This window comes from Rhinatrema bivittatum, chromosome 12 (genome assembly GCF_901001135.1).
Source record: "Rhinatrema bivittatum chromosome 12, aRhiBiv1.1, whole genome shotgun sequence".
Lineage (NCBI taxonomy): Eukaryota > Metazoa > Chordata > Amphibia > Gymnophiona > Rhinatrematidae > Rhinatrema > Rhinatrema bivittatum.
The window spans coordinates 48,231,870-48,488,372 of record NC_042626.1 but is presented as its reverse complement, the minus strand read 5'-3'; the positions used below and the strand labels follow the sequence as shown (position 1 = coordinate 48,488,372).

Sequence of the window (256,503 nt, the reverse complement as noted above, 5' to 3'; positions counted from 1 at the left end):
AACTCCCTGATAGGGACTGCTCATCCTAAACATCTGGGTTTCTAATGATTATGTCTTACTATTGCTTTTATTTATAGAACAATGTGAATATTCACAGCATTGTGCAACATACATTTCTGGACAATTTTTGAAAAGGCCATCCAACACAGAGCACATACCAAGGCAAAAGGAGTGGTGCCAGAAATATAAAAACCTTTGAAGCTTTTGCTGGACCATTTGTAGGGACAGTTTTCAGTTTGGGGTTTTTTTGGTTTTTTTTTACTTTTCTTGGGAATTTCAATGTTATAACAAAAGAAAAAAACAATGGAAAAGTGATTTTTCTCGTGTGTTATAAGAAAGTCATTTTCCACTTTTTTTTTTTTTTGTTATAGTATTTAAATTCCCAGGACAAATAAAAACTGAGGCTGACAAACTAAGGCCTGGATTTATCAAAATGCGATAAGTATCACATGCGATAGCAAAAGGGGCATGTTTTATGTTATGAGAGAGAGACTAACCATAATGTCCTCTCCGTAGATAGGTATTTGTATCCCTATGGGAGGCCTACCTAGTAACTGGAGGTGAGGTTTAGGTATTAGTGTAGGGGGTTAGGGGCCACTTTGACATTCAACGTGAGACGTACGAACAGAACAGTGGTCTCTTGACCACTGACCTTCGGAGTAAGGAAACTCACTCCAAGATGATATTTGTGCAAGGTTCTCTCAACCTAGCTTGATGGACTCTCTACCTGGGTATCTACGGAGAGGACATTATGGCTAGTCTCTCTCTCTCTCGGCTTAATGCTACTGAAAAAGGTGTAGTTAAAATCGGCGTTAAGTCTGTGCGATAGTACTTCGCAGACTGGCAAACCCAGCCCACTCCCACCCCTAACTCCTCCTCTTTTTGGATTTGTATCGCACTATAGGATATGGTGCTATCGCATGCATTAATGGGGCTTTTCCAATGCGATAAGCCCTTAACGCATGCGGAAAACGCCTTACCACATTTTGATAAATGACCCCCTAGCCAGGGGGGTAGACAACTCTGGTCTAGGGAGTGTCACAAACAGGCCAGGTTTTCAGAATATCCACATTGAATATGCATGAGATACAGCTGTGTTTATAAGTTTTAATACTCCTGGCAGAATTTACAAGATGTGTAGTATTTCAAGAAAACATCAGACAAAACACGTCTGTAATTTTTAAACTATTATGCATCCCAGAATAGCACAATCATTAAACAAACCATAGCAATAAGGGAATAAATAAAATGGTTCCTATTTAAAAGTTTACATACTCTTGAATATTTGGGCTGAAATTATACACTCAAGTTGACACACACAGGATGAGATGGCCAATGAACATTAGGTATCCACACCTGTGCCTTGTTTGATTATAATTAGTGTCTGTGTATAAATAGTAGAGGTGTTGGGCGCCCCCCCCCCCCGTGGGAATTTCGGGGTGGGGGGGGGGGGTTTCTGGGGCCTCGATTTTCAGGTTAGTGCGCACTATTGGGAGATAGTGCGCGCTAACTCAAAAATGTTTTTTTCCCAAAATTTTGGAAAAAATTTCAACTTGTTTTCAGTTCTCTTGAACCATTCCGAATTATGCAATTTCATTGACATTGCCTAATTCGGGAAACACAATTGGACATCCCTAATAGATAGTCAACGAGTTTCTTAGCTCTTGAGAAACCCTTGTGCATTTTGTCCAGGCTGCATTGACTTTAGTGGTTATTGAAGCATGGGGAAAGCAAAAAGAATTGTCAAAGGAATCTGCAAGCAAAGTAGTTCAACTTTATAAATCAGGAAAGGATATAAAAGATATCTAAAAATTTGAACATACCAATCAGATCCATTCAAACTCTGATCAAGAAGTGGAAAATTATGGGCTCTGTTAATACCAAGCCACGGTCAGAAAGATTTCAGACAACAACTGCCAGGAAAATTTGTCAGAATGGAAAGAAAAACCCACAAGCAATTTCTTACTGAAATAACAGATTTCTCTGAAACAAAGTGGGTGAGTGTGTTTCAGCATGCCAATAAGGAGATTACTTGAACAAAAATGGGCTGCATGGTAGAGTTGCCAGAAAAAAAGCCATTGCCTGCACTACGCCCACAAAACAGCCCGCTTATACAATACAATGAAACAGCACCTAGAGAAGTCTCAATACTTCTAGAACAAAATAATTTGGAGTGATGATGAACCATCAAGCTAGCGTGAGAGAACATAGTAGAAATTTAATCTTTGTGAGACTTTCCTCACTCCAAAATGGCATCAAATCTTCACCAAGGTGTACTGTGCTGGTCGTATGTCTCACTCTACATGCAAAACTGCGCCCTAAACCACCACTAACACCTCACCCGACCTAAATAGATGGCCCTCCTATAGAGATATAAATAGGTGCACACAGTGGTGTCCCCCAGAGGCTAGGCTCTCTCTCTCCCCCCCCTTCCACACCATGCAATAATATCTATACAAAGTGGTAAGTCAATGCAGCATTAACTTTTTTGGATGAATCTAGGGGTTATCTAGCTAACACACTCCACTCCCAATCTTCCCATTCCCCCAGCCCTTGAGTTATCTAGTTAAATACTTAGCCAAATATGTGACTTACCTCACTAAGGCCCTGGATTTTCTAAGGTGTAGAAAGCCGGCAGCCATCGCTCCACTGTGGTGCGCTGGCTGCCGGCTTTCGCACTGACTAACTACACCATAAAAGGTTGTAGTTATTTGGCGCAAGACTGGCGGCCGATAGGGGTCCTTACCTTTTGCCGCCACAGCGATGTATCTGCAGAGTTGGCCCTGGTACCGCCCCGACTCCTATTCTTCTGGGGCCGACTCCGCCCCCATTTAGTGATCACACGCGAAAAGGGACTTTTCGTGTGCGATCGCTTTTGAAAATGACCCCCCTAAGTGGTGACCTGCTGACTGTAGCCAGATATTCAGCAGCATCACATAGTCGATTAAGTGGTACTGCTGAATATCAGATTGTGTGATTCACTTAAGATGTTTCGAAGCTATTTAATTTGGCCTACAGTTAATTCTTATTCTAGTTTTATTTTTTTCATTTTACAGCTTTTTATCTCATTTTAAATTTATTTATTTATTTTCATCTTATAACAGTTTATTTTAGCCTACAAGTTTTTTTTTCTCTATTGAACCCAATTTGATATTTTATGGGTTTTGTTTTTTTTTTTTAAATCAATTACCAACATGTTTTATTACTTGTTATGGGCCAGTTTGTTTTATTATATTTTGACAGCTCATGTTATTTTAATTTATTATTCTTAATGTTTTATAATGTTTTAGTATTTAGTTTACATTTGTTTGTCTTATCACTTTATGAATGTAAAATGTTTTTGGTCTCTACCTAGGCCATTCTGAGTTAGGCAGACTATAAATCCAAATAAATGTAAGTCTGTTTTGGAAAGAATTTCATATATTTACTTAATATTCATCTCACGTCTAGAATAATTTTTTTTTGTTAATGACAATTGATTTTCTAAATAGATATACATTATATTTTTTCACAATCTTTGCTGAATTTTATAAAATGGCCCTCTACATGAAAAGGCTTGTTCTCATCTAGCAAATATGATGGCTACTAAAAATATTGTCTTCAAAGTGGTGGAGGCTCATGCTATGAGCTCCATAGAAGCCAATGTCATTGCAGTATCCAATGTAGTATCACTATATTGAAAGGAGGACTTATTTTCTTTATTCCTTTTCAAAACCATGCATTATCAGGGTGAGTTGTCTCCAAGAAACTTTCTACTCTCCTTTCAAAATAACTTTCATGAAAATCTAAAGGCTATCATTAGTTAATAAAAATCCTGCTGCACCATCATTTTCAAGAATTCATATGCCACCAAGTCATAGCTCTTGGCGGCTTACAATAGAATATACATAAAAACAATAGCAATACTTAAAATGAGAAATACAGACACACAAAAAAAGAAAAAGCAAGCTTAACTTTCTCACAGAGAAAAAGTATTACAGTCATTAGCAAGACATAATCCACATCTTAATCTCTAAATGCCAGAGAGGTGAATCTTAAGACCAGCGCGCTGGCATATGCACATGGATGTAGCAATTTTATAACACGCGCATATATGCAAATACATATGCACATGATTTTATATTGACACATGCAAGTGTGCACAAATGCCGCCTTGAGCGCCTAAGTGGGGGTAAGTTTAATAGCTACGCTCGCTGACACAATAACCCTTTTCCCCAATTCACCACCATAAAGGAGATGACTTTCTAATTCCCCTAGCTAACTTGCCTTCCTTTTACTATATTAGCCCCAACCCTTAAAAACCCCGCTGACTAACCTATATTTTTTTGTTACAACTTACATGCCATCCATAGCAGACGTAAAGTTATGCAGTAGGGGACTCCGATGTACTTGTGTGCATAAATACTTACGTGCTTGCCTATGGCCCACCCATGCCTTTCCAGACCCCACCCTCGCTCTTTTGATTTTTATGATTTGTACGCGTAATGGGAAGATACGCGCACATATCTCCTGGCTTCGGCGCATATAGGGGTTTAAAAAATCTGAGAGTAAATAAGTATGTCTTCAATAATTTCTTGAATGATTTAGTGCATTCAAGTGTATGTAAGGTCACAGGCAGAGAGTTCCAGATAACTGGTGCAGCCACCAATAATGTCCACGCTTGAATATCAGCAAGACACACGTCTAACAGAGGGAGCACAGAGCAAGCCTCTCTGTGACAAAACCAGGATTCTTGAAGGGTTATTAATATGCAGCATTTGATTAATTCACAGAAGAGAGTCAATTTTCAGTAGTTTATGAATCCATAGAGCAATCTTATATTGGATCCTCTCCCTGATCAGGAGCCAATTTAGGTCTTTTACTACAGGGGAGATATGCTCCCGCTTCCTTCGCCCAGCTATCAGGTGGGCAGTGCCGTTCTGCAGAGCTTGCAAATGAATCATTGGTGCACCCAGTAGCAAGGTGTTATAATAATCTAAAGCGGGGAGAAGTCACACTTGCACAGTTGAATGAAAGTCATGGCTGTTCAGCAATGATTTCAAGAATCTCACTAACCGAAGTTTGAAATAACCCAAACAAATAGTTACTCCAATCTGAGCAGACATATGTAAGTTACGAGTCTAATATAACTTCCAGACTCTTAACTTGGGCTACCACAGGGATAGAAATATTCTCAAATAAAAATGCAGAAGGAACCGGTCTATCAGAGCACTGAAGAACCATGACTTCCGTTTTGTTGATGTTCAAGGCCAGCATACTTTGTGCTAGCCAACGTTTAACTGCTGACAAACAAATCAATACAAGTTCACATGTTTCATCCCAAGATAGTAGTACAGGAAGAAAGAACTGAATATCGTCTGCATACAACCATTATCCCTCACAAAGCCCAGCCAATAATTTACAGAAGGGTGCCATGTAGATGTTAAACAATGTGACTGAAAGGGATGAGCCTTGAGAGACACCGATTTTCAAAGAGTGCCATGCAGAATGGACACCCAGTAGATTTGAGCAGTCAAATAGGAGGAAAATCAATTCAGCACTTGTTACGGGTTCAGACCATGCACACTGGTATCCTGCCCAGGGGCTCTGACCTGGGAGGGAGGAGCTAATCTGATATAAACACACACAATTACTGGGATTATACCTAGGGGCTTATCCCCTACACAAAGAGCTACACACAAACTTTGATTCATTACATCACGGTTCCAGGTAAGAAAGTACGTTTATTTGAGCAATAGGAGGCTAGAACAAATAAAACCAGATCATATAGAAGAAGTAATGGTTGTTAATAACAATTGCTACATAGATATAAAATGCTTATATTTCCAAAGGATCAGCTGTACCATCACATCCAGGGGTCTCTCTCTCTTTCTCTCCTCTCTTCCCCACTGACTCTCCTTATACACTACAAACGCTTGTGAAAGCAACGGCATTCCCTCCCTCTGAGTTTTTATCAGATTTCAGACACAGCTGTGGGGCCTTCATTCTCTCTCTCAGGCTTTAGTATAAGTTAATTGCTAGTTTTCTCATCAGAGACTTAATGGAATAACTAAATAAACAGACCCTTCCTATTTCCTAAATATTTCACAGTGCAAGACAGTAAACAGGAGTTCACTCAGTGGTTGGCCTGTGGCCTTCAAACTAGTCTGTGTCTGGGTGAAATCTCTGAATCCATATGGCCTACCCTCTATATACATCCTCAGCAAAAGTAACAAAAAATGACTCCAACAGTACTTTACTGCCAGTGCCACATTCTTTCAGGCATTGGCAGTTGCCAATTGTCAATGCCACATTCTTTCAGGCGGTATATCAAAACCTCATGCTTGATTGTGTTGAATGCTGCGGAGATATCCAAGCACACTACAGCAAAACTCTGACTCCTATTGAAGCCTCTTCTACAGATGTCAAGACAGAAGGAGAATTTCAGTGTTAATGTGACGCTATAAAGGAAGGGGACCCTTGTGGCTGTGGCATGGTTGAAGCCATCTAGTGAGCAAACTCACTAGGCTCATGTCAGCAGCTGATGGAGAAGCACATAGGTGGGACAGGCTGGAGCTTCACCAATACCAGCTGCCTCCCCCGCAGGTTCAGTCCTTGGGTTCTGGCAGCTGACAGGACTTAGGTGGGTCTCTGGGGCTAAGCTGAATGAAAGTCCAATCTGAGCAATGGTCGTGGCAGGCAGAATAGGTAACAGGCCAGAGGCTGAGGTAGGCAGCAGGCAGCAGAATGGGTAACAGGCCAGAGATCAGGGCAAGCAGCAGACAGTGGAAGGTCAGGGGCCAGAACACAGTGAGAATCCAGGTAGACAGTCCAAGACAAACAAGACAGAAGGCCAATAGAACAAGCAAGGAAGGGAAACAAGCAGGGCCAGGAGCAAGGGCAGACAGGCAAGGAACTAGACAAGGAACAGAGCACGAGGAAGGAAGGACAACACAAGGAAACAAAATAGGAACAAGGTGTAAGGCAAGAACAAGATAAGGATAGCAACATGCACTGGAACGCAAGGGCACCAGAAGACCTGTTGCTGAGGTACTGATCAGTTGTAAGAGACTTTCTTATATACTCCTGGAGGATGTGACATCAGCCAATGCCACAGGAAGTCCCAGAAAGGGAACCTTTAAGGCAATCCAGAATTGGAGGAAGTTCTATTCTGGTTCCTTGGAACAGCATGTTGCTGGAGGCTATGTCTGAGTCGCTTCGGATCAGAGGTGAAGGGCTTAACAGTACCCTTCCTCTAAAGCCCCTCCTCCCAGTCTCCTGGGCCTGGGCTTCAAGGGGAATCTGAAGTGGAATTTTGCCATCATCTGGGGAGCTGCAGATTGGTAGCAGGTTCCCATGACTTCTCCCCAAGGCCCCAGTTCTTCCAGGTGATGAGATACTGCAACTTGTTTCAGACCCTGCAGGAATCAAGAAAATTTTCTACTTTGAACTGGTGTCCTCTTCCAGAGTGGGTTCAGGCTTTTCGGGTGGAGTTCTGTCTGGCCAGGAGAGGATGGAAGGTTTTAACAAGGAGCAAATAGTAATAGGCTAATGTCCAACCATCAGGGTTGAGAAACCAATAAGAAGAGGAAGGACATAAAAAGTTCAACAAATGTCCAAACACTTCAAAGTTTAATTTATAACTTAAGCAAGCAGAACATTTAAGTTGTCAGCATCCAGCCAAAAAATATTCATACACTAATTCCACAGTCCCCCGACACGGGCTGTGTTTCGAAAAGACTATGATGCAAATAAAACAACTTATCTTGATCACACATCCAACAGATCTTCACGAATCACCCCAACATGGGTTTAATTTCAAAATCTAATCTGCATCAGGGGTTCTTTACAAGATGTTGCAGAGATATTGCACAAATTCCATCAATGATTTGCCATATCATACATTCTCAGTCATTCAGGAGTTGGTGTCTCCTACCTTTTTGGCATTAAACTTAAGAATATTGGATCCACCAAGAAGCAATACGCTGGCCATGTAAAAACAAACATATAGGGCCAGATTTTAATACCTACCCGTGGGTACAGATTTGGGCACGCACAAATCTACGCTCGATTTTATAACATGCGTGCGCAGCCGCGCGTGCATGTTATAAAATCCAGGGTCAGTGCGTGCAAGAGGGTGCACACTTGTGAACCTTGCACGTGCCGAGCCCTAGGGGAGCCCCGATGGCTTTCCCTGTTCCCTCCGAGGCCGCTCCGAAATCAGAGCGGCCTTGGAGGGAACTTTCTTTCTGCCCCCCCTCCACCTTCCTCTCCCTTCCCCTCCGTAACCCGCCCCCCCCCAGCCCTCTCTAACCCCCTCCCCCCCAACCTTTATTCCATAAGTTGTGCCTGCCTCTGGGCAGGCGAAGATTGCGCGCGCCGGCCAAGTGCCGGCGAGCGATCCCCCGGCACAGCTGCTGTGCCGGAGGCCTCGGTCCCGCCCCTGGCCCCACCCCACCCCTTTCACAAAGCCCCAGGACATACGTGCATCCTGGGGCTTGCGCGTGTAGCCGGGCCTATGCAAAATATTCGACGCACGTAGGGCTTTTAAAATCTGCCCCATATAGTACATCAAGAGGCAATTGACAGTCATTTTCGGTAACTTCTGGTGCCTCAAGTCATTTAACTGGAGAGTGTGAATTATTTGCTAACTACACTGCAGTACAGGACACATCTGTAATAATGGCATGTCCAAAGAGGATGTAAGAGAAGAAGTATTTAATTCTTAATGAAGACAGCTTTGAAGATGTACTATACTGTATGTATCTAACTTAGCTGACAATCTCATCTTAGTTTCCAAACAAATGCTGGGTGGAAAGTAATTGACAAATATAGTCACAAAGTGAAAAAATGCATCAAAAGACTGTGGCATTTATTGGATGAATGCCAAAACTATGCTAGTTAATGATCATGCAAATATTGCACAAGCAATTAATGCCAAGTTGTGGCACGAATGCCTTGCACATTTGAACTATCATAATCTAAAATCTATAAGCATAAGTGGGGAAATCAAAAAATGTATTCACTTGAAGACAGGAGTTCTAGATACATGTGAAGACTGCATCAAAAGGAAAACATTAAAAAAACAATTTTAAGCAATTTTAAAGGAACCAAGCAATTCCATTGGAGCTCATACCCATGGATTTATGTGGACCCACATCGGTGGATTCCACTGGTTGTAGTTCTTATATATTTATCATAGTAGAACACTGCAGCCAGAATTTTAATGCATTTTTTCTTAAGCACAAAGATGAAATACCAAATATTTTAACTATGTATGATACTCAACACCAGATGCAAAGAAAGAACAAGGGTGACTGCCCTCCCCACAGAATAACTGAAAACAAAATAAGTAGGGCCTCCGATGTATCATCTCATTTCTAATGCTTGATTGGATGCTTTAAAGTTCTCTTCAATAAATCCATCTTGCATATATTGAACTTTGGAGTCAATCTGTTTCTCAACATTTAAACATTTGCAAGATTGTGATTTGGGTCCCTCCCGACGCAGTTCATTGTACAAAACACAGTCTGGGTCAGGGGACCATGTACCCTTCAAGGATTTGGAAATATCTGTTGATACATCTGGACTATTACAAATACAATTTCTTTTGAATCTGAAAATGATGGACATTTGAGATTCTCTCTGCTCTACTTATTTTGTTTTCTGATACTCAACAGGTAAGAAGCCAAAACAAGTATGTACCAATAATGGAAGTGAGTTTATCACAGATAGGACTGAGAATTTAATGAAGGTGTATGGAATTCATTATAAGACAGTTCCATATTCACCATTCTGAAATGGAATTGCAGAATGTGCTAATTAAACTCCATTAGAGGCAGCAAGAACAATGCTGATAAGATCTGGACTGCCAGTTAAGATTTGAGCTGAAACAGCAAATACTGCTGCTTATGTAAGAAACCATTGTAACAAGTTTCTGAAATCAAATTACCAGAAATATGGACAGGCAAGAAGCAATCCATGGGATATTGCAAAGTGTTTGGATGTCTCATATAGGTCTGGATTCCCAAGCGATATTGGAAACTTAGACAGTGAGCCCTCTGGGGACAGGGAAATACTTATGGTACCTGAATGTAATCTGTTATGAAGTACCTGAAAGGCAGAATATAAATCAAATAAATACCTAAATAAAAAAGGTTAGATATTAACAGCAAGCCTATTGTTGATTATTGCAAAAACAGGCAAGGATATCACTTGTATGATCAAAAAATGAAAGATTCTGCCAAGCAGGGATCCAAAGTTTCTTGAGTTAAAAGGAGCTGAAATTCTACAAAATGGGAAGTGGCTTGTGCACATATGATCAAATCACTTATTTCCTAAATGAAGAGAACATTAGAAATTATATTGATGAAATACAGAGAAGCAATGATGAAAGTCAATTGCTGATGAGAGTCATCACATAAACTTCCATCATCTATGACTGAAATGCATGGTGAAATCTCAGAAAAAGAAATTAATCGACCATTCAAGCAGGAACAGCATTATTCAATGCATAAGTCAAGACCCTCTGACAGTCTAGTACCTAAACCAAAGGCAGTCTTATTGCAACGAGTGCATCAAAGTGAAAGAGCCAATAACTGAAGACAGACCAGCATAAGTGCAGCTTATTCCGATGGGGTCCAAATGTTTTAAAGTTTCTGCATTTGCAGATGATCTTTTGATATATCTTACAAACCCTGATTTATCTGTTGGAGATTTTTTTTTAATTGATTTTATTGAATCATCACAAATAATCATATCACTAACAAACATAAAATTCTCTCCACATTGTATAATATCAACAGGAAGTCAACATATATCTCCCATAAAGGGTTATTCAGACTGTGGCATATCAATGGCATATTATCCCCAAATATTTTACAATTTTTAGAACTTCTCCCCCTCCCTCTCAGCTGTGAACCAAGCTGCATATCAAAAAGACAATCTATACCAAATATAAGATATTTTAGTTGTATGGGAAGTTCTCGGTATTTAAATTGAATAAAGCAAAGAGTCTGAGGCATTGGCTATTCCACTTGAGCAGATGGTGCGTTTACTTATTTGGGATTAAAGTACCAGAACATTTGGGGCTCTTGCATAGGTTAAATATTTTTTGCCTAATGGAGTTATCAAAATTATAAATTAGCAACTTGCTCCAAGATAGCATCAAATTTGCCCAAAACTGCAGCAGTTACCACTGCAACAAGCTCAGACGTCAGTGTATTAGCCATGTGTCCTGGAAGGCCTTGATCCTTGCCAGCAGCCATTTTCTTAGCAGCCAGTTTAGCTTTCTCCTTGTCTTTTTTTGTTAATTTCACCAGCATAAGAGTCGGAGAGCGCTGTATATATTTAGTAATAGACAAGGATGTTGGCTCAATGAATCAGTATGCCTTTAGTCACTTACTGCATGGATGGCGAAGATTATTAAAGGCATCCAGGTCTCCAGCCAGCACATCCATTCATAACTGCTGCATCATGTGACGTTATCACAATTTTAAATTACTACAGTGGCATTCTTTGTCACTTTCTTTGGTGGGCCATGTAAATTTATTTAAAATGGTTGCATGTTCTCCAGATTCTTCCACTATGGCTGTTGAGAAAGGATATTTTACAATTGGTTAAAGTACTCTTGAAATTTTTATATAACGGTAAATTGGCTTACTAACCTGAGTGTAGAGTCAGTGTTGTCTGCTTCAGAGTCCCCGAGTTACGTACCTCAGGTATGCCATGGAAAAGTCAGATCCAGGCCAGCACCTGGCTCTGCTCTTAGCAACTCCTTTTTCTGAACCTGTGTCTACACAGGTTCAGAAAAAGGAGTTGCTACACATTTAAGAGCCACTGCTTGTGTCTCTTGTGGCTCTTAAATGTGTAGCAACTCCTTTTTCTGAACCTGTGTAGACACACATGCCTCTTCGTCATAGCTACAGCATGAACCCTGGATTGTAGTAATACATGAGTAGCATGCAGGATCTGGATAGCTGGGACTCACATTCTGCAGCACACAGCACCTCCTCATCTTTCTCTTCTTGACCTGCCGCCTTTGAATTCTTCCAGCTTCTGTCTTATCTCCAAATTGAGTGATATGGGGGAGATCACTAGAATTGACTCACTTTGAGGATTGGCAGCAGCAGAAGGGCTCTGGCAGCTAAGGTAGGATACCAAGTCAGCTGTCCACACCACACACAGAGAGAGAGAGACCAGTGATGAACTTATGGGGAGTTTCTGTCCCCTCTCTCCCTTTGTGTTAACATTTTGAAGAGATTAGTGGGGCTTTCCATGCTTCCATACCCCTGCTTTTGGCCATAATAGTCCTCTCCTTGCCCACATTGCCTGCTCTGTGAAGACTGGTATGCCATACATTTTTGTTAATGAAGATGTGACTTAGACTTGAAAAGGTTGGGAAATACTGACATGGTAACATAGTAATGACAGCAGATAAAGACCAAATCGTCCAACAAGTTTGCCCAACAAGTTGCTTATGGTAGAAGCTACTGCTCAGTGCAGGTTAGCCCCATGCACCCTTTTCTTCATTTCTAAACTCTAACCTCTAGGGATCCACAGTGTTTATCTCATCTTCTTGTGAATTCATTTACTATTTTCGTTCTCATCACCTCTTCCAGGAATGCATTTGAGGCATCCACCAGCCTCTCTGTGAAGAAATATTTCCTGATGTTGGTTCTGAGTCATCCTCCCTTGAGTTTCATTTTGTGACCCCCTAGTTCTACAGTTTATTTTCCAACAGAAAAGGTTTGAAGTTCATGCATTATTAAACCTTTCCGGTATCTGAAGGTCTGTATCATATTGCCCCTGCACCTCCTCTCCTCCAGCGTATACTTATTTAGATCCTTCAGCCTCTCTTCATAAGTCTTCCGCTACAGACCCCACACCATTTTGGTCACCCTTCTCTGGACCTCCTCCATTTTGTCTCTATCCTTTATGTGATAACAGTCTCCAGAACTGAACCCAATACTCAAGGTGACACCTCACCAGTCACCTGTACAAGGTCACCTCTTTTTTCTTACTGGTTATTCCTCTCTATGCAGCCCAACATTCCTCTAGCCTTAGCCACTGCCTTGTCACATTGCTTTGCTGCCTTCAGATCTCCAGCCACAATTACCGCAAGATCCCACGCCTGGTCCTTGCACAGTCGTCTGCATCCCTCCCCCACCACTTACAGCTATTTTAGATTATTGAACCCAATGTGCATGATTCTGCACTTCTTGGCACTAAATCCAGCTGCCAAATCTTCAACCACTCTTCAAGCTTTCTTAAATCACTTTTCATTCTATCGACTCCTTCAGACATGTCCACTCTGCTGCAAAGCTGGTCTCAAAGATGATTATTAATTTCAAGACCTGATCAGACAATGAAGATCTGATCATTTTCCTGAACCATAAATAAGATGATCTCATTTATCATGAGGAAGCTTATTCTATAAACTAAGGCAGTGTAAATAAATGCAGTCATGCAGGTGATTTCTAGCTTCACATGAGGTGGGGAAACATGAAGCAGATCTTGTTGGAAAGAGCATTAAGTCCCAGATGGTTTATAAAAGGACAGCAATTTCTGGACCATTGGATGGCGTTCCATGGAGCGCCGAGCAAAGATGGTAACCACCTATTGAAGAAGGGGTGAAGTATCTTGTAGAACACACTGGCAAACCTACTGCGGAGGATGTTAACCTAGGATAATCTGTGTTGGGTGAACAGAGTCCTCAGGTAAGTAAAACATTGTATAGAAATGGGGGGAAAAAGGCAACATCTGGAAAGCTATGTATACTAATGCCCACAGTAGGGGAAATAAAGTCCCAGATCTAGAGCCAGTCATGGAAGAGGCTGACTTGAATGTACTGGCTCTCACACAGACACAGTACATGGAAAATCATGACCGGGATATAATTATTATAGGCTTATTCAGGAAGGACAGGAAAGGAAGAAAGGGAAGAAGACTGATGCTATATATATATTCATGTAATGGAACTGCAGGCTTTACAAGGTAAGGGGACAGTTAAATGGGTTAATCTAGAAAGAAAGAATGAACATCCATCCATATTAGTGAAATATACAGACCTCCTTCGCAGGCAGAACTAGAAAGATTTAATAGAGGATGCTCATACAATAGCTATAAAACTGGAGGTGCTATTGCTAGGTGATTTCAATCTAATGGATATTACTTGGGACATCCCAGTTATGGTGTCCTCTTGATGCAGGGGGAGCCTGGATTCTTTGTAGAAAAGCTGTTTATCAGATAACAGAACCCAGTGGGAAAGGAGAGATATTGGACCTGGGGCTTACCAATGGGGACAATGTTTCTGATGTTGTAGTGAATGATCACCTGGGATCTAGTTTATTTATTTAGCTTATTTATATACCGTTTACCAATATAAAAAATTGACCAAACGGTTTACAGCAATATACTTATAATCAAAACTTACTTAAAATAATAAAAGTAAAATAAGACTAGAATAATATGAAATAAAAGCATAATAAAATAAATAACTAAACAAAGTTTGAATAAAAATACAATTAATAACATGATAATGATTAAGAAGAGCTGGCATCATGACAATTTAGTTGCTAATTGGTGGTTTCTATGTTCCCAAATGCTTCCTTAAATAAGTGAGTTTTTAAAGCTTTCTTAAACTCCTTTCGATTAGAAATTAATCTCAAGTTATCAGATAGTGTTATCAGTTAGTGTGGCAGCATTATAGTACATGTGGTGATAGTTCATTGAAAGAAAAGGGAAAAACTTTGATAAATTAGGGAGTATCTAAAGAAGTCATTAGATGAATGGAAAAGTCTAGGGGGAAGTAGAAAAGCAGTAAGAAAAACTAAAAGGGTTAAGGTAACTATCTTTTTTTTTTTTAGAAAAATAAATAAAGGCAAGAGGAGAAAGAAGCTGCTATGGTTTTCTAATGATTATAAATAGTAACCATTTTTGTCTTTAAACTACATGAGATCGTAAAAAGAGGAAGACAGGCACCAAAATCTAGCCTCCACCTCTCCTTCACAGCACAATGGAAATACCACATCTCTGCCAGCAGCACACACATGTGCACATGTAACATTGGCCCTGAGGCAGGAACCATAGGCGGTGCACTCCGATGATGTCAGCCACTCCAGGGTATTTAAATTCACCCAACCCTGCATTCCTCACCTCAGCAACAGGCCTGCTGTGCCTCCTGGACCCAGTGCATCTTGCCATTGTTTCTGCATTCCAGTATCTTCATCTTGTTCCTGTGTTCCTGCCTCTTCCTTGCCTTGCTCTCTTCTAGTCTGCATTGTCTGCCTTGGCCTAGCCATTGTCCTGTCTTCCTTGCTTGACTTTCTGGATTCTGATCTCAGCCTGGACCTTGACCTTTCCTTGATCACTACCCCTAGACCCAACCTTGCCTTGTCTCGTGCCTGTCTTCTGGTATCCATTGTCTTGTGCCTGCCCTGACCATTGGCCTGTTTTCTAGTATCAGTCAACTGCTGCCTGCCCCAATCATTGGTCTGTCTCCTGATATTCGCTGTCTGCTGCCTGCCCAGAACTTTACCTGGACTTGGACTCTCATTCTCTTTACTGCCCTAAGGAGCCTTCTAAGACCTGCCAACCACCAGAACCCAAGGGCTCAAACTGCAGGGGAGGCGGCTGGTATAGGTGAAGCTCCAGCCTGTCCCACCCCAGGGGGTGTGGACCTAGCAAGTCTGCCCACCAGGTTGTGCCAACAACATCCCAGCACAAGGGCCTACTACTACTACTGGATACTCACAGAAAGCAGGCAGGATAGCAAAGATACACATGAAAGAAATTTAGTAAAATGAGGGGATAAGATTTTTGTTTTAAAGATCTGTTAGTGATAGGAGAAAGTGCAAAATGGCATTGTGAGATTAAGAAGTAGAGGAATGTGAAGATTTTGAAATGGGAAAAAAGGAGATTTCCTTAAATATTTCTGTGTTGTGTTTACTGAGGACAGGCCAGGAATAGGACCACAGAAAATGGACACAAAAATGATTAGAACCTCATCAATTTTCAGAAGACTGTGTTTATGAGGCACTAGCTAAAGGAGATAAAGCAATGGGGCAGGACTTGGAGAAATTCTGGCAAGCTCTGCCGGCTGATCTTTTCATTGCTTCTTTAGATTGAAGGATAGTTTCAGAGGAGACAGATGGATGTGGTTCCTCTTCACAAAAGTGAAATTAAGGAGGGGACAGGGAACTACAGGCTAGTTAGTCTGACCTCAGTGGTGAAGATATTAATGGAATCACTGCTAAAACAGAGGATAGTGCAGTTTCTGGAATCCAATAGATTACAAGAGTCAGGACAGCATGGTTTTATTATAGATAACTCATCAGATAAATCTGATCAAGTTCTTTGACTGGGTGACCAGAGAGTTGGATCAGGGGCGAGTGTTAATGTAGTTTACTTAGAATTTAGTAAAGCCTTTGACAGTTCCACAGAGGCAGCTTATAAATAAACTAAGTGGCTTTAGTGTGGATCCTAAAGGCCTGACTGAGTTAGAAACTGGTTGAATGTGAGGCAACAACGTGTAGTGGTAAATGGAGTTCGTGCCCAGAGGGGCTTTACTAGCAGTGTGCCACAGGGATTGATCTTTGGATAGATTATGTTTAACGTTTTCATAAGCAACAGTGTAGAAGGACTATCAGGAAAGGTTTGTCTTTTTGTGGATAACACCAAAATCTGCAACAGGGTAGATACACAGGAAGGTGCAGAAAACATGAGGGGGATCTAGCAAAACTTGAAGAATGGTTTATAGTGGAAGCCAAGATTTAATGATAAAAATGCAGTGTTATACATCTGGGCTGCAAAAACCCAAAGGAGCAGTACTACATTGGGGGAGATTCTTCTATGCACAAATCAACAGCAGGATTTGAGGGGTTATATCAGATGATCTCAAGCTGATCAACCACATGGAGATGACCGCAAAAGCCAGCAAGGTGTTTGGGTGCATAGGAATGGTCAGACGGGAAAAAAAAGAAGGCAATATTGTCCCTGATAAGACCTCTTTTGGAATACTGTGTACAAGTTTGGAGACTGCATCTTCAAAAAAGCAAATGTTGCTTACCTGTAACAGGTGTTCTCACAGGACAGCAGGATGTTAGTCCTCACATATGGGTGACATCACAGGATGGAGCCCAATCACAGAACACTTTTGTCAAAGTTTCTAGAACTTTGACTGGCACCTACTGGGCAAGCCCAGCATGGCACTAAACCTGTACCAGTAGGGGTCCCCCTTCAGTCTTGTTTATAGCTATAGGAAGTGCCAAACAATAAAATAATAAAACGTAACGAACCCAACACCGCGGGGTGGTGGGCGGGTTTTGTGAGGACTAACATCCTGCTGTCCTGTGAAAACACCTGTTACAGGTAAGCAACATTTGCTTTCTCACAGGACAAGCAGGATGGTAGTCCTCACATTTGGGTGAGTACCGAGCTGAGGATGTCTGAATAAGCACCAAATGAACCCAAAGACGTGCAACAGGCACAACAACTGGGGTGGAATTTGGCAGAGGGCATCCTGAACCCTAACGGGCAGGTGGAAAGGTGTTGGTTCATCAAGTTGCAAAAAGGTTGCGCAAGACAGATTGGCCGAAGATGGAATCTTGCCTTCCAGTCTTGTCCAAACAATAGTGGGCTGTGAAGGTATGGAGAGAACTCCAGGTAGCAGCCCTACAAATATCAGGAAGCGGCACAGAGTGTAGGTGCGCTACTGAAGTTGCCATGGCCCTGACAGAGTGTGCTTCAACACGGTCTTGAAGTGGAATGCCTGCTTGCTGATAGCAAAAGCATATGCAGTCCGCTAACCCGGAGGACAGAGTCTGCTTACCCACAGGCTGCCCCAGTTTGATGGAATGGAAAGAGACAAACAATTGAGTGCTTTTCCTGTGGGCAGCTGTACGGTCTAGATAGAACGCTAGAGCCCGTTTACAGTCAAGGTTATGCAGAGCCTGTTCTCCTGAACTGAAATGGGGCCTGGGAAAGAAGGTAGGTAGTATAATGGATTGATTAATATGAAACTCCGATACTACCTTAGGCAAGAACTTAGGGTGAGTGTGGAGTACTGCCCAGTCGTGCAGAAGTTTACTGTAAGGCAGATAGGTAACTAGAGCCTGTAACTCACTAACTCTGCGAGCGGATGTGATTGCCTGGAGAAAAATCACTTTCCATGTGAGATAACGAAGATCACAGGATTGGAGAGGCTCGAATGGTGGTTTCATGAGCCAACCCAAAACCAGATTGAGGTCCCAAGAAGGGGCCGGAGGGTGCAGTGGAGGCTGGAGGTGGAGCAAGCCCTTCAGAAATCGTGTTACAAGGGGTTGTACTGAAATAGGAACATCCCTGACACCTTTATGGAAAGCAGCTACTGCACTGACATGCATTCTGATGGAAGAAGTTTTAAGACCTGATTCTGACAAGTGCCAGAGATAGTCCAGAAACTTTGTGGTGGAACAGGTAAAAGGATCAAGGGATTGAGCAGAACACCATGATTTAAATCTGTTCCATTTGTAAAGGTAAGATTTTCTCGTGGAAGGCTTCCGTGAAGCAATCAGGACACGGGAAACAGGCTCCGAAAGGTTGAGTGGCTGAAGAATTAACCTTTCAACATCCAGGCAGTCAGGGACAAGACCTGAAGATTGGGGTGGCGTAGGCACCCGTTGTTCTGAGAGATCAGAAGCAGGTACTTTCCCAAGGGAATGTGCCTGCGAATGGAGAGGCCCTGAAGGATGGGAAACCACACTTGGCATGGCCAGTGAGGTTTCCCATCCTTCAGGATGGGAAACCTCACTGGCCATGCCAAGGGAACCAGGATCATGGTTCCCTTTTCCTGACGTAGCTTCACGAGAGTCTTTGAGAGAAGCGGAAGTGGAGGCAATGCATATAGAAGATCAGTTGCCCATGAGAAGGAGAACGCATCTTTTGGCTGTGAGTGTTGGCTGTGAGTGAGAGAGCAAAAGTTCTCTACTTTGCGGTTTTGAGGTAACGCAAAGAGGTCTATGTGGGGATAACCCCAACGTTGGAATATTGATTCCGCTACTGTGGGGTCAAGGGACCACTCGTGTGGTTGAAAGGCACGACTCAGCTTGTCCGCCAACGCATTGTCCACTCCCAGCAAGTAGGTGGCCCTGAGGTAGATCGAGTGGGAGAGGGCCTCCGCCCATATCTGTGCCGCTTCCTGACACAGTAGGTAGGAGCCCGTTCCTCCCTGTTTGTTGATGTACCACATGGCCACCTGGTTGTCCGTCTGAATTAGGATGACTTGGTTGGACAGACAATCACGAAATACTCTGAGAGCATATCTGATTGCTCGTAGCTCCAGGAAATTGATTTGGTGTTTGGCTTTCTCTGGAGATCAAGCTCCTTGGGTCTGCAAATTGCATGTGCTCCCCAGTCGAGGTTGGAAGCATCAGTGCTGAGAATTATTTGAGGGTCTGGAGCCTGGAAGGGTAAGCTTTGGAGGAGATTGATCTGGTTTTTCCACCAGGCTAGAGCCTGACGAAGTGGGTCGGTGATGTGGACAATGGTCGATAATGGTTGGACGGATTGAGTCCATTGTGACCTTAAGGTCCACTGCATGACTCTCATGGCCAAGCAGGCCATTGGGGTAACCTGTACGGAGGATGCCATGTGTCCCAGCAGGATGAGGAAGTGGCATACAGTCGAGCGGTGCTGAGACTGTAGCTGGTGTGCGAGAGAAATGAGAGTGAGAGCTCGCTTTCGAGGCAGAAATGCCTTTGCTTGAAAGGTGTCCAAGTCTGCCCCTATGAAGGACAAAGTTTGAGATGGGACTAAGCAGGATTTCGCTTAGTTGACGAGAAATCCTAGCGAAATCAGGTGAGATGTAGGGACAACAGAGCAGCTTGCTGAGTGGGAGCCCTGATCAACCAATCGTCGAGATAGGGGTAGACGTGAACACCTTGAGTCCTGAGGAAGGTTGCTACTACTACGAGGCACTTAGTGAAGACTCGTGGTGCAGATGCCAGGCTGAATGGTAGCACTCGGTACTGATAGTGCTTAGGGCCTACCACAAACCTCAGAAATCTGCGATGAGATGGAGTTATCGCAATGTGTGTGTATGCGTCCTGGAGGTCTAGAGAGCAGAGCCAGTTTCCTCTTTGCAGAATAGGAAGGAGGGAACCCAAGGTTACCATCTTGAACTTTTCTCGTTGGAGGTACTTGTTGAGGGCAAGTAGGTCCAGAATTGGACGAACGCCTCCTGATTTTTTGGGGATTAGAAAGTACCGGGAATAGAATCCTAGGCCCTGTTGCTCTGGACTGGAGGAGGAGGGAGACCTCCTGTTCCAGGAGTGGTTGGATGTTCCCCACGTCAGCCGAGGTGGGGAATCTGATGGGATGGAGAGAAAGTTCAAGTGATAGCCTTGAGAGATTATGGCAAGGATTATGGTCTGAGGTGATTGTGTGCCACATGTTGTTGAAATGGCACAATTGACCTCCTACTGGTATCTGTGGCAGTGGAAGCTGGCTGCTGCTCTCTATGCAGGAGTCAAAAACTGGAAGCAGGGCCAGGCTGAGGAGCTGCTTGTGGCTTTTGTTTCCAAGGTTGACGAGACTGGGCCTTCTGGAAAGGTCTCGTGGAACGACTTCTAGACAGTGGTGGATAGGACTTCTTTGGACGGAAGAATGACTTTTTAGTGTCCTTCCTGAATGGCTGTTTGGAGGAATACTTAGAAGGCAAAGGGTCTCATGATGCTCCTTGAGTTCTGCGACTGTCCGCTGGATCTGTTCGCCAAACAGATTGTCTCCTATGCAAGGCAGATCGGACAATCTGTCTTGTACTTCAGGGCGCAAGTCCAAAGATTTAAGCCAGGCCCATCCTCTTGCAGAAACAGCAGCTGCAGATACGATATCTTTGACACCACTTCCAGGGTAAGAGGACCTTATTTCATGTTTCCCTGTTTCAAATCCTTGTGAACCAGGGTTTGTAGCTGTTCCTGGAACTGCTGAGGCAGGGACTCTGCAAAGTCCTGTATCTGCTTGAATAAGACCCTGTGATACTGGGTCATATACAACTGGTAAGAGGCGATCCGAGAGATGAGCATTGATCCCTGGAAGACACGCCGGCCAATGGCATCCAGGAATTTCTGCTCCTTACCTGGGGGGAAGGAAGAGTGGGGTTTTGAGCATCGTGCCCTCTTTTGGGCAGATTCTACAACCACAGATTGGTGATCCAGCTGAGGTTTCTGGAACCCTGGGGCTGACTGGTCCAAGTAAGTGGTATCTGCCTTTCGGTTGACTGGAGCTATCGAACCAGGGTGTTCCCAGTTCTTTTTGAGAAGATCCAAAGGAACCTGATGAATAGGGATGGAGGTTAGTTCCTTGGGAGCATCCAGGAATTGTAACAGCTCCATCATTTGGTGCCTATCATCTTGTTCAGCCTGTAATTGGAAGGGAACCCACTCAGACATTTCCTTCACAAAATTTATGAAGGACAAGTCCTCTGGAAGAGAACACGTCCTGTTTTCAGTAGAAGAAGGTGGCAATGGTAAATCAGTGTCTGGAGATGAATCGTCAGTCCAGGTATCATAGGGATCAGTACCTGTCCCTCTAGGAACCTGAGAAGGCCGGGACAATGGTATTCCTGAAGGTCCTGGTCTAGGCTCTGAAGGCATCGAGGGAAGTACTGGAGGCACCGATGAAGGCATCGATGGATGGATCGGTGGGGCCGATGGCTGCATCAGCATCGATGGCTGAGGCATTGGCAGGACTCCCGATGAAGATGGAACGGTGTTTCTCCTCCCGATGAAAGAGTAAGTGGAGAAGGCACCGGAGCCATCGATGATCCGGGATCCATCGGTGGAAAGGCAGCTATAAGTGCTTCCATCTTCGAAAGCAGCGGTGCCAATGCTGCCGGAATGGGATTGGTGGTCGGTTCCACAACCGGCACCGGGGGAACTTGGAATCTGTGCATCACCTTATCAATGGCCTCCTGAACCATCCGGTCCAGTTCTTCAATCAGCCCCAGCTTCGGAAGGGGAAAATGAGGCAGAAGCATAGCCAGAGGGACCACCATTAAAGGCGGAGTCGTGGCTCCCACTACCTGTCAGGGTGAGGGTGCCTTGGTTACCCGGTGCCAGAAAGGGTCGATGCCTTTTCTGGACGGGGTTTCTTCAATGGCAGCTCGGACGATGGCGAAGTCGCTGATTTTCCTTCATCGATGGTCCGAGGCTTTCGGTGTCGATGTTTCTCTCTATGATACCCTCGGTCCTGAGGGGGAGTAGAGGTAGTCGATGACCGGGAAGTCATTGATGCCGGACGGTCACCGGCCGGTGTCCAATGCTGGCGCAAAGTGGACGGTGCCGGTTCAGATGACATTGATGTAATAGACGGCGGAGTTTGAGAACGGAAGAGAAGTTCCATTTTCTCCATTCTGGCTTTGCAACCTTTTGGTGTCATTAAGGCACATTTGGTGCAAGTCAGGACATCATGGTCGCACGCGAGGCACATTACACAGACTTTATGAGGGTCTGTTATGGACATGGTGCAAGTACAGTCAGGGCACCAATGGAACCCAGATGCCATGGCCTTTGAAAAATTGAGCTGCGGTGCGGTCGACAGCCAGTAGGCCGCAAGGGCCAAACCAGACGGGAATCGACCGAAAATGGGTAGACGACTTACCGGAGTACCACGGAATCAAAAATTCAAAAGGGGGACCCCTGTAGGGTATGAAAGTTTTTAGTAATTCCGTGAGGAAAATTCCTGTCCGGCATCTCGGTGGCGCTCCTTAACCCGAGTGGCTACTGCTGCGCAGAAAAAAGAAGACTGAAGGGGGACCCCTACTGGCTGCAGGTTTAGTGCCATGCTGGGCATGCCCAGTAGGTGCCAGTCAAAGCTCTAGAAACTTTGACAAAAGTGTTCCGTGATTGGGCTCCATCCTGTGATGTCACCCATATGTGACTACCACCATCCTGCTTGTCCTGTGAGAAAATATAAACCAGATGGAGTCCAGAGGGTGGCTAATAAAATAGTCAGTGGTCTTTGATGTAAAGTAATGGAGACAAACTTAAAGATCTATCATACATTGGCCCTAGTATAGCATTCCCCTCTTTGGCAGTATTGGCTCTGGTACAGTGTCTCCCTGGCCCTCATGCTAGTAGGATTTTGCCACTCCCAAAAAGTGTTGCTCTAGGCCACCGCCTTGTTTGCCTAATGGAAGCAAAGGCCCTGTAAACATGTGTACCATAGAGGAAAGGCAGGATAAAGGATACATGATTGAGACATTTAAATACCTCATAGATATCAATGCACAGGAGGTGGGTCTTTTTGAACAGAAAGGAGACTCTAGAAAGAAAGGTTATAGGATGAAGGTGAAAGGGAAATAGACTGAGGACTAATGCTAAAGGAAGTATTTTAAAGAAAAAATACAGTCTCCCAATTCAAGAAAGAATAGGACAAGTACAGGGGATTGGTTAGGTGGTAGGGACTTTCATGGAGGGGCAGACAAGAAGGGCCATATAGACTTTTAGTCAGTTATATACAGAATAGCCAATAAGAGGAGGAAGGACATCAAGCTGATAGGGCATGCACTTGTCTGCTCCAAATCCTGATTTGTACTAACCCCAATAATAATATCGTAAAAGTTTTTCCAACTCAATTAGCTTGAAGCTCTATTCAGAAACCTGTTTGAATATTTCTCTTTATTCATTTGGGAATTCAGTACCTTTGAAACACCACCACTTACTGTGCCACAATTTTTTCAAAACACAGCCAGTGTCAGAGGCCTGTGAATCTTCTACTACTGCAATCATTTGGCTTGTTGCTGACGCCTGAACTCTTTTGCTTGCCTATATATAATACAACTTTGCTCTTGAACCTTACGGACATAGCTGAACCTTGATGTCCTTCCTCCCCTTATTGGCTATTCATCTCTGATGGTTGGACTATCACCTATTATTTTCTACCCATAATATACAGAGACATAATGACAGCAAACTGATTTAAGCATTTAAATACAAACCAAAGGATCGTGAATTGAATCTAAGTCAACTGGAAGCCAGTGTAAATCTCTTAGTAAGGGTGTTACATGATCCCTTGCCCATGTATCTGCAAATATGACACAAAGATCCCTTCTTCGCACCCTGTGTTCCTATTAGTTAGCACTTTTGAGAACACACCAGAAGCCAACAATAGGGCAACTGGGATAGCCTGATACTGCAAATATTGACCTACAACCACAAGAGGTACAGTTACTGTATGTGCAAAAGCTTAAGGACCATGTCAAATTGCATATTTCAGTGAATACCTAACTGAAAAGAAACTGACGCAAGCTCTACACTGTACAAAGGCATTGTCATACATTTTCACCTTTTGAAAGAGTTAAATTCAGAACATTTTCATTTTCTAGAATTAAGTCTTTTAGGGGGTTTGGATATCTTGGTCTTCTTGAAAAACAGCAAACCTATCAGCTGTCAGAGTTATAGCTCCCTGCTTGAGCCAAAAAGTCTTTCAGTCCTATTAGTCTGATACCCCTTAATATTTTTTAATTTTTGAAATTTATGTAAAGCATATTAAAGTGTCTGCATATATATATAAAAAATAATTTGATCAACTTCATTTTTTTCAGACTAATTAATAAAACTATTAAGAAATTTAATATATATCTTTTTAGATATTTTTCTACAAAAATTAAAACATGACATTTTTCTGCAGTTTTTAATGCAAAATTACTAATTGTAGATTTTAACAGATTGAAAATAATAAAACAGTAAATACATGTGCAAACATTTGGACACCCTTTCAATTATTACTTTTTCTTTTAAGAGCAGTCATTAAGGCCTAAAATGTTGATTGACTTGCTAGGCCTTCACTTACATGAAGACAAGTCTATGGTTGAAAATGGTTGACCCTTCTAACCTCTCAGGGTGTTTGTTGTTCTGTCTGCTTTCAAACAACCATGGGGTCCTCGAAGCCAGGGGTAAGCACACTTCTACTCATGTAAGTCACTGGAGCTCAGCCAGAGGAGTTAATATATTTTATATATGTTATATATATATATATGTGTGTGTGTGTGTGTGTGTGTGTGTGTGTATTTGTGTGCACACGCACGTGTGTGTACATAAACCCCCCCACACACACACACCTCAAGTGTATTCACCAGGCAAAGCAGTGGCTCTGTTTTGTTTCTCTTCAAGTTGCAAGCTCACACAGGCAGAGAGACACAGAGAGAAACAGATACCTCAGCCCAAGCTCACACAGGCAGAGAGACACAGAGAGAAACAGATACCTCAGCCCCAGAGAAACAGACTCCCCCCACCCAGACCAACAGCAAATGAAATAGATACCCAGACATCAACACAGAAACCCCATACTCAGACAGATACACAGATATATCACACCTAGACAGAAAAACACAAGAGAGGCATAGACCCAACCCAGGCAGACAAGATACATCACACCTAGACACAGAGACAGACCATATCACACCAGACATAGAAACACACACTCCACACGGTAAAGGCTGGAAAATAAAAAAACCCCTCCAAAAAACCTTAGGTGCAAGCCACAATTTTAGGAGCTAAGAAAAACTCCATCCCACCCTGCCCACCTTTTTTCCATTAATGTTTCTGTATTTTTCTTAGTTTGCTCTTTTAGTTTTGCATGTTAAATTACTTATTTCTCTCCCTCTCATTTCTTCAGGCTCTTTGCACATTTCCCTCCTCTACCTCACTTTTTTTTCCTCCGGGGGGAGCAACAGCTGTGATCTCTCTCCCTGGGTAGAAACCTGGCAGTAGCAATCTCTTCCCAGGATGCAGCCAGAGAGTGGCAGTTCTTCTTACATAGTGGAACTCTGCAGAAACTGTTCCATGTCCAACTCTGCCACTAAGTAAGCAGCTCTCCCCACCTGGGGTGCCAGAGAAGATGCAATTCCTCTCCCTGGCCCACTAAAAGAGAATATGGCTAAGCTGTGGCATACTTGGCATGATGTCACTACATTTTGACAGCTCCCTCCTTTGAGCTTGCAATGCCTCCACAGCACACAAACTGACCGTATAATCATCTTTTTCTTTCGTGATTGGGCAGTCATTGTGTTCCCTTCAGGAATGTTCAAGCCCCCTGCACCATTTCCTCACCCCTGCTCTAAGCAGCAGCTGTCTAAGCATATGAAAATGAAGATAATTCACTCTTAAAAGAAGGCTATTTAAAAAAAATCTCTAAAGGCTTCCAAAACTAGCAATTTAAATTGTCAGAAACATTGTTAAGAAATGGAAATTATATGGAACTGTTTAAGTCAAGGCAAGATGGGGAAGACCAAGAAAAATCTGAAATAACTACATGAAAACTAGTCAGATCTGCAAAACAGAACCCACAGGGCAGTGCAAATGACCTGATGAAAAATTTAGTTAACACTGGAGGAGCTATCTATAGGTCCACAGTCAAATCGGAAAAAATTATTGTTTAGTCAATGCATAATTAAGCTCTGGAATTCATAGCCTGAGGATGTGATTAGAGCAGTTAGTGTAACTGGGTTAAAAAATGTTTAGATAAGTTCCTAGAGCAGAAGTCCATAAACTGCTATTAAGGATTAGTAGCTTGGGATCTAATCATTTAATGGTATTTATTTATTTATTTAAAGCTTTTTTTATACCGGCATTCATGATAAAATCACATCATGCTGGTTTACAGGAAACAGGGGAGTGATAACATTGAACGAAAAACTGGTGTTTATAGGTAGATATAAAAAGTTACAATAAAACAAGGGAAATTTGAACTTGGGTGAGAAGAAGAGTAGCTGGAATAATTTAGGCAATAAGAATTTTTAAACTAACGTATGGGAGTTCATGTGCGCACTGATGTGTGCATGTTATAAAATCGGCTACCTGGGGGCACATGCGCACCTGATTTTATATTGGCATGCGGATGTGCACACAAGTACCAACTCATGCACGCAAGGGGAGGGGGGGTAGGGACATTTTAGTACATGCATGTGGCAATGCAATAGGGCCTTTTCCCAGCTCTCTCCTAGTCCGCTCTAATAAAGCAGAGTTGTTTACCTGTAACAGGTGTTCTCCAAGGACAGCAGGATGTTAGTCCTCACAGATGGGTGACATCATCAGATGGAGCCCACTATGGAAACTTTGACTGACACACTGAATATGCCCAGCATTCCACTATCTATGCGGGGTCCCTCTTCAGTCTTATAACATAAAATTTGCGAAAAATAAAAGAAACCCAATGCTGCGGGGTGGGTTTCGTGAGGACAAACATCCTCCTGTGCTTGGAGAACACCTGTTACAGGTAAGCAACTCTACTTTCTCCAAGGACAAGCAGGATGGTAGGCCTCACACATGGGTGAATATGTAGCTTCAGGCTGCTCCCAACAGATGCAGCATATAACAGGTGCAAATGTGCACAACAATTAGAGCTGCTAGAACAAAGGGAGGAAGCCTGCACCCCAAGAAAAGGCCTAGGTAGGAAGAGGTGTGTTTTCATGGCTGAAAGGTTATGGAGGACAGACTAGCTAAAATGACTGTCACATCAACCATCCTTGTACAGATAATGAGAGGCAAAGATGTGGAAGGAACTCCAGGTCACTGTCCTACAGACATTGTGAATGGGCACTGCATGCAAATAAGGTACTGAAACCAACATAGCTCGAATTGAATGAATCTTAACATGACCATCAAGCTGCAAGCCCGCTTGGGCATAGCAGAAGGAAATACAGTCTGCTAGTTAATAGGATAGGGTCTGCTTAGATACTGCGACTCCCAACCTGTTTTTGTTGATGGAGACAAAAAGCTGAGTGGACAGGCAGTGAGACTCTGTCCGTTCCTAGTAAAAGGCCAGGGCCCTTTTAGAATCCAAAGTATGCTGGGCATGCTCACCCCGGTGAGGATGTGGTTTCAGAAAAAAGGTGAGCACGACAATGGATTGTTCGAGATGGAACTCAGTGACCACCTTAGGAAGGAACTTTGGGTGCGTATGCAGAACCACCTTATGACAAAATTTCACATAAGGGGGGTACGACACCAAAGCCTGAAGCTCACTGACCCTGCACACTGAAGTGACTGCTACCATGAAGATGACCTTCCAGGAGAGGTACTTCAGATTGCAAGACCTCAGAGGCTCAAATGGAGCCTTCATGAGATGGGTCAGGACCACATTGAAGTCCCAAGAGACCAGTGGGGGTCACATCGAGGCTTAAGCTATAACAAGCCAAGCAGGAACCACCCTAATAAGTGGATGGACAGAAATGGAAGCGCCATCCACCCCCTGGTGCTATACCCCAATATCACTTAAGTGAATCCTTACCAAAATGGTTTTCAAGCCAGCCTCAGAAAGGTGTAACAGGTAGTCCAAAAGCCTCAGTGGGAAGCAAGAGAATGGGTCTAGACCGTGCTCATCACACCACACCGAGAACTTCTTCCACTTGAGGTTGTACAATCTCCTCGTGGAAGGTTTCCTGGACACCAAGAGAACCCAATACACGCGCTCCAAAAGGCCCAGGGCCTGTACAGTCACCCGGTCAACATCCAAGCCATGAAGGCAGGGCTCAGAGGTTGGAGTGCTATAGCTTGCCATGGTCCTGAGTGATCAGATCTGGAGCAGTCCCCATCCGCATTGGAGGGCAAGTTCCTGCAGAAGAGGGAATCAGATCTGGCGTGGCCTAAAGGGTGCAACCAGGCTCATGGTGCCTCTGTCCTGCTGGAGTTTCTGAAGTGTCTTCAAGATCAGCAGCCAGGGAGGATAAGCGTACAGCAGAGCTGTGCCCCAGTGATGTGAAAAGGCATCTGACAGGATCCCCTGCCTGACAGTCCCAGGGAATAGATGCGATCTACCTTCTGCATCTTCCTCCCCTATAGGAGGAAGATGCAGAAGGTAGATCGCATCTATTCCTCCCCTATAGGAGGAAGATGCAGTCCACAATCTCCTGTTTCAAGGACCATTCATGAGGTTGGAAGGCCCGGCCTAAATGAGTCGGCTAGGATGTGGTCCACCCCCAGGAGATATACAACTCAGAGGAAGATGCTGTTCTGGAGAGCCCAGTACCAAATCTGGATTGCCTCCTGGCAAAGGAGGTACAATCCCATCCCTCCTTGCTTGTTCAAGTACCACATCAGCACCTGATTGTTGGTCTGAACCAGGACCACCTTGTTAAGAACATGCTCTCTGAACAACTGCAGGGTGAAATGGATCACCCATAATTCCAGGTTTATCTGGAAGTACCTTTTCTGTACTGAGCAAAGGCCCTGAGTGTTGAGACCCGCAACGTGGGTTCCCCAACCTGCATGAGACGCATCTGTGGTAAGGACGAGCTGGGACCAAGGGCACCCCCTCTCCAGATTGGACAGTGATTTCCACCACGTGAAGGATTGCCAAAGGGGAGTGGTGATCAGGACAAGAATCCACAGGTCCTGAGTGGCTGGGCATCATTGAGAACACAGCATCCACTGTGCCCCGTACATGTGAAGCCGAGCAAACAGGGTGACGTGAACCGTCTGTGCCATGTGCCCCAAAAGGCACAGAAACTGGTGTGCCAAAACATGGGGGCAACAGGAGACTGACTGGGTTAGGGAAGTAAGGGTCCGTGCTCGGTCTGGGGGCAAAAAGGCCTTCTTCTGGTCTGCACCCAGCTTGGCCCCGATGAAGGCTAGTTGCAGTGAAGGTTGAAGATGTGATTTTGGGTGATTATAAATCCAAGACCTTCCAGGGCATATATGGTGGACTGTAGGGAGCACAATGGCCCCTGTCTGGAATCGCTCTTGATGAGCCAATCATTGAGATAAGGAAAGATATGTACTACCTGCATTTGGAGATAGGCTCCCACTACTGTCAGGCATTTTGTGAAGAAGGCCAAAAGGGCAACACATGATAGTGGAACAGCAGATATGTCTGATCCGCGGGAGAAATGGTGATATGGGCGTACGCATCTTTGAGATCGAGGGAGCAGAGCCAGTCCCCAGCCCTGAGGAGGGATCAGAGTTCCCACCGAGACCATCTTGAATCTTTTCCTTACAAAAAAATGGTTTAAAGCCCTCAGGTCCAGTATGGGGTAAAGGTCATCAGTTTTCTTAGGAATCAGGAAGTACCGGGCATAGAACCCATCTTCTTGTCCGGTTCAATCGCTCGAGTCATTAAGAGGGGGGAAAGCTATATTCTAAGTATCTGTTGGTTCCCTATGCTTCTGCACCGAGGACATGGAGAAGAATGAGGAGGAGTTCATTGGAAATGCAATCTGTACCCCCTCCCTCATAATGGACAGGACCCAGTTATCTGAGGTAACTGAAATCCATTGCTTGGTGAAGAGCTGCAGATGGCCCCCACAGGGGGGTTAGTGCCTCATGGCATGATTTGCTGGCTCAAACTCCCTGGCCGCCAGTCAAAATCCCACAATGGGGTTCTGAGGAGGGGCAGAGATCAGACAAGGTGCACAGGGGGTTTCCGTGCCCTTGGCCTAGCAGGCACCCACTGGGGTCTTGTTCTGGACGCCAGCGGGTAATATTAGCATGACCGGTCAAAAGGCTGCCTTGAGTATTGCCTGGCAGGCTTCTTGCCCGAAGGCTGGGTGTCCAAAGTGCTGGTGGGACAACTGCTGAAGATTTTTGTGATACTTTCAATTATGCTACTGCCTATATAATTTTAGCCCTGAAAAGGTTTTTCCGTATACAGGGAAGATCATCCAGACGGTCCTGTACTTCGGGTCAGAGGTTGGAAGCACACAGCCAAGCAATGCGATAAGCACCAATACCTGCTGCTACTACCTTTATGGCTGTCTCAAACACGTCAAACACCAAGCGGACGTCATGTTTATCACAGTCAAGGCCTTGCTGCACTATCTTCAAACTCCTCCTGAAATTGTTGTGGGAGACATTCCCCTAATTCTTGAGCTTGTTTCCAGAGGATTCTGGAGTACTGGCCCACATAAAGCTGATAGCAGGCAATCCTGGCTGCTAGCATTGAGCCCTGAAATAACCGCCTTCCAAGAGCGTCCAGAGCTTTGTGCTCACAGCCTGGTAGGGCCGAAGCATGAGTCCAGAGCCTATTTACAGTCTTTAGGGCCTAATCCACCACCATTGATTGATGTGGAAGCTGTCAGCGTTCAAACCCGGTGGTGAGCTGGACCAGACAGACTGCATCCGTCTTGCAGTTCACTGGAGGGATGGAGATAGTATGGCTCTGGGTGCATCCCATCAGCTCCTTAAAAATATCATGTACTGGTACCACAACCACCACCTTAGAAACAATAATATATTGCAGGATTCCTAACATCTTAGGACGGGAATCTTGTTCTGTTAATAGTTGGAAAGGCATGGAACTCAGCCATAACCTTGACAAATCCAGCAAAAGTTAGATATTCAGAAGGTGATTTCCTTCTCTCCTCCAGTGGGGAGGGTTCGGAAGGTAAATCCTCCAATTCCTCTGTGGAGGAAAAAGGTGCCTCACCTTCCCAAGGATAATACGGGGCTTCCCCTTCAATCTGAACGTCCGGAGACGCAGGAGGTGCAGCCCCCATTGGAACCTTGAGCCTCGAGCCAGAAGACCCCAGGGGCATTGGTGGAACCGAAGGTGGCATTGATGGATCCCCGGGCATCAGTAACACCGGGGGCATTGAAGGTACCAAACACACTGGTCCCAAGGGCCCTGGGAGTGCTAAAGAATGCTCGGGTGCTATGCGCAGCTTGGCCGCTGTTAACACCAATGGTCTCTTTTCGACTGAGGAGACACTCACTGGAATAGGAACCAGTGGAGGCAGCAGTGATGCTCCTTTCGACCTCGAAGGCATTCGAGGCATCGGCGCTGAATGCATTAGTAAGACACCGAGCAGCAGGTCCAGCCACTCCAGAGGCGCAAGCACCAAAGGAGTTGGCTCTGGCAGTGGTCCGAGAAGCTCGATGCCCTGCAGGGCCCGGCCGACCGCACGTGCCTATCCAACTCCTCCTCAAAGGCTGCTGAGGACAGGACAGCTGGAGGCGGTGGCATCGAATCGCCCCCGGAATCACAGGGGGGGGGTAGGAATAGAACCTTCCACCGGTGCCGGTGGGGACCGCCACGAGTCCTCAAGAGGACTGGAGGGTGCGACTTTCTCCAAATGGGACTGCTTTGGGGGAGGCACAGAACTGGGTGATGCCTTCCCAGGGTCCAACAGCTTTGAGGAACAAGACTGGTGTCTGTGCTTCCTGGACTTCTGTGTTCACCTTGGTCCTTTCCAGGGACTGATGGAGACTTAAAAGAACCCAATCTGTACCATGAGGATATAGACCGTGGTCGGTCCCCTGCCCCTACCTCAGGATAGAGGAGTGGTAGCGGAGGGGATATGGGGGGGGGGGGGGGGGGGGGGGTCGAGGCAGAGATTCCTTTTCCTTGTGGAGTAGAAGTCCCGGGTGCCGACAAGGGCTCTGATTTGTGGGGGTCAAACAGCTTCTCTATTTTGTCCAGGCACACCCAGCGAGCCTTGGGGGTTATCTGGGCACAAAGATCACAGGCATGGACATCATATGCTGCCCCCAGGCAGAGGATACAGAGCTTGTGAGGGTCTGTGATGGATATGGTCCAGGGCACTGGAGGCAGCGGCGAAAGCTGGATGATGCCATGGCAAAAAGAACGTGGCATACAGTCAATGACTGGCAGACATTAGGAGGCAACGCTATTTGCAACTGACCACAAAGAACTGAAAAACTTACTTATGCCAAGAGAAAAAAATCCAAAGACATGCATAGGTACCTGACGTAACTCAGCAAGGAAGAAAACGATTTCTCACGAAAAAATGCGCGAGCGCCACAGCCGCAAGGCTTCAGCTTCGCAGAAAAAGAGAGACTGAAGTGGGACCCTGCATGGACACATGGATAGTGGCATGCTCAGGGTGTCAGTCAGTTTTTCTAGTAACTTTGACAAAAGGTTTAGTGCCAGGCTCCATCTGATGAGGTCACCCATGTGTGAGGACTATGATCCTGCTTGTCCTTGGAGAAATGAGTGGGACTAGGAGGGAAATTCCTAAACCCCCCTGGCTAACCTTCCTCCCTTTTCCCCTATCCCCCCAAACCTGCCTAAGTAACCACATTTTTTTTTTTTTTAACTTACCTGCTCTCCGAAACAGTAGCAGATGGCATGTGCTGGTCTGATCCTGGTGCATGCTGTCCTGGGCTGCTCATGCCCCACCCCTTTTTCATCACGCTGGCCTTTGGCGTGTAGCGGGAGATAGACACATGGCCTTGCGCCTTTGAAAATCCCTGTGGCGCGCATGCAGCCCGGCCACACACATAGCTCCCGGTTTTCAAAAATTGGGCCTTTAATGTTTTAGGTACTTGCCAGCTACTTGTGACTTGGTTGGCCACAGAATACTGGGCTTGATGGATCCTTGGTCTGACCCAGTATGGCATATCTTATATTGTTCTTCTGTAAGTCTTGCTTACACAACAATGATCTGCATGGAAGAGTTGTCAGAAAGAAACCTTTTCTATGACCTCATCACAAAAAGTCATCATCTAAAACCTTGTAAGCCTGAAACATTCTGGAAAAAAGGGTTTTGCACAGATAAAACGAAAATTGAACTATTCACCACAACCACACTAGATTCTATAACTTCCCTTTCTTAATCTTTTTGATAATTTAAATAGCTAGTTGGAAGCATTTAGAGATTTTTCTTTTATAGGCATTTAGTGGAATTAGTTTTTTTCATTTTCAAATGCTCAAACTGCTGCTCAGAAGAGTCCATGGCTATCGAAAGTAGACAGAACAATCCAATCTGAGAGGTTAGTAGGGTCAGAGTATTAGTTCAACCATGGAATAAACTTCACCTGACTTCTGAAGGCCTAACAAGTCAATCAACTTTATAAAAAAAAAAAAAAAAAAGTAGTAATGAATCAAGTGGAAGGGTGTCCAAACTTTTACATGTCATATTCTATTTTCAATTTGTTAAAAATAGTAATTTTGTATCAAAAAAATGCAGAAAGATGTTATATTTAACTTTGTAAAGGTTATGTCACCTTGTGTTCAAATAATTTGATCAGTGGTGCCTATGTTTTTGCATACAATTATTTCTGTTGATACTGTGCAAAGGGAAGGTGAAGATAGGCAATCCTATAGCTCCAAGGAGCATAGAAAATCCTTTGGTACGAGTGCCTGAATGATGGAACATATTCCATATGAAGTGTGGGCTACAAACCAGGGTTCAAATTCCAGTGCCACTCGTTGTGACCTTGGGCAATTCACTTTTCCCTCCCCCCCATTGCCTCAGGTACAAACTTAGATTGTAAACCCTCAGGGGCCAGAGAAATACCTTGAGTACTTGAATGTAATTGCTTTGAGGTGCCAAAATCAAATAATAAAGGTCTTCTGTATTATGAATTTATTCTTGCGATCCAGCTGTAGGGAAAATACCCTGCTCCATGAAAACCTCTCTGCTATTGATATAAGAATGAGGGACATGCCTTCCTTTGAAATGACATTTTTGCTTTTAAAATGAAAAGAGAAAAATATAATTTTGTTCATTATTTCATAAGGGACTCCCTCCCCCCTGCCAAACTTAGAAACAATCTCTCCTGCTCATGAAAAGAAATTGCCCCCTTTGTACCCCCCTTCTTGGGTTTAAATTTGTCTAATGTGGCAGAGGGAATTCCCAGTTGCTCCTGCCCTTCCAGTAAAATAGCTCAATGGTGCCTTATTCCAAAAATCTCCTAGCCCCTTTCAACCAACTTAAATCTACAGATGGGGCAAAAGGTAGAGAGGGCAGCTCCTCAGGCCAATTTATTTTCACAGACTGTTCGAGTGGGGAGGAGGAAAGGAAAGGGAATCTATACCAGACACCATTTTTCTTTCATTTTGTTCTCTCTTTAAAATTTATTTTGTTTTAAATAAAAACAAAGTGATCATTTTTCCACTACACATACCTATCTGGAATCATTACTTCTATGTCTAATATTGTTTTTCTCTTCTCATTGCTGGGGACTGGAGCAAAAATAAATTGGTCTGGATCTCTATCCAGGTATCAAAACTCCAATCTGTAATATTCTTCTCACAATGCTTCTTTGTGAGACATTCAAAATTGCCCTGTATCATTGCATTTTCCCTATTGGCGCCCCTAATCCTGCCTCAGGGCAAGTGTCAGAATGAATATTTCAAAGGGAGCATTTCTAGCTCCTGCCTATTTCCTTTCCGCCAATTCTGAAAAGCAAGGTGCACTGCAAGGCTAGGAGTTCCTGTAAGATTCAAAATTAAACTTCTGTAGTCCCTTTCAAAAGTCTGTAAAGGATGGACCTCAAAGACTGCATCTCTTGCAATAGTATAGAGTTTTCCTACTTACACTAGATCTTTTTATGATAGTATGCAGATGTGTGCCAAATAGATTTACTCTTTGAAGGAAGAACATCGATCAAGTGTGCCTTAGAAGAAAAGATAACTGACCACAGACAGTGGACATTACTTGCAGAGACCTCTTCACAGCTCATTCCTCACCTGATACTGCTATGGTGTCAGGCTTTATCAGCCAGAAACTTAGGCACTAGTGTTATCAGAACCAGGCTTAACCTTAATCTGCATCTATTTTTTCTACCACCAGGCCCTCTTTTTTCAATTGCTGAACCAATGTCATAATGAACTTAAACATCAAAAAACACCATCTAATATATAGAGTAGATTACAGCAGGAAAAATGCCAACCAGCCCATACAGCTTACCCACACTGTTATACCACATTGCATGATATATCCCAACTGCCAGGCAAGAAGTTGGACTATTTGTAGAATACTGTTCTTTGTCCAAGTCAGTTTTTTCCTTCCTCACTGGTTCTTAACCATCCCAGGCAGATGAGCATTAAGGTCCCACACTCAATTCAACATCCATCCACTACTCCCTTACCACCTCGAAGTCCTATAACAATCCAAACCAACCACCAAGAGAAGCTATCACAAGAACATTCAGCATCCTAGGTCCCCATGGCCTGGCTGAATAGTACTCCGCCACCAGCACTCTTGCTGGGACCCAGCTGGTTTCTGGGGATTTGGAGCTTACTAGTAGCAACACAGCTATCCCATGACCTGCAAGGTAGTATTGTGGTATCTTTCTTCATGATCCATATGCTCCATTAAGCTCACACACTCTTTTAGGACACTTTCTATATGTTCACCCATACTGCGCCTTCTACAGGAATGATCATGTGCTTTATAGGCTCAATACATTGCTGTCTACAGGGGAACAGTCCCAAGGTCCATCTCTTCCTTTAGGAGCCTGCTCAGCTTGGAGAGAATCTATGAAATGTTTCCCCTTAGGTTCTGGGGGTGCTGCTCTTCTTTAAAATCTCCCTTACCATAGGGTGACTCAAGACATCTTGGATCTGGAAAACCTCCTCCAAATGGGATATGCCTGCCTATCCTCCTTACGCTCCTTTCTTTCTAATACCAGGCCCAATACCACCCTTTTTATTAAGAAGTCTATCACTGCTTTAGTGAATAACTGAGGGGTTTCAATCTCTTCTTCCAATGCAGAAGGAAGATCTCTGGCTAGTATCAGGTATCTCTTGCTGTTGGAGAACTCTGGAGGACCACCAAGAGGCCAAACTCTCCCTTTTTCTTCTCATAAGAGAAGGAACCTATGAAGCTGGAGTTTTTCTTAACAGATCAGAGTTTGTCTTGAACAATAGAAGTGTTCACGATCAGAGCCTGGTGGCTCACTGCAAGTGCTGCATATTGCAATGCATAAGGACTTGAGTTTCTCAGCTTAAGTGTTCTGTGCTGGGGATGTGGTGGAGACAGCATTCATTGTTGCAGAGGCGAGGGGACAGAGCATGGAGTGGGGGACTCAGTCATAGACATCCCCCAATGGTGACATTGCTTGGCCACATTTAGAAACCATGATTGAAGGATTCCAAATCAGCCCTGGTGCATTGCCCCTGGGCAAAAATTGTCTCTGACAAGACTGGACTAAACTAAACTGAGAGGAGATATAGATAGCTGCAAATGAAGGCCCTGGTTCTGACTGAGATGGAAGCCCAAATGAGAAGGAAACTGCAGTCAAAAAATAAAAAACAGAGGACTCCAAAATGTTTTCTTGGGATCACGCTTGAGCTAAGATGCATTTTTGCTCCTACTTGACCCTTTTGTCCTCTGCCACGCAGGAGTTTTTGTTTCAGAAGTTGCTCCTTTACAGACCAGGCAAATTCATCCATTCCCCACAATTTGGGTTCAATCTCCCTTTGTGTTCTCATATTTTTTGAATAAAGTAACAATACTCTAACCAAATCAAACATTCTGTTATCCCTCCAGCTGGAATAGGATTCAATGGCATTGGATGAACATGCCTTTCTGTTCCCAGGAAAATAACATGAAATGATTCGGCAAGGGTGCCTTCCATTTTAAAACCTGAAAAACAGGGTGTTGCCCTCCAGCATTCCCATCCTGTCATCACAGAAGATCCAGGGATGAATGTGGCCATGGGTAAAGTTTCTGGCTTGGGATCCCAATCCCATGGCTCTTTTGAATATCTCATATAGCAAATGTTGCTTACCTGATGTAACAGGTGTTCTCACAGGACAGCAGGATGTTAGTCCTCACAAATGGGTGACATCGAGGATGGAGCCCAACCACGGAAAACTTCTGTCAAAGTTTCAGGAACTTTGACTGGCCCCTACTGGGCATGCCCAGCACGGCACTAACCCTGCAGCCAGCAAGGGTCTCCCTTCAGTCTTGTTTCAAAGCTACAGGCAGTGCCGAAAAATAAAATAAAAACGAACCCAACACCACGGGGTGGCGGGCGGGTTTCGTGAGGACTAACATCCTGCTGTCCTGTGAGAACACCTGTTACATCAGGTAAGCAACATTTGCTTTCTCACAGGACAAGCAGGATGGTTGTCCTCACAAATGGGTGAGTACCGAGCTGAGGATGTCCTAACATGTACCAAATGTACCCAACGGCGTGCAACAGGCACAACAATTGGGGTGGAATTTGGGAGAGGGCATCCGCACCCTACCGGGAAGGTGGAAGAGTGTTGGTACATCATGTTGGAAAAAGGTTACGCAAGACAGATTGGCCGAAGATGGAATCCTGTCTTCCAGCTTTGTCCAAACAATAGTGGGCTGCAAATGTATGGAGGGAACTCCAGGTTGCAGCCTTGCAGATGTCAGGAAGCGGCACCGATCGAAGGTGTGCTACTGAAGTCGCCATGGCCCTCACAGAGTGTGCTTTAACACGGTCTTGAAAAGGAATGCGAGCTTGCTGATAGCAGAAGGAGATGCAATCCGCCAACCAGGAGGAAAGAGCCTGCTTACCCACAGGTTGCCCTAACTTGTTAGGATGGAAAGAGACGAATAATTGAGTGCTCTTCCTGTGGGCAACTGTACGGTCTAGATAAAAAGCTAGAGCCCGTTTACAGTCTAGGGTATGCAGAGTCTGTTCCCCGGAGTTGGAGTCGGGCCTAGGAAAGAAGATAGGTAGTATGATGGATTGATTAATATGAAACTCCAAAACTACCTTAGGTAAAAATTTAGGGTGAGTGTGGAGTACCGCCCGGTCCTGCAGGAGTTTAGTGTAAGGCAGATAGGTAACTAGGGCCTGTAAATTCACTAACCCTGCGAGCTGAAGTGATAGCCAAGAGGAATAACACTTTCCATGTGAGATATTTTAAGTCACAGGAGTAAAGAGGTTCGAAAGGTGGTTTCATAAGGCGACCAAGAACCAGGTTAAGGTCCCAAGATGGGGCCGGAGGACGTAAAGGTGGCTTCAAATGGAGCAATCCTTTAAGAAAACGTGTTACAAGGGGTTGTAGTGAAATAGGGACACCTCCCGATACCTTTATGGAAGGCGGCTACCGCACTGACATGCATTCTAATGGAAGAGGTCTTTAGACCTGATTCTGATAGATGCCAGAGATAGTCCAAGAATTTAGAGATTGGACAGGAAAGGGGATCAAGGGACTGAGAAGTGCACCATGATGTATACCTTTTCCATTTGTAGGAATAAGATTTTCTTGTGGAAGGCTTTCGTGAAGCGATCAGGACACGAGAAACTGAACCTGAAAGGTTAAATGGCTGAAGGACTAACCTTTCAACATCCATGCCGTCAGGGACAAGGCTTGGAGGTTGGGATGGAGGCGGCGTCCGTCGTTTTGAGTGATCAGATGCGGGTCCTTTCCCAGAGGAATGTGCCTGCGGATGGAGAGATCCTGGAGTATGGGAAACCACACTTGGCGTGGCCAGTGCGGTGCTATCAGGATCATAGTTCCCCTGTCCTGACGCAGCTTCACGAGAGTCTTCGACAGAAGAGGAAGTGGAGGGAATGCATAGAGCAGACCGGTTGTCCACGTGAGGGAGAATGCATCCCTCGGCCGAGAGTGCTGGCTCCGAATGAGAGAGCAGTAATTGTCTATTTTGTGGTTCTGAGGGGACACAAAGAGGTCTATGTGGGGATAACCCCATTTGTGAAACAGAGAGGTCGCTACCAAGGGATTGAGTGACCACTCGTGTGGTTGGAAGACACGGCTCAGCTGGTCTGCCAATACATTGTCTACTCCCGGCAGGTAGGTGGCCCTGAGGTACATGGAGTGGGAGAGGGCTTCTGCCCAAATCTGCGCAGCTTCCTGACACAGAAGGAAGGAGCCTGTGCCTCCCTGCTTGTTTATGTACCACATGGCCACCTGGTTGTCCGTCTGAATTAAGATTGCATGGTTCGATAGGCAATCCTGAAAAGTCCTGAGAGCATAGCGAATTGCTCGCAGCTCCAGGAAATTTATCTGGTGTTTGGCTTCCTCTAGTGACCAGAATCCTTGAGTTTGTAGATTGTTTACATGGGCTCCCCAACCGATGTTGGAAGCGTCGGTGATGAGGATTACCTGAGGGTCTGGTGGAAGAAAAGGCAAGCCCTGTAAGAGGTTGAATTGATTTGTCCACCAGGAAAGAGACAGACGGAGTGCATCGGTGATGCGAACAATGGAGGACAGAGGCTGAAGAGCTTGGGTCCATTGCAATCTCAGAGTCCATTGCGTGGCTCTCATGGCCAGACGGGCCATGGGAGTCACATAAACTGAGGAGGCCATGTGTCCCAGTAGAATGAGGAAGTGGCGAGCTGTAGCTGTAGGTTGAGACTGCAGCTGGCGAGCTAGGGACACAAGGGTTTGAACCCGTGGATGAGGAAGGAAGGCTTTTGCCTGTAAGGGGTCCAAGTCTGCCCCAATGAAGGATAAGGTCTGAGATGGGACTAAGTAGGATTTCTCGTAATTGACAAGAAACCCTAGAGAAAGCAGAGTTTGAATTGTTAGGGTCAGGGAGAAGCTGCAACCACCACAAGGCATTTGGTGAAAACTCGTGGTGCGGATGCCAGGCCGAAAGGGAGCACTCGGTATTGGTAGTGATTTCGGCCTACTAAAAAACGGAGGTATTTGCGATGAGACTGAGCTATCGCAATGTGAGTATAGGCATCTTTTAGGTCTAGAGAGCATAGCCAGTCCCCTCTTTGCAGCAGAGGGAGAAGCGAGCCCAGGGTTACCATCTTGAACTTCTCTTTGTGAAGGTACTTGTTGAGGGCTCGTAAGTCCAGGATTGGTCGAAGTCCTCCTGACTTTTTTGGGATCAGAAAGTACCTGGAGTAGAACCCTAGTCCTTGTTGTGAGGGAGGAACGGGTTCTATAGCGTTTGACTGGAGGAGAAGGGAAACCTCCTGTTCTAGAATAATAGAGTGATCGGTGAGTCTCCACGCCTGCAGGGGTGGGGAGTCCGAAGGGAGAGTCAGGAAGTTGAGGTGGTAACCCTGTGCAATTATTGCTATTACCCATTGATCTGTGGTGATATGCTGCCATTTTTCTAGAAAGTGGCTTAACCGACCTTCTACTGGTACAGTTGGAAGAGGGATTTGGCATCTGCTCTCTAATTGAAAGTCAAAAACCCGATGCAGGGCCAGGTTGTGGAGCTGTTGCGGGTTTTTGTTTTCGAGACTGATGAGGCTGAGTTTTATGGTAAGGCCTCGCAGGCCTAGACTTGGCTAGTGGGGGATAATACTTCCGTGGACGGAAGAATGACTTTTTTGAGTCCTTCTTAAATGGTTGTTTAGAAGGCAAGTCAGAAGGAATAGATGAGAGCTGTTTAAGTGTCTCATGATGATCCTTCAGTTCTGCAACAATTTGCTGAATTTGCTCACCAAATAGATTATCCCCTAGACAGGGCAAATCAGAGAGCCTGTCCTGAACTTCCGGGCGAAGGTCAGACGACTTAAGCCAAGCCTAGCGTCTGGCAGAGATGGCCGTAGCAGAAAGTCTAGTGGAAGCATCAAAGATGGCATAAGCTGTTCTTATTTCATGCTTCCCAGCTTCAAACCCTTTATTTAGTAGGGACTGAAGCTGTGGCTGGAACTGCTCTGGTAAGGCATCTGAATACTCCTGCATCTGTTTCAGGATGACCCTATTGTATTGGGTCATACACAATTGATAAGAAACTATTCTGGAAATTAGCATAGCTCCTTGGTATACTTTCCTACCTATACTATCTAGGAATTTATTTTCCTTAGTAGGAGGTATGGAAGAATGTGGCTTTAATCTTTTAGCTTTCTTTTGAGCTGATTCTACCACAGAGTGATGATCTAATTGTGGTTTCTGAAAGCCAGGTGCTGACTGTACAAGATAAGTAGAGTCAGCTTTTTTGTTCACTGGAGCAACAGAACCAGGAGATTCCCAATTCTTTTTTAGAAGGTCCAGAAAAACCTGATGAATTGGAATAGAGGTGATGACTTTAGGGGCATCCAAGAATTGGAGCAATTCCATATTCTGGTGCCTGTCATCTTGTTCTGATTGAAGCTGAAAAGGGACCAACTCCGACATGTCCTTCACAAAATTTATGAAAGAGAGGTCCTCAGGGGGAGAACGCTTTCTACTCTCCGCAGGAGAGGGTGGTGAAGGCAAATCATCGGTGTCAGTAGAGGTATCATCACCCCAGGTGTCATAAGGATCAGGCTGCTGACCTGTAGGACCATGAGGGGGCTGTACACCTGAAGGCCCCGGTTGAGGCTCCGAGAGATTCGAAGGAATTACCGGGGGCATCGAGAATTTCCTCGATGGAATCGGTGGCGGCATCGGTGCCGGCATAGAAGGAATCGGTGTCGGCATCGAAGGAATCTGTGCTGTCATCGAAAATCTCGGTGGAGCTGATATGCGTATCGCCCCCGAGGAATGTATCGGTGGCGAGGGACAAGGCACCGATGGAACTACCCCCGAAGGGGGAATTCGGTACGGTGTTTCTCCACCTGATGAGAAGGCTGTCTGTGACCCGCGTATTGCCGGTGGAAGGGCATTCATAAGCGCTTCCATCCGAGCAAGCAGCAGTGCCAGTGCTGCTGGAATCGGGTCGGTGACCGGTTCCACTCTCTGTGCCGGGGTCGGTGCCGAAGGAGTCTGGAACCGTAGCATCGCCTTATCGATGGCCTCCTGGACCAGCCAGTCCAGTTCTACCCGGAGACCTGGGGTAACAAGACCCGGCTCTACGGGAGAGGGAGGCTGAGCCGGAGGGACCACCGTCACCGGTGGAATCGCGGCTCCCAAACCCCGGAGGGGTGAGGGTTGCCTCGGTGTCTGCGAGACAGGAGTGGACGGTGCCACTTCTGGTCGAAACTTCTTCGACGGAGGCTCGGACAGCACGGAGGTCGATGATGTCGATTCCTCAACGGTCCGAGACTTATGACATCGATGGCGATGTTTGTCTTTCCGATCCCCTCGATCTTCGGGGGAAGGGACAGGCGTAGATGGCTGTGAAGACGTTGATGGCGGACGGTCACCGGGAGGCTGTCGATGACGATGGGACTTCGACGGTGCCGGTTCCGATGACGTCGATGCAATCGATGGCGTCTGAGTATGAGCATGGAAAAGGAGTCTCATCTTCTCCATTCTAGCTTTGCGACCTTTTGGTGTCATTAAGGCACATTTGGTGCAAGTCAGGACATCATGCTCACTCCCTAAACACAAAACACAGACTCTAGGTGGGTCTGTGATGGACATAGTATGCGTACAGTCCGGGCACCGACGGAACCCCGACGCCATGGCCATAGGCCAAAAATTTAGCCGCGGGACGGTCGACTGCCAACAGGCCTCGAGGGCCAAATTCGATGGTAGTCGACAAAAACGACGGCAAAAAACTTACTGAAGTACCGCGGAGTAAAAATTGAAGAAGGGAGACCCCTGAGGGGCAATTTTTTCTTCAAGAATAAAGTTGAAGAGATTCCTGTCAGGAATGTGGTAAGAGCTCCTTAACCGCATGGCAACTGCTACGCGGAAAAAAGAAGACTGAAGGGAGACCCCTGCTGGCTGCAGGGTTAGTGCCATGCTGGGCATGCCCAGTAGGGGCCAGTCAAAATTCCTGAAACTTTGACAGAAGTTTTCCGTGGTTGGGCTCCATCCTCGATGTCACCCATTTGTGAGGACAACCATCCTGCTTGTCCTGTGAGAATGGTCCTTCTGTCAGAAAGACATGCTCTGCAATCATCATGGCTCTTTACATAGGCTTCAGCTGCATTACCAGAAACCATGGCCCACCAATGAACAGAACAGAGGTCTTCAGTATGAAAATATTGCTTCTATACACCTGCACCGCAACTGAGTGGAAAGAACCAGCAGAAGGGATCCAAGAGGGAAGGAGACATCAGGGGAACTTTGTGCGATGACTGACACTGCTCTGCCAAACATCAGGTGGCACTGTCCCACACATGGTATAGCTAGGCAGAAATACAATAGATCAAGATACAACCAGACTATAACATATAAGCTACTAGGCATGAAAAGAAAGGAGACCACAAATAATGCATCAATATGCCTAAAACTCTAGATAGTACAGCTGTTGGGCTTTATAGGGCCCCTCTTTTTATAAATATTTCAGCCCAGTGGCTCACACTTTACAACACAGTGGAAGGGACACAATGTACCACACATCTTAACTTGAGAAAAGTGTGCTTCAGCTGAAGTTGACCGAAATTTATGGGGAGAGGAACAAAACTAAAAACAGCATATCACCATTCCTAAAGAGGGCAAGACAACATGGTCACTTATAACAAAATGGTTCTTTTCATGGCAGCTGGATTAAATATTTTAAAAATAAATAGAAAATATTAAATTTCAAGTTATTATCCTCCTTTACATTCTGAAAAAGCAGCAGTATTAGCCAAACCATTTGATACATTTGTTGTGGTAATAATTTAAAGATTTGACTTTAAATTTAGCATTATAGTGATGTTCAAAGTTTCTGAAAGCTCATTTTAAGCTCACTTTTACAAATCTCAGTAAGTTGGAGAAATTGCTATACTGAATGTCAGACCATCACTATTCCACTAACAATTAAAAAAAAAAAGGCACCAGCACGCTTAGAAAAGATTTTTAGGAAGATGGGCGGATGATTATGATTAAAAAAACAGGATGCAACTTTTATTCTAATATAAATAAAAGAGTGCACATGAAGACAACCAGGAACAAGAGCAAAGGAGGCAACAATACAACCAAGAAATAAATTTAAGACTGTGCTAGTTCTGTTGCTGTGCAAAATTAAAGTAATTTGCTATTCAATAGCACCCGCCATGGGTGGGCACACTGGCAGTCCAATTACATGCTGTTGGCTATCTCCTACTAATGTTCTAGGTATAACATGCAAAAGACATTTCAGAATGCATGGCAAATTAAATTCAAAAACAAAAACCATGCTGTGATAAACTGCAGGCCACTGCCTGGATACACTGCAGTTCTGTACTGCTAGAGATAAAAGTAACCAAAAACTTCCATGGCCTGCAGTGGAAGGCCATTGCTTCTCAAAACTGATTGTAAACTTAAGGCATCACTCGTGTATGCAACGGCTTTTAAAAGTAGTTTTATTTGGATTTTCCATATCCTTTTAATGAATTGCAAATATATTAACAAGAAAAAAAAAAGACTTTTCCCCAAGACTGTACAATTTCTAAAATAAAAAGTCAGGAAAGAAAAAAACAAAAAAAAGGAACACAAGAATTACATCGCTTCAATGTAAAAAAAACAAAAAAAAAATATCACTCATATGTTGCATTTTAAGGGTGTCCCCCTCATGGTTTGCAGTAAGGCTGACAGTCCCCTTATTCTTGAACAGATCTGTCACGTTGGCTTTTCATTCCTTCAATAGAAAGCATCCTTATACAGACTAAAAGCTGCTTTCAGTTTTTAATATGGTCAGCCAGCAGCATTTTTTCATGTCTGTGTTTTAGTATAGGAAACAAAGCAAAAAAACAACCCCCCCCCCCACCCAAACCTTGTCAAGTGGTAATGCAGCAGAGAAAAGAATTTATGTTGATATTGGCAACCAAACTTTCTACCCCTGCGATGGCTGTATGTTCTGAAACTGGAAAGCAAATTTAAGATGCTGTTAACAGGCACTGCTATCATTTTGAGGGCTACTACTGCTTAGAAGAATTAGCTTCTTTTTTTAAAACACCATTTCACGTTAAGAGCCCCTTGCTGGGGGTATTTTGTTTTAAATTCCATTGTGGAGGTATTTTCAAAAAGTTCCCATTCAAATACACTTGAAATATTAAAAAAAAAAAAAAGAAGGTATTATTAAAGCATGTAGCCTCATATTATAGGTGTGGTTTCATGGGTCTGCTCAAAAGCTTTGCTCTGATGCCTTTTATCCTGTTATTGGGCTATGAGAAGACTTCAAGTTACAGTCTGTGAAAGGACAACAGGATGCAGTGAGCCAGAACACAAGTTAAGCATTAGAAATTATGCTGTCGTGCTAGAATAGAAAATGTTTTTTCTGCAACTGTAATGGTAAGCAAACCTGACCTGGAAACAGAGAGCAGACACCTGCCCTGCAAAGCTCATCTTAAAACGTCTCCCTAGAAAAAAAACTAACTTGTGCATTTCTTTGTACTAAGAGACCTTCTTTCCATATTGAGCATATTAACAGATCATATACTGGGCCACGAGAGCTCATATTCATTGAAATTGAAACATTTGCATTGCATGTACCCAGTGCAAGAACATCAAGTCAGCAGAAAGAACAATTTCCAGCAGTATAGGCTTTGCATGCTTTCTGGAGTTTTCCTCCGTTTCCTTGTTTTTTCACAAGTACTTGCAGTTTGTTTTTTTTTTTTGTGGAGCAGGGCTGCTTGATCAGACTTTAGGGCCTCTTTTTCTCAGAAGCTAAATATGCAAGGAGGAGATTTACACTGATCAGCTGTGAGCAAAGGCAGCACAGGGCAAGGGAAGGCATTAAGGGCATGGAGAGAAAGAGTACGAAAAAAAACAAAACATTGGAAACTTGGGTCAAAGGGAAGACAACAGGAAAAAAAACCCCATTAACACATCACTTACCAGTCCCCCTGCAAGGTTCAAGCTTACTATCACTTTAAAACAAAATTCATTTATAACAACTTCTTAAAGGGCAGCAGGTCAATGCAACTTCTTAAAGGGCAGCATGCTGCCGCTTTAGTGAATCAACCATATGTCCAAATATTTTTCTGTCTTTGGGGCAATGTGTGTGATGTAGGGGTGGTAGGAAGTCCTAGCAACACTAAACCTAGACGTCTATAGGAAGGAGAACAAGCAGTGAAATCTAAAATGAACAGGTACATGAGGCATTAAATAAACTGCCAGTGCTCAACCACCAACAAAATTGCACAAAATACTGTGAAAAATCTCCATAATTTTAAGAAAATATTTTCTTTAAGTTTCTAGTGTCCTTACCCATATTTGTATATGCTAATTATCCACCCAACCAGTAACTAGCAAGCCATACCCCAGCAAGGACAATATCATAAGACTGCTATTAGTCACTTTAGGGGGGGAAATAATTCCCTACAATATTCTAGCATAGCTTTCCAACATTTCCAACAGTTTGTTTTAATAAAATATCATAGGAGGGGCAAATACTTCTGAAACTCCAGAGTGGACATTGTATCAAAGATATAAACGAACTTTAAAAACAATAAGAATCAGCAGATTGAGAGTATGGGACAAGGTGCTAAGGCTGGTCACTGAGACCTTTTTTCCATCTAACCTTTCAGTTTAAGCTTAACTCACACAGAATCTTCAGCTCTTCTGAGAACAGTGCCTCCAGTCAAAATCTGTGCTTCTATACAGCCATTATCAAAGACAGTGTTATAGTAAGGTACATTCCCATAGCACCCAAATGGGAATTTCTGTTGAGACCTTCCAATGCCGGGTCACTGCAAAAGAAATCAAGAATCTGGTCCAGTTTCTTCAGCAGCTGACAGAAGATGGCCAGAGTCTGGTTGTTCATGAAAGAACAATCGTTGAGCTTCCTAATCCCATGTTATTGTGCAGTAAGGTGCATCTTAAATAAGTGGATCTAGTGAAAGGTGCTGATATCACCACAAAGTTGCAGAACAGATACAGAGGCAAGGAAAATGTCTCATTTATAATAACACGACTATAGCATGTTTTATAACTGCCCTTTCAAACAAATACTTTTAAAGGAAAGCTTCAACCACTTTAATCTTTGTCCCCATTAACTCCAGTTTGGTTGTGAAAGGTCACTTGGTTTACAATTGCTAGTGAACAGTGGCTCTCTGTAATAATGGAGAACATTCTCTTTCTGTTGAAGAGTGAAGGAGAGATGGGTGAAGAATCCACTACCCAAGGTGACCTTAAAAGCCTCAAGCTGGCCTTCTACTGAATTTCAAGATAACAAGGAAATATTTTCAAGTTTAAAAAATCAAGTATATTTCGAAACCAAAAACTTAAAAAAACACAAGGACTGGAAAACAAAAGACCCTAAGAAAAATAAAGTAACAAATTGCACTGCATTTTACACAATGTTTGTAGAAAGGACAAGATAGAGCGCCAGACAGATGGAAAGTCGGTCAGCGAGGTTCTCAGCTTTTGCTAAGAGACTTTGGCTGTCACTGTGTTTTTCTTTTTTTTAATCTTTTTTAAACACTCTGCTCTAGTCTTCTGGCACAATGGAATTTTCTTCACTTTAATAAACTTATTCAAACAATGGGTTAAAAAAAATTAAAAAAATCAGGCAGTTCTTCTAAAGGAGAAAAGTTAAAATTCTACTTTTCTCGTTGCTCATTTGTCCGTTTTCCTCGTTACCAGTTTAGCAATAACTTTTGCATTTTGCCACCTGACAGAACTTGCAAAAAAGAAGCAGACTGTGGGCTATTTCTTTCCATCCAGGTTACTAAGCACATCATTGCTAGTTTGGCATAAGAAAAGCTGGGTGACATACAGTTATGTTCTAAGTGAAAGGACATGGCATTCTGTGAACGCAACTATTTCGACGCCTGGGCCTGGGGTGGACTTCAGGGAAAGTGGATTCTTACACTCTGGAGCAATGAATAAAGCATTCAAGCTGTTCACACAGAAGACTCCTTTACAAGCTTTCCCATTAACATTTTCAGGTTACTAGGGCTGCTGCTGTCCTTGAAGGTGGGAATTAAAAAGCCAGAAGAGCAGCAAGGAGCCAGACCCCAAGTTCAGTTCCTCTTGGGTAATGGTGGAGGACAGGAGGGAGGAGAGGTGCTTTGTTCTTAATGAGAGCTTTCAGTTGACAAAAAACAAAACAAAACAAAAAAAAACCCATCCTTTAGTATTCCCCCGCATCTCTGTTTCAGTAAAGCAGCTCATAGATGCTTTCAAGCCATGAGATCGTTTTAGCAAAGGAAAGCAAAAAAAAATTCAGCCTCCTTTATCCCCACACATCAGCTGATAAAGAGCCAAGTAGCAGTCATGGTGGCAAGAGTGTATGGCAGGGTCCTTACGTCTCAGCTGTGCACTTAAAACGAGATGATGGTCATTGGAGGGTAAACAAAATGAAGCAGTGGCTCAGTGCTGTGACAGACCCAGTACAGGGAAGGGGAGGCAAGAAGTTAGGTGGGTAAAAACAGTCAGAGCTGGGTTTCTGGGGTTAAAATTCGTCACTCTCTGCTGCATGGAGCTGTGTGTCATCTGCGTCTGTCATGCTGCTCTCCTGCGACTCATCAGTCCCCACTGTAAACAAGCAGACAGCAAGAGAAAAGAAAATATGAGAGAGAGAGAGTGCATCAGTCCTCCTGAAAGAGGCAAATGTTACTAAAAACAAATAAGTCCACCATGCTGGGAGTCAAAGTGCCACTTGCATTCATTCCCTTCCCAAACGGAGGGGGCGATACTGGACCCGATACTCCCAAAACAGCGGCTGTGTGTATAGTGTTTATGTAAGTGTCCACTAGAGCACCAGTGATCAAATGGCATGGTCCAATATAATGGCCCGGGGAGGGAGAAGCTCAGAGGTTTGGATTTTAAAAATACAAACTTTGGTACAATGGGGGAGTACCTTGAGAAGTTGCTGGCAAGGTGGGTCGAGGCAAGTGAAGCAGAAGAACAGTGGGCGGAACTAAAAGCTCTAGAAAGAGAAACAAGTCTTTATGTAAGAAAAGTAAATCAGAGGAAAAAGAAACCAATATGGTTCTCAGTGAGGGGGTTGAAAAAATTAAGGCAAAATGATCAGCATTCAAAAAGAACAAAGGACTGCAAAAAGAGGAAAACAGGAAAAAAGTTTAGTAAGCTGAAAGACAAGTCAGGATGGTAAAATCATAGATTGGTAAGAGGTCAAGTGAGGTGACAAAACATTTTTCATATAGGTCAGGGAAAGTAAGACAGACCAGAGGTATAATTGCAAGATTGATAGCGACTAAGAGGAAAAGAAAGCCTAAAATACTTCTGTTCTGTGTTCACTGGAGATGACCTTGGAAAAGGACTGCTGCTGGTTGGCAAGGGTACATATGGTAGTGGAGTGGGGATCACTCACCATTTACAGAAGACTGTTTGAGTGGAAGCAGCAAAACTGAAGGTAGGCAAAGCCATGGGGGTGGATGAGATACATCTGAGAATAAGGGAGCGCAGAGAGGTTCTGGTGAGTCCTTTGAGATGGGAGTGGTGCCATAAGATTGGAGAAAGACAGGTGAGGGTCTCTCTTCACAAAAATGGCAACCCACAGAAGGGTGGAAACTATAAGCCAGTCAGCTTTACCTCAGTGGTGGTAAAACTGATTGGAGATTTTGCAGAACAAAAGGACAGTGAACTGTTTATAATCCAGTGGATTGTGTCACAACATTTGATAGATTTTTTCCTATTGGGTGATTAGGGAATGTGCTGCATGTGGTTTACTTGGATTTCAACAAAGCTTTCAATACTATCCTACATACGAGGTGCATAAATAAATCAAGCAGCCTGGAGAATTGTCCCAAAGAGAACTAGATTAGAGATTGGTTGACTGATAGATGAGAGGGTATTGATAAACAGAAGAGAAAAGTGATTAGTTGAATGCCTCAGGCAGGGGTGGCTCAAGGCAATCTGCCACCTGAGGCGAGGGGTGAGATGGTGCCCCCTCACTCGCCGGCACGCTGGCCGTGCCTTCGGTGGCAGCGGCGTCCCTTTAGCCATCGCAGGCCTGGCCTCCATTTGCAGATGGTACCAAGATTTGCAACAGAGTAGCCTGAAGGAGTAGAGAATAAAAAGTGATTTAAGAAAGCTTGGTAGGTGGGATTTAATGCTAAGAAGCACAGTCATGCATCTAGGGAGTAGTAATCCAAAAGAGCTGTATGTGATGGGGGTGTGGGGGTGTGTGTGGGTGTCTGGCAATCTGAGGACAGCAAAACAATATGACCAGGCAATAGCTAGAGCCAGAAAAATGCTGGCCTGCATAGAAAGGCATAACCAGCAGGAAAAAGGAGGTGATAATGCACTTGTACAGGTCCTTGGTGAGACCTCACCTGGAGTACTGTGTTCATTTCTGGAGCCTGTATCTCAAAAGGACAGAGACAGGAGGGAGGCAGTCCAGAGCAGGGTGACCAAAAATGGTATGGTGTCTGTATCGGAAGATTTATGAGGAGAGGCTGAAGATTCTAAATATGTATACCCTGGAAGAATGGCGGTGCTACGGAGGTATGATACTGACCTTCAGATCTCTGAAAGGTTGTAATGATGCATGAGTTTCAAAACAGTAGAACTAGGGGGTCGAAAATGAAACTTCAAGGGAGATGACTCAGAACTATCATCAGGAAATATTTCTTCACAGAAAGAATGCCCTTCCGGAAGAGGTGGGGAGGATGAAAACAGTAAATGAATTCACAGAAACATGACAGGGTGGTTGGGGGTAAACTGCATGGAGCAGTAGTTACTACCCTTAACAGAAGGTATGGATATTATTACCCTTAACCAGGTAGCCTTGATGTTTTTGAAGCAACTGCAACATTACTCCTCACTTCAATGGTGGGGGCAAAAAGGGAAATTGGATTCAGACAACAGCCAATGCTGGGCCCCAACTTTTACGGTCTGGGATACTGATATGTAGACATTAGGGAAAAAGCACAGCACTGCTTCTATGGCAAAGTCCAAAAGCAAAGCATGAGCAAGCAGCACTGCCTGAATTATAATGAATTTTCAAAAAATTGGCAATTATAAAAATATTTCACATTTTCATACATTATACCATAATTAGTGACATATTAGACATTTTTTATTGTATACAAAAATGTTATCTAAACACTTCAATACATTTTACAATATTTATTCTTCATCAGATACATCGAGTGAATATCAAATTTTAAAAACACAATCATTAAAAACTACCATTCATACACACATCCATACAATTTTAAAAAAATCTGACAATTTTGCACTCTTTTTTTTTTATAACACCATTTCCCCTCAAATTGATGCTTCCTTTTACACTCCCTTTATATGCCCAACATGTTTCGCCACTCAATAAGCTTCTTCAGGGGAGCATAATGTGAATCATTACTAACACCGATCTTCTCCAACAATTCACCCAAATGTATCCTCTCTCTCTTCAATTCCTCTTAATTCTTCCACTCCGAGGGATAAGCAAAAGTTCTCCACAATTTCACCTTTGTTTTCGCCAAAGTGCTGCACTCCCAATCTTTCAACGGGTCCACACCACAATTTTACTTTCGTTTCTTACTTCCTTTCACCAAAAAGAGCACAAAGACGCTCCCAACGTCTCAGCGTTCTTACATCCCGTCTCACAGCTGTTTCTAAGAACGCTGAGACGTTGGGAGCGTCTTTGTGCTCTTTTTGGTGAAAGGAAGTAAGAAATGAAAGTAAAATTGTGGTGTGGACCCGTTGAAAGATTGGGAGTGCAGTACTTTGGCGAAAACAAAGGTGAAATTGTGGAGAACGTTTGCTTATCCTCGGAGTGGAAGAATTAAGAGGAATTGAAGAGAGAGAGGATACATTTGGGTGAATTGTTGGAGAAGATCGTTGAAGATTGGTGTTAGTAATGATTCACATTATGCTCCCCTGAAGAAGCTTATTGAGTGGCGAAACATGTTGGGCATATAAAGGGAGTGTAAAAGGAAGCATCAATTTGAGGGGAAATGGTGTTATAAAAAAAAAAAAAGAGTGCAAAATTGTCAGATTTTTTTTAAATTGTATGGATGTGTGTATGAATGGTAGTTTTTAATGATTGTGTTTTTTGAAAATTTGATATTCACTCGATGTATCCGATTAAGAATAAATATTGTAAAATGTATTGAAGTGTTTAGATAACATTTTTGTATATAATAAAAAATTTCTAATCAATATATGTCACTAATTATGGTATAATGAATTATAATGAAGGCTGATCACTCCGTAAAAGTGTTGCTAACAATAATTATGGGTTTCATAGTTGCTTGATTTAGATTAAAAATATTACTACCCTTAACATAAGGCTTGGGTGTAACCTGCACAGACCGGCTGTTACTATCCTTAAGAGAAACATGAGTAACTTGCACCGAGCAGCAAGTACCCTTAACAGTAACATGGGGGGGGGGGGGGGGGGGGTAACCTGCATGAAGCAGCAGTTACTACCATAAGAAACTTGCTGGGTAGACTGGATGGACCATTTGGATTTTTTCTGCTGACATTACTGTTAGAATGCATGGGGGTAACTTACACAGTTACCTTTTTGAAAGCTAAATGCTTTTGTAATAGATTTCTTTTTTGCACTCCCTCCAATTAAAGTCAAATTTAATAATGTGATCACTATTGCCAAGTGTTACCTCTATCACCAAACCTTGTGTTCCACTAAGGACTAGGTCTAAAATAGTTTCCCCTCTTGTTGGTTCTTGTACCAGATGCTCTATGAAGCAGTCATTTATTTCATCGAGGAACTTTACTTCTCTAAAAAGGTCATGCTTCTTGGCAAGTTTACATTCCGCAGGGAGCATAAGAAAGGGAGAGAGAAGGGAAATAGTGATAAGATTGGAGAGTTACGGCTTGATATGGGACGATGGGATGAAAGTTGCCTTGAAGGGCCAGGATTGTGATTGATATCGCCAACTGAAATTAGGAGCAGCAGGAGAATATGGAGAAGATAGGTACAGGTGTGCCGAAAGTAACAAAGATGAGATGCTGTCAAGGACAGTGGAAATGGCAGTATGAAGGGAAGAAAACTGAAGTTCTAGAGCAGTGGAAAGTGCAGATGACAGAATGGCAGGTAAGATAGAGAATGTAGAGATAGGGTAGATGTGAGAAAACAAAGCTTATTGAATGGAATGTAGCTCTAAGAAGTTGATCTGAAACTTTTGTCATAGACCAGATCCCTCGAGTTTGAAGGATCTCATGTATGCATTCCACCTGATGGAGTTAAAAGTTTTATTGTACCTCTGTCCAATTTAGCTTATGCTAGCAAATCAATATTCTTTGAAGGTATACTCAAACTGATTTTTTTGCTCTTTGCAAGAACAGAGGTTAGCAGGAGCAAAAGTCAAGGTTTCCTAATTAGACAAAAATGTATGTTCCTTTCTTATCAATAACAAAATGTGCTGTGCTAGTAAATTATAATTAGTACTTAGGTCATGTTGACATTCTGACAATTAGAACCTAGGTCATGCTGACTAATCATGACCTAAGACATTTTGCTTATTCATGTTGACTGTATACAGAAACAATATACAAGTCTTATTGCATGTAATGGACTTTAGAATGCCCATTGATAGCTTATTCTACACGTGGCCTTGTTTTATTACATGAAAAATAAAAAATGGCAGTACTGTAGTGGAACAGATTCATCTGTGTCTATTTCTGTGGAACAAATAAGAGGGAAAAGAAAATCTCCAGATGCCCCCTGGTAGACATATCCATTTGAAGAGGAGCACCTAATCTCCAAGACTTCTGGGTCTAGCCACCAAAGAAGAGATTTTCATTTCCGTGGTAACCTTTACAGGATACGACAAGCACGCCATTAGGACCACATGCATCACTGCCATATGCCAAAGGATAATCAGGATTATTCAGGTCAAGACTTGATTCTGCTGTAGTAAGTTCTAGACCAGTGCTCAAAGGCAGACTGCCCGATCTGATGGGAGGAATGCTTTCTTTTCCAATTAATCTATCCACACCCTGATGATATTTTATGCGCTGGGTAGGAATGGGGTTTGACTTGGCAAAATTGATTAACGCCAGAGACTGAAGGAGCCGATTTGTCTTCTGCAGGATGTCCACCCCTGTTTGCGAAAGTCCAGTCACTAGCCAGTCATCTAGGTAAGGAAAGAAATTCCCTGGCAACAAATGTATACTGCCACTACTGCTTGGCCTTTTGTGAAGACCCTTGGTTGGGGCTGCAGAGAACCTGAAGGGAAGAACCTTGTATTACTAGTGACAGGAATCCGAAACAAACCTGAGGCATCTCCAGTAAGACTGATGAATGGGTATATGAGTATACACATATTTCAGATCTAGGGTGCATATACAGTTTCACTTGAATAAAGAGCAGGTGTGGAGGGAACTCATTTTGAACATCTTTCAAACTCCAGTTCAGTCTTTGTAAATTCAGGATAGGTCTCAATCTCATTAATGCAGTGCCTCGGGGATGGGAGAAGCACCACAATTTTGAGGACCCAACAGGCTTTTGTGGTCCTCTACCACTCCTTGAGGAATAGGTGAATCCTCTCTCCTATTGAAGGGGGTTGCAGCTAGAGAGTAGAGTTCATCAAAAACTAGTTGTGGCATCTTAGGTTGATGTCTATGTGCCGCAAGCTGCTATTATGGTAGTACAGATGGGACACAATATTGCCAGAACTGGCATTTCTGGAAAGAGCGCTTAAATACAAAGTAAGAGCATTTAGATGAAAATGTCTGCTCTGCTCCCACCAATTAAGGGCTGAATGGCTGCATGTTGCTCCTTAAATGGGCAACAGTTTTTGACTTTATCCTTTGAACATGGGACACTGGTCAACTTATGAATGTCTTCATGCAGGTTGCTGGTTCTGAATCACATCTGGTGTGCTCCAATTCCTGCTGCGGAAGATCTTGCCACAGTGTCAAATGATTCATACACTGACCAGAGATGGCATTTGCTCTCTTCTGCATTTAGAAGGGCCTGATAGCTTTTCAGCTCCTTGTCTAGAGACTCTACCAGAGGCTTCAGTTTGTTGACGCAATTCTGTACAAAGTATCATGTAACCCGCATAGGATGGTAGATATGGGTGCCACAAATTTTTTAAATAAGTAAAATATATAATCAGTGGGCTACAATGAGGTACTGAGCAACAAGCTCTGGAAAACTTTGGGAAGAAAGTTGTCCAACAATCTACAGTCCTTATCCAAGGGTGGGTGTGTTGAATTTTGGCTTTTTCTGTCTGTTTCAACAATCACAGATTGGTCCAGTAGTTGAACTACCCAATCCCAGGAAACTGTTGTACTCTGCATTTAAAGGACCTTAAATAAAATCTGGCAGTAGGCCAGATTATCCCACATTCTCATGTGTAGTTCTTACAAGATTGAAAGGATTGGGATGGCTGAAGATTCAGAAGGCATTTCCAGGATCTGAAGTATCCTGAAGATCTCTGCACAGGGATCTTTTTCCCTATGGATGTTAACATCAATCACTGTACCTGGTTTATCCTGGAATTTAGAATATGAGAGGTCTTTTGGCAGAGATGAATGCTCTGGTATGTTGGAGATCCCCTCAGACCTATCTACCCTTCCCCTGAACCCAAATGTGGAGGGACATTAACCCAAAACCACAATGAATATGGCAATTAGGGCAGGCAACTCAAGATTCTTAGAGGGGAATGCTCCTGAGGCATGTTCCAGACAGCGCCCATGCTTTATCCTCAGACTGGCTAGATTCCTCCACAGAGTTGGATGGTACATGCAACTAATGAGGACTAGGTTTAATTTAAGTTTATTTATATTCCACCATGTGGCACTTCAAAGTGGTTTACATTCAGGTACTGTAGGTATTTCCCTACTCCCAGAGGGCTTACAATCTAATTTGTACCTGAAGCAAAGGAGGGTAAAGTGGCTACCACCACTGGGACCTCCTGAAGCATGGAGGCTAGAGAGACTCCCCCTTTAGGGTAACAAATCTAACATTTTGGCAATTCTAACATTGGAATTCGCTTCCTCAATTCTAACATTGGAATTCGCTTCCTCAAGACTTACGCCAGGAACAATGCCATTTAACCTTCAGAAAAAAACTTAAAACCTGGCTGTTCACACAAGCCTATCGTTGAAGGATTCCATATTAACCAACTCTCTCTCACCCTCCAACCCACCCTTCTCCCTCCCCGCACTCCCAAACTTTTTTCACTTTTTTCCCTTTTCCACTCGCAACCTCAACCCACCCTTTTCCCTCACCCCCCGCCACTCCTCCCATCTGACATAACATGTATATTCCAGCTGTATATATTCCATATATATATATTTCCATGTATATTTCCGCTGATTATAATCCATGTTTCCTGTATTATTAATTTATTGTTTTATGTTAATTTATAGTTTGTAATTTTATTAACTTATTGTTCAATTACTTAATTCTGTCCTATCTTCCGACATCCATGTTTTTACTCTCCCTGTTTTAATGTAACTTCTCTTTTCCACTTATACGTTAATTGATTTTTCCCCTTGTTCTAATGTAAACCGGTACGATAAGACCTGGTCTTGAGTGTCGGTATAGTAAAAGAAGTTAAATAAATAAATAAATTTTGGACAGGAAAGGTTGAAGGGTTCCCTCATCACTAGCCACCAACAAGGTAAAGTCTTGAACAATTCAGGCGCCTAATCTATGGACTGTTGTGTTCTTTGAGCTAGAGGAAAACTCATCCTCTTCTGAAACCAGTACAGCCTTGTCCCGAGAAACTTGTACTGGACTCCAGGAAGAGACTCCCTCCTGGGTTAACCTGCTGGTAGCTGCATGACGATCAAAGGTACATATCTGATCCCTCCAAAGCAAGCCCATGGATAGATGACAGAAGAGGCTCCAGAAGGACTGGGATCCAGAACGAGGTGGCGACATGGAGATCAGAATACCAACATGGAAGGAAGTAACTGACTTCCTGGGCACTACCAACGTCTACTCCTGCATTGAGTACATTGATGGTGCAGACGGCTGGTATACCGCTGGCTCCAATGAATGGTACTTTTGTGCCGACAAACCTCACAAAAAGGGAAAAGCAGTCAGAGAACTCGCAGGCTCTTGTAATCAACACTTTTACATCTTGTTTCACCCCTAAACTTTGGTAGATCCAAAGCCTGCACACTGCAGTGGGGGAGCTTTGCTTGAGGAGCTTCTGCTTGACTCAGTGTCGAGGAAGCCTGAAAAAGTCTCATTCCAAAAGTAAGAATGGTGCCGACTTTTCACTGACCTATGAAGTTCCTCCATCTTTCAGGCCTTTTTCTTCTGGGATCTTGGTGACATCTAACCAGTGTCATTGCAGTTGCCTAGGACCCAATCAGGATTCAGCTATCTAACAGTTGTCATGGCCATTGGCAATTTGACACCTTGTGACCACAAACAGTAGCTTTCTTGGAGCTGGACATTGTGTGTTCAGTTTTTTTTTTAAATTTTAGTGACAAGTGCTGTTGAGGGTCTGCTGAGGCAAAGAGGCAAATAAAAAATGAGTTAGTGTTGAAGAAAAAAACTTGGCGGCTTATTTACTAAAGTTTTCTCCCTCTCTGTCACTATGGGAAAAAATGTTTAGTAAATAAGGTCCTTAGAGAAAAAACCCCCAAAAAACCAAAAGAAGATGACAAACAGTACACATCCATGCAGAATCATGGTCTAAAAAAGACAGAGGGGCTTAAGAGCCAGCATGTGCATGGGAACCTCTGCACATGCTCTGTGGTAAAACTTTTCTGAGCAAGAGAAAGATGGGGCCATTTAGCTCCATCGAATGGTATCACCCACATCATGGCTAATTCAGCCTTGCTTGTCAACTGTGAACCTTTATCACCTTCATCAGTTTCTCTCCCAGTCACCCACCTTAGGGCCAACAACTAGAGCATTCAATTTGTTTATAAATCACCTATTTGGAACTCTGTCAAAGGTCTTACTGAAAGCCAAGTACACTCCAAAACCTCCCATCATATAACCTTCAGAGACAGGGCATTCTCCACAGCAGGACCTCCTCTATGGAACTCCATCCCACCGGAGTTGTGGCAGGAACCCCGCCTCCCAACATTCAGGAAGAGACTCAAAATGTGGTTATTTAAAAAAGCCTTTCCAGACACCGAATGAACCCTAATTCACCACTAACCAACTTTCACTCATTACCCTAACGCAGAAAACTATAACATTGCAAATGGCATAACCTAGTAAATACCATAAATTCTGTAAAGGCATTCTGTTAAAGTTTGGTAAATGTATTCTGTTAAATTCCTATCGCCTTTCTCTGTTCCCAGTTGTGCATTTCCCTGTTTTATTGTAACTGCAATTGTTTTTGCTCGGCACCTGTTATTTGTTCTTTTTATTGTAACCTATTATTACACCCCCTTGTTTATTATAAACCGGCATGATGTGATACTCATCACGAATGCCGGTATAGAAAAAACTCAAATAATAATAATAATACATCTAGTGCTTTCCCCTGATCTAACTTTCTGGTTACCAAGGCAAAGAAATTGATTAGATTTGTCTGACAAAACCTACCTCCGGTAAAACCATGCTGCCTCGGATCCAGTATTCCACCAGATTCCAGAAATTCTAAATTCCATTAGTTTACTCACTAATGACCTTTCAAAAATATTTCCAACACTCAGTCACTATATACAGTGTGTTCTACATTTTAAATATCAGGTCAAAAGATAGTTTATTCAAATTATATCTATTAATATTCTTGCTCTAAACATGAGTGAAGGCAGAACATTGCTTAGCTGTTGAAAACAAGCATGGCTCCATTGGCCAATCACATTACAGCTTTTATCCATATTATAATTTCTACTAGAAATGGAATCATTCAGGCCACAAAAATGGCTAGGTTACTGGTCTAAACTAGCATCTGAAAAAAAAAACCCCCAGACAAAGTCAGCTGTGAAAGCACTGTTTAGAGAAACTTTCGCTACTCCTCATGGCTAGTTTGCAGTGCCTTCAGTGTGCTAGTCCTGGTCATCTTTGAGCAGACTGACAGTTATACTGAGCTGTGGGGGGATTCTATAAATATGAACACGTTATATAGAGGCAAATAAGAAAAGCTTCTCACCCAGATCTTTCAGAGGTGAAGGTCAGTGCAAATAACGGTCTTAACTTACCCAGCAGTATCTGCTCCTTTACAAGGAAGAAAGTCTTTAATACTGATGTATGTGATGATGAATTAAAGACCTTTGTGCATGGAGCAGGAGAGGGATCTTGGGGTCATTGCCACTTTCAGATCACCAGACACAAAGCAATGTGACAAGGCAGTAGCTAAAGCCAGAAAGATGCTGGGTTGCATAGAGAGAGGAATAACTAGCAGAAAAGGGAAGTGATAATGCCTTTATTCAGATCCTTGGTGAGGCTTCACCTGGAGTTCTGTGTTCACTTCTGGGGACCATATCTCAAAAAGGATAGACACAGGATGGAAATGGTCCAGAGGAATGTGGCCAACATGCTGGGGGGTCTGTTTCACAAGACCTATGAGGAGAGCTGAAGGATCTAAATATGTACACGCTGGAGGAGAGGAGGTGCAAGGCAGATATGATACCTTTCAAGTATCTGAAAGTCTGTATTAATGATGTACAACATCAAACCTTTTCCACTGGAAAGGAAACAGTAGAACTAGGGGTCATGATATGAAACTCGGGGGGGGGGGGGGAAGGGGTGGAAGAGGGAGAAGACTCAGAACCAGTATCAGGAAATATTTCTTCACGGGGAAGGTGGTGGATGCCTGGAATTTTCCCAGAATAGGTGGTAAAGACAAGAACAGTTAATGAATTCAAAAGGGCATGGGACAAACACCGCGGATCCCTAAAGGCATAAGGAAAAGGATGGTGTATAACATTTCTGCATGGAGGAAACCTTCATGGAGCGACAGTTACTACCCTTAACAGAACACAAGGGGTAACCTGCATGGAGTGGCAGTTACTACTGTAAGCAAATTGCTGGGCAATCTGGATAGACCACTGGTCTTTATCTGCCAACATTACTATGTAAAGGAAAGACAAACCTGATTCATAAGGGTACCCCTCATTTATTTGCTCTTCTTGCGTGACTGGTTCTTCGTCCTCTGGTAGGTAGCGTTTATCGATTGCTTCTTTAATCTGGTTATTGGCACCTTTGGGGTCCAAATCCATTGCCCACGAGAAATTCATCAAGGCCAGATGGGTCTGGCCCAGTTTCTTATATACCTGCAACGAAATACACTAGTCTCCATTTAATAGGGGCTTGTTTAATATGAATTTCATGGTTCCATTAAAATGTTAAAACTTCAATAAGCACAAGAAAAAGATTTCATCTTGGAGTTTTCAAACCAGGAATTTCCAGTATGGGAGGGAGGACTGTTCTGGGTGCAAGAGTGTCCAGCACTAGCAATGGATATTACATATGTTGCATAAAAGAGAACCTATACCACACGGGTGTCTGGTGGCCTTTCATAACAGGATTCAGCCTTACAAAAAGCAAGGTTGCTTACTTGTAAACAGGATTCTCCATAGATGGCAGGATAAATTAGTCATTATGCATGGGTGACATTTGACAGCACTGACAGTCCCAGTTCTCAGAGCTCAGTAAAAAATAAATAAAACCCCATACACAAAAAACTCTTTACTGAGCAACACAGGGGGAGTTCCCGCACACGCACACACTGCCTCATGAGCCCTTTAGTCTCTTCCAGATTTTCAGCTTTAGTATGGCAGTCTACTTTCCATGGAGGTTTTTTTTTTGTTTTAATTTTTTATTGAATTTCTAATATTAAATACAAGTGAAAATATGTTATAGGAAACACAGGGCAGAATAAAAATGCTAATGAAATATTAAACAAAGCAATACACATCCAGACATTCATTAGACTACAAATGAAGACACCGATCCACTAGTTTTTGTGGTATTCATTAGACCACAACATGTGGAATTTATAAAGGAAAAGGAAAAATACACTTCTATCAACTAGCCTGCGAAAAGAAACTTCACGAGACAAACACTTCCAAGACCAGCTGTAACATGTCTACCTTAAAAAAAAACTTTCTAAGTGCATTAGTTAAAAAATATATATAACTCCCTGGAACTTAATTATACATTTGCATAGAAAACATTACATGAATATTGCACCTAGAGCCAAGGTTGTGTTTTTCTCTTTTAAAAAACCCAAAAAAATCCCCCCAACACTTCTCCTTATCTGAGTTTCCCTTTCCACAAGGAAATATTTTGACCCAAAAGAGATATATTACTAATATAAAAAACGTCATTATCCCGTGTTTGTCCATTTCCTTAGCAAATGTTATCAAAGTAGAAAAACATCTCGATTTTCTTTATTAGACTGTTCTAAAAATGCAGAAAGATGTCTACAACAGAATTAGAAAGAGGTTGTTGAATGGCCTCCATTGAATTCTGGCAAATAAAAAATCTTCACAAAATCGGGAGTAACTTCCTTGGAGACCATAAGGAAGTTGAAAATTTCCTCAGCATCTCTCCAAGGGAGACATCATTAAGCAAAAAAGAAAGTTCAGAAATTTAAAGATTACATCTCCTTATATGGTTGCTCATATTCTCCAGCTTCTGATGAACATATTGACAATAGCCACTTCAGATTCATGAGACTTATTAGTTTCCAAATCCACCAACTTTATAGATAGATGAGGAAACATTTTGTACAGTAGTAGTCAAGGACACAAGCTTTTTCATATACAGCCCTGGTTTTGTGGAATTCTTTACCAGAATGACTTTGGGAAGAAGATGACATTAAAGTGTTTAGTAAAGAAGTGAAGGCAACACTGTACAACTAGGCATATGGATGATATCAGTATTATATGGTTTATTTTGTTTAAATATATGCATTTTTTAAAATTAGATTTAATATTGTAATCTGCTGAGTGCTCAATGCTAGGAGGTTCCAGAATATAAGACTTTATAAATAAAATAAATAAAAAGCTTGATCAAATTTGGAAGTGACAATTTACAGAGTTTCTAAAGTTAATACTGCTGGCTTCGCAGATGATAAAGAACATCCCTAGAAGCAGGGATCTCCTCAACTCCAAAAGCAGGGTTGAACAAAAACCTCTTCACTCAGTGGCAACTCCTCTAACAGCTCAAACAAAAGCCAGTGGAGGCCTAGGCCCAGCGTGACTTAAAGAGACAACAGTTTCATTCTGAACGGAGTTAGAATTTCCAAGCTCAACATGTCCTGACATACCTTTTATGTAGAACTTCTCCAAGGTTGGCTGAGGGGAAAAAGAAGAGTCCTGTCTGTGATGGATGAGTGTGAATACTTCCCTTCCTTTTCTTCCCCATACCAACAAGACAATTAAGCTTGGGACCTGGCAACATCTTCTCCCAAGGGCACAACCCTTAGCCACTCAGCTTCAGCATACCATTGTACCTCCTTTTATGGGTTCCCAGCTCTTCCTATAGACCATGCAAAGAAATCCAGCATCGCAGCAGATAGGAGTCAGACCGGCAGGTAACACCAATGCTCTTCCCCACATGGGACAGTATTAAGTATGGCTAATTCATCCCTCAAGCTCTCTAGAGAGAGCCCTGTTTAAAGGTAAGCAAACTTGCTATCTCCATCGACAATCAGGCATGAATTAGCCATTATGCATAGGAAATCGCAAGCCGAGGGGTGCCCAGCAGCAAGAATTTAAAGACAACCCGGCCCTACCAAGTAGAGAGTGGACTAGTGGGAGAACAGGCAGCACCAAACTGCTTGTTAAAGTTACTGTCACCTTAGGACATGCTGACTAGACAGTATTGGGATATGAAGGTGTAAAGAGACTAAGTAGCAGCTTTGCAAATATCTTGAATAGAAGTGGCTCTGAGTTGAGCCTCTGGAGTTGCCATAACTATCACTTAAAGAGCATTGACAGTCTAACTTGTACGCCAGCCAGCACATAACAGTGTACTATACAGTCCACTAGTCAATCTGACAGTTTGTTTGGCAACTGCCATTCCTAATCTACTGGGATCAAAGGTCAGGAATAGTTGAAAAGCTTGATGGTGAGGTCAAATCCTCTTTAGGTAATATGCCAGAGCTCTCCAAGGAATGAAGAGCCAGTTCTGTTTTGTGCACATGTGGTCTTGGAAACAATATAGGTAGCACATTGTATTCAGTAATGTAAAATGCATATACTTTTGGAAGGTATAAATTCATATAATCCACCCTATTGTGAAAAAACTAAGTATGGTGAACATGAAACCATTGCCTATAGTTCACTCACTGTATGTGTTCAAGTGATGACCACAGGAAACACTTTCCAAGTGAGAAACTTCAAATCTACTGCACTCAAGAGGTTTGAAATGAGGTTTCACGTGTTGAGATGGAACTGCATTGAGGTCCCAAGGCACTACAGATTTACTGAGCGGATGCGTGGAATGCCAGTCCTTTCATGGGTTTTGATACCAGGGTGTGGAGAGTCTCTTTCACCTGCTGGTGATACACCACAGAGGCACAGAGATGAACTTTGATTGAAGAGGTGCTCAGGCCTGAGAATGAGAAGTCCCTTAACAAATCCAGATGGCAGCTCTAAATCAAGTCAAAGGCCTCTTCCATTTGAAGCTGTAGGCTCTTCTGGTTGAAGATTTCTTGATAGAAATCAGAACATCTAACACCTCTTTAAGAAGGAGCAAAGAGACTACTATAGCACATTCCACAACCAGGCCATGAGGTCCAGCACTGGCAGGTTCAGATGGCAGAGCATGATGAATTAGACATTCTCAATGGAATCTGAGACAAAGTGAAAGACAAGTTATGGATACTATATTTGCAGCCAGGCTGGTGCTACAAGGATTATCCTTGCCTGAAGGACCTTTTGGATGGTCCTGGCAATGAAAGGAATCAGTGAGTACACAGAGTAGACCAACAGAAAGTATAGTGAGCTGATCTACACCTGCTTAGATGCATGGAGCAAAACTGACCCTTGTTGACTTTTGAGGTGAAAAGATCATTGGCTTTCCACAGCAACTGAACAAGTCATCCACAATAGGTGGATCCAGGGACCACTCATATGGTGGCAACACTCTGCTGAGGTGGCCCATCAATGGGTTCTGGATTCCCAGAAAGTAGGTTGCTTGGAGATGGGTATTGTAATGAGCTGCCCATGACCAGATTTGGGAGGCTTTTTGGCAGATGGCATAGAAGCCCATACCTCCCTGCTTGTTTATGTAGAACATGGCCACTTGGTTGTCAATCTGGATCAAGATTTGTTCCTGAACATAAGAATATTATAAGTTGCCATACTGGTCAGACCTAGGGTCCATCAAGCCCAACATCCTGTTTCCAATAGTTGCCAATCCAAGTTACAAGTAGCTGGCAAGTACCCAAACATTAAATAGATCCCATGTTAGTAACACCTGTAATAGCAATGGCTACTCCCTATGTCAACTTGATTAATAGCAGTTTATGGACTACTCCTCCAGGAACTTATTCAAACCTTTTCTAAACCCAGTTACACTAACTGCCTTAACCATTGCCAATTTGTTTTAAATGTGCTACCTGCTAACTTCATGGAGTACCCCCTAGTCCTTCAATTATGAATCAGTTATTTACTCGTTCTGGTACTCATGATTTTATAGACCTCTATCGTATCTCTCCTCAGCTATCTTCTCCAAGCTACAGCCCTAACCTTTTTAGCCTTTCCTCATAAGGGAGCCATTCCATCCCCTTTTATCATTTTGGTCAGTCTTCTCCGTATCTTCTCCAGTGCAACTATATCTTTTTTGAGATGCGACAACCAGAATTGCACATAGTATTCAAGGTATGGTCTCACTATGGAGTGATATAACTCCTAATATGGAACCTAACATCATATAACTACAACATGGGTTATTTTTTTCCTATATGCATCACCTTGTACTTGTCCACATTAAATTTCGTTTTCCATTTGGATGCCCAATCTTCCAGTCTCAAAAGGTCCTCCTACAATTGATCACAATACAAGTGATTTAACTACTCTGAATAATTTTGTCTCAATTGCATATTTGATCACAGTCATATCCCTTTTCCAGATCATTTATAAATATATTAAAACACCGGTCCAAGAACAGATCCCTAAGATACTTCACTGTTTATTTTTTCCATTGAGAAAACTGACCATTTAATCCTACTCCATTTCATGTCTTTTAACCAGTTTGCAATCCACTCATTGCCTTCTATCTCATAACTTTTTAGTTTTCTTAGAAGCCTCTCATGAGGGACTGTCAAATGCCTTCTGAAAATCCAAATACACTACATCTACCAGTTCACCTTTATTCACGTTTATTAACCCCTTAAAAAAAAAAAGTAGCAGATTTGTGAGGCAAGACTTCCCTTTAGAAATTGATGCTGGCTGTGACCCATTAAACCATGTTTATCTATGGTTTAATGGGACACAGCCAGCATGGATTTACCAAAGGGAAGGTGGTGAGAAAAAACTCTTGAGCATAGTGGATGCCTTGCAACGCCATATGGTTGATTTGCAGATGACTCCTCTGGGAACCAAGATTCTTGGGTCTATGCCTCTCCCTTTGGTGAAGGCATCAGTTGACAGTCACTTGCAGTGAAACATGCAACAATTGGCCCATGTTCAGAGCCTCCGGATTCACCCACAATGAAGGGATGCTCTTACCCCAGGAGATTTGATAGGATAAAGACTGATTAAACTATTGCCTCTATTGAAGGCCCTGCATGAGCAGATGAGTCAAAGGAATCACATGCATCAACAGACTGTTTTGCTCAGTCATGATGAGAGAGACCCCTTACTAGGCCCCCTAAGCAATGTTGCTTTTTCAAATAAGAAATGCTTTCTTATGAAGTCTATATTCAGGCTCCAATGAACTGAATTCTTTGAGCTGAAACCAGGTTTGACTTGGCAAAATTGACCAGGAAACCCAGGGACTGGAGGAGCTGTATGGTCTTTGAGGGACGTTAGAACTCCTGATTTATTTAGATATTTTATATATAATCGTTCCATGTAAAGATCACAACAGTTTATAAAAGTAACATTCATAGCTATATATCACATAAAAGACAGGTTACAGAGATTGTATTCATCAACTGAAACGTTCCATTACATATTAACTAAAGATCTAGGACATAAGGTGAAGGGCATAGTACAGCATATTTCACATAAGAGCCAGTGTGTTGCTTTGGGGTTCTTTTATTCTTTTGTCTCTAATTATTGTTCTCCACATTATGATTTTAAGGTAGGTTGCATGCATTTTTGAATAGCCATGTTTTTAGCTCACTTTTAGATTTCTATCTGGTATCAAATGTAACATTTCAGATAGAGAATTCTAAAGTTTTGGGCCCATGATGGAGAACACACGATCTCTTATTTGCGACAGATGTGTGCTCCGTATTGTAGGTACTCCTTTATTTTGAGATCTTAGTATAATGCAATGTCACTCTGATCATACCAGTGATTGGAGTGAATGATTCTGAATACTAACGTTAATACTTTAAAGTAGATTTGTGATAGTTCTGGCAGCCAATGTAGAGAAATCAGTGAGGGTGTTGTGTGATCAAATTTTCTAGTTCCTAGCAGAAGTCTTGTAGCTGCATTTTGTAATAATTGTAATGGTTTTAGGGTATTTGCAAGAAGACAGAGTAGTAAAGAGTTACAGTAGTCCAGGGTGGAGAAGATTAGGGTTTGCAGTATGGCGCAGTCAATTGTCCAGGAATGGGAACAGAAGTCTCCCTGTAACTAAGTTGTGCCGCTACTACCGTAAGGCATTTTGTGAATACTCTCAGAGCAGCAGAGAGGTCAAAGGGGAGCATCTTGTATTGCACTAGTGTGTGTCCTTCACCACAAACATGGGGAACTTGTGATAGGCAGGGTGAATATGGGTGTGTGCATAAGCATCCTTCAGATCCATACCACACATCCAATCCCTCAGTTGAAAAAAGGCAGAATCATCTGGAGGGTTTTCATTCTGAACCTCTCCTACCAACAACAACTTGTTCAGTCTCTGCAAGTGCAGTATAGGTCTTAGACTGCCACCCTACCCCCAAACTTCTTAGTGATTGGGAAATACCTGGAACAGAATCCCTGGCCACACCTCCTGAGGAGAGACAGCATTTTGATTGAGTTCTGCTGAAAAGCACCTCCACTTTCAGTTGCAACTGGGCCGAGAAGGTTTAGAGCTGAAGACTGAAGTCTGCTGGGTCAGATGAGAGAGAGAAGTGCAAGAGGTAGCCATGCGCCACAATTTTCAGGACACACTGGAGGGAGTGGGGGAGAGAGCCAGGTCTCAAAATAATTACACTGGCGCCAGGCTTTGGCTGATACTTCACCATCCTTCAACCTTGGGCAGGCAAATGCTGAAGAGTGCAAGGAACTCGAAGATGCTGAAAAGAGTTGAAGAGGCATCTTTGGAAGAATGGACGCTTGTAGAGAAAATACTGGCATTGGCAGGGCCAACTGGTCTGACCAGAGCTGACAGCGATTGCAATGTGGATTGATATTCCGTAAATCAAAGCCACCATCTCTTGAACTTTGCTACTGAATAAATTGTCCCCTATGCAAGACACATCCGCAAGACGATAATGCACATGCTTTTGGAGCCACGCTCACAGCCACATGAGCAGTTTGGTTCCTAGTGAAATGGCTGCAGTGTCAAAAGCTTTGAAAGTGGAATGGATAAAAGTGCTTCTCACTTACCTCCACTGCTCGGTGGAAGACCACATTCTCTGGGTCTGTTAAATCTGTGCATGTATTTATGCAGATGCTGCATCAGGCAGAGTTGGCGAGCTGTGATCCAGGCACTTAGCATGGACACCTGGAAAATCTCTCCTCTATATACGTTAGCATCTTTAAGTCATTCCCAAGAGGTATATTGGAGTGCACGTAGCATAATTTAAATAACTCTACCACTACTCAGTGGTGGGAAGTTGGGCCACCCCATAACCTGGGGATGCTTGGACCCTGTATTTTAAATTCAGCTTATGAGCCACTGTCAGGCATGGCATTCCATGTCTGCCACATCCTCATTGGGAGGTTATAGAAACATAGAAGCATGACAGCAGAAAACAACCGTATGGACCATCCAAGTCTGCCCATCCGTCCAATTAATTTAGCATTATAATTCTCATCACTTCCATAGAGATCCCTTGTATTTATTCACATGCTTTCTTGAATTTAGATACTGTTTTTGTCTCCACCACTTACAATAGGAGGCTGTTCTGTAGGGGGATTTCTGGCTGTAACCTGCCTGCACACTGCTTTTTCTTTTTCCACGATCCCTTCAATTAATATGAGATACACATGTGGACCATTTGTCTGTGAAATATTATTTAATCGGAACTACCGTAATGACACTAATAAAAGGGACAGCACTTATTAGGGAACAAAAATAAAAAAAGTTACAAAAGCATTCTTGACATCCAGTGCTTATCAGATTACAAAATTAATGCTAGCATCACATCCCTTTAGTCTGGACTTGCCTTAAGTTCACAACCCACTAAACCGTGACTGGGCCCACAATTTCTCATCAATACGGGACTTACAACATGCTCTCTGGGTCCTTGGTCTGGCAGTCTCAGCCCTTCTCGGTCTTCGGCACAGAGCTAGAGAAGACAACCTCTGTCACAGAAGCAACAGAGGTCGTTCAGCTCTCCAGTCTCTGATACCTGAGGCATGCAGGACCGGCTCTGCTGTGCCTTTTGTCTCTGCAAATTGCTTCTGCCTGGGATGCAGGTGGGGGGGCAGCAGCACTCTGATGGGTCATCTTCTTCTGGATGGGTAACGATAGACCGATAATGAGTTATCGACAATGAGCGACCCAAAGTGTTTGCTCCCTGCAGCTTTTAAGGGCTCACCTATGCATAGTTCAGTAGCTTCATGCAGAGTCAGGTGAATACACAATTAAGGTTGTGATATGCTGTAGCTTCCTGCATCTTCAGAGCTCTTTATTTCTCCAGGTTCAGAGAGGGGCCAGCATGACAACTACCAGTTGTTTACATCTGATAGTGAACTGATAAGTCCTGATCTCAAATTGGCCCCAGAGCCATAAACAGAGGCCCCTAGTGTTCTGGCTGCACAGATTCACAAGGCACCCTACAGTTCCACACATCCATCATGCTATCTGTAAAATATTTCCTAAGATTACGCCTAGGTCTATCCCCTTTCAACCTCATCTTATGACCCCCTCATTTTAGAACCTCTCTTCCATTGAAAAAGGCTCACATGGAAATCTTTGTGATATTTGAATGTCTCTATCATCTCTCCTCTATCTTGCCATTCCTCTAGGGTATACATGTTTATCCCCTTATGCTTTAGAATGAAGACCACTGACTATTTTAGTAGCCACCCTCTGGTCCAATTTCATCCTGTTTATATCCTTTTGAAGGTGTGGTCTCCATAACTTTACACAGTATTACAAGTGAGGTCTTACCAGAGACCTATACAGGGACAATATCACTTCCCTTTTTCTGCTAACCATTTGTCTCCATACACAGCCAAGCATCTTTCTGGCTTTTACTGATGCTTTAATCCACCTGTTTGTTTATGCAAAAGCTTGTGAACCAGGATAGTTGCAGAATCTGTTGGAAGATGACAGAAATGAAGAAGCCCGAATACATGTTTTTCAGGTCCTTTTCTTTCCTGATACCAATGTTTTTTCTAACTTAACCAAGTTTTATCCTTGTAAAAGAGATCTGGAGAAGTATGCTGAGGCAAGTCAGGTAGATCTGAAGGAATTCCCGTAAAATCTTCCGCCTCTCTTGACCACAGGATAACACTAAGCCATGACACTGAAAAAGATGAGGGCTTATTGAGGAGGAGGCCTCTGCTGTTTTGAGGGGGAAATATCTGGTAATAATTCAGAATGGACAGTCTACTTCATCCCATCCCAATTCATGAGGGGACTCCCCTGCATGAGCAGAAATGATCACCTCACCGTGAAGACTTCTTAACTCTGAAAGCTCTTATGGAGAGGCAAGCACCAGTACAGGATCCTCTCCATCTTGGACAGGAGAGGTTCCAGTTTCTATCTCTGGTTACCAGGGCTTAGGGAGACATTCTTTACTAGCTCTGACAGCTGGAGAACCTTCTGTGCTAGATCTGGAGGAGTGACATACTCTTCAGAAATCCAGGACAGTTCATCATCACTAAACAGTGGATGCTAAAACAGAGGACAGTGCCATTTTTGGAATTCAATGGATTATATTTAATTTATTTAAAACAATTTATATTTCACAATTAGTATGCATTCAACATGGATTACAACTTTTAAAGTACATGATCCGAGGCAGCCAGGTGTTTTGGGGTTTTTTTTAAAACCAGAAGTAGGACTTTCCAGATGAATGATCAATTTCTTTGATTATGTGACCAGAGTTGGATATATTTGGATTTCAGTAATGCTTTTGAAACTGTTCCTTACAGACGACTTGTAAATAACTTGAGCACTCTTGGTATGGGCTCTAAAGTGACTAGGTTAGAAACTGGTTCAATAGGAGGCAACAGGGTAGCGTGAAATAGAGCTCACTCCAAGGAAGGCAGGTGTTACTAATGGTCTATCACAGGGATTGGTCCTTGGACGAGTTCTTTTCAACATTTTTGTAAATGACGTTGCAGAACAATTGTTGGGAAAGGTTGTCTCTGCTGATGGTACCAAGATCTGCAACATGGTTGAGAGCAAGAAAGATGTAAAAAACATGAAGCTTAGTTTGAGAAGAGGTCCAGGGTCTAACAATTAAGATTTAATGCTAAAAATGTAGTTATGCATAGGGGGTAAAATTCTTCTAAGCATGAAAGAGCAGCAGGATTGAGGGGTGTTCGTAAATAATGATCTTGAGGTTGCCAAAAAGGTGAACAAGGAGAAAACAAAAAACAGAAAGACGATTAGCTGCATAGAGAGAGGAATGGTCATCAGAAAAAGGAAGGTGATATTGCCCTATATAGGTCCCTGGTGAGACCTTATTTGGTATATTATGTGCAATTCTGGAGCCCGCACCTTCAAAAGGATATTGGTTGGAGTCTAAGCAGAGGAAGGCTACTAGAATGATCAATGGTCTTCATTCTAAAGCATATGGGGACTTAAAGATCTAAACATGTATACACCCTAGAGGATAGGAGAGAGAGAGAGGAGATATGATAGGAAAATTAGTTCTTATCTGATAAATTTTCGTTTCTATAGTACCACAGATCAGTCCAGACTGCTGGGTTTTGCCTCCCTTCAAGCAGATGGAGACAGAGAAAAACTTTGAGGGCACCCCCTCTTAACCGGTGTGCCACCTGCAGCACCTCAGTACGAAGAATTTCCAAGCAGAAAAATGTAATAATTGAGCAGGCATGTCAAGCAAAGGACAAGGAAGAACTCCAATTAAACTATATACATGTGAACTCTGTGTAGGATAAGGAAAACCTGTATCCTTCCTTCGGTCTAAAAATAACCAGAAGGAAAAAAAAAAAAAAAAAAAAGAGAGACCGTGGCGACAGCTCAAGTGGACTGTCTCTTAAGAATGAACAACCTTACAGGTGGGCATCTGGACTGATCCGAGGTACTACAGGAACGAAAATTATCAGGTAAGAACTAATTTTCCTTTCCCTGTACGTACCCAGATCAGTACAGACTAGTTGGATGTACCCAAGTTCGCATAACTAGGGTGGGACTTTGAAAGCCCACTCGGATGATGCTGCCACCGAAGTTGATGACGTCTGAAGCCTGGACGTCCAAATGATAACGTATAAAGTCCCTCCTGCGAGAGCTGGCCCCATGCAGCGCAGGCAGACGCTCTCGGCATGCCGCGAAGGGGGCGGGGTGATGAAGCGCGGGAAGTGAAGCTCCTCGGCGCCGGAAAGTATGGCTCAAGCCAAGGACCGCCCCGGGAAACTAAAAGCCGCCGAGGAATGGGACCTCCCAGCGGACGGCGGCCCCGGGGAATGGACGTCGCGGGTTGGTAAGCAGCGGGGGCGGGGGGAGAAGAGGTTAGAACCTCTAACTTGCACCCCGGTGGTCTGTCGCAATCCAAAAACAAGCCTGGGAAGACAGCACTAGAAACTAGACAGTCAGGAGGTAGAAAGACAGGAAGCCCAGACCTGTCAGCAAGTGTCCTGAGGAGAGCCAGCAGCAGCGACTCTCCCAACTCACAAAAGCATTTTTTTTTTTTTTTAAACTTGAGAACTTGATCCCTCAACAAATGAAAAAGAATAGAAACCTAGCTGAGCAAAAAGAACACACTAGGCTCATGTACTGGGGAACTTATGTTCCCCTGCTCCTATCTGCTGGAGTCAGAAAGATACTGAGGAATGAGACCAGGGATGTGGGCTTATGTAGCACCTCCCTCAGAAGTTCTTGTCTGACTCCATCTGCTGGACGGGGGACATAATCCACCGTCTGGACTGATCCTGGTACATACAGGGAAGTGTCGTTTGGACACCACCACCGACACCATAGCGCGGGCCGTGGTTCTCACCAGGTCAGAAAAGGCATCCGTGCCATAGGCAACCCCTGCCTCCAGGCAGGCCGCCTGGACTGGGGAAAGAGTCCCGGAGGCCGACTGGTCCTGTGGCTTCTGGATCCAACACAAACAGGCCTGCTGCATCAGACTTGCACATACCGCCACCTGCAGGCAGAGTCCCAGGACCTCAAAAGCTCGCTTGAGATGCACTCCAACTTCCGATCCTGAACATCCTTCAGAGCTGAAGCTCCAGCCACTGGAATAATGGTCTTCTTAGTGACTGCCGAAACTGCCGCATCCACCTTCGGGACCTTGAGAACGTCCAGATGGTGCTGCAGAAGCAGATAAAGCTTGGACATTGCTCTGCCAACTCGCAGACCTGAGTCAGGGGAATCCTACTCAGTTGATCAATTTCTGAATTTTCTTCGGAATTGGGAAAGCGCTGGGGGATCTCCGTAGGCCATCCAGAACCGGATTAACCCCTTCAGCATCTGAATCCTCCAGGGTGAGCTTAATCCCCAGCTCCTCCAACACCTGAGGTATAAGCGGGCGAAGCTCCTCTCTTGTAAAGCCGGATCACCTGTGGATCATCGCCTTCAGCCTCTGGACACTCCAAGGTCCAGAGGCTGGACCTTGGAGTTCAGTTTTAGAGTCCCCTGGGTCCAGAGAGGGACCCCCAATCAGGTCCCCATCCTGATAGGCCTCCGAGGAGACCTCATCCTCCTGCTTAGATTCGTCTGAATCTTCCGAGTCTGATTCCAGTCGCACTAGCCGTCCCTCGGGAGGCAGAGTTCGCGGGCCTGCAGAACCTTTAGGGAGACCTTCCCCCGCTTCGCCGAACCTGTCGGGCCTTCTGTGACACTGCACTTACCTGCCTAGCCAGGAAGGCCTCGTGCAGTAAAAGTACGAATTCGCACAAACCCCTCTCCCCCCGGGGCCCCCGAAGGGGCTGCTAGGGCCCGAGACATCCGGGACCTTTTTCCCCAGGTCGAACCATGGAAGACAAGAGCGGCGGGGACCCCCGGGGAGAAGCCCCCCCTATCCAGCTTCGCTTCTGCGGCCATAGTCACTCCCTCCTGTGATCCCAGCACCACCGCCGCGGTCCATGAATGCCTCCGTGGCTTTACTTACCTTTCAGACCCCCTTCCCCCCTCCAGCACACTCCGTGCAGAGGAGGAGGTCATTCAGGCTGACCAACGGGCTACCACAGGCCCTGCAGGTCTCTCTGAGCTGCTTGACTGTCATAACAAGCACCAAGAAATAAAGCAAGGCAAAATAAAAATCTAAACAGGCAATCCTATGCTTGCTGCGCTTCCACGTAGCCCGGATTGCGAGGGGGAGGGGCACATCACATGGCAGCTGTCAAACCCTGAAGAGGGCACACTGCCCCAAGAATTTCCCGCCGGTGCAGTGAACAGGCCGCTGCTGCGACTGAAAACAGTGCGGTTCGTTCAGGAGTACAGCCAGCCCCCACTGGAGTGAATCTGCCCCGACAGGGATCACCCTCCTCCAAAGGATCCCCCGAACCGCCCACTTACTGCCCAGCCTGCACCCGAAAATCTCGCCAAGGATTTCAGGCTGCTAGGCCGCACAGCCTGCTTACATGCGTCTGCTGTTGCAAAAGCAGACAGCTGCCGGTGACTTTTTTTTTTTTTAACAAAGATTTAAAGGTCCACACACACAGGAAAGCACAAAAATAAAAGTAAGGGTACTTCCCTGTCCTGGGCAGGCGGAGGGGCTTTGGGCCCACAGAGGGAACCAGACCACTGGCTGTCAGTGGTCCTGGGCTGAAGCTGGCCAGGGGCATCCAACCCCCTGTTCGCCCGGCTCAACCCAAGGGACGACCCTTCTGCAGGAGCCTGTCAGGACTGCAGCATTAGCAACTCTACCATCTGCTGGAGGTAGAGAAATACTGAGGGACTGCAGGTGGCACTCTCGTATATGTGGCAGTGCCCAAAGTTTTGTTCTCTACCTCCATCTGCTGGTAAGGATGAATAAAACCCGCTTGTCTGGACTGATCTGGGTATGTTCAGGAATATTACATTTAACTAGGAGTGGATTGGCAGAAAAGGCGACCATATGGAGAAATTTTACCTGTTAATATCCTTTCCATTAGTCTTGCTACACCAGAATTCTGTGGGCTCTGTCTCCCTCTGTTGGTAGGAGGGCATAATCCACTGGTTTGGACTGGTCTGGCATAGCAGGATGACATAGGATTTTTCTGTTGTCACATTTTTATGGAGGAATGCTGAGCTATGGCAGCTGGTTCTGAGGTGCTTCAATCCAGTTATATCAACACTTGTCTCTGAATAGCACCTTGGTCCATGTATGGCACTAGCTGAGCCTTCTTTATGCCGTAACTTCAGCGATAAGTCTCCTGGACTTGCACACCAAAGTGCTCCACTCCAACTGATGGTGCCTTGGCATGCTGTGCCAACTGGGATTACTGTGCCTTAGAGTGTGAGCTCTGCACAGAAAACATGGATGGCGCATGTTTGGCTCCAAGTCTGGATAAAATAAATGACTCAATGCAATGGAAATTTTCTGCATAATGAAGGATAAAAGAAACTGCACCTATGAGGCTATCTCCCTCCTTGGCATCAAGTAAGGCCCTACTCCAGTGAAGCACCACAGCCAACAGTACCAACTTTGTTCCAGCTCCGAGGGGGAATGATCCCAAGTGGACAGAGGGCCTTCATATCATTTAGAAGCTCTTGCTGGAGACTTGTCTGATGCTGCAAGCTTCTTAGCCACACTCATCCTCTGACTTGAGATGGATATGGGAACCAGCACCAGCCACTTTGACTCCCTGTGTCAAAAGTCTGATTTCACCTCACTCCTAATTGAGCTCTGATCAGCCCCACACTAAGACTTAGAACTCATACCTGCCTGTGCCCTCCTGTTGTGCAGTTCGGGACGTCCAACCATATTTTGTAGCAGTTGCAAGAGCCATGGTCTGACTCTAGGAAGAGATAGCAGATAGCATGCATATCCTATAATGGACATCTGGTGCTCAGATAGTCCTTGAAGCTGCTGAGTATGGATATCTTGGCCCTGGACTTTTCCATGGTCATCTTTTAAAGAACTGACAAGTTCAGTTGTAAGGGCTGCTGAAGCGGCAGTAAAAAAAACCACCCAAAAAAAAACAAACAGGCAGCAACAAAGCAGATGAAGAGACTGAGGGACTCATGAGGTAGTGCTTGTGCACACGGGAAACTCCATGCATGCTCAGCCAAGCTTTTACTGAGCTCAGAGAGCTGGGTCCATGTCGTTGATGTCCAACGACATCGCCGACATGTAAAGCAGAGTTGCTCACCTGTAACAGAGGACAGCAGGATGTCAGACCTCACACATGGGTGATATTATCCAATAGAGCCAGTCATGGAACTTTGATCTCATAGAATCTAGAGCCTTCAGTATGCTCTACTGAGCATGGGCAGCTGTAATTTCCTTGCCCCCTAGGCAGAACCCCTCAGTCCATTATATAGCTAATACATGGAGAAAAGCAAGTTTGCTTACCATAAACAGTGTTTCCGTAGATAGCAGGATGAATTAGCCATGCTGTCTGGGAAGTGTCGCGACCCGAAGTAGGCAAAGTCTCCTCAGCTATTAACAGAGTTTTGACTCTGTGCGTCTGCATGGTGGTGTTCCCGCGCGGTTCCCTCTTCTCCTCAGTTTCTTTGTAGCCAAGCGAGAGGTAAGTTAGGTAGTCTGTCCTGTAGTTGACTGTCTAGGGAGGAGGGAGGGAACGCATGGCTAATTCATCCTACTATCTACGGAAACACAGTTTACGGTAAGCAAACTTGCTTTTTCCCCATCGATAGCAGGGCTGAATTAGCTATGCTGTCTGGGAGTCCCAAGCTCCCTGGTTGTGTCCATGCGTATTGCTTTTTTTGAAGGTTTGGACAGCAACCTTTGAAGTAGTAGACAGTGTCATAGCTTTTGTGCAGTTGATAAGACTGCTGTGCCCAGTGCTGCATCAGAGGCCATTTGTTGTTGAAGGGAATAATGAGATGTGAAGGTATGAATGGAGGACCATGTTGCTGCCTTGCAGATGTCCAGTAGAGGGACATTGTTCACGTGAGCAACTGATGTTGCAGTGGCGCGTATCTGATGCATCTTAGGCCTACTGTCCAGTTTGATAGAACGTTTGTTGTAACAAAATAGGATGCATTGTGATAACCAATTCGCTATAGTTCTTTTTTAGACAGGTTGGCCCGGATCGTTGGGGTTAAAGGAAAGGAACAGCTGAGAGGGTCTAGAAGCGCGCCGAGTCCTTTGTTTGTAGTATGCTAGAGCTCTTTTATAGTCCAGGGTATGTAAAAGTTTCTCTCGGTCATTGGCATGTGGCTTTAGCATAAAAATGGGGAGAGTGATGGTTTGATTTAGATGGAAAGAGGAAACCACCTTTGGGAGAATGCTTGTAGTTCACTGACCCTCCGTGCTGATGTAATAGCCACAAGAAAAACAGTTTTCCATGTCACATATTTCATGTGGCTGGTTTCTAGTGGTTCAAAAGGTGATAATTTGTTCCAAAACTACATTGAGATCCCATGGTACCGGTGATTTGGTCACTGGCGGGCGAAGACGTACCATGCCTTTCAGGAACCTAGATATTAGTGGGTGATTTGATATAGGAAGATCGTTGTGCTGTTCATGAAACGCTGCTATAGCGCTAATGTGTACTCTGACTGAAGTGGTAGCTGAACCCGCTTCGTAGAGAGTGTGTAGATATTGTAGTAGTTGTGAGGCAGTAGCAGAAAAAGGATCTATGTTCCTAGGAGTGCACCAAGATAGGTAACGATGCCATTTGCCTATATAGTTACATCTGGTGGAAGGTTTCCTGGATGCAATGAGGATCTCTTCCACATCAGTGGGTAAATGAAGATGGGATCACATCACCCCTATCCTCCAAAATCTTCACTGGCTGCCCATAAAATTTAGGATACAATTTAAATCCCTCATGATGATTCACAAGGCTCTTCACAACATCTCCCCCCTCAACCTATCCTTCCAACTACAGCAACACGTCTCCAATAGACCGATCAGAAGTGCATACCAGAACATGCTTCACACCCAGCCAACAAAAACCTCATTGAGGAAACGAGCTCTGTCCACTGCAGGTCCCCATCTTTGGAACCTGCTCCCACCGGACCTCCGCCAAGAACCATGCCTTCCGACATTCAAAAAGAAGCTAAAAACTTGCCTATTCACTCAAGCTTTCCCTGAGAGCTAAAATCTGGTGAAGCGACAGACGATATACCTACCTCTGTACATATGTTCCTGATTTATGGTTCCTGATTTATGGTTCACAGTTACATTTAATTGAGTTTATGAAAGTTCTCTTTTAATAGTTTTCCTGTATACTTGTGTTAATGTATTCTGCCTTGAGGCGACTGTTTTAATGTATTTCCGCCCTGGAGGCGACTGTTCAGTTCCTTGTAAACCGGTGCGATATGTATTCTTTACAGGAACATCGGTATATAAAAATTAAAAAATAAATAAATGATTCAATACTTGCCGTTCAATCTCCATGCTGTAAGATGAAGAGATTGATTCAGCGGGTTAAGAAGAGAGCCTCCTTCTTGTGTCAGTAGATGTGGACTGTTCTGAAGCAGTATCGGTGGGCGTATGGAAAGACGCATCAGATACACATAACATGGCTGCCTTGGCCATGCTGGAGCGATGAGTATCATGTCCGCTACATCTTGTATACACTTCTGAACCGTCCGAGAAATTAGTGGGATGGGAGGATACGCATACATCAAGCCTGTCGCCCATGGAATGAGAAAGGCATCTGGGGCGAACCGTATGCTGCTGGGATAAATGGAGCAGAAGGTTTGAACTTGTCTGTTGCTTTCTGTGGCAAAAAGATCTATCGATGGAAAACACCATTGCTGAAAAATGTTTTCTGCTACTCTGGATTTAGGGTCCACTGTTTACTATGAGATTGCTTGAGAGAAGCCTGTTCCGTAGGTGTTTTCTTTGTGGCTGTTTCAATTGTTGATAAACTTTTTGAGTAAACAGCCCATTTGGCACCATGCGTTAGAGCGGAGCCGTCTTCTAACTGAATGGTGTGCTTTACCGCAGGCCTGTGTTTCGTGATGGAGCATTGCGTCGTAGCAATGTCTTGCTTCAATACAACTTGATTCGAGGCGGCGCGGTGCTTCTCGGCGGTGCCGCACTTCGAGGTGTCGCTGTAGCGTCGTGAACTCATGCGTCGTCTCGCCGTGAGTCGTATGGGGTTCAATTGGCTTTAATAGCCTAGAACTTGTCAACGCATCTCCTTTTCCTCGAATTTCCTCCGGAGCCCCGGTGTGCATCGAGGTTCACTGGGGCTTTTGAAACCCCGAGATAGAGTGCAGCTTGTTTCTTTGTGTTTCAGAGGGACCCAGGGAGGAAGCCGCTTTGAGTGGGCCTTACCTGTCTTTGCCGGTCCCGGCGAAGAATGGGCCAATGTTGGTGGGGCATAGGAGCCCATTTTGAGATGCTTTGTCTTCGCTGCTCGGTGGCATTGGGCCCGAGGAGACATGCGGCCGCAGTCTTGACACGACTTTTGGTCGTGATCTGGGCCTAAGCAGAGGTAGCAATAATTATGTCCGTCGGAAACGGCCATAATTTTGCCACATTGGCAATATTTAAATCCTGACGGCTTGGGAGCCATCAAGAATTAAAAAAAGATGAAAAAAATCTTCTGAGAGAAAAATTGTGAGGAGAAACTAACCCCGCATGCGATCGGCTCGTGGAAAAAAAGAAACAGAAGAGGGAACCATGCGGGAACACCACTGTGCAGAGGCACAGAGTCAAAACTCTGTTAATAGCTGAGGAGACTCCGCCTACTTCGGGTCACGACGCTTCCCAGACAGCATGGCTAATTCAGCCCTGCTAGCGACGGGAAAACAATTCTCTTCTGTCATAGCCCCCTTTTTGGGTTGGCTGCCTCGCGTTTAAAATGGAGAAAGGTGGTGCTTTCAGTACTATAGGGTTACCCCACTTTGTCCTGTTTTGGGCAGTCTGTAGCTAGGGTTTCATTCATGTCCTGTGACTGGCTCCATTGGATGATGTCACCCATGTGTAAGGACTGTAATCTGCTTGTCCATGGAGAATTGTTAATTCAGGCTGTTTGTCCACGGAGAATCAGAATGTTAGTACAAATCAAACATTGTATGTTTTTCATCTTCATAGCAGTTTGTCTATATTATAGTTTGGCTCTTTTTGAAGTTTTATGGGTTCACAGTACTTCAGACTCACTCTGTATAAAAGAAACACTGTTTAATCTTGAAAGTTTAAAGGGAATTTAATTTGAGGAGTCCTTTGCAAATGTTCTTTTTGCTGTAATATCACTATGACGAACCCATGATTCTGCATTTCCCTGCTTTACACAATACCAATATGGAAATCTGGCTGACTGCATCCAACAAGTAAGTTATTAAAAGGAAGGATTTAAACTGTTTAATTGCATCTACCTGTGAAGCACTATGTCCAAGCCAAGCAACACAAGCCACTATATTAATGTGGCTAAGAACTATGCATATAACACCCTTGACCCATAACATTTTTAGATTTATAATTGAAGAAAGTGAATCTTAAGACTTTTTTGGTTAGTCACACTTTCCTTAGAGGAGACTATGCTTCCCTAGAAGGTAACTTGCAGATGAATATGCCCCCTGGTGTGTTGTAGCTATTTAAAACATTTGGAAAGGACACTGCCACCCCTTTACCTTTCCTATTAAGAAGTAAACCAGGGACTCTTTGGGAACAATTTGTTTCAGTTCTTCAAGTTCCTGTAAAGCAGACTGTGAAAAACAAGAAAAGGGAGAAAAATTTGCTCTTTTCAACATACCATACCTGGCAAGATTATTAGTACAAGTAGTCTAACAAATACATATTTTAGGAACAGAAAGCTAAAGAAAATTAAAATTCTATTAATGGATGCCTTTCCTCCCTGAAACCATCAAAATGAATATAAAAAAGCCACACCCAAACACCCCTCCTCAAATACATAGAGAAACATTTTCTACAAGAATTCTATTACTTGGTATGAAGGCATCTCTGGCTAAGTAGATCTGGATTATTTCCTGCTTAGTAGCAGCATGGCATCCTCATTCTGCAAAGTGCTCAGGGTCTAGGAGGGGGGCAATAGGGGCAACTCAACACTCATGGTTTAGTGGGTGGCAGGGAACATTGTTCTAATAGATACGACAGACTGTAAGCCGTGTGAGGCATGACATTATATACCCTCTCTCGCAGGAGGTTCATGTAGTTTCTAGTCTGAAGCCACAGATAATGGCACCAAAGGAAAAAAGGCCCCCTGTTCCTGCAAGCAATTCTGGATTCAACTAAGAGTTATAAAATTCTGCAGGATATTTTGCATTTTCATTGTTTTTCGTTAATCTTTTCTTCTGTTCCTCTTATTTCTTCCCCCTTCCTCCCAGTCTATCCTTCCATCTTCTCCCCCTCCGGTGGCTTACCTCTTTCCTCTCTCTGCCACTCACCCATCCTGTCTCCTCCAGTCTTTCATCCCTCCAAGCTCCCCCCAAATTCACCCAGCCTATCATCCCTTCACCCAGTCTCAACCATACCCTTACAGAATAGTATGGTTGCTGTGTTTGTTTGAATGCCCAGAAATATAGGTTAACAAATAAAAATCTTAGAGGCCGCGAAGTATGCATACATACCTGTGTGTTCATCAACAATAAGAAGGCGGGAATGGGTGGAGTGTGGACATTCCGGGCCAGGGCCAAGACTTACACGCTTAACTCCGAATTTTGCAAAAGCTGATCTTGGCATGCATTGGCATGTTATCCATGTAACTTCACTGCTGCTCCTGATGTTGAGCAAGTCTGGAGATCTCAAATTTTAAGACTTTCAGCACAGCGTGAAGGCTCAGGATTAAGTGGGGGGCTTACAGGATGAACAACCAGAGGGGTCTTGAAGACCTCAATTTCAACCTGACAAACTGGTGGACCAATTGGAAAAACGTTTTCTCTCACGCGATCATGTTTTAAAATCTGCCTGCATATGCGCATAAAAGTCGCTAAAGCCCTAGCAGAAATATACAAGGGACATTTACTCAAGCCGCCTCTTAAGATTTCGCGCACACATACACGCAGCAGGGGGATTTTAAATGGTGTGCTCATGTTATAAATTTGCAGTGTATCTCAGCTCACTCGCCGATATGTGTGTTTATGGGCACATGTGCATTCCTTTTAAAATTAGCCAGTTAGGGAGCAAGTCAAAGACATGTATTAATGGTATCACCTTATATATTTTCCTGTTTATTTGTTAACCTTTACTTCCATGCATCCTTATAAAGCCAATCTCCTTCTCCCTGCTGCAGCTGCCTGTGGTGTTATTAGGTTTTATTTAATGCAAGCATTTTGCCGGTTGCCGGAGAGAAGCAGGGATGGTATAAGAAGGCAAGCTGGTTGGCCTCAACAGCAGTGGCAGGAGGAGAAAAGCAGCATCCACCAGGCCAGTCTTGCTGGAAGCGGAGGTGGGGGCAAAAATCAGCAAACTGAGGGCCAAACCTAAGAATTAAAGCATCTGAAACATAACTAGGTAATTTCCAAGAATAAGGGCCTTGGCAAATCTTTCTCTGGTCTTCCTGCATGGGAGGTGTCTGATTTGTCAAGTAGCAGAGTGCATATAAAAAAAAAAAAGCCAAATAAATACCTAACCCAAACCATGTACTTCAGAACTGACTGAGGGGTTGATTGGGAGGTAACATACCTTATATTTTTCATTTGCAAATAAGATAGAGGCTCTATGAAACTTGCATAGTGGATTCTTGGGATCAATGTTAATGGCTTTGTTTAAAGTATCCAAAGCCTTGTCAGACTTTTTCAGTGCATGCTGGACCTAAAATTGAAGAAAGGAATTTCTGGTTATAGTGAACAGGATCCCAAGTTCAGCACCTAAGAGATAAAGTGGCTTACTCATAACAGGTGATCTCCAAGGAGAGCAGGATGCATAGGCCTCACATCTGGGTGACATCACACAAGAAGCTGTGAATGTATTGATAGAAATCCATATTGTGGCTAAAGGAGCTTGATCTGGCTCACATCAGCAACAATAGGAATGATTTGACCTATAGTGGTGGTGGCAGAAGCAGATTCCATTGCTACTGCCAGCTCAGATATTTGAAGTTGGAAGTGCGAGTAGAGGAACATCAGAGTGGCATTGGCAGGGCATGCCAATGTAAGGAAATCATTAACTGGTTGCATCATGCATTGCTGGTGCTCCCTGTGCCAAGTGGAGCCAGCTGGGCTGAAGACAAGAAGAGGCTACAGCACAGCCATAAGAAGTTTTCAGTTGCTGTGGAGAGCTGTGAAGATCATGGGGACTGGGGGCATAAGCTACGGACTCTATGGAGTTTCTAGGGAAAGCCAAGTAAGGATGGTGGTTCCTGGAGCTTCCTACCATGCCACTTTCTCATCAGAGCTGTGGGGGAGAGGGCATGGGCATAGTCTCTTAAGGATGCAGGTTTTGGAAGTCCAAAGTGTAAAAATCCTCATTATACTTCAGATACTTACAAGTGTGTCTCCCTGGATTAGGATCTCTAGAAGTGGTTTTGCTCATACCACAAACCCGGTATGCTGTAAGAGAGGGGAGTGACAGAAGAGAAAGGGAGAAGGGGTGGGGGTGGGGGAAGAATGAGAAGGGAAGTAGAAAAGTAGCAAAAGTGCATGGGGGGGGGGGGGGGTATGAAATATACACCCCATCCCACCATTATTCACACTCTATGCCTCTTACTTTCCTAGCTGAGCAGATATTGGGGGAGGCAATGGACAAGTTGTTGGGGGTGTGGCAGAGCTTAAATATTTTGGAGAAATTAGAATTATTATTACTGACACTAACTACCATGCCCTACACCATTGGGAACCCCGGCCCCTGCAACCCCCTTTCCCCAGCATTTCAAATCACCAAACAGGTTAGATATGCCCCTCTCCCCTATTTCAAACACTTCTGTAAATTCCTCCATGGGGCTCACATTCTCTCCATCCACACCAAACTCAGAGGACAACCCCCGCTCCCAGGCCCTCTTAGTGATCTGAAGTGTCCTATGTGGCCTTTTTCTTGAAATATTTGGGAACCCCTATAAGGACTTCAGTCTGCTCTATAAAAAGGCTAAACACTCTCTTGTAATTCATTTTTGTGGACATGTGGCCTAAGGAAGGTAGGTGTGTTCACAGAATCATATTTAGGGTAGATATCACTAGGACCTGTAGTTCATTGACATTTTGTGCCAAAGTGACTGCTACAAAAAAACCAAAACAAACAAAAAGATGGCTAAACCGAATGACGGTATATAAAAACGAATAAATAAATAAAGTACTACTGCTGCTAAGAGTCTAATGGCTCAAAGGGAGCTTTCATCAGATGAGTCAGTACCATACCGAAATCCCAAGACACAACAGAAAGCTTGATGGGAGATTTCAACAGAAGCAAGCACTGCATTAATCAAACTAAAAGAGTTTACTTTATACATGGTGGTGGCAATACTATACCACTTAGAAGGGCAGGCTTCTCTTAATCCCAGCAGAGAAGTGGGGAGGGACCGGACCACCGGTATCACCCTGGGCACCTCACCAACAAAAAGAGTACTGTGGACTTTCAAGCCCGGCTCCTGCTGTACCTGCAACCAGGGGGGATGGTCATACCAGGACCTGCCAACCCCCTGGGAGGAAGGAAAAAACAAGATGCTTCTGTCCTGCTAGCTAAAATAACAAAACTGCACTGAGACTTTTTTTTAGGAGCCCAAACTGGTTCAGAACCACAGATTTTGCACCACCTCCATCTGCAGGAGACAGAGAAATACTGAAGAGACGCAGGTAGCACATCGGCTTAAGAAGGGGGTGCTCTCAAAAGTTTCTCGATCTCCATCTGCTGGAAAGGAGGCAAAACCCAGCTGTCTGGACTGATCCCGGTACATACAGGGAAGAGAGTTTACTTTCTACATGATGGTGGCAAATGCAAATTGTATTAAGGTGAATCCTAACATGTTTTCAGCCTAGATTCTGAAAGATGTAGAAGGTATTCAAGCAGTTGTTGAGTGGAAAAAAAAAGAATCTTCTCTGATTTGATTTCCTCATTCAACGCACAATTAAGCTCTGGAATTTGTTGCCAGAGGATGTGGTTAGTTAAGTTAATGTAGCTGGGTTTAAAAAAGGTTTGGATAAGTTCTTGGAGGAACAGTCCATTAACTGCTATTAAGGTGACTTAGGGAATAGCCACTGCTATTACTGGCATTAATAGCATGGGATCTACTCAATGTTTTGGGTACTTGCAACCTGGATTGGTCACTATTGGAAACAGGATGCTGGGCTTTATGGACCCTTGGTCTGACCCAGTATGGCAACTTATGTACAGATCCCTGAGGCACTCTACTGTTTACCTTTATCCACTGTGAAAACAGACCATTTAATCGCCTGAGTTCTTTGTAAACCGGCATGATGTGTTTCACGAATGTCGGTAAATAAAAGTTAATAAATAATAATAATACTCTCTGTTTCCTGTCTTAACCAGTTTGTAATCCACAAAAGGACATCGCCTCCTATCCCATGACATTTTAGTTTTCTTAGAAGCTTCTCATGAGGGACTGTGTCGAATGCCTTCTGAAAATCCAAATATCACATCTACCTGTTAACCTTTGTCCACATGCTTATTTACCCCTTCAAAAAGATGTAGGAGATTTGTGAAGCAAGATTTCCCTTGGGTAAATCCATGCTGGCTGTGTCCCATTAACCCATTCTATCTAAATGTTCTGTGATTTTAGTCTTTATAAAAGAGTTTCCTCGATTTTTCCTGGCACTGAAGTCAGGTTCACCGGTCTATAGTTTCCCGGATCACCCCGTGGGGCCCTTTTTTTTTTTTTTAAATATCAGGGTTACATTGGTCACCTTTTAATCTTCAGGTATACCAGATGATTTAAATGATAGGTTACAGATTAATTGTAATAGGTCTCAAATTTCATTTTTGAGTTCTTTCAGAACCTTGGGGTGTATATACCATCTGGTCCAGGTGATTTACTACTCTTCAGTTTGTCAATCTGGCCTACTACATCTTCCAGGCTCACCATGATTTGGTTCAATTCATCTGAATCGTCACCCTTGAAAAACCATCTCCAGAATAGGTATGTTTCCAACATCCTTCAGTAAACACAGACGCAAAGAATTTTAGTCTTTCCGCGATGACCTTATGTTCCTTAAGTGCTCCTTTAACCCCTCTATCATCTAACAGTCCAACCAAGTCCCTCACAGGCTTTCTGCTTCAGATATATTTAAAAAAATTATGAGTTTTTTGCCTTTACAGCCAAATTCTTTTCAAATTCCCTCTTAGCCTATCTTATTAATGTCTTACATTTATCTTGCCAATGCTTAAGCTTATTTTCTTCTGATGGACTCTTCTTCCAATTTTTGAATGAAGACCTTTTGGTTAAAAATAGTCTCTCACCTCATGTTTTAACCATGTTGGCAATCGTTTGGCCTTCCTTCCACTTTCTTAATGCACTATGCCCCTCTTTTGGAACAGAACTAAGGAACCACTCAATTCATATGGTATGCAACTGGATCCACCACAAGTGTTCCTTATGCATGGTTTATCTAATTACTACCTCTGTGAAGGCATCACTCGTGTGGTTCCAAGACATTGTCCTTGCTCACCAGATAGGTGGCTCTCGGGGTCAATCCTTGCAAAATGGCCTAAGACACATTCTGACAGACTCCCAACACAAGAGGTTTGATCATATTCCTCCCTGTTTAAGTAAACATGGCCACCTGTGTGTTCGACTGCCCATAGCTATAGGAGACCTGAGAAGACCAGAGGCTCTGTGCACAGAGCCATTTACAAACACTCCCAGCCCAGGCTGGAAGTGTCCAGAGTTACAGTAATTTGGGCAGCAGAATTTTAGGAATACTCCCCTGGCCAAATTCCCCTGGATTAGCCACCAACAGCAAGTTCCTGAGAAGCTAGTGATTTGGATGCTATCTTTAAAGTCTTGCGTGGCTTTTGCCCACAGAGATCGTAGAGTCCATTGAGCTTGTCTTATGGGGAGAAGGTCCAATGGTGTGACGTATACTATCAATGCCAAAAAGCCCAACATCCTCACATGTGCTATGTTGATGTCTGCTGAATTTATTCCTTCCACCACAGACACATGGTTACCTTTTCTTGTGGAAGAGCTCTTGCTGCCAGTCATGTTTAGCAGAGCTCCTATAAACTGATGGGCTTAACTGGTATTTTGGATAGTTTATTATGAACTCTAGAAATGCCAACATCCAGATGAATTTGTTCATTGATTCTTTTGGCATCTCCTTAAGACATGCTCAATTGTCCAGTTAGGAAAACAGGCATTCCCAACATGCGCAACCACTAACTGTATGCATTTTGTGAACCTACATCATGCTGATGCTGGGCCAAAAACGGCAGTATGCAGTATTAGAGATAGTATTTTCCTACTACAAAATCAGATATTTCCTGTGAGCTAGAAATATCATTATGTGGGTACACGTATACTTTAAAAGCGGAAAAAACAGTCTCCATTTTCTAGAAAAGGAATTAAGATGCCTAGGGAAACCATCTTGAATTGGTTTCTTTTTCTAGATATTTTTTCAAAGCTCTCAAGGTCTTATATGGAGCAGAGACCTACAGACTTTCTCTGGAATAAGGAAATATTTGGAGTAATCACTGCCCTCTTTCCTACAGTGGAATGGGTTTGGCTGCCTTGGCTTCCAAGAGGGAAGAGAGCTCTTTTAGTAGCAATTCCTAATGTTGAGAGGTGAACCAAGAGCTTCTTATGGGCATTTCTAACAGATATAATCTGCATCCATTCCAAATTATATTGATAATCCAGCTGTCCAAAGTTATATTGGGCCAACAGTTTACATACAAAACTTAGCCTTTATAATCCCCTCTTCCCTTCCTAGGCAAAGTCTCTGGAATAGATACTGGAATATTGGCTATGCTTTCTTGGATTCAGTTGGATATGACAAAAAAAAAAAAGTCTGGGATGAAAGCAGGACTTTGTTACTGACAGGGATGAGGTGGCAGAGGATAACACCTCTTTGGGAGACAGAAATGCATCTTCAGCAGCCCATTCAAGAACTTCCTAGATGTGGAGGGCAAGTCCGTAGTGACTATAGAAAGGCGGTGAAGCACAGTACAATGGTCCTTAATTTAATCCACTGCTTCCTTGACCTTCTTTCTAAAGAGATTTGCTCCCTTGCAGGACATGTCTGCAAGCCTTTCATACACATTCAAAATAGATGTGAAGCTCACAACCATCAGTCTGCGGGCACTAATCCCAATGGCAGAGGCTCTCTCTATGCAGTCTCACAATTGTAGGTTGACCTGACCAAATGATTTATCACACTCCTTATCTAAGTCCACTTTTTCTCCTGAGGAAGAATACTTGACAAGGTCATTACTTATTTAATTGCTTGAATTATATTCTGCCCTCCAGGTACTTCAAAGCAGATTACATTCAGGTACTGTATGTATATCCTTGTCCCTGGAGGGCTTACAATCTAGTTTTGTACCTGAAGCAATGGAAGTTGAAGCAACTTGCCCAAAGTCTAAAGGAGTGGCAGTGAGATTTGAACCCTTGCTTCCCTAGTTTGTAGCCTGCTGCTCTAACTACTAGACTACTCCTCCACATTTAACAGAAGGTTTTACATGAAGAGCTGGAAGGACACTATGTTAGAACTCCGCACAGTGTTCTGAAAAATCTCTCCACCTAAGTCAAGGGTATGAAAATCATGGCCTAGGGGTAGCAAAGCATGAGGTTTTTTTTTTTGTTTTTTTTTATAGAGAGTGGATTCAGACTGTTGGGTCAGTTACCATTTATCGATTCCAGAAGTCTTCTGGGCTCTCCACATATAGAATCCATTTTGAAAACAGGATGTATGGGAAGACTAAGGCTGTCTTGCAATCCAAACTGTGCAGTACTCGTTCGCCTTGGTGCGAATGTGGCCTGGGAAAGAATGTTGGCAGGATGATTGACTGGTTAAAATGGAAATCCGTCACCACCTTAGGCAGGAACTTAGGGTGCGTGTGCAAGACCACCCTGTCATAAAACTTGGTATAAGGTAGATAATTCACTAAGGCCTGGAGCTCGCTGACCCCGCACACTGAAGTGACCGTCACCAAAAATGTAACCTTCCAGGTCAGGTACTTCAGGTCACAGGTGTGCAGTGGCTCAAAAGAATCTTTCATCAGCTGAGCTAGCACCACATTGAGGTTCCAAGACACAGCAGAAGGCCTCGCATGAAGCGTACAACTATAGGCTGTACAGAGATGGGCATACATCTACACCTTGGTGGTATGCTCAAACTGCACTTAGATGAACTCTAACGGAGCTAGTTTTTAGGCCAGTCTGATAGGTGCAGAAGGTAGTCAAGCAGTTTTTGTGTGGGGCAGGAGAAATGATCTACGGCCTTTCACTTGACCACATGGAAAACTTCTTCCACTTCAGCCCATAGGACTTCTAGTGGAAAGCTTTCTAGAAGCTACAAGGACTCAGAGACATCTTCGGAAAGATACAGCAGCTGTAGAATAAGCCTCTCAACATCCAGGCTGTTAGTGACAGGGCCTGGTGGTTGATATGCCGCAGCCAGCCCTGACCCTATGTGATGAGATCTGGGGAAGATCCCACACTGATCGGTTTCCGGAGGGATAGCTCCTGAAGGAGTGGAAGCCACACCTGTCTCAGCCAATGAGGGCCTATGAAGATCATAGTCCCCTGGCCCTCTCAAAGTTTAAGGAGAGTCTTTGTTACTAGAGGAAGTGGAGAATACGCATACAAAAGACTCTTTCTCCAGTGGCGAGCAAAGGCATCAAAGGCTGGTTCGTCCTGTGTAGGGAGCAGAACCAAGTCGTCTTCCTATTGCAGGGGGATGCAAACAAGACCATATCTGGGTACCCCCAGAAGCAGAAGATCCGATTCGCCACCCCCCACTCATGGGGTCTGAAGGCTAGACTCAGTCTGTCCGCTATAACGTTCTCAGTTCTGGTCAGATACATGGCCCAGAACACCATCCCATGGGACAGAGCCCAGGACAAGATCTGGACTGCTTCTAACACAGGAGATACAAACTTGTGTCTTAACCAGTTTGTAATCCACAAAAGGACATCGCCTCCTATCCCATGACATTTTAGTTTTCTTAGAAGCTTCTCATGAGGGACTGTGTCGAATGCCTTCTGAAAATCCAAATATCACATCTACCTGTTAACCTTTGTCCACATGCTTATTTACCCCTTCAAAAAGATGTAGGAGATTTGTGAAGCAAGATTTCCCTTGGGTAAATCCATGCTGGCTGTGTCCCATTAACCCATTCTATCTAAATGTTCTGTGATTTTAGTCTTTATAAAAGAGTTTCCTCGATTTTTCCTGGCACTGAAGTCAGGTTCACCGGTCTATAGTTTCCCGGATCACCCCGTGGGGCCCTTTTTTTTTTTTTAAAATATCAGGGTTACATTGGTCACCTTTTAATCTTCAGGTATACCAATGATTTAAATGATAGGTTACAGATTAATTGTAATAGGTCTCAAATTTCATTTTTGAGTTCTTTCAGAACCTTGGGGTGTATATACCATCTGGGATGAAAGCAGGACTTTGTTACTGACAGGGATGAGGTGGCAGAGGATAACACCTCTTTGGGAGACAGAAATGCATCTTCAGCAGCCCATTCAAGAACTTCCTAGATGTGGAGGGCAAGTCCATAGTGACTATAGAAAGGCGGTGAAGCACAGTACAATGGTCCTTAATTTAATCCACTGCTTCCTTGACCTTCTTTCTAAAGAGATTTGCTCCCTTGCAGGACATGTCTGCAAGCCTTTCATACACATCTTTCCTACAGTGGAATGGGTTTGGCTGCCTTGGCTTCCAAGAGGGAAGAGAGCTCTTTTAGTAGCAATTCCTGATGTTGAGAGGTGAACCAAGAGCTTCTTATGGGCATTTCCAACAGATATAATCTGCATCCATTCCAAATTATATTGATAATCCAGCTGTCCAAAGTTATATTGGGCCAACAGTTTACATACAAAACTTAGCCTTTATAATCCCCTCTTCCCTTCCTAGGCAAAGTCTCTGGAATAGATACTGGAATATTGGCTATGCTTTCTTGGATTCAGTTGGATACGATGAACCCGATGTCCTTGAACTGGAAGAGACCGACTGGGGCTAGTCCCCGGCAGCTCTACCCGGCAGCTGCATTGGTGGAGCGGATGCCCCGAGTGGATTCAGACTGTTGGGTCAGTTACCATTTATCGATTCCAGAAGTCTTCTGGCCTCTCCCCCAGCTGCACCCAGCCCAGGACAAATCATATAAAAGCCTGCTACACTAGGCTTGTAGTGCAGAACTGCCAGCAGGGTCCACTGATGTTTCGTGGGGGATGAGGGATCTGGACCACCAGTTGTTCACTCAGTTCTCCGGACCAAGTTATCAGAAGGGTCATCAATCCCCTGTTCATCTGCCTCAAACCGAGGGAGGTGAGAGAGAATGGCCCCACCAGGACCTCACAGCCCCAAAGAGGATCCAGAAATTTTGTCTTTTAATCTTTTCTTCTCTCTCCAGACTGCAGGTTTTATACCATCTACCATCTGCTGGTGATAGAGAAATAGACAGACTGGATTATATAGTGTCAGTGAAACTTTCTCTGTCTCCATCTGCTGGCAGGGAAGCAAAACCCAGGACTGATCTGGGTATGTACAGGGAACAGCATGGATGTTGCTGCACAGATGCCAGTGAACCTGTGGTTCACTGCCTGTTGGAGCCTTCTTTACAATTCCTCTTTTTCAAAAAAAAAAAGAGAAGAAAAAAAATCTTTAATGTCAAAACAGCACTAGGTACAGGAGTCGTGACATCTTCCTGGGTCATCAGAGGTGTATCGGTGGCTGCACCTGTGGCCTTTGGATGTTAGTACAATCCCCCCGGGGGTCTCAAGTGTGAGCATCCCTCTTTTGGAATGCTTAGGGAGGATGTGAGAATACTCTCCATGCATAAGGAGGGGAATTGAGGTCAATGTTTCCTTACTTTCACTCAAAGCCAAATCTTTGTGCCAGTATCTTTTGCTTTCATTGGGTAAAACTAGAGGATACTCTTACCCCTTTCTCTGAGCTCAGCTTCAAAGAAAATTGATGTCCCATTTATGTCGAAGTACTGCTAATGTCTAGTACAGCTCCTGGGCCTTTTGACGCTGATACCGCCAATGCTGATGCAGATGAATCAGACTTACTTGTCTTAAACAGCTTTTCCAATAGTTCTAAATTGGTCTGACTGTGCAGGTGCTGCATCTAGAAATTTGGTAACTAGCTCCAGGCACATCACAGACATTGTGAGGGTCAGACGTAGATGTAAATAGGTACTAGGGGCGCTTGCTAAAACTGATAGTCTTCATCATTTTCTGGGACATCAGGACATCAGGACATCTCAGAAAACAAAAGGCTATACAGAGATGTGACATAACAAATTGGAAGAAAACTTAGAAAGAATGAAAAGCCCTATCTAAGGGATACAAAAAAGGGAAAAGCCCAGACAGAGCTCAAAATCACAAAAACACAATTTGGAATTTTTTTTTTTTTTAAATAAATTACTTCAGATGAGGACAAGGACAGCAGAAAAGTACAACTGTCAGGCTCCGTGGAAAACAGAATTGGAAGGGTCCCTCCTTACCCGAAGCATACTGCATTGAGGGAACTCCCACACATGCTCAATAGAGAACATTTAGAGAAATTTGAAGAACCTTTAACAAAGCTCAGATACCGGACTTCACTGGCAATTTCATCCAGATGTGAGAGCTGTGTATTCTACTTATCCTTTGACAATGGAGCTACTCAATACCATTGCTTGGTAAAATTTGTAGCTGGGACAAACATCAAAAGTTCAGATTCTCATCAAGGTCATCTTTGCTTCTGCCTTGTTGGGCAAGGCATTATAACAGCATATCTAAAGCTAAGTCAGGAAAGACTCACCACTCCAATGTGACACAGCAGGACTGAGCTTTGAGGGTTGATGTCGAGTGCTTTTTGGAAATGCATTTCTGCCAGGCTGAACTTCTCCTGCTTGTAATAAATCATTCCCAATCCATACCTGTAATCACAAAGCAACCTGGTTTTCTGACCTTGCAACTAATGCAAAAGAACAATGAAACAGAAGGAAAAACTTCAGTACATTTATTATTACTTGAAAAACAAGAATGGCAGCTCAGATCTGGTGTTCCTGTTAAGAGCTGATGGCAGAAGCGAGCTTAAAAAGGTGTGATCTGCGTTTACTGGCTGCAATGGCTGTGGAAAGATTTAAAAATGGTGATAACCTCTGGGTAACTGAGCGAAGGCTCAGGGAGCCATAGCCACAGTTTGTCCTATTTCCAATGAGGCTGGAAGGTGAAAGAAGCAGGAAGAAGCTCATGGCTCACAAATTGTTTCTCTATAATCCCTGGTTGTTGTGTTGGGCTGCCTTCTAACATCCTGCTGAGTTTATTAGAAGGAAAGTCTCTGGTGCAAGCTGTGCTCCAAATCAGAGAAAATCTTATATTTAAAAAAACAAAAAAAGTACATTTTTGTACTTTACACACACACAGATCAGGGAAAATTAGTTAACCAACCAGGAATGCTGACATGCTGCTGATATGGAGGGCACTGGCAGAAATGGGGATGAGAGGTTGAGTAAGACATGGGAGGAATGGTTTTGGTTTAAGGATGGGAATTTATATACTCTTATTAAAAAAAAAAAAAAATCCAAAAACAAAAGTAGCAGAGGAGGCAGAATCTAGACTAGGCAGGCTGGAAAGACCAATTGATCTTTAACTGCCATTTCTTATGCTATTCTGAAAACAAACACAAGTGTGTGCATTTATAGAATTCATCAAAAGATAGAAGCAATATTAAAGACATACATTTTTTCTACGCAAAACAAATATTTGATATATTTCTTTTGCTATATATATATAAAATATATAGCAAAATACAGGTATGCTGGACTACAAACAAAATATTTGACCATTTAGCAGCACAAGAGTGCAGGACCCTTTTTATTATTGATTTAAGTTTCAGAAAAAGGATTAAAGCAGAAGTATTTTAAAGCAGGTATATAAAGAAATATAAGTTTTGTAAAATACGTAATGAAATTATATTTTTAGGGGCAATTTGTTTTAACTTGTGTATTTTATGTTTTTGTATTCATATGTATTTTATGAATGTCAAATTGGAATCCCCAAGGAACAGCTTTGCTCTGGAATCTGCAGAAAACAAGAAAATAAATACATTTCAAGTGCCAGCAAAGTAGTAAGACTTGGCCTATGTTCCATCAGGAACCTGAGCCTATAGCCTTCCTGGGAGTGGCCTGCTCCTGTCTTCACCATCTGCTAGAGACAGAGAAATACCGAAGAGCTGAAGGCAGCATGAGACCCCTTCAGGCACATTGTCTCCCCCCCCCCCCCCACGACAACACTCACACCTCATAAATATCCTTCCCAACATGACCTCCCCCCCCCTCTCCCACAGATAATTGGATAATTGGCCTTACTGCTCTTGCTCTCATCCTCCTCAATGCACAATCGTTGAGTAAAAAAACTCCTTTACTCAATGACCTACTCACTGATGAGAAACCAGACATCTGTGCTATAACAGAGACTTGGCTTAAGGAAACCGACACTGTCCTCCTAAATCAACTCCCCTCTAAATCACATGATATCTTCTCTATCCCCAGGCCCAAAAAGAAAGGAGGTGGTTTACTTCTAATCATAAAAAAAGAATTCAATGTAATACTTCAACCAATCCCTCCCCCACCTAAAATCGAAATAGGCCTGTTCAAATCCCCCATGCTTCAAATTTGCCTAATCTACGCCCCTCCAACTACTCTGGACCGCAACCCTTCAACCCTCATTGAATACGTCACGAAAAATATTTCTATTGACACCCCAGCAATCACCCTAGGCAATTTCAACCTGCATGTTGATTCTTCGCCATGAACCCCCCTCCTGCGACGCCATCCTTGATTCCCTAGCAGCGCTAGGATTCAAGCAGTCCATAAATCTCCCAACCCACAAAGCCGGTCATACCCTTGATCTTCTGTTCACTAATTCACTGATCCAAGTTGACCCTCCATCCAGCTCTCCCATCCCGTGGTCTGACCACCACCTTCTTAGAGTCTCCTGCTCGATAAGAAAACCTCCCAACCCCCCTAACTCAATTAAAACCATTCAATATAGGAAAAACTGCACTAGAGATGACCTCGTCTCAGCAATATCTAATAAACTTAACCACTTAGATCTCACAAACACTGACACAGCGCTAGCTTCCTGGCATGACATCACCAATACCTTTGCCAATAACACCTGCCCACTCCGAACTAGACAAATCCACCCACAACAAAGGAAAGAACCCTTGGTATACTCAAGAAAATCTAAAACACCTCAGGAAAATTGAAAAGGCCTGGCGCAACGATCCTTCCCAGTCCCTCCAGGCTCAGTTCAAATCTGCCTTACATCGCTACAATGAAAAGCTAAGACGAAAAGAGATTTCCATGCCGTCAAAATACACCAATTCCAATTTAACTCAAGAGTTTTATACGATTATGTTGCATCACTCACCAAGTCAGTACCCCCTGACATTCCCGAAGATCTAGCAAGAACCAAATGCGAAGAACTTGCTACTTTCTTCCAAAATAAAATTGACAAGCTGCTGACACACTTCGTTACCACAACCACTCCTATACAATTCCACCAAGAATCCCATCAAACCTATACCATTGACCAAGCAAAAGGCCTTTCCTCGCTCGACTGCACCACGGCACTAGAAATAGAATCCTTCCTCAAGAAAACTAGACTTTCCTCACACCCCTCAGACACAATCCCCACTAAACACCTCCTCTCCATCCCGAACCTAATCTCAAAACCCATAACCAACATCATCAATTCGTCCATGAGCTCTGGTTATGTACCTGACTCGCTTAAACAGGCAATTGTCAAACCAATATTAAAAAAGCCAAAACTCGACCCCACCGACCTGTCCAACTACCGCCCCTTCTCAAACCTTCCTTTCCTTTCTAAACTCCTTGAAAAAACTGTAAACAAACAACTTACTGAATACCTAGAGGACAATCAAATCCTTGCCTCCTCGCAGTACGGCTTCCGGAAATATCATAGTACAGAGACCTTACTACTCTCCCTAGCTGACCACCTTATCAAAAGCTTCGACAAAGGGCAATCATGTATCCTAGCCTTTCTAGACATCTCATCAGCATTTGACACTATCAATCATAATATCCTTTTAAAATGCCTAACTGAAATCGGCATAACAGGCGTTGCCCTCAACTGGTTCAAATCTTCTCAGTAAAAGAAACTTCAAAATTAAAATAGGAAATCACGAGTCCAAAGCTATCCCCCTCATTCAAGGAGTCCCACAAGGCTCCTCCCTCTCTTCAACACTCTTCAATATATACATCCTTCTGCTGTGTCACCTTCTATCCAGTCTCAAGCTTCCACATTATGTCTATGCTGATGACGTTCAAATACTCATTCCCATTTCTGACTCACTCCCAAGCGCTTTGAACATCTGGAATTCCACTCCACTATCAATTAATAAGCTTCTCACCACCATCCACCTTTCATTGAACACTGCAAAAACAGAAATCATGCTTATGTCACCCCAAAATCACCCTCTCTCATCCCTCCTTCCCCACCCACCTATTTCATTCTCCCAACAAGGGGTCACCCTCGACGCTTACCTCACTCTGAAGAAATTTATCAATAATACTTAGAGAGGGATTCTTCAAACTACATACCCTCAAAAAACCATTACTCCACTCTGTTGATTTTCGCACAGTACTTCAAACTACTATTTTCTCCAAACTTAATTATTGTAACTCCCTTCTCCTAGGTCTACCGAAAAGCTCTATTCATCTGCTTCAAATTCTACAAAATTCAACTGCCCGGATCATAACCAACACACTCAGAAACGAACACAACACCCATTCTAAAGGAACTACATTGGCTCCCGATTGCTTCACGCATCCAATATAAGACCCTCTCTCTCTTACACAAGGCCTTACACAACCCTGAAATGAATTGGTTCAACGACACCTTTCATCTCCACCAGTCTATGAAGCCCACTAGACACCAACATCTCGCAACCATGCAGACTCCCTCACCCAAATGCACCAAGCTGGCCTCTACCAGTGCTCGTGCGCTCTCAGCAGCCGGACCTGCCCTCTGGAATACAATGCCCGTAGAGTTACGCCAGGAAGACTGCTTTAAAACATTCAAACAAAATCTTAAGACGTGGCTCTTCACAAAAGCATACACCTAGTACCACTCAGCAAATTTCGCCCACCCTCTACACACCCCCAGCCCACCTTCAGGTAGTCTCAAAAAATACAATGCTATTGTACTGTTCCTTATGTCATACTGTTTTTTGTATCATGTTGTATTTGTATCATAATGTATATAACTGTTACTATCTGTTCTTATAACCCTTATTATTCATCCCCCCCCCTTGTACCACTGTTGCTAAGTTATTAATATTTGTTCGATGTAAAACGCCCTCCAGGCGTATGTTTATTTGTTACACTGTGAACCGATGTGATATCCCTGATGAACGTCGGTATATAAAACTTTCTAAATAAATAAATATAAGGTGAGCGAAGTCCACTTTGATTTTTACTCTCTCCATTTGCTGGCAGAGTGACAACTTGCTTGTCTGGCCTGATCTGGCATGCACGATCAAAACATTTTCTTCTGCCACCGTTTCTTTTTTACATTAAAATGATATAGACAAAAAAAACTTTAATCTTCTGAAAAGTCAAAGCTCATCCTTCTAAAACTTAACCTCTATTCAATTTTACACAATTTGGGGTAGATTTTCAAAGGGGTACGCGCGTACGATACGCGCGTACCCCCTGAAAACCTACCCTGAACCCTCCCTGCGTGCGCCGAGCCTATTTTGCATAGGCTCCGCGGCGCACGCAAGTCCCGGGGCTTGCATGGAGGGGCGTGTCGGGGGGGCGTGCCGCAAGTGACGCGGTGTTTCGGGGGTGGGCCCAGGGGCGTGGCGCCGGCCCGGGGGCATGGTCGAGGCCTCCGGACCAGCCCCCGGGTTGGGTGATGGCACGCCAGCAGCCCGCTGGCGCGCGCAGATTTACGCCTGCTTTCCGCAGGCGTAAATCTGCCAAAGGTAAGGGGGGGGGGGGGGTTAGGTAGGGGAAGGGAGGGGCGGCGGAGGGAACAGGCAGCGCGCGCTGGGCTCGGCCCGCGCAGGTTGCACAAATGTGCACCCCCTTGCGCGCGCAGACCCCGGATTTTATAAGATACGCACGGCTACGTGCGTATCTTATAAAATCCAGCGTACTTTTGTTCGCGCCTGGTGCACGAACAAAAGTACGCTTGCGCGTACATTTATAAAATCTACCCCTTTTTGTGCAAACAGATAATTAAGTTTTCCCCAAGTTGGCAAAGCCAATAGGGTTAGACAAAGATATACCACTGTCTAATAACTATGCAGAAAAGAATGCATCAAGCATTGTATTCCATTTTCTCTGAGCAGTGCTGAGTATACAGAATTATTTGAATTAGTAAACTAATCAGATTTGAGATGGAATACAAAACATAGGCAACTTTAATGGTCTTAATTTTAACCCAGTGACTTTTCTCTAAGATGCATGTTATAAAATCCCATAATACACTATGGGGTAGATTTTAAAAGAAGCGCACGCGGCCTACATGTTCGCGCGCTACCTGGCGCGCGCAAAGGGGACCTGGAAGGGAACTTCCCTTCCCCCTAACCTGACCTTCCCACCCCTTCCCCTAACCTTTCCCCCCAAAATTTTTATTTTACCTTTGCGCTTGCCTCTGGGCAGGCGCAAGTTGCGCGCGTTAGCAGGCTGCCGGCACACGATCCTCCGATAGAGCAGCAATGGCCACTCTGTCGGAGGCCTCTGGCCCCATCCCCGCCCCTTTTGTAAAGCCCTGGGACTTACGTGTGTCCCGGGGTTTTAGGCCCGGCGCGCGTAACCTTTTTAAAATCTGGCCCCATGGGAATATATCTGGTATTCAGGAACATCCACTGAAATAGAAAAATTGGATTTGTAGGTTCAGGTTCCAGCAGCATCTTCAGTAACTCACCAAGCATTATAGTGTCTTGGATTTACTCTGATTGCATTTCTAAAACATGCCAATGCTTTGTCCAGTTCCTCTGTCAGTACAAACTCATGCCCCAGAAGCGTAAATGCATAAGCGTAATTTGGATCTACTTGAATGGCTCTCTGGAAGAACTTGATTGCGATATCGTGCTCTCGCTGCAAACTGAAACAGTTTCCGGCAGCACACCAAGCCTGGCAAAAGACAACAGAAAAATGCTGGGTTGTAAGAGACTGATGCAACAGCAGCTTACTTACATACACCTTAAACTGCATTACTACTACACAAGATGGATAGCAAGGGGAAACGAGCAGATGAAGGCTGACAAGTGGGTTCCATTTTGTAAAGTAAAAGAAAATTATTCCTTACCTGCTAATTTTCGTTCCTGTAATACCATGGATCATTCCAGACGGTGGGTTATGTTCCATGTCCAGCAGATGGAGTCAGAACACAAAATTCCCAGGGGAGGAACCATATAACCACGCCTCCCCTGTAACAGCTCTCAGTAACTAGACTAACAAAGCCCAAAAGAGAGAGACTAAAAACAGAGGGATCAAGTAATCAAAGAAGGAATTGAAATAACCACTGTCCAAATAAACAGCAACTATATTCTGAACAGTGAACTTGCGAACAGCAGTGCGTGAACAAAAAAGACGCACAGTATTCGAAATACAGAGTAAAAGATTGTTAAGACAGGTAGGCAGGGATGTGTCACAAGCAAACCCCCAAACCAAGGGAGAGTGTCTGGAATGATCCATGGTATTACAGGAACGAAAATTAGCAGGTAAGGAATAATTTTCTTTTCCCTGTACATACCAGGATCATTCCAGACGGTGGGATGTACCAAAGCTTTCCCATCACGGGTGGGCCGCAGACAGCCCTGCTCGTATTACCTTGTCTCCAAGCTGACCGCCCGACGGAGCACCGACGTCCAGGCGATAATGTCTCGCAAAAGTATGGGTCGACTTCCAGGTGGCCGCCCTACAAATCTCCTGAGTGGAGACGGAGGAGCTCTCCGCCCAAGATGTCGCCTGGGCTCGAAGAGAATGAGCCTTGACAACCAGCGGAGGGTACTTACCTAAGCCAAGGTACGCCGCTATGATCGCTCCCTTCAACCACCGCGCTATAGATTGTTTGGAGGCCATGCAACCCTTCCGGGGTCCGGACCAGAGGATAAACAGATGATCGGAGAGCCGAAAATCATTAGTCACCTCCAGATAGCGTATCAGAGACCGCCGTACATCCAGTCTACGCAGGTCTCCAGACTCAGAAGAGGCAAAAGATGGTAATTCCACCGATTGGTTGAGGTGGAATGCCGAAACCACTTTAGGGAGAAAAGAAGGAAGCGTCCTCAGCGAAACCCCTTCAGGCGTAAAACGAAGGTATGGTTCTCGACAGGATAGGGCCTGCAGCTCGGAAATACGTCTTGCTGAACTGATTGCCATGAGAAAAATGGTCTTGAGAGTGACGTCCTTGATGGTAGCCGAGCTTAGAGGTTCGAACGGCGAACCACCGAGGACTCGGAGCACCAGATTCAGATTCCACGACGGACAAGGTGGGCGAATCGGAGGCTTCAAGTGTTTCACTCCTTTAAGGAAACGGGAGACGTCCGGATGCGAGGACAGAAACTCCTTATTTCCACTGCGAAGAAAAGCCCCCAAGGCCGCCATCTGAACCCGAAGAGAAATGTAAGCAAGACCCAAATCCAAACCTGCCTGCAAGAAGGAAAGGACTTGTGGCACTGAGGCCTGCATGGGAAGAATGTCATTCGCTCCACACCAATCCTCAAAGACCTTCCAGACTCGAACATAGGTAACAGAGGTGGACATCTTACGTGCTTTCAGTAGCGTTGAAATAACCAGCTCCGGATAACCGCGCCTCCTCAACTGACGCCTCTCAAAAGCCAGGCCGCAAGACAGAAGCGATCTGCCTCCTTGAAAAATATTGGTCCCTGGCGTAGAAGACGTGGCAGCTGACCGAGACGAAGGGGACCCTCCACTGTCAAATTGTGCAGATCCGCGAACCACGGTCATCGGGGCCACTCTGGCGCCACAAGGATCACCGGCCCTTGGTGTGCCTCTATCCTGCGGATGACCTTGCCCACGAGGGGCCACGGTGGGAAAACATATAGGAGACAGTGGCGCGGCCAGGGCAGGACCAGCGCGTCCACGCCCTCGGCGCCTCGCTCTCGCCTGCGGCTGAAGAAGTGGGCGGCCTTTGCATTTCCGGCGGTTGCCATTAGGTCTACGTGCGGTGTCCCCAATCGCCGTACTATTATCCGCATCGCCTGTTGCGAGAGCTCCCACTCTCCGGGATCCAAGTTTTGTCGGCTGAGAAAGTCCGCCTGTACGTTATCCACTCCCGCTATATGCGAGGCCACTAGTCGTTGGAGGTGAAGCTCTGCCCACTCCATCAATTTGTCGGTTTCCAGAGAGACCAACAGACTTCTCGTGCCTCCCTGGCGATTGATGTACGCCACTGTAGTCGCATTGTCCGATAGCACCCCGACTGCTTGATGGCATACTATGGGGAAGAAACCCTGTAACCCCAGACGGACCGCCCTGGTCTCCAAGTGGTTGATGGGCCACTTCGACTGTTCCTCCGTCCATCGACCCTGGATTGAGCTGTCCCGACAGACCACTCCCCAGCCTGTGAGGCTGGCGTCCGTGGTGATAATCACCCAATCCGGGTCCTCCAGCGACACTCCCTGAGCTAGGTGCCACGGTTCCAGCCACCAATGGAGACTGATGAAGGTTCCTCTCGGAATCGGAAGGATTGCCTGGAAATCTCTCGACACCGGCTGCCACCGGGAGAGTAGGGATCTCTGCAGAGGCCTCAGATGTGCAAATGCCCAAGGAACCAGATCGATGGTCGAGGCTATGGTCCCCAGTACCTGCAGGTAGTCCCAGGCAGTGGGCGTCTCGAGCGCCATAAATCCTTGAATCTGCTGACGCAGAGAATGAGCTCTGTCCGGATGCAGAAAAACCCTGGCATTCTTGGTGTCGAAGTGAGCTCCCAGAAAATCCAACGACTAGGACAGGACCAGGCTGCTCTTGGTGAAGTTGACAATCCATCCCAGAGATTGGAGAAGTTGTACCACTCTGTCAACTGTGAGGATACACTGCGCTCGTGACTTTGCACGGATGAGCCAATCGTCTAGGTAAGGATGCACAAGGATGCCTTCCTTGCGCAAGGTTGCCGCCACTACCACCATGATCTTCGTGAAAACCCGTGGAGCTGTGGCCAGGCCAAAGGGAAGAGTGCGAAATTGGAAGTGTTGACCCAAAATTTTGAAGCATAGGTAACGCTGATGAGCTTGACAAATTGGTATGTGGAGATACGCCTCCATGAGATCCAACGAAGCCAAGAATTCTCCCGGATGAACTGCCGCTAACACTGAACGGAGTGTCTCCATGCGGAAACGAGGGACTCTGAGGGACCGGTTGACCTGCTTGAGGTCCAGGATAGGACGAAAAGTACCTTCCTTCTTGGGAACCACAAAGTAGATTAAATAATGCCCCCGCCCAGTTCAGCGGCTGGCACCGGCACTATGGACCCCAATTGAAGGAGACGATCGAGGGTCTGCCGCACGGCTCCCTGTTTGATTAAGGACCTGCAAGGGGAAAACAGGAACTGGTCCCGAGGAGCGCAAACAAAATCCAAAGCGTAACCGCATCTTAGAATATCCAGAACCCATTGATCCGACGTGATTTGGACCCACTCTTCGTAGAAGAGAGCAAGGCGAACCCCCAGTCGAGGGACCACCTCGCGGGTCCGTCTGGCATCATTGGGTAGATTTAGCGGATGTACCAGCACCCTGCGCTTCCTTACCCTGGCGGTGCCCACGAAAGGGCCGGTTCCAGGAGTGCGAACGAGAAGAGGGAGCCAGAGGTGGCTGTTGCCTCTGAGGACGCGCTCTCCGCTGGTTACGATAATGGTTTCTGGAGTAATTATATGATCTTGACGAACGGGGTCGATCTTCGGGCAACTTGTGCACCGCGTTCTCATTAAGGGACTTGATGATCTGATCCAAGTCTTCACCAAAAAGATACCTACCCTTAAAAGGAAGGGACCCCAAACGGTGTCTTGGAAGAGGCATCAGCCGACCAATTGCGAAGCCAAAGGAGCCGACGCGCTGAGACCGCCGCCACCATGGTTCGGGCTAGGACCCTTAAAAGATCATATAAAGCATCAGCTCCATAGGCAACCACGGCTTCCAGTCTGTCCGCCTGGTGAGCCTCAGCGTCTGGTAAGGACTGGGAGGTGAGAAGCTGCTGCACCCACCGAAGACCCGCTCGCTGTGCGAGGGAACTGCAGATAGCCGCCCGCATCCCTAAGGCCGAGACCTCAAAGATACGCTTGAGGTAAACCTCCAGCTTCTGATCCTGCATATCCTTCAACGCCGACCCTCCAGTGACAGGAATAGTGGTATGCTTTGTGACCGCTGATACCGCAGAATCGACAGCGGGAACTTTGAGAATTTCCAAAAAATCGGCCGGCAGAGGATACAATTTTTTCATGGCTCTACCGACCCTAAGGTTGGCCTCCGGGGAATCCCATTCCCGAGTGATCAACTGCAAGATCTTGTGATGAGTGGGAAAAGACTTGGCTAGAGGCCGCAGTCCTGCTAAGAGGGGGTCCCCCTTCTTGAGAGCCGGGTCAGGCCCCACCGGTTCCAGAGGGGGATCAATATCCATTTCCTGGAGGATGTAGGGAATGAGGTCATCTAACTCCGCCGCTTGGAAGATGCGGATGACCCTAGGGTCGTTGCCCTCCACCTGGGCCGCCAAGGTGGGGTCGTCCACGTCAGGGTCCTGGGATTGTCCTTCCCCCGACGAAGTCTGTATTATTGATGGTGTCCCGGTAGGGCCACGAGATGTCCCCGCTCCCCCGCCTACTAAAGGTGGGGCGAGCCTGAGGGAAGGTCCCAACCCAGGAGGGGGGTAGGACATGGTATCTTGGGGGGAGAGGGTCCCCAGGTCCCGAAGGTCCTGTCTCTGCTCTGAAGAAAAGCCCTGTGCATCAGGACTATGAATTCAGGGGAAAAGGCCTGGCATCCTGAGGGGTCACCCACCGGGGGATCCTCCCTCTGCCTACCAGGATTAGACTCTGAGTAAGAGCCCAAAACGGGCCTAGAAGTGGGGAACGGATTATCCGTGTCCTCCTCAAAGCGCGGCATCAGAATCTTGCAACAAAATGTCCGCCGTTCCCACGTTGAGAGGGGACGGGGCCTGGCGCTTCCTTCCCATGCGGTCTGCAGCTCGAACGTCCTAGTTAGTAGCTGGCGCACATTCCCCCTCGGGAAAACAGCCTGAGCACAGACCCTCTTCAGAAAATAATCCGGCCCTGTCAGAGCCCTCACAAGGCGCCGCGGACTGCATCGCCGCAGGGAGAGAGAGAGGGGGGGGGGGGGGGGGTGAAGCTCTACAGGGGCTCGCGCCTAAAATGAGTGCCGACCCGGCAACAGACGCTTGCCATGGACCCCCACAGACCTGAAGAAGAACTGACGGGGAATTACCCTCCCGACAGCAGGCGGCCCCGGGGAATGGTACTTCGCGGGGCCGCAGGTCGGGACGTCTGTCGCTCCCCAAAAGGGAGGGGGGAAAACCTGGGTCAGGAGGGAGAGGCCGGCACTACCGACTTTCACCTCAGAGAGCCGGAGTCCAAAAAATTGCAGTCTTCTGCTGAAAAAGAAGATGAAACAAAAATACACTTACCCCAACTGAGCCCTCAGTGAGGAAAATGAGAAAAGAAAGAAAGAAAACAGGCAACAGCCTGTCAGCAAGCCACCAGGCTAGAGAGCGATGAGCCAGCACCAGCGGAGAGCTCTCCCCCTGCTGTAAGAGGAGCCTTAGCAAAGTGACCTAAACTGTAAATTTAAAACTTCCTTTTTTTTTTTTTTTTAAACTGGATCCCCCTGAGGAGGTAGCCCTAAGCTAACAAGCTGGGGACCACAAGTCCCCTGCTCACATCTGCTGGAGTCAGAACGTTACTGAGAGCTGTGGTTATATGGTTCCTCCCCTGGGAATTTTGTGTTCTGACTCCATCTGCTGGACATGGAACATAACCCACCATCTGGAATGATCCTGGTATGTATAGGGAAAGTAATGTTATTACAATTAAAAAGGAATTTTGGGAGCTAACTCAATTGTCTAATGCAGTGGTATTTGCAGACTGTCCTCAAGGGTACAAATGGGTCAGATTTTTTGGATCTCTAGAATGAATATGCATGAGAGATCTGCATGCACTCTACCTCAACTGTATGCAAATCTCCTTAATGAAAATTCATTAAGGATATCCTGAAAACCTGGTCTATTTGTGGCCCTCAAGGACCAGAAATGGACACCACTGGTCTAATGGCAGTAGTCTGCATTAGTATGTAGGCAATCTGGGTTTGATTACCAAAACTGGCTTTTATTCAAAGGCCTAGGAATGCTGCAGATAATTTATAACAAAAAAAAAAAAAAGAGGGAGCGCTACTGTACGCAATCAATCAAATCAATCAGGAAAATGTGCAGAAAAATTCAATGTCCACACAATCAAAATTATGTGTAGACATTGAATTTTTCTGCACATTTTCCTGATTGATTTGATTGTGTACAGTAGCGCTCCCTCTTTGATAATTTATAACAGCAAGACCTGCTGTTAGAATTAAAGGGTAAATCTGTACTAGATTTTGAAGGACTTTCTTCCAAGGGCTATGACAGATTAGAGGAAGATAGGCTAGGGAATACAAATGGAGAGCATGCCGGTGCCGCTGACTCCAGCTGTCCTGCCGCGTTCCACCCGGGCTGACAGCATTTTAAGCCCGGGCGGAGGAGGACCGGGGAGCAGCTGGGTCAGTGGGGGACCAGGAAGTGTGGCGACACACCTGCGTGTTCTTGGCGACACACCAGTTGAGAACCACTGATCTAAAACACAGAGAAAGGTGTAGTACAACACTTACAATATTTGAGCGAGTATTGTTAACTCGTTCTAGTAACGGTCTCAGATGTATACAATACATTTTTGCAAGCTAAGTTTAGACCCAAGAATACAACAATTTAGGGAAGCTCGGGAAAGACTGTAGACATGAAATTCCTGAACAAACATGAATGAGAATTTTTAAGCCTACAGAAAAGTAAGTCTATTAGTGTAAATGTGCAAGAAAAAAAATCAGTTGGTATACAGACAGTATTATATCCCAGTCAAATTTAAAGATGGGTATTGAAGATACGGATACCTGTTAAGAGGATGGGTGGTGAAACAAGAATGTATATACCACAATCAGTAAAAACAAAAAATGGTTTACAAATTACCTCCATAAACATAAAACAATTTACACTTCACACACACACACAAATGTAATAAAACATCCACACACAAAAAAATAAGAAAACAATTCCAATCACAATCAAGAACTTCTTAGCTACCACCAGCTCTTACCTATTATACTGGAAGAACCCTATCAAATGAGAAATTACTACTTACCTGATAATTTCCTTTTCTTTAGGCTAGACAGATGAATCCAGATCCAGTGGGTTATGCACTTCTACCAGCAGATGGAGACTGAACAAAGCTGACATCATAGTGTGTGTATATATATATATTCAAACTAACAAAACTTAACACCAGATAACCATTCCAGTACTCTGTCAACAGGAAACACTGAGTTCAGACAAAGAATGTACTAACACTAGTCTAGGGACTGGATTAATACTTACCAGTAACCTCTGGAAACCCATAACCACGCAGGAGGACCATAGCACAATTATTCAGCAGCCAAGGGCGGGAAGCTGGATTCATCTGTCTATCCTAAAGAAAAGGAAATTATCAAGCAAGTAGTAATTTCTCAGCAACTAGACAGAAGAATCCAGAACCAGTGGGATGTACACAAGCTACTCCTGAATAGAGCAGGCGGCTGCCCATGGTCCAGTCAAAACCACACGTTCAAAGGCTGCATCCTCCCAGGCCTCCACATCCAGACAATATTACCTGGAAAAGGTGTATAAGGAAGACCATGTCACAGCTTGGCAAGTGTTGATGGGAGATAATCTAATCTCTGCCCATGACACTGCCTGAGCCCTAGTGGAATGAGCCCTAAACTGACTAGGTAATGTCTGTTAAGCGTCCACATACATGGTCGTGACTACTTCCTTAATCCAGTAAGCTATTATAGCCCTCGAAGTCAGCTTGCCCTGTTTACTTCCACTGTCGAGGACAAACAGGCAATCAGTCTTCCTGACAGTTTTAGAAACCTCCAGATTCCTCACGATATGTCTCTTAACATCCAAGGATCGCAACAGGCGATATTCCTCCGCATCTCTCTATCTAGAGATGGCAGAGAAATGGACCCATTCAAGTGAAAATCCAAGACCACTTTTGGTAAAAAGGAAAGAACAGTACCCAGCTGTATCGCCCCTGAAGTCACTCTGAGGAACAACTCCTGGATATTCTACGCACAAACAAAATCACAAAAAACACAGTTTTCAAGGTCAGTAACAGCAATGAAAGGTTACACATCGGTCAACACCTAGAGCCCGCTAAGAAACCCAAAACCAGATTGAGACTCCACAAGGACACCGGTAACCGCAAGGGAGGACAAATATGTTTCACTCCTTTCAAGAACAGGCCACATATGGATGAGCCAACAAGGGTCCACCATTCACATTTATTTATATACCGCCATTCCATGTAAAGCTCACATCGGTTTATAAAAGTAACACTCATAGCTATGTATCACATAGAGACTGGCTACAGAGGTTGAATTCATCAACAGGCGTCAACTGAAATGTTCCATTACATATTAACCAAAGATCTAGGACATAAGGCAAGGGGCACAGAACATATAATACTACAGCAAATTTCACATAATAGCCAGGACGTTGCTTTGGGGTTCTTACATTCACTTGTTAAACACATGACCCCTGAAACAGGCAAGAGCTGCTACCTATACCTTTAATTAAGGGCCAATCTTTTATTCAAACCATCCTGCAAAAATTCCAAAATAATCAGGATCTGAACCGAATGAGGAAGAACCCCTTGTATGTCACACCAAGCCTCAAACACTCGCCAAACCTGCACATAGGCTAAGGAGGAGAAGTTTCTAGCTCGTAGCAAGGTGGCAATCACCGCAGTAGAATATCCACGCTTCAGCAAACAAGCCCACTCAAGGGCCATACCATAAGACAAATAGAGTTGGATCTTCAGTAAGAACAGGCCCCTGCCACCACAGATCCCTGTGCATTGGAAACTGGAGGAGGGAGCCTTTGCAGATCCGCATACCATGGTCTCCTGGGCCAGTCTGGTGCCACCAGAAGCATCATCCCTCTATCTCTAGACCCTCCAAACCATTCTGCCCAACATAGGCCATGGGGGAAAGGCATTCAGCAGCTTCTCCTCCAGCCATTCTTGTACTAGAGCACTGATGTCCAAAGTCTTTGGATCTTTCCTGTGACTGAAGAATGAATCAAGGACCCTTCACATTGCAAAAAGTTGCCAGTGGATCCAGAACCGGCAGACCCCAGCGATCCACTATTAGCTGAAACATCTCATCTGACAATTCCCATTCTCCTGGGTCCAGACTCTGTCTGCTGAGAAAGTCTGCTCTTACGTGGTCTTTTCCTATAATGGGAGAGGCTGAGATCTCCTGAAGATGCACTTCCGCCCATTCACTAAGTTGGTCTATTTCCTGCAACACTTGCTGGCTCTTGGTTTCTCCCTAATGATTGATATAGGCTACTGTCGTTGCATTGTCAGACAGACATTAACCGGACTGCGCGACCCTGCAACCTGTCGCCAAACTGCAAACATGTCAAACGAACTGCCTGTGCTTCCAACTGATTGATTGATGTTCCAGAGAGTCTCTTCTGCACTCCTGCACTGTCAGTTCCTGACAGTGAGCTTCCCAGCCTTGGAGGCTCATATCTGTCGTGACTACTAGCCAGTCTGGTGAACATGGGGAAACCCCCTTCCTTAGATGACTGCTTTTAACCACCACTGCAGTTGAGTGCAAATTTCCATTGGCAGGTGGAACCGAATTGAATAGTCTTGAAACTGTGGGCTCCAATGAGACAGTAAAGTGTGCTGAAGATTCGCCCATGGCACCACCTCCAGGATCCCCGCCATCAAACCAAGTACCTTCAGATAATACGCCCGACAGTGTAGTCCTGTGTTCGTCATTTGACTCATTTGCGCCATCAGCTTCTGAATATAGCTCTGACTGGAACACCCTGCCCTGTGTTCAGTCGAACCGAACACCAAGATATTCTAGTGACTGAGACGGCCGGAGTCTGCTCTTGGCCAGGATCACAACCCAACCTAACTCCTGCAACAAGGAGATTACCTTGCATGAGACCCGGAGGCTCTATTCCGGACTCTTGGTCCGAATCAGCCAGCCGTCCAAGTACGAATGTACCAGGATCCAATTCTCTCACAACTCTGCCACCATCACCACCATGACATTGCAAAAAGTTCTGGGCATGGTGGCCAAACCAAAGGGAAGCTCTGAAAACTGATAATGCCCCAAAACCATGAAACGCAAAAATCAATGCTCTAGTCAGATGGGAACATGGAGGTATGCCTAGGACAAAACCAGAGACGTCAGGAATTCCCCCGACTGTACTGCTGTCACTGAGCACAAGGTTTCCATACGAAAATGAACCACATGCAAATATCAGTTGACTCCTTTGAGATCCAGGATGGGACAAAACATTTTCAAGGCATACATCAAGAAGAATAATAGAGGAAGACTCCTCAACAACATACAAAAGAAGTATGACTCCCACAAGTAAAAAGAAAAAAATGGGTTACAAGTTGTAAAATCAGTATAAACATGGCAACTAAAATTCCTCCACCATAAAACACAAGAGAACACAAAAAGTATAGTGGCATGCATTGACAAACAAACCAGCAGTTAAGCATCTTCCAAATATTCATGATATGGACCCTAAATGCTGACATATTTTGCATGCTCATTCTTGAGGTCGAAGCGTAGCAGTTCAATATCTTCAATGTTCTATCCTATGACCGCCAATATTCAATGTTAGGGCAAGTTTTCCAGAAGGTGGCCACAGTAAACCTAGCTGCTAAGAGCAGGCAAGAAATCAAGCAGGTATACCAGCCCACTCCATAACCGCAAACAAAAAAGGCCAAGTTAGGCGGTCATACGCTTTTTCAGCATCTAGCGAGATAATGACTGCTGACATGCCCTTCACTTTAGCAAGTACAAAAGATTAAACAACCTCCTAGTATTGGACGTGGAGTTCCACCCCTTCACAAAGCCAACTTGGTCGGGGTGCTTCAAATATGGGAGCAATGTCTCAAGGTGGAGCCGTAATACCTTAGCAAGTATTTTAAAACCTACACTCCATAGCATCTTTCCCCTTTTTATAAATAAATGACATATTAGCATTGGCCATGGTGCCCAGTGATTGTCCCACCTCTCCCACAACATTAAATATCATCAGAAGACAGACTTGTGATAAGAATTTTTTGGAAAAAAAAAATCAATGGAATACCCATCCGGACCCGGGCATTTTCCATCCAGTACAGCTTTAACAGCAGCCTGTATTTCTAGTAATGAAATAGGCTCAGCCAGCATTTCCCTTTGAGCCTCAGGCAAAGGAGGTAATCCCAGATTATCCAGAAATCTATGGATCTCAGACACAGGGCACTCACTAGGAGCTTTGTAAAGTTCAGAAATGTATTGTACAAAGGCCTCCTCTATCTCCTGAGATTTAGCAGTAAGTCCCCCCATTGGCTGTCTTATTTGAGCTATATGAGCTTTACAAACTCTGTTTGGCCACTCTGGCCAGGAAAGACCCAGGTTTATCTCCATGCTCGTAATATCTGAGTTTAGTATACTTCAAAGTCTTCCCGATTTTATTTATTTCCAGAGTTTGCGATTCCCACCTACATTTATACAGGGCTGCAAGAGTTTGAGGAGAGACAGAATGCTTATGCTAGATCTCTAGGTCTTAATCAGCTAGCAGTGTAGATTCCTCCTCCTTTTTCTCCTGCTGAACATGACTGGCAAGACTAATGAGTTTACCCCTAAGAAAGGCTTTAAAAGTTTCCCATCTCAGAATGGGTGCGTAATCCCCCTCTGGATTGTGAAGATAAAATTCCACCACAGCCTCTTTAACAAAGGTTGGGAAAGCACTTATCCCCTAAAAGAGAGGTATTAAGTCTCCAAGTGTAAGGCTTAAATTGAGCGATTTCTAAGGTTAAACAAAGCTCAACCGGGTAATGATCAGAGATAGCACAGGACAATATTGTGCTACTGTCCATTTTAGATAGATTCGGAGTGCATAGAAAAAAAGTCTATCCTGCTATGAGACCTGTGCCTGGGGGAATAAAATGTGTAATCTTTATCCTTGGGATGAAAATGCCACCAGACATCAGTAAGATGAAACGTAGTTATAAGATCCCAAATTAGGAGCAGTGTGAGGGCCTTTATTTTCTTGAGACGCGAGAACTGGAAACACAGCCTGCAGGCTAAGGAGTCTGGACTATGTACACTCCACTGTCCGTCTCTTCTGCAGAGAGTTACAGGGAGATACCATGAACACATACCGAGGAACACTGTGAAACTCCAGCACATAGCTATTTTGTATCACCTCCAGAATTCACTGGTCTGTAGGGATCTCGACACACCTCCAATTTAAAAAAAAAAAAAAAAAAAGAGAGATGACCTCTCATCTTGTTCCCAGAAGTGGGTCGGCATACCTTCATTGGGAGGCTCAGGGTGCTCCACTACCTGAGCCTGCTCCCAGTCTGGGCTGCCTGGGACAAAAAGATAGATCTACCCAAAGGTCGAGTCCTCTGAAAGGCTGCTCCTCTGTAGGGCCGAAAACATCAGAATCTTTTAGTACAACCTCTGGAGCTGAAGGAATGTGGTGCTTGTTTCTTATCCTTTGGTAAATCGAGGAACTGGAGACTCACCCCATTTATTGGCCATTTTCTTCAGCTCACTCCCAAACAAGAGCGAGCCTTTAAAGGGCAACTTTGTAAGGTTAGACTTAAGAGACTGAATCTGCTGACCAATTTCTCAGCCATAGCTGACGCCTAGCTGCAACTACCGAAGCCACCCCTCTGGCCAAAGCGTGGACCAAATCGCAGGCATCTGCCAAAAAAAAAAAAAAAAAAAAGATGGCTGCTGTTTCTATGACTGCCCTGGAATTTACACCAGAATCAAATCGACCTCCTGAAAGAGCAGCAAACAAGAGCAAGCCACCAGGGAATAACAAGAAGCTATTTGCAAAGTCATTGCCATTGCCTGCTTGAGGATAGCCTCAATTCTTCTATCCTGTGCATCCTTCAAAGCCACTCCCTCTTCAATGGGAATAGCCATCTGCCTGGTAACAGCACAGGCAAGTGCATCCACCTTTGGAAGATGCAATTGCTCTTGCAACCGGATCCAGGTGGTACAATCCCCCTTTAAAATTTGCTTCTGAGGCACCCCATTCAAGATCAATTCATTCTTGAATAGCCTCCATAATAGGAAAGAAACTACACTTTATGCAAGGAAACCAGAATGGGATTTTTCTTTGGCTCTGACATGGATTCAAACCCAGGTACTCTCAGCATCTTCAATGACTGGGAAATGAGAACCAATAACTCATCTCTGTGGAAGAATCGCAACATAGTTCTGTAAGGTTCCAATCCCGGAGGAATCTCCCCATTCTCCAAGGATGCCATCTGGATCTGTATCAGGAAAACTGGCTCCAGGTGTATTCCGATGCTTACCTGTAGCACCAGGCATGCAGAATTTCACTATCTGTGACTGGATAAGGTTGGCCGGGGCAGAGGACTGAGCCTGAAGAAAAGATGCAGACCTTGAAAAAAATTCCAGCCAAGAAAAGGCTAAAGGATCCATGCCAAGTTCTTGGGGGAGTTCTGAGCCCACTTAACTACCTTCCCCTACTGAAGAACCAGTTAGGGAAGCCCCACGATCAGGTGACCCTTCTGGCAGCTTTCTCCATTCCCACACCAGGCAGGGAAGAACGGGGCTTAGTAAAATCAGAGGGGGTAATTCCCCCTGAGCCTCCAAACAGCGCTGACAAGTTAGAAGGAATGCCAGGCTGAGATGCCCAAATATGACACGCCACACACAAGGCAAGGAGCTTAGGGGTTTCTTCGCAATAGGGCTCACAACAGAGTGCTGAAATAAGCACCCAATTTGAGCTCAGACAGGATGCTCAAGGAATGCAAGTAAAGACAAGCACATGCGTACCTGTGTGCGCGCACAAATGGGCACCCTGGTAGGCACTTCTATGCTTCTAACTAGGTGCCGAACTAGGCGCTCAATAGGCTGCACAGTTGGGTGCACAAGCCACCATCCGACGGAACTGAAGAGGGCAGTATATATGGCACACAAAAAGCACAAAGGCCCCACCGTGGCCTACCACATGGCGATCCAGCAGAGCCTCAGAGCAGGTTCTAGCCGCTCTGACACCCACCCGCCCCCCTGAACACCATCTGAGGCAGGAACGGTAATCGGATCACCAGACTTGGCAGCTGGGATTCAATGTCAGGAAGTGCAGAGTTATGCATCTAGGATGCAGTAATCCAAAAGAGCTGTACATGATGGGACGCGAAAGACATGTGCTCGGACCAAGAAAGGGATCTTGAGGTGATAGAGTCGCAATCTGAAGATGGCAAAGCAATGTGACAAGGCAATAGCTAGAAGAATGCTGGGCTGCATAGAGACGAACCACCAGTAAGATAAAGGAGGTGATGATGCCCCTTATACAGGTCCTTGGTGAGGCCTCACCTGGAGTACTGCATTCAGTTCTGGAGAACGTATATCAAAAAGTATAGATACAGGATTTAGGAGGTCCAACCAAAATGGTGTGGGGTCCGTATCGGAAGACTTAGGAGAGACTGTAAGAACCTAAATGTGTATACCCTAGAGAAGAAGAGCTGCAGGGGAGATGATACAGACCTTCAGATACCTGAAAGGTTTTAATGATGCACAAACTTCAAGCCTTTTCCGTTGGAAAGAAAACATTAGAACTAGAGGTCCTGAAATGAAACTCCAGGGGGGACGACTCAGAACTATCAGGAAATATTTTTTCACTGAGAGGGTGGTAGATACTGGAATGCCCTTCTGGAAGAGGAGGAAAAGATGAAAACAGTCAAAGAATTCAAAGGGACATTGGATAAACACTGTGGATCCCTAATGACTAGAGGATGAAAAAAAAAATGCATGAGTGTAACTTGCTGGTGCAGCAGTTACTACTCATAACAGATGGTATAGGGGGATTACTACCCTCAACCAATAAGCCTTAATGCTTTGATGCAACTGCAACATTGCTCTCCGCTTCATGGGCAGAGGGAAAAAAGGGAATTGGATTCAAAGACAACCAAAGAGGGCCTAGTCTTTTACAATCTGGGAAATTGATAAACATGGGGATAACCTACACGAAGCGGCAGTTACTACCCTTAACGTAAGGCATGGATTTACTTGATTCCTTTGACATAACTGCAACATCACTCTCCGCTCTGACAGATGTGGGTGGAAAGAGGTATTCGACTCAGACAAGCAACACAGGCCCTGACTTATGGTCAGATGGACTATTACACAGATATAAGAGAAAAAGCATAGGACTGCTTCTACGGCCAGGTCCATAAGCAAAGCACATCAAGTGGCACTGTCTGAAGCCTCAAGAAGGCTCACCCCCCCCCCCCAGTAAGAGAGAAACATGGGTGTAACCTGCACAGCGTGGCAGATACTACCAGGAGAAGCTTGCTGGGAAGACTGAATGGACCATTTTGGTCCTTTTCTGCCATCAATACTATGTTACTGGAGAAGAAAGATTCCCCTGCTTGCACAACCTGAGGCTACTCACTTAAAGAAAAAAAATCCACTCACACACCTTTCCGCCAACTGCCAAATCCTGACATCTCCCAATTAGTAAATGGTGATCAACCAAGTCAAATGTACTTGACAAATCAAGCAAAATTAAAACAGAACTGCCTGCATCCAGTATTTGTATTTCAGTCAGGGATGCCAAAATGGATACTGTATTGTGCCCCTTACAAAAACTGGACTAATATCTAATTTTCCAGCAGACTAAATAAATTGTATAGTTGAACAGTAACTATCATAAAAGTAAATCTGAAACAGAACTATAGTTCTCACATTTAGCTGAATCTAAAAAAAGGCTTTTTCCAAAATGGGCTTCACTACTCTGTCCAAGCAGTAGTGTGAAGCAAAGGTGTGGAGGGAACTCCATGTCGCAGCTTTGCAAATTTCGTCCATGGGAACCACCCGCAAGTGGGCCACCGAAGCCTCCATAGCCCAAATGGAATGAGCCTTGACATGGCCTCCCAGCTGTAGACCTGCCTGCAAGCCAGTTAGACAAGGTTTGCTTGGAAACAGCAACTCCCAATCTATTTTTGTCAAAAGAAATGGAGAGTTATGTAGATTGTCTGTGGCCTGCAGTTCGCTCCAGGTAAAAAGCTAAGGCTGTGCAGTTTGCTCCCCCTGATGCGAATGAGGCTTAGGAAAGAAGGTTGGTAAGACGATGGACTGATTAAGGTGGAAATCAGTTACCACCTTTGGCAGGAACTTAGGGTACGTGCGAAGAACCACCTGATCGCGGAAGAACTTCGTGTAGGCCAGGTACAACACCAACGCCTGACGTTCGCTAACCCTGTGCAGCGATGTGACTGCTACCAAGAAAATGACTTTCCAGGTCAGGTACTTCAGATCATAAGAGTACAAAAGCTCAAAGGAAGCCCTCATCAGGTGGATTAAGACTATGCTGAGGTCCCAGGAAACCGCAGGGGGCCTGAGGGGGATGTTTCAGCTGGAGCAAACTCCGCATGAAACTACCCACAATAGGCTGTAACAAGATAGACGATCTCAGTAGGCACCAATCACATTGAAATGCACCCTCACCGAGGTGGTCTTCAAACCAGCGTCCGAGACGTACAGCAGGTAATCTAACAGCTTGGAGGTGGAACATAAGAACAGGTTCAACCCCTGGCTGTCACACTACAACAAAAATCTTCTCCACTTCAGGCCGTAACACTTCCTAGTGAAAGGCTTCCTGGATTCCACTAGGACCCAAGACACTCCCTCCAAGAGATTCAGGGGCTGTAAGGTCACAATTTCAACATCCAAGCCGTGAGGGGCAAGACCTGGATGTTGGGATGGTGCAGCCTCCCCTGATCTTGTGTCAGGAGGTCCAGGGATGTTCCCAGATGGATCGGTTCCTGCAGGAAAAGAGCCTGCAGGAGTGGGAACCAGATCTGCCAGGGCAAATAAGGTGTGATGAGAATCTTTGTCCCCCGATTCTGCTGGAGCTTCAGGAGCATCTTGGACACCAGGGGAAGCGGAGAATAGGCATACAAGAGGCCCCTGCCCCAGTGGCAGAAAAGGCATCCGACACCGTCCTGCCATTCCCCCTGGCCAGAGAGCAGAACTGGCCTACTTTCTTGTTGTAAGGTGAAGCAAAGAGGTCCACATTTGGAGTTCCCCAAAGGTGGAAGATCCGGTCCACTATCTCCTGCTTCAAGGACCACTCTTGCGGCCGGAAGGAACGACTTAGGCCATCTGCCAGTACATTTGCCTGCCCCGGCAGGTACCTGACTTTGAGAAGGAAGTTCTGGGTCAGAGCCCCCGACCAGATATGGATTGCTTCCTGACAAAGAAGGAACGATCCCGTTCCTCCATGCTTGTTGAGGTAGCACATAGCTACTTGATTATTGGTCTGGATGAGCACGATCTTGCTGGCCAATAGATCCCAAAACGCCCTTAGGGCATACTGGATCGCCCCTAGCTCCAGGAAGTTGATCTGGCACCTCTCCTACTGAGCTGACCAGTGAGCCTGGGTGCAAAGATCTTCCACATGTGCTCCTCAACCCAGATGGGAGGCATCCGCGGTGAGTACAACTTGAGTGGGGGAAGCCTGGAATGGGACCCCCACCTCTAGGTTGGGAAGAGCTACCCACCAGGACAGGGAGTCCTGAAGTGGTGGAGTGACTCGAAGGTCTTGAGTGGCCTGGTGCCACTGAGACCATAGGGTCCACTGCGCCCTGGTCATGGCCATGTGTCCTAGCAAGCATAACATGCTGTGCACAGAGATCTGGTGACTTCACGAGATCGCCCCCAACAGAGACGCCAAAGTGACAGCCCGATCCCTGGGCAAAAATGCCCGAGCCATATCAAACCTGGCACCTATAAAGTTCAAGTGCAGGGATGGAACTAGCTGGGACTTGGGGTAGTTGATTAAAAACCCCAACGTCTCTAAGATCCGAATGGTGGTTTGTAAGGACTGCAGTGCTTTCTACCTGGAGGCGCCCTTGACGAGCCAGTCAACCAGGTAGGGAAAGACCTGCATGCATTGCCTCCTCAGACATGCAGCCACTGCCGCAAAGAACTTTATGAAAACGCAGGATGCCGAAGGCAGACTGAAGTGAGGCACCCTGTACTGTAAGCGGTGTTTGCCCACCACAAACCGGAGGTACCATCGGTGGGCACGGGCAATTCCTATGTGAGCATAGACATCCTGTAGATTGAAGGAGTAAAGCCAGTCTCCCCCACGCAGGAGAGGAATAAAGGCATCCAGCGAGACCATCTTGAACTTCTCCCGCATAAGGAATTTGTTCAAGGCCCTTAAGTCCAAAATCTGATGAAGGCCTCCTGTCCCTCTTTGGCATGAGGGAATACATGTAGTAGAAGACACTTCCCCGCTGACTGGGAGGAATGGGTCCGACCACCCTGGCCATTATGAGGGTGGAGAACTCTTTGAGAAGTATTTCCTGATCCCCTGAAGACCCCCAAAAGGGGCATGGGGAGAGTCCAGGGGATCTTCTGGAAATGCAACATGTACAACTGGAGAGGACTCACCAATCCGAGGTGATGGCCATCCAACAGACCACAAAGGATGTGAGCTGACCTTTGACTGGAAAGTCCACTGCTGGCTATACGGACAACTGGCTTAGACTCCCTCGCAGCCAGTCAAATACATGTAAGCAGGAATCTGCTGAGGCGCTGGCTGAGTTCTGGGACATGCTGTTGCCTAGGATGAGACCTTGGTCCGATCCGCTGAGACCATGCCCTACCTGCAAGAGGATAGTACCTTCCTTGGCTGGTAAAAAAAGAGGTGTCGAGGTCCCTGCCTTGAGGAGTTTTTGCCCTAGGACTGTGGGTCCGAGGTACTAGCCAAGAGGTGCCGCAGGGTGTCATGATGATCTTTGGGTTGTACTTCTGTCTCCTTGATTTTGTCACTGAAAAACTTTTTATCCAGCACAAGGCAGGCCAGCAATAAGGTCTTGCACTTTGGGTCAGAGATTGGAGGCCCATAGCCAAGCCATAGGACGAGCCCCAATGCTAGCCGTGGCTACCCTTGTTGCTGTCTCAAAGACAAAATTTGTTTGTCGCATTCCAATCCCTGCTGCGCATCCTTCAGGAAGTCTTCCTGGACTTGCTGAGGGAGGCAGCCTATCAATTCCTTAACTTGCTTACAGAGGTTCCTGGAATACTGGCTCATATATAGTTGGTAGCAGGCACTGCGAGCTGCAAACAGAGCCCTGGAAGACCTTGCAGTGGAGAAGAGACATGGGTGCAAGACCTCTTCGCTTTAAGGGTTGACTCAACCACAGACTGATGCGGGAGGTGGCACGGCACAACCCTGGTGGATTATTGCACCAGGTACACCACATCGGTCTTTGTTTACCGGAGGGACCAAGATTGGATGCTCCCAGAGCTGGACAATTAAGTCCTTGAAAATATCATGGACCGGGACTGTAACTACTTCCTTAGGAGCATCCACAAACTGAAGGAACTCCAGCATCTTGTGGCTGAAGTCTTCTTCAGTCAGGAGCTGCAAAGGGACTGACTTCACCATCACTCGCACAAAGCCTGCGAATGTCAGGTCCTCTGGAGGGGAGTGGAGTCTCTCCTCTGGAGAGGGTTCAGAAAGCAGTTCCTCAGAGTCCTCAGAGAAGAGACAGAAGGCTCATCTTCCTATGGGTCGTATGGGGCATCAGCCTCACTACCTTGGAACACTGGAGGGGGGGGGGGAGCATGAAGTACAGTCCTGGGTGGGGCGCAAGGGGCACCTAGAGCCCCTCAAGCATTGAAGGAACCATGGGCCCCGGGAGCACCATCGGCACCAGGGCATCGACGGACCCAGTAACTCAAGGCTCGGTGGCCTTAGAACTGGAGGGGGGGTGGGGGGAGGACCACTGGAGCCTATGGCCCTTCCTCATCTGAGGAATCTGCGATGGGAATGGTCTCCGATGGCGGCCTTACTGGTGCCCCCTGCGGCAGCGAGGGCTCCTGAGGCAGTGCACAGGTTGCGTCAGCAGTGCAGTGAGCAGATCCAAGCGCTCCAGCAACGGCACCAGTATGGACAGTGAAGGCCTCCGGTAGTGGCAGAGGCCTTAAAGGGGCCCGGCAGCTTGATGCCCTGCAGGGCTCGTCCCATCACCAACCACGCTCTCCGCTTCAACTCCTCCTGAAATGCTCTTGATAGTACAGTTCGAGGAGGTGGTGGTGGTCTAATCTAGTTCCTCTCAGAGCCCCGAAGGGAACTGGTGCCCTGCACAGATACCGTTGGAGACCTCCTCAGCGTCAATGCCTCGTCGTCATGGGGCTGCTTTGGTGAAGTTGCAGACGATGCCAGCGCCTTTCCGAGCTTGGAGGAAGGTGACCGATGACTGTGCTTCCTTGACTTTTCCCGATGCTCGGTCCAGTCTTTCCCCGGCGCAGAGGACGATGGCGATGATCTAGACAGAGAGGGAAGAGAGACATGGGCCAATCCCCAGCACCTACTTCCAGCTGGGAAATTGGCAAGGGAGAGGATAAGACAGGGCCAGTACCTCCTGGGTCCTCTTTACCGTGAGGTGTCGACGTCCCTGATACAGATATAGAAGGCTTAGACTTCCTGGCCCCAAACAACTTGTCTAATTTGTCTAGGCATGCTCGATGATTCTTGGAGGTCATTTAAGCACAAAAAGAACAGCCTCATACATTGTGCGAGGCCCCCAGCCACAGACTGCAGACCTCGTGGGGGTCTGTGATGGACATGGTCCAGGGGCACTGGGGGCAGCGGAGGAATCCGGAGGACACCATGAGGAAAAAAAAAAAAAAAGCAACCGAGCAGTCGATGGCCAGCAGTCACCAGGAGACGGCACAGTCTGTAATCGACCGCAAAGAACGAGGTACTTACCGTGATGCCTCTAACTAAGGCCGGGAAAGGATTGAGGGACCCGGCATAGAAAAGAATGAGAGATGAACTCGAAAATACCATTTTCCAAAAGAAAAAAGTGCAAGCTCCACATCTGTGAGGTGATAGCTCCGCGAAAAAAAAATTAAGAGTCTGAAGAGGTACCCCACGTGGACACCATGGATAGTGGCATGCTGGGCATACTCAGTGTGCCTAGTCAAAGTTCTAGAAACTTTGACAAGTTTTCCATGCTGGGCTCCATCTGATGATGTCACCCATATGCGAGAACTAGCATCCTGCTTGTCCTAGGAGAAAGCATCATCACAAGTACTGGCAAGGTACAAGATAGCAGCTCACTGGAGAGCTAACACACAACCAGGCAAGCAGGAACTATACAGGCGGCTCCAATATATCTATCAGATGGGGGGGGGGAAACAAAACAACTTACAGCAATACGTAGAAATACTATGAAGGCTATTGAGAAACAGTGGACCTTGTTTCAAACTTGGGATAAAAGCCACTGAGAAGTGTTTTGACTGAATGAGGGGTGGGGATGCTGATTGCATTTGTATTGTTTATGTGCTTATTTTATTGCTGTATATTTACAAAATATTTTATGATTGTCTGGTCAAGTTGTAAAGCTTTCAATAAAAAGTTAAATTGTAAAAAATGAAATAAAAACTAAAATAAAAACTAGCAAAATTATATATTCCTCACAAGGGTGTGTCAACCTGGAAGTACGTCTATCTGCCAAGAGCTGGAGGTATGGTGAGAGGGAATGTGGAACATGTGCTGGTCCAGGCCAGTGTTAAAAGTTAGCAACCCTTCTCACCCTGCTGATCAACTGCATGAGTAGCTATCCAACACTCATGCCAATTGATTGGCAAGACTAATGTCATAAAAATGGTCCAACTAGGAACATAGTCACTCATGAAAAACCTTTACCATTATATATATATATATATATATATATATATATATATATATATATATATATATATAAAGATAGATAAATGGATGTTCTGTTCTCACTCATACCAATGTTAAAATATTTAGAAAGGGCAAGAAGTACATAAGACCAGATTTGCTTAATGAATCTGGGATGCCACTCATACTCTAAAATTAGGTACATGCAATTGAAGACATTCTACCTCGGGTGAATTTTTATCCATATCCGTTAAATCCTTGGACAGGACAGTAAGAGCCACATCCTTCTGTAGATGCCACAGTGTTGTAGAATAAATTTCCATGCCTTCCACCCTGTAGTTCTCAATTCGCCTCACTTCTGAGAATATCCTTTCAGCCTGGAACAGGGAAAGTTCCAACATAAATCTAAGTATACATACATTAAATATGCACCCAAGTATAAAGGCAGGACACCACAGACAACGGTAATCTTTAGGAGCACAGACAAAGAAAAATTGGTTCTTACCTACTAATTTTCTTTCCTGGAGTCCCACAGACCAGTACAGATGATTGGGTTTTTCTTCCCTACCAGCAGATGGCGATAGAAGAAAAGCTGGTACACAATATAGTGTGCCACCTGCAATCTCTCAGTATAATCTGTAACCAAGCCAGCACAAAGTAGCCTCCTTAACTTTGAGCAGGGGAAAGGTAAAAAAATAATCAGTAACTAATTCCAACTGGATAACCCCCTCCAACTTGAGGAATTTGAGCACCAAACAAAATAACACACACATATATATATATATGCGGGCGCATACACACAGGTAAGAATGGTCTTCAGAAATTCAGGGCAAGCTTCTGTACTGGTCTGTGGGACTCCAGGAAAGAAAATTAGCACGTAAAAATTAATTTTTCCTTTCTTATTGTCCCCTCAGACTAGTCCAGACAATCAGGATGTATCGAAGTGTCCCTAAAGTAGGCAGGAACCTGAAAGACCCACTAGTACTACATTCTCACCAAATTCTGCTGAGTCTGGAGCCTGAACATCCAGCCTATAATGCTTGATAAAAGTACATAAAGACCACCAAGTCACTGCCTTGCTGATCTCCTGCAGTGACACCAACTGCTATTCAGCCCAAGACATAGCTTGAGCCAGAAGACCCACCAGAACCTGTAGCCCCTTATAAATGGAGACAGAGGCAACAGAAGCCTTTGATGCTTTCTCCCCTTTGTTGTGACCACTGAATACCACAAACAGATGATTAGACTTGCAAAAAACGTTTATGATCTTCAAATATAGAGAGCCCTGTGCATAACCAACACATGAAGTTCTCTGGCATGGGTAGTAGCAGCTTCCAACCTTCTAAAAAGCAGGCAATTCCACAGATTGACTCAAATGGAAAGAAGAAACTGCCTTTCATTAAACAAAACAAAAAAAAAAGGAAGAAGATGGTACCATTCTAATAGAAACCCCATCCTCTGAAAACTGAAGGAAGGGATCCCTGCACAACAAAGCTTGAAGCTCCAAAATATGCCTCAGTGAGCAAATAGCTACCAAACAATTTGTCTTTTTTTTTTTAATTTTATTTAATTTAGGGTAAAATCCTTCAAAGACGCCCTTCTCAATGGTTCAAAAAAGGGGACGAACACAATACCATCAAAACCAGATTAAGGTTCCATGGTGGAACAATCCACTGAATTGGAGGATGCAAATGTTAAGCACCCTTGAGAAATCTCACTACATCCATGTGAGAGGCCAGCCTTATGCACCTTCTTTATGTAACAGGCCAATGCTGCAACTTGTACTTTTAAGAGAGTTCAGGGCTAAACCTTTCTGTAATCCCTTCTGCAGAAAGGAAAGAATCAGTGGACCTGAGGCAGAAAAGGGAAAAACCCATTCCTGATGCCAGGACTTGGAACACCTTCCAAACCCACCCATACACCAAGAAAGTCAAGGGCTTCCTAGCTTGAAGTAGGAATGTGATAATTTCCTCCAAATAATCCTTAACTCTCAACTTTCTCCTCTCAAAAGCCAGGCCACAAGAGGAAAGTGGTTCCACCTGCTCCAAGAAAAGTCAGACCCTGACACAGCTGTCCTAGAATATGACAGACTAAAGGGACCCTCTAACTTGAGATTTACCAAGTCTACAACCACGGTGAAGCCACCAGGATCACCCTGCCTCTAATGCTTCTCTATACACCTGACCATCATACTACCAGAAGCAAAGGAGAAAAAATGTAATGTGGGATCTCTTGAGGCTGGGAAATAGTATCAAAGCCTTCTGAACTGTCTTCGACTCAAAAACTGTGGAGCCTTGGCATTCAGTGCTGTTGCCATAAATTCCAACTAGGAGACCCCTCCAAATGGTCTTGATGAGCAATATCACTTTTGGCGACAACTCCCACTCTCCAGGGTCCAGAGTGCGTCTGCTCAAAAAATCCACTTGAACATTCTTTCCATCACAGACACCAGATGCTGACAAGGCCTTCAGATGTTGCTCTGTCCAACTGACCACCACCCCGATCTCCAAGGAAATCACCTGCATCTTGGTGCCTCCCCTGTCAGTCTGAAACAAGGCATGAAAGTCTTGTCAGACAATGTGACTGCAATAGCATATATCAACAAACATAAGACAGAACATTAAAGCTTTGCTGATCACTCTTATTTCCAAATAACTGATGGACTACAAGGCCTCAGACGCTGATCACAAGTCCTGCGCAGTTTGCTCCACACAAATGGCTTCCTAGTCTTTCAGGCTGGCATCCGTTGTCACTATGACCCAATCCAGAATTTCCAACTCTACTTCTTTGGATAAACTGTCCTGCAAGACTCACCAGGAAAGACTCAAATCTTGCTTCCCCAGATAGAAGCAACCTGATCTTTAAATCCTCCGACTGGAGATTCCACCATGACAGAAGGGCTCTCTGTAATGGTCTCATGTGAGCAAATGCCCAAAGAACCAGGTCTATCAGACACCATAAAATCCAGGACCTAGGCTTCCTCAGGCACAAGTGACAGATCTGATCCTGAAGCTTGAGCATTCAGTCATATTAAAAAAAACAAAACAAAAAACCCACCTTTGCCTACACTGGTCTCAAAACACACCAGAACATCTTGAATTGGTAGTGGTAGATTAAGATATGTTAACACTGTCCTTTCAAATCTTCACATTATCAGATGGAGGGGGGAGAGCATGGGGGCAAAGAGGTTCTCCATCCTGCAACAGAAGGCTCTGAACACCCTGTGGTGGGCGATATTTGCTGGGGTAGACTGAGCGAAATGAGAGCGCCTGCTGGATCTACCTGCTCTTGGGCTCCTTACCCCAGGAAGATAAGTCACTTGGAGTGCGATGAATTTCCCTTCCATGTTTGTGGAAAACATTGCCTGCTGGTTGTCCCTGTGGACCCTGACTGCCTTCCTCCCTCGGGTGTCCTTGCATGTGCGAGAGATAAGCCAGAGGGAGCTGCGAGCGATCAGGCACATTTGCTGCGTTCTCTCCCCCTCTGAACCTCGGTCTTGGGTTTGGCCATGATCTAAGTAGGCTACCCTGCTCTTGCTCGAGGCATTTGTAATCAGGATGATCTGATGAGCCAGCTGTCGGAGGGGCCCTGAGACCATTGAACTTTACCATGGACAGAACATGAACTATTGAAGCCATAAGACCCAACATCCAACCAGGTCTGCTTGACCACCTTCACTGGGGACTTTGCCCATGATTCTGTTTGCAGGGAAGAGTCCATGGCTTGAATGGTGTGTAGCTGAGTCCCTATGAACGCCAACTAAGGAGATCTTGGATTTGGGGTAATCTATTATGAAACTTAGTAACTCCAATTCCTGGATGGGGCACAATATTGACCTCTTACCTTCTGTCCCAAAAGTGCCTTGACCAGGCATAATCCAGGAAGGGAAACATGCATCCCCAGAATGCAAAGATACACTGCTGGACCTTTCATGAAACTCAAGAGTCTGATGCTAGACTAGACCAAATAGCAAAATTCATGTTGTGTGGAACACAATTTCTCAAGCTAGTCCTGGACTATCCCTTAAATCAATCTAGTTTTCAGAATATCCACAATGAATATGTAAGAGACTGTATGCAAATCTGGACCAGCTTGGGAAACACTGATATGAAGTCCACAAGAACGTCTGATAACAGTCCAGGCACTTCTTGAAGACACTGACCTTTCCTACTGACATAGCCAAAAAATTGGCAAAATCAAAATGAGAAATAACTGCTTTGAAGGGAAGATAACCAAGAAAAAGAAAAGGGGCATTAACACTTGTGGGGAGCCATGGAAAAAAAATGGGCTCAATGCAGACATTTTGAAAAAGGAAACTGCAAAAAAATAAATTTAAAAAAAAGTGTGAAAAGATATTACAAACTAGGAAGGAAGAAAAAAAAACATTAAAGCATACTACAAAAAATGTGAAAAGTTCTTTCAATAGTGAGCAGGCTGCTCTGTGAGGCAAGAAAAAGATAACAAGAACTGTGAAAAATACAAGATCGAGGCATGCAGTGGTTGAGCAAGAACATGCCTAGTGGGAGTTAAATAATTTTTTGGATAGATATTTGAAGCACATGCCGAGTGGAGTTCAATGAAAGCTCTGGAAGAGACTGCTGGGTCAGGGTGACGTCACCAAGTGCAAAATGCATGAAATGATTGGCGTATGGCAGCGCCAAACATTTGCTGAAAACTACATTTGCATAACTTCAACTCATATCAGATGATAAAGGGTGACAAAGATGGGCATTTTGATTTGCCGATATGCTGCAACAAAGCTTCTCTGTTGCCTAATGAGATTCAGGAGTTTTTCCCCCAACTAAAAACCCATGAACTTGTGACAAGACCTGCACTTCTAAGTGATACACAGCCTGACTCCAGTCACAAGTCTTATACCATAGAACAGCAGCATAACATGGATAGAACTAGTCCACTAGTTCTTAATGTTAATATCATATGAGCATTTATGGAGCTTCAGACTCTGCTCACAGCTTAAATGGCTCAGTGACAGAAGACTGATATTGCTCAACACAAAAAGCTGATCATCATGCTGTTTCCCTAACACCACCTATTCAACCAGTCAAGAGTATTAGCCTCATTACCTACCTGCATGTACTCTGCCAGTTCAAAGTAGGCTCTTCCGATCTGGCACAGCACCCAGCCAGTGTTGTAGTGATGAGAAGGTAAATGGTTCAGAATATTTATCGCTTCTTTACAGTTGTAAGAACACAAGGCTAGGTAACCTTTTCCCATGTCACGCAGGAGACTCATCAAACCTTCTAGGAGAAGAACAGAGTTCATACAGTGGAGAAGAGAGCACATTTTATCTCTATGAATTTCTAGATATTAATGCAAGATACACATCATGAGGAACTCACTGGCAAAGAAATCACATCTTTCTCCTATTGTGGGTATTCTTCTTGTATGCCTCCTTTCAGTCAACACAAGGTATCAGGTAATGTGTACTCATCAACAAAAACTGTTACAGGAACATTATATGTCCAAGACAGACAAAAGTTTTGGAAATTCAGAGATTCATATAAGTTACCGATAAAACTAAGGAATTTAGAAATCTAAGAGCCTGATATTAAAAGAGTGCCGAGCACTCAAATTTAGGATCCTAGGTTAGGGACCTAAAAATTCAGCATAGGTATAAGTCCCTAAAATTTATTTCTGAATATAGACACCCAACCGTAGGCACCTTAACTTTGAGTTCCTCTGCTTCAGCACTGCCCACTTTTAAAAGGGGCTTAAATTTAGGTGCTAAACTCAGAAAAATGTTTAAATTCAAGTGCCAAGGTTTTTTGAATATTAGGTTCTAAATACACTACCAATATTTGCTAGTTGAAGACCTTGCTAGCAATTCTGAAAATGACAAGTTTTGACTATTGTAGGATTGCAGTACGTGGCTTTACAAATATGAATGCTTGTGATTTTGCCATCACACAAACTCAACTGACACTTAAAAGTCCCATAGGACCGATTCAGACATGCTTCCACAAGCAAAATTAAAAAAAAAAAAAAAAAAAAAGTAAATATATGTCATGCAACTTTAATATAAATATTTTTTTCTATATTAGTCTCTCTTTAGCATACCTCTGAGCTGCACATGAAGGGAGGAGAATACAAATGTGGGAGAGAGAGAGGACTAAAATATTTGTATAGAGCGCACATATACACAAAGTGACTGCTTAACACTGACTTTTGTTTAAAAAAAAATTTAAAAAAAACCTGTCTTCACCTCTTTTAAAGTTTTATTTCTGAATGGGAGGAGGATTAATCTAATTTCTCATCCAGGATCTCTGCTGCTCGTACATCCTAGGCTGGCCTTGATGGAGCTACGAGGCAGATCTAGACCTCCGCTCTCCAGCCTGGCAGAAAGCCACAAGACGGATCCTTTGCTGGGGAAGACAAAGTGCTGAGCACGCACCTGCGGCTGCCTTCTGGATGGTAAAGGCCTGAATCTGTGGCGCGACAGAGATTTTCCCTTCTGAAATGGAGGAGTCCAGTTTGGAAATTTCCAGGCTGTCATTGATGTTTGGCTGAGTTATTCCGCCTTTATTCAGTTTACTTTTTGCCTTTCGGTTAGGAATTTTAGGTGGGAACTTCATTTTTAATTTTTTGCTATTCTCCTAAAAAAAAAAAAAAAAAAAAAATTGTTTGCCAGTTAAACATAAGTGAATTAACCACCACAAAATAACTGGGTATTTAGCATTATGGAGAAATGTATTCTTGACCTGATAATTTCCTTTCCTTGAGTCCAGTCAGACCAGTCCAGCCAAACGGGTTAGGCCCACCAACCAGCAAATAGAGACAAAGATTACCAGGCTTGCTGATGTCACCCCATATATACATCCATGCTGACAGGAAATTGGTTTCTTGCTAATTTTTGTTCCTGAAGTACCACAGATCAGTCCAGACAAGTGGGTTTTGCATCCCTACCAGCAGATGGAGGCAGAGAACTAAAAGCTTTGAGGCACTACTACATAACAGAGTGCGCCACCTGCAGTCCCTCAGTATTGACCTGTACCCAAGCCAATTATAGAGTAACTCCTCAATAATAACACCCTAAATGAGGGCAAATGCCAAACCCAAAAGTTGATGCCCCCCTAAACAGAAAAACCACAAATCAACCCAAGGGGCTAAGCACAACCTGGCAAACCTCTTAAAGTTCTGTATATATATTCTGACAGTTCTTCCCAGTAAGCATGCCAGAACATGGACTTGCCGTAATAGTCTTCAGAACATTAAGGGGCTGGATCTCTGGACTGATCTATGGTACTTCAGGAACGAAAATTAGCAGGGAAGAATCAAATTTTCTTTTCCTGTTCGTACCCCAGATCAGTCGAGACAAGTGGGATGTACCCAAGCTTCCTTAAACAGGGTGGGACAGCGAGAGTTCTGCTCAAAGAACACTTTCACCGAAGCCCATGTTCTCCAGAGCCATCTAAGCGATAAATATCTGGCGAAAGTGTGCAATGATTTCCAAGTAGCTGCCCTCCAAGATGCCGCCTCTGATCGAGTAATGAGAGCTCTTAAACCTTCAGGGATAGGACAACCTTGACAGATATATGCTAAACCTATCACTTCTTTCAACCAAGCTATGGTGGACTTTGAAACCTTATTATCCTTCTTTGCGCCACTCTATAGCACAAAAATAGGATGACTGACAGAAACTATTAGTGACCTTGAGATATTGCAACAACGCCCACTTTACATCCAAGATTGGAAAGGCCGGCAGTTCTACCGGTTGACTCAAGTGAACCACCATCACGTTCGGAAGAAAAGGAGGAACCGTATGCAATGAGAGACTGGAATCTGTAGTTCTCAAAAAAAGATCCCTACATGACAGAACCCGAAGTTCCGAAATCCTTCTAGTGAAACAAACTGCAACCAGGAAAAAAGCTTTTAAGGTAAGATTTTTCATAGCTGCCCTTCTAAAAGGCTTGAACAGAGCTGCACACATCCCCTTGAGGACCAAGTTAAGGCTCCAGCAGGGACAGAATTTCCGCACCGGAGGACACAAATTATTTAACCCCTCCCCAGAGAAAAAACATACTACATCCTGATGTGCAGCTAAGGCTGCTCCCTGCACCTTGCCTCGAAGACACCCCAATGCCACCACCTGAACTTTGAGGGAGTTAAAGGAAAAATCCTTCACCAACCCTCATTGTAAGAAGGTCACAGTGTGCACCATGGATGCTCAAGTAGGTTCAACACCCTGCTCTGTGCACCAAGTCTCAAAAACTCTCCAGACCATCAGGCTAAGGATGTTAAAGTCTTCCTAGCTTGCAGCAGAGTGGAAATGACATCCTCCGAATACCCTTTCCACCCTAAACACTTCCTCTCAAAAGCAGAGCCGCAAGACAGAAGTGAGCCGCCTGATCTGAAAATATGGGACCTTGGTGCAGAAGCTTTGGTAGATGGGTGAGACACAACGGCCCATCCACCGCTAGATTGACCAGATTCGCAAACCATGGCTGCCGAGGCCATTCCGGTGCCACAGAAATCACCTCTCTAATGAATGTCTATTCGCCACAACACTTTGCCCACCAGTGGTCATGGCGGAAACACATACAGGAGAACACTTTGCAGCCATGGAAGCACCAAGGCATCGACCCCGTCTGCTCAGTGTTCCCTTCTGTGACTGAAGAAGCGTAGAGCCTTGGCATTTCACTGAGTTGCCATCAAGTCCATGTATTTATTTATTTATTTAACATTTTTTATATACCGAAGTTCTAGCAACAATGTTGCTAATCATTTCGGTTTACATATAACATTGGGGTGACTTAACATGTGTGTCTTACATGGAACAGGAACATGAACTTGGAGAAAATTGAATAAATACTAATAACAAATAACATTAAAAACAACAGTAGTAATAGAAATGTTATATACAGGCGATTAAAATCAATTATGAATAAGGTATCTGCAAAATAGATAGGAGGGATTGGAAAATTAATTGTTTAGATGTCGAGCAAGAGGTATTATACGGCATAGACCTGGAGGAGCGATTTGAGAATAGAACTCAATCGTAGGCTTGAGAGAACAGCCAAGTTTTAAGTCTTTTTTTTTAAAGTGAGGGGGCATTGTTCAAGCCTGAGATCCGATGGTAGAGAGTTCCAGTGGGGCCTGCCCCATCTGGCATGGATAAGCCACATTGCTTCCTCCAACAACTCCCACTCCCTGGGATCCAGCTGATGACTGAAAATCCACCTGCACATTAACGTTATCTATCCCAGCTATGTAAGATGCCGCCAATAATTCCCGGCTATGTGAGATGCTGCTCTGCCCAGCAAGCAGCATCCTGGGCTTCCTGAGCACTGCCCTACTTTTGGTACCACCCTGTCAGTTGATGTAAGCCACCGTCACTGTCCAAAGTCCTTACTGGATGCCCATGCAAGAGGTAGAAAAGCACACATGAACCGCACCACTCATCTCTAATCGACTGATAGACAACGCTTCTTCCGCTGACCACTGGCCCCGCACCAACCGAGTCTGGCATACAGCTCCCCATCCGGAGAGACTGGCATCGGTGGTAACTACTATCCAATCTGGAACCTCCAAATCCACTCCACAGACTAAATGGTCCCGACCAAGCCACCATGCGAGACTGAACCTGGCTATCTCCATAAAGGGGCAGATGAAAACTGTTCTGACAACAGATTACACTGGAAAAGCAACACCTGCTGCAGAGGTCTCATATGAGTCAACGCCCAAGGAACTAACTCCAACGTGGAAGCCATGGAACAGAGAACCTGCAGGTAATCCAAAACCCTGGAACCATTGTCTCAAACTGCGAACCTGCTTCCGCAATTTGCAGATGCGCTCCCTAGTGAGAAACACTTTCCCAATCCTGGTGTTGAAACATGCCCCCAGGAACTCCAACTCTTGAGTAGGGGTAAGATGACTGACAGATTCACTACTCAACCCAGGCATCTTAACCACTGCAGTACTAACACCACTGCTAGTCTGCAAAGAACCTCTGATTTTGTTTGAATAAGACAATCGTCCAGATATGGGTGAACTAGAATGCCCTCCTTTCTGAGAGCCACCGCCACCACCGCAACCATATCCTTGGTGAAGGAGCACTCGCCAATCCAAATGGAAGGGTACAAAATTGAAAATATGTTCTGAGAATCATGAACCGCAGGTATCTGATGATCTGGCCAGGTTGCTATGTGCAAATACACCTCGGTCAAATCTAGAGAGGCCAAGAACTCCCCTTTGTACTCTGCTGCAATGACTGAGCGCAGGGTTCCCATCCGAAAACGAGGAACTTTGAGAGCCACATCCACCTTTTTTAAATCCAAAATCGGGCAGAAGGTCCCTTCCTTCTTTGGGACCACAAAATAAATGGACTACCTTCCCATCCCCTCTACGGGGATAGGAACAATGGCTCCCAGCATCTGTAAGTAGTTGATTGTTTCCTGTACCACCCATCTTTTGTTTACAGAAGTGTACGGAGAGACCATGAACAAGCCCTTTAGCGGGCAAGCAAGTTCTAAAACGTAACCTTATCTTACCACACTTAGGACTCACTGGTCTGTTGTGATCCTGGCCTACTTCTCTTAGAAAAGAGTCAACCAACCCTCTATGACTGGCAGAGGAGTGGACTGGCCTAGATTCATTGGGCGGACTTGGCTCCAGATGCCCACATCACTATTTGGCTTTCGATCTCGAAAGGACTGGTTCCAGAACTGTTGCCTTCCAGGGCCTTGTCTCTGGGCACCTCCTGAAGCCCTATTCTGCCAAAAGTCTATTCACCCTAAAGGGAGGCTGCGTAGAGAAGGACCCTTTTCCACCTTTCGGCTTATTCTCCAGCAATTTATGCCCTTTATTCTTTCCCAGATGTTTGACGAGCTCCTCTAAATCCTCTCCGAAAAGCAGTCTCCTTTTAAAAGGTAACGCTCCTAACTGAGACAGACCAAATGTCTGCTGACCAGTTCCTTAACCAAAAGGAGCTGCCTGGCCAAGACCGCTGACATCATAGTCCTAGATGAAGTCTGATGAGGTCATAACGCATCTGCTCCACAGGCCACCATGGCTTCTAGCTGCTCGGCCTGCTTTACCTCAGATGCAGACATCGCTTTGTTAGTCTGCAACTGTTGTAACCCAGCGCAGACCGGCCCGAAGCATAAAACTGCTGCAAACCGCAGCATGAATGCCCAGGGCAGACACCTCAATGATCTTTTTGAGGTGGACCTCTAACTTCCTGTCCTGCATATCCTTAAGTGCTGCAGAACCAGCCACTGGAATGACTTTTCTTTGTAACCGCAGAAACTGAGGCATCCACCTTTTGGAGCATCAACAATTCAAGTTTGTCCTCTGGTAACGGATGTAATTTATCCATTGCTCTACCAACCTTCAAACTGGTCTCTGGAGTATCCCACTCCCTGACTACTAACTTCACCAATTTATGGAAGGGGAAGGCTTTTGATGGACCTCTTAAGCCATCCATGACTGGGTCTCTCTCCTCCTAATTAGATTCTTCTCTCAGAACCTTAATCCGCCGCTCCTTAAGGACGCTGGAATCAGGGGCCACAGTTCTTCCCTGTGGAAAAGACTAACCACATTCAGATCATCCACCTCAACAGCTGGGGCTTTCCCCCACCCCTCTTCCGGATCCTGTCCCTCCAGAGAAGAATCTGCCTCAGGAGTGTCCTCTACTGTTGACTCCCCATCCTCCGAATCCCAAGGCCTTGTCCGCAGCATCTGAATGTGCAGCCCTACCAAAGAAATCGCCAAATCTTGGTCGCACCACTGGTCTGAACATTTGGACCTTTTCCTAGGCCACAAACCTGGCAAACCTTCTTGCCTGGGAAAACAGCACCACACAGCCTTCCTCAAATTATGCTTTATGCATCAAAAGAAAACATTCGGAAGAAAAAAACTGCAGTATCATCAGGATCCTACCCCAGGAGGTCACCAGGGACAGTAGTGGACAGAGATCCCCCACCCCCCCCCCCACCCCTGTGGCTTCAGGGGCAGCAGAGAGTGAAGCCAAAATGACCACTGTTCCCGCACTAACCGGGAAGGGGTCTGTTGCTGCATTCACATCACCCACAAGCCCTGTGGGCTCACATTGCCCCCCCCCCCCGACCCTTTTACGTCCATTCCCAAGCCACCCTCTCCCCCAGAGAGGCAGCAGGAACAAACGCCGGCTTGGGACAGGCACATGCGGCATAGCTCCTGCCAGCTCAATTGTGCACCATGACAGCCGCTCAAAGGATGCAGAAGAAACAATGTGAGAGCCATCTGCCCTCCAGGTCAACCGATGCAAACAAAAAAAAGAACCCCCCCCCCCCACCTTTTTTTTTTTTAAAAGGACACTTCCCTTGAAGATGGGCAGCAGTCTCCACACATCCTCCTGGGGAAGAGGGAACTGGCCCCACCAGTTGTCTACCTCCGTAGACAAAAGGACCAAGCCAAATAAGGGTCCCCAACCCCTGCTCGTCCACCTCAGCAACAAAAGGAATGGTCCCCACCACAAACTGCCAACCTTCTGGGAGGAAATTCTCTTTTTGCCTTTTTTTTTAAGCTAATTTCCAGACTGCAGGTTTTGTACCTCTACCATCTGGTGGAGACAGAGAAATACTGGGGACTGCAGGTGGCACCCCAGGTTATACGGCAATGTCAGCAAAGCTTTCTCTGTCTCCATCTGCTGGAAGGGAGGCAAAACCCAGGAGTCTGAACTGATTCGTGGAACATACAGGGAATTCCTGAATTGAAAATTGAATCCTCCAGAACTCATTGTGAGCTCCTAGAGGATCCTGCCAATTTCGAGGATCAAGCCTTCCCACCTCTTCTTGCTGTACGAAATGGCTGAAATCTACCATACACCTGAGACCTTGGAATACTAGGAAGCTGTCCTTCTTTAAATCTCCTAGTGTCTCAAAAACTATTACAAGCTTGAGTTATCCCCATGATATCTAGGTCTGTCCTTAGGAAGCCCTGGGACCCTGGAATCACCCCAAACTTTGGCATCTATTCCAGACAGTCACCATACAAAATTACCCTTAAAGAGAAGTTTAGCCAAATTGGTCTTTCAAATAGAATCCCCTGACCAGCTATGCAACCATAACAGCCTTCTTGCTGCTACTATGGAAGCTATACTCCTAGCTACAGTAGGCATTAAATCAAAGGAGGGATCAGCGAGATACAATGCCCTCAGTTTCAAGCAAGAAGTATCCTCTAGAACTTCCCCACATGTTCTTCAATCTTCCTCTTGTGCAGGCTGACAAAAACACAATTTAGGTCTTGCTATAATACAGAAGCACCATACTAGCAGCCTCAAAGGTCTTCAACACAATCTTCCTTTCCTGCGCATCCTTTAAAGGCATGTCAGCTTCCACTGGAATAGTGGTCCACTTTGTAACCGAACAAACCAGGGTGTCCACTCTCAGAAATTGAAACCTCTTTTTCTTAAGCCTCAGCTTTGACAGTGAGCGCCCCCCTCCCCCCACTTGAAATTTACTTCTGGGAAAACCTACTCCAGATCAATCAAGTCTTTCTCCACCTTACATAGTGGGGAAGGATTTTGAGGGCTTTTAGTATGCAGACCATAATAGGACCCTAGGAGGATATAGAGGGTTCCTCTTTCATCTCCGCAATATTAAGTGTGCTCAGACCTGCATCCAGAGAGAATTCACATTCCTTTCATTCCCCCATAGTGCTAAAGTTCCTTAAGGACTTCAATTCTTCTAGGGCAGCGCTTCTCAACCAGTGTGTCGCGTGTTACCGGTCTCCTGCTGCTCTTCCCCCCTCTTCCTTTACCGAGTGAGAGGCAGGCTATCTTCCACCGGTGCCGCCTGGGCTATCAGCACATTCAAGCCTGGATGAGAACGGCAGCAATGTTAGTGGAGGCTGGCAACTGCGGCTGGGCCTTTTCTTCTTCTTGCACCTGCCCCCACCCTGGTCTAGAACAGAAAGTGATGTGCAGTGGGGTGCACGGGAAGAAGAAAGCCATGCTGCAAGTAGTGGCGGCCCCGAGCAGTAGCGTGGACCCGAAGCAAAATCAGAAGCAGCCAGAAATCGGCACAGGAGACAGTGGAATTAGCCTCCCGTGAACAATGGGATTCTTCTTTCTTGGTCTGCGAGGGCTAGAGGAGGAGGCTGCTGCAGCTACCATTTGTGCTGTGAAGGGGGGGGGGGGCAGGAAATGAGAGAGAGAGACAGCCAACCTGTGAGAGAATGTGTATGTGTAACTGTGACTGAGAGCCTATGTGTAAGTGAGAGCATTTGATTGAGATCATCTATGTAAAGTGTGTGAGAAAACTGGCCAGAGGTGATGTGTGTATATAGGAGAGACAGGGAGAGTCAGGGAAATGACTGGAGTATGTGTGTGAGAGAAAGTTATTATGGGAATGAGAAGCCTGTGCATGTGGCGAGAGCTAGCATAGGAGTAAGAAACCTGGGTGTGTGTGAGACAGCATAGGAATGAGAAGCCTGTATATGTAAGATAGAACATGGAAGAGGGAAGCCTGTGTGTGAGAGAAAGAGACTGATCGGGAAGGTGACTGAAAGACAAACTGGTCATGGGGGTGTAACGAGAGAGAGAGAGAGAGAGAGAGAACGAGAGAGACTGACTGTGGGCACTAAGGAAGAGGACCATGAGTACAGAGCTTCAGCCACTACTGCTTCTGGTGTGTGCTACTGGCCTGAATGGAAGGAGGAGTAGGAGAGCTGCTGGAGGGGGTTAGTAAAGGTGGCTTTTTACGTTTATTTTTCTTGAGTGCCATTTTAATTACTGAATATTATGTGATGTGTCTGCTGTTTTGAAATATTTTATTGGTGTTATAAAAATTATTTAAAATTTTCCAGAGTTTTTAATTGTTGGATATTATTCTGTTCATAGTTGTCGTGAAACATTTATTCTGCTTATTAGTATAGTTATACAATTATTTCTGTGTTGGGATCTATAGCTGCTTGGCTAGCTCTGTTTTCCTAATAGGAGGTGTATTGGTGTTTAGGGTCTGATTTAATATTTGTAGTGTTGCCTTTTCATAGGTAGGATTGTTATTGTTTGAGTGTATTCCATAATACAAATGTAACTGTATGCGGATTAGTTTCTGTGCATTACTGCAGATCCTGGGAGTATGTTAGGTCGGTTTTGTGTATGTGACCGAGGTGAGGTATTTTACTGTATCAGTCTTATTTGTTGTATTTTTTCAAGAGGACATGCATTAGTGATAAACTGCTGTCTTTTCATAAGTAGGGCTATTGAGCCTGGTAGTTGGAGTTTGTGTTGCTGTTACTGAGATGACACTAGAACCAGAATATATTTTTTGTAAGGTGAGTTGTACGGGGAATGTCATAATTCTGCTTTACATCCATAATTGTGGGTCAGGGGGGTTCCTGTGGATGCAAACTGTACTTTTACATTTAGCCCTATGATGGTCATGTGTTCAGTGTGTCATGCATGTGAGAACAATCTGTCAGGTGTGTCCCGACAGAAAAAAGGTTGAGAACCACTGTTCTAGGGAATACTGGACCCAGTGTCCTCATCCTCATGAGCGTGCAAATCCACTCCTTTTCTGACCTTTTTCCTACTAGAAACAGAGACCTGGGGTGGATCATGGGACTAAACTCTGCCCTATATAAAAAATATGGTATTTGCAGATGATAAAAAATTATTCATAGTTAAATCACAAGCAGATTGTGATAAATTGCAGGAGGACCCTGTGAGACTGGAAGATTGGGCATCCAAATGGCAGATGAAATTTAATGTGGACAAGTGCAGGTGATGCATATAGGGAAAAATAAACCATGCTATAGTTACACGATATGAGGTTCCATATTAGGAGCTACCACTCAGGAAAGAGATCTAGGCGTCAGTGGATAATACATTGAAATTGTCAGCTCGGTAGGCTGCAGCAGCCAAAAAAGCAACAGAATGTTAGGAATTATTAGGAAGGGAATGATGAATAAAACTGAAAGTGTCATAATACCTCTGTATCGCTCCATGGTGAGACCGCACCTTGAGTACTGTGCACAATTCTGGTCGGAGCATCTCAAAAGAGATACAGTTACGATGGAGAAGGAACAGAGAAGGGCAACCAAAATGATAAAGGGGATGAACAGCTCTCCTATGAGGAAAGGCTAAAGAGCTTAGTGCTGTTCAGCTTGGAGAAGAGACAGCTGAGTGGGGAAATGATAGAAGTCTTTAAAATCATGAGAGGTCTAGAATGGGTAAATCTGAATCGGTTATTTACTCTTTCAGATAATAGAAGGACTAGGGGATAAATATGAAGTTATCATGTAACACATTTAAAACTAATCAGAGAAAATTCTTTCACTCAATGCACAATTAAGCTCTGGAATTTGTTGCCAGAGGATGTGGTTAGTGCAGTTAGTGCTGCTGGGTTTAAAAAAGGTTTGGATAAGTTCATGGAGGAGAAGTCCATTAACTGCTATTAATCAAGTTGTCTTGGGGAACGGCCTCTGCTATTACTGGCATCAGTAGCATGGGATCTACTTAGTGTTTGGGTACTTGCAGCCTTGATTGGCCACTGTTGGAAACAGGATGCTGGGCTTGATGGACCCTTGGTCTGACCTAGTATGGCAATTTATGTTCTTATAGCAGAAACCTCTCACAAACTCCTTAAAACAGAGACTCAAGTCAAGGATGAAGGCTCCAGAGGAGAAGGGAAGAATACCAACCTTTTCTGGCCAACTAACCCCATTGGTTCAGCAAAACTGGATCTTGCTCTGTGGGGCTGAGAGATGGAGGCTCCAGCCCCCTCTCACTATCCACTGCTCCCACCACAGAGTCCAGATCCTCGGTGGAAGCAGACTGGCCAGATGGCCCTGCAAACATGCCCCCTCCAAAAGCCAAAATTGCCACCTTCTTCCAGGCAAGTACGGTACAGCTTTGTGGCTCCCCTGATCTGCTGCCTGTACGTTCCACAGCTGCCGCAGAGCATGGTTTTTTTGTTGTGCTCTGCCACAGCAGCCTGCTTCACAAATGCCTTGCTGGCATGGCTGGGAAAACAAGAGGCCTGGACTCACCAAACCCTCTGATCTGTCTAGAATACTTCCTCGAAGTAATACTGTTCTGGTTCATCTCAGCTTCTTGGCCCTTTTCTCTCTTTTTTTTTCCCCCACAGCCAAGCAGCAAAACAAAGAACAGGCTTTTTTTTTTTTTTTTTTTTTTAAAGAGAAAAAAAAATACCAACCAGAATTGAGTAGAGGGGAGCGGAAGGAACACTAGCCTCAACACAATCAGTCCTACAAGGAAAGAACTGAAAGCCTCTGGCTCATGTACTGCTCAAACGAGGAAGGGAGAAATTATTTCACTTCAGGAGCTGCCTTCAGGATTAACCTAAATCCTGCCCTTGGGCTATGTTCTACTGAGGGAGGGAGGTCGTGCATTTCACCACAGGAGCGGCCCTCTATGGATTTTCTTCCTCTAACCAGCCTAACCAGGCCTTGGTTCACAGCATAGGTTGCTTGTCTGCCATCTGCTGCAGACAAAGAATACTGGCAGGCTGAGGTAAGGATGGATACATATATGGGGTGATGTTAGTGAACCTGTGTCTCCATCTGCTGGTCGGGGACCATAATTTATCTGCCCTGGTCTGACTGGATAAAGAGGAAAATTATATTATTGTCCTTACACTGTAGGTAAAAACTACATGTTGATTCCATGTAACTGTTATAAGTGGACAAACTGGCTCAGCTCTCTGATGACCATAGTTCCCATCTATCTAGTTTTAGCCTTCCTCTATCTGGCTCTCATCAGAAGTCATCATACTATGTTTATCTTCCCTCTTCTCCTACATCTTAAATATGAAGGCTAGATAATGCAGAGCCCTCCTGAGGCAGGGAGTTTATTTACTAAGTGACTGGGCAGCACATAAATATTTCTAAGCATCAATTACAAGAGATTATTAAGGATAGCCAGGAAAGGAGAAATCTTTTTTCCATGAATCCTGCTATACCAGTCCAGGTGTGTGTTATGTCTCCCTACCAGCAGATGGAGGTAGAATGCAGTGCTTTCTCCAAGACATCACCACCACTTTATAGAGCTAGTGCACCAGAGAAACCCAGTATACCTATCACAAAGCATTACATAGAATACTAGTGTTAAAAAAAATAAATACATCAAAAAATCAAAAAGCCACACACCAGATTTGAAACAAATCCTCCTAGACATATCTGCCTTGACGGAACAGGCAAAAAAAGAAAAACACAGAAATAAAGGAGATGAGGAAATACCTTCCACAAAGAATATATACAAAGCAGGCATATGACCATGCTTGTTTCCTCCTAGTGCAGCTCAACATCCACAGAGGATTCTGGACTGGTTTAGCAGGATTCATGGAAAGAAAATTAATAGATAAGAAAATTTCCCCTTCTATTTCATCCCGCTACACCAGTCTAGACAGGTGGAAACTACCAAAGTCCATCTATTCTGGGAGGGAAGTAGTAAGGACCACACTAGGGATATCAGCTCCAAAAACTGCAATCTGTTTATTCATTACATTCAATCTGTAATGCTTGGAAAACAAATGTGACAACCATATCGTTGCTTTACATGTGTCACAACAGCAACAGCCTCTTCCCATGAAGATTGGACTCTAGTAGAATGAGACTGAATGGGTTCATTGAGCAAACATGTCATAGATATTGTCTCCTTGATTTACTGTAAGAGTAGCTTTAGGGCCACGTCGCCCTTACATGGCACCCTGTCTTGCGAAAAGAATTTGTGACCTCCAAACTTAATGAGAACTCCGACATTGAGAAACTGCAAAAACTTGTTGCTATCCTGACATTCCACCATAGAGGAGGATGGTTTAGAGATTTATTGAGAGGAAAAAGACTTTACCTTCAAGCAGGAAAAATAGGGCCAAAAAAAAAAAAATAAATTATATAGAATCCAATCAAAAACCAAAGGGCCTCTACAGAAGACAGAATGAATTTCAGAAATATGCTGAGCAGAACAGATAGCCACTAAGAAAACTGTCTTCAAGGACAAGTCCTTAAGAGAAGTGTAAATCAAAAGTTGAAAGGGATGTGACACTAGGACTCTTAGTACCAAGTTAAGATCCCATTGTGAAACAGTTGGCCTAAAGGGAGGCCGAAGTATTTTCACCCCTTGAAGAAAACAGGACATATCCGAGAACAGCTGAACTCACTTTCTCTGAAACAAGAGATGGCAACTACCTGAATTTTCAAATAATTAAGGCTAGGCCTTATCGAGGCCCACTGGAGGAAAAATAAAATGGAAGATATAGTAACATAGTAATGACAGCAGAAAGACCAAAATGGTCCATCTAATCTGCCCAGCAAGCTTCCCAAGGTAGTATCTGCCACTCCGTGCAAGTTACCCCCAAGCTTTTTTATTTATTCCCATCCTATAGCCTTTAGGGATCCACAGTGTTTATCCCATGCCCCTTTGAAATCCTTCACAGTTTCAGTCTTCATCATTTCATCCGGAAGGGCATTCCAGGCATCCACCACCCTCTCAGTGAAGAAATATTTCCTGACATTGGCATGCCAAGGAGAAAACTTGCACATTCTTTACAGCAAGCTTCAAAAGATGCACTAGATCTGAGCACAGGCTAAAGTGAAGACTTAAGGGCTTTCAAAAGTGTGGAAATTGACACTTGAGAAAGAAGAGGTATTCAAGCACTGGTACTTTTCAAAAGGCAGGCCATAAGATAAAATGGATAGGACCGTGAACAAGATGATCTTGAGTGTCCAGAAGCTAAAGAGGCTAATCTAGCAGCACTCATTAGATCTGGATACCAATCTGGAGTCACAAGAACCACTTGAACATTCTCCAATTCTAGTCACCTCACAATCCTGCCCATCAGCAAGGAGGAAATATGAAGCAGCTCCACCTCCGGTCAAGGCTGCAACAGGGCATCTATACCCTCTGCTCTGAATTCTCTAGGCAGACTGAAAAACCAGGGAACTCTGGCATTCTTCTGGGTTGCTATCAGCCACGTGAGATAACTTCCACTGAAGTACAATCTGCTGAAAGAGGTCTTGACTGAGTTCCTACATCCCTGGATCCAGGAGATTCCTGCCAAGAAAACTGGCCTGAACATTCTCCTGGCCCACAATATGAGCTGCCAACAAGTAAAGATAACGTTCCTCTGCCCAAGAGCACAGGAGACAGCTAGACTTTTGATGTCGCCCTGTCTGTTCACATAAGCCACAGCTGTTGCATTGTCTGAGAGCACTCCAACTGCTTTTCACTTTATAAGGGGAAGAAATTGGGAAGACAGCTAGCCTTATCACCCTGGTCTCCAATCTGCTGATGAATTAAGAGGCCTCCTCCTGGATCACAGGCTTTGAGCTATCTGACTCGGACAATGTGCACCCCAGCCCAGCAAAAATCATGTCAGTCATGATGAGGATTCCATGAAAACAGGGTCCAGACACCACTGAAAATATTTCCTTGGTTCGACCACCACAGATAACTGGACTTCACGATCCTGGGTAAAGGAAGGCAACACTTTTATTCCTAAGAATGCGGTGACCATTGAGACAGGAGTGAAGCCTGTGGAGATCTCAAGTGGGCCCTGGCCCAGGGTACTAAGTTCAACTTGGCTGCCATCAAGCTGAGAAGCTGGAGATATCATTTGATCAATGAGATGCTTTCGGGGTTCTCCAAGCAGAGAACCTCTGGACCTGCTATTCTAGTTTGGATTCTCTCTCTGGGGTCAGATATTCCTGTCCTGCTTCAGTATCGAACCTGACACCAAGGACTGAGTAGGAAAAAAAATACTCTTTGCAAAATTGACTACCCAGCCCAAGGTTTTTAAATCAAACTATTCTGTTGAATGCAAAAAGACCCACCTAGAAAGAACTTGGCTCGAATACACCAGTTGCCCAAATAGGAGTATACCAGATTATCTTTTTTCCTTAACACTAGCCTTCAAAAAAGTTAACATAACCCGTGGCCAGGCCAATCGGGAGCACTCCGAACAGATAATGTTCCTGTAAGGTGCAGAAAGGTTTCTTAATCTTCTGACCAGATAGGAATATGGAAATAAGCCTTAGAGATCTATGGACGAGAGAAAAACTTGCCTGTCTGCACTGCCACTAGGATGGAGTGAAGAGTTTCCATCCTGAAGTTTGCAACACAGAGGCTGCTGTTGACACCTTTTAGATCAGGAACAGTCCTGCAGGAGCCATCCTTCTTTGAAACAAAGTAAACTGAATAATGCCTGCGATCGCATTTGGATGGAGGGACAGGAACAATAGCCTATAACAGGCAAAGTCTTTCAAGACTAGTCTGGAATGCTGCTCGCTTGGAAAATGAAGGATACAGGTATACTATGAAAGTATTGTAAACAGGAGCAACTAGCTCTAGAGAATAACCAAGATGAATAACATCCAAAACCTATTGGTCCAACATTATGTGGGTCCACTCCTGGTAAAAATGTCACAAGAGAGACTACCTTTAGGTAGATACAATAAGAAGGTACAACAAAGTCCCTTACTCGATACAATACTAAAAATGGGAAAGGGAAAGTAATCATTTGACTTATTACAATTTTTCAGAAATATCAAATTATAAAATTAACAAAAATAAATTTACTCAAATTATATAAATGCAACTTGGATCGTGCCCAAAATCACTTTTCACTCATAAGAGACTATCTACCAGAATTACCAGAGTGAACCTGCCTCACCTCGTTTGGCAATGCAGACTCCCAAGGAACTAAACTAGTCCAGCCCTGGCTTTTTGGACCCTCAAAAGGAATGGGTTCTTCCCTTAGGCTGGAAGGAGTAAGAGTATCCCCGCTTACCAGGTCTCTAGCATCTGGGGTTGTGAAAATCCCCTCAGCTTTACCAGGCTGTTATAAAAAACATCTTCAGGGAACCTGTTTGGCTTTGGATCCCCCAGGAATTGTTCACAAACTGTTCTACATCTTTTCCAAACAGCAGTCTCTTCTTAAAAGGGAGCTTACCCAGCCTGGACTTGGACCATGAAAATAGGTAATCCAATTGTGGAGCCATGGAAGCTGCCTTGCTGCTATATCAGAAGCTAACAACTGAAGTGGGATATGATAGAGGTCTATAAAATCATTAGTGGAATAATACAGGTAAATGTGAATCAGTTATTTACTTTTTCAAATACAAACTACAAGACAGAAAATTCTCTCAATCAATAGTGCTGGAATTCATTGTCAGAGAATGTAGTAAAGGCAGCTAGCATAGCTGGGTTAAAAAAAAAAAAAAAAAAAAAAAAAAAAAAAAAAAAGATTGCACATGTTTTTCTTGGAGAAGTCCATAAACTTATTAACATGGCTCTTTAAATGTGCAACTCAGAGAATTAATGACAGTCACCCGCAAGCTTGACTTCTATTTTACTTATTTTATCTTTTATTATTTTATTTCTAACACTGTAGTTTGATGACTTATGTGTTTTATTGCTATATAGGAATACATACTTGCCCTGCTGGACATCTCGGTGGCCTTCGATACAATAAATCACAATCACCTCCTCTCCCGCCTATCCGACATTGGCCTCTCAGGCTCGGCCCTCAAGTGGTTCTCCTATCTCAACAACAGGCAATTCTCTGTGAAGATAGGCAATGCTGAGTCCACTTACTACGCTCTCTCCCAGGGAGTCCCCCAGGGCTCCTCCCTTTCTTCGACTATTTCATATCTACCTCACCCCACTTTGCCAACTCCTTTCGGGACTCAACCTCAAATGTTTTCTTTATGTGGATGATGTGCAAATCGTCATACCTATCCAAGGCTCTCTATCCAACGCTCTTGAATTCTGGGGAAGTTGTCTTGCAGCCATCAATACCCTACTCACCAACCTCCATCTGGCTCTAAACACTTCCAAAACAGAACTGCTCCTCATATCCCAACATTCTCCTATTAAACCCTCACTCACAAATGACCCCGCCTACAAGACCTTTCATGCGCAGCACTGCGCTAGAAACCTTGGGGTTCAGATTGATCAGCAATTGAACCTCGAAAAACACATCAATGCTATCCTTAAAGAGGGATTCTACAAACTAAATGTCATGAAAAAACTGAAACCGCTATTTCATGCTGGTGATTTCCGCACTGTCATCCAGGCCACACTAGCATTCAAAATGGATTACTGCAATTCCCTCTTCCTAGGCTTACCCTACGCCACTATAAAACCCCTCCAAATGCTGCAGAATGCAGTAGCCAGAACTATCTCCAACGCACATAAATATTTATTTTATTTTATTTATTTTTAATTTTTATATACCGACCTTCTTGCATAAAATGCAAATCAGGCCGGTTTACATTGCAAACTGAACAAGCAGGAAATATAATTCCTTAGCCGGATACATAGAACATCTAGAATTAAAAATGTAAATGCAAACTTTTTAGACAGCTTAATAGAGGTTAATTAAATAACAAACATAACTAAACTTATTTTACACAAAGCACGAAAGTTAGCAGGAAGGGGAGCACAAAGGGGAAAGCCCCTTTGTCGCGCCCCTTCGGCGTGCGACGCCCAATGGAACGGCGTCTTTTACCGGCTCTGCCGTTAGCATATATAAATATATATATAAATATCACATCTCCCCTATCCTCAAGGACCTGCACTGGCTCCCCATCCCATCCCGTGTCCTCTATAAAACCCTCACCACTATTTACAAAGCCATATATGCACACAACTCCAATTGGCTTGACGAGCCCTTCCACCTCACATGCCCTAATCGACCTACCAGGACCTCTAACAAAAGGACCCTCCATGTGCCCTCATTAAAGAAAGCTCACCTCACATTCACAAGGGATGGGGCGCTCTCCATTGCTGGCCCCATGCATTGGAACTCACTCCCGACCTAGCTCAGGCTAGAACCATGCATCATAAAATTCAGATCCTAACTAAAGACTTGGCTTTTCAAACAAGCTTTCCCCCAAAACCCTTAACAGCCCCTTCTCAGCAACTCCCCCTGTGCTGTATAATGTTGGAATTGCCATTGCACTTGTTTTTCAAGTTTCAAATTTTGCCTGTTGCTTTGCCTTCCTTTCTTTCCTATTGGTTTAATTTTGTATCCACCCCCCCCCTTTTCCCATGTTCTTTGTAATTTTCCGCTCTTTAGTTCAATGTAAACCGATTTATTTTTTTTTTTTTACTAATGTCTGTATAGAAGACTCTTTAAATAAATAAATGTTTTATATTTTATGAACTTTTACATTAGGATGTTATATTTTAAGAATTTCAATTTTGTCGTATCTGATTATTTCTAGTTACTTTTAACAGCTATATTAAAGTACTCTTTTCTTTCTTTTGATAGTATTTTAGCTGTTATTACTATTTATTGTATTTAAGAACATAAGAAATTGCCATGCTGGGTCAGACCAAAGGTCCATCAAGCCCAGCATCCTGTTTCCAACAGAGGCCGAACCAGGCCACAAGAACCTGGCAATTACCCAATCACTAAGAAGATCCCATGCTACTGATGCAATTAATTGCAGTGGCTATTCCCTAAGTAAACTTGATTAATAGCCGTTAATGGACTTCTCCATCTGGCAAAGGTATGCAAAGACTTCCATGTGGCCGCCCTACAAATCTCTGCTGTAGAAATTTGCTGATATTCCGCCCAAGATGTGGCCTGAGAGCGTATAGAATGAGCGCGGAGACCCAATGGCAGAGACCTTCCCTGCACTAGATACGCCGAACTTATGGTCTCCTTCAACCAACGAGCAACTGTAGACTTAGAAGCAGCACTACCTCTTCTAGGTCCACTCCAAAGGACGAAGAGGTGGTCTGAAACCCGGAACGCATTGGTCACTTCCAAATAGCTCAACAGCGTTCGCAGCACATCCAATTTGCATAGCTCCTTAGACAACGGATTCGAGCTGTCCAAATCCAAAAACGATGGAAGCTCTACAGTCTGATTTACATGAAAAGAAGAGACCACCTTGGGTAGAAAAGAAGGTACCGTGCGGAGCGACACTCCCAACTCCGAAATCCGCAAAAAAAGGCTCTTGGCAAGACAGGGCCTGAAGCTCGGAAATCCGTCAAGCTGATAGCCACTAAAAACACTACCTTCAAAGTTAAATCATTCAAGGTGACCTTACAAAGAGGCTCAAAGGGAGCGCCACACAACGCCTGAAGAACCACATTCAGATTCCAGGATGGACAAGGCTGCCGAAACGGTGGATGTAAATGCTTTGCCCCCTTAAGGAACCGCACTGCGTCTGGATGAGCCGCCAAAGATGCACCCTGAATCCGACCGCGCAAGGAACCCAGTGCCGCTACTTGGACCCATAATGAACTGCACGAGAGGCCCTTAGCCAAACCATCCTGAAGAAAATGTAAGATATCCAAAATGGCTGCCCGAGTAGGAACCACCTCCCGATTAAGGCACCATGATTCAAATACCTTCCAGACCCGCACATAAGATAACGACGTAGACGCTTTGCGGGACCGTAGAAGAGTGGTTACCACCGCATCCGAATATCCCTTGGACTTCAGCCTTTGCCTCTCAAAAGCCATGCCGCTAGACAAAAGCGATCGACCTGGTCGAAACAAACGGGCCCCTGATGTAGTAGATCCGGCATATACGGAAATCAAATGGGTTCCTCGACCACCAGATTTACTAGATCCGCAAACCATGGACAACGTGGCCATTCGGGAGCGACAAGTACCACTTCTGCTGGGTGTAACTCTATCCAACATAACACCCTGCCAACGAGGGGCCACGGAGGGAACACATAGTAGTACATCCGGCCAAGCAGTACTAGAGCGTCCAGGCCCTCCGCTGCCGTCTCCCTGCACCAAGCGAAAAAACGAGGAGCTTTGGCATTCTTGAAGGTTGCCATCAGGTCCAGGGCGGGGGTCCCCCACTGTGCACAAATGAGTCGATACGCGTCCTCCGTGAGTGCCCACTCCCCGGGGTCCAGACGATTGCGACTAAGAAAATCTGCATGAATATTCTCTACCCCAGCAATGTGGGAGGCTGCTATGCTGCACAAATGCTTCTCCGCCCATGCTATCAAGTGCCAGGCTTCGGCCGCCACTGGTTGACTCTTGGTTCCACCCTGACGATTGATGTAAGCCACCGTGGTCGCGCTGTCTGAGAGAACTCAGACGGACTTTCCGCGAACTAGTGGGAGAAAAGCCTGTAGAGCCAGACGGACCGCTCTGGTCTCCAGCCGATTGATGGATCAAGAAGTCTCCTGTGGGGACCATTGGCCCTGTACCGACTTCCGTAGACAGACCGCTCCCCAACCGTACAGACTGGCGTCCGTAGTGACTACTGTCTAGGACGGAACCACCAACGGTACTCCGCGACTCAAGTTGCTCGGACACAACCACCAATCCATGCTGTCCCGAGCTGCCTGGGTCAGAGGCAATGGTTGATGAAATTCTTCCGACACCGGATTCCAGCGGGACAGCAACACTGACTGCAATGGCTGCATATGAGCGAAGGCCCAGGGAACCAATTCCAACGTTGAAGTCATTGACCCCAACACCTGTAGATAGTCCCAGACTATCGGTACCGGCTTGGATAACAATTGTCGAATTTGCCCCTGTAACTTGAACATTCGCTCCTGTGTTAGTGGCACCGTACCCCGAGTGTTGAACAAGGCTCCCAAAAACTCCAGAGATTGTGAAGGTACCGGACGACTCTTGGGGACATTGACTATCCAACAGAGTGTGTGCAACAATTGGAGCACCCGCTGAACTGCCGCTTGACAGAGTGCCTCCGACTTGGCGCGAATCAGCCAATCGTCCAGATACGGGTGCACCAGAAAACCTTCCCTGCGCAGCTGCGCTGCTACCACTATCATAATCATGGTGAAAGTTTGAGGCGCGGTCGCAAGGCCGAACGGGAGCGCCTGAAACTGAAAATGCTGACCCAACACGGCGAACCTGAGAAACTGCTGGTGCTCTGCCCGGATTCCTATGTGGAGATATGCTTCCGCGAGATCCAGGGAGGCCAGAAATTCCCCCAGTCTTACTGAAGCAATTATGGATCGCAAGGTCTCCATACGAAAGCGAGGTATCTGCAGACACCTGTCTCTTTTCAGATCGAGAATAGGACGAAAGGTCCCTTCCTTTTTTGGTACCACGAAGTAAATGGAATAACAGCCCCTGCGGAGTTCGTGGGGTGGCACTGGTACAATCGCGCCGAGTTCTCGAAAACGGCCCAGTGTTGCTCGTACTGCCCGGTGCTTGTCTGAAAACCTGCAAGGCAATACCAGAAAACACTGGTGCAGCCGGCGTATAAAATCTAACGCGTACCCGTGTCTTATCACATCTAGGACCTACTGATCCTATGTGATTCTGGTCCATTCCTCGTAAAACCGGCACAATCTGCCCCCGATCCTTGGTACGGAGGAATGAACCAGCCGCACATCATTGTGCAGGCTTGCCCCCCTGCACATTCTGACCGGCCCCCGGCCGACCGAAACGCCGCCCGTGAAAGGACTGAGAATACCTCTGCTGTCTGTTGGCACTGTGTTGAAACGAGGAAGCCGAGCCCCGGGAGGTCAGAGGCCGGCGACTGCCCCGAAAGTGAGAGCGGGAAGCCGGAGCTCCCCTTGACCTTGGTCTATCCTCTGGCAGCCGATGCACCTTGTTCTCACCCAAGGACTCAATCAGATCCTCCAATTCCTTGCCAAACAGCTTGCCCTTAAAGGGCAACGAACCCAACCGGACTTTAGACGACTCGTCCGCAGACCAATGGCGGAGCCATAACAAATGCCTCGCTGAAACCGCGGAAACCATAGCTCTGGCCAAGGTGCGAAGCAGATCATAAAAGGATTCCGCACTATAAGCAATCACTGCTTCTAAGCAGCCCGCCTGGCGCGCCTCCTCGGGAGAAAGCAATTCGTTGGCTAACTGTTGTGCCCAACGGAGACCAGCGCGTAAAGAGAAATTACTGCAAATCGCTGCACGAATCCCTAATGCCGAAACCTCGAAGATCCTTTTGAGTTGTATCTTCAGCTTCCGGTCCTGCAAATCCTTAAGCGCTGTACCCCCGGTCACTGGAATGGTGGTCTTCTTTGTGACCACCGCCGAATCTATCTTAGGCATCCTCAACAGCTCCAATGCCTCCTCAGGCAGGGGATAGAGCTTATCCATTGCTTTAGCCACCTTGAGTCCCAAATCAGGAGTATCCCATTCCTTAAAAAGTAAATCCGACGTCGAAAAATGCAATGGGAAAGCAGAAGGAGGACCCTGAAGACCCAATACTATCGGCTCCGTTGCTCCAAGCCGGGACTCTTCCTGCGGCACCTGGATCCCTAATTCACCCAGAATTTCCGGAATAAGGGGTCCCAGTTCATCCCTTCTAAATAGACGAACCACTTTCGGGTCATCCCCATCTGTCCCATGGGTACCCCTAGGACTAGTGGACAACTGGTCTCCGTCCCCTCAACCCTCCTCGGTGGTTGGGATGGTAGGTCCTGATCCCCTTGGTGCTCCTCCGGCTCATCAGTATCTGTGGTGGAGTCCGGATCCCCCCGGGCTGTCCGAGATCGGATAGGCCGGGAACTGTCCGGGACCCCCGGAGTGGGCCTACATTGCTTCCCAAGCCCTATCAGAGGGCCTGGGACACGGATATCGTGGGGTCTCTTCCTGGCCAACCTACAGGCCTTGAACGCCTTGTGCATCAACAGCACAAACTCAGACCCAAATGAGGAATCTGAAGACACCTCTCTGTATCCCCTTCAGGGATCCGCAAATTGGGTGAGCAGCCGGGCCTCGCAGGTCTGTCCTCCTCAGGGACCCTGCGCTGGGGCGATAATCGCGGTGGGAGGTCGTCCTCCCCCCTTATCTGCTGGCTGCATGGCCACCGTGGCCCCCCCAGGGGATAAAATGGCACCCATCCCCAAGATCCTCAGGAACGGGCCCGTCCCCAAGCTCCTCGGGAACGGGCCATCCCCAGTGGTCGGCTTGCCCCCAGGAGTCCGGGGCGCGCGATCGCGTTCTGGCCTGAGTCCTGACTGGGACCAACGACGCCCCTTCGCTGCCCAAGATACAAGAAGAACAGAGGCTATCCCGAGACAGCCGCACCTGCGCGGTACCGCAGGCCTGGCAGGCAGCCCGGTGCGGCATGCCCTCACAATGGCGAGTACTGTACAAAAAATAAAAAATAAAAGCCTCCCCCGCGATGGCGAAAAATCGGCGCTCGGCCCCCCCGCGGGAAGGAAATAAGAAGGAAAACAAAGGTACAATAATTCAACTATATCGAAAACGCTTTATTGTTTATTTATTTTAAAATAGCTACCAATCACCTCGGGTCCTGAGCCAACTGGGGGGAGTGAGCCAGGCTCCTCAGTGTCACCCCCAGTGAAGATGGTACGCCGGCAAATGGGGGTCCCCCACACTTCAGCGGCCTCTTAAACCAGGGGGGATGGTCCCCTCAGGACCTCGCAATCCCCTGGGAGGCGTGAAAGCAGACCTGCAGGCAAGCCTCTGCGGTCCCTATTCCTATCCCTTCTTTTTTTTTTTAAACACTATCTAAACACCTAATCACTAGGTCTCAGCACAAACTGTAGGTTTTGCACCCCCTCCACCTGCTAGGAGACAGAAGAATACTGCCAGACTGTAGGTGGCAGCAGCCTAGATAAGGCGGAGTTTTGGTTTGTAAACTTCTGTCTCTATCTGCTAGAGGGGGGCAAAACCCAGGAGTCTGGACTGATCTGGGTACGTACAGGGAACCCCCCCCCGTCACCTGGCTCAACCCGAAGGATGGCAACAGGAACCTGACACCTCGGGGAGCAGAAAAAGGTAAACTTCTAAACCGAAGATCAGTCAAGACTGCAAGTAACACATCCACCATCTGCTGGAGGCAGAGAAATACTGAGGGACTGCAAGTGGCACTCTCGGTTATGTAGTAGTGCCCAAAGTTTTGTTCTCTGCCTCTATCTGCTGGTAGAAATGAATAAAACCCACTTGTCTGGACTGATCTGGGTATGTTCAGGAACTATCTATGGTCTGGGATCTTGCCAGATACTTGTGACCTGGATTGGCCACTGCTAGAAACAAGACACTAGGTTTGATGGACCCTCGGGTCTGACCCAGTTTGGTACTTATGTTCTTAAGAAATTCTGAGAAGACTGTAAAGGGCTTCCGCTAGAAATGCTGCAGCAGACTATTCAGACAGCTTCTTTGCTCTCCATGAGTTGCTGAATCCACTGCAACACAGTACATGCCACTGCAGATGAAAACCTGAACTGCAGAAAATACATACTTCAGAAGAAGAAAATACATACTTCAGAAGAAGTTCAATTTTCCTATCCTGTGAATCCTTAAGTAAAGCATCACCCTCCAATGGGACAGTGGTTCTGCTATAACAGCTGTGACCAAGGCATCTGAAGCAAGCATTGAATTGCTACCTGACAGATGGGATGCAGTTTAGCAATATTCTTTACTCCCTTAAGACCACTCTCTGGGCATTCCCATTCAGAAAGCACTATTTCTTTGACCTCCAAGTGAAAAGGAAAGGAAAGGCATTGGTCAAATTATGGATCCCTTGGTGATGGGATCCTCAATCTTGGAATCCCCAATTCTTAGAGAAAATACCACTTGACCAATGAAAGCAGCAACTTCTTCCTTATAGAAAAGGCAAATCACCTCATCTTCCTCTCCAAGGTTGCATAGCTGGCAGAGTCTGGCTGATGCTCAAGGACCTCTGGAATATCCTCTGAAGCATCAAATGTTCTCTGGCACTAACTTAGGGGGCATTTACTGGGCACCTGATCCTCAGGCTGTACCCTAGAGAAAGAATTCAAGCAGCGAGGTGCACCCTTCTTCTGAATCGCACAGGCGGCCTGTTCTGGAGAAGATTCCCTAGAAAAATGTATAGCCTGGCCCAAAGATTTCAAAACAGTTGCACCCACAGGATCAAGCACCAGAGGGTTATCAAAATCCTGCAACGATCTAGAATAATACTGCAGCTACCATGGGAGAAGGGCTCAAAATTGTGTTTTCCCACCACATCCAGAGCCTCAGAGGCCTGAACAGTGCTTTCAATGCAGTGAGTACAGCTGGCTGCCCAGAAGCCTTTGAAGTCTCCCTGGGAAACTCCCTGTTGTGGACACAAGCAGCATATAAGGGACCTGAGGCTGATATGGATCATTTACATCTGCAACCCTGCAGCAAAACAGTTATGGTCTGAACTCTCCTTACCAGCCTGACAAAAAAACTATCCCCTGGAGAAGAGAGTCCTGAAGAGTCCTGGCACTAACCTGCACTTATCGGAGCCCCCACCCTTGCTGGCAAACAACTCTCCCCTGCTCTAGCAGTACTCCAAGAAGGAAGCCAGTCTTCAAATCATACATCACCTCCCCTTTTTTTTTTTTTAAAAAAGGCACCTCAACACAGCCCAGGAGCGAGAGTGGGGAAACCAGGCAGATAGGAAGATCCTCTCCTCAAAACTCAAGTATTTTTGGTACTAGATCCATTTTTAAGTGCCTAGAAAGAAGAACCCCACCACCACCACCACCATCACCAGGCTCAAACTAGACTCCCACTGGGTCTGGGAAGCATAAAATGGGCTCACTAACCTGAGAGAAACAGGTGCCTGAGTCTTACACAAATTCATGACTAAATCCTTTGAATATGAGGGCAGGCCAAAAAGAAACCTTGTTGTCTTACCATCTGTTGGAGGCAGAGAATGCTGGGCTTTTTTTTTTATGCTGCATCACCTTTATATAGTGGCAATGTCATGGAGAAAACTGTGTGCTTTGTCTTCATCTATTGGAAGGGGGACATAACCCACCTGTCTGGACTGGTGTAGCAGTGTGAAATGGAAGGCATGATTTACTGTTAGTCTCTAAAACCTTTACCTTTGTCGTGGAACTATCACTAGTAAAGAGGCGAGAACTTCTCCGAGGCAGTGTATTAGGTGGAGCAGCAATAGTTGGGCTCAAAACCTGAGGAGTTGTACTGTAAAAAAGGACAATCTGTTAGAAAATTGTCCTTCTCACAAGAGAACCAGCCTGAACTTAAAACAAGAGCAGAGACTGTCCCACTTGCTTTCCTGGATCAGTGCACTCATTAAACAGGGTTATCTGAATTAGGGCAGAGGATCTCATGCCTTGAGATTACCAGTTTTGAAGAACCCAGTCCTTAAGCAGACATTTCACATTGGCTACAGAACGCTGCTCACCAGTTGCGTTACATAGAACAATCTCTTTGGCACAATGCAAGTAATAAGAAGGGCATTAGCAGTAAATTTGAGAGCTTGAGATCATATCCAACGTACCCTGGCTTGTTTAGTTCATTCCTGTCAAGATATGAACAAAATTAACCCATTTGTATTTATTAAAATGTATTAATCACTTGTGCCTGGACCCTAAGCGATATACATAACATATAACTAGTATAAAAGATTCAAACTTAAGACAAACAAAAATAAGACAAGTTACAATTTGGAGATACTAACCCAAGTAAGATACTGACTCATTTAAAAACACACACTTTGAAACAGATAAAATTTTAAAAAAGTAATCAGTTTTCCCCCTTTCATTCTCCCTTGAAAGGCTGCTAACCATTTCCTATCAGGCTTACTTTAGTGGTATCACATACATCCTTCCCCTTCAATGCACACATATAAGCCATACATACCCTGTAGCCCAAAGAACAGGACTTCATTTTAAAAGTTCTGTATCCTCCAAACTAGACAGAAGTTTAATACCTTGTTTGTGGACCAGAACCTTGCGTTTGCACAGCAAGAACTGGCGTCACGTCCCGACTATTTCCACTCTGGGAGAAAACAGACTTTGTTCCAGGTTGGCCCATTCTGGAAACAGGCTGCATGACACAAAATTTCTATAGGTTTGTTATTATATAAATCAACCGCACAAACAGTTAAGTCAGAAAATAAACTATTTCTATTTGCTGGAAAAAGGCTACATTAGAGGGCACTGCTACCACTTTCCCCATTCTGAAAACAGGCTTTGTACTTTGCCCACCTTCCCTTACTGAACAAACAAGTAACTTGTTTACACCAGGATAAGTCTGCCCAAGCTTTTTACCCTTTCAGTGTATTTTGATATTTGCAAGCCAAAGTAAGAAATCTAGGATTACAACTCCAGAATATAGTAAGATAGTGGAGAACAGAACTGGCTAAATTATAGTCACATAAAGGTGAATTTTAAAAGCTCTACACACTACAAAGCATGTCTTGGGCCTGTGCACACTACGCAGATTTTAAGAAGAGCTAGAGTACACGCATATCTCTCGGTACACGCACAATCAAGAAGTTAAAAAAGGGGTGGGGCGTGGACATGGTAGGACATGGGCATTCCCGGGTCACTTGAAAGGTGCATGCAAGTATTTACGTGGACAAGCGTGTGTCAGGGTCCCCCCTACTGCGCAACATTACCTCTGCTATGGATGGCGTATGTTTTAAAATAAAAAAATCAGGCTAATCAGCGAGGTTTGAAAGGTCAGGGATAATAGGGTAAAAGGGAGACTAGCTAGGGGGATTAGGAAATCCTATCCTTTAGTGGTGTGAATTGGGAATAAACTGGTATTTGCATCGGCACACACACCTAGTAAAATCCCCCCACTTAAGCGGGGGAGGTGGCATTTGCACACACATGCGCACATCCATATAAAATTGAAGCATACATGTAGGTGCATACTGCCGATTTTATAACATACGCGCATATGGTACGAAATGGCAGCATCTATTCACATGACCCAGATACGCGTGTACGTGTACACCTGCACAGCTGTTTAAAAAAAGTTACCGTCGTAGAGCATTCTGACATCTAAACAGAAAAGCCCAGTTATATGTAAAATTTGGAGGCACATGAGATGGAGACCTATTGACTATCTTAAATCTCACACAAAATAGGCTAACCAGCCATGTTTAAAGCTATCAGTTGTATTCAAGTTTCTCTAATCATCTGACGTAGGCAGTGTGTATGAATACAGGCCAGAGTGCATGATACCTTCTTCGAGGGTGCTCCTGTGGGTGGCATGTCAATGACAGTGGAGGAATTGGTATAGTTCTGTAAATATGATCCATCTCCGGGACTTGGGGTTTCTAGTGGCAAAATTCCAAAACTGAGGAGGCAGAAATCAAGAAGTGAAATAAAGAATGCAACCAAGCTGTTTCTCCTCTCCTCAAAGCAGAACCATCCCAATGTGTGCTACAATCAAAGAATCTCAGCTTTCAGGAGAGCATACAGCCCCATCTCTGGCAGGGGGATGACATATTTTTGTCTTCTGGACTGCTCAATAGCTTGCAGAGGGAGATGTTTCCACTAGGGGAAAGTGCTTTGAATCTGACATTTATCCAAAATAAATATTTTTAAAAGTGGGCAATATCAAGTCATGGAAATCAAATTACAATGTGGTATATTTGTATACATTTGTTTGGCAGCTTGATGACTTCCAGTTATGGACTTTAGTCTTACCTATAATATGAGAAATACAGCCACTGAAAATGTGGCTGGTGTCTGTGGTAGACTGTGAGCAATCCACCAACAGCTCCATCCAACAAAACATTTTCGGTAATCAATAATGCACTTAGACTAATCCCAACCACAATGACCCAACCTTCCCACACCCCTCTTTCCCCTTTGCAGTACTACAGAATAGAAGAAAAAAATATTTTTGCAAGCTGTCTTGGTCTATATTCCAGACCTCAGAGATTACTAATTCCATGCAAACTTGCCTTTAGTCATGTAAAACTTCAATTCCCCCAAACTCCACCCGATCAAGAGGAACACAAGTACATAGAAAGGAGACCTTTAGACATACTTTATAATTTCCTTTATTTCTACTACCTCAGTCCAAAACAATTGGGTTTAGTGTCTCATCCAGCTGGAGGTGGCAGAAAATATCTTTGACATTTCTGTCAAAGTATACTGAAAACTATGGAAAAGTCCATATCGACTTAATAGAAAAAGCTTTTTTTTTTTTGGTAGATCTTCTTAGAAATTTCTCTCTCTTTTTTTTTTTTTTTTTTTTTAAAGATTATAAAAATTAAAGTTTCTCTTCCCGGGTGGTTTCTGGACTGGTGTAGCAGAAATAAAAGGAAAGGAAATTAGATAAGTATAAAATTTCTTCCTTTTCTTTCTGCTACTCCAGTCCAGAGCGACTGGGAAGTACCAAAGCCCAATTATTCTCGGTGGGAGAATATTAAACCTGCTTTTAGAATGCTTGCTTTATATGCAGTGCTCCTTTTAATGAGAATATGTAGTCTATATTGTTTTGAAAATGAATATAATATGGACTACATGGCCACTTTATAAATTTCTGCAGGATGTACAATACTTCCAACAAGTTAGAGCATGATTTTCTTGTAACATGGGTGTCATTGTTATCTTCTCCTTTGTCCAACCTGGTATGGCTGGTTTGGAATGATATCTACACTTTTTCTGCTCCTCCAAATAAAAGGAATTTCTGACTTTCTTGAAAAAGAATCTGATATTCTAAATCTCAGTAAAATTCTCCTTAGTTCTAAGTACCCGAATGACTGACCTTTGCCCACACATACTACTTTAAAAATGTGAATATAAAGTGAATATAAGTAGAGATAAGCAAGTTTGCTTACCGTAAACGATGTTGTCATGGGATCTGTCAATCAGGTCTGGAGGCGGAGCTTGTCAAAGCAGAGATCAGAGCTTTGCTCGCTGCGGCTGCCCGTGTGTTCCCACGCAGGAAAGTAACGGAATATCCTCAGTCTGTGATTAAGCCTTAGTGTAGTCAAAGACTTGGTGACTGCCAGGGAGGAGGGTGGGTCAGCATGGCTAATTCATCCTATCTACAGAAACACCATTTACGGTAAGCAAACTTGCTTTTTCCCCGTCGATAGCAGGGCTGAATTAGCCATGCTGTCATGGGAGTCCCAAGCTCCCGATCACGTTGTTTGATATATATGTTTGTACGTGATCTTTGACAGTGTGGCAGTCACCGTGGACAGGAGGGATAGAAATTGCAGTATTGCTTGCCCTATCTTCGCATCAGTGGCTGCTTGTTGATCAAGGCAGTAGTGAGATGTGAAGGTATGAAGCGATGACCATGTAGCTGCCTTGCAAGTGTCTATGGGTTGTACATTCTTAAGGTGTGCCAAGGAGGCTGCTACTGCTCTGACTTGGTGAGCTTTAGGAGTAGAATGTAATTGTAAATTCTGTTTATCGTAACAGAATTTGATGCACTGTGCTATCCAGCTGGAAATGGTGTGTTTAGCCACTGGTAATCCAGGTGCCTTTGGGTCAAAGGAGACAAAGAGTTGAGAAACACAGGAGTCAGAGTTTGTCCTTTCTTTGTAGTATGCTAAAGCTCTTTTACAATCTAGTGTGTGCAGTAGTTTTTCCCTATCATTTGCATGAGGATTTTTCAGCTTGGAGAAGAGACGGCTGAGGGGAGATATGATAGAGGTGTTTAAAATCATGAGAGGTCTAGAACGGGTAGATGTAAATCGGTTATTTACTCTTTCGGATAGTAGAAAGACTAGGGGGCACTCCATGAAGTTGGCATGGGGCACATTTAAAACTAATCGGAGAAAGTTCTTTTTTACTCAACGCACAATTAAACTCTGGAACTTGTTGCCAGAGGATGTGGTTAGTGCAGTTAGTATAGCGGTGTTTAAAAAAGGATTGGATAAGTTCTTGGAGGAGAAGTCCATTACCTGCTATTAAGTTCACTTAGAGAATGGCCACTGCCATTAGCAATGGTAACATGGAATAGACTTAGTTTTTGGGTACTTGCCAGGTTCTTATGGCCTGGATTGGCCAATGTTGGAAACAGGATGCTGGGCTTGAAGGACCCTTGGTCTGACCCAGTATGGCATTTTCTTATGAGGTTTAGGGAAAAAGGTGGGTAATTCCATGGTTTGATTGAGATGGAATTTGGAAACCACTTTTGGTAGGAAGGATGGGTGAGTTCGGAGAACCACCTTTTGATGATGAAATTGCAGATATGGAGAATAATGGACCAAGGCCTGCAACTCACTAACTCTTCGTGCTGATGTTACTGCAACCCAGAATACCACTTTCCATGTGAGGTATTTAATGTGTGCCAAGTCCATGGGTTCAAATAGGAAAAGCATGAGCTGTTCCAAAAGTATGTTGAGGTTCCATGGAACTGGAGGTTTAGATATCGGACGACGAATGTGAGTTAACCCTTTAATGAAATGAGACAGTAAGGGGTGATTGGATATAGGAATATTGTTAACTGGTCTATGATATGCCCCTATGGCACTAAGATGAACTCTGATGGATGATGTTGCTAAACCAGCTGTAATTAGTGTATGAAGATAATCAATGAGCAACTCAGGTGAGCAGTCCAATGGTGGTACACCTTTGGAAGTGCACCATGTAGAGTAACGTTTCCATTTATAGCTATAATTTTTCCTCATTGAGAGTTTCCTGGATTCTTACAAGATGAATTGTGCCGAGTTGGAAACTCCTTGTTCTGTTAACAGGAGCCTCTCAATCTTCATGCTGTCAAGTGGAGAGATGAGTGTAGCGGGTGTAGAAGCGTCCCTTGATCTTGGCAGAGAAGATCTTGGCGATTCGGTAATCGAATTGGATCCATAATGGATAGTCTGAGAAGGAAACTGTACCATGGTTGCCTCGGCCAGGCCTAGGAGTATCAGTTGAACTTTGTCTGCTATGCACTTTTGAATTGTCCTTGTTATGAGTGGTATGGGAGGAAAGGCATACAGGAGGCCTGTCGTCCATGGTATGAGGAAGGCATCTTGGGCGATCCTGAATTGGCTTGGTCTTATCGAGCAGAATTTGGGAACTTGAGCATTGATCTCACTAATGCTACAAATGCCGTTATTGGCATATATGTTCTCTCTGTTAAAACCCTAGCTTCTTTTCTCTGTTCCAAGTTGTATAACTCCCTTGTTTTATTGTAACTGCAACCCTTAGCCTTCATTTGTTTAATGTTTACTATTATCATTATTATTTATTATCTTTTTTGTTCCCTCTCCACTTGTTAATTGTAAACCGACATGATGCGATATTCATCGTGAATGCCGGTATAGAAAAACTTAAAATAAATAAATAAATCTCTTTTGCAAAGAGATCTATCGAAGGTGTCCCCCACTGCCGGAATATGTTTTGGGCTATTTCTGTGTTGAGTGCCCATTCGTGAGGATGAAAGATGCGGCTTAGCCTGTCCGCTCTTGTATTTGCCACACCTGGTAGGTAAGTTGCCTGCAGATGTAGGCAATTTCAGTGAGCGTGTTCGAAGATTATCAGGGTCTCTTTGCAGAGGGACCATGAACCGGACCCTCCTTGTTTGTTGATGTAAAACATCGCCACTTGATTGTCCGTGTAGATCATGACCCTTCGCCCTTGCAGCTGGTTTTGGAACGCCTGTAATTCATTTCGAATCACAGAGTTCCAATAAATTTATTTGCAGGTTTTGTTCTGAGATTGTCCATAACCCTTGTGTTTCGTGAATCTCGAGATGTGCCCCCCATCCTTTGCGAGACACATCTGTGGTTAAGACTGCGTTGTGAGGAGGGGAACTGAACAGTGCTCCCTTGGACAGGGTGGAGTCTAGGAGCCACCATGTTATATCTTTTTTCATTTTGGCGGTCAGCGATACCATACCATCTGTGTCAATGGTTGTGAATGTGGTTTCCATTGGCGTTTAGTCCCCATTGCAGGCGTCTCATATGTAGCCTGGTGTTTGGAACCGTGAAAATCGCCGCCATGTGGCCCAGGACTACCAAAACCTGTCTCGCTGAAGGTCTCCGAGTATGGTTCAAGGTATGTAGAAGGTGACGGAATTGCGATATTCTGTCGGTGGGTAGGTATGCCCTGTTGCAAGTAGTGTCCAGGCATGTTCCTATGAACTGTAACTGTTGTGTTGGTTGTAGGTGTGATTTCTGAAAATTGATCATTAATCCTAATTCCTGTAAGGATTGTATCACCTGATGTAAGTGATCTACTAAGATGTTTGGAGTTGGGGCAATTATGAGCCAATCGCAATTGCGACGCTGATGAGCGGGTAAGAATATATTAGAACTCATTTGTGCTAACATCAAGAAACTTTTCCCACTTGGAGTCATTAAGAAGATTGCATATTGAGTATATCTTGAAACTCTTGGAAGATACTCCTTAAAGTCTGCTCATGGTATGTAGAAACAGCTTAGATGAACATAAGAACATCGAATGTTGTTTGTGCTAACAACACTTTATTATTGTTATATTATGGGATGGTTTTCTCCACGTATAGATTTAAGAATATTAATAAGGCATGTTTTGCTTGAGTTAAGATATTACAGTATGAGTGTATGGATGTAATATGAGGGGTTTTAGATAAGATGATTAAGTTTTTATGATATCTCCTCTTTAGTATTGTTTAAACGCATTACGATTGTTGTGAATAGAGTGGTATTAAAGGGATTTATTACCGAGTATGTTATTGTAAATTGATACTGTTCTTATTGGTGTATATTTTGGAGGGCCATTTTTCTGTAGAATAGTTTAGTATTGTCTTGTCTGTTTCTTAGTTTAAAAAAAAAAAAAAAAAAAGAAGATGAAATTGCTGATTCAACCTACTCCAGGTAAACTGTCATACCTATAGATTGATGCCACAGAATGTGTCAATATCTGCTTTCGTCTCTTAAGTTTTGTTACAGTATAATAATATTTTGTTTTGTCTTCATGCACTTGATTGGCTTTATTTTATTGTAAACTGCTTGGATAAATTGCTTTACAGGCATATATTAAATTCAATAATTACAATAAAACTTTACACTCGAAAGCCATAGATTCTTTTTAATACTACATCCTGTTTTATTCACTGGAATTTCATACAGTGCAGGTTCTGCAATATGCTGTAGATTTTCTATTGCTGCTGCAGGAAGCACAATGGTGATAATGATTTGACAAACAGGGCTTAAAAAAGGCCTTCTTGGAGATGAAGACTAACATTGCTTTTAAACAATCAGAAGCTCACTGGTCTTAGCTTTCGACATTCAAGGGTCCTCTTACTTTTTTTTAAACAAATAAAGAAAGGAAGTGAAGATTTAAGTCTTAGATTATCAGCTTCTTCTTTAAAATTTGATTTGATTTATATTCTGCCTTTCATGTAGATATGCTCGGAATTGGCTCAACCAAGAACCAACAGGAATGGGAGCAGAACAAAATGTCAGCTCACTATTCTCTAAAGATTACAGATACATGACTCCAACTTTTTTTTTTTTTTTAATTAAATTCAAAATCATGTGCCAGACCTGTAAGATAAATACTGCTACTCCATCATTAATTCTTCAGTCAGCTGGAGGCAGAGAATACTGCCTCAAACCAGTCTGTGCTCAGATTTAGTAGTGGTCAGATTTAAAAAAAAATAAAATAAATAAAATAATAGGATGTGGTCTGCCTCCATCAGCTGGATGAGGGACTAAAACTCAATCATTCTGGACTACTGTAGCACAAAGAAAAGGAAAGATGCATTTACCTTCAAGGTGTGCATACACTTCTTTCTTTCTGAGATAAACAGGCTGATAATAGTGAAGCTCATAGTGTTCCTTACCTGGGTGTCAGAGGGCTAAGAGCAGTTGGTCCGCCTAATAAATTCCTCCCACTTTTTGGTTTATTCTGAACCTGTTTAGACAGTATGGCTGTTCCTGACCCAAGAGGGAATAAGTCAGGAGAAATCACAGCAGAATCTATGTAAGACATTGAGGAATCTGTGTTCAAAGAGTACTTCGAATTGGAGGACTCCAGATTCAATCTATTTAATTCCTGAAAATGAGAATGAGTTTTTAGATTATTTTTAAAAAGCTTACTACTATTGCTGCTATTCTTACATAATATATTCATTAATCAATAATTAAATTCAAAGCATTTATCCAAGAGGACCATAGCTTATTCTGGACATCAGCAAATGGGGTATGGTTTTGTAGATGGCCTCAATCCTGCACTGCAGCAAACTTTGCTATTCCAGTACCAAGACCTATCCCCACAGTGCTGTTAATGCACTTCAGTCCTGCCCTGCAGACCCCACCTGTAATTCCAATACCGACCCCCCCCCCCCCCCCCCACAGCTCTGACAATGTATTTCAGTTCTATTCATGGGTCTCCTTTGTTATGGTTATTTGTCATAATGTACAGTGCCTTGCAAAAGCTTTGTACATTTTTTACATTTTGTCTAACAAATACAAATCAAACTGCATTAAAGCAGAAGTCTTATTCCACTGATCCACAAAGGAAAATTGGTTCTTACCTGCTAATTTTTGTTTCTGTAATACCACAGATCAGTCCAAACCAGTGGGTTATACATCCCTTCCAGCAGATAGAGTTAGAGAACAAAACTTTGATGCACTGCTACTTAACCGATAATGCCACCTGCAGAACCTCAGTATTGACCTGTAGTCAAGCCAAGATACTTAGAAACCCCTTTACACAGCCATAGGGAACTAAAGGTTGGATACCCCTGAACTATAAACCTGGTTTGTCAAGAATCAAAAACAGGGCAAAGAAGTAAATCCTGTGACTGCCCTCTAAGAAATTTTTTTTTTTACTAATCAGAAAAAGCCCTATACTAAGCAGCAAAACTTGACAGGAAAAATCAGTCTTTCAGCATCAAACGGGAGGGCCTCTAGACTAGATCTGTGATACTACAGGAATGAAAATTAGTAGGTAAGAACCAATTTTCCTTTCCTGAACATACCCAGACAGGTCCAGACCAGTGGAATGTATCCAAGCCCCCCCTAAACCGGGCAGGCCCCTGAAAGACCAGCATGCAGGACACTCTCCCCAAATGACTGCTTGTCCCGCGCCCTGACATCCAGACGATAATGCCTGGTAAAGGTATGGATTGAAGACCACACCGCAGCCCTACAAATCTCCTGTGGTGACAAAAGTTGACAGTCAGCCCAGGATGCAGCCTGTGCCCTAGTGGAGTGTGCTCTCAACCTGACAGGGATCTGTCGCCCCTTACAAATGTAAGCCAAGCAAATGACCTCCCTAAGCCAATGAGATATGGTAGCCTTAAAGGCCTTGTCCCCTTTCTTCAATCCACTGAAGAGGACAAACAGATGATCTGAGTGACGAAACATTAGTAACTTCCAAATACTGAAGCAGAGTCTGCCGCAAATCCAGGAGATGTAGTTCTCTATCCTGAGGAAAATCCTTCAACCACTCTGGAAACCCCGGGAGTTCTACGGTCTGATTAACATGAAAGGCAGACACCACCTTAAGAACAAAGGAAGGTACCTTTCTCAATGAGATTCCATCCCTGGAAATCCGCTAAAATGGATCCCTACACGGACAGAGCCTGAAGTTTGGATATCCTTCAAGCTGAAGGAACAGCTACCAAAAAGACCACTTTCAGAGTCAAATCTTCCAGGGTCGCTCTTTTCAAGGGCTCAAAGGGGGGCCACGAGGTACAGGGTTGAGACTCCAATCTGGGAAAATCTTTCGCATCAGTGGACGTAACAGTTTAACCTCTTTGAGGAACCTAACCACATCCGGATGAGCAGACAGAGTCCTATCCTGAAACCTGCCTCTAAGTGCACCCAAGGCAGCCACCTGGACATGAAGCGAGTTGTATACCAAACCCTTGGACAACCCCTGCTACAAGAAATCCAGCACAATGCAACACCTCCACTGTCAGAGGATCTAGGCGATGCTGAATACCCCAAACTTCAGTTTCCAGACCTTAATATACGCCCTAGAGGTCGCCGTTTTTTTGGATTGAAGAAGAGTGATGACGACTTGTTCAGAGTAACCCTTCAAGCCGTGAGACAAAAGCGATCCTCCCGATCCAAAAATAAGGGACCCTGATGCAACAGGTCTGGAAGATGGGTCAGGCTGAGAGGACCTTCCACCACCAGTCATACCAGATCTGCAAACCACAGTCTCTGCAGTCATTCCGGTGCCACCAGAACTACGGTCCTGGGATGCGACCCTGTGGCTGACGACCTAACCTATGAGAGGCCAAGGAGGAAAGACGAACAGCAGGATTCCCAATCAAGGGCACACCAGAGCAGAGCATAGAGGCCCAAACAAAATTCCTTTTGTCGACAAAAGAATCTCTGAGTCGCGTCGCCATAAGATCCAAATGGGGAGTGCCCCACTGTGCAAAGATGTGGTTCTGTACCTCCAGGGACAACTCCCCGGGATCCAATTATTGCCTGCTGAGGAAGTCTGCCTGCACATTGTCTATTCTTGCTACATGTGATGCAGCTAGACCTTTGATATGATGCTCCACCCAGGCAAAATAACCGGGACTCCAATGCCACTGCATGACTCTTCATGCTGCCCTGTCGATTGATGTATGCCACAGCTGTCGCTTTGTCCGAGAACACTCGAACCATGCAACCCCGGATCCATCCCCTTCTCTTAATTGGGATGAGACAGCCACCACGAGAGACTGGACCTGGACTCCCGAAGCAGAGGCAAGGGAAGATTAAACTCCCCTAAGCAGGGACTCCATCTGGACAACAGCACGCGTTGAAGCAGTCTCATGTGCGCAAATGCCCACAGGACCAATTCCAGTTTGGATGTCAAGGATCTCAGGACTTGTAAATAATCCCACACTTTGGGCACTTCCAGACAAAGAAGACGCTTCACCCGAGACTGCAACTAAATCACCCAGTCCGCTGCCAGGAAGACACTCTCACTGAGGGTCAAAATGGGCCCCTAAATAAAGCAACAGCTGAGTTGGCTCCAAATGACACTTCTCACATTGATAACCCAACCGAGTGACTGTAAGGTGGACATCACCCTTTAGAGAGACTTCTCGCATTCCTCCCTGGACTTCACTCGAGCCAATCAATTGTCCAGATATGGGTGGACCAAAATTCCCTCCTTGCAAAGAGCTTCCGCCACCACCATCACCTTGGTGAATGTGCGGGGCGCCACTGCCAAGCCGAAACGGAAGGGCTCTGAACTGAAAGTGCTGACTCAACACCTTGAAGCGAAGAAACTTTTGATGCTCCTGCCGAATGGTGATGTACAGGTACGCTTCCATCAGGTCTAGGGAGGCCAGAAATTCTCCTTTGCGAACCGCTGTCATCATGGTACGCAGTGTCTCCATGCAAAAACACAGGAGTCGAAGGAACCGGCTCACCTTCTGCAAATTGAGAATGGGCCAAAAGGAGGAGACCTTTTTTGGCACCACAAAGTAAATTGAATACCTTCCCTGACCCTGCTCATTAGTCCTTCTGGCCCCCCCCCCCCCCCCCCCGAGGAACCATTTTAGACTTCTTAGTCATGGTGGCCCGTGGGCAATCCTCTACCCGCCTTCTCCCTCCACTTCTCCTAGCCAGGTAGGCCTTGTGGAGAAGGAGAATAAAATCTGGGAAAAAATCCTCCAATTCATCCTTCCCCAATCCTGAGGGACTGTCAGCTGCCTCCCCCTCCCAGGCAGCTTGCCTGACCAGGGAGAGAGCCGGGGGGGGGGGGAGGAATTGTCTGACCACACCACTGTCTCCTGCACTGCCTTCCCGGCAGTAAAGGAAACTGGTCCAGCCATCCTCCTGTTGCGATTTCTGGCGTGGCCCAAGGGTCCTTCCTGCCCCGAAATGCATGCGGGCAGAGGGAGCGTGAGTTCAGTTGCATGGCAGGTGGCCATTTTACTTTTTGGCGCCATATCTCCAAATAGTGCCAAACGGCGCTCCCCCACGAGGCACCACATCCCAGGCTCCGGCTCCGCTTACTGAGCCAGCACGGGAAAAGCCACGATCCCCACTGGGGAGCTCCCAGGGACACGGGTGCAGTCCCATTAGCCCCACCAAAGCATGGGACAAACCAACCAAAAAAGGAAGAGACCCCACGGATCCCTCCCAGCACTAGCAGCTCGAGCGGACGTGAACCCCCGAAGCCCCTGGCTAACAGCCAGCCCACCACTGCTCAGACCTCCACCTCCCAGCCCTGGCTGACAGCCCCTCAGAAGTTCCTGCTAAGTTCTGCTCTTCTGTTTCCTGTTTTTTTGTTTTTTTTAAACAAGGCAACTTAAAATAAACTTTATTAAGCAGGTACTTCCCTGTATGGAGGAAAGAAGGTCGAGAGGGAGCTTCGGAGGGTCGAGAGAGCAGGGCCCCTGGCTATCTGACCATCCGGTACGTGCGGGCGAACCCAGCCAGGAGTGTCCAACTTACACTCAGATTTGTCCATGTGAAAAATTCTATTGGAAAAACATCACATGCTTTAATTATATTAACTGAATAGATGTGCATGAAGAATCATAAGCTGACAGCACCATTAGTAGCTCATTGTCTTAAGCATCATTGTACTTTTTCCGATTTTTGCTTTGATACTCACTCTGATATCTTCACATTGGAGAGGTGGTGATCTTTCTAAACAACTTTTACAATTAGAAAAAAATATAGTTGGATCACCAAAGTCGAACCATAAGGTTTAAACTTAGAAATAATAAATATAAATCTATTTGATATACAATGCAAAGATTTCTGGAAAGGATGTCATCTACAGCAAGATTTTGTAGATTCAAAAAGACAGCATCCCACTCCATTTTTAAAATGCTGCAATTGGTGCTCATTAGAAGTTCTGCCCCCATAAAATTATCCATAATATATAAGATGCTGTCATGCCATTTAAAGAAAATACAGCTTCTACATGGATAAGATTAGTAGTTTTCTTTGTAATGGGCTGTGGAACTAACTGAGGCCTCTCCTGAGGCTTGCGGCCCGCGCTCCTACCCGGCCCAAAGCGCCCTCCAGGACCGGCGGTAAGCCCCGCCCACCACACGATGACTGCATCGGTGCAACTCGAGCCCTTTAAAGGGCAGACGACGGCGCCAGGCATCACGCGCCTAAGGAGCGCGACAAAGGGGCCTGCCCCTTTGTGCGAAACAGAGCTGGCGGTAAACTACTGGTGAAACCTCTCAAACACCCACCTCGAAGTCTTTCAGCCAGAACCACTCATCTATAAGGCAGCCTCCTCCTCTACCGACCCCTCACATCCCAGTCTCCTACGGAAGTAGTCATTTTACAGCCTAGCAAGATAATCACAGTTACTAGTCTTCTACCAAGACTCAAACTCTGCTCAAATCCTGCTCATATATGCCTAGCAAGCATATATGAGCAGGATTTGCTCATATATGCTTGCAAGGCATATATGATTGTGCAAGCACCTGTGATTGTGCCTCCCACGTCTGATCTTCTATGCCCCGTACCCCCACCCCTTCCAGATCAGCCCCCCCGTTTCTCTCTCTCCCCACAGCTACCTAAGCTGCCCACATCCGCAGCCCCCACGCCGGAGCTGCAAAACCATCCCACCCTTCCCACAACACGAGAAGGATGACGCAAGCCTACCCAATCCCCCTCCTATATCACCACTTTCCTAAAAAATCACCCTCGCAATCCCCGATCCACTTAACTAGAACTCTCATTCCCATCATGACTTCTCCCTTTACTCAACTCCTGGGATTCACGCTATTCTCACTAACACTCTTCAACGCACAGTCACTCACAAAGAAAACTCGCATCCTCAATGATTATCTGCTAGACTCAAAGCCAGACATCTGTGCTATCACGGAAACCTGACTCAAACTCTCGGACATAGCCCTGATAAACCAACTACCAAAACATGTGTGTGATATTTTCTCACTTTCTAAGACAAAAAAATATGAGGAGGCAGCCTTCTTCTAGCCGCCAAAAAAGAGCTTAGGCTAACTACAGCCTGTCAAGACGCTTCTAAACTTGAATTAGGCCTCTTCAAATCCAACCAGCTTCAAATCCTGCTCATATATGCCCCCCCAGGGCTACTAGACAGATGCCTCCCCTCTCATTGAATCCATAGCAAAATACATAAACATGGACTCCCCCAGCTATGATCTTGGGGGATTTCAACCTCCACGTCGACTCAACGCTGCCCCTCCTCCAACTGTGAAGCCTCTCTCACCTCCCTCATGGCCATGGGCTTTAAACAAATCATTAACAAGCCCACCCATAAAGCAGGCCATACCCTAGACCAGGGGTCGGGAACCAATGGCTCGCGAGCCAGATGTGGCTCTTTTGATGGCTGCATCTGGCTCGCAGACAAATCTTTAATAAAAAAGTAAAAATCTAATAAAACCCCCCACCCTCCCCCAAGACCTGCCAAAAGTCCCTGGTGGTCCAGCGGGGTCCAGGAGCAATCTCCTGGACTTGGGCTGTCGGCTGCCAGTAGTCAAAATGGCGCCGACGGCCCTTTGCCCTCACTATGTCACTGGGGTCTACCAATGGCGGCGGTAGCCCCTGTGACATAGTAAGGGCAAAGGGCCATCGGTTGCCAGTAATCAAAATGGCGTCGACGGCCCTTTGCCCTTACTATGTCACAGGGGCTACCGCCGCCATTGGTCAACCCCAGTGACATAGTGAGGGCAAAGGGCCGTCGGCGCCATTTTGACTATTGGCAGCAGACAGCCAGCCGAAGTCCAGGAGTTTGCTCCCGGACCGCTCCTGGACCCCCGCTGGACCACCAGGGACTTTTGGCAGGTCTTGGGGGGTTGTAGTAAATTAATTTGGCAGGTCTTGGGGGGGGGGGGGGGATCAGGAGAGTAGGGGGTTGTAGTAAATTAATTTGGTAGGTCTTGAATGGCTCTCACGGAATTACATTTTAAAATATGTGGCGTTCATGGCTCTCTCAGCCAAAAAGGTTCCCGACCCCTGCCCTAGACCTTATTCTCATAAACTCCGGCCTATCACACACTCTCTCTCTCCTGACTGCATCCCAGTCCCTTGGTCAGACCACTCGTTGATATCCACCACCCTCACGGTGAAAGAATGTCCGACCTCTCCCCTTCCCCAATCGACCATCCACTTCAGGAAACTGTGCGCCCCAGATGTCCTCAGTGAATACCTATCCAAAGAACTTCTTAACCTTGATATTTCCAACCCTAACTCAGCCCTATTCTCCTGGCACAATATCACAAAATCGAAAGCCGACAAATTATGCCCCTCGTCAGTCAAAAAAATTAACCCGGCCTTGAAAAGAAAACAACCTTGGTTCTCCCCTGAACTCCAAAAGCTGAAGCAAGACCTCAGACACAAGGAATGCAAATGGCACACGACCCCATGCCCCATCACATTATCCGCCTACAAATTCTCCCTCCACTGCCACAGGAGCTCCATCTTACGACAAAAAGACTTTTATGCCCGCAGAATTCACGACCTCCGATTCGATGTCAAGGCCCTGTTTTCTTACGTTTCCGAACTCATGAACCTCACCGCCCCAGCCATCCCTGACGACCAAACACAAACTAAGGCCAACGAACTCGCAACCTTCTAACACTCCTCCCCACCAGTACAACTTCATCTCCTATCCCTTTTGCCACCTCATCTTATGCTGGAGCTAACCTCGACTCCTTCGAACCTACGTCCTCCTTGGAGATTGAAACCATCTACCCACCCTTCCGACCACATCCTGACAAAACTACTCTTATCGTTCCGGACACTATCACCAAGCCTTTGGCAGATATTATAAACTGCTCCTTATCACAAGGAATCTTCCCAGACACTCTAAAACTCGCCACCCTCAAACCCCTTCTGAAGAAACCAAACCTAGACCCTAGAGAGCTCACCAACTTCCGTCCTATTTCCAATCTTCCTTTTGATGCCAAACTCATGGAGAAACAGGCCAATACTCAACTGTCAGACTACCTAGACCACCATAAAATTCTCTATCCTACTCAATATGGTTTCCGCAAATCGCTAAGCATGGAAACCCTTATTTCCCTCACGGACCATATCATTATGGGCCTAGACAAAGAACACTCATTCCTGCTAGACATCTTGGCAGCGTTTGATACTGTGAATCACTCCATCCTCCTAAATCACCTATCCGGCATAGGTATATCAGGAACTGTCTTCAGATGGTTTGATTCCTTCCTCAGTAATAGAGGCTATAAAGTTAAAATTAACAAAGAACCCCCTAGCATCAAATCATCACTAGGAGTAACCCCAAGGCTCATCACTGTCTCCCACCCTCTTCAATATCTACCTCCTACCCCTCTGTCAGCTGCTTACAAACCTAAAATTAAAACATTATCTTTATGCCGATGACGTACAGATTCTGATCCCTATAACAGAATCCCTACCGAAAACACTCAAGTTCTGGGAAAGCTGCCTCCAATCTATCAACCTTCTCCTCACCAGTCTAAATCTTGTCCTCAACTCAGCCAAGATGAAACTCCTCCTCATCTCGACCACACTGATCTTCCTCTGCATACCCCTCCCAACACCATGGTCACCCAAGTTAGAGACCTCGGAGTGATACTTGACAACTACCTGAACTTAAAGAAATACGTCAATCACATAACCAAGGACTGCTTCTACAAATTACAAGTTCTAAAAAGACTTAAACCACTCCTTCATTTCCATGACTTCAGGACAGTCCTCCAAGCCACTCTTTTTGCCAAGATAGACTACTGTAACGCCCTCCTATTGGGTCTTCCCGCCTCCACCACCAAACTACTTCAGATGCTCCAGAACACGGCTGCCAGAATCTTGACAAACACCAACCGTGGAGATCACATCACACCCATCCTCAGGAACCTGCACTGGCTCCCAATAAGTTTTAGAATCCTACACAAGTCCCTCACCATCATCCAAAAATCCATTCACAATCAGCTCCCTCTCGACCTTCAGATCCCGTTTAGACGCCACACCTCTACAAGACCTATCAGAGAAGCTTACAAAGGATCCCTGCACGCCCCCACAACCAAATCCACCCCTCGTACAGCCACTAGAGAACAGGCCTTCTCGACAGAGGGACCAGCCATCTGGAACGCCATTCCTCCAGATCTCAGACAGGAACCCTGCCTGTTGACATTTAAGAAAAAAAGACCTGGCTGTTTCAACAAGCCTTCCCTTAACCCAGCCCCCCTCCCCCCCCCCCACTCCTTTAATCCCAGCAAGCCTCCCCCTTCCCCCTGCCAATCCCCCTTATTGACACTGCATCTTTAGTATCCAGTTTACAGTTCGTATATAAGTAGCACTATACAAAGCACTCTATATCTGACTCAAGGCACTCTCAGTATACCTTGGTTAAGTTTACTTTGTTAAACCTCTGCCTCTATCTACTTCAGCCCCCAAGTTCCCACAACCTTGTTTTATTGTAACTTTACTTCTTCTTCAATGTTAATGTTATAATCCCCTTGTACCTTGTAAACCGATATGATATGATCTGTATCATGAATGTCGGTATAGAAAAAGAGTTAAATAAATAACATTTGTCCATGAAGCAGGCTTTCTGCTAAAACAGCAGCTGTTATTGGACATTTTCAGGAGACTATTGGATGTTCTTTGGACACTGAGTTATCAGAAAAGCATCTAAACAGTGATTGGAAACCCTTTAAAAAGATCACTATTCTATGGAAATATTGAGTGTCCTTGGATACCATTCAACAGCTATTAGATATTTTTATAAAAAAAGACTACAATCGTACAGAAAAATCAGATTACTACTAGCCATTTATGTCAAAAACTGAGACATTAGATGTGGAACTAAGTTGATGAAGCCTTAGGCATCTGATTCCAGCTGAAGTAATCAAGGGGCAGCAGTAAAATTATCTGGAAAGTCGTTATTTTATCCTTTATTTATATAGATTATTGATTCAATGTGAAGATTATCAGCCTTTTTTCTGAGTGTAGATCAGTGATACATTCCTCCTTTAATGCATTTTGATTTGTATTTTTCAGACAGAATGTAGAAAGTGTACAAGGATGTAAAGTCTTTTGAAGACACTTTTTTTTTTTTAAACAGTTCCTTAGATTCCCATTGTAACATCAGTATCGAAAATCAGAACAGCCTGCTATATTACTAGGCAACACTATGGCAGAGTACAAACATGTCACTGCAGCTCCATGCAACAAATCCAAGTAAAGGAAAATTAGTTCTTACCTGATAATTTTCGTTCCTGTACCAAGGATCAGTCCAGACAGTAGGGTTGTGTCTCCCTTCCAGCAGGTGGAGTCAGAGGCCAAAGTTCTAAGCACCTCCCATATACCAGGGTGCCTCCTGCGATCCTCCAGTATTTTGAATAACAAAGCAGAAACTCATGAAGAAGGATAATCAATGACTAGATCAACTATATATATGAATAGAACAATTACAAAACATGAAAAAAAAATGTAACAATATTCAGAGCTTCTTAAATCATTGCATAGGAAAAATATAAAAAGGAAATAAATAATAGTGGACTCTCCAGAAAAAAAAAAACTGGGCGGGCATCTGGACTGATCCTTGGTACTACAGGAACGAAAATTATCAGGTAAGAACTAATTTTCCTTTCCCTGTATGTACCAGGATCAGTCCAGACAGTAGGGATGTACCAAAGCTGCCCTAAATGGGGTGGGATCCGGAGAGTCCCGCCTTCAGCACACTACTACCGAAAGAGTCTACATCTGGAGCACGAACGTCTAAACGATAATGTTTGGTAAAAGTGTGCAAAGATTACCAAGTCGCTGCTCTACAAATTTGAAGTGAAACACGACGACTCTCGGCCCAAGACGCTGCCTGAGAACGTATCGAATGCGCCTTGAGACCATCAGGAACTGGACGACCGTTACAAATGTATGCCGAAGCAATTGCTTCCTTCAACCACCGTGCAATGGTAGCTTTTGAAGCCTGATAGCCCTTTTAGGACCGCTCCCATAGAACAAAAAGGTGGTCCGAAAAACAAAAGGCATTAGTAATCTCTAAATAACGTAAAAGTACTCGGCGGACATCAAGTCTTTAAGTCTCGTGATTGAGAAGAAGATTTATCCAAATCTGGGAAAGCTGGCAATTCAACAGATTGATATGAAATGAGGAAACCACTTTCGGCAAAAAGGACGGTACTGTATGTAATGATATACCTGAATAAGAAATTCGTAAGAAAGGCTCACAGCAAGACAATGCCTGAATCTCTGAAATGCGCCGAGCAGAACAAATTGACACGAGAAACACTGCCTTGAGCATTAAGTCCTTCAAAGTTATTCGCTTAAGTGGTTCAAAAGGAGGAGCACAAAGACTACGAAGAACCAAATTCAGATTCCACGATGGACAGATAGCCCGGATTGGTGGTTTCAAATGTTTGGTTCCTTTGAGAAAACGGACAACATCCTGATGCATAGCAATAGACACGCCATTCTCCTTACCTCTTAAACAGCCAATTGCCGCAACCTGGACTCGGAGCGAATTATAAGCCAGACCCTTTTTTAAACCGTCTTGTAAGAAAGCCAAAATGTCTACGACTGTAGCTCTGCGCGGAGACAAGCCGGACTAACTACACCAAGCATCAAATACCTTCCATACTCTAACATAGGTGAGAGAAGTAGAAGGTTTTCTCGAACTAAGCATAGTGGTGATGACCGAGTCTGGATAGCCTCTCTTTTTTAATTGCCCCCTTTCATAAGCCAGGCCGCTAGACAAAAAGTGAAACGCCTGGTCGAAATATACTGGACCCTGTCGAAGGAGGCTGTTGAGGTGGCCTAGGAGGACTGGATCGTCGATCGCTAAGTTGATGAGATCCGCATACCATGGTCTGCGAGGCCATTCTGGAGCAATGAGAATCACCGGACCTTCGTGGTATTCTAATCGTCTCACGACTTTTCCTATTAGTGGCCATGGTGGAAACACAGGGAGAAGGATGTCTTTGGGCCAAGGTAGAACCAAGGCATCCACCCCTTCCGCTCCATGTTCTCTCCTTCGACTGTAGAACCGAGCCGCTTTCGTATTGACACGGGTAGCCATCAGATCTAGCCTGGGTGTCCCCCACCTTTGAGTGAGAATGTTCATTGCCTCCCAGGAAAGTTCCCACTCTCTGGGATCTAGATACTGACGACTGAGGAAGTCTGCTTGAACATTGTCTACTCCTGCTATATGCAATGCCGCTAGCCGGCGTAGATGAGAATCAGCCCAGGTCATTAGCATGTCTGCTTCTATGGCGACAGAGCGACTTTTCGTGCCGCCTTGTCTGTCGATGTACGCTACTGTCGTGGCATTGTCGGAGAGAATCCTCACCGACTGATGTTGAATAAGTGGTAGAAATCTGCGGAAAGCTAGTCGTACCGCTCTGGTTTCCAAACGATTGATGGGCCACTTAGCTTGTGAAGCTGTCCACTGACCTTGTGTCGAATGTGACTGGCATACAGCTCCCCAACCAAAAAGGCTGGCATCCGTTGTCACTAATATCCACTGAGGAGACTCCAGGTCCATTCCTTCCTGCAAGTGACGCGGTATCAACCACCAATTTAAACTGGACCGAGCCGGCTCCAGAAGGGGTAGAGGAAGATGAAACTCCTCTGACTTGGGGTCCCATCTGGAAAGCAATGCCCTTGGCAAAGGTCTTAGATGTGCAAAAGCCCAGGGGACCATGTCCAGAGTAGATGCCATAGAACCAAGAACCTGTAAATATTCCCATACCATGGGTAAATTTAGATCCAAAAGGCGACGGACTTGAGACATCAATTTGATCATCCGGTCCTGTGGAAGAAAAACCTTTCCTACAGCCATATCGAATGACTTTTCTTGAAGTTGACTACCCAACCAAGTATATGAAGAAGATGCAGAACTTTTTGGATCGCTAGTTTGCAAAGAGTCTTTGACTTCGCTCGAATGAGCTAATCGTCGAGATAGGGATGAACCAATATCCCTTCTCGTCTGAGTGCTGCTGCAACTACCACCATTACCTTGGTAAATACGCGAGGCGCAGTTGCTAGACCGAATGGAAGAGCCCGAAACAGATAGTGATCGCCCAACACCTTGAAACGAAGATATCTCTGGTGGGATTCTTGAATTGGTAAATGAAGATAAGCTTCTGACAGATCTAAAGAAGCCAAAAATTCGTTTTTGTGGACGGCCGCAATGACTGATCTCAAGGTCTCCATACGGAAACAAGGAACCCGAAGTGACTTGTTTACTTCCTTCAAGTCTAATATTGGACGAAATGTTCCTTCCTTTTTGGGAACAATGAAATAAATGGAGTAACGACCGGTTCGATATTGGGACAGAGGGACCGGAACAATAGCTCCTAAATCCTGCAACTGATGTAAGGTTTGACGAACAAGTTGCTGCTTTAGAAAAGAACCGCTTGGAGATACTAGAAATAAATCCTTTAATGGGCGAGCAAAATCCAAAACGTAGTCTTGTTTTATAATATTGAGGACCCAATTGTCTGAGGTAATTTTGACCCATTCCCTGTGAAAACGTGAGAGATGTCCTCCTATTTCTGGCACCAAGGAATGGGCCGGCGCACCTTCATTGTGGAGTTTTGGAGGATGGAAAAGTTTGGGAGCTGTTAGAACGGAGAGGCCGTCTCCCACGAAAGGAATGGGCCCATACCTGAGCCCTTGAAAGCTGTTGACGTGTAGAAAAAGATGGAATCCTACCAGTTCGGAATCTTCTCTGGCCCCGAAAACGGTCTCTAAAGGTATTGAACGAACGATAGGAACAAGGTTTATCCTCAGGTAATTTAAAAACTTTATCTCCCAAATCCTTAATGAGCTGCTCTAACTCTTTCCCGAAGAGTAATGATCCTTAAAAGGAAAAGAACCCAAGCGAGATTTGGAAGTTGCGTCAGCTGCCCAATGACGAAGCCAAAGAAGTCTCCTTGCAGAAACTGCAGAAGCCATAGAACGAGACGAAGTACGTAATAGGTCATATAATGCATCAGCAGTGTATGCTACGGCTGATTCTAAACGATTGGCTTGCTCAAGTTCTGCTAACGGCAAATCCTGAGAGGTAAGTAATTGTTGGACCCACCGAAGTGTTGCCCTCTGCATTAGACTACTGCACACCGCCGCCCGCACACCTAAAGCGGATACCTCAAAGATATGCTTAAGAACCTCCTCAAGTTTTCTATCCTGAAAATCCTTTAGAGCAGTGCCTCCAGTTACTGGAATTGTGGTGTGCTTAGCAATAACAGAAACTGCACAATCAACCTGAGGGACCTTTAGCAAGTCCAAAAATTCTTGTGGAAGTGGATAAAGTTTATCCATAGCTCTAGTAACCTTAAGACCAGCTTCTGGGAAATCCCATTCTCGAGTAAGCAACTGGAAAAGTTTAGGATGAAAAGGAAAAGATTTAGGCGGAGCCCTAATCCCTGCAAGAACAGGATCCCCAGGAGTGGAATCCGTTACTGGTTGTGGTGCTGGAATTGCCAGTTCCTCTAGTACAAAAGGAATAAGAGGATCTAACTCCTCTTTGTGAAACAATCGCAATACCTGGGGATCATCACCTTCCACCAGCGCTGCTTCTATAACCTCCTCATCAATAGTATCAGCTGATGATCCCAGAAGTGGGTCTTGTAAGTCAGGATCCTGACCCATATTAATTAAATGTGACAGATTCCTCTGCATGCTTAGGAATCTTAGCAGAGGGTGGCTGATTACCTTCTGTATCTGCTGTAGCCTCCAAATATGCCTTATGAATAAGCAAAATAAATTGTGAAGAAAATGGCTGCTTTAATAACACCCCCCCCCCGGGGGGGGTAAAGAAGGTTGAATACTATCATTTTCGTTCAGACTAGAGTGTTCTGGGGCTAAAATAGGAGGTGATAAACATTCAATGTGCTCCCCTCTGTCCGACCGCGAGCCAACGCGATCGTTGTTTAAATTCAAAATAGCCACCGCTGCCCCATTTTCTGCCAGTAAGAGTCAGCTCTGATGGCCCTTCGCCGCCAGAAACGCAGCGAAAGCACAGACTGTCTCTGGAGAGCCGTGCTGCCGGCTCTCCACAGGCAGAACAGCAGTACCCGCGTGGCATAACAAAAAAAAAATAAAAAAATTAATAAGCAGCTCTGGAAAAAGAAAAAACCTGAAATAAATTTTGCTTGTGTCCTTCCCAATATTGAAATTTGCCTTGAACTTAACAGGTTTTGTTTTTTTAAACTGCTATACAGTTAATGGAGCTTTCTCTTCAGGGGAATGAAACCTCCCTGGAAATCAACAAAACATCTCTAAGCTCTCTTCAGAGGCATATAAACTTCTCTGGCACCGAAAGGGGGAGGGACCGGCCCACCGGTAAATCCCCTCTTTGCCCGGGAATAATAAAAGTCTTCCGGGTGTCAAGGCCAACGGACACAGCTTCAAATTAATTCTAAATTCTTTTCTTCTTTTTTTTTTAAACGTAGGAAGATCTAGTCAAAGATCAGCCAGGGACAAAAACTCCCTTCACTCAGCTGACCAAAGTAACAGGACCGCAGGGGATGTCTGCCTTCACCTGCTGGAGTCAGAGGAATACTGGAGGATCGCAGGAGGCTCCCTGGGATACGAGAGGTTCTTAGAACTTTGGCCTCTGACTCCACCTGCTGGAAGGGAGACATAACCCTACTGTCTGGATTGATCCTGGTACGTACAGGGAATGCATGCTTTTCACAATGGCTACATCAGCAACTGGAAGCATCTAACAGCAAACCAAAAACCTGCACTGGAAGCAGCATCTACCTTAGCCATAAGAGCCAGCTAAAGTGCTTTGTTGATGCATGGAAAAGAGAATAGAAAAATACTGGTGGCCACACAATAACTTTCTGATGAGAAGTAGATATGGCAGGAATAAAGGTTCACAAAGAAAGATTTCATTGTTTAAAAAAAAACCAAAAAAAACCCATAGGCTCTTAAAATGTTCTGTGTGTAACTAGCTTTCTGGGCACTGCATATGGAAAGGCCAATAGCAGTAGTATAGTAACTAGTTTGGTAAAACTCACAATTGTGTCCTGTGGTGTTTCCATTAACACAGACTCAGGCTGTCTATGGGGTATAGTATGATTAGTCACCAAAGTTGTGCATGTATTCGGCAGACAGCTGCTGAAGTTCTGTAGTGATGTTAATTTAAAGGTTTGCTCAGGATCTGGTTTTTCACCTGAGGGAAAAAAAAAAAGGAAACAAATTTATCAAAAGTTAAACATGCGAAGTTTTATTAAAAAAAAAAAAAAAAAAAAAGTGACAATGGCAGACTCCAAACTGATGGTGTAAGGTCCTTTAGGTCTTTGTGTTTGGAAAAAAAAACTTGATATGACTAACTGGAAAAAAAAAAGACAAAGCAGGCCCAAGAAACTGTTCTTACAATGCCCTGGAGGCATAATTCAGGAGAACTTAGTATGTTTTTATACCGAGGTCCCAAGTCAATACTTTTTTGGGGAGATGGGTGCATTGCTAGCACACCCATTGTGATTTAATGAGTGAATCCATTTTGTGCACGGTATGTCTTACTGCAATACTATCCACAAGACAAGTCACCTTAAATGCAAACTAGCACCTGTTAACAACCCTACACAAAGATCTCATCATTGGGGGTTTCATTTTCAGGTGAAAAACACCGAAAGAAAGTTTGGTCTTGTAGGTCTTTTTTTTATTATTATTATTTTTATGGCCTGGTAGCTTCAGCTGCTCATTTCCATGTTTCCAGCTCAGACACCCTCCCCCAGGGGTTCAGGCATCATAAGCCTTCATATACACAGCATTTGGGGGTTTCCACTTAAGCCCTTTCCCAGCCTAGCCATTGCAGAAACTGTCTTCTACAGAGTTAGATAAGTTGAAAAAACCAAGAGGCCCGCTGAATCTAGTTTTCTTTCAATTGCCCTGCAGCTCTCTACATACTAACCAAGCATAGACACATTGTGCAGCTATAGCAAATAAAGAGGATTCCTTCCTAATAAACCCAAAAAACTGGTTTCAAATCTCTGCATCACCACTTCCCCCCTCTGCCACCTCCCAAATGTAGCTCTGTTATAATACTTATAACCAAGATTTTACACCTCAAAACTTGCAAAAGAAATTGGAAAAAAAGTTATTTAGCGTTATAGCCCTAATTACTTGCACTGGGAAATGTTCCATAAATTTCACCACACAAGTTTTTTTGGAGGAAAAAAAAAAAAACCAAACACAAAATCTTGTTCTGAGGGTGATGACATATCCCCGTAACTAGACAGGGTGAGGCCCCTGGTTTTTTGTGTTTGTATTTTTATATTCTAGGAGCAATAAACCCACATTTCACAAAACTTCCCTGCTGGTTTCATTGATACATTTCTACAATGTAATGTATCCCCCTTCAAAAGCTTTTCTTCTAAACAAAAAATTCCAGTTTGACAATCTTTCAGCATATGTAAGCACATGTACCTCCTTGAGCAACTCTGTGGTGTTTTGTATTTTTCTGACATTGAGAATGGGTGCCCGAAGCTGGACCACTCTTATTGAGAAATGTATCTTAGCAGCTAAATTTGCTTTCAAGTTCAGCCAGACCAGATAAAGATGCACAATTATGCTTCCTTACCAGCAGATGGAGACATAACAGGCTTGCTGACATTTCATATTCGGTGCCCCCCCCCCCCCAAACTCCAGTCCTTAGCCAGGACAGACCAGGTTGTCGGGATATCCTGAATAAAAATGCATAAAATAAGTTCACATACAAATGGAGACAATGCATGCAAATCTAACTTTGTGTATTCATTGTGGATATCCTAAATACCGCTTAAGGACCAGAGTTGGCCTCCTTTGGCATATTGGGCCCAGTGCTGACCTCAGCCTGACAGTATTCTTTATATCAAACTAAGAAGAGAGTCAATACCTTCCCCTAACTCCTTGGCTTATAAAGAATGTAACAGATACACCTCTCTAATGGGCCAATACAATAGAGCAGGCCTCTCTTTGTGCACGATTTAGTATTGGCCCACATGTAAATGTGGGCCCACGGTAAAAAGAGGCGCTAGGGACACTTGCGCATCCCTAGCGCCTCTTTTTTTTTTGACAGGAGCGGCAGCTGTCAGCGAGTTTGACAGCTGACAATTTTGCCGGTGTCTGTTTTCAAACCCGCTGACAGTCACAGGTTCGGAAACCGGACGCCGGCAAAATTGAGCGTCTGGTTTTCAACCCGTGAGCAGATTTAAAATATATATATATTTTTTTTAACTTTTGGGACCTCAGACTTGATATTGCCATGATGTTAAGTTGGAGGGTGTACAGAAAAGCATTTTTTACTGCTTTTCTGTGCACTTTCCCGGTGCCGGCAGAAATTAACACCTACCTTTGGGTAGGCGCTAATTTCTGAAAGTAAAATGTGCAGCTTGGCTGCACATTTTACTTACTGAATCGCGCGGGAATAGCTAATAGGGCCATCAACATGCATTTGCATGTTGCGGGCACTATTAGTTTCAAGGGGGGGGGGGGTTGGATGCGCGTTTTCGACGCGCTATTACCCCTTACTGAATAAGGGGTAAAGCTAGCGTGTCGAAAACACGCGTCAACAGTGCGCTCAGGAGTGCACTGTACTGTATCAGCCTGTAAGGGAGGCCAACTATAGCCTACTGCAACCATATAGATTCTGCACACAGTTCCACAAATACCCAAACAAGATAAAAGCATAAATCATAAGATTACCATCTGACAGTCTGGAAGGATCCTGAACTGGTTTGGCTAGACGAAAGGAAGTTAGCAGGTAAATCTAGATCTCGCCTTCAGTCAGCCAGACCACTCTAAACCAGGGATCGGCAGCCTGTAGCACACAGCGACTGTACCCCAAGGGCTGAAGAAACAACTGCACTGACGCCAAAGAGATTGGGGACCTTCACAATAGAAATATTTTTGTCCACGGTCCCTCTTCCTTCACAGAAAGACACTGGTGACAGCAGGACAATATAACACTTTCCCTCTGCGCCTCCCAGGATCCCGTAACTCCCCACACCTATCCTAAAACAGGACGACGACTGTGGCCAGGGGCGGATTGGCCTATCAGGGGATCGGGCTTCCCCCGGTGGGCCGGTCGCTCCCATCACGTGATTTTTTTTTTTTTTTTAAACTTCCCGGCCAAAGACAAGAAGAGGGTCTGCTGGTGCTGCAGCCCGAAGAGAAACCTGCGGACAGGGCTGGTGGAAGCACTAGGCCTGGGCCGTGCGAGCAGTGGTATCCCGAGGGGAGCCAATGCCCCCGGGCGCAAGGAGGCTCATGCGGCGCTGCGACAAGCAAATCGGCAGGGCCGTGATGAGGCTCACGTCACCAGGCCCGAAGAAAAAGATCGCCTTTAAACGCGCTGATGCTCCTCCTCCTTCCTGCCCACGCGGCCCCGGAAGTAAACGTTGCTGGAGCCGCGTGGGCAGGAAGGAGGAGGAGCATCAGCGCGTGCAGAAGAGGAGCAGCGCTTACGGGCCACCGCGAATCCGAAGTCGCAATGGCCCGAGAAGAGGAAGAGGCCCGGGTAGCAGGGCCGCTGCAGAGCCCATCCTGCGGCGACCTGCGAAGAGGAGGCCCAGAGGTGAGACAGAGGCTGAGGGTCTGTAGAGTGGGTGGTGTGTGTGTGTGTGTGTGTGTGTGTGTGTATGAGATGAGTTGAGAGATTGTGTGTGAGAGTGAGGACCTGAATGTTTGCAGAGATAGCATGTGAGAGCCTCTCTGTGTGTGTGAGAGAGAGCATGTGACAGTGAGAGCCTGTGCTTGAGCAAGACAGAATGTGGGAGTGAGAGACTGTGGTATGAATGATTTTATATGAGAGAACATGTGACAATGAGAGCCTGTGTGTGAGAGAGAAATGCATGTGAGAATGAGAACCTGACTGTGAGGGAAGAAGATGGCGAGAAAAACAGGAAAAAAAGATAATATAAAAGCAATTGGCAAAAAAAATAAGAAAGGGAAGGTGGAAAAAAAAAAAGCCTGTGACCAACCAATTAGAAAACTAGGATCAGACAGCAAAGGTAAAAAAAAATTACTTTTTAGTGATTGGCACATGTAATCTTTGGGAATGTGCAAGAATAGCACTTTCTCTATGCAGATCTCACAATGTACGAGATCAGCATGGAGAAAGTGGAAGCCCATGGGGCCTGCAAGGAGGCGGCAGCAGAATGGGCTTCAGTGTCAGTAGCAGCGATCGGCACCTCCCCAATAGCCATGTGGCAGCAGTGACAGTGGCAGCAGAGGAATGAGAGAGGTTCCGAGGTTGCTGGCAAAAGAGGGGGGGTGGGGGGTGTCTGCCTTTAGTGTGTGCATGTGTATGAATGGGACTCTGCCGGGGGGTGTATGTGTGTGAGAATGAATGTGTGCATGCCTGGGGGATGAGGAGGGAGTGGTGTGAAAATGAATGGGAGCTTGCCTGGGTATGTGTGGGAGCCAGTGAGTGTGAGAGCATGAGAAAATCCAATGGAGTAAGAAAATCAAGAGCTCCCACAGAAGGGGACAGCAGGGGCTTTTTAAAATCCTTAGTTTTAATTATTGAATATTATTTGATGTCTGCTCTTTTTGAAATATTTTATTGGTGTTATACACAAATTTTTGAAAATTTCCATGAGTTAAATTACTGGAGGTTCTATTCCTCAGCAGTTTTGAAATATATATTTTTAGTATGATTTTCCTATTGTGATGTTTTATAGTTCTTGGTTTTATTGTTTGATGTTTTATGAGGAATGATGGTATTTTCTGTTTTTCCATTGCTGCATTATATACAGTCTAACTTGTTATGATTTCCAGTTCAGTTTGTCTGTGCATTTTGTGTATATTTTATGGTCCCTTTATTCTGTATTTGGTGACTCACCAAATTGTATATATAATTGGGTACCCATGGGCCAGTATGGAGAAAAATCCCCTGGGCCACTATTTTCCCACAATCCGCCCCCGACTGTGGCCATACTGCTCCTCAGGCACTTCCAGCCTCTTCCCTTGCCAAGGCCTGAATAGCACACTTTGAATCAATGGTTCAAAGCATGACACTGGGACCCCACAGGCCGGAGGGAGGAAGCATCTGAGGAGAACAAGGCCATAATCCTCCTCCTTCAGTTTTAGGAGAGAACACAGTTGAGAACACATTTGGGCCAGAGAGGCAGCGAGAATAAATTGGGGATCTCCATGGGGAGGGAGTTAGTGAACTAGAGTTTCACCAAATCCAAAGCCACTACATCAACCCCAGGAATTGCAGGTACTCTCACATCCTGGGCCTCCACAATCTAAGCAAACTTCACACTTTATTCTGAAGTTCTCTATCCTTTCCACCATATATGCACTGGACCCCCTCTTGGTGCTAAATCAGGCTCCCATGTAACTCTAAAACCTGGGTGGGCTCCAACTTACACTTGGCAAAATTCACTACCTAGCACAAATCCTACCATAACTGGATCACCCTAGCAGGGACACATTAGCTCTCTACTGCTGACTTCACCTAGACCAGCCAATTATCCAAGATATGGAGGCACCAGAATTTCTTCAGTGCAGAACTGCTGCTACTACCATTGCCTTGGAGAAGGTCCTCAGAGCTGTAGCCAGCCCAAAATGCAGTGCTGGAAACTCAAAGTGATCCCTCCTCCCAGTATTCAGTTCTCAGCATAGGATACTTGCCTATCATTTGCTAAAGACAGAGACTACTGGCAGGCTGAGGTCAGCACAGGACCTTATGTAGTGTGATGTCATCAAGTCTATTTTGTCTCCATCTGTTGGTAGGGAGGCATAACCATAACACTGCAAAGCACATATCGCTGATGCTGCTTGCGAATTGGAATATGAAGGTAAGCTTCCAATAGGTCCAGACAGATGTGAGAAATTCTCCCTTCTTCACTGCCATGCTCACTGATCTTAATGATTCCCTCCGAAAATGGGTAACCTGAGGGTCCGATTGACCCCCCTTGAGATCCAGAACAGGTTGAAACAAATCCTCTTTCTTGGGAACCTGAAGTAAATGGAACACTCTGTGCCCTCCTGATCCTTTGGAATAGGAAACATTGCCTTTAGGGCGAGCAACCACTGTAGGATGCACTGGACCGCTGGTTTCTCTTCTCACGAGTTGCAGGGGGAAAGCATAAAAGTGTCTGAGAAAGGACGGATAAGTTACAAAGTGTATCCATCGCACACCACTTCCAAAACCCACTGGTTAGAAGCGATGTGGGCCCATCTCCAATAAAACTGAGGCAGGCGACCGCCTACTCCAGCAAAGGAGGATGAACCCCCAAAACTTAATTGGGAGGAATGCAAGGTTCCAGAGCAGGAGGTGCCATCTTTGCCTGGCTTCCTTGGCCAAAAGGACTGAGATCTCCCAAAATGTCCAAGACCACCAACTACTCGAACCTCCGGAGAAGTCCCTTGACTTGAGAAAACCAGGGAGTCAATTTCTTATCCTCCGGCAAGTGAGGAAATTTCGACTCTCCCCATTGATCCACCATCTTCTCTAACTCCTCCCCAACTAATAAGCACCCTTAAAAGGTAACTTTGTAAGGGTCGATTTTGAAATAGTATCAGCAGAGTAGTTTCGTAGCCACAGGAGCCTTCGGGCTACAATCACTGAAGCCACCCCTCAAGCCGCCATGCGCACCAAATCATAGCCAGCATCTGCCAGGAAGGCAGCTCCTGGCTCCAGGTATGGGTCACTCTCTCCCAGAGCTTCCTGGGCCTCGTGGGCTAACTGTAACTGCCTGGCCACTATACAACAGAAAGCGGAGATCTGGAGATTCATGGTAAACGCGTCAAAGGCCTGCTTCAAAATAGCCTCAATCTTCCGATCTTTAGCGTCTTTTAAAGCTGCACCTCTTCCACTGGAATGGTAGTCCACTTCATCACAGCACAAGCTAATGCGTCCACCTTAGGAAACTGGAGTTGCTCCCTTACTTTAGGGTCCATAGGATCCCACCTTGCTAGGGAGCAGCTTCCTTTAAAATTAGCCTCAGACGTGCTCCATTCCAAATCTATCAGCTACTTGACGGCCTCATGCAGAGGAAAAAACCAGGATGCTTTGCGCAAGCTGATAATTACAGGGTTCCACTTTGGATCTTTGACCACTGCTGGCAAGATCTCCTCACACCCAAGGGCTTTCAAGGTCTGTAAAATTAAGCCAGACATCTTGCCCCTGTGAAAAAGCCATAGCATAGTTCTATGAGGCTCAACATCTGGGGGAATCACCCCCTCTACCAATAATGGATCATCTGGATCCCCTCCCCCCCCAGGATATCAACTCTCCATTTGAGTCTCCTGAAGGATCCCTGTCCTCTACTTCTTCTCTTTTTCCACCTGGAAGAAGGCAAGGACTCCCTGGAACGCTTTCTAGGTCCTAAGGAGGGAGACTTCTAAAGCGGGCGACAACCCTAGCCTCTTCCTGGGGAGCTCCTGGAAGACCCTTAAAAAATTCCACCCACGATCTGTACTTGGACCAGTGCTTTTTAATATATTTATAAATGATCTAGAAAGAGGTACGATGAGCAAGGTGATCAAATTTAAGATGACACTAAATTATGCAATCTCAAGCAGATTGTGATGAATTGCAGGAGGACCTTGAGAGACTGGAAGATTGGGCTTCTAAATGTGCACGTTGAATTCCATCTGCCAAGTGTGAAGTGATGCGTATAGGGAAAAATAACTCTTGCTGTAGTTACACAATGTTAGGTTCTAACTTAGGCGTTACCACCCAGGAAAGATCTAGGCAGAAACCGCCGAGACCATAATCCTGGCAGAGGTCCTTACCAAATCATATAAGGCACAGGTGGCAAACTCCGGTCCTCGAGGGCCACAAACAGGCCAGGTTTTTAGGATATCCACAATGAATATACATGAGATAGATCTGCATGAAAACTATGTCATGCATATTCATTGTGGTTATCCTGAAAACCTGGCCTGTTTGTGGCCCTCGAGGACTGGAGTTCTCCACCCGATATAAGGCATCCGCCCCTTATGTCACTGCTGCCTCTACCCCAGTTGTTCTCAACCCTGTCCTGGGGACCCGCACCCCAGCCAGTCGGGTTTTCAGGATATCCACAATGAATATGCATGAAAGAAAATTTGCATACACTGCCTCCATAATATGCAAATTTTCTCTCATGCATATTCATTGTGGATATCCTGAAAACCCGACTGGCTGGGGGGGAGCCCAGGATAGGGTTGAGAACCACTGCTCTACCCAGTCAGCTCTAGATGCTTAGTCCGGCGAAGATGGCCGTTCCTCCTGCCACTGCTGCATCCAGTGTAAGCAGGCTCTCTGCTGAAACTCGAAAAAATTGCAGCCCTGAGGCTTCAAAAATCCTCTTGAGACCTAAACTTCCTATCCTGTAGTTCCTCCAATGCTGCGGAGACGGGCCACAGGAATAGTGGTTTTCTTAGTAACCACTGAGACCGCAGCATCGACTTTGGAGAATGCAGAGAGCTCCAACGTCTGCTCGGGCAAGGGATAAAATTTAGTCATAGCCTTTCCAGACTTCAAACCAGATTCGGGAGATTCCCACTCCCTCTCCACCAGCTTTTGTACCAACTTAATGGTAAGGGCAGGCTCTAGGCGGACCTCTCAGGTGAATCAGCACCATCCAAATCAGTGTCCTCCTGGGGCACCATAACCTCACGTTCCTGCAGGGCCTGAGGATTAGAGGACCTAATTCATCCCTCCTGAATAGCCAAATCACCTTTGAGTCATCACCCCCGGACACTGGGACCTCATCCAAATCCTCATCTGGATCTGTACCCTCCCAGGCTGAAAGTTGCCTGACCCATCTGCTCCCTGGGGTGCCCCAGACCACAGGATCCCTTGACTCTGACCCCACCAGGGCTGGTGAAACTTGAGTGGCCGCACTCTGAAACGAGTAGGGCCCTTTAACTTGCCACTGGGAAACATGGGATTGGCTCCAAGCAGGCAAGAATCCCCTTCTGCTTTGCTAAATAAGCCTTGTATAGCAGCAACACAAAATCTGGTGAAAAAGGCTGCCCTGATTCAGGTATGGGCAAAGGGAAATCCTCTTCCAAGTCTGCCCCCAAGGCAGAGTGTACTGGGGAAAGATGTGGGGGAGCCCTCCTCCCCCCGATGGCACGAGAATGGCCAAAATTTTAAATGGCTGCCATTCCCACACAGAGCGAAGGAGTCCGGTTGCTGCTGCGCCAGCTGCTCTGCTGCTGAAAGCGAAGAGGAAGACAAACGCCGCTTTATCACAGCAACATGGCCAATAGATGGGCCCTCTTCAGCTGCGGCATAACAAGAGCAGAGCCTTTCCCAGTTTTAATGGGAGTGCACTTTGCCGCACGTGCGGCAAATGGACCCTCACCCCATAACCGGCACAGCTTACCTGCCCGAAGACAGTCCTGCCAACCCAGAGATACCCAAAAAAGTTAGGTTCCAAAGCTCTGGAGGAGGAGGAAAGCACCAGCAAGAAACAGTACACTGCTCAGTATCCTTTTCCTTTAAATAAACTTTACCAAGCCTGTTCCCAAAACAAAAGAAAAAGGTATGAATAGGGAAAATATTCTCCGAGCCTGCAGCCGCCTCAGCAGCCTTGTAAAGGGGAGTGATCTGGACCACCAGATTTACATCCTAAAGGCACACGGATCAAGCCAACTAAAAGATCACCAACCCCCTGCTCATCCACCTCAGACAGGGAAGGACCCACCAGGGCCCAAAAACCCCAGGAAGGAAGGCTCAACAAAAAAGAAAAATCCTAATCCAGAACAGAACTGCAGGATTGAATCATCTGCTGGAGTCAGGGAAATACTGAGGAACTGCAGGTGGCACACAGGCTTATGTGGCAGCATCAGTTAAACTTTCTCTGTCTCCATCTGTTGGCAGGGAGGCAAAACCCAGGAGTCTGGACTGATCTGGGTACGTACAGGGAAGTGGAATTCTCTATTAATCCAGCAATTCTGAGAGAAGCTGAGGGCTATGGCATTGCACCAGAAAGTGAACTGGAAAGACTACCTCAGAATTACAATTTCATACTTGCCATCATTTTCTATGATCACTGCATTTGAAACTGAGAAGGAAAGTTTTTTCACCCTTGCAGATGTTATTTCTTCTCCAGGATTACCATAGAGAGCTGTTGGTAATCAGAAGGTTGGACTCATTGGATTTTTTTTTCCAACTTAATCAGCTAAGTAACTATTAAAAGGCAGCAGCACTTTTATAGAAACAAACAAACTTACCGATTTCACATAAGGATTCAAAAGGAGACCATAGGAAAGGATTTAAACTAAGGCTCTTTTGGTAACATACTGATCCTTTGGCAAGCCGATCTGTCTTGCTGTGAAGAAATGAAATGAGAAAAAAAACAAACACAGGAATAAAAATTCAATAGTAATGCACTAGATTTTGCAAAGGGGAAAAAAAAAACCAAAAAAAAAAAACTGGCAGCAAAACAGACTTCCCCTAAACAGACGCAAGAGAGTAAATCTGCAGTTCAGTAAAATAGTAACCATGAAGAAATCTGTATGGTACCACATTAAAACGTCAAAATGTATATTATTTATTTATATAAATATGACCCAATACCACTGATATGACTTCCTTTTTGCATTATTAAAATCATGAGATGCTAGATTTTTCAGGCATTTATGGGAGAAACTTTTACTTAAATAGTACAAAATGGATTAAAAAATGTATTTTTTTTAGAAAGACTATCAGGTAAGATGCTGTTTTTCCCTCATGGATTATTCTTGGGTTCCATAAATGACTTCCAAAGGGTCCTCTCCCCTACATTAGGGTGTTTGGGCAGAAAAACAAAAAGAAAAATGACGATCGATTAGGCCGCAAAAAAAAAAAAAAAAGTGTCAGATGGTTTTCGGCAAATAAATTGAACCAAGGATAGCTGCGGGGCTGACATGCTGGTTGTGAAAGGCTTTTGCCTTTCCCAAAAATCTCAGGAAGAGCCTGTTCATTCGGCATCTGGTGACTGTGAATCTGCATGTTATCAGAGAGCTCTCTAAGAGCTATGCATTCAGTGGGCCAGTGTACTGCCATGTGAAGACCTTGGTTGCAAACCTCAAGGTTCCTAAGGTAATTATGATCCACGGCTCCTGGCTGTAGGGATCGTTGCTATAATGGCTGGGTTACAAAAGAGAGTATAAAAAAAAAAAAAAGAGGAGGGAAATTCAGGATAAAGTAGTCAAAAAAAAAAATCAGAGCAATACATTCTAGATGAAAAGTCATTTACAATACTAGTAATTATATCCACTGCAAATAAATGGAAAGGAAGTAAAGTTACATGGAAAGGAACTGGGTAAGAACACCACAAGGAAAGTACGTGGTCAACTGCAGCAGCAGGTAGTTTCTTACCTTTCATTTCTCTCTCTTTGCTGTCTTTTGGCCCTATTATTAGGGCATGCCTAAACACAAGAAAGGACAAAGGCGTTTCCTTCGAAGACGTGGCCAAAATCATGGGCTTCATTGCTATATGTCTGACACACCCAAAACACCAACCCTGGTGGCAACCACAGGGAAGGAAGTGCCCTGGGGTTTAACATGGCATGTAGATCTGAGCAGCTGTTAAGCCCAGACTGGCTACCCCTGCCACAAAACCTCCCAGGCTTCAGTGGGAATCTGCACTGCTAAGAGAAGGCAATTTCAGCCAGCCCACCGGATTTGCAGCCAAAGGAGCCTGTGGCAGGGGAGACCCAGAAAGGAGCAGATACATCCAGATAGTTCTGTTATATCAGAGATTAGAAACTGTATGAAAGGCAGTACATTTAATTAAAAAAAAATGGGATGTACAAAAGCTACTCCCGAACCGGGAGGGGGGTTGCCTGTGTCCCACTTAGTACTGCCGTGTCCTCCCCGAGCTTGAACATCCAGGCGGTAGAACCTAGAGAAGGTTTGGATGGAGGACCATATCGCCGCCCGACAGATCTCGGCGGGTGACATCCACTTGGTTTCCGCCCAGGACACTGCCTGGGCTCTAGTGGAATGGGTCTTGACTTGCAGAGGTGGAGGCTTGCCTGCCTGTACATAGGCCGCCTTGATTACTTCTTTGATCCAGCGGGATATGGTTGCCCACGAGGCCGCTTCCCCTTGTTTCTTCCCGCTGTGAAGGACGAATAGGTGGTCCATCTTTCGTACGGATTCCGTCCTTTCCAGGTATCGGACTAGGAGTCTGCTGACGTCAAGATGGCGAAGGCGGCGAGATTCTTTCGAGTCCTTATGTTCGTCTGGCGATGGCAGCGAGATGGTTTGGTTTAGATGGAAGTGAGAAATCACTGTTGGGAGGAAAGAGGGGACCGTGCGTAGCTGTATGGATCCCAGTGTGAACCTGAGGAATGGTTCTCCACAGGACAGTGCTTGAAGCTCGGAGATGCGACGGGCCGAACAGACTGCCACTAGAAAAGCAGTCTTCAATGTTAGTAGTCGGAGGGACAGACCGTGGATGGGTCTGAAGGAGGTTCCCGCTAGGAAGTCTAGGACTAGATTGAGATTCCATAGAGGCACCGGCCACTTTAGTGGTGGTCAGATCTGTTTGACCACTTTCAGGAAGCGGGAGACGTCCAGGTGAGAGGCTAGGCTGCCGCCTTCCATCTTGGCTCTGCAGCATGCCAGTGTGGCCACCTGTACCTTGATGGAGTTGAGGGACAACCCCGTTCTGTAAGCCATTCTGCAGGAATTCCAGAATCGTGGGAATTGACTGTCCGCGGGAGGATGAAAAAATAGGATAACATCTCTAGAAGCCTCTAACCTGACCTTTACACAAAAGATTGAAGAAGTCAAACTGGAGGGTCAAGGAGTAAGATCTACTCAGGAACTTTTGATGAAAGAAAGTCAACTTTTGCAGAATAAATTAGAAAATTTGGCAAGTTTTAGCCATGGGAAAAACCTTCGATTTATTAACTTTCCTAAAATACCACATCTTTCAAATGATATATGTTTAAGAAATACCTAATGGACATATTCAAGGTTCCACAACAAGTGGTTCCTTCTCTATCAATTGTACTATCTACCCCCTTTTAAAAAACATAAAGAAGCCCCAGTGAGCTGTCAAGAGATGGAACTCTTGACGCCATCAAATATAAATATTTCAGAGTTCTTGGAAACATCAGAGGCAGCCACTACATTGGTTTCTGACCGTGACTGGGTATTAAGATATTTAAAACATAGATTAGAATCTTTTTTTTCATCTTAAGAATTAAAGTATATCCAGATGTCTCCAGACAAACCCAGAAGAAAAGGAAAAACAGTTTTTGTTGACAAGACCCAGAGTGCTACAAAGAGGGGCTTCATTTTCTTCTAAAGTTTCTATGTAAATGTCTTGAAAAATTCAAGGACCTCTTGAATGTTTGTTATATTCCTTGTTGCTTAGTGAAAGTGGTTCTGCAACATAAGGGATTTTCTTTGCTTGATCCCCCTCCACATCCGGCTAAGTGTCCCTAACTAATGAAATCTCCATTTACTGTCACTGCTCTTCTTTCCTTTTTATTTCCTTAGGGATTTTCTTAGAATTGTGTTAAGGGATCCTTTTTTGTGGACTATATTTCCTAATTATATAATGTCTAATGTTCTAGATTTCATTCTTCCTTTCTTATGCAATAGTTTTTCTTATAATATAAATGGAAATTTGAATAAATAAGTTAAAAAATAAAAATAAAAAAGTGCTACCTATTAACTTTACCTAGTGTTAGTACGATTGGAAAGGGTAAATAACCATTCATTCCCTATTTACTCACTCCACTGCAACCAAGATTTTCTAGACTTCTTATATCTTCTATCGGCCTTCTCTTCTCCCGACTGAAGAGCCCTAAGCCCTCCCTCATAGGAAGTCATTCCATCCCCCTTATCATTTGGGTTGCCTTTCTCTATATTCTAGTTCCACTAAATCTTTTTTTTAGGATGAGGTGACCAGAAATGCACACAGTTCTCAGTGTTCAGTTATACTAGTCCCAGAGCAGGTCCCTGGGGCATTCCACTATTTACCTTTCTCCAGTGGGAAAGCAGATCATTTAGTCCTATTCAGTTTCCTATCTTAACCAGTTACTAATCTTCAATAGGACATTGCCTCTTATCCCAAAGCTTTTTAATTTCTTGAGAAGTCTCAGCCTTCTGAAAATCTAGATACTCTAATCACTCGGCTCACCCTTGTCCACAGATTTTTTTAGACCTTCAAAAAATATCTAGTAGATTGGCAAGACTTCTAACTCCTTAACAGGTTTCTTACTTCAAATGTATTTGAAAACGCTTTTATTAGTGGTTTTGCTTCTATGACAAACTTCTTTTCAAGTTTTCTCTTTTGGATTGCCTTATTAAAATGTTTTACATCTAACTTGCCAGTACTTATACTCTCTCCTATTTTCCTCCTCATTTGCATCTACTTTCCATTTTCTGAAAGATGCTTTTTTGGATGAAATAACTTCTTTCACCTCACCATTTAACCATGCTGGCAGTTATTTTAGCCTTCCTTTGACATTTTTTTTAGTGCATGGAAAACATTTTTATTTGGACTATCAATATGACTTTTTTAAAAAACCATGTCCATCACTTGTGCAAACTTTTAAACTTTTGTAGCAACTCCTTTTAATTTGTCTAACACAAGAAAATTTAGTTATCAGTCTCCCTTTAATGTGAAATGCTCTTGCAGTAGTTTTACTCAAGGTCCTCCCCTCCAGTGATTATGTCACATTCAACTGTATTATGATCACTATTGCTAAGAGGCCTTTTTTGATTTTAATTTACATTCCATCTTTCAGGCTGGTCAACCACTTCAAAGCAGATTACCTTCCTATCCTGTTGACATTTCCCTGTCCCCAGAGGGCTTACATTATTAATCTGTACCCTCCATTGCCTCAGGTAAAGTGAATTTCCCAAGGTCACAAGGAGAGGCAACAGGATATGAACTTTGATTTCCCTGGTTCTCAGCTTGCTGCTCTAACCAACAAGCTACTCCTTCACTCCATTACCCCTTATACCAGGTCTATAGTCTCAAAGCAACATCATCCTCTATTAGACTGACAAAGCCTGAGGCTTATTTATTTTTATTTATTTAAAAGCTTTTATATACTGGAATTTAGCTGGCTGCCTTCATTCCGGTTTACAGATACAACAACTTAATACATTTGGGAGCAACTGACATCAAACAGGAAAACAACTGACATCAAACGAGATTAAAAAAAACAAGAGACAAACAAGTTAAAAATCAACATCAAAAATGCAACTTGGATAATTTATCAACTATTTTAAGTGATGAGGAGAAGGGCATGGAGTATAGTCCGGATTATGATATAGCGTAAGGCGGCGAGTATTGAAGGTAAATGAATCTATGAAAAAAATGATTATTATGAGCTTGAAAGAAGGTGTATTGTATTGTCCTGACGGTACATTAACGGTTTAAAACAACCTCTATGATGATATTCTTGATATTGTGGTTATAAAATTGACTGTGGTTAGGTGATGGATGTTATGAGTGGTTAGCCAATTCCATCTTTGAAGGTTTGTCTGAAGATCCATGTTTTGAGTTCTTTCTTGAAAGTTTTGGTGTTGCTTTGAGAACTAAGGTATTCCGGTAGTGAGTTCCAGAGTTTAGGTCCTGCTATGGAGATGGCTCTGTTTCTTATGTAGGATAGCTTAGCTATAGGTAGTGATGGGACGTTTAGCTGTACCTTTCTCGAGGTTCTTGTAGTGCGTTGTGATCTGTGTTTTTTTATGATGTTATCTAGGGCGGTGTTTTCAGTTTTGTATATTGTATTGTGTAAGATGGATAGTATTTTGAATTCAATTCTTTTCTCTACTGGAAGCCAGTGGAGATTGTAGAGTACAGGGGTGATGTGGTCTGATTTTCTTTTGCCAGAGAGGACTCTGGCTGCCGTGTTCTGTAGAAGTTGTAGTGGTTTTAAGGTTGTTTTTGGGAGTCCAATCAGGAGTGAATTGCAGTAGTCAAGGCTGGTGAATATAAGTTGTTGTAAAACGGTTCTAAAATCTTTGTGGTGAAGCAGTGGTTTTAAGTGTTTAAGGATTTGAAGTTTGTGGAAGCCCTCTTGTTTTCATTGCGATGTGCTTTTTGTAGTTTAGTTCAGTGTCTATCCATATACCGAGGTCTTTTACGTTGTCCTTTAGTTGTATGCAGATGTTGTCTATATGAATGGAGTGGTTGCTTTTTAATTCAGAGTTTTTTCTTTCTATCAGAAGGCATTCGGTTTTGGACATGTTTAGGCATAGCTTCAGATGGTTTAACATGTTTCTTATTGATTCGAGGTGAGAGGCTGCTAGTTTCAATGAGTCTTCGATAGTGGAGGTTATTGGTATAAGGAGTTGGATATCGTCGGCGTACATGTAATATGTAACGCCTAGACCTGAGATAAGTTGGCAGAGTGGAGGTAGGTAAATGTTAAAGAGTATAGCCGAGAGGGCAGATCCTTGTGGAACTCTGGTTTCAAGGGGGATGGCATCTGAAGAGTTGTTATTGAAGTTGACTTTGAAGTATCTGTTTCTGAGGAAGGATGTAAACCAGTCAAGTGTTTTGCCTGAGAGGCCGATGTTGGCTAGTCTTGATATTAGACTGTGTCGAATGCGGCGGATAGGTCAAGAAGAATTAGTATATGGCTTAACTTGTTGTCAAAACCTCTTAATGTATTATTTGATAAGTTGAGTAGCAGGGTTTCGGTGCTGTGGTTTTTCCTGAAGTGGGGTGAAGGATGTTGTTGGTTTCGAGGTGTTCAATGAGTTGTTTCAGGGCTGCTTTCTCAGTCAATTTTGCGAGTAAGGGTAGGTTTGAAATAGGACGGTAGTTGTTCAGGTCGTCTGGGTCTAAGCTTTTCTTCTTTAGTACTGGATTGATTGTTGCAGTTTTTAATATGTCTGGTAGTACACCTTCTTCAAGAGATTTATTTATAATTGCTGCTATAGTTGGGGCTACGGTGTGTGCTATTTCTTTTAATTCTCTTCTTGGTATTATGTCTAGGTCATGGCGTGCTGGGTTGATTTTTCTTAACATTTTTTCTGTTACTGTTGTTGAGATTGGCTCGAAGTTGGACCAAAGTGTTATGTTTGTGGTGGCTATTTGGGCTTCAGTGATCGAGGATTTGTTTATGGTACTGGTTATTTTGCTGACTTTGTTTTTGAAAAACATGGCGAGGTCTTGGCTTAAGATTTTGGTTTCTGATGTTGGGGTGTTGATGTTTTCGGATATGAGGTTGTTTACTATGTTATATAGAGATTTGGTGTTATTGGTGGAGTTTTTGATTTTTTGACTATAGTAGTCATGCTTTGTGTCGTGAATCATTTTTTTGTAGGTGGCAAGTTGTGTGCTGTATCTTTGCAGTGTCAAGGGACATTTGTTTTTTTGCCAGACTTTTTCTTTTTTTCTAAGATTGGATTTCGAGGCCCTTAGTTGTGAGTTGAACCATGGGTTGAGCTTTTCTTTGTTGTTCTTTATCTGTTTTATTTTCTCGGGGTTTATGTTGTTAGCCGTCTCTTCAGTAAGTTGGAACCAAGATTGAATGGCATTGTTTGTGTTGGAGAGATCAAGACTTGCTAGGTGTTTTTCGAGTTCTTGTTGGAGAGTCTCGCGTTGGAAAGGTGGCCGGAATTTGAAGGTTGGAGATTCATTTGTTTTTGACGTGCTATTAATATATGTTTGTGTGTTGCATTGAAGTAGGTAGTGGTCAGACCATGGAACTGGTGAGTATGTTATTGACGTGTCTAAGAAGAAGTGATTCGTGAAAATCAGGTCTAGGGTGTGACTTGCTTTGTGTGTGGGGTTGTTCACTTGTTGGTTGAGGTTAAAGCTTGCTAGCATGTCAATCATGGTTTGGCAGTTTTGTGATCTGGGGCTGGTGTCCATGTGGAGATTGAAGTCTCCAAGTATGATTGTAGGCTTTTTCGTGTTGATGTTTGTTATTAGGAATTCTAAAAGGGGGGAGATTTCGTTATCAAGGAGTTTGGGGGGGCAGTATACTAGGTATATTTGAAGGTTTTCTGAGACAAAGTGGGATATTTCGTATTGTCTCGGGAGAGAGTGTGGAATCATTTTCATTGAGAAATGTTTTTTTATGATCAGGAGTAATCCTCCGCCTCTGCGGTATTTACGAGGGACTGAGAATATGTCGTAAGAATTGTTGTTAAGTTGGTTTGTTATTACTTGGTCTGTATTTTTAAACCAGGTTTCTGTTACGGCGATGAAGTCAGGGTTTTTTTCTTGAAGAATGTCTGATATTAACATAAATTTTTTGGTTAAGGATTGGGCGTTTATAAGGATGAAGGTGAGATAGAATATGTTTGTAATGTATTTCTTGAGTGGGATGTTTATCAGGTATCTGTGTCTTTTCAGATGAGATATGTTGGGAGTGGCGGACATATTTGAGGTGGTTGGTGGTTGTGAGGTGATTGTTTCTCGTTCAGATCTCAGTGTTTTGGTTTATTTTCTTGAGGAGAGAGAGGAGAGATGGGAGATGAATGCAGGAGGGGGCAGGATTATTGCTGGTTGGGAGTTTGAGGAGGCTGGTCGAGTGTTGGATGATTGCTGGTCGGGTGCTGGTTGAGTGCTGGTCGAGGCTGGTCGAGTGTTGGTCTATGCTGGTCGAGTGCCGGTCGAGGCTAGATGAATGCTGGATGATTGCTGGTCGAGGTTGAATGAATGCTGGAAAGATGTTTGTTGCTGCTGGTGATGGAGGGTCAGGTAATAAGGTTATGAGAAATGGGAGTGGGATGAGAGCGGGGGGGTGGCTCCTTTCTAGGGCTCAGAGGCTCACCAAGGGGCGCACTAAGGGGCAGGCCCCTTAGTTCGCGCTCATTCGGGCGTGCGACGCCCGGCGTGTGACGCCCTAGGGAGGCATCGCAATTTTAAAGTGCCCCTGCCGGTTCCTGATAGGTCAGCTCGGTTTGGGGCAGGCGCAGCTGCACTCACCGCGTGGTTCCTGCTGTTTTGTTTGTTGGTTTTTTTTTTTTAATTTGCTTTCTTCTGGTCCCTTACCTTGGGTTTCTCTGCTGGCTCACTGATCGGAGGAGTGAGCGGGCTCTTGCCCCGAGTGGGCTGCGCCGACCGCACGAGCCCCTGCAGAGGAGAAGGTAAGGCAGAACGCGAGGTGGGCGCCGAAAGAGGGAGGCCCTGGGGAGGCGTCGCTATTTTAAAGTGCCCTTGCCGGTTCCTGATAGGTAAGCTCGGTTTGGGGCAGGCGCGGCTGCGCTCACCGCGTGGTTCCTGCTGTTTTGGTTTTTTTATGTTCAGAGAGCCTCTGGGGCTTTGGATTCCTTAAGTGGTTGCTCCAAATCACCCCCTTAAACGGGAGCTTATTCAAATGAGATTTCAACCAGGAATCTGCAGACCCAACTGTGAAGCCAGAGCACCCTCCTAGCTGCCATAGAAGCAGCCACTGATCTAAAGGAGGTTTGGAGAAGATCATATAGCGCGCATCAGTTAAGAAGGCTGCCAGCCTCATTCCTGGTGCAAAGCCACAGACCCAAGCTAATTGCCAAGTGCAAGAGGCAAATTTTAGATATCATCTATGCTCAAAATCATTTACAATAACCCTTTAAGCATGTAGCTTGTTTGTATGAAGCTCCTTTGCTGTACTCGCATTTACTGGGAAATGTTTCTGTATTTACAGGAATAAAAGTTTATAACCTAGTTTAGTCAAGGAACTAAAAATAAAGTATTGTAATTAGGAATATCATGTCTTACCAATACACATGGCCCAGTAAGGAAAGGGTAAAACACGCCGAATCACCAAACTCTGTCACTATGTCATCGTGGCTTTTCTGTTTATTTAACACGCTGCCAGATAATATCTGCTCTCCTTCTGCAAGTCTAAAAAAAAAAACCCACAATATTCAGAGAGATTAGCAAGTAGAAGGTATACAAAAGTCTGGATTCCCATCTAACAAAAAAAAGCAGAAGAGGGATCTGTAAGAAATATTGTAAATCACATCAAGATTCTCCTCAAAGTATTAACCATCCTCTATGCACAAATATAGGAAGGGACATGCCTCCTTGCTAGTCAACTATACTGCCTTGTGTACTTACTAAGTATAGTCAGAAAATTCAAATGGAGAAATTACTACTTATCTGATAATTTAATTTTCCTTAATGTAGACAGATGGACTCAGGACCAGTGGGTTATACTCCCCTGCCAGCAGATGGAGACTGAGCAAGCAGATGTCAAGGTATACATACTCCTGAAGGGACACCAGCCTGCCAGTATTCTCTTCAAAAGCGACTGTGGACAAACTAGCAAAAAACTTGATTAAAAACAGTCAACCATAACTGTACTCAACCAACAAGAAACACTGAACTCAAGTAAGAATGTAGATACCCCAATCTAGGGACTGGATGAACACTTACCAGTAAACCCCTGGGATCCGGAGCCCCACAGGAAGACCACTGACACAACCATTACGCAGCCAAGGGTGGGAAGCTGAGTCCATCTGTCTATACTTACGTCACCCCCCATCACAAACTCCTTCCGAAATGGATAACCCCAATCCACATTTGTGAACTCGGCCTGAATATTGGATTACGAAATGCCTCTGATTTTGGTACCTTGAAATGTTATAATTTTATGTTTATAGTTATTTATATATATATATATATATATATATATATATACACATATATATAGGTTATAGTATGTAAATCAATACCCCCCTCCAATGTATTTCTTCCTTGGTTTTTGTTAAGGGCTATGCCCTAAAGTTAACTGTATTTATCTGTTCCTTGTAAGGGCTTCGCCCATAAAGTTCATGTTTTACTGTGAACCGATGCGATGTGCAAACGGACATCGGTATATAAGAGACATTAAATAAATAAATAAATAAATAAATAAATATACTAAGGAAAACAAAATTATCAGGTCAGCAATAATTTCTCCATTTCCTAGCATGGACTCAGGACCAGTGGGATGTACCAAAAGCTACTCCTGAACAGGGTGGGAGGCCTGCCCACAGTCCAGTCAACACCACGTTTAAAGGCTACATCCTCCCAGGCCTACACATTCAGATGATAAAAACCTGGAAAAAGTATGTAAGGAGGACCATGTCACAATGTCGACTGGAGACAATCCAACCTCCACCCAAGACCCTGCCTGACCCCTAGTGGAATGAGCCTTAATCTGAGTAGGCAACAGCTTTTCAGCCTCCACATATGCAGCCATGACTACCTCCTTAATCCAGCATGCTATAGTAGCCCATGAAGCTGGTTCACCCTGCTTCCTTCCACCATGAAGGACAAACAGGTGATCTGTCTTTCAGAAAGGTCCAGAAACCTCCAGATACTGCACGACATGTCTCTTGACTTCCAAGGGATGCAGGAGGCAATACTCCATGTCAGAGATCTTATCCAGGGACAGCAAGGAAATTGGACTGATTCAAATGAAATTCCAAGACCATCTTGGGCAAGAAGGATGGAACAGTATGCAGCTGTAACGCCCTGGAATCACCCGAAGGAATGGCTCCTGGCAAGACAAGACCTGCAGCATGAAAAATTTGACACGCAGAACAGATAGCTACCAGGAACACTGTCTTCAAGGTCAACCGCAAAGAAAGGCTATGCAATGGTTGGAACGCAGGGTCCGCCAAGAATTCCAACACCAAATTAAGACTCCACAATGGAACCGGTAACCTCAAGGGAGGCCCCTTCAAGAAAACGGGCCACATCAGAATGAGACTATAAGGAATTGCCATTCACTGGGCCCCTGAAAAAGTCAAGAGCCACAACCTGTACCTTCAATTGATGTATGCCACTGTGGTTGCATTGTCCGAAAGAATCCGAACCGCTCGACTGCGTACCAGTGGGTAGAACCCCTGCAGCGCTAGACGGACTGCTCTGGTCTCCAGCCGATTGATGGGCCAAGTGGACTGTTCCATCGTCCATCGGCCTTGGAGAGACCTGTCCTGACAGACCGCCCCCCAGCCGGTGAGACTGGCATCCGTGGTGACGACCACCCAATCCGGGTTCTGTAGAGACACTCCCTGAGCTAATTGTTGAGGGTCCAGCCACCACTGTAAGCTGATCAAGACAACATCTGGGATGGGCAGTACTGCTTGAAAATCTCTCGACACTGGGTTCCATCGCGAAAGCAGAGACCTTTGGAGAGGCCTGAGATGAGCGAAGGCCCACGGAACCAAATCGATTGTTGAGGCCATGGTTCCCAGTACCTGGAGATAATCCCACGCTGTGGGAGCAACTAGTGCCATGAACCATGTTACCTGAGCATGCAGAGCCCGAGCTCTGTCCGGGTGCAGAAATACCTTGGCTCGGCTGGTGTCGAAGTGTGCTCCCAGAAAATCCAGCGATTGGGACGGTATCAGTTTGCTCTTTGAGAAATTGACGATCCATCCCAGAGACTGAAGAAGCTGTACTACCCTGTCTACAGCACGGTAACCCTGCGTCCTCGACTTCGCCCGAATGAGCCAGTCGTCTAGATAGGGATGTACAAGGATACCCTCCTTGCGGAGCGCCGCCGCCACCACTACCATGATCTTGGTGAAAACACGCGGAGCCGTCGCCTGACCAAAAGGGAGAGCACGAAACTGAAAATGCTGTCCCAAAATCTTGAAGCGTAAGAAGCGCTGATGATGGTGATGGATCGGGATGTGAAGGTATGCCTCTGTAAGGTCCAAAGAGGCCAAAAATTCTCCCGGATGCACGGCTGCTAATACTGAACGGAGCGTTTCCATACGAAAACGAGGAACTCTGAGACACTTGTTGACAGTCTTGAGATCCAGGATAGGTCGAAAAGTGCCCTCTTTCTTGGGAACCACGAAGTAGATTGAATAATGACCTTTTCCCAGTTCGGAGGCCGCTACCGGTACTATCGCCCCCAGCTGTAGCAGACGATCGAGAGTCTGTCGGACTGCTAATTGTTTGAGACGGGAACCGCAAGGAGAAAACAGAAAACGATCTCGGGGTTCGTGTACAAAATCTAATACGTAGCCTTGTCTTAAGATTTCCAGCACCCATTGATCCGACGTAATTTGGGCCCACTCCTTGTAAAAGAGAGTAAGGCGACCCCCCAGGTGGGGGATCCCCTCTTGGGTCCTTCTGGCATCATTGTGAAGCCTTCGAGGAAGGACCTGCCCCTTGAGTATCCTTACCGTGGCGGCGCCCTCGAAAGGACCGGTTCCAGGTGTGTGATCGTGTAGAAGGAGCCCGAGGTGTCTGCTGTCTAGTAGGACGCGACCTCCATTGATTCCGGTACCTATTTCTGGAGGAATAAAAAGATCTAGAAGAACGTGGACGATCTTCTGGTAGCTTGTGCACCGCATTCTCATTAAGAGATTTGATGATCTGATCCAAATCTTCCCCAAATAGGCACCTACCCTTGAAAGGAAGGGAACTCAGGCGCGTCTTAGACGAAGCATCTGCCGCCCAGTTGCGTAGCCACAAAAGATGACAAGCGGACACCACCGCCACCATGGAACGAGCGAGGACCCTTAACAGATCATAAAAAGCATCAGCTCCATAGGCAACCACCGCTTCAAGTCTATCAGCCTGAATAGTCTCTGCCTGTGGCAAAGATTGGGAAGTGAGAAGCTGTTGTACCCAACGCAGAGCTGCTCGCTGTGCTAGGGAACTGCAGATAGCAGCCCTCATCCCCAACGCTGAAACTTCGAAGATACGCTTGAGGTAAACCTTGAGCTTGTGATCCTGGACATCCTTCAACGCTGTCCCGCCCGTGACCGGGATGGTAGTATGTTTCGTGACCGCGGATACCGCTGAATCAACAGCAGGAACCTTAAGAATCTCCAAGAAATCAGTGGGGAGAGGGTATAACTTTTCCATGACTCGACCGACTCGAAGATTGGCCTCAGGAGTATCCCACTCCCTTGAAATCAATTGCAAGATGTTGTGATGCGTGGGAAAAGCTTTCACTAGAGGTCGTAAGCCCGCTAGGAGAGGATCCCCTTTCTTAATCTTTGGATCCTGAGCCACAGGATCCGGAGGAGGGTCAATGTCCATTTCCTGGAGGATGTGGGGGATGAGATCATCCAATTCCGCTGCTTGAAAAATACGGAGGACCCTCGGGTCGTCACCTTCTACCTGGGCCACCAGGGAGGGATCATCCGCATCTGGATCTCGCCATGGATCCCCCGACTGTTGTTGCAGAGGTATAGGAATCACGGGGGGGGGGGCTGAGTGGACCCCGCACCCCCTGTGGGCAAAGAAGCCCTCCCTAAGGGAGGGTCTGCTGTCGAAAGCTGTGTCAAGCAGGCCAGTTTGGGGGGAGGGGGACCCCAAATTCCAAGATTTGGATCCCTGCTCTGTAAAAATGCCTTGTGCATTAAAACAATGAATTCTGGCAAAAAAGCGGGAAGTGCTGATGAGGGGCCCCCCCGAGACGTCGTCCTCTTGTCTGCCCTGGTCCGTTGCGCTCCGAAACTCCATACTGTTAGAGGAAACCTGGAGAGGAGCGTCGACGTCCTCCTCAGAGAGAGCTGCCTCAGTCAGCTGAGAAAATGGCCGCCGTTCCCACGCTGAGGGGAAACAGGGCATGCCGCTTCCTGCCAGCGCGGTCCGACTCTCCTCCAAGCTGCCTACCAGGTAAGCCATACTCCCCCTCAGGAAAAGCTGAAGAAAATCCCTCTGAGGTCTGCTGAAGCCCGTGCCGAGCTCCGGAGCCGTTCGGCGATTTTTGCATTGCGGCGGGAGGGAGGGGGAGGGGCGGCTGCGGCGTGCGTCAACAACTGAAGCGGCGAATTAATAAAACTCTTCAGCCTCCGGACCCCTCACCGTCCCCAAGAGACCATCGGGGAAAAACGCCGTCCCGACGGTGAGCAGCTCCGGGGAATGGGTAGTCGCAGAGCTGCAGGGCGGGAACTCCAATCACTCCCTGAAAGGGAGGAGGGGAAAAGGAAAACTCCGGGGCTAGGGGGAGCGGTCGGCACTACAGACTTTCACCCCTCATAAATTCCTGTTCCTACCAATGACTGTAAATGAAATAAAAATAACACTTACCACACTCTAGCCAGGCAAGGAAGAGGAAAAAAAACAAAGAGATAGGAAGAGAGAAATAAAGTGACAGGCAAAAAACACAGCCTGTCAGCAAGTTCCTGACTGGAAAACAGTGTCTCTCTTTGAACGGAGTGGTCCTGTCAGAACACTACAGAACCTATCTCTTAGAAGAAAACCTTTATCTAATATTATTTAATTGATTCCTCAAAGAGAAAATAAAACTAGAAAAGTGCTGGGGACCACCGTGTCCCCTGCTCAATCTGCTGGAGTTAGAACTATACTGAGGATTGAGACGAGGGAGGCGTGGCTATATAGGTCCTCCCCTGGGAATGTTTGGTTCTAACTCCATCTGCTGGACAGGGAACATAACCCACAGTCTGGAATGATCCTGGTACGTACAGGGAACAGGTGATATTCCTCCGCATTACATTTCCTATTCAGAAATGGCAGGGAAATGGACTGATTCAAGTGAAAATCCAAGACCACTTTTGGCAAAAAGGAAGGAACAGTACAGAGCTGTATCACCCCTGGAGTTACTTGTTGAAACAGCTCCCAGCAAGACAAGGCCTGTAGTTTGGACTCTCAACATGCAGAACAAATTGCCACAAGAATACCATTTTCAAGATCAGTAACCTCAAACAAAGGTTACAAAATAGGCTGAAAAAGTAGGGCCCACTAAAAAATCCAAAACTAGATTAAGACTCCACAAGGGCACCAGTAACTACAAGGGAGAATTAAGGTGCTTCACCCCTTTCAAGAAATGGACCACATCTGGATGAGCCGACAAGGGGCCACCATTCACCTGACTTCAGAAACAGGCAGGAGCTGCCACCTGTACCTTTAATGAATTAAGGGCCAACCCTTTACTTGAGCCAGCTTGCAAAAATTCCAAAATGAGCAGGACCTTAACTGAACGAGGAAGAACCTCTCGATCTTCATACCAAGCCTCAAACAAACACTCACCAAACCACACATAGCCTAAGGAAGTGAATAACTTTCTCGCGTATAGAAAGGTGGCAGTCACCGCAGTAGACTATCCACACTTCAGCAACAGAGCCCTCCCAAGGCCCATACCATAAGACAAAATAGAGTCTGATCTTCATGAACAGGTCCCTGCCGTAGCAGATCCCTGTGCACCAGAAACCAGAGGGAAGAGTCCACCAGGAGCCTTCACAGATCTGCATACCACAATCTTCTGGGCCAATCTGGTGTTGCCAGAAGCACCATCCCCCCTGTGACTCTTGATCTTCCAAATCATTTTGCCCAACATGGGCCTTGGGAGAAAGGCATACAACAGCTTGTCCTCCAGCCACTCCAGCACAAGGGCACTGATGCCCAAATACTTTAGATCTCTCCTGTGACTGAAGAAGTGAGGAAGGCCCCAGCAATCCACTATTAACTGAAACACCTCGTTTGACAATTCCCATTCTCCTGGATCCAGGCTCTGCTGAGAAAGTTGGCTCTTACATTGGCTTGTCCTGCAATGTGCGAGGCTGAGATCTCTGAGATCTCCTGAAGATGTACTTCTGCCCATTCCATAAGTTGGGATACTTCCTGAGACACTTGCTGGCTCTTAGTTCCTCCCTGCTGATTGATGTAAGCCACTATTGTTGCATTGTCTGACATTATCCGGACCGCTCAACCCTGCAGTCTATCACAAGACCACAAGCATGTCAACCAGACCACATGGGCTTGCAGCAGACTGATGTGCCAGAGAGACTGCACTTCAGCGCCCTTGTGCTGTCACAGCTACCGACAGTGAGCTCCCCAACCCTGGAGGCTCGCATCTGTCTTGAGAACTAGCCAGTACGGCGATCTTAGAGAAACCTCCTTTCTTAGATAATCTGCTTTTAACCACCACTGCAGTTGAGTATAGACCTCCATCAGCAGGTAAAGCCAAATCGAAGAGTCTTGAGAATATGGGCTCCAACAAGAGACAGTAGAGTGCGCTGAAGAGGATGCATATGTACCCGTGCCCATAGCACCACCTCCAGGGTCACTGCCATCAATCCAAGCACCTGTAGATAGGACCACACTTTCGGGTGTATTGTGTTCATCAATAGATGCTCCTGCACCATCAACTTCTGAATATGGCCCTTTGGCAGGAACACCCTACCTTGTTTTGTGTCAAACTGAACATGGAGATACTATAGCACAGTGGTTCTCAACCTTTCTTTGGCCGGGATACACCTGACAGATGGTTCTTATATGCACGACACACCAAACATGTGACCATCATGGGGCTAAATGTAAACATGCAATCTGCATCCACAGGAATACCCTCAACCCCCAGCAATGAGGGCAGAGCAGATCTATGGCATTACCCTGTACAACTTGCCATACAAAAAAGATATTCTGGTTCTGATGCCATCTTAGTAAAAGCAAAACAAACTCCCTTTACTACCAGGCTGTGATAGAGTACCTGACAGAAAGCCTCAGACTCCCTTAAGGGACCGGCTCCAGCTATCTGGCCCGGTCCACCTTAAGACAAACAGGAAAGGGATTCTCGAGTGGGACGTTTCCCTGAGCCAGGGGTTAAAAAGGTTAGGCCCTGAGAGAGGCCCCAGGGAGAAGAAGGAAGATGTAATGGAGTGCTGTGCCCTTTTTGAAAACTGTTCTTGCATTGTCAGTCTGTTGAGGTAAGCAGCCATTTTTTATTCTGTCTTGCTAGACTTGTTGTAATTAAACTATTGAAAAGCAGAACAGACTCCAGCCTGGTCTGTTCTCCGACCTTCTCCTGTCTTAGACCGCTCCAAGGGCATTGCATATGGTGGCAGAAGCGGAATTACATGTTCTAAGCGCCTGCCCAGGGTAGCCCAGGCTACCCAAGCTCGGCAATATAACCAGTCCGCTGTTCCTCGGGTCTTCCAGCCGGGAGACCACGTCCTAGTGTTACTACCAACTTCGGAAAGTAAATTGCTTTCCCGTTGGCAAGGTCTGTATGAGGTACTGGAGAAGATGGGCCCGGTGGATTATAAAGTGGCCCAACCTGACAAACAGAAGAAGGCCCAGATCTTCCACGTGAATCTACTAAAAAATGGGTTGCTCCGACTTGCAGTCTGGTCCAAGAAGACGACTTTGGTCCAGATGTTTTACAAACTTCCAAGCCCCAGGTGATTCCATATGGGGACCAACTCTCCACAACACAGAAAGTGGACCTGGATAAACTAGTGACTTGGAATAAAGATATCCTTTCGACTATGCCCGGGAGGACTCACTTAGCTTGTCATGACATTGTTTAACTATTACTCCTGGGGTTGTAATAAACAGCCCTACCAGATTCCTGAAGCCAGGAGGCATGGGGTAGAAACTGAGGTGAAAGAAATGCTTTGACTTGGGGTAATAGAGGAATCCAATAGCGATTGGTCCTCGCCTATTGTAATGGTACCTAAACTGGATGGTAGTATCCAGTTCTGTATTGACTTCCGGAAGGTCAATGAGGCTTCGAAGCTGGACGCATACCCGATGCCTCGCGTGGATGAACTGACTGAACGCTTGGGAACTGCCCAGTTCATCTCCATGCTTGATTTGACAAAGGGATACTAGCAAGTTCCCCTGGCGCCAGCTGCGAAGGAGAAAATGGCTTTTTCAACACCGGAAGGACACTTCCAGTTTATGGTCTTGCCATTTGGACTTCATGGAGCTCCAGCTACCTTACAGCACTTGGGTAGACAGTTTACTACGCCCACATCAGGGTTTTGCAGCACCCACACACAAACTCACCAAATAAAACTTCTTCCTTCACTGCAGGGATGAGCTCCAGTTCCGCCGTGGCTTTACTCTGGCGGGCCTTTTTTTTTGCTGCCATGGGGATGGGCTCCCGTGGCAGTCTTGCTTAGTTGGGGGTTCGAAACTGCCATTCCTCCCACCCCACCCCCAGCCTATGCGATGCCTGCCTCACCAGCCAATCAAAGGCTTCCTCTCTCTTCTTCCTACTCCCACTGGCAGGTAGAAGGGAGGAGGCTTCCGATTGGTCTGCACGGGGGCAGGCAGAATGCAGGAGGCTTCCCATTGGGCAGTGGGGGTAGGAAGAAAGGAGGCTTCCAATTGGCCCGCGGGGGCTGGAAAAAGGGAGAAGGAAAGTACAAATGGGGCAGTGGGACACTGGGAGATGAGACACACCGGTTGAGAAGCGCTGCTCTAGCAACTGATGGCTGAAGATTGCTCTTGGCCAGGTTCACCACCCAACAAGGAGATCACCTTACACGAGAACTGGAGGCTCTCCTTCCAGAGACTCTTGGCCCGAATCAGCCAGTCATCCAAGTATAGGTGTACCAGGATCCCATTCTCTCTCAACTCCGCCGTCACCACCTCCAAAACCTTTCAAAAAGTTCTGTGTGTAGAGGCCAAACCAAAAGGTAGCACTCGAAATAGTTGATGCTCTAGCCAGATGGCACTATGCAGGTACATCAGGAACTCCCGATTCTACTGCCATTCTCTCAGAGTGCAAGGTTTTCATGCAAAAATGAATCACATGCAAATGACAGTTGACCTCTGAGATCTAGGATTGGACAAAAAGAGCCCTCCTTCTTGGGCACAACAAAATAAATGGAATATCTGCCTATATTTTCTTGAGATCTGGGCACTGGAACCACAGCTTGCAGGTTGAGGAGTCTTGGTTCCACTGCCTGTCTTCTGCTGAGAGTTGCAGGGAGACACCATGAACACGTCCTGAGAAACACTGCGAAACTCCAACGAACAGCCATCTCTTATCACCTCCGGAACCCACTGGTCTGATGTGATCTCAACCCACCTCAGATTAAAAAAAAAAAAAAGGGGGGAGGGGGAAGACAACCTCCTATCTCCTTTTCCTGAGGGTGGGTAGGCAACCTTCATTGGGAGGCTCGGGGAGGGGGCTCCACTACCCGAGCCTACGCCCCCCATCTGGACTGCCTGGGATGAAAGGACTGAGACCTATCCAAAAGTAGAGTCCTCTGAAAAGCCGCTCCTCTGTAGGGTGGACAGAGTCTGAACTCCCTAGTATGATCTCTCGTGCTGTTTCTTATCTACTGGTAATCGAGGAACCAGGGACTCACCCCATTCTTATCCACTGATTACTGAGGAACCTGGGACTCACCCCACTTACTGGCCATTTTCTCCAGCTCACTCCCTAACAAGTGCGAGCCTTTATAGGGCCATTTCTAATGTTAAACTTAAAAGTTGTATTGGCCGACCAATTTCTAAGTCATAGCAGATGCCTAGCCGCTATTAGCAAAGCCACCCTTGGCCAAAGTGAGGACCAAATCGCAGCCTGCATCTACAAAAAAGGTGGCTGCTGGTTCCATCATTGTCCTGAAATTCACACCAGATTTATCGATCTCCTGTGACAGCCGTAAACAAGAGTGAGCCATGAACCACCAGGGAACAACAGGAAGCTATCTGCAAATTCATTGCCATTGCTTCAAAAGCCTGCTTAAGGATAGCCTTAATTCTCCTATCCCGTGCATCCTTCAAGACCATTCCCCCTTCCACAGAGACAGTCCACTTGGTAAGAGCGCACTCAAGCGCATCCATCTTCAGAAAGCACAATTGCTCTCTCGTAACTGGATTCAGGAGGGTACAGTGCTTCCAAGACTCATCCCTCTTTAAAATTAGCTTCTGGGGCACCCAATTCAAGATCAATAGATTCTTGAATGGCCACCATAATAGGGAAGAAACAAGAGGCTTTATGCAAAGAAGTCAAAATGGGGTCTTTCTTTGGCTCAGACAGATTCAGCCCCCAGAATGCCCAGCATCTTCAATGTCTGGGAAATCAGAGCCAGTAACATCTCTATGAAAGAAAAGCAAGTATAGTTCTATACGGCTCCAAACTTGGAGGAATTTCCCCCATCTTCCAGGGAGGAAAGATCGGCTTTATCATCCGTGCCATCTGGGTCCCTGTCGGGAAGACCTGCAGCAGATCTAGGCTTACTCAGACATTTACTCACAGCACCAAGCATGTGGGAATCTGCAGCCTTGTCAAGATTGGTCGGGGCCTGCACCTGAAGAAAGGACTATGGTCCTTGAAAAAAAATTCTACCCAAGAAAAGGCAGAGGGATCCATGCCAAACCAGGGAGCACTGGACTTCTGCCCACTGAACTACCTTACCCTGCTGACGAACCAGTTAGGGGAGTCCCAAAATCAGGAGATGCCTCTGGCAGCTTTTTCCATTCCTGCACCATGCTGGGAAGAACCAGACTTCATAAAATCAGTGCTGACACAAGTTAGAGAGAACTCCAGGTTGGGATGCCTGAATATGATAAGCAATACATAGGGCAAGGCGCTTAAGCTTCTTTTGCAATGGCTGCCATTCTGTCAATATGCCCTATCAGGCGTCTGATAATAGTGCACTCAGCTTTTTTGTTCACGCTGTAAAAATCTAGGCGTCCAAAATTTAGGTACTCAACACTGCCTTGATAAGCACACAAATTGAGCTCCAATCAGGATACTCAATGTGACAAATAAGTGCGTGTGTGTATGGGCGCACTCAACTGGGCACTCTGTAGGCACCCAAACAGGCACACAAGCATGAAACAGAACTGAAGAGGGCAGTCCTATGCGTAGAAAATGCGCACACGCCGCCGTGGCCTACCACACGGAAAACACGACATGCCTAAGAGCAGGGCCTAGCCAAAAAAGCCTGCTCAACCTGTCCACGTTCCCTAAACTCCCCCAGAGGTGGGAACGACAGTCGGACTGGTACACAGAGCATGGATTACCCCATTACCTGAGCTCAGTGCATCCCAGCTGAGTACAAGATCAATCTCAGACTGGGGGGAGAGGTAAGGACCATCACTGCTGTGCTCAGCCTCCTGCACCTGCTTGACTTTCAGCTGTTCTTTTTTTTACAGCTAAGTCCACACCAGATGAAAAACCAGCTATCGGACCAAGGCACTCCTCTGAGGGAAGGATCCAGAGGGAGGGACCATAAGGTATCACCACAGGAGAGTGGAGCAAATAATTCTTATTTTCTCCTTTGAAAAATTCTTCAAGCAATCCCCAGTTGGGAGATGCACATCCACCATCTGTTAGAGATGGTGCATACTGGCAGGCTGTCACTGCAGGGGTATATATCCCGTGATGTCAGCTTTGCTCAGTGTCTGCTGGTAGAGATGCATAACCCACTGGCTCTGGATTCACCTGTCTGAACGCTAAGAAATAACCTATTTCCACCATACTGTACTGTTGCTCCCACAGGCGATACCATAAAAAGAACAAAAAGCAGGGGAACATGTTAGCCAAAAGAGTGATTGCTTACTGAATGTCCACTGGTGTTGAATACAGAAAAAAACCCAAAAACTTACTTGGTTAGGTCAATGCAGCACTTTGCAAGCAGGTATTTACACTGTGGAGTGGTACAGCTGTGTGCCTTTAAAAGCCGATATGCCTTGTATGCCTTTCCTGAGCGATAATAACATGTGGCCAATAAAAACAATGCTTCTTCTGAATGCACTATTGGGGGAAAAAAAATTAAGAGATTATTCCAGTCACTTTTATGGCTTGTCAGCATAGATCTATTGACTATACAATGAAAGAGGCCTATGAAATCTCAAAAGCTCATGAACTACATTATGTTTTTTGAAAGCCCTTTAAAATGGTCTTATATCTTACAAAGAATTAAGTTGCCACAATAGTATGGAGGCTGTGATTTTGGAAACAAAGTTTTGTTTTGGGTTTTTTTTTTTTTTTTTTTTAAACATGATGTTCGTAACCAACTCCAGAGTCATAATTGCCACAGCTGGAAGAGACAGCTAAAGTCACTACCAGACTGCAGCTCCCTTTATCCAGACCTAAAGGAAGGTAATGGAAGAGATTTCTTGGCTACAGCAATATTGAAAGTAAAGTTCCATTCACTCTGCTGCCATCTCATCCATGTCACATTCTTTTCTATCACTTTCCCCTGCCATCTTCAAAACACGCTGTAATCTCATTATACTTTACAAAAAGCAAATAAAAAAAACCCACTGTCACTGGACCCTACCAGCCCTGGTGCCATCCCATTTCCTCTCCCCCTTTCACATCCAAACTGTGCGTACTATTTAAACTTTGCTGCATTAACAATCTTGCATCTCTATTCACTTCAATCTGGCTTCCATCCTCAAGTGTATTCAGCTATATCTTACACATGTTAATTTTAGAAATCTTGAAACCTAAGTGGGTTGTGGCTCTCAAGGACAGAATTTTGCGACCCCTGCTCTAAGTTTAAATTTAATAGCTTTTTTAGACCATCAAGTATTTTACTGTCGCAACAGTTTACATCCAGGCACATAAAATAAAGTTACAATAAGATTAAAAAAAAAGTTAAAAGTGCCATTATATTCTGTAACCAGATTTTAACATAGCATAAAAATGTTCTAAGAATAATTCAAAAACCCTCAATCTTAGTTGTAAAAGTTTTTAATTATTTGTAAAACGGTACATCCAAATATGAGGCAATGGAGGTGGTACTCTGAACCTCCATTGACCTCCACTGTTACAGAGTGCAAATCACCACGAAACAATCCCCTCTCCCCCCCCCAAATCCAACAAAGAATAAACCAACAAGGTCATACTGCGAGGCACAATATGGTGGGTACTCCCAAGCGGAGCACCAAAAGAAAATTAGGTTCTTACCTTTGATAATTTTCGTTCCTGTAGTACCACGGATCAGTCCAGACTCCTGGGTTTGGCCCCCCCTCTAGCAGATGGAGACAGAAGTTTACAAACAAAAACTCCGCCTATATCTAGGCTGGTGCCACCTACAGTCCGGCAGTATTACTTAATGTCAGGAGCAGGAAAATCACAAATCAAACTGGCTAACGAACCTTCTAACCAGGACCAACACCACCAGTCCAACAGAATCCTCATTACCGGTTCTCAACGCCCAACTGGGAAAACGAACCAAAGATACCGATAACAGACAGAAAAGGAGCAAAATATCAAACAGACAGCAGCACGTACACTATCGCCTCTCCCGATAGTAGCACTTATCTGGGTGGGACTCTGGACTGATCCGTGGTACTACAGGAACGAAAATCATCAAGGGTAAGAACCTAATTTTCTTTTCCCTGTACGTACCCAGATCAGTCCAGACTCCTGGGATGTACCCAAGCGCACTTCACCTGGGATGGGATCCAGAGAGGCCCGCTCTAAGCACAACTTCTCCAAACCCTCCCGCACCGGGAGCCTTGACATCCAAACGGTAGTGCCGGGAAAAAGTATGCAAAGATTTCCACGTGGCCGCCCTGCAAATCTCTTCCGCCGAGTTATGTTGACATTCCGCCCAAGAAGTGGCCTGAGAGCGAGTAGAATGGGCACGCAGCCCCAAGGGCAGGGACCGACCCTGCAACATATACGCTGAATTGATGGCCTCTTTCAACCATCGTGCAATGGTAGTCTTGGACTCCGCATTGCCCCTTCGAGGACCACTCCAGAGCACGAACAGATGATCGGAAACCCGAAACGCATTAGTTACCTCCAGATAACGTAACAAGACGCGCCGCACATCCAATTTACGGAGGTCCTTAGCCAAAGGATCCGAATCGAGTTGCAAGAACGACGGTAACTCAACCGACTGGTTGACATGGAAAGAAGAAACCACCTTGGGTAAGAAGGATGGAACCGTATGCAAGGATACCCCTGACTCCGATATCCTCAAAAAGGGCTCCCTGCACGACAAAGCTTGAAGCTCAGAAATCAGACGCACCGAAACAATGGCCACTAAGAACACTACCTTCAGTGTCAAATCCTTCAAGGTGGTTTGCGAATAGGCTCGAATGGAGCGCCACACAAGGCCCGAAGAACAAGATTCAAATTCCAGGACGGACAAGGCTGACAAATCGGAGGCCGCAGATGTTTCGCCCCTCGCAGGAAACGTGCTACATCAGGATGAGCCGCCACTGGTTTCCCCTGAATCAAACCACGTAAGGAACCCAGCGCCACCACCTGAACCCGCAAGGAACTACATGAAAGACCCTTAGACAAACCGTCCTGCAGGAACAGAAGGATATCCGGCACGGTCGCTTGCGTAGGAACCACGTCCCGGTCCAGACACCACGATTCAAACAACTTCCAGACCCTAACATAAGATAAGGAAGTAGGCGTCTTCTGGGAGCGTAATAGAGTAGCGACCACCGGTTCCGCGTAGCCCTTAGATCTCAACCTTTGCCTCTCAAAAGCCAGGCCGCTAGACAAAAGCGATCGACCTGGTCGAAACACACGGGTCCTTGGTGCAGAAGGTCCGGAACATACGGGAAACGGAGAGGCTCCTCCACCGCCAGGTTCAGGAGGTCTGCGAACCACGGGCGCCGTGGCCACTCGGGCGCCACCAGAACAATGTCCGCCGAGTGTGCCTCGACCCGCCGCAACACCTATCCATTGAGTTGCCATGGAGGAAACACAGAGTAGTACGTCCGGCCATGGAAGAGCCAGAGCATCTACTCCCTCTGCTGCCGTCTCCCGCCTTTGAGCAAAAAACAGAGGTGCTTTCGCATTGCGGAAGGTTGCCATCAAATAGATCGCAGGTGTGCCCCACCGAGCACAAATGAGCCGGAAGGCATCCTCCCCTAGTTCCCACTCTCCTGGATCCAGCCAATTTCGGCTCAAGAAATCGGCCTGAACATTGTCTACCCTGGCTATGTGGGAGGCCGCGAGACAACTGAGATGATGCTCCGCCCAGGCGAACATGAGACGAGCTTCGGACGCTACAGCCTGACTCTTGGTTCCCCCTTGTCGGTTGATGTACGCCAACCTGGTCGCGTTGACGGACAACACTCTGACTGCCCTGCCGCGAATGAGTGGTAGGAACTCCAGCAGAGCCAGCCGAACCGCTCTGGTTTCCAGACGATTTATGGACCACGACGGTTCCTGAGGCGACCACTGCCCCTGTATTGAACGCCGTAAGCACACCGCTCCCCAGCCGAGCAGACTGGCATCCGTGGTAATGACCATCCAAGACGGGATCTCTAAAGGAACCCCGCGACTCAAGTTAGCCGGACGCACCCACCAATCCAAGCTGTCCCTGGCTGCCAGAGTCAGATGAAATTCTTCCGAGAGTGGGTTCCATCGGGAGAGCAACGCTGACTGTAAGGGCCGCATATGAGCGAACGCCCAAGGTACCAATTCCAGTGTTGACTTCATGGACCCCAACACCTGCAAATAGTCCCAGACAATGGGCACCTGCTTGGATAACAATCTGCGAACGCGTGCTTGCAATGTGAACATTCGGTGTTGTGTAAGAGAAACCGTTCCCTGACGCGTGTCGAACAACGCTCCCAAAAACTCCAGGGACTGCGACTGCGTCAACTGACTCTTGGAGACATTGACTATCCAACCGAGCTTGTCGATCAATTGGAGAACCCGTTGGATCGCTGCTCGGCAGAGCGTCTCCGACTTGGCACGGATTAGCCAATCGTCCAAATACAGGTGCATCAACAGAAACTTCCCTCTGGAGGTGCGCTGCCACTACCACCATAATCTTGGTGAATGTTAGAGGCGCTGTGGCCAGACTGAACGAGAGCGCCTGGAATTGAAAATGCTGCCCCAGCACTGCAAACCGAAGGAACTGTTGATGCTCTGCCCGAATGCCGATTGTGGAGATACGCCTCCGTGAGGTCCAGGGAGGCCAGAAACTCCCCCCGGACGCACGGACGCGATCACCGACCGTAAAGTTTCCATTCGAAACCGAGGGACCCGCAGACATTTGTTGACCCCCTTCAGGTCCAGGATGGGCCGAAACGTTCCTTCCTTCTTTGGTACTACGAAGTAAATGGAATACCGGCCCCTGCAAAGTTTGTTGACCAGCGGCTTCCCTCGGACCTAAAATGGCCGCTGTTCCCGCCGAAGAAAAGAAAATGGCACCCGGACCCGGCGACCCGAAGACGGCCCCACACTAAATCGCCGGCCTGCCAACCTCAGGACCGGCGCGTACCTGCCTGCTGCCCCGGGCCCCCCCTCCCCGCCAGAAACGCATGACGAACAAAGGCTATCCCTTGACAGCCGCGTGGCCGCGGACCTGCAGGCCTGACATGCAGCTCTCCGCGGCATCGCGGCCCCGACGAGGAAAAAAGGTTAGGCACAGTACAAAAAAGAAAAGATCTCCCTGGCGATGGCGGTCCTCTACCTCCCCCCTCACAGTAACAGGACAGGAGAGACGAGGCACAGACAAAAGAAGAAAAACAGGCAGTACTTTTTTTTTTTTTTTTTTTAACACACTACCACCTAAATCTAGGCCTCAGCACAGACTGTAGGTTTTGTACCCTCTCCACCTGCTAGGAGACAGAAGAATACTGCCGGACTGTAGGTGGCACCAGCCTAGATATAGGCGGAGTTTTTGTTTGTAAACTTCTGTCTCCATCTGCTAGAGGGGGGGCCAAACCCAGGAGTCTGAACTGATCCGGGTACGTACAGGGAAAATTACATTTCTCAAGACATGTTTTCCAAGAAAGATGAACAAGTCAATCGTTTAAAATTAAGCTCCTAGAACGGTGTGGCAATGCCTGGAGGTAAGCGTCCCAAACCTCTAGAAACCGTCTCCGCTTCTGTGGGGTTGTGCGTGATCCTAAGTCTTCCATGAGTTACAAATGATATAAATGATTCCACGAAGTCCAAAAAGAGGGAGCTTCATTACTCCTCCAGTGTAACAAAATCACCTTTTTCCCCACCAAGCATGCCTTCAGAATGAACAGCCGGGGCCCTCTCTTTTTCACTCACTGGTAATTTAGGTAAACAGCCAAACAAAACGGCCATAGGGGTTACAGGTAACGGAAAACCCAACAGTGTCATGAGATATCTAGCTATATACCCCCAGAATTGTCAGATGGGTGGGCATGCCCAAAAAGAATGAGATAGCGTGCCCACTGTACTTTGACATCTAGTACAAAGATCAGATAATTTAAGTCGCGAATTATATGCTACCTGCGCGGTCACATAAGCTCTTCGTAGAAATTTGTACTGCATTTCTCTATAGTACATACTTTCTGTGATGTGGGAAATTCGCCGAAAGCATGCTCAGAGGGTAGATATAGTCACCACAAGCAAGCTATCTTTATTCCAATGTTCCACCAAAACCTGGCAGGTTTCCAGCTCAGAATGTTTAACAAGAGTTTTATAATTTCGAAACATCGAGGGAGTTTTACTACTAACAAATAGTCCCGCTAAGGAATGGAAAATGTTAGGGTTCAAAGTTTCTGAGGGCAGGGATCGAACATAATGTTGGACTTGTAAGTATGGGAAGACCTGTGCAGGATTCACATGGTGCAATGTCTGTATCTCCAAGAAAGATAACAACTGCCCTTCCCCATTAAGCAAATGTCCCAATTGTGTTATACCTTTCCGTCTCCAAAGACTAAATCCCGCTGTCTGGAAATCCGGGTTAAAGTCCAGATTTTCCTGCAGTGGCAAAAGGTAGACACATATCCGAGGAACTTTTATGAGTTCGGTCACCGTTACCCAAGACTTTCTAATAGGCACAACTGACAGGGATTGGACCAAAAAAAGAAGGCAAAGAGAGGGAGGTAGTCTGCAAAACATTTTAAATCCAAGGGAGCCACTAGGGCTTGTTTAGCAGAGACTTGAACAAATGAGGATTGGTCTAGAAGCCAATCTCGGATTATTCGAAGATTGCCAGCCAGATTATACAGCCCAAGGTCTGGTACTCCCAATCCTCCCTCTCCCCAACGGGCCCCTAGAGTGTATAATGGGACAAGAGGTTTACCACCTCGCCAGAGGAAAATTCGGAGCTCTTTATCCAACTGTAACAAATCCTTACGTTTAAGGAATATGGGCAAATTGGAGAGAACATAGAGCCACTTTGGCAATAGGATCATTTTAAACATATTAATTCGTCCACTCAAAGATAGTGGGAGACTCCTCCAAGTACATAATTTCGCCTCAGTATGGGACACCAAGGGGGGAATATTAACCCGATAGAGATTATTAGGAGATGGAGAAATATATACACCTAAATACCTAATCAGCCCTGTAGCCCATTGCAAAGGAAAGGAGCCAGACCACCGCTCCTTGAGAGTATCTGGGAATGCTATCCCCACCGACTTTTCAGTGTTTAGGCGCAGCCTTGTAAAACTTCCAAAATCCCCAATTAGCTGCAAGAGAACTGGAAAGGAACATTCAGGATCAGTAAGGAATACAGATATATCGTCAGCAAAGGCTGCGTATTTAAATATCTCCTTCTGCATCCGTATCCCTCGTTTTGCCGGGGCTTGTTGGATCGCTAAAAGAAGTGGATCTAGCTGTAACAGGAATAACAGAGGGGATAAAGGACACCCCTGTCTCATGCCCCGAGCCACAGGGAACAATTCCCTATTAGGGCCATGGGATCACGGTACAGCAATTGGATTGCGTCAAGAAAAAAACCATTAAAGTCCATTCCCCTTAAAACAGGGAAGATAACCCCACTCTACCCTATCAAACGCTTTTTCAGCGTCAAAACTAACCATTAGATAAGGGGAATCCATTTGCTGACTCATGGCCATTGTCGCTAAAATTTTCCTAATATTGGTTAAGGCATATCTCCTCCGAACAAAACCCATCTGACCATGATTGATTAAAGAAGGAATCACCTGTGCCAGCCATTCGGCAATAATCCTGGCCAACAATTTCTGATCAGTGTTAAGCAATGAAATCGGCTTATATGTGGCCAGAGATTGTGGGTCCTTCCAAGGCTTAGCGATTAGGGCAACACTTGTATGTACCAGGTATTCCCCAGATTGAATGAGTTCAGAGACAGTGCTAAACACTGGTCCCACTGAGTCTACGAGGCATTTCTAAAATTCTGAGGTGAATCCATCAGGACCAGGAGCTTTAAAACATTTTGCCTGATGTATGGCTAAATGGACTTCCTCAGCTTCCAAAGGCCTACTCAACCATTCCCTTTGATCCAATTTCAGTCGAGGTAGCGCAATCACAAAATTAATCACACGCCTCTTGATGCCACCCCTCCGAAGTATAGAGTTTGATAGAAATGTTTAAATTGGGTCAGAATACTCTCAGTATCGGTAACCAGGTGTCCTGTATCAGCTCTAACTACAGCGATGTGGCGGGATCTTCAAGTTGTCCTAAGGAGATTGGCCATGAGTTTCCCTGACTTATTACCATATTTGTAAAGCTAGAATTGATAGTATAGTACACTCTTTTTTGCTCGCTGATGTAGGAGAGTATTCAAAGCCCCCTATATGGCAAGATAACATTCACTAGCCGAGCTATCATTAATGCTTGTCAGCCTGTCTTTCACAGACTTCAATTGGGAACTTAAGGTGAGGATTCGTTTATCTATGTTTTTACATCTATGAACTACATAGGCGATAATATCCCCTCTTAGTACCGCTTTAGCGGTATACCAAAATAGAACAGGATCGTTGGAATGAGAAGAATTCAATCGGGAATATTCCTCCCATTTAGTTAAAAGATAGCTTTTAAATTGGGAGTCAACCGCTAGATAGTATGGGAATCTCCAGATGCGGGGGTGAAACTGTCTGGCAGTCCGTTGAAGATCTACCCATATCGGGGCATGGTCAGAAATCAAGATGTCACCAATGCAGGCATCATTCACATTAGGGAATAAATGGCTACTTACTAAAAGATAATCCAAACGAGACCAGGTGGAATGAGCACGGGGCAAGTGGTAAAATCTTTCCATTGGATGTAGGGTACGCCAGGCATCTAATAAGTGTAGTGAGTGCTCTAATTGTTGAAAGCCTTTACTCGCTCTCACATCCCGAGCGGTACACTGAGATTTATCTAACTGAGGGTCTCTCACCACATTAAAATCTCCTCCCAAAATAACAATCCTTTATATAAGGAAGGAATAGACATTGTAGTTCTCTATAAAACCCTGGGGTGTAATTGGAGGGTGCATATACATTACATAGAACAAGGGTATAATCATATATCTGTACAACCAGAAGAATGTATCTCCCCTGGGGATCTTTTGTCAGAGTTTGTAATTTGAAAGGTAATTGCTTGTTTAGCAGTATTGCCACTCCTGCAGATTTGGTTGTGGCAGACGCAAAGTAAACCTCTCCTACCCAACCCCTACGAAGCTTACTATGTTCAAATCGGTTAGGTGGGTCTCTTGTAAAAATGCAATATCAACTTTTTTTTTCAGGAAATTAAGTATTCTGGTCCTCTTAATATGTGAGTTTATACCACATACATTCCCAGGAGGCTATAAGAGTACCTGGATTAGGAGTATCTTACTGAGAAGGTACATGAAAAGGTTAACCAAGAATCGTATACTTGAGTACCCTCCCAGCTGGGGCACTCAAGTTGACGCATATGCAGAAAACGCGATTCAGACTGATCACAGCTTCATCTTTCAACTTTGACAAGAGGCATTCTTTCCACAGCATGACAAAGTAACAGTCCCCAAATCCACCCCACCCCCCACCCAACCTTCCCATTCCGAGATTTCACCCCTGCAAATTTCCCCCTTTTCCCTTCTGACAACATGGAGGTCACCACCATGCCATCAACCACCCACCCTCATCCACTGAAATGATCAAGCTTAAAGAGCAATACAATATTGTCCCGAAACCAATATTGAAACCTATAACCTGGAGTCAATGCTACAATCCAAACATGAACCCAAATCTTGGTGACAGCTGACCGTCAAAGCCAGAAAGTCACTAGTAAAATAGAACTCTTTAGCTCTAGGAAGGAAGAAAATAAAACGATATATAAACATAGAACAGTCCCGCAATATGAACTGACACGGGCAACTTGGTAAACACAGTTCCAGGTGTCTGAATTCAGTCCTCTCCAGAGTCAAACCATCTCCCTGGTTTAGGAGGCCGGTCCCTCAGCCCATGGGTGCTTCTTCCTTCTCTGCCCTCCATGGGCTAGTAAAAGCTGGGTTTGTAGAAAAGTTTGAGCCTCTTCCACATCAGTAAACCACCGGACCGAGTCTTTTGTCATGACCCGTAGCCTTGCCGGATAAACTAGGGTGGCTCTCAGACCCCCCCTGTATCAACTTGGTGCAAATCGGCGCCATTAATAGACACTTAGCAGTCAAATTTGCGGAGAAGTCTTGGAATATTAAGATTTTTTGGTTCTCATAGCACAAGGATTTTCCAGCACGGGCTGCCTGCCTGCATTATTTCATTTTTGTGTGCAAAGTTAAAGATTTTCGCCAGGACCACCCTGGGCCTCGGATCCAAGGCTTTCTTTACCCCAAGACGATGTGCACGTTCAATATGAAGGGGGCCATGTGTTTTAAAAATATTCAATTCTTTGGTTAACCAAAATTGCTGGCAGTCCCCACTCCTCTAGAGCCTCAGGCAGTCCCAGAAATCAAATTAGATCGCCTCAAGCGATTCTCTAGGTCCTCGAGACGTTCCGAGTGCTTCTGTGGCTGAGTCTTTAGTGTCGCGATTTCAGTGCTGGCCACCTGTCCGCCATCTTGAAGGTCTGATACACGCTGCTCCAGCTCCGTAAAACGGCCCTCATAGCCCACAAATGCCTCTGTGAGCTCAGTTAATTTGCTTGAGATTGATTTTAACTCCGGGCCCAGCAACTCCGTAATCGCTATTTTTATATCGGAAATCGCCGCTGTACACAGCGATACTGGAGGGTCGGGTGCCATTTCCGCTAGCACTTCCGTGTTTCGGGGCTTCTCCTTGTCTTTTTTTGCCAACCGCGATGTCATCGCCGATTCCAGGGGAGAGATCCTGAAGCAATAGAACTGAAGGACTTGCTCGAAAAAAAATCTATTTCAGGTACGTGGATGGGGCCGGATTCCCGAGGCTAGGCGTTGCGTGGGGATTTCACGTCTGTCCCCGACAGTGCATCACGTGACCTCACCCTCAATCTTAACTGTGTAAAAATCTTAATCACTTATAAAATAGTAAATGTATATAATAAAATCATAAAAACAAATACCTCAAGTTCTATCTTGTTATAAAAATCTAACAGTAACCATAATTACTAGTATTAAAATGTAAGATGTCAAATTATCAGTACCATAACTATCCTTAAGTGCTTAGTATCCAAAGATGATCTAATTGCTATAAAATTCAGTAACTACACAGCCATTATTTATTTCTCCTGTTCATTGCCAAATGCTTGTTTAAAAAGCCAGGTTTTTAACATTCCTTTGAATAATTTATAATTTTGCTGAATTCTCAACTCAAGAGAAAGCTCGATCTCTCACTTGTGTCAACCGTGCTGACTTTACCGAAGGAATTGATAGTAATGCCTTGTTGGCAGAACAAAGATGTCTTTGTGGTGTATGTAACCGTAGAGCTGTATTAAGCCATTCGACTTTTTCATCGTAGATTAATTTATGTATTGTACATAGCGCTTTGTAGTGTATTCTCTGTTCTATTGGTAACCAATGTAGTTCTGCTCTACATTCCATGAAGTCCGCTCTTAAAGCCTCCAGCAAACTCTTTATGGTCCAAACGAGTCTTTACTTGATCCTCATTTTCCCTGTCCTATCAGGTGCCTTCAACACAGTTGATTACCATCTATTCCGTGACACACTGTCCTCATTTAATTTTAGGACTGTGATCTCTCGCTTTTCCTCTAACCTCTCCTATCATACTTTTATAGTGTCCTCTGGTAGATCATCCTCCCATCACAATCTAGGGTGCCCCAGGAATTTGCCATAGGCCCTCTTTCATGTTACGCTCATTCCCTGGGCACACAGATCTTCTCCCATGGCTTTCACTACTATCTTTATGTCAAAGATTCCCAGATTTACCTCTGCACCAAAACTTTCAACCAGAAACCAGTCTCAAAGCTCAGCCTGCTTACCATCTTTAAACAACTTAGCATGGCTAAGACAGAATCTCACTTTCTATTCCACTTCATCCTCCTCCCTTTTTTCTATCTCCTTGGATAACACAGTCATCCTCAATCCCCTCAGCTCACAACCTTGGGATCATCTTGGACACCATTTTCTCACGTCCAAAAAAAGAAACCCAAAAACAAAAAAACTGTTTTTCTCAGTTTCATTAAAATTTGTACTTTCCTTTCTAAACACACTACCACCTCCCACTTAGACTATTGCAACCTGCTCCTCGCATGACTCCCACAGAACATCTTAGTTTATTCAAAATTTAATTGTCCTCCAATGATGTTATGGCCATGTAATACTCTGAAGTCACTATACTGGCTTCCTATCTGCTTCTGCATTAAAAAAAAAAAAAAAAAAAAGCAGAAGTTTCTTACCTACAGTTGCTTTTGCTCTGCAGTGCCTCACTACCTGTTTGTGCCTCTCCTTGTGGCCTCCATTCATCAGGCAAGCTGCTCATCAGCTTTTTTTCTCCCCCATCACCAGCTCCCTACTCCATGTTTTACACCTTGCTGCACTGTATGCTGAACTGCCTTCCTAAGCTGGTACATCGTGTTTCCTCTCTAACCATAGTCAAGTCCTACCTAAAAACAACTTTTTTGATGTAACATTAGAATGTTTCTGGGTCTTCCTGTTCATAGCCTTGTTGATTTTAACCAGGTTTACTGTAATACATTTTTCTATAGCCTTATTTATACTATCTTTCTCAACTAGATATCTGTACAGAATTGCCTACATCCAGCAGCATTATGGAAATAAGTAGATATAGTAAGTTCCTACTACCACAATTTAAAATATTTATATCCTGTTTCCTCCAAATACTTATTCAGGGCAGGTTACAAGCTTACATACAAACAGAACATGTAACAAATTAAAGTCACTTAAAAGCTTCCTGAAATAGGAATGTTTTTAAATCTTTCCTAAAATCCTTTAGATTAATAACAGTTCTCAATTTAAGTGGAAAAAGATTTCACAAGTAAGGTGCTACAAAAGAAAATGCTCTGTTTGCTATAAACGATAATCCTGACTTGACTGCAATTTCATAGGATCTTAAAATTCTGAGTCATTATTACAGAGTTTTATTTGTAACATACATTTAAATTCTAAGTAACTTCCATGTAATGACTATTAATCTGAATTTTGTACAACTCCCAAAAGGGCAGCCAGTAAAGTTTTTAGAATTGGCATAAAGTATGATCGAACCTTCTAGTACCTGTAATAATCCTCACAGTTGTATATTGAACTAACTGCAGCACCTGTATTTAGCACAATCCTATCTTAAAAATATAAACAAAGAATGTTTTTAAAACAGACGCCCTTTCCAAGCCATATGGTACACTATTATGGGACTCATTTGCGATAATACCCTGCACTGAAAACTAGAGTAAGGATGAGAAACTGAAAGCACTCCTAGAACATAAGAACATGCCATACTGGGTCAGACCAAGGGTCCATCAAGCCCAGCATCCTGTTTCCAACAGTGGCCAATCCAGGCCACAAGAACCTGGCAAGTACCCAAAAACTAAGTTTATTCCATGTTACCGTTGCTAGTAATAGCGGTGGTTATTATCTAAGTCAACTTAATTAATGGCAAACTTCTCCTCCAAGAACTTATCCAATCCTTTTTTAAACACAGCTATACTAACTGCACTAACCACATCTTCTGGCAACAAATTCCGGAGTTTAATTGTGCGTTTTGTGAAAAAGAACTTTCTCCGATTAGTTTTAAATGTGCCACATGCTAACTTCATGGAGTGCCCCCTAGTCTATTATCCGAAAGAGTAAATAACCAATTCACATCTACCCGTTCTAGACCTCTCATGATTTTAAACACCTCTATCATATCCCTCCTCAGCCGTCTCTTCTCCAAGCTGAAAAATCCTAACCTCTTTAGTCTTTCCTCATAGGGGAGCTGTTCCATTCCCCTTATTTTGGTCGCCAAACAGATCAGATTTTGACTGCAGACTTTTCTATGGCCCAAGTATTCTGCCTGCGAAGCAACTATTTTACAACTGCTGCTCTTCAATTGGAGAGCAGTGTTCCTATGTAGGGGAGGTCATTTGGTATGTCCAAAATATATCCAGCAACACTAAATTGACTTCCATTAACAAAAGGAGAGCATGGATTTGTTTAAGAATTACTGTTATGACCATCTTAGGCTGTGTGTTTGTAAACAGCATCAGTTTAGAAAAATAAGTCTTATTCTATAATGCTTTTTTGTTCTGCCTTCAATGCAAGAAAAACAAAATCTTTATAAAATACATGTATGAGGGGCATACTATTCCAGGACATATCTGCAACAAAGAATACCAAATAAATTAATACACCTCTGAAAATCACTACAAAGAGGGAAAAATCTGGATTACAGTGACCACTACACATTTAAGAATGTTCCATAAGCTTTGCAGATCTAGAAAACCTTACAGTAAGGCATTTGTTTTTCAATCTCATCGGGGAAGGGGGTTCTATTTCAGAATAAATCAAGCCTGCTTTTCATGATGAAAAGGCATTCCATATTGCCACCACTAAATTGTTAAAATCTTCTACTTAAATCCACTTCTCTTGTTATGTAGCAGTCTTCTTCAAATCACACACATCATGCATCTTTCTGTAGAGCTGGCTGTCAGACCCACTGTATCCTTTCCCACATTTTACATGACAGCTGCTCCATAAATAAGTTATTCATTGAGAAATCCAGATATGTGGAAGCAAGACCATCTTCCTGAAAGGCATACAAGTGAGTACTGCTTCACCAAATCACAGCTCTTCATCAAATTATTGCTGTGCACCTTCCTTCTTGCTCTGCTGTAAGTTTGGAACAGCCTTCCTGAGTGGTGTGTCATGCCCAAGTCCCACTCAAAACAAACAACTTTTGAAGTTGCTTTCAAATTTTAATCCCTTGTCACTTCTCTATAGTCCAATATATATCACTCCAAATTAGACAGTCATTACCTTACTACAGCTTCATAGTCTATAATCAGTGCTTCTCAAGCCAATCCTGGGGGCATACATAGCCAGTCAGATTTTCCTAATATCCAGAAAATGTGAGATTTTCATACAATGGAAGCAGTGCATGCAAATCTCCCATGCATATCCATTCTGGAAATCCTGAAAACCTGATTGGCTAGGTGTGCCCCAGGATTGGCTTGAGAAGCGTAGACTCCACACACACACACACAAAATGTATTACAACAATCCAATATTCTGTCTTAGAGGTTAGCCTATCATGGACTTCTACCTCATGGTCTTTGTAAGATTGAACAAGTAAATTTAACAAATGGATGTCCTGTAGTAGAACAAAATGTTAGCAAATTAGCTGTCAAGTTCCCAATGCAGATACACATTTTTTTCTAAAAGGACCAGGTTCTTGCCATTCAGTGAAAAAATATTTAGTAAATAAGCCCCAGTGTGTTAAAACAGAGTTCAGTTCAGAGAACTAGGTTTAAGAAGAAATTGCAACTTACCTGAATTTCCTTTCTTCTAAGGAAGGCAAGCCAATCCACACTAGTGAGTTATGCATGCCAACCAGCAGATGAAGACCGAGTAAAGCAGACTCACTGACATCACAGACAGATAGCCCTGCCCAGAAATCAGCCCGCCAGTATCTCTAAAAACACCAAACTGTGGACAAACTGATTATACTTGAACATGACTTAACAGTCAACACACTCATGCTTCCAACCAACTGGGAAACACTAAACTCAGCAAAAAAATTAAACTAATCTTAAGGGCTGGTTATGTCACTTACCAGTCATTCAAACAAATTAACAGAAACACTCTTCACTGTCCGCATATAAAGGATGAACTAAAAAAGTAGGCAGCCCAGGGTGGGTTGTGGATTGGCCTGCCTTCCTTAGAGGAAAGGAAGTTCAGGTAAGTAGTAATTTCTCCTTCCTCTGCACTAAGGCATGTCAAGCCACACCAATGGGATGTAGCAGAGCTACTGCTGAAAAGAGCAGGAGGCTGCCAGCAGTGCCGTCAACATTGCACGTGCAAAAGCCACGTCCTCCTGAGCCCTAATGTTCAAGTGGTAATGCCTAGAGAAAGTGTGTAAGGAGGACCACTTCACTGCTTGGCAAATTGACAGGACATAACAACCGAACTCCACCCAAGAGACCATCTGAACCCTAGTGGAATGTGCTCTAACCTACAGGCCGATACAGCAAGGACGCGTAAGAAACAGTGTGGTAGTGCCGGGCGCCCGCTTGTTTGCCGTGCGCATATTTTGGTTCACATACTGCTCGATTCAGTATTCAAATTAGAAGCAAATCCAAGCGGCGTCCAAAATGCGTCAATGAAGCGGTAGGTGCTCGCAATCCATTTTACTGTATAGAGCAGTATGCAGCGCCTATACAGTATCCAGGGTGCGTTGGTACCTGTCATTTGAAATGTCATTCCACCAGGCAAATGAATGGTTCTTTTCTACAGACCCCGCTGCCTTGAGTGCCTGGCCGGACGTCCAAGCCGCAACCTTGGACGTCCGGGCCGGGTGCTTAAGGCAGTGGTGCCTCCGGAAAAAGCTTGCGTAAATCCTTTCAATTTCAATAGTGTGAAGGAAAACAGTTTTTTTTTCTTTGCCATCATACGGGGTATGATAAATATCCGGGCATCCATGATCGGAGGCACCGCTGCCTTGAGCACCCAACCTTGGACGTCCAAGCTGCTTTTTTTTTGAGCATTTCTCAAATGCTGTCCGGTACGAAGCTGAGTGAACACCACACTAATGCCAGGGACAGGGTAGATGGTAAATATTCAGGTTAAAGACGCGGTAAATGAGCTGGTTAACAGGGTGATAATTTGGGCGCACGTTACTGTATTGGAGGGAATAGCTAATCCGATCATTAACATGTCATATACATGCGGCGGGCGGAAAGGGATACGCGTCCTTTTCGGCAAGCGGTAAGGACGCGTAAGAGCAGATACTGAATTGCAGGTACGCCTTACGTGTCCAAAACGGGTTAAAAACCGGGTAACCACGGCCGCACTTTACTGTTTCGGCCCGTAAGTTAGGTAAAAGGAGATCTACATCCACACAGGCAGCAGTGATGACTTCTTTCACCCAATAGGCTACAGTTGCCCACGTCATCAGTTCACCTTATTTACCTTCTCCATGGAGCACAAACAGTTGGTCAGATTTCCTGAAAGAGCAAGTACCCTTCAAATACTGCACCAGATGCCGCTTGACATCCAAGGCATGCAGCAGATGATAATCACACTCATCCCTATCCCCTGTCCAGCGTGGACAGTGAAATAGACAAGTTCAAATGAAACTCTGAAACCACTTTTGGCAAAAAGGAAAGTACAGTCTTAAGCTATAAACCCCCCCCCCCCAAAAGTCATTCATAGAAATGGCTCATGGAAAGAAAGCTTGCAGCTTGGAGACCCATCGTACTGAAAAGATTGCCATGAGAAAAATTGTTTTCAAGGTGAGCAGCTGCAGAGAGACCATGCAGTGGCCAAAATGAAGGACCCGCCAAACACCACAAGACCAGATTAAGAGGCACTAGGAACCACAAGGGAAGATATACATGCTTAACTCCCTTCAAAAACCTGAACATAGCTGGATGGAAAAACAAGGGTGCACCACTGACTTGCCCCCTATAGCAAGTGAGAGTTGCACCTTCAGAGTTGTAAGGCCTAAGCCTTTAACTAAGCCCTCCTGCAAAAGTTCCAATATCAATGGAATTTTAGGAGCTGATGAGAACCACACTCCTCACAGCAACTCTTGAACATTCTCCAAACTCAAACATAAGCTAGAGATGCTTCAGCAACCGAGCCCTCTCAAGGGCCAAACCATAAAACAAAACAGACCTGATCGTTGTGCAGGATGGGCCCTTGATGCAACAGATCCTGCCTGAGTGGTAGTCTGAGAGGGCTGTCCACCAGTAGCCTCTGAAGATAGGCATACCACAGCTTCCAGGGCCAATCTGGAGCCACCAGAAGTTCCGTTTCTGTCTTGACTTGCAAACTTCTGAATGACCCTACGAGGAAAGGCATACAACAGCCCGCCCCATGGCCAAACCTGAACAAGAGCATCGATACCCAGTGCTCTTTGATCCCTTCTGTGACTGAACCACCGTAGTACCTTCACTATGCCAGAGGTTGCCTGTAAATCCTGGTAAGGGCGACCCCAGAACTTCACTATGTATTGAAAGGCTTCGTCTGCCAACTACCACTCTCCTGGGTCCAAGAACTGTCTGATGAGGAAGTCGGCCCTTACATCGTCCTTCCCGGCAATATGGGAGGTGGATATATCCAGGAGATGCTGGTCTGCCCACACCATGAGTGCATTACCTCCACCAACACCTGTTGGCTTCTGGTTCCATCTTGATTTGTGTAGGCTACCATTGTGGCATTGTCCAACATTGGAAACTCAAGCAGTAAAAACAGTCGCTTGGTTAATCTCAAGCAGGCCAGTTGAACAGCATGCGCTTCCAACTAATTGATGGTCCACTGCCGCTCCTTGGCATTCCAGCAACCTTGTGCCACCAACTCTTGACAGTGAGCTCCCCCCAGACCAGAAGGTTTGCATCTGTCATGAGTACTAACCAGATCGGTGTCTCCAAGGAAATCCCCTTCCTGAAATGACCAACTTATAACCACATCAGCAACCAGATATTCACCTCCAAATGCAAGCGGAGTCTCACTGTGTACTCTTGGGACCGTGGATTCCACCAGGAGAGTAATGTGCTGAAGGGGCCACAGGTGCCCTCTCGCCTAGGGGACTATGTCCAATGTGGCTGCAAATAAGACTACACCATTGGGCGAATAGTCCTTCTCAGTGCCTGAACTTGAGTAAATTCTGAATACGATTCTCTTACAGAAACATTCTGCCCTGCTCTGTATTGAACCGCACATCAAGATACTCTAGCGTCCAAGATGTAAACTGCTCTTGGCCAAGTCCACCACTCAGCTTAGCTCCTGAAGCAAGGAGATCACCTTGCGAGATGCCAGGTGTCTTCTTTGCACTTTTGGCCCAAATCAACCAGTCGTCCAGATCCGGATGGACCATAATGCCCTCCTTGCCGCTACTATCACCATGACTTGAGGTGTTCCTGGGCACTGTAGCTAACTCGAAGGGCAAGGCCTGAAATTGAAGACTATGTCCCAGAATGGCAAAGTGTAGAAAACGATGTTCCTGGTGAATGGGAATATGTAGATAGGCCTCTGTCAGGTCGAGAGATGTGAAAAATGTCTCTGTTTGTACCGCCATTATGACGGACTGTAGAGTTTCCATTCTGAAATGAGTCAAAGTCAAATACTGATTGACCCCTTTCAGATCCAGGATGAGCCAAAAAGACCCCTCTTCTTTCTTAGAAATGAAAATAGAATAGCACCAGTATTTTCTTGCGATCTGGGAACAGAACCTACAGCCTTAACGTAATCTCCACTGCCACTCTCTTCTGCAAAGAGTTGATTGGAGGAATTCTGAGAAATTCTAGAGCATAGCCATCCCTTACCACTTCCAGGACCCATTAGTCTTTCGTAATCTTGGTCCACCTTTGAAAAAAGCAAGATAGATGCCTACCTAGCTCCTGATCCAATAGGTGAGACCTCACACTTTCATTATGATGATCAAGGTGCTCCAGTCCCAGAACCTGCATCTTTAAGAGGATTCTTAGGCAGAAAGGACAGAGATCTTCCAAAGGTATGAGACCTTTGAGTAGTTGCTCCACTGTAAGGATGAAACAGATGAGAATCCCTGAACAGCCCCCCTCACGCCAAAAGGATGTGCTACTGCCTATCGAGAAACCTAGGATTCCCCCCAGCTATTGCCATCTTCTCCAACTCACTGCCAAATAAAAAAAAAAAAAAAAAAAAGAGCCCTTAAAGGGTAACCTTGTGAGTTTGGACTTGGTGTCTGCAGACCAATTTTGCAGCCACTGTCATAGAAATAACCCCTCTACTGGCCGTCCGCACCAAGTCAGCCTGCATCAGCTAAGAAATCGGCTCTTGGTTCCATCACCAATCCATCATCAGACCCCACTTCTTGGATCTCTTGAAATAGACGCAAACCAGCCCAAGCCACCAGGCAGCAGCAAGTAGCAATTTGCAAATTCATTGCCATGGTCTCAAAGCCCTGCTTAAGGATAGCTTCAATCCTGAGCATCTTTTAGAGCTGCCCTTCCTTCTACTGGAATGGTGGTTCATTTAGTCACAGTGCATACCAAGGAATCCACCTTCAGGAATCGCAACTGATCCCTTGCCTTTGGATCCAAGGGATAAAAGCCTGCTAAAGCGTGCCCCCTTCCCCCTTAAGATTTGCCTCTGGGGTGCTCCACTCAAGATCAATTAACTCGTGAATTGGATCCAGGAGAGGGAAAGAAACAGGATGCTTTGCATAAGGTGACCAATATGGGATCTTTCTTTTGTAAGCCCAGAGCATCACACCTGTCCACACTGAGTGTCTTCAGAGTATGAGTCAGACTCAGCAACTCATCTCTATGAAAAAACTGGAGTACAGCCTGATGTGGCTCTAAATCAAGTGTGATTTCTCCCTCTTCTAGAGGAGAGAAATACAAGTCCCCATCAGAGTCATCCGACATATCATGATCCACATCCCTCTGAACATCTTCAGAGACAGCCTTCCTGTGACACTTGCACATAGTGGCTGACAAGTGGGAGCCCCAAGCATATGAACCTCTCTTAGAAGGTTGGTTCACCTCTGCTGGGCACCTCAGCAAAAAAGTCTGCAGGCCCTGGAAAAATTCCATCCAGGAAAAGGAGGATGGATCCATACCGGGGCCCATAGGCCCAAACTTGACCAACCCTTCCCTTGGAACTGCCTCTGTCAATGGGAACAAGGAGGGAGGGAACCCATCCACTATGTCGCTTTCTGTCCCACTTCTCTCTGGAGTCAACATAGTCCGAGGGGAGTTCCAACATCACCAAAATCTGTAGCAGCCAAACTGCCTTGAGCATCTAAAACAGCACTAACACAGGCTTAAAGAAAGCGATGGCTGGATTACCCTTATATGGCAAGCCTCACAGACAGCAAGACACATAAGACTTTTTGTCCCCGGCGCCATAGCTTTCTTGCATTCGGCTCTAGGCGGCCTCTTGCGCACACACCAACCATATATGTGTACAGGTGCAAATGCGCCTAAAACCGGGCCACAGGCTACATGCACAAGTACCACTTATGCGCAAATACACACTCAAATCTAGGCCATGCCCTTACGTGCACAAGTACCCATGTATGTGGGCGCCCACTTCAGGTCACTGCCAAGTGGCAAGTACACATGCACAGACCTACTCGCAAGGGTTGACAACTAGCTCCAGATTTTCAGGACAAGTTGATCCAATCCTGCTTTTACCCACTTATAAACAGGTACATATAGTATTGCTTTTCTTAGGGAATGCAATAGGGAAGTCAGAATAAATCCCACAATACAATTGGGTAATTCCAGGACTGGATCAACTTGTCCTGAAAATCTGGAGACAGTTTGCAACCCTACTACACACACAGGAAAAAAATGCACCACCACGACCTACCACGTGCCTGACCGAATCAAGCCATAGGAGTGGGGCCTAGCTCAAAAGCTGCTCAACCCGCCAAGCCTGAGCTGCCTCCACTCTCTACTAACTCCGCAGGGAAGTGAGAGAGAAAAGGGGGTAAGAGATGCCACTGAAGGATCCAGTAAGGGGGGGAAAAAATAAAAAAAGGGGGGGGGGGGGAGGAGAATAAAGCTTCCCTACTCTTTTTCTTTTACCCTCCCTGGCCAATAGCACGATTTGGTCACTGGCTGGGGGGGGGGGGGGGGGGGGGGCACTGAGCACTCCCCTTGTCCTTACTACCGCTTTTTTTTTTTTTTTTTTAAACCACAAGCAATCCCTAGTAGGGAGATGCATATCCACCACTGCTGGAAACACGAGAATACTGGCAGGCTGATGTCAGGGCAGGGGTATATGTCAATGATGTCAGCGAGTCAGCTCCACCTGCCGATAAGTATGCATAACCTACTGGTGTGGATTGGCTTGCCTGAGTGCAGAAAAATTGCTCTTAACACATCTGAAGCAAAGACCAAATGGAATTCCATAGTATGGTTAGATTGTTGCTGACAAGAATAATGAATATATTATGTATTTGATTATTGTAGTTTGATGTATACCAACTTCTTCAAACAAAAATTCAAACCAAAGTGGTTTACAAGTATAATGTAATGACAGACCAGACAGCAGTATACTCGGTTGATTATGTAACCACTGCTGTTTTTTTTGTGTACAAATGAGCTTTAAAACTCTCACCTTGGAAGCCAAAAACTTTTTGTGCCTGCTGAAGCATAATCATAAGGGATCTTTATGTACAAGCATATTGTAGGTGCTGCCTGATAAATTCTTTTTGAATAAGGCCCAGTGCATTAAGGTACCCTCTTACTTTTTCTAAGGGAAAAAAAATGTACCCAGTCATTAAAAAAAAAAATAAAATAAAAAATACAGCATTAATATTCCAATGAATCACATACCTTCCGCATACAATCTCTCTGCCAGGAATACTGCATCCCGATATGCATAGTGGTTAAGTGCTTGCCATATAGCAGCCTGAAAGAAAGACAGTAACTTTTTAACAGATATGGCATCTGCTTACAGGAAAATGCATTAAATTGCTCTGTAATGAAGTTTGAGCAACAGCCTACTTACCACCTGCATAAAAAATGTAATCTGGCCCCCAGATTTGGAAATTAAGGTATTTCCCTTAATCCAAAGTAAAATCACCATAAATACTAAATCTGGTTCAAACTGCTGTGCAAAGGTTAGCTTTTGATTTCCTGACAAAAAGAGCTAGATGTACAACTAGATTTTCCAAGAACACGAGGCCACAGAAAAACAGGAACTAAAGCACTATGAAATACACAATTTGAAAAACAAAAAACAAAGTTTTTACCCAAGTTATTGACTCATTACTGCAGAGACAAGAGGTGAACATACAGCTACAGTCTGCCTTTTAGAGCAAACTCCCATGATGAAGAAACCAAAGCGTCATACGGTAGAATCCAAAAATAGCTGGAATTGGAAGACACTCACCAATTGCAATTCTAGCTGACCAACAACTCATTCCACTAGGGCCGGAATTAAGATTTTGGTGCCAATAGGCAGAATACCATGGTGGCACCCTTTTGAAAGTGTGCTGGCAGATGGCCCTAAAGAAAGTAGGAACAAGTTCCTCTAAGCATGGATATTTGGCACCATAGGAAGTTGTCTACACCTAAATCAGAGCCAAAGTTCCACAGTGATTACAACACTTTCAATAGCTGGAGTGAGAGCACACTCCTGTTTAAAACACTTGAAGATCTGAGCTGCTTTAGGGAGAGAATTACTACTTACCTCATAATTTCCTTTTCTTTAGTGCAGACAGGTGATCCAAAACCAGTGGGTTATCGTCTTCTACGAGCAGATGGAGATGGGGCAAAGCTGACATCACAGTATATATACCCTTGCAGTGACATCAGCTTGCCAGTATTCTCTGCAAAAGCCAACTGTGGACAAACAAAACTTGATTATTAACAGATAACCATTCAGACAACAGGAAAAACACTAAGCTCAGACAAAGCGTAATAACAGTCTAGGGACTGGATTAACACTTACCAGTATTCCCTGGAACAAACAGCCACGCAGGAGGACCATAGCAAAACCATTCGGCAGCCAAGGGTAGGACGGTGAATTCACCTGTCTATAATAAAGAAAAGGAAATTATAAAGGTAAGTAGTAATTTCTCCTTTCTTAGCATTCGACAGGTGAATCCAAAACCAATCCGGACCAGTCAAAAACAGCATGTGTGAAAGCTGCATCCTCCAGGGCCTGCACATCCAGGCGATAATGCCTGGTAAAGATGTGTAAAGAAGACCACATCGCAGCTCTGCAAATGTTGACAAGAGACAATTTAACTTCTGCCCATGACACTGCCTGAGCCCTAGCCTGACTAGCCAACAGCTGCTCAGCATCCACATACACAGCTGTGACTACCTCCTTAATCCAGCGGGCTATTGTAGCCCATGACGCCGGTCCTGTTTACTTCCACTGTGAAGAACAAGACAGGTGCTCCATCTTCCTGAGAGGTTTAGAAATCTTCAAATACCTCAGGATATGCCTCTTGACATCCAAGAACCGAAGCAGGCTATATTCCTCCGCATCCCTTTCCCTGTCCAGAGATGGCAGGGAAATGGATCGATTCAAGTGAAAATCTGGAGACCGCTTTTGGCAAAAAGGAAGGAAGGAACAGTACGCAGCTGTAGCGGCCCCAGATTCACTCGTAGAAATGGCTCTCGACAAGACAAGGCCTGCAGTTTAGATACCCTACGTGCCGAACAAATTGCCACAAGAAGCACCATTTTTTAAATCAATTACCTAAAGAAATGTTTATGCAACAGTCAAAAAGTAGGGCCCGCTAAAAATCCAAAACCAGATTAAGACTCCACAAGGGCAGACGAAGATGTTTCACTCCATTCAAGAAGCGGGCCATATCTGGATGAGCCGACAAGGATCCATTCACCTGACCTCTGAAACAGGCAAGAGCTGCCACCTATACTTCTAATAAATTAAAGGCCAACCCTTTACTCAATCCATCCCGCAAAAATTCCAAAATGAGCGGAACTGAACAAGGTAGAACTCCTTGATCTTCAACCAAGCCTCAAACACTTGCCAAATGAAGTGGAGAACTCTCTCAATTGCAGGAAAGGTGGCAGTCATAGCAGTAGAATATCCACGTTTTAGCAACCAAACCCTCTCAAGGCCTATACCGTAAGGCAAAATAGAGTCTGATCTTCAAGAAGAACAGGCCCCTGCTGTGCAGATCCCTGTGCGCTGGAAACTGGAAGGGGGGGGGGGGGCGACTGGGACAGTCCACCATGAGCCTTCATAGATCTGCATTACACAGTCTCCTGGGCCAATCTGGTGTCAACAGAAGCACCATCCCCCTGTGACTCGATCTTCCAAACCATTCTGCCCAACATGGGCCACAGGGGAAAAACATGCAGCAGCTTGCCCTCCGGCCACTTCTGCATGAGGGCATCGAAGCCCAAGGACTTTGGATCTCTCTTGCGACTGAATAATCGAGGAACCTTTGCATTGCGAGGTCGCCAGGAGATCCAGAAACAGAAGGGCCCAGCGATCCACTATTTGCTGAAATGTCTCATTTGACAATTCCCATTCTCCTGGATCCAGACTCTGCTGCTGATAAAGTATGCTCTTACATTGTCTTTTCCTGCAGTGTGTGAAGCTGAGATCTCCTGAACATGCACTTCCGCCCATTCAATAAGTTGGGCTATTTCCTGTGACACTTTCTGGCTCTTTTCCTCCCTATTGACCGATGTAAGCCACTGTCATTGCATTGTCTGACATTATCCAAACTACTTGACCCTGCAATCAGTATCTGAAATGCAAGCATGTTAATCAGACGGCACAAGCTTCCAACCAATCGATGCTCCAGAGAGACTTCTGTACTCCAGTGCCTTTGTGCTGTCAGCTGACTGTGAGCACCCCAATCCTGGAGGCTCACATCTGCCGTGAGTACTAGCCAGTCTTAGAGAAAACCCCTTTTCTTAGATGATCCACTTGCAACCAACACTGTAGGTGAGCGCAGAATTCCATTGGCAGGTGAAACTAAATTGAATAGTCCTGAGACTGTGGACTCCAGTGAAGAAGATGCATAAAAACGCCCTTTGCCCACGGGACCACCTCCAGGGCCGTCACCATCAAACCGAGTACACGTAGATTAGACCACACTGAGACACTTCATGTTAGACGCACCTGCACCATCAGCTTCTGAATGCAGCCCTCGGCAGGAACACCCTGCTTGCTTCATATCGAAGCAAACAATGATACTCTAGTAACCAAGATGGCAGAAAATTGCTCATAGCCAGGTTTCTACCCAACCTAGTTACTGCAATAAGGAAATCAACTTGCACATCACCCGTGCGAGTCACTTCCAGACTCTTGGCCCGAATCAGTCGGTCGTCCAAGTATGGATGTACTGGGATCTCATCATCTCTCAATTCTGCCGCCACCACCACCACAACCTTGGAAAAAGTTCTGGGCACGGTGGCCAAATCAAAAGGTAGCACTCGAAACTGATGGCGTCCCAAAACTGCAAAACCGTTTATGCTCTGAATGGGAATATGAGGGTACGCCTTGGACAAATCCAGAGACATCAGACTGGACTGCAGTTATCACCGAGGGCAACGTTTCCATGCAAAAACAAGTCACACGCAAATGATGGTTGATCCCCTTGAAATCTAGGATGGGGCGAAAAGAGCCCTCCTTCTTGGGCACAATGAAATAAATGGAAAATCAGCCCATATTTTCTTGAGACATGGGTACCTGAACCAGAGCCTGCGGTCTTAGGAGTCCTAAAGTACATTCTACTGCCTGTCTCTTCTGCGGAAAGTTGCAGGGAGTCATCATGAATACATTCTGAGGAACACTGAAAAACTCCAGCGCAAAGCCACCTTGTATCATCTCCAGAACCCACCTAGTAGGACCTCTCATACTGAAGGAACGCAGATTCCGTTTCTTATCTTCTGGCATCCAAGGAACCTGGGACTCACCCCACTTATTGGCCATTTTCTCTAGCTTCCTCCCAAACAAGAGCGAGCCTTTAAAGGGCAGCTTCATAAGGTTAGACTTTGAGGTTGCATCAGCTGACCAGTTTTTCAGCCATAACTAATGCCTGGCTGTTATTACCGAAGCCATCCCTCTGGCTGAAGTGTGGGCCAAATCGCAGCCCGCATCGGCCAAAATGACAGCTGTTAGTTCCATTATTGCCCTGGAATTCACACCAAATTCATCGACCTCCTGAGAGAGAAGCAAAGAAGAGCAAGCCACCAGGGAACAACAAAAAGCTATCTGCAAATTCACTGCCATTGCTTCGAAGGCCTGCTTAAAGATGGCCTCAATTCTCCTATCCTGAGCATCCTTTAAGGCTGTTCCCCCTTCTACGGGAATAGTTGTGTGTACTGTTACCAAACGGACAAGTGCATCCACTTTCGAAAAGTGCAATTGCTCTCACGCAGCTGGATCCAGGGGGTACAGTCCTTCCAAGACTCATCCCCCTTTGAAATTAGCTTCCGTAGCGCCCCACTCAAGATCAACTAATTCTTGAATGGCCTCCATAATAGGGAAGAAACATGAGGCTTTAAACAAAGAAATCAAAATGGGATTTTTCTTTGGCTCAGACATGGATTCAACCCCAGGTACTCCCAGAATCTTCAAGGTCTGGGAAATCAGAGCCGGTAACTCATCTCTATGAGAAAACTGCAACAGTTCTATACAGCTTCAATCCTGGAGGAATTTCCCCATCCTCCAAGGAATAAAGATCGGCTTCATCATCCATGCCATTTGGGTCCCTATCGGGAAGGCTGGCAGTTGATCTAGGCGTACCCAACCGCTTACCTGCAGCAACAGGCGTGCAGGATTTCATTACCTGCGATCCAGACATGTTAAGATTGGCCAGGCCAGAGGACTGTGCCTGAAGAAAGGACCTCAGTCCTTGAAAAGAATTCTACCCAAGAAAAGGCAGAGGGATCCATGCCAAAACCAGGTGGCACCTGCCCTGAGCCCCCACTGACAAACCAGTTAGGGAAGCTCCAAAGTCGGGCGACCCTTCTGGCAGCTTTTTTTTCCATTCACGCACCAGGTTGGGAAGAACCGGGCTTAATAAAATTAGAAGGCAGCAATTCTCCCTGAGCCTCCAAAACAGTGCTGACACAAGTTAGAGGGAACGCAGTGTTGGAATGCCCGAATATGACAAACTATACATAGGTCAAGACACTTAGGCTTCTTTGCTATGGACACTATCAGTCTGCTAATATGCCCTAAAAGGAGTTTGATAATAGTGCACCCAAAATTTAGGTGCTTAACACTGCTTTGATAAATGCATAAACTGAGCTCCCCCAGGACGTTCAGATAGCGCATGCAAAAAGTGCGTGCGTGCACAATTGGGCGCCCTGGTAGGCACCCCTATGCGCCCAACAGGATGCACAGCTCAGCGCACAAGCATGAACCGATGGAACTGAAGAGGGCAGTCTCGGGTGCACAAAAACGCTACCGCAGCCCACCACACGGCAAACACTGCCCGGCAGAGTACAGAATCGGTCTCCGGCTGCAGGGGGAAGAGAGTATATACCTTCACCCGCTGCCTTTCAGCCTTTTTTTTTCCCCCAGCTAAGTCCACACCAGCTAAAAACCAGCTACCAGACCAAGGCACTCATTTGAGGAAGGGATCCAAGGATATCATCTCAGAAATTCTAGACTGAGGGAGGAACCATAAGGTATCACAGAAGAGCAGGGCTAATTAAGTTTCCTTCTAAAAAACTTAAAGCAATCCCCAGTAGAAAGATGCATGTCTACCATCTGCTGGAGATGGAGAATACTGGCGGGCTAATGTCACTGCAGGGATATACATACATACACACACACATATATATATATATACATATATACACACACACATACTGTGATATCTTTGTTCTATCTCCATCTGCTGGTAGAGGTGCATAACCCACTGGTTTTGGATTCACCTTTCTGAATGCTAAGAAAAAAGTATTTAGCACCTACAGTCAAGCTTTTGTGAAGCTCATTCTACCAAAACCTCTCTCAACAGTTATCCAGAATTTCATTTCTTCTGCTAAAAATCTTTAGCAGATATGATTCCTTAACCAGGCCACTGTGGATTTGCTATTTCCTGTTTGAAATGTACTTTGTTTGGCCTTGATTTCTGGAGCTGACTCTGAATTCATGATAGGATCCTGGCACCACGAGCTTTCATGCACAACCACTTGGGAATTTTTATCCTGTTTTAAAAAGGCTCTCCCACTGCTCCTGCTCTGGTCATTGCAGCAAAAGTCCCAAGGCCAAACTTTACACACCAGGGCTCTTTCTGGAGTTCTGTATTATGGGCTCTAATTCCAGCCATTAGGTGTTGCTCTTGTCAATGACAATTCCTCCCTTCCCCGGGACCTGTAAACTCTGCCTTGTCAGCATCCGCAGCTATGACAAATTCTAGGAGCAGAAAACCCTTTAACGCTGAAGGCATAGCACTTGCCACTGAGCCAAGCCTAGATATGTACCTGTCATTTTTTTTGGTGTATGTTCTCAAAAGCTTTCCTTTAAGTCACTCAGCAAATTTTTTTTTTTTTAAGTTCTTTGTGAGGTGCTAAGTAATGAAACTGTACCTTAGTTACACCCCACAGTTTATGAAAGATTTTGAATCCTATTACCATTAAAAGCAACACTAACACTTCAATACATGTTTCAAGCACATTGGTAAACATCTTCCTCCACCACAGAATAATTTTTGTATATGGTATTCATTTGAAGATCATTTCTCTTTTCCTGGTCAGTCCCACTAAGGTCTAGGGATAGAATTCTTCAGCTGTGCTGCAGAACACTCAAAATTGGCATTCGATACACTGGTCTGCATTGGCGTAAAAATGCCATCAGGACTCATGCACCTTAACGAAACAGAAGAAGAATTAACACTGCCACTAACATTACAAATGTTATTGCAGACTGCCTAAATAGGAAAGTTTGTCTTCTTTAGAAGACACCTAGATCTTGAGAGGGAGTGGACAAATTGAAGATTGAGGAATACTCAAGTCTGCTGCAGTTCCAGTGTAGAGTATTAAAAAAACAAACAAAAAAACAAAACAAAACCCCACACGCATTCATGCATTTTAGGCACAGACATCTATATAATTTGGAAGGGACTGTGATATCAAAAGACACAAATTAGGAGACAGATGTCCAGTGACCTCAGAATGGTTAAATAGCATGGCAAGACAGAAAACCAGAATACACATGAAGAGGTGCATGACCAAAGTATCACAGAAATATAAGAAATTAGAGGTAATCCAGAAGAGGATTACCAAACTGGGCCAGAAATTGCATTGCAGACACTATGGAGTGAGGCTTAAGTATCTAAAAGAAAAAGCAACAAATGGAACAATATATATTCATGTCTCTTAAGAGTACAAATAATGCACTACTGGCCCTTTTCACTTAAAAAAAAAAATCTAGAAAAAAAGCATAACAAGGTTGGAAAAGGATAGACAAACACTGCAACTAACAATTCAAATGTTATTGCAGGCTGTCTAAATAGGAAAGTATTTCTTTATAGACAGTCTGGCAGATGCATGGACAATCTCCTAGAGGTGTCAATGGAGTTAACAAAAACAACCCCCCCCCCCCAAAAAAAAAAACCAAAAAACAACTGTATTCAGGAAAGCATGGGACAATCACAGAGGATCCTTAATAGCGGGAAAGCACAAATAAAGCCAAAAATCATGCAGGATCTGTGGAAGTCACATGATGCAAAGGAAAACCGGGAAGACTGAAGGGCCACAGATGCCTTTGTCATCATATCCTGCGTTACTATGTAATAACAAAACAGAGCAAAACCACTCAGTGCTTTCAATAGGCAGCCCAGTATGTCATAAGGTCACTGTCTCCCCGACTGGATGCTAGTTTACAAAAAAAAAAAGTTTGTCAGTAAACTAGCATGAATGACAACTCCTCAGCAGCCAGGCGTGTGTATATATATATGCATCGTTTGGACAGGCTGTGACATCATTACAGGCCATATTTACTAAAACTCTTTTTCTCATTTTGTCTTTCTGGGGGGGTGAGGCAAAGCTTTATAAAAATTAGCCCTACTAAGCCTACTGAAAAGAACATATGAACATTCAGCAGCACATCACTGAAAGGGTAGCACTTCTTTGTCTATTACTATTAAGTTCTAAATTTTAACCTAGCACAGTGATGACAAACTCCTGTCCTGGAATGCCACAAATAGGCCAGGTTTTCAGGATATCTACAATGAATATGCACGAGTTAGAATTGCATACAATGAAGACAGTGCGTCATTGTCTTCATTGTATGCATTCAAAGCTGAAGTTTGCCATCACTGTAACCAAACATATACTTCACCTTTAAGTGTAAAGCAGAATACAAATACATTAAATACATCATTTCTGTAACATGCAATTGAGGTACCCATCCACTGGGTGCACACTAGGATCTGCACATAGAAACATAAGAAAGGTAATCCTATGTCAACCAGTTTACTTCTTAAGAGCCTCACCTTTTCTTTCACTGTGAAAGAGCTCATCAAATTACAACACACCCCACCTTCATCACTACCCACCCCATACACCTCTACAACAGATATCCTACCACCCCTCTCCCACAATGAATAATCCAACCCCAAACAACTGTACATGCCTGTCCAATGACTAAGCTTTCCATGCCCCCAACCCTTACCCTCCCCAATTAGGCCCTACTCTAATCTCAAAGGATGAAGATGACATGGTAAGGTCACCCACAGCACCAGATCTTAGGGTAGGAGGCAGGAAAAGCCCACTACCACCAGGCCCTTTTACCATGCCTATCCCAGCAGCTTAAAATAAAGAAGAGGCCCATGGCTGCCAACAAAGCTTATCCCACAAGTGGCTAAAAAAAAAAGCACAGAGTTATCAAAACAGGGCACTAATGGCACCGACACTACTGACCACCTAACGACTGATTCTACCCCACCCAGATTGCTAACCCTACTCCCAACCCTACCCCTGATTTTTGACAGTTTCCTGTAAACTGCACATATACACGGATCACGAAACAGGCAGAGACAGAAAGATACAGCATGTACAAGAAAAGGAAAACAGAATGGTGGGTCAAAGAACAGAGCACCCAAAAATGTACAAAGTAACTTTTTTTGTAGACTCAGACTACAAAAATGAGAAGGAAAGATTGTCCCTAACCTTACCGTATCCCCCTCTCTGTCGCCCCGATGAGTGACCCTACTTCACCCTCCCAAAGACTGACCCTAACCCAACACTCCTCAGTGACAGACCTTATACTAACCCCGTGACCCTACCTATCTCCAGGCCTGCTCCAAGCCCATAGCTGACTTTACCCTGCCTCTAAGACTAACCATAAATTACCTCCCCCCCCCGACTGACCCTATCCCTCCTCAATGAGAGACACTTATCTCCCCAACCCCCCATCCCTCCCCGGCTTCCATCACTGCCGAGTACTTCCGTGGCCGCCAGACGGACTCTAGGCCACATGAGGACGGCCTCACAGCCGGGGCAAGTCTCGGGGCCCAACGGGAGCCAGAGCACACAGGCAGCAAGAAAGGAAAGGCCGACAACTGCGGCTCTTGCACCGGTGTGGAGAGAGCAGGCCCCGGGCCGCGCTGTCAACCACTGCCTGTGAGCCGAGCCAAGCCCGGGCTCTGGCCCGCGGCGACCACCGCCGCCACCTTACCTGGACGGGTTCCTGCAGTACTGTCATCCTCCAGCCGCGCTGCCTCACACGAGCTCCCGGACCCCGCGGCGCCTCAGGCCCAGCCAGCCGCAGCTCATTTAAACTCACAGCGACCGTTACCGGGGTGGGGGAAGGGGAGAAGAGGCTAGACCGGAAACTGCCGAGCCGCGCCGGAAAGAGCCGGAGACTGCCCCAGAGCCGCCGAGCGCGCGCGCAAACGGCCGAAAGGGGCGCCGAGCTCTGACGTAGAGAGAGCAGGCGGCGCTCCAGCCCGGCTTGGCAGGGGTTGCGGCGCTGTGGGGATGCAGAGCGCCGCCTGGCGGGAGCAGGGGGAATGAAAGGCCCTGAACTCGGCTGAGAACAGATATTTGAGATCCATTGTGGAGTCTTGGACTGAATTTGTTGGTAGTAGAGTACAACTTTCACATATTGGGGTGAGCAGGAGAAGAGTACGAGGACAAAAAAATCCACGGGTCGAAGGTAATCACTGTGTGAGTTTAGGTTCATCAGCCCTACACCTCTTTCCTTCCAGCAGCACTACCTGGAAACTTTTGCGTTCTTCTCACCCATAGAGAGAGAGAGAGGGGGGCAGCGCTGTAGGCCTGGGACGGTTAACTCCCTCGTTGAAACTACTTTTTTCTTAATTAATATTCGGTATCAGCCCATAAAATACTTTCCGACCTTTGGTGTCTCTGACTTGATTTTCTGGCTCTCTTTTTTCTCCCCTTAATTTCCTACTCTTTCCCTTATTTTTTATTTATTTTTTTCTCTTTTACTCCCCTCCACTTGCACTACCGTCTAACAATCCCACCCCAATCCAGCAGTCTGCACGAAACACATTACCTCTGCAGCTCTTGCTGCTACTTCCCTGCCTCCCCTCCCTGATTGGTTCAAGTGAGCAGCATGATCCAACCAGCAGCTGGAGGCAGGTACACTGCAGCAGCGGCAGCCTTTCGGGGCTGGGAGAAGCTGCCTTTCAACTGCCGCTGTCGCAAGGGTCCTAGCGCCTACCAACAGCAGAGAGATGAGCGGAAGCCACAGGAACTTGAGATGCTGGGGACTCTTATAGGGATCCAGTGAGATCTCTACGCCCAGAGACTCCCAGGTATTCTGCCCAATTTCTTCAGTGGTTTGGGTTTAGTTCTTTGGCACTACATGACCAGCGCAGCCAAACAAGGTTTAAGATTATCATACAAACTATTGCACAAAACAAAAAAAATCACAAGACTCTAAAGAACAAAATAGCAAAAAATGTAAAAAAAAATGTTAAAATTAATCTCATACAATATTGACCAAGTTAGCAGAGAACATTAATACAGGTTCGCCTCAATGTGTTATAATCTTCAGGTCTCATAGGCTCAGGTTTTTTTCTAGAAGCTTCAATATTCTGCATATAAAATTCTTATGAGAAAAACTTTATAAAATGTCTCACCCTTTTAAATATCCACACATATCCCAAATAAACTGTCAAAAAATATCCCCAAAATTTTGTTTGGCAAAAGAGGTTATGTGATGTGTGGCATCAAAGTGAGCACTTGCTGCTGTGGTGTAGGTGACACTACCTGGTAAGCAAATCTACGAAGCCTACACTGACAGCTGGCAAATACTCCCTAAGACAGGACAGACTGGATTTTCACATATACCAACCTCCTGCTCCGCATGTTGAGCCCTTAGGTACTGGTGCCTGCAGGGCTTAGAGGCAGCAAGAGTCCGAGGACTCTTAGGGGTCAGGACAGGAAGCAAACTGGAAAAGCCACAGGCAAACCATGGTTGGGACAAGCAGCAGGCAAGCGTGGTCAGGTCCGATGCAAGAAGTCAATACCAGGAGGTCAGGCCGAGGATGGATGAAGACACATGAGAGACACTGGATGAGACAGGCTGGGCAAGGCAACATTGGACGAGAAAAGAGCAAACAGGATCAATCAGGAATGCAGGAGCACCACGCACTACCTCAGCTTTCCAGCCTGCTGTCCAGAACCCCTCTGAGCCAGTACAGACCATGGGTCTTCCAGCATCTCTACAGCCAGGTGCTCACCTCACAGGCCTCCCTATCCTCATTCATTCATATCCTCTGTCCTCACTGTGTTCTGTGCAAGGACAATTGCAGCAAAGTGCTTCCACCCTGGAGTGTCACCTTTTCATACTGGTTCCAAAAGACAATTCCCAGCATTAAATGCGGTACCCTACTGAAAGCTTCCTGGAGTAGGAATGAAAGCCTTCACATGCCGGGGGGAAATCTTCAAGCTCTTCTTTAATAAAACTTACCCAACACATTCTCTGTCAAGGGGCCACATACTTTGCTCTACTGTACTGCTTTCTAGCCTGATTCTTAAGCAATAAAACAAAGCTTTACTTGCACTTGTGTGTCCTTGGTTATGTGCTGTTTTCTCCAGTTACAAGCACAGTTTCATGTCCTTGGCTTGCTTCTTTCATTTCTTTCAAGGTAATTTCACCATTTTCCAGAACCACGCACTCAGCCAGACCCCCAAGGCCTCTGTACACTGAGCTTCCATGCCCAGCTTCTTCACACCATAGAATATCAGGAGGTGCTTGCAGGGCAGGATTGAGGGGCACTAGCAGAGTGCATGCGAGTCTCAGTCCTGGTATAACAGAGGGAGTTGCAGGGCAGGATTGAGGAGCACTGGCAGACTTCTGTGTGTGTGTGTGTGTGTGCGCGCGCGCACCCGTCTCAGTAATGGAACAGCAGGGGCTGCTGCAGGGCAGGAGCGAGGTGCATAGGCAGAGCTGTGTGGGGGTGCCTCAGTACTAGGCTAGCCGGGGTGCTGTGGTGCATTGGCAGAGGATTATAGTGATCATGACTAAGCCTCTTTGCCACTCTGCTTGAGATCTTTTATTCTTCTACGCAGACCCTTGATGGCTCTTTCAAGCCCGTCAATAAGTGTTTCAGCATTTTTGGTACTCATCTTTCCACACCCAGGTGCAACAATCCTGTTATTCCTATATCAGACATCTCAGACTTCCCAAGTCCTCAGGAAGTATTATCTGGGAAGCACTGGGCCAGGCATTGTGACTGCAGGCTGAGCAGTGCGCAGATGTGAAACGGCACGGAAGCAAAACTGAACTCCTTTACTCTGTTAAAAAAGGGTGAATACCTAAAACAGCAGCAGCATACTGTTGCTTCTCACCGCTGCATTACTGCACGTAAAGGGAAATATTTGTGGCATTTTAAGGAGAGTGCATGGAATCTGCTGCACGCAATGGGGCAGCACAAGGCTACCTTACAGACACCAGAGGGCGCCAGACGATCTTTCTTCAACACACAGGTGCATTGAACGCCGCTCCTAGGTAGAAGAGCGCAAGAGAACCCTGGAAAAGGGCCCCTCTCCCTATATACTAGCGTAAATCTCTGGCCAGAGCCTCCAGCTCACTCTCTCACCAACTTGCCTTCACTTTCTCCTTCCTGAAGCCTTCTTTTACTTTGTGGTATTTCCATGGGCAGTGCAAATCTCTCCCCACGCCCCCCTCGCATCCAGACTGCCCACAGATAAGAAACATAAGTATGCAGAAGAGCTTCCAATCGCAATGTCTCAATGCGCCTTTCTGCCAAAATGGATCCAAAGGGAAGCACGCTGGAGCCCTGTTGGGATGAGTCCTTTGAAAATACAAATATTTTCTGGTCTCATTTCCTTCCAAGCAGTGCCAGTGCCTACTTTAAGTAAACTAGGCAGTCACCTGGAGTGCCAAGATTTTGGGGGTGGCAAGATCCCACCAGCTCAAGGCCTAGAGGGGGAAAGCCAATACTTCCAAAGAAGGGAGCGCTTTTCCAGAGCTGCTGCCAATAGGTAAATTGAAGGTGGTGGTGGTGGGTGCATGACCGAAGGTTTCCCTAGGGCGCCAAATATTCTTCAGCCAGCCCTGCTTTCAGGGAAGTTAAACTCCAGCTACTGTGAAAGCTTGCTGGAAGTTCAGGTTACTTTAATGGATGCATGACCTTAACTCTTGGGGGCCACCTGTGCTAAGGGAATTGGGGAATGTTTGATGCTGAGTCCATGAAAGCCTCCATAACTTTACCTTATCTATGAGAAACCCACAGATATTGTGTGTTCTCCTTTTCATGTCATCTAGATTCTAATTTTTTAAAGGAATTTTCCCAGCCGATCACAAGCAAATGAAAATGCCTATTACAAGTTCTGTTTATTTCTAAGAGCAAAAGTGAATATGCGCAGTTGCTGCCAGGGGCGTAGCATCCATAGTGCACAAACACCACCAACTTTAAAAAAGGGCGTGCCATGCACCACTGATTTTCCATGCTGTCACTAGCCAAATGGAGGGCTAAAATTTCTGGAAATTGTCCAGATTTTAACCCTCTAGTCCAGCGAAGAAGCTTTGGTTTTTCTCCACAGCCTACGGTGGTGCTACACTACCACTGAGAAATTGCTTGCATGCTCTATCTTACCCTGAGTCTCCTCCTTCAGCCACTGGCACCTCTCTTCCCATCCCACCCCAGTAAACAAGGAAAGGTCCATCGGGGCCACTGTCACTTCTTCTCCTCCTTTCCCGCCCATGGTGCACAAGAAAAGGCCCATCGCCGAAGAGAGGTGCCAGCAGCCCCGATGGGCCTTTTCTTGTGTACCATGAAAAGACCTATTGGTCAGTTGGTATCTCGCTCCCACCCACTGTGCAACATATAAAGGCCCAGCAGGGCCATCAACACCTACCTGCAGGGAACAAGGAACAGCCCAGTAGGGCCATCAAGATCTCCCGTCCTGATGCCTGCGGTGAACAAAGAAAGGCCTGGCGGGCCATCAACACTTCCTCTCCTGCTGCCTGTGATGCATAAGGAAAGGCCCAGTAGGGAGTCAGCATGCCGAAGCTGAGGCCCAAGTGTGAGAGTGCCTGTGAGTGAGAGAGAGCTTGAGTATGTGTATGTGAGAGAGGGAGAGCGCGTCAGTGAGTGGTAGCTTGTGTGTGTGTGAGAGGGAGAATGTGAGACAGCTTGTGTGTGTGTGTATGAGAGAGAGGGAGAAAGTGCCAGTGAGTGAGAGAGCTTATGTGTGTGAGAGGGAGAGAGTGCCAATGAGTGAGAGCTTGTGGGTTTGAGACTGAGAGAGCAAGTGTGTGTGTGAGAGTGAGGGAGATAGCACCAGTGAGTAAGAGAAAGAGAGAGCTTGTGTGTGTGTGAGATAATGAGTTCCGTGAGAGAGAGCGTGTGTGTGTATGGGTGTGAGAGAGTCAGGGAGTCCGAGCCTGTGTGAGAGAGCCAGTGTGTGTGAGAGGGAGTGTGCATGAGAGTGAACTGTGTGAGAGAGAACAAATTAATGTGAATATTAGGGAGTGTGTGCATATGAGAGAGAGAGAAGTAGGATAAATGAAGTATCCTTCTTCTTCCCGACTAATCCAGGACAATCTCAGGGTGATGGGAAATCAAAAGTTCCTAGGTATGGACAGCAGGGGATATTTTTAGCCCCATTTTCATTATTTGCTGTGTGTGCTGTTTTGAAATATTTTATTGGTTTTGTAAATTTAAAAAATGTTAATATGAATTATTAATTATTGAATGTTATTCTGTTCATCAACTGTTTCGAAATATTTATTCTTTTTATTAGTATGGTTTTATTATGATGTTTTATTGTTTTTGTGAGGAATGGTGATGTTCCTGTTTTTCAATTCTTAAATGATGTACAGCGTCTGGCTTGTTGCATTTTCCAGTTGAACGTTTCTTTTTATACTTTATGATCACTTTTTTCTGTATTTGGTGAGGATCTGTCTATGTTCTACATTTGTGACAGAAGTGAGGTATTCTACTAGCATATAGTTTCTTTGTAGGGATCTATATCAGCCTGGCTTCTTGTTTTTCTAATAGGTGGTGTATTGGTGTTTAGGGTCTGGAATAATAGTTGCAGTGTTGCCTTTTCTGTTTGAGTGCTGGCAATTAGTGCTGTTTTGATTTGGAAGGGTTTACTATATTATATTTCAGTTCACTCATGACTTTCTGATGGGCAAACTCACACCCAACTGGTCACAGTGCCTAATATTATATGGATTCCAAGTGTCTTTTTTGCAAACTTTTCTAGTTTGCATCATAGCAGTATGTGTAAATGGAAAGGCTGATATTTAAAATGGCACACAGCCGGATATGTAGTTATGTACTACTAATCCAGCTGGGTGGTGCCGCTGAATATCTGGGTACGGCTAAGTTTTTAGCCAACTAAGTCAAGGGCAGGGAATTGGGGGATCAGGGAGGAGTCAAGTTAGCTGAGTCAGTTAACCAGCTAACTTAATATTCAGAGTGAGCCAATTTATCCGGCTAACTCTGGTTAGGCCATAGAGCTGTCCTAAAGTTAGCTGGATATGCTTATCCAGTTAACTTTAAGATAAAGGGTACATTCAGTGGTGCGCCTGCGCCTTTGAATATACAGCACTAGTTAGCCAAATAAGTATATCTGGCTAATTAGCAGAGCCATGCAGCAGCTGAATATGGGCCTCATAATATACATGTTGTGATATTTTTACCTCAGAAGATTGTATTTTAAATCTATTATAACTGCATCATTTCTAATTGTGTGTGGGGAGGGGACATACAAGGCTGTAAGCTTTGCCTGGAGAACCTAATATCCTTGCACCGGTCCTGGGATGGCAGTGGTGGGTAAAGAGGTGTGAGATCAAGTAAAAAAAAGACAAGATAGTGGCTGGGTGGGTTGCATGTTTAAAATAAAGTGTTAAGTGGAGAGACATACACAAAAACTTTACTCCTCGGCTCCCAGTGTTCAGAATTTTCAGAGTTGAAAGTTGGCAACCATAGACAATCCCCCGCCACCAGTCCCTGCCGCCCATGTTTTTCTGCTCTTCCCCTTAGTCCCATCCTTTTCCTGCTCTTCCTCTGCCCCAACCAGCACCTCTAAGCTCGTTAAACACCAGCGGCACTTTCCTCCTGCAGCCCCACGGTGAAACGTCCTGTGTTGGAACTGCGAAGTCTCTGTTGTTAGAACTCCGTGGCCCCATGTAGCTCTAACAGCAGATGTTTGAACCATGTGGGGCTCCATAGATGCAGAGCCCCACGGTTCCAAAGGGGATGTTTTACTGCAAGCTGAAAAGGAGAGGAGGTGCCAGTGTTTAAGCTGGAGCCCAGCTGGCGTAGAGGTACCAGTTGGGGTAGCGGGAGAGAAGCGACAGTGCAGAAGAAGAGGAGTGGAGAAGGAAGGTTGAAGAGCAGGGTAAGAGCTGTTACTGAGGTGACACCAGAATTTAAATTTTTTTTGTATGGTAAGTTAGTGAGGGAGAGTGCATCCCTTTTGAGTACTTTGGTGGTGGGAGAAGGCCATCTCATCCCTTACCTCAGGCAGCAGATTGCCTTGAGCTGGCCCTCTCTGCTGACACTAATTACTGCTAAAGTAAAGCTCTGCTACTGCTCCAGGCTGCCAACATGCTGAACTGCCCTCCCCAGCGTAACATCATCATCATCATCATCATCATCATCATCAATGGCTGGTTCAATGTAATGTGGATTAGTGTGTCAAAGGGGACATTTTGGACCCAGCCTTAGTTGATAATGTCAGGCTAGAGAGGCAGCTCAGAGGGTAGGTCACATGGCAGCAGTACATTTTGTGGTGCACTGCTAAAGAATATTTGGCATGTTGCCCGCTGAGCAGCAGAAGTTCTGGGCTGTCTGGGGTGAGGGATGCTGGGGAAGGCAGCATTCACAGACCCTCCCCTCCTTGGGAGGAAGAGAGGATGTCTTGGCCGTCGCTTCACAGTGACACCTAGTGGCCAGACTCAGGAGACACTGATCCCAGAAGGAACTCCCATTTGTGGCCCCCGGACAAAGGCTGTCACTACAGTGGCTGGGCTAGACCAGAGGTCAGAGAGTGGGTAAAACTGGAGAAGATCCTGGGCAGTTGTGAATGAAGGCTCATGGCGCCATTAGGCCTAGTAGAGCCTGGTCCCAAGTGACCTGGAAAGCTAAAGGAGTGACAGAAAACTGCTGGGCTAGTCCAGCCCTTCCAAACCAGAATGATTTTGTCCTGCTGCTATTCCCTTTATCTTGCAAACCATGCATCATATTATATATGCAGCATTTCCCTCTCACGCAGACAGTCGAGTCACATTTCTTGTTTTATAGCATGTTCCATCACGCTGGAACCAACGGAATTGCTTTGTGCATTTCTGAGATGTCCTAGTCAAACCACACCATCTGTTATTTATCAGAGTTTATTGCTTTATTAATGCCCAGGGCTCCAGGGTAACTCATCACAGAGCATTTCCTCCAAATGCATACACAATCTCAAAATCTTGCAGCCTGCACCGTATGGCGCTGTGAAGTTTAGCTGGCGGAAGGAAACGGCGTGTTTCCCAATTCTGTCTGCACAGTCCAGTTTTTCCCAAGCAGCTCAAGGCACAAGGCAAATGACACGGTCTGGAAAAGGAGCAGCTGTTCCTTAACTGGAAAAGGGCCAAAAAGCACTCTTCTGTGCCCCCTACCCCCCCCCCCCCCCAAAATACATCCTGATGGAAGAAAGCACAGGCTCCACCCCTCGCCCCCTTAAACTGCAGTGATTGAAGGGGCCTGGACGGGCTGAAAAATTCATGGAATACGTCTTTGGATAATTCTTAGGTTGGTCCAATAAAAGGGATTGTGGCTTGCAGCTCATCCAGCTTCCTCCAGGACTGATTCAGCCACCAGAATTCTGCACCACAAAACAGGACTAAGAGAAGATATCGATGCATTTCTACCATTGGAAGGGTCTGCCATGAATTCTGGGGACAAAAAGACACAGGTGCCTCTCTCCCCAAATCAATGAAGAATATTCATATTTCTAAACTACCTCTTTCTGCCACACCTCTCCTCATTCCCTTTTTTGCCTTCTCTTCTAGCCTCCTCTTCTCTCTTCCTCCCTTTCTTGCCTCCCTCTACCTCTTCCCCATCCTTTCCCACCAAATTCCCCTTCTCCATTTCCCCTTCCTCTCTCTCTTCTCCTCTTGCCCTTCTAACTCATCCTTTCTCCCCCTCCCTTTGCCATTTCTTTTCCTCTCCTTCTCTACCCTCCCTCTTGTTCTTCACTGGCAGTCACCAGCAGAGGGAAGATGGTGGCCAAACCAGTGGATAAAGCGATGGTGAAAGCCAGGAAGATGCTTGGCTGCACAAGGAGAGAAATTGTCAGCAGAAAAAGGGAGGAGAAATTGCTCCTGAATAGGTCCCTGGTGGTCTAGAGGGTGGCTACTAAAATGGCCAGTGGTCTTCACTCTAAAGCATATGGGGTTAGTCTTAAAGATCTAAACTTGTATACCCAAGAGCAGCAGTTCTCAACCGGTGTGTCGCCACGCTTCCCAGTCCCCCGCTGACCCAGCTGCTCCCCCTACCCAAGCGAAATAGGTCCTCCGCCTGGGCTTAAAATGCTGATAGCCCGGGCGGAACGCGGCGAGACAGCTGGAGTCAGCGGCACCGGCATGCTCTCTTCTTCCTGCGCCCTGGAAGAGGAAGTGGTGAGCAGCAGGTGCATGAGCGGGAAGACGAGACCATGCTAATATGGGCAGCATTGACCCAAAGAAAAGAAGAGAGGCGCGACCTGAAGAATGAGCAGCGCAGCTCGGAATAAACTGAGGAACAACGTCAACCCTCGCAGCCGATGGGACTCCTTTCTCCACAAGGGCTGAAAATGAAGGAGGTTGCTGCTGCCTTTAGGATTGGGAGGAGGCTGCTGCTGCCACTAGTTCGGGGGAGGGGGAGAATGAGTGAATGAGCAAGCATATGTGTTTCAGATCCTGTGTGTGTGAGTGAGATAGCATGTATGTGAATGATTGAGAGCCTGTATATGTGAAAGAGAGTATGTGTGTGATTGAGAGCTGGTTTAGGTGAGGGAGTATGTGATTGAGAGCCTGTGTGTAAATGAGAGCAAGAGAGAGAGCGTGTGTGTCTATTTGTGATTGAGAGCTGGTTTAGGTGAGGGAGCATGTGAGTATGTGATTGAGAGCATGTGTGAAAGTGAGAGAAAGAGAGAGCATGTTTGTCTGTGTGTGACTGAGAGCTGGTTTAGGTGAGGGAGCATGTGAGTATGTGATTGTGATTGAGAGCCTGTGTGTAAATGAGAAAAAGAGAGAGCATGTTTGTAAGCATGTGAATGAGAGTCTGTGTGTGAGAGAAAAAGACAGCATGTATGTGTGAGATTGAAAGCCTGCGAGTGTAAGCGGCGTGAAAAGATAGCATGTGTGTAAATGTGTGATTAAGAGCCTATATAAGTGAGAGAGAAAAAGCACATGTATATGTGAGCGATTGAGAGCCAGTGTGAGAGAGAGAGAGGAGAAAGTTGCAAGCAAATCATTCCTCCTCCAGCTAATTCAAAACAATCTTAGGGCATCTGGATATCAAATGTTCCCAGGTATGCAGAGCAAAAAATGTTTTGTATCCTTATTATTTTTCATTACTGGGTCTTTGTGTCTGCTATTTTGAAATATTTTATTGGTATCTAGAAATTTTTTATATGAGTTTTTAATTATTGGATATTCCATTCATCAGCTGTTTTGACATAATCTGTTCTTTTTGTTAGTATGGTTTTACTGCTACTGATTTTATATTTCTTGATTTGTTTTATAAGGATGGGTGATGTTTCGTTTTTTCCTTTGTTACACTGCATACAGAGACTCTGGCTTGTTGCGGTTTCCAGTTCAGTTTTTGTCTGCATGCTTCCAGTTATGCGTTTTGGTCTCTTTATTCTTTGTTAGGTGAGGGTCATCACATGTGATTCAGGTGAGGTTCTCTGCTGGCGTGTAGTTTCTGTGTGGGCTCTATAGTAGCCTGGCTTGTTCCGTTTTCCTAATAGGAGGTGTATTGATGTCTTAAGGCCTGGTGTAATATTTTCAGTGCTGCCTTTTCTTAGGTAAGGTGGTTACTGTTTGAGTGCTGAAAATTGGTGCTGTTTTGGTGTGGGATGTTTACTATTTATGCAATTTCTGTTCAGACAGAATACGTATCTTTTCCTTGTGTCCCTCTTAACAATAAAAATAATACTGGACCTTTATTTTTGATTTCCGCCGTGAATTGTAATGAGCAGTGTGTCACGCATGTGAGCGTGGTCTGTCAGGTGTGTCACGTTGGGACAAAGGTTGAGAACCACTGCCCTAGAGGAAAAGCGAGATAGGGAAGATATGATAGATACATTCAAATATCTCAAAGTTTTCCTTGCACAGAAGAAAGATCTTAGGAAATATTTCTTTACAGAGAGGGAGGTGGATGTGTGGAATACCCTCCCAGTGGAAGTGGTGGAGACAAAAGCAGTATCTGAATTTAAGAAAGCAAGATTGGAGAAGAGCGGTGGTGGGCCCTGTTTCACAAGAGTGGGAGCAGAGAGGAGGCTGGAAACTGCAGGCCAGTTAGCCTCACCTTGGTGGTGGAAAATTAATGGAGACTCTGCTGAAGGAAAGGATAGTGAACTATCTACAATCCGGTGGGTTGCTGGACTAGAGGCAGCATGGATTCACCAGGGGAAGGTCCTGTCAGACAAATCTGATTTTTTTGATTGGGTGACTAGAGGATTAGATCAAGGAAGAATGCTGGATGTGATTTACTTGGATTTTAGTAAAGCTTTTGATAAGGTCCCACATAGGAGACTCATGAACAAAATGAGAAGCTTGGGAGTGGGTGCCAAGGTGGATTGCAAACTGGTCGACTGACAGGAGAAAGCATGTAATGGTAAATGGAACCTACTCTGAAGAAAGAATGGTGTTAAGTGGAGTGCCACAGGGATTGGTTTTGGGACCAGTTTTGTTCAATATCTTTGTGAGTGACCTGGTGGAAGGGATAGAAGGTAAAGTTTGTCTTTTTGTGGATGATACTAAGATCTGAAATAGAGTAGACATGCCAGAAGGAGTAGAGAGAATGAAAAGTGATTTAGGAAAGCTTGGTCGAAGATATGGCAGCTGGGATTCAATGCCAAGAAGTGCAGAGTCATGCATCTGGGGTGCAGCAATCCAAAAGAGCTTTGTGATGGGCGGTGAAAGACTAAACACACGGACTGGGAGAGGGAACTTGGTGTGATAGTGTCTGATGATCTGAAGGTGGTGAAGCAATATGACAAGGCGATAGCTAAAGCCAGAAGAATGCTGGGCTGCTTAGAGAGAGGAATAACCAGTAAGAAAAAAAGAGGTGATAATGCCCTTGTACAGGTCCTTGGTGAGGCCTCTCCTGGAGTGCTGCATTCAGTACTGGTGCCTGTATCTCAAAAAGGATAAGGTCAGGATAGAGGCGGTCCAAAGAAGAGCAAAGAAATTGGTGAGGGGTCAGCATTAGAAGACTTATAAAGAGAGGCTGAAGGATCTGACTATGTATATCGTGGATGAGAGCAGGTGCAGGGGAGATAAGATACAGACCTTCAGATACCTGAAAGGTTTTAATGATGCACAATCATCAAACCTTTTCCATTGGAAAGAAATCAATAGAACTAGAGGCCATGAAATGAAACTCCAGGGAGGACAACTCAGAAAGAATGTCAGGAAATATTTCTTCTCGGAGAGAGTGGTGAATGCCTGGATTGCTCTTCCGGAGGAGGAGGTGAAGATAAAAACAGTGAAGGAATTCAAAGAGGCATGGGTTAACATTGTGGATCCCTAAAGGCTAGAGGATGGGAATAAAGAAAAGAGTGCATGGGGGTAACTGGGGTTACTTGCTGGTGTGGCAGTTGCTCCCCTTAACAAATAACAGTATCAAGGCTTAATGCAACTCCATCATTGCTCTCTGCTTCAATGGCAGTGGGAAAAGGGGAACTGGATTCAGACTTCAACCAACGAGGGCCCCGACTTACAGATGGAGGAACAAATAAACATGGGGGGTAACTTGTGATGCGGCACTTACTACCTTTAGTCACTAAGCCTGATACTTTTGATGCATTTCCAACATTGCTCTCTGCTTCAATGGCAGTGGGAAAAGGGGAATGGGATTCAGAGAGCAACCGGGCTCCGACTTTTACGGTTTGGGAAACAAATAAGCATGGGGGTAACTTGCTGATGCAGCTTTTACTACCCTTAATCATTAAGCCTGATACTTTTGATTTGGCTCCATCATTGCTCTCTGCTTTCACAGCAGGGGTTAGGGAAAATTGGATTTGGATAGTATCCGAGGGCCCTGACCTTTACGGTCTGGGAAACTGATAAGCATGAGGGCAACCTGCATAGTGCAGCAGATACTGGCAGAAGCTTGCTGGGCAGACTGGGTGGATCATTTGGTCCTTTTCTGCCATCATTTCTATCTGTCTATGTTTCTATTGGATAAATACAGGGGATCTCTATGGAAATGATGATAAAGCTAAATTAATTGGACAGATGGGCAGACTGGATGGACCGTACGGTTTTTTTCTGCCGTTATGTTTCTATGATTTTCTCAGTGTGCTTCTTTTAGCATGTGCTATTTGTAATAAGTGTGTGCAAAACTCTATTAATGTATTATTTGCAGTTAATGTGTGCTAATTCTTTTTGCATGAATTATTTGCAGTTAGAGCATGCTAATAGCCTTTTACAGCGCATTATTTGCAGTTGATGCATGCTAATCCCAGGTAATCCCAGAAGCAGTACCAGCAGTGGCCACCAGGAGGCAGCATCATCAATTAGTTTCTGATGGGATGAACAAACCAGACATGATAACTGGCTTTTATATATGTCAGATTTCATAGTATAGGGAGGACACCTTCCTCAGGCAAAAGTTTTGCTGCCTAATCCCCTCTCAAAGTGGAGCAAAGGAAAGAAAAATATTTATAACCCACTGCCTCCAAGCTTGGGGACGGGGTACATACAAAAGAACATACAGAAGTTAAAACAGATAGAAAAGCAAACATGAAACAGAGTGACATACTTCTAGAACCCCAAATCAGGGGTCAGTTATATTGACCTATGTGACTGTGAACAACCCAAAAGACAGAAAAACTAAACAAACAAACAAAAAAAAAGCCATCTCCATAGCAGGACCTAAACTCTGGAACTCACTACCGGAATACCTTAGTTCTCAAAGCAACACCAAAACTTTCAAGAAAGAACTCAAAACATGGATCTTCAGACAAACCTTCAAAGATGGAATTAGCTAACCACTCATAACATCCATCACCTAACCACAGTCAATTTTATAACCGCAATATCAAGAATATCATCATAGAGGTCGTTTTAAACCGTTAATGTACCGTCAGGACAATACTATACACCTTCTCTCAAGCTCATAATAATCATTTTTTTCATAGATTCATCTACCTTCAATACTCGCCGCCTTACGCTATATCATAATCCAGACTATACTCCATGCCCTTCTCCTCATCACTTAAAATAGTTGATAAATTATCCAAGTTGCATTTTTGATGTTGATTTTTAACTTGTTTGATGTCTCTTGTTTTTTTTAATCTCGTTTGATGTCAGTTGTTTTCCTGTTTGATGTCAGTTGCTCCCAAATGTATTAAGTTGTTGTATCTGTAAACCGGAATGAAGGCAGCCAGCTAAATTCCGCTATATAAAAGCTTTTAAATAAATAAATAAATAAATAAAATAAATAAAAATAAATCCAACTTCACAAATTCAGTTCTGATCCCCTCCCTCAGCTTTTTACAATCTCTTTCATTCAGATGCAAGACAGGCAGTGCTGCCTTGTTCTGAACAAGGAGACGGAAACACGGCTACAGTCAATGCAGCTTTACTTTCGGAAAGTTTGTGTAACAAAATTACAAATATTGGTAAACCCTTCACTTAGCTCATGAAAACAACAGAGAAGTGAAGGTTGCAGTCCTGCCATGAATTATATTCCCTGAAAGGAGAGATAAGGGTGACGTACACAAAAGCCAGTTATCAGTTTGTGTTTGTTGTCCCATCAGAATCTAATTGATGATACTGCCTCCTTGTGGCCACTACCAGACCTGCAGCCTCAACATTACTTGGGATTAGCATGCATCAACCGCAAATAATGCGCTGTGAAAGGCTATTAGCATGTTTTAGCTGCAGGCCGGTGGTGGGCATCCACTCCCCCCACCAAAGCTCAGCTATCCATCATACTCTAGAACAGGTGCCACCTCGATAGACATATTGTGGAAAAAGTCCACTCTTCCTGACGCTTCTTTCCAGAACCGTTTTGTTTTTCAGTTCATATGGAACCGCTGAAATATAATAATGCAGAATCATCAGCAGATGAGGTCATCCTCTCGTCTTCGCCCCGCAGTAGCTCCTACTGTCTCTCCACCCACGTCCCTGGGTCTTTCCACCTCCCCACCTCGGTATCCATCCAAAGCCTTCTAGAA

At 45.0% G+C, this 256,503-nt stretch overlaps 1 protein-coding gene across 9 annotated transcripts; it reads right to left on the bottom strand.

The window, feature by feature from the left end:
- Positions 1-45,938: 45,938 nt before the first annotated feature.
- On the bottom strand, positions 45,939-241,569 carry CDC27 (cell division cycle 27). Of its 9 annotated transcripts, XM_029574221.1 has the most exons (21): positions 241,289-241,553; positions 232,616-232,700; positions 231,496-231,571; positions 209,544-209,691; positions 196,992-197,117; positions 187,546-187,643; positions 177,399-177,553; positions 161,295-161,506; positions 154,739-154,853; positions 153,475-153,608; positions 153,043-153,063; positions 152,624-152,723; positions 127,290-127,491; positions 125,966-126,138; positions 121,102-121,254; positions 98,772-98,980; positions 92,626-92,743; positions 82,386-82,514; positions 80,375-80,449; positions 60,291-60,471; positions 45,939-48,870 (listed from the first exon to the last, which is right to left on the bottom strand). In XM_029574221.1, exons 2-21 carry the CDS (start codon positions 232,652-232,654, stop codon positions 48,788-48,790), a joined length of 2,547 nt encoding a protein of 848 aa, XP_029430081.1. In that variant the 5' UTR covers positions 232,655-232,700; positions 241,289-241,553; the 3' UTR covers positions 45,939-48,787. The 9 variants fall into 9 exon arrangements, with proteins under 9 accessions (XP_029430081.1, XP_029430073.1, XP_029430072.1 ...); XM_029574213.1 differs by lacking the exon at positions 232,616-232,700 and having other exon boundaries at positions 125,966-126,135; positions 241,289-241,569; XM_029574212.1 differs by lacking the exon at positions 232,616-232,700 and having other exon boundaries at positions 241,289-241,567.
- Positions 241,570-256,503: the final 14,934 nt, after the last annotated feature.

Coding starts and splice junctions, on each gene's coding strand:
- CDC27 (XM_029574221.1), bottom strand. CDS start 232,654: ATGGTCCTCCTGCGTGGCTGTTTGTTCCAGGGAATACTG. Junction 177,554..187,545: donor TGAATCCTTATGTGAAATCG/GTAAGTTTGTTT, acceptor TTTTTCCCTCAG/GTGAAAAACCAGATCCTGAG. Junction 82,515..92,625: donor TGCTGTGTCACATTGGAGTG/GTGAGTCTTTCC, acceptor CTTCAATTTTAG/GTCCAGCATGCACTGAAAAA.